Source organism: Argopecten irradians, chromosome 4 (assembly GCF_041381155.1).
Source record: "Argopecten irradians isolate NY chromosome 4, Ai_NY, whole genome shotgun sequence".
Taxonomy (NCBI): Eukaryota; Metazoa; Mollusca; class Bivalvia; order Pectinida; family Pectinidae; genus Argopecten; species Argopecten irradians.
In genome coordinates, this window is record NC_091137.1 from 4,757,176 (window position 1) to 5,043,664 (window position 286,489).

The 286,489-nt window shown below is 35.4% G+C and overlaps 9 protein-coding genes and 2 long non-coding RNA genes across 11 annotated transcripts; 10 read left to right on the plus strand and 1 right to left on the minus strand.

Moving 5' to 3' along the window:
- The first annotated feature begins 18,117 nt into the window (after positions 1–18,117).
- LOC138320416 (uncharacterized) lies at positions 18,118–23,074 on the plus strand. The gene is made up of 2 exons (XM_069263374.1): positions 18,118–18,378; positions 18,678–23,074. The coding sequence occupies exons 1-2, from the start codon at positions 18,262–18,264 to the stop codon at positions 22,263–22,265; spliced, it is 3,705 nt and encodes a 1,234-aa protein (XP_069119475.1). The 5' UTR covers positions 18,118–18,261; the 3' UTR covers positions 22,266–23,074.
- Positions 23,075–24,991: 1,917 nt separating this feature from the next.
- On the plus strand, positions 24,992–31,397 carry LOC138320417 (mitochondrial pyruvate carrier 2-like). Its single transcript, XM_069263375.1, has 5 exons — positions 24,992–25,210; positions 27,588–27,628; positions 29,279–29,360; positions 30,479–30,590; positions 31,087–31,397. The coding sequence occupies exons 1-5, from the start codon at positions 25,117–25,119 to the stop codon at positions 31,130–31,132; spliced, it is 375 nt and encodes a 124-aa protein (XP_069119476.1). The 5' UTR covers positions 24,992–25,116; the 3' UTR covers positions 31,133–31,397.
- Positions 31,398–58,659: 27,262 nt separating this feature from the next.
- LOC138322055 (mucin-2-like) lies at positions 58,660–109,722 on the plus strand. Its single transcript, XM_069266109.1, has 10 exons — positions 58,660–59,331; positions 87,406–87,599; positions 88,873–89,979; positions 100,745–101,020; positions 101,412–101,738; positions 104,028–104,037; positions 105,442–105,536; positions 106,302–106,864; positions 107,030–107,099; positions 109,079–109,722. The coding sequence occupies exons 1-10, from the start codon at positions 59,327–59,329 to the stop codon at positions 109,720–109,722; spliced, it is 3,291 nt and encodes a 1,096-aa protein (XP_069122210.1). The 5' UTR covers positions 58,660–59,326.
- LOC138322552 (mucin-2-like) lies at positions 91,484–99,177 on the plus strand. The gene is made up of 7 exons (XM_069266563.1): positions 91,484–91,679; positions 92,057–93,121; positions 93,301–93,903; positions 94,225–94,533; positions 96,428–97,356; positions 97,763–98,591; positions 99,146–99,177. The coding sequence occupies exons 1-7, from the start codon at positions 91,484–91,486 to the stop codon at positions 99,175–99,177; spliced, it is 3,963 nt and encodes a 1,320-aa protein (XP_069122664.1).
- Positions 109,723–110,223: 501 nt separating the features above from the next.
- On the plus strand, positions 110,224–184,575 carry LOC138322056 (mucin-4-like; the record flags this gene model as incomplete). The annotated part of the gene is made up of 57 exons (XM_069266111.1): positions 110,224–110,472; positions 111,944–113,090; positions 113,343–115,316; positions 115,554–116,126; positions 120,588–120,854; positions 121,221–122,063; positions 122,431–122,985; positions 123,353–124,558; positions 130,162–130,245; positions 130,754–131,014; positions 131,697–131,900; positions 132,036–132,145; positions 132,460–132,753; positions 132,854–133,058; positions 133,445–133,677; positions 138,823–139,036; positions 139,273–139,539; positions 139,754–139,894; positions 141,151–141,351; positions 141,813–142,067; positions 147,224–147,428; positions 150,134–150,303; positions 150,938–151,099; positions 151,316–151,438; positions 151,742–151,867; positions 157,502–157,624; positions 157,954–158,070; positions 159,894–160,148; positions 160,417–160,548; positions 160,903–161,028; positions 161,377–161,502; positions 161,732–161,863; positions 162,391–162,639; positions 163,116–163,238; positions 163,546–163,671; positions 164,513–164,629; positions 164,870–164,989; positions 165,183–165,449; positions 165,714–165,974; positions 166,346–166,468; positions 166,662–166,919; positions 167,177–167,440; positions 169,103–169,369; positions 170,120–170,389; positions 170,979–171,248; positions 171,873–172,130; positions 172,596–172,619; positions 173,201–173,322; positions 176,671–176,729; positions 177,062–177,231; positions 177,995–178,103; positions 178,545–178,561; positions 178,915–179,044; positions 179,186–179,370; positions 180,453–180,523; positions 180,763–180,813; positions 181,535–184,575. Coding segments are annotated over 57 exons (14,997 nt in total), but the record flags the coding sequence as incomplete, so codon positions are not given.
- A 14,365-nt stretch (positions 184,576–198,940) lies between these two features.
- Positions 198,941–200,578, minus strand: LOC138320418 (uncharacterized). Its single transcript, XR_011208182.1, has 2 exons — positions 200,136–200,578; positions 198,941–199,322 (listed from the first exon to the last, which is right to left on the minus strand). It is a non-coding gene; the product is annotated as an uncharacterized lncRNA (long non-coding RNA).
- Positions 200,579–220,053: 19,475 nt separating this feature from the next.
- LOC138322057 (uncharacterized) lies at positions 220,054–226,368 on the plus strand. The gene is made up of 6 exons (XM_069266112.1): positions 220,054–221,645; positions 222,295–222,352; positions 224,894–225,002; positions 225,359–225,426; positions 225,807–225,921; positions 226,287–226,368. The coding sequence occupies exons 2-6, from the start codon at positions 222,295–222,297 to the stop codon at positions 226,366–226,368; spliced, it is 432 nt and encodes a 143-aa protein (XP_069122213.1). The 5' UTR covers positions 220,054–221,645.
- Positions 226,369–226,397: 29 nt separating this feature from the next.
- On the plus strand, positions 226,398–230,421 carry LOC138322058 (uncharacterized). The gene is made up of 5 exons (XM_069266113.1): positions 226,398–226,604; positions 227,091–227,215; positions 228,187–228,322; positions 228,949–229,080; positions 229,634–230,421. The coding sequence occupies exons 1-5, from the start codon at positions 226,556–226,558 to the stop codon at positions 230,419–230,421; spliced, it is 1,230 nt and encodes a 409-aa protein (XP_069122214.1). The 5' UTR covers positions 226,398–226,555.
- Positions 230,422–232,435: 2,014 nt separating this feature from the next.
- On the plus strand, positions 232,436–235,746 carry LOC138320419 (uncharacterized). Its single transcript, XM_069263376.1, has 4 exons — positions 232,436–232,624; positions 233,147–233,233; positions 233,977–234,030; positions 234,221–235,746. Exons 1-4 carry the CDS (start codon positions 232,468–232,470, stop codon positions 234,385–234,387), a joined length of 465 nt encoding a protein of 154 aa, XP_069119477.1. The 5' UTR covers positions 232,436–232,467; the 3' UTR covers positions 234,388–235,746.
- A 17,766-nt stretch (positions 235,747–253,512) lies between these two features.
- On the plus strand, positions 253,513–256,017 carry LOC138322381 (breast cancer type 1 susceptibility protein homolog). The gene is made up of 5 exons (XM_069266421.1): positions 253,513–253,522; positions 253,878–253,945; positions 254,326–254,441; positions 255,039–255,126; positions 255,613–256,017. The coding sequence occupies exons 2-5, from the start codon at positions 253,930–253,932 to the stop codon at positions 255,669–255,671; spliced, it is 279 nt and encodes a 92-aa protein (XP_069122522.1). The 5' UTR covers positions 253,513–253,522; positions 253,878–253,929; the 3' UTR covers positions 255,672–256,017.
- A 5,693-nt stretch (positions 256,018–261,710) lies between these two features.
- On the plus strand, positions 261,711–264,268 carry LOC138320420 (uncharacterized). The gene is made up of 3 exons (XR_011208183.1): positions 261,711–261,750; positions 262,494–262,547; positions 262,738–264,268. It is a non-coding gene; the product is annotated as an uncharacterized lncRNA (long non-coding RNA).
- Positions 264,269–286,489: the final 22,221 nt, after the last annotated feature.

Here is a 286,489-nt window from a genome sequence, read left to right on the forward strand (position 1 = left end):
TGATTAAACCTAAATATATATTTCCAGTAAACCTACATAGGTACTGTTGATCTACTTGTGGTGACGTAGAATAAAGAATTTCCCAATTCCAGTTAGATATCGGACAAAGATTATTGGCCAATCATGTATTGACATTTAGTTTCTATTGTGGTAATTTTGATACCTCATTTGCTCAGTTGAAAAATGTCAATGTTTTTATTAACAATTTTTCGTTTTTAGTGAAATTCGAGATGGCGGCCATCTTGATGACGTTCATAACCAAAAGTTATGCAATGTAAAAACATTTGTGATCAGTGGGTCATTGTTAAGGGTTTTTTTTTGGGGGGGGGGGGGGGGGGGGTGCATGCATGTGGGACCCTCCTAGCCCATGGCCTATATTTATACTTAGTCGTACTACAATACTATATCGTAATTGTAGTACACTTTCGGCGTTCACAGATAGGGTTCAACGGCAGTAATACCTTTGGCCAAGTCTTACATTAAAAAAAAATATTAGCTTGCAGCATTTTTAAACTATTGTTTTTACTATTTTGGTTTATGTAGTTATGTCTAAGTAAGCCGACATTGGCTGAACATACTTTACATTTGATGATAATATCATTTTTGCTGTATGATGTTTGACACATTGTTTTTACCTTTCTAGCCTCCCGTAGACTTTTATAATCACCATCTTCCGACGCCTCCCGGACAGACGCCACTACTAGTGACCGTCGGCGGGGTCTATTGCGCATGCCCATGGGAATGTCGTCCATGTTGAGATTTCTGAAATTGTAATAGAGATATGGACGGTAATTCCTATTATGCATTATTTCAGTTTGTCTCTTATTTTTTTAATATGAATGAATGAATGAGTAGTGTGTAAAGAATTCAAATAGTTGATACTCTACAGAAACATAAGCGACAACAACTATATATACTTGTATGAAGTGATTGTTCTGTTACAGATATATAAATACATTGTACAATGTATATATGCCAATCTAATGTATCGTAATCACTTTCCTATGTCAATGGTAATCTGCTTTGTAAAGAGACCATGCATTAATAATTGTAAAAGGAATAAGATCATGTTTGTAATACCATAAATAAATAAAGACCGTCTAGCTATGGCCTTTCAAAAGTCTAGCACAGAAATGCTTCACATATATAAATATATGCTTTCCAGGCTATCAATGCAAAGCCGAAACCAAAAAGTTTCTGAACCCCTATATATACAATTATTGTGTTATTATAATCATTCAAACATAATGATTATAATTTGACGGTATATTATGGTGACTTTGGTACGCCAGTTAGCTTAGCACTGATAAATACTGGTGGTAATAACTACTGTAATCTCTGTATGTTTATACGGTGGATCTCAGTGGAGAGGAGCGTCTCCAGAGTTAAAAAGTATTCTCAGACTTGAGAAGAAGTTCAATATATGTTTTCAAGATGGCGGCTATGGCGGCCATCTTGGATTTCGGATCGACCCGAAAAATAACAACTCTTTGTCGGGACCCTGTCAGGATCATTTTAGGCAAGCTTCAGCCAAATCGCACTGGTAGAACTGGAGAAGTTCAAAATGTTAAACGTTTACACACGGCGGGCGGCGAACGAGGACAGAAGAAACATGATAAAAAAGGTCATCCTGACCCTTCGGGTCAGATTACCTAAAAATGTAAACCAAAAAAGACTTGGGAAAAATAAAATAACTGTAGTGATTTCATTTCCACCAGGTTCTCGAGTAATTAAAGAAATGTTTTATTAATTATAAATCATATGTCAAAGGAAGAAACATGATATAATGAATATAACACTTGTTCCCAACGAAGTCTCCACTGACATCGACTCGCTTTCGGCCTCGAGTTGAGTGGTTGTCCCGTGAGGAAGGTTTTGAAATCTGTGCCTGGTCGAGACACACCAGGGTCTTTGTAGTTTCTACATCTACTGAGCGATCAGCATAAAGGGAGTTGGATGACTGGTCTGTCCGTTATGACAGTATAATGTGGCCGAGTGGATGTGTTATTTAGTGCCCGATAGTACCACAGCCTCTCAAAGCATGCAAACATTCACACACGCAATACGTTGTATATACGAAAGGCCATCCTTAATGACTCTAGTTGTCAATACACGTTAAGCTATTAAACTAATCAATCAAATAAACACACCTCTTAAGCTCGAGGTCCATATAGAAAGTTCACTTTATTGAACTAGTTTCAATATTAAAGAATTGTGTTTAGTCATCTATCCTTTACAGTTTCGTTATGGTAGTTTTAGAAAATTTCTAGATATATTCCCTGGTAATGTAAGTGATCTTGTCAATACATTAGGACGTAGTATGTAGGCATGATGGGCCAAATGGTCCCTGTACTGTATAGGTTAATCTGAAGGTACCAATATCGTATGAGGGTTTTTATGAGCATTTAAAGGCGCCACAGAACGAAATCAGAAAAAAAATCTTTGAAAACACGTTTTGGGCATATGCAGTGCATGCAGCTAAAGCCTAGATGTAAGTAAATATAGCGTATCAGAGCATATTGGTCGGGTATTTTGGTGGTAGAAGTTTTAAAAAACGTATAGATGCATATATCGATTTCATGAAGAAACGATTACATTCCTTTTAGTCTTTTTATATGATAATATTCCAAAACTTGTCAATTCACATCGAGATAGGCGTCAACAGATCAGTCTTAGAAACCTTAACTTCGATGGTAGCTTTAGAAACATCCGACCTATGTAAATCTACTTGGCCCTCTATGTACACCACGTTGATGTAGAAAGCTACTGTAGAGTCAGTAAATACAAACCCATGCATTATTTAACCACACCTGAATGTTTTATAGTTTGTCGTTATTAAAACCTGTCTTATCATCTCAGAGGTTGTTCTGGGAAATTGTAAACTACCAGAGATGAAAACATGCATCGTCAGAAATTACCCAGTTTGATCGCCCACGCATCGTCAGAAATTACCCGGTTTGATCGCCCACGCATCGTCAGAAATTACCCAGTTTGATCGCCCACGCATCGTCAGAAATTACCAGGTTTGATCGCCCACGCATCGTCAGAAATTACCCAGTTTGATCGCCCACGCATCGTAAGAAATTACCCAGTTTGATCGCCCAACTGGAAACTGATATATAGTCCCACCTTTGTAAAAATGTAACATCCGATACATAATTTGTCGTTAGCGAACCAAATCAATGACCCATTCTAATAGTTCACATTCCATTACATCGATATCTAGTCGACTGTACACCTTATGCTGTGTAGACATGTTTGCGGACTACTTTAGAATCCCATTGTCATATGACAAGTGCCATTGATATCAAAGTAAACACACTTCTTATTGCCACTAGCTTACAGACAACAATACTCCACTAAAATCTATTACAGTCGGTATACGGATGGTGGCCAATGTTCTACAGGCAACAATACTCCACTAAAATCTATTACAGTCGGTATACGGATGGTGGCCAATGTTCTACAGGCAACAATACTCCACTAAAATCTATTACAGTCGGTATACGGATGGTGGCCAATGTTCTACAGGCAACAATACTCCACTAAAATCTATTACAGTCGGTATACGGATGGTGGCCAATGTTCTACAGGCAACAATACTCTACTAAACCCTATTACAGTCAGTATACGGATGGAGGCCAATGTTCTACAGGCAACAATACTCCACTAAACCCTATTACAGTCGGTATACGGATGGTGGCCAATGTTACAGGCAACTACTCCAGGCTATTACAGTCATACGATGGGGCCATGTTCTAAATACCCAACCTATTACAGTCAGTATACGGATGGTGGCCAATGTTCTACAGGCAACAATACTCCACTAAACCCTATTACAGTCAGTATACGGATGGTGGCCAATGTTCTACAGGCAACAATACTCCACTAAACCCTATTACAGTCGGTATATACGGATGGTGCCAATGTTCTACAGGCAACAATACTCCACTAAAACCTATTACAGTCAGTATACGGATGGTGGCCAATGTTCTACAGGCAAAATACTCCACTAAACCCTATTACAGTCGTATACGGATGGGGCCAATGTTCTACAGGCAACAATACTCCACTAAACCCTATTACAGTCAGTATACGGATGGTGGCCAATGTTCTACAGGCAACAATACTCCACTAAACCCTATTACAGTCAGTATACGGATGGAGGCCAATGTTCTACAGGCAACAATACTCCACTAACCCTATTACAGTCAGTATACGGATGGGGCCAATGTTCTACAGGCAACAATACTCCACTAAAAAATATTACAGTCAGTAACGGATGGTGGCCAATGTTCTACAGGCAACAATACTCCACTAAACCCTATTACAGTCAGTATACGGATGGTGGCCAATGTTCTACAGGCAACAATACTCCACTAAAACCTATTACAGTCGGTATACGGATGGTGGCCAATGTTCTACAGGCAACAATACTCCACTAAACCCTATTACAGTCAGTATACGGATGGTGGCCAATGTTCTACAGGCAACAATACTCCACTAAAACCTATTACAGTCGGTATACGGATGGTAGCCAATGTTCTACAGGCAACAATACTCCACTAAACCCTATTACAGTCAGTATACGGATGGTGGCCAATGTTCTACAGGCAACAATACTCCACTAAACCCTATTACAGTCAGTATACGGATGGTAGCCAATGTTCTACAGGCAACAATACTCCACTAAACCCTATTACAGTCGGTATACGGATGGTGGCCAATGTTCTACAGGCAACAATACTCCACTAAACCCTATTACAGTCAGTATACGGATGGTGGCCAATGTTCTACAGGCAACAATACTCCACTAAAACCTATTACAGTCAGTATACGGATGGTGGCCAATGTTCTACAGGCAACAATACTCCACTAAACCCTATTACAGTCAGTATACGGATGGTGGCCAATGTTCTACAGGCAACAATACTCCACTAAACCCTATTACAGTCAGTATACGGATGGTGGCCAATGTTCTACAGGCAACAATACTCCACTAAACCCTATTACAGTCAGTATACGGATGGTGGCCAATGTTCTACAGGCAACAATACTCCACTAAAATCTATTACAGTCGGTATACGGATGGTGGCCAATGTTCTACAGGCAACAATACTCCACTAAACCCTATTACAGTCAGTATACGGATGGTGGCCAATGTTCTACAGGCAACAATACTCCACTAAACCCTATTACAGTCAGTATACGGATGGTAGCCAATGTTCTACAGGCAACAATACTCCACTAAACCCTATTACAGTCAGTACACGGATGGTGGCCAATGTTCTACAGGCAACAATACTCCACTAAACCCTATTACAGTCGGTATACGGATGGTGGCCAATGTTCTACAGGCAACAATACTCCACTAAACCCTATTACAGTCAGTATACGGATGGTGGCCAATGTTCTACAGGCAACAATACTCCACTAAAACCTATTACAGTCAGTATACGGATGGTGGCCAATGTTCTACAGGCAACAATACTCCACTAAAACTATTACAGTCAGTATACGGATGGTGGCCAATGTTCTACAGGCAAAATACTCCACTAAACCCTATTACAGTCAGTTACGGATGGTGGCCAATGTTCTACAGGCAACAATACTCCACTAAAACCTATTACAGTCGGTATACGGATGGTGGCCAATGTTCTACAGGCAACAATACTCCCTAAACCCTATTACAGTCAGTATACGGATGGTGGCCAATGTTCTACAGGCAACAATACTCCACTAAAACCTATTACAGTCAGTATACGGATGGTAGCCAATGTTCTACAGGCAACAATACTCCACTAAAACCTATTACAGTCAGTATACGGATGGTGGCCAATGTTGTACAGGCAACAATACTCCACTAAAATCTATTACAGTCGGTATAAGGATGGAGGCCAATGTTCTACAGACAACAATGCTCCACTAAACCCTATTACAGTCGGTATACGGATGGTGGCCAATGTTCTACAGGCAACAATACTCCACTAACCCTATTACGTCAGTATAACGGATGGTGGCCAATGTTTTACAGGCAACAATACTCCACTAAAACCTATTACAGTCAGTATACGGATGGTGGTGGCCAATGTTCTACAGGCAACAATACTCCACTAAACCCTATTACAGTCGGTATACGGATGGTGGCCAATGTTCTACAGGCAACAATACTCCACTAAACCCTATTACAGTCAGTATAAGGATGGTGGCCAATGTTCTACAGGCAACAATACTCCACTAAAACCTATTACTGTCAGTATACGGATGGTGGCCAATGTTCTACAGGCAACAATACTCCACTTAACCCTATTACAGTCAGTATACGGATGGTGGCCAATGTTCTACAGGCAACAATACTCCACTTAAACCTATTACTGTCAGTATACGGATGGTGGCCAATGTTCTACAGGCAACAATACTCCACTAAAACCTATTACAGTCAGTATACGGATGGTGGCCAATGTTCTACAGGCAACAATACTCCACTAAACCCTATTACAGATCTTTAGAGATTCGCTCGGAGAACAAGGCGCATATCGATGTTATCGAGGAGAAGGAAACTATCTGATCTTTCTTCATTCAATACTAGTATTTACAATAGACTCCGTGCTTCTTAGAGTTGTCTACATACTTGCGTTTTCTGAAGCCCACTACTACTCTTAGCACTAGTTGTTTCACCTCCTTTGAAGTACGCCATCCGGAATATCCTGATACATTATTCAGTTGCTTGACTCTCTATGTAAGCTACTACCTTAGTATTGATCTGGATGTTACTCCTTAAAGGCATTCTACCTTTCCGAAACGGCTTTAAATGTTTAAAATGGGAATGTACAAAGAGATCGATCATTTCATCGAGTTGCAAGAGTTATTAACTTATCGTTAATACTACACGTATCATCACCTTGTGAACAATTTGATTTTAATAAATAAGATGCTAGTTTTCATAACGCGGGTCGTCTTATAATTCCCGCTGTCGTCCTAAACACCGCGCGGTAGTTGACTATCACTGCGCAAGACGACAAAACAGTGAAATGACTCTTCATTGTTATCATATATTACACAGAAAATCTTGCGTATGTTTGTGTTGTAACCTCATCTTAGGCCATGGGTATATATTTTTGACGTTATTTATGTTTTCAAGAAACTTTTATGTTTTACCTCCGGAAAGGTAGTGGGCCTTTAAGGCTGAGAAGACTTATACAAAACTCTATTCAATTAATCCCACCTTCTGTCGCATATAGGACGATGTGGCTTATATGATTTACTTGTCATTAAAAAAATTATCTTGTTTTATCCAATTTTTACTAAAAAAAACATCTCTTTTGTATTTTTAATTCGGGCTAGAGTTGATGTTTGAGAGACTGTAGATCTGAATCTAGGATGTCCTGTATACGGATCTGTGCTTCATGTACCAAAGACACCCAATTATGACATATAATCTAGCTGTCTCATTATGAAATACACGATACCTTAGGTTTGAAAATCTGATCATATCTCAATAGTATTATATTTCGTCCCCAATACAAGTTTTACTGTATCCGCAGCATTAACAAATCTACATATGAATGTTAAAGTACATTTATATAATAGCACCAAGGAACATTTAAATGATAACTTGATTAAACCTAAATATATATTTCCAGTAAACCTACATAGGTACTGTTGATCTACTTGTGGTGACGTAGAATAAAGAATTTCCCAATTCCAGTTAGATATCGGACACAAGATTACGGCCAATCATGTATTGACATTTAGTTTCGCTCACTTATTAACTTTGAGATAAGGTTATGTTTATAAAAACATGTACATGTAATTGGCGCATATACAGATGTATGGCGTTTTTATATGTATCATTCGCATCACACGTGTACATTTCTAACTAAAATACGTCACAAGATATAGTTTAAATTCACGATAAAAATTCATAAAACGAACTTACCTTGCTCAGTTATTCAGTATTTGGCTACCCTGTCTTGTCCGGATCATGTGTTGTACTCGCCATAAAGAGTATAAAAGGGTATAGACGCCATACTCGTTGTTTGAGCTTAAAATTTTCCGGTCAAAACAAGGTATTATAAACGTCATACCGGTCACTATAATCCAGGTATATGACGAGTTAGGTCAATACACATGGCCCATTTACATACCTACACCAATAAACATTTTAAGTGATCGGTGTACGTGTGTGTTGTGCCGCTGCCAGGTATATAGGTAAACGTGTTTACGTGTTGGTAACGGGTAACCAAACACCAGTCCTAACGTGTTCACGTTCCGATCCAGTGGATATACGTACCTTTTTACTTTATACTTACATTGTATAGGTATACACCTATAACTATATACTCACAGATAATTTCTACTTTCGGATTGTACTACATATATATTTATCGTTGATATTTAGATGCGAGATGGGCGTACGGTTTCTGTAGTTAAATTACACGAATGCTATGGAGTTGGAATCCATTTATTTTTCTTTCCACGTTACCACATACATGTTTAATTTTATAATTACATAAATACCGTTGATCTTCACCACTTATAAATGCCACACCCGTTTCATGTACAATGTATGTGGCAAATTCCTTTACATTATTTCTAAACAATGCAATAAATTGCAATAATTCGCTCAGTTGACATCATTGGTAAGCTAAGACTAGCTTGTGGAGATGTATTAATAATACGGGTAACTGAATTTTATTTTTTTTAAAACAGGACAATGTGTTTCAGGTTCTGATGAGGACAGTTGTCTTTAAAATACACTGTATACTGTATAACATAACTGGCCCGATCGGCTATGTCACATGGACATGTTATTAACATCGTTAGACACATGCTTGTGTAATAATACCTTTGGGATGTCACAGGTAGTTAGTCATGACCTCATAATCGCACAACTGTCTCAGTAGACGAAAATCTCACATCCAAACTTGATTTCAACTGATTTACAAATGCATATAAAAACAAAGTTTAAAGGTATGCTTAATAAATATTTACATTAATTACTCTGTAATTTGAAATTATGTTAATCGCATTAAGGCTCGCGGCATATCAACTTATAGAAGTTTAATTTCCATACCACATTCGTGTAGCCACTCATGTAAGATAATCCAATTTGATCATCACTTTGTACTAAAGAACTAATAGACATAATTAAATAGTAAGGCAAAAACAAATTCTGTTTAGGGTTACCCGACCGAACCTGATTTTTTACTCCCGACCCTATTTTTTCCCACTTTTCTACGAAAAAAAATTAAAGTCGCGATTTCGATCTCAGACTCCAGTTCCGGCTATTACTTTAGAGTGAAAGACACTAAAAAATCCTCCCGACCTACCGACCCTATTTTTTTGCTAATGTAACCCTAAGCAGACATTGTTTTGGCCTAATCTAAAATGGACAATGTTCGGTGTGTTTGAGGAGACTAACAAAGCTTTGCCAAGTTTATCTTGAGTTCTATATCGCATTAACTTATTCATAACTTCTCTGAGTAAATGTTTAGCTTATAAAGCAGTCAAAATCAATGGGAGTATGAATGCTCTCTATTGTAACTATGGTCGATATAAATGTATCACCTATACCCTGATACACTGGTACAGAGACAGCGTGTATACATGTAGGAGTACGGAAACCAGCAATCTTTATTCCATCGACATACAATGTAGGTCTACGGAGTGTATGTTGATTTAACGAGAAACTTAAGTCGATGAATCGGTAAACATTAATTTTGGAATTCTCAGCATCGCAAACCCAATCTGCAAATAAAATGACGTGTATGATCGAATTATGAATTGAGTAAGTATGGATGGCTTCATATTCAAAATTTTAAAATTATATCGCGTTCCAATCTGAATCGTGGTTTGTCCAATTGGCTCAATATTCAAAATATCAATGTTATAATGCTAAAAAACAGCAATATAGACTTCCTTCAGAGAAAATTTCATTCTGTTGAATTTTAACGTCTTTTAGTGTAAAATTTTCGCGTATGTGAGGCTCCAGTTTTGTATTCCTTAGAAAAAAATGTATTTCTTACATATTGTCGGATTACTTGTGAAAGTGGAGTTTTTGTTTGCAATAAATTCCGACAGTGTATGTAGGAGATTATGGTCACAAGTCTATAACACTAATGCATCAAACCTACATTGGCCATATTTACATTGTTCCTGACCTGTGACCCTTATTCTACTACAGCAAGTAAAATATAATGCTTCCGATAATTAAATCACAAAAGTGAATAAACTTTATGCAACTAAATAAAAACTGTGTAAACTGAGTTACGTTGTTGTATGTAAACTTGAATTACTGTGCAAGACAGCAATCGTTAAATGGCACTGATGTGGTCACACATTTCGTCTGTGTATTACATTATAAGCTATTCAATTTGCATAGAAATTAATCCTGTTATTCATGCCCAGTGGAAATAGCCATTATAGGTGTTAGGACACAGTACTAAAGGTTACCAGCACGTCAATAGACAGCCATGGATGGAACATAGACACAGCAGGTACGTCAAATCAGTCAGCACATATAACGCAGTGTAAAGAAATAAAGCACAATGTTTATCTAAAGTGAACATGTTTGATTAGATATGAAATGTTTGGTTAGATATAAAATGTTTGGTAAGATATGAAATGTTTGGTAAGATATGAAATGTTTGGTTAGATATAAAATGTTTGGTTAGGTATGAAATGTTTGGTTAGATATGAAATGTTTGGTTAGATATGAAATGTTTGGTAAGATATGAAATGTTTGGTTAGATATGAAATGTTTGATTAGATATGAAATGTTTGGTTAGATATGAAATATTTGATTAGATATGAAATGTTTGGTTAGATATGAAATGTTTGGTTTGATATGAAATGTTTGATTAGATATGAAATGTTTGGTTAGATATGAAATGTTTGGTAAGATATGAAATGTTTGGTAAGATATGAAATGTTTGGTAAGATATGAAATGTTTGATTAGATATGAAATGTTTGGTTAGATATGAAATGTTTGGTTTGATATGAAATGTTTGATTAGATATGAAATGTTTGGTAAGATATGAAATGAAATGTTTGGTTAGATATGAAATGTTTGGTAAGATATGAAATGTTAGGTTAGATATGAAATGTTTGATGAAATATGAAATGTTTAGTTAGATATGAAATGTTTGGTTAGATATGAAATGTTTAGTTAGATGTGAAATGTTTTAATATATATGAAATGTTTGGTTAGATTTGAAATGTTTAGTTAGATATGAAATATTTGATTTGATATGAAATGCTTGGTTAGATATGGAATGTTTGGTTAGTTATGTTTGATTAAATATGAAATGTTTGGTTAGATATGAAATGTTTGGTTAGATATGAAATATTTGATTTGATTTGAAATGTTTGGTTAGATATGAAATGTTTGGTTAGATATGAAACATGAAATGTTTGGTTAGATATGAAATGTTTGATTAGATATGAAATGTTTGATTAGATTTGAAATGTTTGGTTCGATATGAAATGTTTGATTAGATTTGAAATGTTTGGTTAGATATGAAATGTTTGGTTAGATATGAAATGTTTGATTTGATTTGAAATGTTTGGTTAGATATGAAATGTTTGGTTAGATATGAAATGTTTAGTTAGATAAGAAAGGTTTGGTTAGTTATTTTTGATTAAATATGAAATGGTTGGTTAGATATGAAATGTGGTTAGATATGAAATGTTTGGTTAGATATGAAATATTCGATTTGATATGAAATGTTTGGTTAGATATGAAATGTTTGGTTAGATATGAAATATTCGATTTGATATGAAATGTTTGGTTAGATATGAAATATCGATTTGATATGAAATGTTTGGTTAGTTATGAAATGTTTGGTTAGATATGAAATGTTTGGTTAGATATGAAATATTCGATTAGATTTGAAATGTTTGGTTCGATATGAAATGTTTGATTAGATTTGAAATGTTTGGTTAGATATGAAATGTTTGGTTAGATATGAAATGTTTAGTTAGATAAGAAAGGTTTGGTTAGTTATTTTTGATTAAATATGAAATGGTTGGTTAGATATGAAATGTGGTTAGATATGAAATGTTTGGTTAGATATGAAATATTCGATTTGATATGAAATGTTTGGTTAGATATGAAATGTTTGGTTAGATATGAAATATTCGATTTGATATGAAATGTTTGGTTAGATATGAAATATCGATTTGATATGAAATGTTTGGTTAGTTATGAAATGTTTGGTTAGATATGAAATGTTTGGTTAGATATGAAATATTCGATTTGATATGAAATGTTTGGTTAGATATGAAATGTTTGGTTAGATATGAAATATTCGATTTGATATGAAATGTTTGGTAAGATATGAAATGTTTAGTTAGATATGAAATGTTTGGTTAGATATGAAATGTTTGGTTAGATATAAAATGTTTGGTTAGATATAAAATGTTTGGTTGATCGTCCGGTGGTTCCATTGGTGATAAGCTTAATCACATGATTAGTAAAATTCCCATTTCTCACTAGCTGTAAGACCTATGGATATATATTCACTAAGATCAGATAGTGTGGAGGGAAATGAGTTCGTATGAATCTTATATAATTTTGTGAAGTTATTAGAAAAACCGATTTTATCTATATTATAACAAGGAAACTATTTATCATTAATCACAAATTATCCTTATCACCATGTGGACACAGCCGGTGTTTTAACAATCTACCTGTTTTACTCTGTGACCATAAACATCAGCCAACTCGAGTTAATCATGACTGTCATAGAAATACACAATCGATGTGATAGAAACCTATTGCGTTTAAGGTTTGGGTTCGGATAAATATAATATCATTGCTAAAGGGTTGAGCAGGTTGTCCGTTATTTAGGCCGACAAATTCGAGAGTTGAAAAATGAGTAGGATGAATGTTGGAAGCGTGGATATTCCTGTTGAGGAGGAAGGATGTTTTTTTTCACTAATTTACATTATTCATTATGATAAAAGCAACCCTTATTTATAATGTTTACATCATGTAAATTTATGATTATTACCGACTTTCAGTTATGATCGCCAACAACGTCTGTGTATAATGATAGGTCAAATTTATACTTTAACTCATTTCCGAATCTATAGTGCTACATGTACACCATATTATGTTCCGCTCCATGGGTGACATGGATAGACTTTTCAAATCATCTTATTCTACTTCACTGACTTACTCTGTATACAGATAAATATAAGTAAATATAATGTTCAGCATCCTGTTAACTCGATGATGCATGCATACGACACGGTTTATTAACATTCGTCACAGTTCCCAAAGAACGACACGGTTGATTAACATTTGTTGTACAGTTCCCAAAGCACGACACGGTTTATGAACATTCGTCACAGTTCCCAAACTCGGCACGGTTAATAAACATTCGTCACAGTTCCCAAACTCGGCACGGTTAATTAACATTCGTCACAGTTCCCAAACTCGGTACGGTTAATTAACATTCGTCACCGTTCCCAAACCACCTCATTGGGGTTGGTTGTATGTTTTTAACGCTTAGCTACATAAGATCAAAAGAAATATTTAGTAATCACAAACTTCAGATGTTTCAGTTCACTTATGGCGATAAATCGATGTATATACATTGTAACACACCCCATTCATATATTCCTATATGTATTGTCATCTCTAATGCTTTTCCTAAGGCTTTCATACAATCTGCCCTAGTCAATTGCTTTCCCAGCGAATATTTTTCTTTTTCATTATTGTTGTAAGTACTTTCACCCTGGATTAGTCTGTATATGTCTACGTAAACGGTCCGGTAATACCATTCTTTATAGGCCATGGGCTAGGAGGGTCCCACATGCACCCCCCCCCCCCAAACCTCCGAACCAATATTTTTCTGAACCCTTATGACCCACTGATCACAAATCCAAATGTTAACATTGCATAAGTTGGGATGAACTTCCGGTTATGACGTCATCAAGATGGCCGCCATCTCGAATTTCACTAAAAATTGAAAAATAGTCATAACATTAACATTTTTCAACCGAAGTAGACAAATGAGGTATCAAAATGACCACAATAGAACAACAAATACATATCAGGACCAAAAAATCCAATATATGTAGTGATTTCTACGCAGGAAATGAAAAAATCGGATTTAAAGCTCAAAAATGGTGATTTTTCAGCAAATTTTTCATATTTTGTTTGACGCAGCAAAAATGTTTCCCAACAACAATCTATTATTTCAAAAAAGTTTTTTGACCACTTATCAATCAGTTTAAACAACAACAACAACAAAAACCAATGTTAACATTGTATAGGTTCCGGTTATGACGTCATCAAGATGGCCACCATCTCGAATTTCACTTAAAATGAAGAATAGTCATAACACTGATATTTTTCAACTAAAGTAGACAAATGTGGTATCAAAATGACCACAATAGAACGACAAATACATATCAGGACCAAATAATCCAATATGTGTAGTGATTTGTACGGAAAAAATAAAAAAATAAGCTTTTAAGCTCAAAAATGGTGATTTTTCAGCAAATTTTTCATACTTGGCTTGACGCAGCAGAAATGTTTCCCAACAACAAATTATTACTCGTATTCAGTTATTTAAACTCCTATCAATCAGTAAAAACAAAAACAACAATATATAGAAATGCAAAAAAAGAATTATTGTTATACCCTCAATTTTGTAGATTAGCAGCGTCTCAAAAATAACACAACACCTACTGACAAATGTAACCTAAGCTAAGCCTGTGTTTCCGTTAATATCATTAACGGTTCCCAAAGCGTTTGTGTCTTCGAAAATGAGCACATTCAATGTTTATTTCCTATGCATAGCATAAGCAAAATGTCAGATGGTTACTACAATGTCACTAATATGTCTTTCACTGGTTCTCAATGATAACCATTATCATTGTGCGTGCTTTCTCGCCTCACTGACCTATCCATTGAAGAGACACGGCATATCTGGTAGCTGGTACATGCAGTCCGAATCAGAGTACTCGAGATATCAGTATCCAATTCGTCGAAAGCCAGATCGACGTCTTCGATGTCGATGAGCTCATGTGACACTGCATTACCAGTGTTTTTCTAGCCTTTTATGACCCATCCACGGCCAGAGTTCATATCAGGAACAACAGGTTCAGGGATGTGGGATCTCTTTCAGATTCTAACATATCGTACGTATATGCTGTTTCAGACTTCTCCGGCATAATGGAAATTACACCAAATGCACATTCTTCCAATGGTGGATTGGTTCTCCATAGCACATAACTCCATAATTCGTATGAAGAATCTTGTGGACCCTCGTGCAACCATAAATGACACAGGTGATATCATCGAGGTCATTAATGAGGGCATAAATGTTAAATGTTTTTCATTGGTCTGACTTCTCCCACTCCCTTGAAGGTGCTGGTTGTGTCACATCTGGTGTATACGCAAAGAGACCATTGAAGACTCTCCAGTAGAGAGTTCTCTAAAGTGCTTTCCAGACTTGGCAAAGAGTGAAACTTCACTGCAGACCTCATTTATGACCTCAAAGACTCCACCTGTGCCACTTATGGTCACTGAGGTTCACAAGAATGAGGAATTGTGCTTCATACGAATTAAGGAGAACCAACTCAACCCTCCGCAGAATGTTGATCTGGTGTCTTTTCCATCATGCCAGGGAAGTCTGGAACATCATATACGATATGTGAATCTAGGTGAAACTACGTTGGAAAAAGGAAGAGCTCCCACATCCCGAAGCCGATGTTTCTGATCTTAACTCTGACCATGGATAGTTGATAAGTTAGAACTACGATGGTAACCCGGTAATGTAATGTCACATCAGGTCACCGAGGTCGAAGACGACACTCTGGCGAGAAAGCACGCACAACGAAAATGATTACCATTAAGAAATATGTGACACTGCAGTGACCATCTTATATTTCCTTGCGTTATACACAGGAAATAAACAATGGATGTGCTCATTCTAAAAGACACAATATGTTTAGAAAAGTGTCATGGTATTTACGGAACTTTAATTTGATACCCTATAGCTATTAGTTAGCGTTTTGCTATAATAATTCAGTTTGAGAGGCTACTAGTCTACAAAATTTCGAATATGAAAATGGATTATTTTGAAGTCCCACTTAGATATTCAGCCAACTTTAAATTCAAATTTGTTAAGATATAAATCGTCAATAGCCAATGTTATATTCAGGAAATTCCAAGACACCAGGAAAATGTAGTGTTAGCGGTTTGGAAAAAATAATCATATGCCGCATCCGGTGATGTTTTCTAAACCAAATGATGGTATAAAAATTTTCTTTTGCATTTCTATATATTTTTGTTGTTGTTGTTTTAACCGATTGATAAGAGGTCAAATAACTGATTGTGAATAATAATTTGTTGTTGGGAAACAATTTTGCTGCGTCAAGCCAAATATGAAAAAATGCTGAAAATTACTATTTTTGAGCTGAAAATATTATTTTTTTCATTTCCTGCGTTCAAATCACTACATATATTGGATTATTTGGTCCTGATATGTATTTGTTGTTCTATTGTGGTCATTTTGATGCCTCATTTGTCTACTTCAGTTGAAAAATGTCAATGTTTTGACTATTGTTCATTTTTCAGTGAAATTCGAGATGGTGGCCATCTTGATGACGTCATAACCGGAACTTACACGATGTTAACATTGGTTTTGGTTGTTTTCGTTGCTTACACTGATTGATAAGTGGTCAAAAAACCTATTAGAAATAATAGATTGCTGTTGGGAAACATTTTTGCTGCGTCAAACAAAATATGAAAAATTTGCTGAAAAATCACCATTTTTGAGCTTTAAATCCGATTTTTTAATTTCCTGCGTAGAAATCACTACATATATTGGGTTTTTTTGGTCCTGATATGTATTTGTTGTTCTATTGTGGTCATTTTGATACCTCATTTGTCTACTTCGGTTGAAAAATGTTAATGTTATGACTATTTTTCAATTTTTAGTGAAATTCGAGATAGCGGCCATCTTGATGACGTCATAACCGGAAGTTCATCCCAACTTATGCAATGTTAACATTTTGATTTGTGATCAGTGGGTCATAAGGGTTCAGAAAAATATTGGTTCGGAGGTTTGGGGGGGGGGGGGGGGTGCATGTGGGACCCTCCTAGCCCATGGCCTATTAGTATTAGTCAGTTTACGTTGCAATCGTCCACTTGTCCGTTCATTGGCTGTTGACTATAAAACTAATCGCACGTTCCTTATAAAAATACCAGCTGTACTAGATTGATTCGGCACCGTCCAATGAATCATAAAGCTAGCTATGGTCTATCTTAATAACAAATACAGATATAATACAAAACCGTTTTAAAACGCACACGAAAACATAATAAATCAAATTCAACGAATATAAATCGTTATTAAAACTGGTATGCATCAAGAAACGAACCACTTGTCCCGGTTCGGTCCTGCTGGTATAGCGTGACCCATCACAGAATCAGCAGATCAGTACTTGTATAACTGGCCATAGTACGAACCTACTAAAGGAACACAATGATACTGTTACGAAACTTACAACAGTACACGTTGGTATGCAAGAACCGCTCAGTTGTCCGACACCCTTCAACCATTTGTTTAAAGAAAATTTGGTAATGTCATATGCTGCCATCTTATCGTTTTAGTGCCCGATTTTGGAAATGTATTGTATTCAGATTACTTTAATACCGGTAATATATCCTAGCTCTGAACGAAGAACCATCTAAAGAGAACAACAAACTAAATACGTTCTCATATAACAATAGATAAAAAAGAGGGGTGGTGGTTGGGGATCCTTCAGGTCAATAACTACCTATCAGAAAACATATTTACTTTTGAAATTCATAATCAACAAGTCAATTAGTGGCTTGGTCAAAATAATATCCTGGGCTTAATCTTCTATCCATAGGGGCCATTTCGAAGGTCATGTTTTCATTTAGTATATTGTTCCTTTAAACACTGTCCATTGAGAAGGCTACTCTCAATGACATACCTTACTATCTGATGTCTGGCTTTCAAAATCAACACAAAATATTATTGTAGTTTTATACGAGGTCCATTCGGATGGAACATATCGTAACAGATATATGCTTAATCATTGTATTCATTTCTGTATAGTTTCATTTTTTACGAGGCACGATTACATTTATTCTCTCGTAAACTGAGCTTGCAATCATTGTCCCAAATGTGAAATAAACTTACGAGTCATAGTATGCGACATGGCTATCTAACCGAGCATTATTTTTTTAGAATTATTTAATTTAGAACAATATGGATGACCTTCCGGAGTGCATGCGCAGACGGCCCAGGCGCCAGTCTCTATACCAGGGCGAGGCTAGAGAGGTGTCTGCTGATGGGGATTACGTCAGTCTCCGAGAATCTCGTTTGGTAATTACATTTAATGAATGATTGCAATCGGCTTTATATACCAGGTTTATCAATTACAGAGTGATTTAACATATTAAGATTATTCAATTTGCTAGTGCAAAAATAATTAGTTAAATAAAGGATAAATGATAAGTGTTCTTTGCAACGCAGGTGGTTAAATTATGTACGCTTGAACAATTTCTACATTGATATTAATGCGGGATTAACATTAAAATCTATATTTGTTCGCCGTGCTCATTGTACAGAAGTATGATGGCTATGATTCTTCCGCTTACAAATTCTCGTTTATTATCTTACAGAAGAGAGCAAAACAAAAACCAATCGACGATATCGATGAGGACGAGGATGACGAAGACCCAATTATAACTACATATGACGTCACTCAGTCATCTCCACAAGAAAACACTCGTGCTCTAGATATGTTTTTTAAAATTGAGAAAGGAAAGCTGTCGGATATTGAAGATTTAATTAAAAAGGTCGATCTCAGTCTGCTGCAATGCGTCACCTCCGTTGGGGAATTGAAGGACATGAACATTCTGCATTTTGCGCTACATCATAAGAGGTTCGATGTCGCCAAAGTACTTATCGAGAAAGCGGGTGCAGTTCTGGCAAGTCAAACATTTTCATTCCCAGGATCAACTTGCACGGCTCTGCATCAGATAACAGAATGCAACGCCATTGAGTTAGCGAAATTGATCCTGAAGAAAAAATCGAAAGCAGAACAACACCGAATGATAAAAGAGGAAATGGTAAAGGATATTCCAACTCAGAGGTCAAGGTCATTTTCCTGTTATCACCTAGCAGCATTTAATGGTTTTACAGAGTTGGTTCTGCTCTACCTTAGTACGGGGATAGATGTCAATCTCTTGAATAGTAAGAACGACTCGGCAGTTCTGTGGGCGGCGAGATGGGGACACGTCACCACTGTGTCTGTACTGTTGGACAACAACGCAGACGCCAACATCGAGAACGACAAGAAGTCAACAGCTCTCCATTGGGCTGTAAGATACGAACAATCCAATACAGTCAAAATATTACTGAAAAAGGGTAAGGTCAGCCCAAATCATATCCGCTCTATGGGGTTAGTGGCGCCACTGGTTCTTGCATCAGCCATAGGGAACAACAGAATAGTAAAACTACTACTGACTCATGGTGCTGATGTAAACATCGTGATACGTGGTGGGGAATGTGCTTTACACCATGCTGCCAAGGAGGGACACATCAAAGTAGTGAAGACACTTCTCAGATACGGAGCGGATATCAACAGGCAGGACGAGAAGGGCGACATGGCTATAAATCTAGCGTCTCTGAAAGGACACGCCGACATCGTTAACATCCTTCTCATGAAGGGGGGCGACATGTTTCACAACAACGATATCGGGGAGGACTGTTGGGACTGTGCGATACAGCAGGAAGCAAATGATGTTCTCTACGTCTTATCAAAACACTACGGCGCCGCTAAACAGAAGGCGGGATTCTCAGGCATTCCACCAATTAGCGTAGCTACACGCCTAGGCCGCGTCCAGAAAATCAAAACACTACTAAAGATGAAGTTTGACCCAGAAGAGGGTGATTATGATGAGAATACATGTCTCCACTATGCCGCCATGTACAACCGGGACGCGGTCATACGGGAGATCGGCAATAGGGTCAATATAAATAAGCAAAACAGTAAGAAGGAAACAGCTCTGCATATAGCCTGTATGAAGGGAAATGAAGAGGCGGTACTTGCTTTAATGGAAATGAATGCTAGGTCGAACATCAGAAATGCATTTGGAGAGACAGCGTTACACGTGGTTGGCTATTCAAGTAATTCTAATCCAAGCATCGCCCGAGCAGTTCTGTCACACACTATCAAAATTCACGACTGGGTAAGCGTTAACTGTACGGACGACGCTGGAAACAACGCGTTACACTTAGCAGGAAAATTTGCAAGTCCGGACGTCTTATGGGAATTTCGATTTGTACGATTTAAAGATACGGATGTTGACGGCAACACACCACTGCACGAAGCCGTGCGACCGGGATGTGAGGAGGCATTACACACTGCCCTGGATATATACGAGAGTATGCAGAGAGACGCAGACATCAACCATCCGAACAATAGAGGAGAAACTGTGCTACATCTTGCTGCATCTGCCGGATTTTCAGACTGTGTGACGCGATTAATCTTCTACGGAGCCGACCTTGCCCGTAAAGACCACCATGGCAATACTGTTCTTCACCGGTTAGTTACAGCTATTGTAGATGATGCCAACAATACATCACTTTACATGAATGTTGTCGATACCATTTTGCACGAATCAGTTCGATGGTGTTGCAATATGACTGACATAAGGTATCCTAGCGACAACAGACATCAGTTTCAGCAGGTTCAGCGTAAGGCAGTCTTGTCGCTGATCAACGACTTCAGAAACGATGGAATGCTGTCTGTTCTGGGGTATGCTTCCAGGAGAGGATGTGACGTATTCCTAAAACGCATACTGTCTATGCCTGAGATAACATATTTTGAGAGGAGCAACACTGTGTACTATGACATCACACACTTGACACCAATGACCAATGGGTCGAACAGAAGGTGCTGTGGTGAAACCCGAGTTCTGAATTCTGTTTCTCTCATCGAATTGCTAGTTACATGCGATTGTACAAAGCGTGCTTCAAAAGTACTGAACTTACCACCTTTTCGAAAAATCGAAATGATGTATACATCGACGATAGCTTGGGCTTATACTTTTCTGATGCTCCTCCACGTTGCGTACATGAGTGCTTTCACATTCCTCGGTCTTGAAATATCGGCAAAGTTTAGAGAACTCAGAAATGGTACAGACATCCAAAGCATGGATTCAATATTGATGGCTACATACATAATCGTACCGCTAGAGCCGGTCATATTTCTGCTGAACGGCATGGTTGTGCTCATGGTCATGGTCTGTAGAAGGAAGATTTCTTCGTCTGAATCTTTCTTCATACTGGCAGTAAACCTCACATTTTCAATATTGGCATTTGCATGGCTTAGTCTTGTTGCCAGTCGCAGACTTTACCACGATTATGTATTGTCTGTATGTCTCTGCATCGGCTGGCTGTATTCGATTTCGTTTACACGAGGGTTCAAACAGGTGCATTACTTCTGGAAGATGCTTCTGAGCATGTTGACAAGAGATGTGCTACGGTTTATGTTTGTTTTCCTGTTTGTGTTGCTAGCGTTTAGCTTTTCCTTCCATGCCCTGTTCCAAGTATCTGCAGACATCACTGATTTATACACCTACCCGTTTGATACCATGTTCGTGGTATTTAACACAATGGTCGGTATGGCAGATATCTTCACGGATCATTTAGATGAAGCTCTGCTCAACACAGGAAGAACATCAACATTCCTGAAAATCATGTACGTTGTTTACATCATATTTTCAACCATTGTTCTGCTGAATCTATTGATAGCCATGATGAACGATTCCTATTCAAATATTTTGAACAATCAGCAGGTTTTGTGGCGCGTTGATTCAATTAAGATAGGGATAAACGTGGAGAATCTGCTACAAAAGTTCCCAAAATACTTTGGAAAAGCGAATATTCGGTATTGCAAAATAGCGGACGATTATACTAATTCTATAGAGGAAAGATGGTACTTAATCATGACAAAGGAAGAAATAAAGCTTCTGTATGAAAGTGATTTTAAGTCACGTGACATCCACCCATTAGGTGCAGTTCTTGAAGAACAATATAAACGTTTAGAAAAACGAGTCGATAACATTGAAAAACTGATGACAGAACATTTTGCAAAAACAAGTTCATTATTGGATAAAAGATTTCCCAAAGAAAACCAAGAAACAGAGGGCGAGCCCCAGCATTCTCATAGATCAGCGGTGTTACCAAAGTCATCTCTATAACGATTACTTGTAATTTCTTCTATGTCATAGCATTTTACATAACAAGCAGTTATGTAGAATGTAGAATTATTTATTCTGATTTTGGAGCACATTTAAAAACCAGAGAGATGAAATTTTCAATGAAGCAAAGCAAATGCTAAAACTTAGAAATCTATTATTTGTTTTTGGGATTTATTCATTCGATGTTTATATACACAATATAAACATTTTTGATAAAGTTTATTTTTACAACATATACGAAAATATCTTAACGATTTAACCTAACTTTGGGTAGAAAGTTTAGTATATTGTCACTTGAAATGGCGGTTATATGAAACTGCACGGTCAAGCTTAATTTTGATATCTAAAATTTCTAATAATGATTCAAAATACAATGTATGGAATACCAGATAAAATATTTTAGGCCTCCTCAGTAACACACGACACAGTAGTTGGGGTACAATAATTGGTTATGAATAAACAAAGTAGACAGAAAGACAAATGCCATTTACTGTATGACTTCTTTTGTACAAGATATACATGATCATATACAGGTGCAAGGATATTTTCATTGCAACATGTAACTTTACCAAACACAGTTGGCTTTGTTTAATGCTTGAAATACCATCGGCTTTGATACGGGGATTTTTAGATCCCTTTGATACTCTAACTTAATTTAAGCTTCAAAACAATTATAGTGTGTTGTAAATAATTGAATAAGCTTTTGCGTATATATTTTATTTATAAATTGAACAATACTACAATTCAATATTTCGTAAAGATTTATACCACTGAAAACGTTACATATATTTGTTTACTTTAATCTATATAATAGCTCTAACATAACTAATTATATATATATCTTTTGAGTATTAATGTTTGGAAAAGATAAAGGATAATTAAATTCAATCAAATTAAAGTTGACTTAAATATTTATTAATTTAACAATCCAAATTTTACTACTAAACCACAGATTTTGCTGAGTAAAAATAGATAAAATGTTTAAATAAATACATAAGTATTTGTTGAAGTTGTTTCCCTTCACAATGTAATATGCACTATGTGATCTTTTTTATATTAAATGTCTTTTCTTAATAAAATGTTCTGAGGACAAAGCTGTTCAAATGGCAGTTCCGTGCGTGACGTGGTATGGTTGTTCATGTCAGGTACAAAATCACTTTTTATGTGATTATCAAATGTAAATAAAGCATTGAGCTGGACATTTAACCAATGATGATAAATGTCAAATGCCAATTTAATGAACGCTTGCCATACTGAATTTGCCAATGTCTAATTGATATTCACCCTTCCATAACTGACGATTGAAATCAGCTCAGTGCTACATTTATGTAAATACACGCGTATACTTGTACTTAAGCCAATGTCGATTCGAAAACGGCTCATACAGCGATATTATGTTACATAATAGCACGAGGGTGAACAAAGGAAGGTCCGTAATCTGGTGAGTGAGATAATGGGATGTATTTCGACCACACATAAAATAACGAAAATATTTCAATATCTTTTTTATACATAATGATATGTTTTTTGTATGTCAATTTTAAAACTGTGAGTTCAAAATGAACATATATTAGTAAATAGATAGCTATAGTATCTACACGTAAAAAGGACCCTATTATGCTATGTAAGCTTTTCAAATGAAGGGTAAATATATAGTCAATGGGAAGTAACTCGTACTTTTTATCTTCAGACCTTTCCCTGTGCCTTTCGGGGAATCTGTAAAACAAACTCAGAACACATCACTATAGTCTATACGAAAGATATCATTCATTCATCAAATTGTCTTTTTATCCTCAATCGATATAACATCAAAAATCTCACCGAAAGCAAATATTATGAGGTGACTGTTTTCGCAAGGTACTGCATTTCGAAATAATGAATAAATGTATTAATACCGATGGTTGTTCAAATACAGACTAAATATGGCTTATTTTCAATGTATCGTAATAATTTTAAACTACAACAGTGTTAAAGTTATGTTTATAGGATTTAATTCCATATGTTACACGCATTCCTATTGGTTAAATCTTTGAGGTTATTTTTCCATAGACCAAAATAACTAGTATTATGATACAGAACGTTTCTGTGGGGCAGAAACGGCACAGTCATTGGCCAAACTAAATTATTCGATAAGATATCAATTAGCCACAACTCAATTTGTTTTATTGTAAAAGTAAGTAAAATCACGGACATTAATCCCTATAAGTACCTGATTGAGTTATCTGAATGAAATTATAAGCACTGTTCTCAATATATTTTGTGGTTATGAAGTCATAGACAAAAACGGACGGACATTCTTTTTCATAGAAGCGTCTATGAAAAAGAATATCCGTCCGTTTTCTGTCGATGATATCATAATTCTTAAAGATAGTGAGAATAATGCAACAACATGTATTTATTTCCTTTATGTGAAAGTGGCATTTAAACAGAGCCTGATATGTATCATTATCCATAATCATACCAGTAAATGGCTGTCAGTCGCCAGAGTTCGTCTAGATATCATCATAGTGCAATAGAAATATCAAATTTGTCTCCTTATCCTTATTCTATGTTTTTGTATGCTTGCGTTACATGTTCGAGAATGCAAGGTCATTTTCACTGTGTATGATGAAAATGTAAGTAATAGAAATAACATAATTTTTGCAATATATGATTATTTATTTTAATGAATTGATATATTCTGTATATGTAAACATTTAAGAGAACGCGAATACGACAAATATTTGCAAAGCATTATGGGACGGAAGCTAGTACTGTGCATGAAGTACCAGCGAGGTATTATCTTAGACATCTACTAGTTAGTGACACAGGTAATGTAGTCCAAACTAAGGAACGCTAGTCTCACTGTCCAATGAGGGTTCTCTCCAGGATCTACCGGACAGTAGTCACTGTGGCGGATGGATACGTTCCGGAGCGTTATGCGACACAGTGGAACCACCCTGCAGGTAGTTAAAGGGAGGGATATATACTGCATTGCTGCTTATAAGACAAATATGCTGAATTCGATCGTCATGTCTTATCCACCTGTAAAACGATGACCCACTTTAATTCCCTTATCAGAGTCTAATGGTGCAGGACTTGTCAACTTCATATTCCACCAGCATAACCCTCATGTTATTATTTTCCATGACTATGACGTTTTTTTGTCATTAAATAATCAAAATCAGTAATTGTGAAAGAAGATATTTTATGGAAATCTAGGGTTGACACCTGTCGTGTTAGTAGGGCTAGCCCTGGTTTATGGGGTTGATGAGTCATTTTGCGTTTTGCTGTACTACATACATTTGTACGTGTGTTGTTGACGTAACAGTATTCACCCCGATATGAACCTAGAAATCCTTGTTTGTTATATCTGGTCCAACACCATGACTTTCAATTTGAAAAGGAAACCAGTAAAGCAGGTTTCTTAATTAAATGTCCATATGAATTTGACATCAGTAAATAAATCGTTTAACAATACAATATGATCTGATGACGTATACAAAACAAAGTCTATGGTGAATTACACTGATAAGTCTACATACAAAAATGTATTACATTTTTAGATTTAGATAAGGGAGATTGAAATGTCCTAGTGTTGGTTATACTATCAGCATTCAACAACAGTTTTGGTCTTATTTCTTACATAATTAAAATGTATTTGAATATTACATTATCAAGGAACATTTTGACTAAAAATAAAATGAAATACATACCAGTTTCTTGAAACATAAATTGAAATTTGGCGAAACAGACAAGAATGAAATTATTTGAGTGGCACGTTGAATTTCTATTCGATGGAAAAAGCTTTAAAACAATTAACAGGGTATATGTTTACTCTTGGTTTATTAAAAAAAAGATAAGGTAAATTAAAGCAAAATATGTGCATGAAACACATTTCAGTATGCCAAGTTCACCGCGTTCGGAACATATTTCTTCTGTCACCAAATAACGATGCCCTAGTTTTGAGAAAAGAAAGACGTTTTCAACCACAGTTTGTGGGGCAAATCATGCCGATTGGTACGCTCAGATGACAATATGACATTGAATATGTACATCGGTATCAATTGGAGCGCCATAGTTGCGTGTGATATGATTTATAACCACCATTTGCCTGACAATGCCAAAAAGAAATCGATGTGTGTATTTCTGTAAAGTCTAATCTTTGTACCGCCATTATATACTAGTGAATATCATGGCATGGTTATTTGGCGAAAAAAAACATGTTACGAATCTTGTGGACTTGTTTATATTAAAATGTACATTTTTCGCATATTTTGCCCAGATTTATAAGCTTCATATCAATAATAATGCCTAATGTTAGCCCCGTTACATACATACTTTTTATCAACTTACATTTTTGTGTTCAAGTAAATCTAAAATTTTATATCTAGGCACACAAAATATGTTTTCATTAATCATTTGTAGAGCTAGGTATATCTAGATTTATAGGTTTAACATGACTGTGCCTCCATACAAACAGTCACCATTCAGACAGGTAAAAGTGTGCACCCTGGTATTATATATATAATAAAAAATGAAGACAAATCCTTACGGACGAAATCTATAAGAAATAAAAACAATCAACGACTGACTTATAACGTGAATGGGGCGAAAGCGCTCACGTAATAAGTCAGTCGTAATTGTTTTATAGTAAACGTTTACTATCATCATCCCGTATTACTGTTCGTATCCTATTATATAATCGTGTTCGTTTTGTGTGTCTTGATAAAAGGGCAGATCGCCTCGAATTTGACATTTATTTTGTCCACACGGTTGGAATTACTTCTTGATCTCATATTTACCATTTGAAGTAATTCGTATCCTACAGACGTTTGATGGGATCCCGTTGTCATTTGGAAAAATCCTGTTGATATTTCTTCTTTGACCCATATATATCTATAAACAATTCACAGTAATGAACACCTCCTAGAGCTGTGTAACATGGAAAGAATCAGTGTATGGACATTGTGAGTAGGGAAAATTGGTATAAAAAATTACACATTTGGTGTTTGCTTAATTGTTGTAGGTGTGTTCTATACAACCGTACATTTACTATAATTGATCAGCTCTATTATTTTGATTTTATCCACAACAGAGTTAGTGTTGTAGATTACATGTAGCTTCCTTATGTAGCGTGCGTTATAACCATTTATCAAAGTGTCCGTAAGCATGTCTTTGGTTCTCTTAGTGAGCAAATTCAAGAATTCCAAGTACATCAAAATGACGTTATGGAAATTCTCTAGTAAATCATTTCGTATGTTTCTTAAAAGTATTTTATTCCTTTTGAAATGAATTGCTTGTTGAGATCTTTCTTTTTGTGTTGTTTCATATCTGTTGTAGGTCCAAAAACTATATTCTTTTGGGCGCCATGTTTTAAATGGGTAAGTATGAATATTAAGTCACTTACTTTAAATGTTATCTTTAAACCTTTTTAATTTCTTAATTATAGGGGAGTTATCTACCTTCCGACATTGACAACATAGCTAGATAGGTCATCTACGTATTGTCTGTGATCTTAGTAGGGCAATGTTTTGTGATCACGATGTTATTCCTCAAATACATATCATAAATTATGTACACACATACCCTATGTGTCTGTCTGAACAACGGTGACTGTTTAGATTATGCGCTATGCGTAAATAGTAGGTAAATACAAGGTACAGACATCATGAAGTGGTACCTAAGCATGTCGATACATACAAGTATGATCGAAAAAAATATATAGTTGTTTGAATAGATTTATCATAACACGAATTGCACGAAATCATTGTGCATTATTTTGCTAAAATACTTTAGGTATCCTCAGTGTTCAACTTGAAACTGTGTTCCTACAAACTGTACTAGGGTATAATAACATGCACAAGAAATATGTGTGTTGTTAATGGACATTAATGGTAAAGAAAAAAAGAAAATATCTTTTTATAATGATATTTGAAAATAACATCAATTGTCCTCGATGATTATGTTCATCTTGATGACAATAAAACAAAATATATTTTAAAGGTATCAAAAATAATGTTAAAGAACATTGTAACTAGTGAGTTGCCTCCTTTAGACTATTGGTGCACACGTACCTGGGTCCTTGGCCTAATTTCAATCAACAATAATAAATAGTCAGTCGTTATTGTATTTATTCATACATTTAATTTAAAATATGATAATCCATATATAGTTGCGCATAGAAAATATACTCGAAAACATCAATAAGAAAAAGAAAATTTACATAACCCATTTACAGAAACTGACGTCATCAAGTAAAATTAGTTTGATACCTTTTGATATGGACATTCCGATGGACCTAAATGCATTATGGCCATATTCAGATTTATCCCTCAAATATCTATGTTAATGGGCAATGTTGTCTGACGCATTTACTTACGGTCACAAAAAAAACATATCTGATGGTGATCAGTTTGTCACGATCGGAAAGATCTAGGTTGAATAGCGAATGGCTATATATACCAATTATGTCGTTCGTTGACCGTTCCTAGTGTATCTGAAACGAAATAGCTATCATACAAAATAAACACCTTCTTAAGACAGCAAGTATGTTTTAATGATAAATCACTTCAGGGTCCACACCCAACCAATTATAGCCTAGGCAAGTTTACTCATTTTAACCTATAAGTATAACTAAATGGTGAAATGTAAATAACTGAGTTTGGGATGTTTTGCCGTTTGGTATAAATCTAACTTGATTATAGTGAAATTGGGAATAAAGAACCATACGTAGTTTAATAAGATTTTTTCACACATTAACTTCCTATTAATGTTTAATGTGCTGTATCCGTCTCTTGAACGTTGCAAACATTACGATTTCTAAAGTCCCTAAACGGGAGTATCATTAATAATTAGTCGGGCAATATATACTTTTAAATTTTCAAGAAACAAAAATCCTCATTCAGCGGAAATAATATTGCAACTGAATATACATCCCAGTATCCCTATGATGTCAAATGATCACCATGTGAAATGTCGTTAACTAGTCAGCTTTATTCACTAATGTTATCCCACGTTTGGTAAATTTGTAGGTTCTCGTAATAGCTGGTCTGGGAGATGTGACTCGTCCGGCAGAAAAGCTGAGTATACTACAATCTACGGCATTGCTGAGTGGTAAGTAGGTATAAAATAATCAGTATACTACAGTCTACGGCATTACTGAGTGGTAAGTAGGTATAAAATAATCAGTATACTACAGTCTACAGCATTACTGAGTGGTAAGTAGGTATAAAATAATCAGTATACTGCAGTCTACGGCATTACTGAGAGGTAAGTCAGTATAAAATAATCAGTATACTATAGTCTACGGCATTACTGAGTGGTAAGTAGGTATAAAATAATCAGTATACTACATTTTACGGCATTACTGTGTGGTAAGTAGGTATAAAATAATCAGTATACTACAGTCTACGGCATTACTGAGTGGTAAGTAGGTATAAAATAATCAGTATACTATAGTCTACGGCATTACTGAGTGGTAAGTAGGTATAAAATAATCAGTATACTACAGTCTACGGCATTACTGAGTGGTAAGTAGGTATACAATAATCAGTATACTACAGTCTGTGGCATTGCTGAGTGGTAAGTAGGTATAAAATAATCAGTATACTACAGTCTACGGAATTACTGAGTGGTAAGTAGGTAAAAAATAATCAGTATACTACATTTTACGGCATTACTATGTGGTAAGTAGGTATAAAATAATCAGTATACTATAGTCTACGGCATTACTGAGTGGTAAATAGGTATAAAATAATCAGTATACTACAGTTTACGGCATAACTGTGTGGTAAGTAGGTATAAAATAATCATTATACTACAGTCTACGGTATTACTGAGTGGTAAGTAGGTATAAAATAATCAGTATACTACAGTCTACGGCATTACTGAGTGGTAAGTAGGTATAAAATAATCAGTATACTACAGTCTACGGCATTACTGAGTGGTATGTAGGTATAAAATAATCACAATAATGATATATTATCATGTTATCATTGCTGGTACATCAACATATAACCAATTGTTATATATCTACACGGAATACTTAATTGAACACAATATGTGATTATGAAATAACTAATACACCATTTCAAATCTTCTCTAATTGTACTCTACATTAATCTGAAATATATTTTATGTTAAGTCGAGACAAAAACTGATCACTTAATCTTCATGAAAACAACGCAAAAAATGGAAGTAGGAGGTTTTTTAAACAATGCTTTATTTTTCAGGTTTCATTTGGGCAAGATATTCTTTAATTATCGTACCTAGGAACATCAACCTGTGCTTAGTAAACTTGTTTGTGGGTGTAGTAGGCTCACTCCAGCTAAGCCGTATATATGCGTAAGTATCTAACGTCAATACATTCATAGTATTCGGATATTCATTTGCTGATTTAACTTAAGTAAGTGTATCAGGTTTTTAATGAATTTGTGAAAGTGCAGGTAATGTCAGTTTAGATGATGAAAGAAAGAAATGCATTATAAACAAATTTGAATATTTTCGTATTCATATGGCATTTTAAATTAGTACATGATGTAACTGTTATTCAATATTTTTATTGAATTTTAAATGTGTACATGCTTACAGTCATTTAAGATTAAGATGGTTTTCGAATTTCGTAATATTTTGAAATACATTCTGCTATTTGTTTTATATCCTTTTGAACTTGTTAACGTAGTAACTGAACGTTAACAGTTCATTAAAGTATTTGAATCTGTATCAATTGCACATTCACGATTTTTCAATTCTATTATCATTTTTGTTATTTTGACTAGACAAACAATATCATTTTGGACACTGCATTGTTGTACTTATGTCTCGACCCTTTGTTTTATAGGTACCACAATTCACTTACAACACCTGTAAAGGAAGAACAGAAATAATTGGTCACTGGATGTGTTTATTGTACGACTGTATATAATGACAATCCAGGAATGGTTAGGCAATATCTTTTTTTCGATTAGATATTGGTACGCTTCTACATAAACATAGATCAGTTCCTAAGAGATTACATGTTTTCACGTGTTCTCATTCAGTCAATGTTATTTAATTTAACTGTCATCCATTATACGAAAGACATCTCATCAAAGGATCTGACGTCATTGAAATAAATGCAAATATTTACGATGTATTGTGTTCGCCCTACAATTGAATTACAATTATTATTTCATCTTTCACTGTTATGAATATCATTTATCACTGGGAAATGAATTATGTATCGATATTTAGAAATATCCCAATCAACAAACGTCTTTCATTTATCATTTATCTATCGATTGTTACTATCTGCGAAAGGCTTGAACATGCGTGCTGGAATGGAGTTTTAAACAGACTTGTTTCGTCTTAAATGAATAATTATGTATATTGTACAAAATATGCATTATTTATTTATTTATTCATATGAGGTTTCTGTAAAATTTCTTACAAAAAAAAATAGATGCTTTATTTTGGAAGGTATTCAGACCTTGTGTTTGGAATGATCTAATATTATGATATAAATTTTGTGATGGTTTTAAAACCTAAAAGAATATTGGCGGAATGTGTTTTTATTATTGATATTTAGCTTACCTACAGTATATATACATTTATATAGGTTATTTATCTCTATGATTCCAACTTTTGTTCTGCCATTGTCTATTGTACAGAAAATATCTTTTAAATTGATGATATAAAATCTAATTAATTGATAACAAAAAAATTGATGACTTGATAATATATACTCGTAGTGTATAATTGATAATGGTATGGTGCCCTCATTGATTTCAGATCTTCGTTAACTAATTGTGATTCAATAAAGACAATATATCACGGTTCTTATCAAATTAAGGATTAACTTGAATAGATTTTTTATGTTATGGAGATATAACACAAAAATCTGAGTGTACTCTAAATAAACCGCGAAGCGGTTTATGATGAGAGTACACTCAGATTTTTGTGTTATATCTCCATAACATAAAAAATCTATTAAAATTAATCCTTATAATTCAATTTACTAAAGATAATCTCTTCAACATTTAAAATTTATTTTGGGACTCTTTTGTCTATGAAATTATTACGCCGTCATCTCAGCCAATCAGAAGCGACGTTACAAACGGCGACGCCATTTTTTCCTTTATGGGCTGATAAAGTAAATTTTTAAGCCAATGAAAATGCTCGTAACAAGTAAAATTGAATTATTGCATAATAACTATTGGTATTATTAAATTACATGCATTAATTCATTAATTGTCAATATTGTGGTGCTGTATATTTTTATTTAACCACTACACAAATCAATCACCCTACATATGATTATCATCTTCATAGCAATTTTAAATAAAATTATTTAAATTTATTGAAAAACAACAACATAGAAATAGTTTATCAAACTGATCAGGTGATGATTTCCAAACTTTAATCAGACGTCCCAGTATGAGCACGTTAGTGAAAGCCTGGCACAGTAAAACATTGATATGTACATTGTAAACACCAAGAGAAAGCCTGGCACAGTAAAACATTGATATGTACATTGTACACACCAAGAGAAAGCCTGGCACAGTAAAACATTGATATGTACATTGTAAACAACAAGTGAGAGCCTGGCACAGTAAAACATTGATATGTACATTGTAAACACCAAGAGAAAGCCTGGCACAGTAAAACATTGATATGTACATTGTAAACACCAAGTGAGAGCCTGGCACAGTAAAACATTGATATGTACATTGTAAACACCAAGTGAGAGCCTGGCACAGTAAAACATTGATATGTACATTGTAAACACCAAGAGAAAGCCCGGCACAGTAAAACATTGATATGTACATTGTAAACACCAAGTGAGAGCCTGGCACATTTAAACATTGATATGTACATTGTAAACACCAAGTGAGAGCCTGGCACAGTAAAACATGGATGTGTACATTGTAAACACCAAGTGAGAGCCTGGCACAGTAAAACATTGATATGTACATTGTAAACACCAAGTGAGAGCCTGGCACAGTAAAACATTGATATGTTACATTGTAAACACCAAGTGAAAGCCTGGCACAGTAAAACATTGATATGTACATTGTAAACACCAAGTGAGAGCCTGGCACAGTAAAACATTGATATGTACATTGTAAACACCAAGAGAAAGCCTGGCACAGTAAAACATTGATATGTACATTGTAAACACCAAGTGAGAGCCTGGCACAGTAAAACATTGATATGTACATTGTAAACACCAAGTAAGAGCCTGGCACAGTAAAAACATTGATATGTACATTGTAAACACCAAGTGAGAGCCTGGCACAGTAAAACATTGATATGTACATTGTAAACACCAAGTGAAAGCCTGGCACAGTAAAACATTGATATGTACATTGTAAACACCAAGTGAAAGCCTGGCACAGTAAAACATTGATATGTACATTGTAAACACCAAGTGAAAGCCTGGCACAGTAAAACATTGATATGTACATTGTAAACACCAAGTGAGAGCCTGGCACAGTAAAACATTGATATGTACATTGTAAACACCAAGTGAAAGCCTGGCACAGTAAAACATTGATATGTACATTGTTAACACCAAGTGAAAGCCTGGCACAGTAAAACATTGATATGTACATTGTAAACACCAAGAGAAAGCCCGGCACAGTAAAACATTGATATGTACATTGTAAACAACAAGTGAGAGCCTGGCACAGTAAAACATTGATATGTACATTGTAAACACCAAGTGAGAGCCTGGCACAGTAAAACATTGATATGTACATTGTAAACACCAAGTGAGAGCCTGGCACAGTAAAACATTGATATGTACATTGTAAACACCAAGTGAGAGCCTGGCACAGTAAAACATTGATATGTACATTGTAAACACCAAGTGAGAGCCTGGCACAGTAAAACATTGATATGTACATTGTAAACACCAAGTGAGAGCCTGGCACAGTAAAACATTGATATGTACATTGTAAACACCAAGTGAAAGCCTGGCACAGTAAAACATTGATATGTACATTGTAAACACCAAGTGAAAGCCTGGCACAGTAAAACATTGATATGTACATTGTAAACACCAAGTGAGAGCCTGGCACAGTAAAACATTGATATGTACATTGTAAACACCAAGTGAGAGCCTGGCACAGTAAAACATTAATATGTACATTGTAAACAACAAGTGAAAGCCTGGCACAGTAAAACATTGATATGTACATTGTAAACACCAAGTGAAAGCCTGGCACAGTAAAACATTGATATGTACATTGTAAACACCAAGAGAAAGCCCGGCACAGTAAAACATTGGTATGTACATTGTAAACAACAAGTGAAAGCCCGGCACAGTAAAACATTGATATGTACATTGTAAACACCAAGTGAGAGCCTGGCACAGTAAAACATTGATATGTACATTGTAAACACCAAGTGAGAGCCTGGCACAGTAAAACATTGATATGTACATTGTAAACACCAAGTGAGAGCCTGGCACAGTAAAACATTGATATGTACATTGTAAACACCAAGTGAGAGCCTGGCACAGTAAAACATTGATATGTACATTGTAAACACCAAGTGAGAGCCTGGCACAGTAAAACATTGATATGTACATTGTAAACACCAAGTGAGAGCCTGGCACAGTAAAACATTGATATGTACATTGTAAACACCAAGTGAGAGCCTGGCACAGTAAAACATTGATATGTACATTGTAAACACCAAGTGAGAGCCTGGCACAGTAAAACATTGATATGTACATTGTAAACACCAAGTGAGAGCCTGGCACAGTAAAACATTGATATGTACATTGTAAACACCAAGTGAGAGCCTGGCACAGTAAAACATTGATATGTACATTGTAAACACCAAGTGAAAGCCTGGCACAGTAAAACATTGATATGTACATTGTAAACACCAAGTGAAAGCCTGGCACAGTAAAACATTGATATGTACATTGTAAACACCAAGTGAGAGCCTGGCACAGTAAAACATTGATATGTACATTGTAAACACCAAGTGAGAGCCTGGCACAGTAAAACATTGATATGTACATTGTAAACACCAAGTGAGAGCCTGGCACAGTAAAACATTGATATGTACATTGTAAACACCAAGTGAGAGCCTGGCACAGTAAAACATTGATATGTACATTGTAAACACCAAGTGAGAGCCTGGCACAGTAAAACATTGATATGTACATTGTAAACACCAAGTGAGAGCCTGGCACAGTAAAACATTGATATGTACATTGTAAACACCAAGTGAAAGCCTGGCACAGTAAAACATTGATATGTACATTGTAAACACCAAGTGAGAGCCTGGCAAACACCAAGTGAAAGCCTGGCACAGTAAAACATTGATATTTACATTGTAAACACCAAGTAAACACCAACATCAAATATATTTTTCTGAGACAGTAAAAGAAACAGTTACATGAAAACCTTTATTCGATTTTGTTAAATACTAAACTTAACATAAAACCATTGTCATCGTTCATCTTTAAGTAAGTGGCTCAAACGTTGTGCAAATTTTCCGGAACAGAATATCAATGACTCATACTAGATGTATTGCTATAAATGTAGTATTTTAGCAATATTGTATAATAGAGATTAACGCTTCAGAAACCAAGAATATTTTATCATAGGTTACCGTCACAAGTCATGACGAGTAATTTTAACGTGCGAATCTCAAAGGTACGCCCTTTTTAATGTGCGGAAAATGTACCTGTACGTGAATTGAGATGAATGTCATAGTTGTTGGCGTTTGACTTTTATTTGACGCTATACGTACAGTTCGAACATATCGGAAACTGGTTAAATAATATATCAGCCGATCCTTTATTTCGCAGGAACTTTGTTAATTTCCGGAGCACAATGACCAAAATGTGACGCCATTTTCATCAAGTGTCCATGATATATTTCAAACTTTCACTTGTTCAATTTTATATTGATTAGATATTCTCGCAAGCTTGTTTATAGAATTGTTTGTAAAATGTAGAATTAGGACATAAAATGTGTGTATTTGTTGAGTCAGTGACCCGATCATATCAATGTATCGTGTCAGGTTAACGTTAATATAAAAATGAACGTCTAACATTACATCAAGAATGTAATAAATATTAATATTTACATATATCGACTACACTTGCATAATCGCAGAAGTTGTGGAAGAATACACACACCGGAACACTGTTTTCCACAAGTAGTGTGGATGCACATCTGATTAGGCCTATTTAGACCATCTTAATTGACAAATCCTCAATGTAATGAAATATGTTAGAAATATTGATTAGATTGAATGAAAACATTTTTTTATTGTAGAACTATATTTTGTTTACACTCTGATCTCGACACATTTCCCGTCAAATCGAAGCCAACTGTTCCGGTTATCATTCAATTAACCAGCTGTTACACAAATAGTAAAACGTTGAAAAAAACAAAGATTTATCTCATCGGAATACTAAATTTAAACGAAATGGTCGGTAGAAATGTAATTATAAGGAATGTTTTTTTTTTAGTTACTATTGATTGTTGTTAACTCGTGTGTAAACTGCAGATAGATAGTTTAAATAATGCGCGTCGTAATGACCTACAAAATGTACATACTGCCCTCTGTTTTCAGTGATACCTAAAATTTAAACGTCCACGAGACCAGGAAGTAAAGATACGACTCCACTGGCGTTAAACCTACTGACATTTAAACAATAAGTGATAACACCGATTTGACACCACAGAACATACCTAATAAACGGCATGTAAAGTGTCACCGCCTTGAAGCATGGCAGTTAATTCTATACCGAGATATAAATACCGTAATGGGCTTTAAATCATGGCTTTTATTGTGCTATGTTCTAAGCCTATGTATATAGCATTGGGTATAATTTAAAAAAAAACCCAAACATTTTGGAGTTACTTTGATCATTTTTATTGGCGGATACGTCTTACGTCAAATGATAATGTTGATATTTGTAGATAAGTAGAAAATCGTGATCAAGTACACTTTGTGTCTATGTTACCTCAATACAATTAGCTTCAGTTGGAGAAAAATTTATTACGTAATTTCTTTGATATTTTGCGGGTATTCGGGGTAAAACGAAGAAGCCTATAGACTATATAACAACACACAATAAACTTCCACTCGCGTTTGTTTCTTATTTCAAATACCTTAACATATTCCAAACAAAATTACTTTAACAAAACTAAAAAAAAGAACGAAAAGACAACATAATATAAAAACAATGATATGACGGGAACTCGTTAATTAGTTTATATTATTATCTTAGTAGAGCCTGTATATACTGCCTCAAAGGTTACTTAACTATTATACTGTTATACCATTTCTACCCTCATACTATGTATTATACTGCCATGTCGTCCGCTCTCAGGTGAGAGAAGGACAGTGACCGGTATTCTGGGTGTATCTGGGTATCTGTTACTATAGGAGCAATGTTTAAGGCCAAACTAAGAAGCCGAGGTGTATACGAAATAAAGAAGTAATACTAATAAAAGTTTGTCAATCGCTCAACTTTTGTTTATTCCTTAAAATTGATTATTTCGTGATATTATAGCGATATGACGGGGCAGACATCGCTTTTGTTGGTTGGACAATAGAGGGTGTAGCCGGTATTGAGTTACAAAACAGATATATATAGTAACAGATGTTGTTATACCTAACTTAAATCGTTAGCAATACAACCTCACCGTACACAGTCGTGAGTGAGTGATTTATATATACAAATGTAAACAGTAAGTTATCAACACACCCAAATATACAACTTTAGATGTAAAATCATAGTTCATAGTTCATTTGAGACACTTTAGATGTAAAATCATAGTTCATAGTTCATTTGAGACACTCTGTTAAATTCATTAAATTCAAACCTGAAACCACTATGCATATATTTGCGAGCTAACAGATGATATAACCCTACCTAATGACAGTATTTTAGGGAAGTCTTTTTTCTATTTCACCTAGTAGTTTGGATATTGCAGATTGCGAAACGATCTATATATGTAGTACTCCAACTATAGGCCTTATCCATTAAATCTTCTTGTAATCACGATGTTTGATTAAAATAATGGCCGTTCTGCAAATGCCTTATTCCATACAAATTATTTTTATTCCATTTTAAGGCTTATTTCACGCATACATGGAAATAGAAGACTACTTCGCCACACCTCTTTTCAGTTTTGATACCGAATTCATATAAACGAATTTGGATGCATAAATATTGTTTTTCTGATGTGGTTTACTAGTTTGTACTTAATTTACATTAAAACATTATTTTCAATTCGAAATGTAGACACTGCGTAATTACTGAATTTTGAAAGACATGTTTAGTTTGAGAAAAAAATGATAAAACCTCTAAATAACAATAAGCTGACACATATAATTTTTAATTATCTGATAGACGTTAAACTTGTTCTAGGAAACGAAGCATATTGGTTTATATATATTAATTGTCAACACCGAAGATGCCACTCACGTATAAATGTTTCCTGGAAGGCAAATCTGCCTTTTTATGAAGTAGACAGATAATACTTGAATAACTCCCTTCTATTGAAATGATAACTATTTTCCCATGAAGACAATTTCTACAAATTATTATATCGAATGCTTTTAACAAATTTTGATGTCGATGACAATACTATTTCCACAATAACAGTATTTCTTTATTGATTCTATTGTCTCAAAGTTAGCATTGATATGTCACTATGTTTTAATTTCATAGGAGTATGATTCTCACAAAATTTATCTCATAACCAGATGATAATTAAAAAAAAAAAAAACCCAGTTACATCAATGATTATAATTTATTTTCCAGACTACGTAATGAAATAAGATATGTCTACACACATACGATTCCATTGATGTTCCAGTGGATTATCTTTCCAAATCACTACGCAACGTCAATGTTTCTATTGTGACGTCACGATAACTTCGGGTTGGAAAAACAAAATTACATAATATATTATATTGAACAACCTGTTAACTATAAAATTTTAGAATTATGGTATTTAATTGTTATGTTTATCGGCCGTAAAAGAGATTGTGATTCTCACATCTTAACGTCGGCAGACAAAACAACTTAAATGTGTTTTACTATCCAAAAGTACTTTGAAAATAAATGTTGTCTCCGGTGGCCACCAAGGCTGAGACAGATATACATCAGACGATATGTGGACACGCCCTGCTCCAAATAGTAAGTGAAACGTTCTTATATTTGGTTTTAAATAGATAAACAAGTGCCTAGCGTACTCATGTAATTGTTGCAATTGATATTATTGACTGTGGTATATATAAAAGACTACAAAAATCCTTGTGAAAGGGAATGTGATAAAACGCCAGATACGCTTTACACATTATGTGTACCAAGGACAGAAATCACACTTTTAAGTTTTGCGTCAGACTACTGAAAGTCAATGTATTGATCCTTTGCCAGTAGGATATAGATTTGGGTGGTCTATGTGATTGGTCAATGAGAAGGTACCGTATAGCAAAGAGGTTTTCGCGGGACGATAATTTTGCGATTAGATCACATTGATGTGAACGGGAGAATCTGAACTGCGAAATAAGTAATACATGTGTTATATATATACTCTTATAATTTTATAGCGAAATAATGCGCTAAAACCTAGTTATAACATTTTGAGTTAAGATCGCGAAACCCACATAAAAGATCGGTTATAGGGACAAAGAGACGTCAGTTTGTGATGGTGGTGTGGGTGTTTTTGGTATAGTCCTCAACATTTCTAAGGGACAACTTATTCTAGGAGTGCACTAAATATGCATTAATATACATGTAGGTAATAAATCGGTTGTAATGAACGTTGAAGTAGTAAGTATCATTTTGAACTGCCCGTAAATGGCTGTTATTGTCGGTGTGTGTAATGCGAAGAATAATGGTAGCTACCGGTTTGTTGGTCGACCCTGAACTCGTACAGGCTTGGGTATGGGATATCGTACACGTTTCAAACGATATTAATTCAAATCGTTCACAATACTATGAAATGTGTCAATTTTTCTATTTTATTTTCATAAAGGATGCATAACAATGGATGTGATTATTAGACAGAATGAACTCCACTGACTCGTCACATGATCATATTAATGAAGTCACTTAAAATGTGTGTCATCTTTAATACCACATTATAAAATATATGCCAGCACAAATCAGGGTTTTCGAATAGAAAGATATACCGGCGAAAACCTTTATAAATAGGACTTTCAAACTAATCCTTATCTCTCATATGTAAAAAATATATGTAGCATTTGGAATGTGTACCGACATAACTACAGCTGTAGGTGTTTTAGCCACTACAAAAGGAAACTGTTAAAGAATATCTATCTATTGAAATATCCATTGCAATAATTCAATAGAAATTTTAATACTGACAATTGAGATACACATGAACACCTGTAATTATTATTTACATACCATTAGATTATGTAATTTTGTTTCACGAAGATGAACATTTGTTTGACTTAAAAACTTTATTTCCACGAATTCGTACTCAGGTAAGCTACATAATACGACAAGGACACACATTCCATGTTAGATCTGAAAGAAATATTGTTTGGCGTTTTATATATATGTAATTCAGACAGTTATCTCCCATTTAAATTGGTCCACCAGAAAACAATGAAGTGCTTTATACGCCAACCTCTCAAGGAACCTCTCCCAGTGAACACCGTCAACTTACCTGAAGTATTATCTGCTGGCAGTATTGGCCTTCTCTCAATGTATTCAATTTATTGATTTTATCGAATTTCCAGGTTGCTTGGTCAACAGATATTTGACGGTAATTTACGGTAAGAAACAACTTACAGTTCTTGTTTAATCCACTACAATGTATATACAGATATATATACCTTTCTTGACCAATGCTTCACTAATATTTATAAGTTATATAAAACTAAAAGTGGGATACCTTGTTGAACGATATTTAAGTACTGTTAGTATTTCTGTTAATTGGTGTTTTTGTACACAAATATGCTAAATCAAACTGAATTTTGAAAGTAAATAAATAAAACATATATTAAAATCCATCGTGTTCAATAAAATCCTGAACGGATGCCGGAATGATGTTTCATTTTATAGCAATAAGAAAGATTTCGCAATATTTTCTAGTTGAATATTTCTTTCATATCTTTATATTACTTTTTTCTCATTTGTGATTGATACACAAATGTACTTGCATAATACATGACACACAGAGGATTGATATATTTTCTTAGAATGATTACTTACCTCTATAGACATTAGGGCATAGGTAACAACATACAACATCATGGGTCAAAGGTCATAAAGTGAAAACGTCTTCTACACCCTACGTGAATCTAACTTTTAATTATCAGTTTATAAATAACTTTATTAAGTAATTGGTTTAGATGTTCGAGATATAGATAATATACCATTTTGTTTAACATGTTCTAGATAACAATGATATATCATTTTTAGCATGTCCTAGAAAACCGTGATATACCTTTTTTTAGCATGTCCTAGATAACCGTGATATACTTTTTTTAGCATGTCCTAGAAAACCATGATATACCTTTTTTTAGCATGTCCTAGAAAACCATGATATACCTTTTTTTAGCATGTCCTAGATAAACATAATACACTATTTTGTTGAAAATGTCCTAGATAAACATGATATACCATTTTGTTGAAAATGTCCTAGTTAAACATAATATATCATTTGTTTATCATGTCCTAGATAAACATGATATACCATTTTGTTGAAAATGTCCTAGATAAACATGATATACCATTTTGTTGAAAATGTCCTAGATAGACATGATATACCGTTTTGTTGAAAATGTCCTAGATAAACATGATATACCATTTTGTTGAAAATGTCCTAGTTAAACATAATAAATCATTTGTTTATCATGTCCTAGTTAAACATAATATATCATTTGTTTATCATGTCCTAGTTAAACATAATATATCATTTGTTTAGCATATCCTAGATAAACATAATATCCCATTTTGTTTAGCATGTACTAAATAAACATAATATACCATTTTGTTTAGAATGTCCTAGATAAATATCATTTCAATTTCTTAAGATGAAAGTATAATCGTCATATTAGTTATTCTTCCATATCTAATTATTTAAGGGTATATCTAAATCACACTTTGCACATCTTCCGATCGTACAAATGACGGAATTACCTATCTCTCATATATATTTTTGATACAACTCACAATCTGTCTGATATTCAATTATTTTGCCCATATAATATTTCACATATGTCACTATAACCTGTAGCGATATGTCGCTGTAGGTTTATGATATGAATATAATTTTATATGAGGTTTTAGGAAACTCACAGCGCTAAGGTTTACAAAAATATATGAGACTCGTGTCATAAAATTCATAAGAAATGGACACTCATTGAATATCTTATATTTGCCAAGGACAGTCACAATATACCCCATCAAAGTAGGCGGTATACAACATGTTCCAAAGACTTTCTTTACTTTATTTTTACTGCGTATTTCATTAGGATATTTGGTTACCACATACAAATATATCTCTTTTCATTTGAGCATGAAGCAACTCAGATAAGAGTTAGCGACTTTGACAATTGTAAAGGTACTCGACTCTATATATATCTATGAAGCTAGTCTATCATATACTCAATTAGGTCATAACTGATCACAAAGTTATAAAATGAACGACTGTTTTTTTAACAATATATGCTTTCTTAATATGTTTTGATTACAATTTTGTAAGTATTTTTAAGTAATTTTAAGTGTAGTATTTACTTCCCGCAAGATAGGTCTATTGAGTGTTTTTTTGTTTTATTAGTTTAACATGTTATTAATGGCCAGGGTCAGAAAAGCCAGAGTTCCAGAAGAAAAATCACCTACCAGTGGTAAGTACTTGGAAACTGTCCCACATGGGATTCAAACACACAACCAAGAGGTGGAGGGCTTCGTGACTGGACCGGCCAGTTATGTGTCTATTGAGTGTACAAATGTTTGTACAAATAACATATTTCCTTGTACGTTAAATAAATCTTAGTATAATTTTTTACATTAATATCTGGTTTGTTGAGCTTTCCCTCATGAACGAGAATTATGTTGAGATTTAGCGATCATGGAATGAACTGATGATAATTTTATAAGATAGTGTATCTGTATTAAAATATTATCTTAAGATGTTAATATTTACAGCTGAAGATGATTTATCATTTGGTTTTATTTTCTTATGAAATCTAATCAGCGATAGGCATTTCCTGAGGGTAAAGTTCCGATTTGCCTCACGGAAATTCACTTTTAGAATATCTTAAAGTACGTTGATTCATTTTTCAGACTAATACATCAATTGTGATATTGCCATGTCGTATGTAACAAACATTTTTGGTTGACTAATACAAAGTCATGTACGGAAATAGTAGAAAATTTAACTCTTTCAAGCATGAACATTTGGTGGGAATGTGCAAGGTAGATCTTAAAGGTAGGTTTCGCCCAATGAAATATAAAGGTTACGAAATTTATCCTGTTCATAGATATAATCTTCAGATCATTTTCGATGCATACAGCGAACAATATGGGTGGTTAGTTTTCTAGCTTGACCAGGAAAATACTCCTCAAAAAATAGAGCGAAGTCAAGCTTTACATAGAACATGACGTATGTTTTTACCAAAACGAGGCCGCACCAACAAACGGAAGCGTGCAACAAAATGTCAGATAGAAGTGACAGTCTTGCCACGGCATGTTTAGTTAAAATACAACAACAACAAATCGAAGTACGATGGATTGTTTATACCCTACATGTCATATAATCTATAACACTTCAAGTTACTGACATATGCTCTCTAGCTTAGTACACCAAACATATATGAAGTTAGTCTGTCGTTGTATAGGCGCTGGCATATGTGTTGAAATTTAACTCACTACGTGCAACACGACCCAACAGAATCCGGGCGAGTTTCGCTTGAGATGTGGCTTCTGTTTCTTCTATTGCTACATTCCATCTCTGAGTTTCATTCCCTAGAGATATTCTAGGATGCTACCGATTCCATTCTAATTTCCTACTCTTTGATTCTGATACATGGTTTTTTTTTCTCACACGCTTTCGTTCAGCCATTTTGTTTACTTTTAGTGCGTAACAATGCGCATGCGCGAAACTTCGACTGCATACAATCCTGTCATCCTGACGATCGTAATAAACCAAGGATTTCCTTCATTTTTGTATCCAAGACACATTTGTTCAATCTCATACGCATTAAGAAATTAAATTGAGGTATTTCTAATATGTTTTTTTCACCTTTTCTTCCGTTTATCAGATTTTACAAAATAAAAATGTATTTGGTTGAGCGAAACCTACATGTACCTTTAAATGTACATATATAAACGGTGAGATTATTTTAGTAAAACAGGAATACTATGTTTTAATATATTGTTTACATACTGTAAATCACGCATTTGGCCTTAATTTGATATGTAACAGAAAGCTTATTCATTTACCAATATCTATTCTTAGAATATATTAATTCATATTATTAACTAGTCTTATTATATTCGCAAATTTACTATATTAATGTATTGATAGAATGTAAATGTATAAATCAATCCGGGGAAAAAGTCACTGTATATTTCTTATATTTAATTGACACATTTAACAAACTATTCTCTCGATTTTGCATCAAAAATATAAGTTATATGATATGTATGTAGATATTTAAGTATCCGTTCCTGGGAAAAGTTTGTCGTAAACATATAATTATTTTAGAGTTCCTAGCTAACACCGAGCGTGGAAAATAAGTAACATTGGGTAATGCAAACAAGTTTGATAGATGTATTGTTCTATAAAGAAAAGAACTGGGTGTTCCCCATATAGTGACAATACTGAGGGCGGGGAAGAAGCCGAAAAGTCTGAAACATTTAAACCTAATAATCAGTGAGGCGTGACTTATGGGTGTATTTTCATAGATAGGGTTCTTTCAGAAAGTGTATATTTCGTCATGGGATGATGGTAGTCCAGCATTGTCAAAATATACAGTCAAATAACAACCTATTATGTGTAATGGGTCTATACGTTTTATCTGGTTGTGAAATGGTACCGTGACTAAAGCGGAATATATACAGATATGTATATAAAATGATTTACTCTGGTCTGTCTTTAAAAGTGCACATATGTAATTACAATTTTAACTTCATTTTAAGTTTATTGGACTATTTCGATTCAGTCAGTGTAGAATATCCCACTGAAATGTACAGGCTTGTTTAACCTAATAGATTGTCATTTCACTGTAAATTGTTCATGTTCATCTACCACACCCAAACCCATTTCAGAAATATATATATATATATACATTCCCTATTAAATGGAGCAAAAACGACTTTTCACACAGGTACTACGGCTGTACAGTTTAGCAATGCTTACTTACTTTGACACTGGGGTACCTATATATCTGTTCGTCTGTAGCTTCTTTAAGCAATATTACTTACGTACTGCACATAGTTTCCTAATAATGATGATTTTCAATCAATAATTTCGTTGGAATCGTTGCTTTTGTAATTTTGCATTACTATCGCAGTATAGAAATAAAAATGTTGTACTCTTGGCTTACTATCAATACTACACTTATCATATATATATATAGGTAATAAATGTATAAAAGTTTATAACGTCTTGATGTAATCAGCATTAAACGTTTAATATTTGTCTTTGATATAAATCAGTTGACCTCATAGTCATACAATTCTAAATACGATAATACAATAACAGTAAATATCATTTGGTTTTCTCCTCTCTGCTTTCACTCGCCTTAACAATTCAGGTGAAACACGGGTGAGGTGATCAACATCATTGAAGACTTGTTTTTCCTTTTCATTTTTATATCTCAATTTTCAATTTTAACATATTTTATTGACATATGTTATATACAGTCAAGGCTTACCTAAGACCTCTCCTCAAAGCGACAACAAGTGGCAAGAAATACAGACAAACACATTAGTATAAATATACAAGTACGCATTAATACAAACATTAAAACAAGCAAAAAAGGGGAAGTAACTCCTTAATGTCACAATTTAATTAATTTAATTAATTTTATTTTTTCATATTTTAACCCATTACAGGTATTTTATGTGGGTTATTATATAAAAAATAATACTAAAATAATTTCTTGCTTCATACCAATGTAAGTAAAATATTTATCTTAAACATTTGTTGACATTGGATTATATACCCCAAAAGAAAGGCCAAGCAGTCCATATGCATAGGCCTAACATACAGGCCACACTAATGGGTAAATCAAAAGCCAATGTCAGGATAAAGATATGTACCATTAGAGAGAATTGTTGTACTAAAATCCATTTTAATTCCAAAATAAAACCATCTTTTTTATCCTTTCCAAATCCCAATAAAGAAAAAAATGATATGTTGAATAAAACTTTTTCAAACTTTGTGTGGCAATCGCAATTCTATTGATAGAATAAAACGTGATACACTTGTTAAAAAACTATGAAGAAGTGGGCATAAAAATGACTGAGCTAAGAAAATTTATAACAAGTCTTAAATTCACTTAAATAAAGATTTATAGCACTACCAACCCCACGATATAAAGAAAATCAATAGCATATATTATAGAGTTTTATGGAGTTGAAAAACTGATAAAAATAAACGTGACATCATTGTTAAATCGTACATAGAGGGTGTTTTGAATATGATTAATTTAAAATTTTTATAACATAAAGCAACATGGATAAGATAAAAATGTAAAGAAGATGTTAGTTGAATGTGTATTGTAGACAAATATATATATAAGTATTCACTAGTTAATTGAGGAACATATCAATTTAACAAGAGGCCCATGGGCCTTAACGGTCACCTGAAAATTTAAGCCATTTGGACCCCACTGGACTCCACCCCTCAGCCTTTGTGATGAGACATGGTCAAGATGACATAATAGCAAAATGTCCTCTTGTGGTTATAATGTGAATCAAAAGTTTGAACAATTTCCAGTAGAAAATAAACAAAAAAAACCCAAGAAGTATTCAATATAAACTATAGCAAACTTAGCCTCCTCCCCAGGGGCAAACAAAGAGGCCAAGGGTTATAAAATTAATTCTGATAAAGTACCACAATATCTTTAGAACACAAGGTCCAATAATAGCATTATTACAAAGGACATGAACTCTATAATATAATTACCGTCGAAAAATTCCCTTTTTCAAACTCATCCTAGATCTTGTTGATATAAGGCTACATCAGTGTTTCATCAAAATCAGATCACATTTACCAAAGTTATCTTGTTCACAAGCATAATGATAAAATTAGAACAAAGGACAATAACTTGTACGTTACTGTCGAATAATTCCCATTTTTGAACTCGTACGAAATCTTGTTGATATAAGGCTACATACAAAGTTTCATCAATCTCGATTAACATTTACTCACGTCATCATGTTCACAAAGTAAAGTTAACGCACGATAGACAATAGGCTATTGCAGTAGGTCACTATGACGTATGGTCAGGTGACCTAAAGATAGTAACAGTGACCTTGACCTTGACCTTGACCAGGCAATCCTGAAACTGTATCTTGTCGAAAATATTATGGTCCTTTAAATTTGTGTGAAGTTTGATCAAAATCACTCAAGGAACGAAACCGCTAGAGAACTGAAAAGGATTTTCTAAAAATAGTAACGGTGACCTTGACCTTGACCCTGCAACCTTGAAACTCAAACTTTTTCAGTCCTTTGCATTTGTGTGCAGTTTAATCAAAATCACTCAAGGAATGAAGCCGCTAGAGTGCTGACAAAGAAATTATCTAAAAATAGTAACAGTGACCTTGACCTTAGTCTGGCAATCTTCACACTCAAACTTGTCCGAGATTTTGATCCTTTGTCTATGTGTGAAGTCTGATCAAAATCACTCAAGGAATGAAGCCGCTAGAGTGCTGATAGGGATTTTCTAAAAAAAAAGTAGCAGTGACCTTGAACTTGACCCAGCAACCCTGAAACTCGAACTCGTCCGAGATCTTGTTAATATTAAGCTACATACAAAGTTTCATCAATCTCGCTTCACATTTACTCAAGTTATCGTGTTCACAACAAAAAGTTAACGCACGACGGACCACGCACGACGCACGACGAACGACGCACGACGCACGACGACGGACAAAAGGCTATCGCAATAGGTCACCGTGACCTATGTTCAGATGTTCAGGTGACCCAAAGATGGCATAATAAACATAATAGCAAACCTGTCTGTTGTAGTGAGTGGTATAAAAAGTGTGTATTTTTCGTATATGATCTTATCAAAGAAGATGGTTCATTTTATGATTTTGTGGAATTTCAAGATAAATATGGTATTAGATCCAATTTTTTGGCATATCATAGTACAATTAGAGCAGTAAAACAATATGTAGTGGAGCAGATAAGAGCAGAAATATGGCCAAATTGTGCACATTAGGATAAAAGCATGAAACTTGGCACAAATGAAATTTAGGCGAAAAGAAAACTTTTTGGCCTCTGGGCCATCGTGAATAAACCTTATGACGTGACTGCCGGCCATGTTCCAAGATGGCCTCCATTTTTTAAAATCCTCATTACAGATCAATGGTAAGCAACTTTTCTGATATTTTCATTTTATTAATTCCAATTTCATGTATGAATGATAAATAAACATTTGCGAAATTATTATTTTTTAATTAATATAATTTAAAGAAATTTTGGCATCCTTTTCTAAGATGCCAACCATTTTTTTCCAAAACTTCATTAAAGCTCAGTGGTAAGCAATGTTTTTATATTTATTTTTTACTTTATTCATTCCTCAGAGATGTTCGAATGAAAAATAAAATATTTGCGATACTAATTTTCAAAAACTTAACAGAATTTAAAGAAATTCTATAGACATTTGTCATCTTTGGGCGTCATTTTCCAAGATGGACGCTGACAAAATTTACTGAAAACCTCAATTAGATTGTATTCGGCCTTTAGCTAATGTTTCTTTCAATTTTACTTTTCTCAATTGATGTTTGCAATATCAGCACATGTACTAGGGAATGCTATATGACGTCATTCCTAAGATGGCTGCCCAAACTACTGACCGTTTTCCTTTTTTCTTTGAAGTCAATCGAACTTGTTTCTTCCTTAAATGATATTTGAACATTAAACAAGTAATTGAATACATTTCAAATAATTACTTTGACAAACGTGCTTCAGGGAAATTTAATATGAAGGTATCGATTTCTATTTTACATGATGCCGCTAAATCGCCATTTCAATTATTGATTAATCCAGCATTTACAATTTAAACCATTTGTCGCATTAAAGGGCAAATTGGCCATATATTTTCAAATCAGTTGTATGTCATGTATGCCAATAGGAATAAGTCAAAATAGCAAAGTTCTCTCCCTCTCCACATCAACATATATAATGTAGAAGGCAAAGTGTCGTCTAGGCAATAAAATAGAAGTCATGTGACATTAATCACTTAAAAGGGTTGGGAAATACTTAACTCCTGAACAACTGGCCAATACATTGCTGCTGCCAGAACCTTGGCTGGAGACGAAACGATTGAAAAACCTGTCAGAATTATTTTCTCGTATGTACAAGTAGTCATCTTGCCCAAAGAGCTCAACAAAGCTAACTGTGCATTGTATGTAGAATGGGCCGTTTACAATTACAGGAATACATTTGATTTGAAGTACAGGTGGTATAAGGTCATTTGAACATGACCCCCTAATAGGATGTTGTCAACGGATTTGTTAGAAGGATCTGTATTTTAATCAGATTGTATACTAATGGAATGCAAACGCAAATTTTACTGTTACCTTAATCAAATTGTAAAACACGTTGACCTCACGTATAATCATTTTCATTGATATTTCCTTCAAATAGAGAGCAGTGACTATATACTTTGAATGTTTGTTTTTTAATCCTTTTTTTATTATTTGATATTAGACCTAGGAATACAAGCCAATGGAAGCATATGATCTGCTTAAAGGCACATTATGTGTCTGGTACACTATTAGGCTGACAGTTTAAAGATAAGAACATACATTATTTTCAAAATAATCATAACCATCTATTTTATATCATGCTAAGCTTATTACTCTTGCTATAAAAGTTGGCTGATACAATGACATTAAAATGTAGTACATAGTTATCTACGTAGAAATCCAAACAATTTGGCATAAAATTAAAAGAATAAAAGAGTTCTGAATATATATTTCAGTAGTTTTTCCTAAGTATAACTCTCATAATATTTAAACTCTTTATTTCCACATTACGTCTGAAAGTAAAAACTGACAAATAGGTCAAGGTCATCCAGAATCCTGGTAGCCCATTATATCAGTATGTTACAGGCCCAATAACATTTCTCTAGGCCTTCCAGAACCTGACAGGAAGTGGGTTAAAGATTTAAGGTTATGCCACGGCATATGTGACCTTAAACAAAGGTCAAGGTCACTCATATTAACATATCAACTTGTGGTAGCCCTTAATTTATTTCAGCATGCTGGGCCTAGTGACCTTGAATGAAGGTAGTCCTTTATCTCAGCGCTCAACATGCAATAACAGGTATCTTGGCGTTCCAGAAGTTGGCAAGAAGATTTTTAATTACTTTTTTCAAGGAATTCCACTTTTGAACTTTGACAATTATTTCCAACCGGAAGTTGTCCTTTTAAAGAAAATTATTACATTAGTTGTTGGTTGGTTAAAAACAGGAAGTGAGTTCAGAGCCATATTGGATTTTTGACCAAGATAAAATCGCTGCTATCACACCTTCAACTCATGCCATACACAATGGTGACGCGTTCATTGTAACGTGGGATGAGCGAGGACAGTCTTGGAATAGGAAAAAGAAAACACAATATCGTGTAAAGAAACAAAATCGAGATTGTATATACACCAAATACACAGAAGAAGATATTGACAAGTTTTACAGAAATTATTTGATAACTACAACCTATTCACACCACATTCCCAATACTTTCACACAATGAACAATGTCTCTGTACACGTCCCTCCGGTGACTCCACAAACAAAACGTAGGCTAAAATGCTGTACATAGACGCAGACTCTGTAGTAATAATCTGTCTGAATGGCTGATTTGCGAAAGCAACCTATGACACACGCAGTGTCCACAATAACCACAGGCCCTTAATACTCAGTAGCCTGTCTGCCCAGCCGTGTGGTGGCTGAAGGTTACATAGGTGACGTTATGAGTTAAGTTGATGTCTCTGAGACAATGATATGGCGGCCCTTTCAATGGCTTCGCTGCCGTATAACAGGTGGCCACATACTGTAGCTCCTGTTCAGCATCAAGTTGATTAGCGTTCAAGTTTTATAAAGTTACACCGACGTACATAAAACCTAAATACCTTCCAAATACCTAATATAAATGTTTGTATATGGAAGTACGATTACATACATAAATGGGTATAAACGCTTATAAAATAGTTATGCACGTTTGGACCGCACAATAGAATAATGCATGGACAACATTCCAAGGTTAATAACACTATTTGAGCCAAAATATCCAAATATTAACATTATAAATACTGTCAAATAGAGATTAAATGTAATACTTGCTATAGACTGTATGGTTCTATGCCCGTATTAGCTGTCAATCGCTCAAATGTGTTTCTCTATCGAGTGACATAGACAAAGCGTCCAGCCCGTGCGCGCTCGCTTACCTGAGTCATCATATTGAGGCTCTGTCGCGCCGTACAAGGTAACAGACAAGGTAACAACGACACGACAGTAAACACATCAATAACAACAAATACGACAGGAATATAAACGCGATTTGACAGGCATATCGTTTACCATTTCGGAGATCGCTTAATTATATACAACTTAAGATGAAGAAGAATAAAAAAGAAAAACAATAGGTCTTTCACTCTAACACTTGCCCTAACAATTGTTTTTGTACGGACAATTTGCAAAACGTGGTTCGAAAAGGAATAAAGTTTTAAAAATTGAGAAAAACTGTTTATTGACCTCAAATTAATGTATTTAAATTACATTAATATTGAAAAATATATATCTAAAATAATCTATTGTCAACATTTTAAAATCAGCAAATCCTCTAAAATGAATCCAGGGGTTAAAATCAATGTTAGCGACCATCTTGGAAAATGACAGCCATTGACTACATCAGAAATTGTCGCTAAATACTACCTTCTAATTTAAAATAATAAAGTCAATAATTAATTTGATCATTTAAACATTGTTTGAAAAGGATAAAGGGTGAAAAAAATCAGAATAAAGACTTACATTTACATTATGAATTGGGCTACATTGTATTAAAGTGTTTTTAGCGGCCAATTTGGAGAATGGCCGCCAGTGACGGCATATTCATGACTGTAAATTTCAACGAAAATATTGATTGAAAATCATCATTATAATGAAACTATGTGCTGTAAGTAAGTACTATTGCTTATAGAAGCTACAGACGAACAGATATATAGGTACCCCGGTGTCAAAGTAAGTAAGCATAGAAAGTTCTTAAAGCCATAAATATTGAAACTGATTGGGTAAAACATTTAGCTTTAGCGATGCTGACTTAATCCTAGATAATCTTATTTTATTTATTATTAAACAATACACAATCACATAAGATTTTAATAAAAAAAAACCATCAAAAATGTATAGTAATAACATTGATTTGAAAAATAAATTATAAAATGGCTTCAAAACCTATGTTACATTGTATTTATGGCATATAATGTGTAAATTACCAATCCTTGTTGATAGAAATAACAAATAGTAACTATTATAATAGTTATTTAGGAATTCGATATTGTTTCCTTAGTAAACAAACATATGGTCAGTATGTATGTACACGAACACGTTGTGTTAGTGTTATTTTGGACTGAAGAAGGCCCTATAGTGGCTGAATATATATTCCATAGAAATGATTTTGATTTTACATTGAATTTATTTTGGCCTTTTATTTCGGTTTATAATATAATAGCTTTATACCATTTTTACCTCATTATGGTATGTATATATGTATATGTGTTTGTATGTCTGTATGTTTGTATGTAGCTATTTCATAATGTTAATGGATAGATTGAATGAAAGTTACAATTCAATGTTGTGTGCTCTTGTGTTATTTAATATCACGAAAATCGAATAAAAAATAAAACAAGATTGATATTGGCAGAGGAAAAGGGGAAAAAAGAAAGAATCAGCATATTTGAAACAGATCATTTCAAACGGATATGAATTTGAACTTAATTACAACATATGAAAAATATTGAAATCTTCCAACCCAACTCTAAAAACAGGCCATGTATCCTTCTTCCAGTAAGAATGCTATCACAAGGGTTTGAAATATGTATCTGACCTTTTAGATTCAGATCATTTTTTTTTAATTTTCAACTTTTAAGCAAAAAATTAATATGCAATCTTCATATTTTTTGTTCTATATAGTGATATGTGAATCAATTAAAAATGAATTAAGATTAAATAAAATAGAAAAAAAAATAAAGTTGCTTTATCAATAGACCTTTTATTCCACACCATATACATGTTCTTATATAAAAAAAACCAAGAAGGGATGTAAGGATATATATAGTCATCTGATAAAATCAACATAAAATATCAATACTCCAGAATTGAAATAACTTTTAAATCCTCACATCAAATAGAAGAATGGAAACAAATATACGCAAACATATCTTAAAACTAACACAAGACACTACAAAACGATGGGTCCAATACAGGCTGCAGCATAGAATTCTTCTTCTAAAGATGTTCATAAAAACCGAGTAAGGAATTACAACAAATAAAACTACATGTAGATCTAATGTCAGTACTATTTGGGAAAAAACAATAATTATTTATTTTACATTGTGTCATTTAGATATAAATACGTAACTTCATGTCACGTTATACTTTCTTTAAGTAGTTAATTGTATATTTTATATCGACATCCGAACAGTTAGTGATACTGGAGGTAAAACTGATATATATATATGTGAAGTAAATTCATAACATCAATTGCAATTTTATCGGGAATGATCAAAGAAACTTCTTCAAAATATAAATTCTGTTTATGAAATAACCCTATTTAGTATAAAAGCGTGTTTAAAACATTCTTCCTGGTTTAATTGTGATTTTTAATTTAAGTTTGTCGTCATAGTGACAGTGTTACACTATATCTAAAAAATTAAGCATGTGAACAAATAAAATTATAATGTTCTATACAATGAATCTGGCTGGCATAAATCTAGATCAGAAGACAGAAACCGGTTACACATAAAATAAAATCACCTTTGAAGTAAGGTGAAGTCTTATCTGAGATTCTGTGTGACGCTTGCCTGCTCGCATTGTTGTTTTCCAGTGTATAGTGTATATCTTGTATCTATTAATACGTCAAGTACACGGAATCAGTAACCGGGTGACTTAAACGCTTAGTAACATATACAGAGTGCCTTAATTAGTCATGGTCGCACTGATTTATAGTTGTAGTTTTTAGCCATCATATTCTGTTCTACCTACTCTATCACATTGTAATGTAGGCATGATGGCTGTTCCCCATTACATATATCATCATTATAGAATTCACGTAAAGTAATCCCAAAGATAGCTGTACTAGTATGCCATATATTATGTTACATATCCTAGTATCTATGTACTAATCTATGAAGTTAAATAATCTTTTCGTAAACGTTAAGCGAAATTCAACACAGGAGATTTAAGCATGATAAAGTTCGTTTCCAGTACTGCTATCCATGTGAGACGTGCAGCATTTTTCTAGCTGTTCCAATGTTCATTTGGGGTTACGTCCCTTTAGCTTTTTCATAAAAACCTCATTTATTGTTGCCTATATGACTTTGTTATACAATGTCACTTTACCCATATAAACATCATCGTGGTGATTCGTATGAAATGTGTTACTTGTGGTTACGATAACTGCTGACATAACCACCAAAGTCAGAATTAACGATAAAGTAATAGGTCATATCATCATCATAACCACCAAAGTCAGAATTAACGATAAAGTAATAGGTCATATCATCATCATAACCACCAAAGTCAGAATTAACGATAAAGTAATAGGTCATATCATCATCATAACCACCAAAGTCAGAATTAACGATAAAGTAATAGGTCATATCATCATCATAACCACCAAAGTCATTAACGATAAAGTAATAGGTCATATCAGAATTAACGATAAAGTAATAGGTCATATCATCATCATAACCACCAAAGTCAGAATTAACGATAAAGTAATAGGTCATATCATCATCATAACCACCAAAGTCAGAATTAACGATAAAGTAATAGGTCATATCATCATCATAACCACCAAAGTCAGAATTAACGATAAAGTAATAGGTCATATCATCATCATAACCACCAAAGTCAGAATTAACGATAAAGTAATAGGTCATATCATCATCATAACCACCATAGTAACCACCAAAGTCAGAATTAACGATAAAGTAATAGTCATATCATCATCATAACCACAAAGTCAGAATTAACGATAAAGTAATAGGTCATATATCATCATAACCACAAAGTCAGAATTAACGATAAAGTAATAGGTCATATCATCATCATAACCACCAAAGTCAGAATTAACGATAAAGTAATAGGTCATATATCATCATCATAACCACCAAAGTCAGAATTAACGAAAGTAATAGGTCATATCATCATCATAACCACCAAAGTCAGAATTAACGATAAAGTAATAGGTCATATATCATAACCACCAAAGTCAGAATTAACATAAAGTAATAGGTCATATCATCATCATAACCACCAAAGTCAGAATTAACGATAAAGTAATAGGTCACTATCATCATCATAACCACCAAAGTCAGAATTAACATAAAGTAATAGGTCATATCATCATCATAACCACCAAAGTCAGAATTAACATAAAGTAATAGGTCATATCATCATCATAACCACCAAAGTCAGAATTAACGATAAAGTAATAGTCATATCATCATCATAACCACCAAAGTCAGAATTAACGATAAAGTAATAGGTCATATCATCATCATAACCACCAAAGTCAGAATTAACGATAAAGTAATAGGTCATATCATCATCATAAACCAAGTCCAAATAATCATATATCATCATCACACCAAAGTCGAATTAACGATAAAGTAATAGGTCATATCATCATCATAACCACCAAAGTCAGAATTAACGATAAAGTAATAGGTCATATCATCATCATAACCACCAAAGTCAGAATTAACGATAAAGTAATAGGTCATATCATCATCATAACCACCAAAGTCAGAATTAACGATAAAGTAATAGGTCATATCATCATCATAACCACCAAAGTCAGAATTAACGATAAAGTAATAGGTCATATCATCATCATAACCACCAAAGTCAGAATTAACGATAAAGTAATAGGTCATATCATCATCATATCATCATAACCACCAAAGTCAGAATTAACGATAAAGTAATAGGTCATATCATCATCATAACCACCAAAGTCAGAATTAACGATAAAGTAATAGGTCATATCATCATCATAACCACCAAAGTCAGAATTAACGATAAAGTAATAGGTCATATCATCATCATAACGTTTCCAATATCTTATTCGATTGATCATACTGTTAGTAATTATCATCGCGATTTCGTGGCACATCGTTTTGGTCGCGAAAAAATGTATTATCTACGGAATTGATAATAGTAAGTAAACCGCATGTCGTCTTTTATCAAGACTACGAACACTGGCCTCCTTTAACATTCCATTCTCTAGCTGAAGGACATTACCGGCTTTACACAGTTTACAGAGTATTATATTACATATCAATGTAAATGAATTCTATAAGATTTTTTCCAGACCTCGCTTACAGTAATATTATGTAAAAGAATTTTTTGCCTGTGTATTTTCCTCACTCTGTACACACCTCCATTTTCTCCTTACTGGTATTTATTGTAATGTTACCCAATATTAGTCGTCTAAGTGAGGCCTTAAGCATGCCTTACGATTATTTCTAAAGAAACAATGGAATTAGGGAAACAAACACGCGCCTACTTTATAACACCACATAGGAAATCGAACAAGGAAAAACATATTGGAACATTTATTTCTTTTATGTTCAATGTTTTTTATGTTAAACAAATATAATGTTAGCATACTTTTGTGTGTAATTTATTTCCTAACAAACAGACCATAGGGAAATGTCTAAAGTAAAAGTACATGAGATATCAGTAGAAATCATCAAGTCATACTATCGAGATAGAAACATTTGAATACTTGAGTTTTGTCAGGGTGATGATACCTGCAAAGATAAAAACAGGTCGTGGTTACTCTACATTTAATACGGATTTATTTTATCACTCTCATTTATTTCATATAGTTTGGAAATATTTCCTGTTGCCAGGATGGCCCCGTCCGGGGTGTCCGACTACAAATCATTAAGCACTTATGCTGTTGTTGAAATTATTCGTTATTGTTATATCAAATCCATGTTGAATTGTTGAATGTCTCTAAAATAGTAATAGCCTGTAATAAAGCCATTGACAAGTTTCATTTAGTTGGGTAGGTCTTTAAAATGATTAAATTCTGTCATAAACAGTATCTCCTCACTTACCACATGTTTTTCATTCCACCAATAAGTGTTGTTTTAGTAGATATATGGTGCATTAACTGCGTTCATTATCCTTTCGTTATTGTTAGGTGTGCACTTCATGATTCTGGCTGACGCAGTGATAGTTGATGTATATACATGTAGGCTACCGTAAAATAACCCACACAAAACAAACAAAAAATAACAACGTCTAAGTTAAATGGAGTTTCATATTCAACTGATCCTAGTTCATTGCAACATATGACTCCATAATGAAATATTTATTTTATTGCAACGTATAGATTAGACCAATGTTCAGTTATACAAATAAAAAATTATAAAAAATAATTATTAAAATATGTTTCTAACGATTGACTTTAGTAATGAATTTTATGGAAATATTTCCCCTATAACGGTGTTTTATCTCGTAGACAACATCACCTCTCCTATCTAGGAGCTTCAGAGGTGTCGATGTAACCCCCCCCCCCCCCCCCTCAAAGGTCAAATATCTAGTGCCAAGAGTGGTCCAAGTCTTATCTTTGTCCATCAATGTGTGATCCTAAGCGCTCAGATATACATATTCGGAGTTGTTAATTCCCATATAAGGATAGTCTAAAATCAAATGTTGTTTTTCAATGGCGAAATGGTCCGCGGTAAAAATTGTCCTTAACCTTATAGGGATGGTCAAAAGCAAAGTTGTGCATTACCCATATAGAGAAACTGCCTTTCGAATGCTTTGATTTCTCATATAAGGAACACCATTCTTGTTATCGTTTTTACAAAAACTGGCATTGCCCATATATCTTGGAATGTTCCATGTCATTTCTAGTCATTTTCTAACTAATCAAGATTTCAGTACCAATATCCTGTTTGCTGAGGGGGGATGGAAAACACATAGGGAAATACATTTCTAAATCGTATTAGGATATTCAGACGCGGACAACCATGGTTCACACGAGGAACTGTTTCTCATTGAAACACAAAATATGCTTTATGATCCCTGATTTCCTGTCTCTATACTAGAACAAAATTGTACGTGTAAAATAAGTAATTGGATGCAACACGATAGAGCACGGTGCCGGCGTGTGTGTAGGGCTTTACCTGTACACCAGTGGGGTGCATCGGTATGCAACACAGAAGTGAACTCTGCCATCATTAATCTCGTGTAAAGTTAGGTGCAGAAAGAGTTAAAATCCTTTGAATTAAGTCGAGGGATTCAAAAACAAGGAAAATAATATAAGACTCTAACCAGTTACGCCCTAATTTAAATATCACTTTTGTACGTTTCTAGATGGTGTCAATGAGAAATCGTGATAATTGTATGCTCGGTGACCCGTTTCAGATGACCGCGTCTCGATTCTGGGTATGAGTTCAATGAATTGTGTGCTGTAGTGAACATTCATGTAGTCGTCACTGCACGCGTGCTTCGTGTTTCGTTAATTTCGATGACTTGTGGGACTTTAAACGATACATTGGAACTTTAAAGTGATCTTTTCCCACATAAAGTTGATTTTGGATTATATTTCATCGACCAAAATTACACATCTGGATTTTTACAATTAAAAGACCGACAATGAGGTAAGTAGAAATTAACATAACTGTTTTTACTCAGACAAGCCTAACTATAGTATTAATATAGTTTAATATAGCTACCATTGACTGAAGTTATGAAGAGTCTATCGATTTTCAATACTTACCCTATTACGGGTGGATGCCGTGCTCCAAGTAAATTTATATGGAGATTTCATATAATTAACTACGGTATTGATAGCCAGATTTCATTATTATTTAATGGTCATCATTCAGGATAATAGTATACAAACACTGATTTTCCACTGAAATTGAAACTGATTCATGTTGTTCATTAGAAGAGGGGAATACCATATCAGTGCATCAGAAAAGTTTAGATTCACTAGGATGTTGGGTCATTGACAAACTCTTTTGAACACTTAACAGTACGGAATTCTTTAAAAAAAATCAAACCATTTTAATGTAGTGTTAAAGCTCAAAACAAGAACCGATATTTGTAAATGAATCAGGACCATATGAGGAATATTTTTCTGTTTTAACTATTCCGGTTACGCTAGAAAACCGGTCCTGGTGGCGTGACCCCATTCCGTCTGGGCGTGGTACGAAACATGTCTCTACAACCCCTATACACCTACAGTAGCTGGCACTCTTAGATAGGGCATCGATTCCATTGACCAAAGAACAGTCAACATTGATATTCTTTCCTAACCAAACATCACACAGTCTGTGGACTACGTGCCTGGTGTTTGCAAAGGAGATCATAGGAGGTGAACGTAATGTCGAGGGAAATTGTAAAGTTATATACAAACTAGGTGTGGACTGAGTCTCGGTTCGAAGGGATGGTCATACTAACAGACATGGTGTTGTCCTGGTATTTAAAGGATAATTAAAGTGTTTTAAATGCATGTACATATTAATGTCACATACCTTTTCAAGATTCTATCAAAATTATTTGTAGTGAATTAAAAAATTGTTATTAGGATTCTTGGCTTTTAAACGTAATGTTTGGTGTAATTATTAGAATACATTGCTACAAATGGGGCACGGCGACGGTAAATACGATTTGATATAGGTTGATATTTTGAAGATCCAAGCACAGTAATTAAATTTTTGCTATAACATAATGATATCTATATTTACATGGAAGACACTTTTTTCGAACCACAAAACAACATTTTAATTATCAACAAGTCATTTACAGCAGTGTATTGTAGGAAGCTTTCGCAAACATCATGTGTTGTGTTAGATGTCCATTTATATATATATGTTCTAATAAACTCGAAAAATATATTTCATAATATTCAATTCAAATTCAAAAATCTAAAATGTGACGGTCGGTGTTGTGTGATATTGTACAGGAAGAACAATGTCATGTGGCGTTGGGATGTCGAACAACACATGCACTATTTTGATATCTGTATCATGTATAACATCAAAAGGAATGACTACGGTATAATCAGGTGCACGCGTTTGAAATAATACTGTTAATGGTTAGATACAACGCGTAGATAAAATGTGCATCTTTGTGCAGTCATTGCATTAATGCACACACCGGAGTATAATGTCTTTTTACAAGGTTTCATATCTGAACAACAACTAGAAAAATCATTTTTCTGTCACATATGGTATGATGACACGGTATCCGTCCAACAACAATGCCTGTATAGTAATATTATCGGGCGGGACCTAAACGGCTTCCTTCTGTATTTCGACCTGCCTTACTAGTAGGGTGTTCGTCGCACTTATCGACTGATGGTCTATATTTTACCTATTGTTTCGCCTTGTAGCTCACGTATTATCTATTCACAATTTAAAGGGATAGGCAGACGGAATTATGTACTACTATGCATAATGTATAGTAGTTTTGTAATCTCGAACTAGCTGAAACAGATTAGAATGGGCCTCAAATCGAAAGTATGGTGATCTGAGTTTTGCGGAGATTTCTAGGAAAAGAACATTCCCTACTTTTATTCTCTTTATTTAATGCAGACGCATATCACTATGCAATAAACTCACATCATTCATACAAGGTGCTGTTACAAATCCGCTCAACGTCTCTTCATGTAAGTACAGGTATATTATATTTAATAATACTTAGAAATAATTCAGGTTCAATAAGGGCTCACGTTTTTTGGCGATACCCATTCTGAATGTTTTTGTCCATACCATAACTTTATTACATACATGTATGCCCAACAACCGTTTTAAAATCCACGTTTATTCTAGTAAATTATATACTACTATCACATGTATTCTATTATAAATATTAAATTCTACCATCAGAGGTATTCTATTATAAATATTCTATGTAACCATCATATATATTCTATCATAAATATTCTATGCTACTATCACATGTATTCTATTATAAATATTCTATGCTACTAGTTTATGTATTCTATTATAAATAGTATATACTACCGTCACAGGCATTCTATTATATATATTATATACTACCATTACAGATATTATGATATAAAAAGTCTCTGCTACCATCACATGTATTCTATTACAAATATTATATACTACCATTACAGGCATTATATTATAAATAGTATATACTACAACCACAGTTATTCTATTACAAATATTATTTGCTACCATCACAGGTATTCTATCATAAATATTCTATGCTTCTATCACACGTATTCTATTATAGATATTAAATTCTACCATCAGAGGTATTCTATTAGAAATATTCTATGTTACCATCATATATATTCTATCATAAATATTCTATGCTACTATCACAGGTATTCTATCATAAATATTATATACTACCATCACAGATATTCTTTTATAAATAGTCTCTGCTACCATCACATGTATTTTATTATAAATAGTATATACTACCATTACAGGTATTCTATTATAAATAGTATATAATACAATCACAGATATTCTGTTATAAATAGTCTATGCTACCATTGCAGATATTCTATTATAAAACGTATATACTATTATCACAGGTATTCTATCATAAATAATAAATAATGCAATCACAGATATTTTATTATAAATATTCAATGCTACCATCACAGGTATTGTATTCTATATATTATATACTACCATTACATGTATTATATTGCATGTCTATGTACAACCCGTCACATATCAACATATTACATTTGTCCATGTACAGTCAATCACATATTAACACATCAAATTTGCCTATGTACAGTCAGTCACATAACAACACATTAAATATGTCTATGTACAGTCAGTCGCATAACAACACATTAAATATGTCTATGTACAGTCAGTCGCATATCAACACATTAAATTTGTTTATGTACAGTCAGTCACATATCAACAAATTAAATTTGTCTATGTACAGTCAATCACATATAAATACATTAAATATGTCTATGTACAGTCAGTCACACATCAACACATTATATTTGTCTATGTACAGTCTGTGACATATCAACACATTAAATATGTCTATGTACAGTAAATCATATATCAACACACTAAATTTGTCTATGTACAGTCAGTCACATATCAATATATATGATACATGTTTCTCCAATACTTGCTCTACGTTTTAATGTTTACTTTGACTGCAATGCTGTTGGCCTGTCTGATGTATAAAAGTGTCGGATTACAGCTATCACACGCTTTATGTTACGGACGTGTTGTTTGCAGCATTAAAGTATTTAATGACATTCAAAGTCCGTACATCGATACCCGTGGTAACCATAAGTTGTGTATTATGGCAAAGAATCCTCTTCGTTCTGCTGTATATAATGTTATTAGTAATGATCTTTGAGTACAAATGGTTGGCCAGGAATTATACCTGCACTAGATGAGAAACAGTGTGTCACTGCTGACATTACAACAACGTCACCAATAGTTAAGAAATAAAGCAGTATCGGCCAACAAAATCACAAAACTTAAAAATCAATTGGTTTATAAAGACAAAACTATCCATAAAGACCACCCCAAGGACAAGGGGAAATATGACTTTATAGTCAATAGGCCAGAGGGGATCGTTTTGACAGCGTTGTATAAATATCTATGATATTATTAGGGAATTCCAATTAAACACTTAGGGGTGTTATTAGCATTAATTCAGTAAAGTAATGTTATCAGAGCATCTATAATCACCATGACTAAAGTAATTAGGTTGTAGTCCTATTCTGTTTGGAAAACAAGATAAAAACAGGCTGTTTAATTTGAGTGAGCTCTATGCAACTATTTTCATGTTACTCCATTGTGTTTGTTGTAGGGAATACATGATTATGTAATCTCAACATCGTTTAGACTGACGCATGTCGATACCATTAATTAGGGTTATTGCTATTGTGTGGTGAAGAATGAGAACGCCACTGGAATGCCTTTTAGAACGGTAACCGGGAAGTCATTGTCAATCCAAAGTTTATCAAATAATACACAAATTGTGTAAAGTCAAAATACCTGATCATTGGACTGAATTTAAATCAAAGAAAAAATGCTTTGAAAATGTAAGATAAAACACAGATTTGACTAGCATGGTAAATATAACTCTACCCATAGGACTACTAAAGCAGTTAGAATATTGGAATAAAAGAATTAATATGTAATAAAAATATATTAATTTTTTACAGTTCAAAGTTGTACATTGAAAAATAAGTGAAGCTTCATTTATGGTACAATGTATACTGTGAATATTGTTTATATGTAAATGGGCAGAAAAAATGATCATTTTTATACGCGTAATACATGGATTGAGCTGGTAAACGGTGAGAAATAATACACACTCCCAAAAAGAAGGTTGTGACCTTTAAATCTGTAATTTATGTAACAGGAATGTTATGAAACACATTTAAATCCCCAACAATGATAAAAGTAATGATTTAGGAAAACCAGGTGTGTGTATGAATACCGGGTAAAGCCTAGTTACTCGAGAGAGTCGGAAAGTATTCAACGGGATGTTTGAAGAATCACGATTTCGTAGTACATAGGGTATATGTCATAAGTATCATCATGATACTAGCTATGTATTGTGTGTCCTTGAAGGTTGAGCATTGGGAAAATTTCAGCTATTAATGAGCAGGTTATATTGCTAACACCCTTTCGTAGTCCCTTATCACTCCCTGAATAAATGTGTTCAAGCATGAAACCGAAACCATGCTGGAATATTTGTTCATGGAAAATTGATTTACAATTCGAGAACAGTTTCACTATTAATTTGATTATCAATTTGGCCTTTTTACTGCTTCCTTATGGAGATAGTTATTCCATTTTTATACATGAGATCGTGGTAGTAACCTTCTTCTCTTACTTATTTCCAAATATTTGTTCAAAAGTTCACGACAATTAAACATTTGATTGAAAAAACTACGTTTAAATTAGGAAATCGCTATTATATCGATTAATTGTACAATTTCTAAACAATATCTTTCGTTTTCAAGAAAACAATGTCTACCATTGGTAGATACTGTCCGCATCCATGCCAATTGTTGGATAGTATATAATGTATTTTTAATATTTAGATACGATGTACATTGACAAACTAGTGATGGTACCTTTGAGGTTCTTTAAGATTCAAGAACCCACGCAATACGTTGACACAATGAGTACACTAAAATGGTTATATCTCGGTTACTGCCCATCCCAGTCGGGCCCCATATAACCCCATCCCTATATCTCGGTTACTGCCCATCCCAGTCGGGCCCCATATAACCTCATCCCTATACCTCGGTTACTGTCTATCCAAGTCGGGCCCTACATAACCCCATCCCTATATCTCGGTTACTGTCTATCCCAGTCGGGCCCCACATAACCTCATCCCTATACCTCGGTTACTGTCTATCCAAGTCGGGCCCTACATAACCCCATCCCTACATCTCGGTTACTGTCTATCCCAGTCGGGCCCCACATAACCCCATCCCTTTACCTCGGTTACTGCCCATCCCAGTTGGGCCCCACATAACCCTATCCCTTTACCTCGGTTATTGTCCATCCCAGTCGGGTCCCACATAACCCCATTCCTATACCTCGGTTACTGCCCATCCCAGTCGGGCCCCACATAACCCCATCCCTATACTTCGGTTACTGACCATCCCAGTCGGGCCCCACATAACCCCATCCCTATACCTCGGTTACTGTCTATCCCAGTGGGGCCCTACATAACCCCATCCCTATACCTCGGTTACTGCCCATCCCAGTGGGGCCCCACATAACTCAATTCCTATACCTCGGTTACTTCCCATCCCAGTCGGGCCCAAAATAACCCCATCCCTATACCTCGGTTACTACCCATCCCAGTCGGGCCCCATATAACCTCATCCCTATACCTCGGTTATTGCCCATCCCAGTCGGGCCCTACAAAAGGCTTCCTTTACCCGCCTTAGATACCTGGGGTAGGCCACAGACTGGTAACAGGTCTTAAGCTAGGACAAATGAGGTGTTGTATTGTTAGCTTTGTGTTACACTATAAAATATTTAATTTATCCTTGTGGTATAACGTATCGTTAGCTTAGATTTGAAAGTAAGTCATGTATTAGAGCCATACAAAGAATAGTTAGGATGACTTAAACTTAATTTGCATTATCATTGATACAATATAATGACTTTGAAAGATAACAAAGCAATCTACATACAATACTCATTGTGCTGCAATCTAATATAATATACTCCTATACTCCTATACATCTCCTAGCATCTTCTTCAGGCTTGCTTTGTTAAAAAATCCTATTGTTAATTCTATTTTAGACAACTTCGGCCAAAAAATATGTCTGTTTATGGTTACCCTACCGATCCAAGAAAAAAAAAATAAAAGTCGGGATTTCGATCTCAGACTCCGGTTCCAGTCATTGCTTTAGAATAAAAGACACTAAAAGAAAAAAAACTTTTTTTTTGCCTTCTTAACCCTAAATAGACTTGGTTTTTTTGGTCTTATACAAAGTTCTTCATGTCGGGGATGATTCATATTCCGATAAATTTTCAAGTTTCACTTTGTTATTAAAGAATTTAGAATTTATTTCCATAAAATATTGACCATTCTACCCTACGTACTCGTTTTTAGTTTTTGATTTCACATAGCATCTGGTACAAATCTTTCTTATAGATCGGTAAATTAGCACCTATCCCAAAACGAGTGAGGTGAGCCTTATGAATAGAAAATGAATAATTATTAACCGCCCAGCGAAGCCAGTTGAATAGATAAAAAGAACTGTTTGTATATTACACCACTATGAAGCGTTTCACTATCAATTCAAAGTAAGTCTTCAGATAGATGCCTTTGTTTAGGAGGACAAACCTTTCGTACACTTGGCGTACGGAGAACAATATCCAAGAAGTAGTACATGTTCACTGTTGTCTACCCTACCCTGAGAACAACGATGAATGAGAGTGGAAAGTATGTGAGTGCTGAATTAAAACATTCCTTCATCTTTACAATTTCACAGTGGGCCGGTTGATTGAGTTACATTCTTTACTAAATATAACGTGGGTTCATCGTAAAAACGCGGCCTGACCTGAACGCAGCAGTTGACCTAGTCAGGCCGGGTACGATCTAAACTGTTCAGATCATATGCTTGGCGGGAGTTTATTTTATAAATTACATGCGCGGTGATGTTTAGTTTACGTATTTCTTGCACAGATAAGCTTTTTGTAAGGTATACATACATATAATGGTGCTAATATGCACCTGTTTAACATATAAGTTGGTGACGGCTTATTCCCTGTCAACACAGGGACACTGTTTTTTCTGCTCAATGTGTAAAACGAAACTATATCGAATTTCTTTTTTGAAAGTTCGGATAATCTGTAAAGTATCAAGTTAGTGTCGCATTCGTATACTTATAAACAGGATGTGGAATTTAAATTTTAAAGTTATTTAGTTTGTGTATAGCTACAGATATAGCTGATGGTATCAGATATTTAGATATATGTATGATGATAGACTGCAAACCACGGTTTGTCAATCGATCATATAATGGAGGATCTTGGGTGATGGACAATTGTAATGTGACAAGAAAACTGTTGACCTTTTTCATATACATGTATTCACATGAAATACTTCTCTTGGAAATAAATATCTTAATATATCAAAATCACATAAATTTTAATATTATTTATGACACTTGAAACACTGCTCATATAAAATTTGCGAATCGTTCAGATCTTACACGTTCGACACGACGTAAATGTAATGATGTGTAACTAGTTCACTACGGCACGACCCGCTCCGCGATTTTTATATACACTATAGACTGAAACAAATCAAATGTATTTGTGTTGCCATATGATACGACGTCGGGGTAGTAAAATGAATTTAAACTCGTCCTATTTGATAGATCGGCTACAAAAAAGTCACATTTGAGTTAGTGTAGCTACAATTATCTACCTGTTCCGTGTTGTGCACATCATTACCTATAGCCGAATCTCTACACACTAGTTGAGCCTAATTTGCTGACACACTAAAAATCCATCTGTGTTCACGAAGCGTTACGGTACCTATTGTGTGAACTGGGTGGAGTACGTTTTGGGCAGTCGGGTGTATCGTGATATTGCTCTAGTCCACGCAATAATAGCTAACAAAATGTATTTGAGAAACATTGCTGTTTTATAGAAATATATCTAAAACCTGTAGTTTATCTGTACCCGTTCCGAAATGTCTCCACAATGGTTTCATAAACACAAAACTGCACCATACATATTATCACAAGGACCTTTGATATGAGTACGGTGAAGTCAGGTTGAGGTTAATTAAAGATGGAAGATCTTGCTCAAAGTTATGACTCAGATAAGTTAGCAACGCGCGACATATTTCGAATTCCTTTTTCCAAAAGAAGAAGAAAAACGTGAAATTATCGATAATGAGCTATTAACATATCCCCATCAAATTCTACTAATGAATTTTGGCTCACTTACCGTTCTAAACCTTTATCATTAAAACCAGCTGCTCGAATATGCCTAGTTCTTCAATATTCACATTTTGAGAATACTATCGTAAAGTATTTTCAACAAACCAGAAAAGTATACACGGTTAAAACATTAAATATCTAACGGTTTTATGTTGTTGTTTTTTTTCCATGAATATCATTAGTAAACCATGTGAATCCAACTGAAGTATGACTGTACAAAAGTGTGTCAAAATTTACAACCAAATATATATTCGATTTTACATAGTTCTTACGTATCGCATTACCGAATCAATGTTTGATTGCCGTCCAATATCACATTACGTTGTCTTCCATATTTGTTATAGTTATAGAATGGAGCGGAATACTGGTAAAAATGTAACTTTTAAAGTATAATGTTAAATGTTTGTAGATTTAGATGACAGTTCTGATTGATTGATTCGCTCCTGGTATTACCTCCCACCGGAGTATTTGGGGAGATATGTTACATTCCTTACACTAACCACGTACGTTTTATCGGAGGGGTATTTAAATAACCACATGTGTTATAGACAAATGAAGCGTTCGCAGCAGGGGATTTAGGGAAACGGGATAGTTGTGAAATTCTTGTAGTACCAGTTTGTACACAATGACCAATCGTAAAATAGAGATTTAGTTCTGAACGGTATTGTTATTATTTAGTAGTACGATTGGTACAAGCTCTACCCCTGTAGTGTGGTTTGACCCACAGACAGGCCCAATACGATTATACACTAATACACTGATATCATAAAGCGTTTGATTGCTGATCCCTTCCTAAGTATTATCCTAAGGCGAATGTGTATTGTCCAGCTTGTTTTCAGTCCCATAGGTCCACTTTGGAATAAAGGACTAAGGTCTTAGGCTTATGGGCGTTTCCTTTCTATTCAAAGTATTAGTATTCTTAGACTTATGGAATTTTAAGTGACCAACACTTTGTCAACTTCTGTTGTTGTGTTTTGAGTTTTCCAATAGAAAAAATGGTGTATTTTACGATGTGACTACAAACTTGTTGATTGTCAGACTTCCTAATAACATATTCTCTATAGATTCATTATATTAATTTTTAATATCAACTTCATTTCACTTAAGTTATGATTCACGAGACCGTTTGCACTATAAATGTACTCGGTCACATCATGCGTTTACACCTGTTTCGATCTGGTATTAACCGGCTATGTCAGGATTTAAACAATAGGTTAATGGAAAACTAACTTCCACACTCATTGGGTCGCGATGGTCGATTGGGTTAAGGAATTTAGACATGTTACCACTAGCTCCTCACATCTAGGTTACGATTTCGTTTAGTAAAATCCAGGTAATGACTGTCGGTTGATTATTGTTTATTTCAATTTGAAGCAATCCTCAGACAGCTTAGGAAAATATGGTTTATATCGTTTTTTAAACTATTGCAGTAACGACAACAACCTGATCTTGACAGAATTAAAAATAAAAGTGTATTGAAAAGGTTCACGAAAACCCAATAGTATCATCGTTAATGCTACGATTACATGATAGGAAACAGTACATTATGGAATTAATGTGATAACAGGAAGACTATAACCTAATTTGGACAACCGGTACTAACACCCGAAAGAAGCTGAAATGAAAAGAAAGACCCAATTGGTAGTTTCATCGTTTAATGACACCCAATTTATGGATATTTGTTGGAGCGTAGCGCGATGGAATTATGATGCCTTTTTTTATGAAATTAGACTTTGACAATAATAGACGTTGGGCGTTGTCATTTATTTACACTTGGCTACAAGCCACAGTCTGTAAACATTTCTTATATACACACAAAACGCAGTAAGAAGGTGGAGAAAAAGGATGCCACAGTCTGTAAACATTTCTTATATACACACAAAACGCAGTAAGAAGGTGGAGAAAAAGGATGGGAGAACTAGCAGTCATTGAGTTTTCTTAAGGGGATACTGCACGGCGATCTGAGGTAATTCTGTCAATCCTCTCTGTAGTGGCGCATTTACATTTTTATATTTTAATTTGAATAACTATTTAACATTTTAGACGTTGATAATGAACCCCCAAGGCACATTTAAATGTACCTAGAAGTGCTATGTCAGATCAGTCAAAAGCATTATTGAACACTCGATATGTAACGGGATACGCCTTCTATTGTATCCAGTAAAATCGATTCCCAGAACTGGTCTACATTTTCGGCTCACACTAACATAGTTGTTTGTGCATATTTCAGACGGAATTCAGTTCCTGTCAATTCCTCATAGTAGATCGATTAGATATCTGTATAAATTACTTTAAAGATACTTTTTGTTTCTTTTTCATAATTTATATTGAAAACAATATTGCTTGGGATTTTATAACCATGCGGCGTTCTTCATTGTGTTGTCAAAAAAGCCGCCGGTGTAAATCCATACGGCCACCTTCCGTCTAGATATTGTTGTTTACAGTACTGTAGATCCGGCCTTCGACTGCCACTGCCGAAGGGTAAATTGCGCTCCATTGTGCTGTATAGTTTAATATTTGTCTACTTAGTCCCGCATTACTGTTCGTGTCCTATTATGTAATCGTGTTCGTTTTGTTCGTCTTGATAAAGGTGCAGATCGCCTCGAAAATTGGACAATTTTGTTTTGTCCACACGGTTGGAATTACTTCCTTGTCCCATACTTACCATTTGAAGTAATTCGTATATAACAGACTTACGTTTGATTGGATCCCGTGTCATCTGGAAAATCCTGTTGATATTTCTTCTTTGACCCTTATTGTAAAAGGTACAAACAGTAATGTTGATGTCAAAAACAACTCTTTTCTTGGTTTATGAGTAATATTTAGGTACATTTATCTGCCCAAAATTCACCTCTGATTCATTCCCATCGTAAAAATGATTATTTTTACCGCAATAATGTAAAATGTGTTATCGGATGTACCTTGATAAAAACCAGTATATCATTGTTTTAAGTGATGTTATAAATAAAGTCATAATGTTTTATTATCAAATCCTGGATGTAAATGATTGTATTCCAGCAAATGCTTGTATCATTTGCGTTTCATAATATCTTAATTCGTGAAATTATGATTTTTTATGAAGAAGTTATGATGGTTTAAAGTCGGGATATGTTTTCTGAAACACCCTTCTTCTTCTATTTCTTCTTCTTTGACCTTATTCCTCAATAAATGAAGAGTTTATACAAAGCTTTAATACAAAGAATTACAAAAAAAAATATATATGGAAGCGATTACATAAATAACACATATTTGACGTCCTAAATCATGACATTATTATAAGAAAATTGAAAATTGTATAATCTATATACCATATAAGAAAACACAGTATGGTTTCCTGTCACGTACGTTGGTGAATTTAGTCTTTCTGATTTGTACTTTTTGCAGCGGAATTAGAAACCACGCTGTCACAACAGTAACTATTACGCTTCTCAAAATATGGATTTGTAAAATATGTTTTAGACTAAATTATATCATTTAAATCATTTGTTATACCGTCTCTTTGCTTCTAATATGGAGCTTCATATTTCATTTGATATAGCAGGAAATAACTTTATTACAATTACTCGCATCTGAAACTTGGAGAAGTATTCCGTTTATTTAGATGTCAAAACTCTGAAAGTTTTAGGATTGGGAAAACATATCCAGATTTTATGAAAACCAAGAATACAATTATTAAATGTGGAGTATATCCTAATTCGATATTTACCACAGATTTACCGTGGTTAATTAAAACAATAAGGTAATAAATTCGCGCTAAAACCAATACGATAATATGTACATTAGCCAATACGACAATGTAAGAACACTCCAGATGACAACAGTCGACACCGGATAGGTAACGTTCGAGATCCTAACACTGAAGAACTCAACTGTCTGTCAATGCAGGTCAACATTGTACAACGGAATGTCTGCATATGTTAGCAATACGATTTATAAAAAAAATCATATATGGAAAACATCGCCTTTTTATTTGTATACGTCATTACATCTACCGGCTACTGTTAACCATTGACACTACACATTCGCGTACAACAGTACAATTTTCTATCAGTTTTACTGCGGTTAGATAGAGATTCATAATAAATACCACTCGGGTTGTAGACATTTGACATGGGTTTATTTCACAGTTATATTCACAAAGCAGCAGTATTTATGCTTTCTATATTTGTAGTCTCATTGAAGCCGATGCTAGACGAATCTTAAGCATAGCCAATTATCACATATACTTATAAAGGAAAAGGGCGTCGACCAAAAGAGCGATGACTCAACGATAATCTGAGAAACTTGATGCTATCAATTGTCATACGTCTGAGAAACTTGATGCTATCAATTGTCATACGTCATAAAATATTCACAGCATTATTGTACATTTGATAGGCCAAACAGGGAAAATGATGTCGCTCTAGTGCGTTCATTTCTTCGGAGGCGTCCACCATTACTATATGTACAACAAAGATATACCAACAGCATACATTTAGATATAGTATTATTTTATAAAGGGATATCAACGATATTTGTCTTTTGTTTTTGCAAATGATATTACGTTTTTTTTTTATTTCTTATACGAAACAGGATCCTGATGTTTAGATGGGATTTCAGCGGGGTATTAACACATACATATGCAAACCACCAGATAGCAGGCCACAAAGCTGATAAATCCCGGGCCATGTAAATTACACCGTCGACTATATAAAACACCTTAATACAGAAATTCATCTTGAACCGGGTTGGTATTCATCACCGTTCATTTGGATATCCATACTTCAGTTTATCCATAACTGTTCCAGCTCACTATGTTAGTACCTACTAGTGTGTGCATTATCTACACATCTCTGTGGACTCAAGCTCACTATGTTAGTACCTACTAGTGTGTACATTATCTACACACCTCTGTGGGCTCCAGCTCACTATGTTAGTACCTAATAGTGTGTACATTATCTACACACCTCTGTGGGCTCCAGCTTACTATGTTAGTACCTACTAGTGTGTACATTATCTACACACCTCTGTGGGCTCCAGCTCACTATGTTAGTACCTACAAGTGTGTACATTATCTACACACCTCTGTGGGCTCCAGCTCACTATGTTAGTACCTACTAGTGTGTACATTATCTACACATCTCTGTGGGCTCCAGCTCACTATGTTAGTACCTACTAGTGTGTACATTATCTACACACCTCTGTGGGCTCCAGCTCACTATGTTAGTACCTACTAGTGTGTACATTATCTACACATCTCTGTGGGCTCCAGCTCACTATGTTAGTACCTACTAGTGGATACATTATCTACACACCTCTGTGGGCTCCAGCTCACTATGTTAGTACCTACTAGTGGATACATTATCTACACACCTCTGTGGGCTCCAGCTCACTATATTAGTACCCAATAGTGTGAACATTATCTACACACCTCTGTGGGCTCCAGCTTACTATGTTAGTACCTACTAGTGTGTACATTATCTACACATCTCTGTGGGCTCCAGCTCACTATGTTAGTACCTACTAGTGTGTACATTATCTACACACCTCTGTGGGCTCCAGCTCACTATGTTAGTACCTACTAGTGTGTACATTATCTACACACCTCTGTGGGCTCCAGCTCACTATGTTAGTACCTACTAGTGTGTACATTATCTACACACCTCTGTGGGCTCCAGCTCACTATGTTAGTACCTACAAGTGTGTACATTATCTACACACCTCTGTGGGCTCCAGCTCACTATGTTAGTACCTACTTGTGTGTACATTATCTACACACCTCTGTGGGCTCCAGCTCACTATGTTAGTACCTACTAGTGTGTACATTATCTACACACCTCTGTGGGCTCCAGCTCACTATGTTAGTACCTTCTAGTAGTTACATTATCTACACAGATCTTTGGGCTCCAGCTCACTATGTTAGTACCTACTAGTGTGTACATTATCTACACATCTCTGTGGGCTCAGCTCACTAGCTCACTATGTTAGTACCTACTAGTGTGTACGTTATCTACACACCTCTGTGGGCTCCAGCTCACTATGTTAGTACCTAATAGTGTGTACATTATCTACACACCTCTGTGGGCTCCAGCTCACTATGTTAGTACCTACTAGTGTGTACATTATCTACACACCTCTGTGGGCTCCAGCTCACTATGTTAGTACCTACTAGTGTGTACATTATCTACACACCTCTGTGGGCTCCAGCTCACTATGTTAGGTACCTACTAGTGTGTACATTATCTACACACCTCTGTGGGCTCCAGCTCACTATGTTAGTACCTACTAGTGTGTACATTATCTACACACCTCTGTGGGCTCCAGCTCACTATGTTAGTACCTACTAGTGTGTACATTATCTACACACCTCTGTGGGCTCCAGCTCACTATGTTAGTACCTACTAGTGTGTACATTATCTACACACCTCTGTGGGCTCCAGCTCACTATGTTAGTACCTACTTGTGTGTACATTATCTACACACCTCTGTGGGCTCCAGCTCACTATGTTAGTACCTACTAGTGTGTACATTATCTACACACCTCTGTGGGCTCCAGCTCACTATGTTAGTACCTACTAGTGTGTACATTATCTACACACCTCTGTGGGCTCCAGCTCACTATGTTAGTACCTACTACTGTGTACATTATCTACACACCTCTGTGGGCTCCAGCTCACTATGTTAGTACCTACTAGTGTGTACATTATCTACACACCTCTGTGGGCTCCAGCTCACTATGTTAGTACCTACTAGTGTGTACATTATCTACACACCTCTGTGGGCTCCAGCTCACTATGTTAGTACCTACTAGTGTGTACATTATCTACACACCTCTGTGGGCTCCAGCTCACTATGTTAGTACCTACTAGTGTGTACATTATCTACACACCTCTGTGGGCTCCAGCTCACTATGTTAGTACCTACTAGTGTGTACATTATCTACACACCTCTGTGGGCTCCAGCTCACTATGTTAGTACCTAATAGTGTGTACATTATCTACACACCTCTGTGGGCTCCAGCTCACTATGTTAGTACCTACTAGTGTGTACATTATCTACACACCTCTGTGGGCTCCAGCTCACTATGTTAGTACCTACTAGTGTGTACATTATCTACACACCTCTGTGGGCTCCAGCTCACTATGTTAGTACCTACTAGTGTGTACATTATCTACACACCTCTGTGGGCTCCAGCTCACTATGTTAGTACCTACTAGTGTGTACATTATCTACACACCTCTGTGGGCTCCAGCTCACTATGTTAGTACCTACTAGTAGTTACATTATCTACACACCTCTGTGGGCTCCAGCTCACTATGTTAGTACCTAATAGTGTGTACATTATCTACACACCTCTGTGGGCTCCAGCTCACTATGTTAGTACCTACTAGTGTGTACATTATCTACACACCTCTGTGGGCTCCAGCTCACTATGTTAGTACCTACTAGTAGTTACATTATCTACACACCTCTGTGGGCTCCAGCTCACTATGTTAGTACCTACTAGTGTGTACATTATCTACACACCTCTGTGGGCTCCAGCTCACTATGTTAGTACCTAATAGTGTGTACATTATCTACACACCTCTGTGGGCTCCAGCTCACTATGTTAGTACCTACTTGTGTGTACATTATCTACACACCTCTGTGGGCTCCAGCTCACTATGTTAGTACCTAATAGTGTGTACATTATCTACACACCTCTGTGGGCTCCAGCTCACTATGTTAGTACCTACTAGTGTGTACATTATCTACACACCTCTGTGGGCTCCAGCTCACTATGTTAGTACCTTCTAGTAGTTACATTATCTACACACCTCTTTGGGCTCCAGCTCACTATGTTAGTACCTACTAGTAGTTACATTATCTACACACCTCTGTGGGCTCCAGCTCACTATGTTAGTACCTACTTGTGTGTACATTATCTACACACCTCTGTGGGCTCCAGCTCACTATGTTAGTACCTACTAGTGTGTACATTATCTACACACCTCTGTGGGCTCCAGCTCACTATGTTAGTACCTACTTGTGTGTACATTATCTACACACCTCTGTGGGCTCCAGCTCACTATGTTAGTACCTACTTGTGTGTACATTATCTACACACCTCTGTGGGCTCCAGCTCACTATGTTAGTACCTAATAGTGTGTACATTATCTACACACCTCTGTGGGCTCCAGCTCACTATGTTAGTATCTACACACCTCTGTGGGCTCCAGCTCACTATGTTAGTACCTAATAGTGTGTACATTATCTACACACCTCTGTGGGCTCCAGCTCACTATGTTAGTACCTACTAGTGTGTACATTATCTACACACCTCTGTGGGCTCCAGCTCACTATGTTAGTACCTACTAGTGGATACATTATCTACACACCTCTGTGGGCTCCAGCTCACTATGTTAGTACCTACTAGTGTGTACATTATCTACACACCTCTGTGGGCTCCAGCTCACTATGTTAGTTTCTAATAGTGTGTACATTATCTACACACCTCTATGGGCTCCAGCTCACTATGTTAGTACCTACTAGTAGTTACATTATCTACACACCTCTGTGGGCTCCAGCTCACTATGTTAGTACCTACTTGTGTGTACATTATCTACACACCTCTGTGGGCTCCAGCTTACTATGTTAGTACCTACTAGTGGATACGTTATCTACACACCTCTGTGGGCTCCAGTTCACTATGTTAGTACCTACAAGTGTGTACATTATCTACACACCTCTGTAGGCTCCAGCTCACTATGTTAGTACCTACTTGTGTGTACATTATCTACACACCTCTGTGGGCTCCAGCTTACTATGTTAGTACCTAATAGTGTGTACATTATCTACACACCTCTGTGGGCTCCAGCTCACTATGTTAGTACCTACTAGTGGTGTACATTATCTACACACCTCTGTGGGCTCCAGCTCACTATGTTAGTACCTACTTGTGTGTACATTATCTACACACCTCTGTGGGCTCCAGCTTACTATGTTAGTACCTACTAGTGGATACATTATCTACACACCTCTGTGGGCTCCAGCTCACTATGTTAGTACCTACTTGTGTGTACATTATCTACACACCTCTGTGGGCTCCAGCTCACTATGTTAGTACCTACTAGTGTGTACATTATCTACACACCTCTGTGGGCTCCAGCTCACTATGTTAGTACCTACTTGTGTGTACATTATCTACACACCTCTGTGGGCTCCAGCTCACTATGTTAGTACCTACTTGTGTGTACATTATCTACACACCTCTGTGGGCTCCAGCTCACTATGTTAGTACCTAATAGTGTGTACATTATCTACACACCTCTGTGGGCTCCAGCTCACTATGTTAGTACCTACTAGTGTGTACATTATCTACACACCTCTGTGGGCTCCAGCTCACTATGTTAGTTTCTAATAGTGTGTACATTATCTACACATCTCTGTGGACTCCAGCTTACTATGTTAGTACCTACTAGTGGATACATTATCTACACACCTCTGTGGGCTCCAGCTCACTATGTTAGTTTCTAATAGTGTGTACATTATCTACACATCTCTGTGGACTCCAGCCCACTATTGAAAAATGTAAGATAATTTTATTGTAATAATGAGGTAATAAGCAATTTGAGTAGAGAGTTGTACATATGTACTTGTGCCGGGTTTATGTTTCTCTGATCCCGAAGGGTGACTCAAAAGCTCTCGAATTACTGAGCTTTACAAATTGTTTAGCGTGAATGATACATATGTTCGAAAAGTATGGTAAAATCCTCAGAATTCAAAATATGACTGTACATAATATACTTTACCTTAGTTGCCGAAGTAATCGATCATTATTTTAAGTTTTTCAATGCAAAATAAGCGAAATATTCCACCCTGACATTGGAATTTACCATCGTTTGCATGTATTGTATACCTCTAGTTTTTCTAGTAATGCTATTAAAACGCTCACGTCTATTGGAAGGAATGAAAACAGTTTTTATCCGTAATGTATTTCTGTACTATATTTAATTTATATTCGTGAGAATCCAAATATGCGTGAATTGAGAATAGCACTTACTACTGGTCATGGTAACTATTGGGTGAGATGTTAATTAGGAAACATCAAAATCACCAATTCAAACTATATGATTGGGTAACTGTGAATTAAATCTCCTATATCAGACGTCACATGGAAATAAGGACTGTATAGGGAAACACTTGTCCGTTTACTGCACCATTGTGAATTGGACCTCAAAAAGCCTTCGTGAAGAGTTTATACATTAAGTAAATTAGTTTTAACAGAATTTAATTGAATACACACACGCTGAACACAAGAGCAGTCTGTGAACCTAAGTTATGCTACCAAAGTCATTACAAGCAAACCAAAATATCAATGGCAAAACTCCATCGATTAAGAAAATCCATTCAAGGCCTCCGAGTGCAATAATATTTGCTGTTTGCTATGGTGGCTGATTACGGCCATCTCGTGTTGTTGTGTTGTCGCCTTGTCGTGTTGTCGCCTTGTCGAGTTGTCGCGGTATCAAACTGCGACAACCCGAGATTTAACAGTTAAAATGTCGACTTGTCGCGTTTCCGAACCGCAACAAGTCGACAACACGACAAGACGACAACTCGACAACACGACAAGTCGACAACACGACAAGGCGACAACACGACAAGTCGACAACTCGACAACACGACAAGTCGACATTTTACCGCGACAACACGAGATTCTGTACGCGCTAATTAGCGTGTTTGAAATGTCGACTTGTCGTGTTGTCGACTTGTCGTCTTGTCGTGTTGTCGACTTGTCGCGGTTCGGAAACGCGACAAGTCGACATTTTAACTGTTAAATCTCGGGTTGTCGCAGTTTGAGACCGCGACAACTCGACAAGGCGACAACATGACAAGGCGACAACACAACAACACGAGATGGCCGTAATCAGCCACCATAGTTTGCATTCACGAAGTTTCAAGTCTGACCTTTAAGCTAGAGAAGGTCCTAAGCTATGTCAATAAATATGGTTGGACTTTTTGAACACTATAGTTTGTATTCGGTGTAGACAAACAACGCCTGGTGATCTGTCTGTTATATTTAAATGTCCGCTTAGATATAACCTTGAAATTACTTTAAATTTCTGAAATAGTGAGAGTATAACCGTTGCAGAACTGATTCACCTTTAGACACTTTAAGATAAGTTTTACAAGTTCCAACTACATTAGAAGCCATAACACAGCTAAATCCCGACAACTGAGTACACTCGGTAGTGTTCATGGTATCTAAGATAAAAACCTAAAACAAATAAAACCCCGCTTTTCTAATGTTTCAATTGCATTTGACGGCGAGTAAACTGAAGGTAACTATTTTGTACATCAAATCCATGAGCAAGTAATAAGTTTACCGTGTTTTCCTTTTTGGTCCAAGTTTACGAGATTCAACTATTTATTGATGTTTATGGACATCGTTTTACTCTCAAGTTTGACATCATGTTACCCTTTGCTCAATGTATCAATGTTTTAAAAGTACTGTGATCTAATCTTTGCAGGCAAAATTCAATGAGTTTAATGTTCCATTATTCTTGATTGTAAATATGATATTTATATGTTGTTTTTTGTTAATTATTATATTACTGATTAGTGTTCGCTTTTTTATATCATACTCTATAAATGTTTAATTGGTATGGTTCAATCCATTGGTATTGGTATGTCCAAAATGTAAAAATAGTGTTTATACATATAATGCAATTAAAAACCGCCCTTGTTTAGATCCTACCAGTTCCAATAGTGTTACGCTTGACCACACTACCACAATCTAATGTAGTGTAAAACGATATCTTCAACCTATGTCCTAAATTTGAACTGCGACTAACTTTGGAATATGTCATTATCAACGAAGGCTCTATCTAGCTTTCGAATCAGCTCGTCTTATGTAAGATGGACCTTTTTAACTTTCCTCCTCTCCTTTCTTATTCTTTCATTTTTGAATTTCATAAATAAATAATGAAATTAGTGTTGTATTTACAAGTACATTCATTATTCGTTGTTTAAATTTCTGGGTTTTTTTTATCTTTCATTATAAAAAACGATCAAGCAAATAAACCCATACCGAATACCGATTGGATTCTTTACAAATCTGTATTTCTCGATTTATAAACGTTTATTACGAAGACGTTTTCTCGATGTTTTTAATATTTTATTAGACTATCTAAATAAAGTATCTACAATTATCATGCATTTAAAGTATAACGAAAAGTTCTTAAGTAATATTCGTGTAAAATAACTTTACTAACTTTAAGTAACTTGAAAGATGTTAACAATACACTTACTTTGCCTTCAGGTTTAAACAAGTTTAACGTATCTAAATGTAGACGACTTAAAAATAGGTTTCAAAACTTATGTAATGGAATGGTACAACATTGATAGAGCGTTCAAAGCATTTGTTTTTCAATTTTCAAAGTACCTGTGAGTAAATTGACCTACACTAGATAAAAAGCTTTACACCAATGTGTTATTGAGAGGGATAGCACCCGAACTGTGAGTACCTTGACCTACACTAGATAAAAAGCTTTACACCAGTGGTAATATAGGATCTTTAAAGAACAAGATACCCATTAGGTGAACACTAATAACTACCGGGAAGATATGTTTATCGGGTGGGGAGCGGTAGGGACGGACAATACTGGGTGTGGTCGTAATTATACTGGCCACTTTTCTAAGATTTCTATGATATAAATAAGGCATCACGACAAACTGGTGATTTATAGAAGGTAGGAATGCGTGAGATATCAGATCGCGAAGCCATTCAAACTTCTCACAGACTAAGTTAGCCGTCCCGAAACGTAGATATAGCGTAATATTGAGGAATTCTTGTTTTGTTTGATTGGAAATGGGGTAGATATTCTTCCCTGTTTTTCGTTTAAATCTGATATTTTCGTGCTTGGGGATATATAAACATTAAATTCTATAATACCATGTTAGGCTATTTTCAGGGATGACAATACTCTGTACATTTAGCCGTAGTAATGTCAAGTAAAAACGTTTTATATACAGATTCTTGCACAATCAACTGATGTTTACATTACAAATGAAAAGGGCCGCTTGTGTATAGTATATTATGGGTATTTGTCGGAATTTCAGATGTCAGCCATCAATTTCGACATAACCATATTAGCATCATTAATCCCGTCCACCATCTCGATTCAGTTCTTGCACAATAAGGCATTTCCAAAGAGCATCTATGAATAGTCGCTAACACGCTATAATTTCTATTCGATGTTTTTGACATCCATGTGATTTGTAATGGCATTTCGTGTAATAGCCTATGATAATTCAATAATTTCTATCCGTCTTGAGGCATACATTGTTAATCTACTGCCATAACTGATGCACCACGTACCTTATAATCAATTTATACATGCAGTATTTTATACAACTATCAAACGGATCAGTTCTACTTAAAAACTCTAAATTAGTTTAATCATGTAATTTTACAGTGCAAATGATTTCTAACAGTACGCCTGTAAAAGACAGAAATCAGGTTCAATGGTTTGTTCAACAAATTAATGTCAACAAATCAATTTCATAACGTTTGGTGTGATGGTTCATGGTAGTCTATTGGTATGTCAAATAATTTCACCTTGATTGCAAACAAGGCATAAATACGTCATATTTGGCTATATTTGTTTCCATCTCAAATATACCGAATTATTTCAGAACTAAACATGAATAAACTTTGCTGGTTTGTTTTACAATTTTAAAAGCATAAGAATCTTAAATGATTTTAGGGAAACAGATTTTAATATTAGCAAAATCTTGTAATAGGTTTAGAATCTAAAATGTGATTTTATAAATATATATAATAATTTTGAAGTAAAAATTCTTACGGACGAAATATAAAAGCTATAAAAACAATATCAACTGACTAGTTACGTTTGAAGAAAAATCCTTTCGGACGTAACTAGTCTGCCGTTATTATTTTTATTTCTGTAAATAGTGTTTATTTGAACAAAAGCAATAAACAACCAAACGGCGCACATCTTAAAACATCGTCAACAGTATGTGTATATTATTATTGTTATGTGGTTTTTGTTTGAAAAAATTGTGAGATTTAACCATGCGATTACATAACACGGTGTGTACCTATTTCACAATACATAGTATCTTAGAATGTACTGTATATATTGTTAAAAAGATTACTTATATTGTTAAGATTACTTATATTGTTCAGATTACTTATATTGTTATATTGTTCGGATTACTTATATTGTTTAAATTACTTAAATTGTTATATTGTTTGCATTATTTATATTGTTCAGATTACTTGTATTGTTAAGATTACTTATATTGTTATATTGTTTACGTTACTTATATTGTTAAGATTACTTATATTGTTCAGATTACTTGTATTGTTAAGATTACTTATATTGTTCATATTACTTATATTGTTAAATTGTTCGGATTACTTATATTGTTAAGATTACTTATAAACATATGATTGAGTCAAATGTCTTCACTCAGTCCAGTGACTTGATCATTTAAATAGCTCACCAAGTGATTTTAACCAATACTTAGATACTCATTTACCCTGAGAAAAATGATGATCACACTGCCCCCATCATTTACGAGGTCGTCGACTCATTGGTCAATATTTTGTGTTAGACTTGACAGCGATTTAAGTTAAAATTCAGTCACAAATGATTGCAATCTAGCTTTACACACTCTAGACTGTCGTATCAAGTACTGTTACATACACTGTATCATGTGTCCCAGCAGTGTCCGTAGCAGTCCACATCTGCTTTAATTATCTACCCAGATTTATATCGTCTCAATAAATAGCGAAAACCGAAATGCAACTACCAAATAGTGATAACATAAAAACAACAAATTTACTTCAAAAACGATTACATGCTTGAATGCTTTGGTATAATTTACGCAGATGATTTTGTGTTCTTGTTTACGGGTCGGTGAACAAAGTTACGCCCTGAATTCAATGACAAGGCAAGCTGATGATCTAGCCTACACCTTACTACTGCCACCAAGGAGGAATATAAGCAATCCAGTGGTTTGTAATAGGCGCAAAACATAAGAAATTGTATTAAAAGTTATATATATAATACATTCTTTAAATGTAAGAACACAATAAAGCCATAGGTTAGATTTTTTGTTGCCTTAAGTCTGAAAGCATATCATCAATGCTATTGGATTATTTTTTTTGTCAGGAAATACCGATATAACTACAATATTGCATAATTATGCTGTAAATAGAACTGATTTGAATTTATATCAGCCTTAAAATCAACAATTTTGTGTTTCGTGTGCCAATGCATAAGGCATGTTATTTATACTGATATGGGTGTTAAATATCGATTCCTACTATGTAGCAACAAAGAAATTACGATGTTGGATGCATATTAATGAATCCACCGTGAATGTAATTATTATTAATTGGTATTATTGTCTAGCATTCCTGCTCTTTATCCCATCAATTATACTTACAAAAAACATAAATTATGTAATCTGTTGTCGTTTACTGAAAAACAATACCAGTAGATATTTCCGTTCCTCCTTTACCAAAGAATATACCATAAACTACAGACGTAACACGAAACATAACATATTATGCCGAGTTCTCGTATTACATATTGTGGTCATACACAGAACAGTAATTACATGTAACAAATGGTCTATTTTCCATTGAGTTTATTGTATAAGTGTATCCAATATGATTCATTATCTTCCACTATCACACTTGTACATCGCGGTCAGAAACTCGACGAAGTCTTCGTGGAATGATTTACACACTGCAATGCGTTTGTCGTTTGTAGTTGAATGGTATTTTAATTACAAAAATAAACTAACATTCCAGACGTAAAATAAGTAATTGTTCCACCTATAAACATTATTATCTGTGGTTTTCATACAGTGTATAAATGTTGGTATTGTAAGACTTGACCAAATAAACACGACAATGACCATGATCGCGCACAGCCAATTCAACCGCCATGTTTATTTATGTATCCGGTGGGGCTCGATAATGTATCTATTCAGTACCATGTTATTGTTCCGACGCTTTGCGCGAATTTAAATATCTCCTTTACAAAAGGACACAATCATGTGTCCTTCTCAGATGTGTCGGCAGCTGGGCGTGTCCACATCAGACACAATCACACTTCCAACCAATACTACTGTCGTATTGTCATAAAATTATGTACATTGTATTTGATGGAATTATGACCAGGAAAAAACAATTGATGGATCCTGTATATTTTAACAATGATATCCTCAAGAGAAAATATTTGATACACTATACTCATAAGAAAAAACAACTAACCATTTCTACCATATTTTTTCACGAAGCAGTTTTATTGAGTGCTAATGGAGATATCGCTATACCTTATAGATGAAGTATTTGGTTACTATACAATTGCTCCAGATCATTTTTCCTGATATCTCCAATATAGTCTATGATCAATACTTCTACTCCCTCATTTATATTGGTGCCGAACACTATAAAATGTAGTATGTACAAAGTGTCCATACCCTGACTTTTGTAACTGTTCACAGGCTTTTTATATCGTGTTATTTCGCACTTTTATGGGTCGCCAGTACATTGGTAGACTCAAAAGAAATAGTTCGGGAACCTCGAAATAATTGTGGAATCAAAATCGTAGTCATGTTGATACTTCGAACACATTATGATTCGATTTAAATGAAGAATGTCTGCCAAAGCGCAGTTTATTTTAAACTTATAAAACAACACCTATTGTTTACGGTATCTGGTATAAAATGCCACACCTATTGTTTACAGTATCTGGTATAAAATGCCACACCTATTGTTTCGGTATCTGTTTTACAAATTGAGAATTGTCAATAAGCTTTTGTTATTATAAATTTGGCGTTTTAAAGTCGATTTTAATCTTTTAATCAATCAGATAAAAACCAAGTGTTGACGGGTAATAGCCACCATTTGTATGCATTTAAAGTACGTTCGGTCGGGTAACAGATTGTAATCAGGGTTATATTGGATTTATGTAGGCTAAGAGGTCCATAAAGTAAACTGCCTATCACCTGATTTTCGTGGTGAATTAAATTCGCGTCTTATATATGACTTTTTTCGTATTTATAATGATTCACTCGGAAATACATAATTTTGCAGAATGCTACCGTTTCTGTTCAATTCAGTACTATACAGTTGCCTCAGTTATGTTTTTCACGACAATTTTCTTGCCAATTATTTTTGCGGGTAGAACTGTTAGCGCACTAAAGGTAATAAACCATACACGATATCTCTTTAGTCATAGCACTATATATATATATATATATATATATATATATATATATATAAGCCTGCGTTCTAAGGGGCCGCCACCCGTTGAGGGGATTAAGTGCTTCCAGACCAGACGCTGGGTGTTAATTAGGGCTGACAGAGGTGTGTATAACCCGTGGACAATAGACCCTAAGTCTCAGATCAGGATCATTTCACCTCTGTACTACTTGTTAAACTTAAAAGTAGTATTTCCTGTAGGATGCCCTACCCATAACACTAATTGTAAAAACTACCCACCAGGAGCACATTGTCTGGTTTACACTCAAGCACATACCGATGTCATTGTAAGGAGTTTGCTACAAACGTTTAAGTAAGTTAGGATATTCTGTGGTTTATTGTGGTGTTCAAACAACTACAATGATATAAGCAAGCTGTGGTGCGGTCCTTACGGTTAATCTGTTTCAGTATTGTTGTAGATCCTCATTGTTATTTTAAGGGCACTGATACCATAGACTGTGTGTTTACAATGACACTCATTATTTCGTTTTATAATCCATGTGGTGGATAATTAATAATGCAGTTACATTTCACCCTTTTTGGATGGCCATTTCACTTTCATTTAGTAGTTTGTTGTTCTTGATATATTTATGCACTTATCATATGGCCAATGTTTGGCCTGGTTTAGGCGGAATCTGTAGTGACAGTTAAATCGTGGTATAGTATTACTGGAGAGTATTGAAGTTTTAGATTTGTACTACTGGACATATTCAAGAGGACTTAAACATATCACGAACACCTTCTAGCCAGTGATGTGGAAGCATTGGAGGCCAGTTAAGGTATTTTTATTCCTGTTGTGGAAAGTTTGGAAATCTAACCAATGTCAATCCAAGTCAGTGAAAGGATTAAGCAGAAGAAGTACAAATATTGACTTAGCGCTCTACAAGATGGACAAATATTTATAGTAAAATGATCAAGTGTTAACTCGGAATATATGTCAAAGGCTTTAGCACATCAAATTGAAATCTGCTATATGTACATCGCCATGATAAACATCGTTATTTTAAAACAACCAAATCGCAACAAAAACGCAAAGCAAAGGAAAATTCATATTCAAAATTAAAAACTAAAGTATTACTAGGTAATGATAGAAATGTTGTTTTTTGTCCAATCAAGAACGCTTGCCGATGGGTCAAGCCCTTGATTAAGTTATAGTAAATTAGGGGAATGCGGTGTAGCATACCAGCACGTATCACACAATTTGATTTTAAATTGCTCCAAATCATAACCACGCTTGGTCAATATAACCCTATGTTTACCGTCATAATTAATATGTAAATATTAACGAATGGGGGAGAATAAAAAGAGCGAATTTTGTCAATTTTCGCGTAAGAACCTCGTCTGTATTTAGTCTTTTGTAACTTATAACAAAAACAAAATGAACAAATTATCAGATGTAATGGTAATAGACTGCTTTAGCAAGTGAGATCGATTACATTATGTTTATATTAAGGATTTAGGAATATTGAAATGGTACAATATAAACACGATTCCCCTTTATCACCTAATCCAGAACGTAACATCGCGAGTTATTGGGTCATCTCAATGTTTCCGGAAACTGTCAGAACAAGACAGATGATACCTATTGACCACAGTGGCTACTAACATACTCATTTGTATACACACATTTCATATACAATATAATTGATTTCTGATTGTTTATATATATATATATTATATTGTTATTCATTTCAAAAATATATATGAATATAGTGATTTGCGATACTGTAATTTCTTTCCCTACAGACAGGATAAATATCACCTGACGTCATTATATTTGTCAACATTATACGGCATTGATGTTATCTTTCCGTGCAGTACTCCAAGAGTCTAACCTAAGAAAGTCTTATCATGTTTTCATGAGTTATCTTTATTGCTTCCATATTAGAATATTTATAGCAAAGTAGAGATTTGATCCTAACTACTACATAATACATAATAAATACCGAGACAGAAATAAATACAGCATTTTCATTACAATCTAGTTTCTTTCTTTTAAAGGGTCTGCGCCATGGCGCTTAGACGTCCGCTTTTGGTACCTATTGCTCTACTAATATTGGTTTTCTCAACTGTTGAGAGTTTTTCTTCCACCACGATGCCTACATCAACAAGTGAGATGACGACCACTAGCACTGACGCTACAACAACCACTGACGCTATGACAACAACAACTGTATCTACAACCACGGAAGCAGGTAAACTGTCACTATATATATGTGTATTTTGTAATACATGGTGGATGTGGTTACTGTGCAGTTTATGATAGTTTCAGAAGGTAAGCTGAAATTCCATTTATCAAACAGAAAATAAACATAACTTTTAATTAATTTTGACATTTTGAATGACAGAAGTTGGCCAAGGCTTCAACAGGAAAGTTCAAAAGAGTAAACATTAAAATGGAAACTGGGAACAAGAAATTCCACAAAATAAGAATTAAGATTACAAATTCTATACCAAAATTTTCTGTTGCTCCAAGTGAAACACCATCAAAGGACAACATTAAATGCTGTTACCACCAACAGAAGTGTTTTGAATTCAGACCAATTCCAGTTAACATGCACAAATTCCATCAAAATAAATCGTACTGTCAAAGTCCTGTCCAAAATGGGTTTTAACTAGTAAACACACATTCACCATGCCATTCACATGAGATGTTGTCAACGCCAACAGCCAGGACAATTTCAATTGAAATGCCAATTTTCACAATGAATTTCACTGGCAAATTACGACCATGTACAAAATGGCAAAACTATCTGAAGTCTTCTGACATTTTGAAATAAAACATTTTTTTTCGAGAAATCGGGGCCAAATGTCATAGAGAGACGATTGGTCGCTGGAAGCGTGACCAAATTAATGTCCACACATAAAGGTACCTAGTATTAATTAGTACTTAATAGATTTTAACAATTTCAGTTACATATCAAATTATTTTATAAGTTAATTTGAAATTATTGTATAAAAAGATACATTGTAAACAATCAACAAAGTATGTTGTGAAGGTAAAAGTGTCATTTTTTATTTCTTTTTGTTAATGGTAAGTAGCTGTGTGACTTTGTGTCACGATGAATTTATTTTGGATTTTAATTCAAATTTATTCTTTGATAGTTATTGTAATCGAAACCAAGATTGTTTTTAGTTTTCCTGTATAGAAACACAATGTATGTTTTTTTAACAATTGAAGTCTTTATTACTGATACAATTCTGAATACACAGAATTTCTTCGGCTGGTATATAGTTTAAGTTTTCTTTGGAAATTATTGTACGTGCTTAATGTATGTAGCGTTTGACATACCTCCATAGCCACATTTAGAAGTAAATGCGATGTACATTTTTCTTTTATAGACGCAATGTCAATGATTAGATGCAAACAAACACTATTTTGCTAGACAGTTTGTACATATTAAGTAAAATGTATTGCTTTTATAAGTTTCATGATAATGCTGGTCTTTAAAACAAATCATCTTGCAGTCACAAATACCACAGATGCTGTAAATACAAGTACTGAATCAGCAACAACCGCTTCTACTGAAGTAGCAACAACCACTTCAGACGCTGCAACCACTACTACTGAAGCAGCAACAACCACCACGAACGCTGCAACCACTACTACTGAAGCAACAACCACTGCAGACGCTGCAACCACTACTACTGAAGCAGCAACAACCACCACGAACGCTGCAACCACTACTACTGAAGCAACAACCACTGCAGACGCTTCAACCACTACTAGTGAAGCAACAACAACCACAGACGCTGCAACCACTACTACTGAAGCAGCAACAACCACAGACGCTGCAACCACTACTACTGAAGCAGCAACAACCACTGCAGACGCTGCAACCACTACTACTGAAGCAGCAACAACCACAGACGCTGCAACCACTACTACTGAAGCAACAACAACCACTACAGACGCTGCAACCACTACTACTGAAGCAGCAACATCCACTACAGACGTAGCAACCACTACTAGCGAAGCAACAACCACTGCAGACGCTGCAACCACTACTACTGAAGCACCAACAACCACTACAGACGCTGCAACCACTACTACTGAAGCAGCAACAACCACTGCATACGCTTCAACCACTACTACTGATACACCAACAACCACTACAGACGCTGCAATCACTACTACTGAAGCAGCAACATCCACTACAGAGGCAGCAACCACTACTACTGAAGCAGCAACAACCACAACAGACGCTGCAACCACTACTAGCGAAGCAACAACCACTTCAGACGCTGCAACTACTACTACTGAAGCAACAACCACAACAGACGCTGCCACTACTACTACTGAAGCAGCAACAACCACCACGAACGCTGCAACCACTACTACTGAAGCAGCAACAACCACCACGAACGCTGCAACCACTACTACTGAAGCAGCAACAACCACCACGAACGCTGCAACCACTACTACTGAAGCAGCAACAACCACAACAGACGCTGCAACCACTACTACTGAAGCAGCAACAACCACCACGAACGCTGCAACCACTACTACTGAAGCAGCAACAACCACCACGAACGCTGCAACCACTATTAGTGAAGCAACAACAACTAAAGAAGGTAAGATTTATATATAATTTATTTCTTTCATGTCCCTTTTCCCGACTTTATGCTCACTCATGCATGACACGTTCTTTTTTAATTATCATCATTTAATCACTAAATTACCACACAATCAGCTAAATGTCGTTAATGTCGATGAATATTTAAAGATGCTCCATCGCCGACAAATGGTATTTTTTCATTATCAAAAATAGGCGAAGACGATTTACTATTTTTCTTCAGTTACAAAAGTTCCTTACTTTACACCATTACCAACATTGAAAACTATGAGCTTCTAATTTTACTTCAAGTTAAAAATATGAAAAGTAATTAAATGCATCCCGAAAAAATTCCGTGGCACTATATCCTATATGGAATGAAGTACTGATTGTGCATGCACCAAAGGCAAACTAAATTATTTTATATTACTTTTTGTGTTAATTAGACATATATATATACGATAATACACCAATTATTCTTCAAATAATGAATATCATTTATGCTATGTCGGCGGTGGAGCATCTTTAAGAAATGATAGATTAAAATATTGAAAGAAAAAAAACTGTACAAATTTTTCAAAACATTCCCTTAAAATAAATATAAAATCCCGTGTTCATTAACCATACATGTATCAAACGTAATACGCAACCGCCATGAGTAGCATCCTTTCAACGGTGCAAATTACAAAAAAAAATTGAACCAACAACATCAACATACAATATGAAGCATCAACTACTACAGGTGCAGTAACCAGAAGTACTGAAGCATCAATAACTACCACAAATAATTTAACTACAAGTACTGAAGCATAAATGACTACTACAAATGCAGTAACTACAAGTACTGAAGCATCAATAACTACCACAGATAATTTAACTACAAGTACTGAAGCATAAATGACTACTACAGATGCTGTAACTACAAGTACTGAAGCATAAATGACTACTACAAATGCAGTAACTACAAGTACTGAAGCATAAATGACTACTACAGATGCTGTAACTACAAGTACTGAAGCATAAATGACTACTACAGGTGCTGTAACTACAAGTACTGAAGCATAAATGACTACTACAGATGCTGTAACTACAAGTACTGAAGCATAAATGACTACTACAGATGCAGTAACTACAAGTACTGAAGCATAAATGACTACTACAGATGATGAACTACAAGTACTGAAGCATAAATGACTACCACAAATGCAGGAACTACAAGTACTGAAGCATAATACTACCACAGATAATTTAACTACAAGTACTGAAGCATAAATGACTACTACAGGTGCTGTAACTACAAGTACTGAAGCATAAATGACTACTAAAGATGCTGTAACTACAAGTACTGAAGCATAAATGACTACAACAACTGCAGTAACTACAAGTACTGAAGCATAAATGACTACTACAGTGCTGTAACTACAAGTACTGAAGCATAAATGACTACTACAGATGCTGTAACTACAAGTACTGAAGCATAAATGACTACTAAAGATGCTGTAAATACAAGTACTGAAGCATAAATGACTACTACAACTGCAGTAACTACAAGTACTGAAGCATCAATAACTACCACAGATGATGTACCTACAAGTACTGAAGCATCAATAACTACCACAGATGATGTACCTACAAGTACTGAAGCATCAATAACTACCACAGATGCTGTACCTACAAGTACTGAAGCATACATTACTACCACAGATGATGTACCTACAAGTACTGAAGTATCAATAACTACCACAGATAATTTAACTACAAGTACTGAAGCATAACTGACTACTACAAATGCAGTAACTGTAAGACTGTACCCATAAGTACAGTAGAAGCAATAACTACCACAGTATGATGTACCTACAAGTACTGAAGCATAATTACACCACAGATGATGTACCTACAAGTACTGAAGCATCAATAACTACCACAGATGATGTACCTACAAGTACTGAAGCATCAATAACTACCACAGATGATGTACCTACAAGTACTGAAGCATCAATAACTACCACAGATGATGTACCTACAAGTACTGAAGCATCAATAACTACCACAGATGATGTACCTACAAGTACTGAAGCATACAATAACTACCACAGATGCAGTACCTACAAGTACTGAAGCATCAATAACTACCACAGATGATGTACCTACAAGTACTGAAGCATCAATAACTACCACAGATGATGTACCTACAAGTACTGAAGCATCAATAACTACCACAGATGATGTACCTACAAGTACTGAAGCATCAATAACTACCACAGATGATGTACCTACAAGTACTGAAGCATCAATAACTACCACAGATGATGTACCTACAAGTACTGAAGCATCAATAACTACCACAGATGATGTACCTACAAGTACTGAAGCATCAATAACTACCACAGATGATGTACCTACAAGTACTGAAGCATCAATAACTACCACAGATGATGTACCTACAAGTACTGAAGCATCAATAACTACCACAGATGATGTACCTACAAGTACTGAAGCATACATTACTACCACAGATGATGTACCTACAAGTACTGAAGCATCAATAACTACCACAGATGATGTACCTACAAGTACTGAAGCATCAATAACTACCACAGATGATGTACCTACAAGTACTGAAGCATCAATAACTACCACAGTTGATGTACCTACAAGTACTGAAGCATCAATAACTACCACAGATAATGTACCTACAAGTACTGAAGCATCAATAACTACCACAGATGATGTACCTACAAGTACTGAAGCATCAATAACTACCACAGTTGATGTACCTACAAGTACTGAAGCATCAATAACTACCACAGATAATGTACCTACAAGTACTGAAGCATCAATAACTACCACAGATGATGTACCTACAAGTACTGAAGCATCAATAACTACCACAGATGATGTACCTACAAGTACTGAAGCATCAATAACTACCACAGATGATGTACCTACAAGTACTGAAGCATCAATAACTACCACAGATGATGTACCTACAAGTACTGAAGCATCAATAACTACCACAGATGATGTACCTACAAGTACTGAAGCATCAATAACTACCACAGATGATGTACCTACAAGTACTGAAGCATCAATAACTACCACAGATGATGTACCTACAAGTACTGAAGCATCAATAACTACCACAGATGATGTACCTACAAGTACTGAAGCATCAATAACTACAATATGTACTACAAGTAGAAGCATATCTACCACATGATGTACCTACAAGTACTGAAGCATCAATAACTACCACAGATGATGTACCTACAAGTACTGAAGCATCAATAACTACCACAGATATGTACCTACAAGTACTGAAGCATAATAACTACCACAGATGATGTACCTACAAGTACTGAAGCATCAATAACTACCACAGATGATGTACCTACAAGTACTGAAGCATCAATAACTACCACAGATGATGTACCTACAAGTACTGAAGCATCAATAACTACCACAGATGATGTACCTACAAGTACTGAAGCATCAATAACTACCACAGATGATGTACCTACAAGTACTGAAGCATCAATAACTACCACAGATGATGTACCTACAAGTACTGAAGCATCAATAACTACCACAGTTGATGTACCTACAAGTACTGAAGCATCAATAACTACCACAGATGATGTACCTACAAGTACTGAAGCATCAATAACTACCACAGATGATGTACCTACAAGTACTGAAGCATCAATAACTACCACAGATGATGTACCTACAAGTACTGAAGCATACATTACTACCACAGATAATGTACCTACAAGTACTGAAGCATCAATAACTACCACAGATGATGTACCTACAAGTACTGAAGCATCAATAACTACCACAGATGCTGTACCTACAAGTACTGAAGCATCAATAACTACCACAGATGATGTACCTACAAGTACTGAAGCATCAATAACTACCACAGTTGATGTACCTACAAGTACGAAGCATCAATAACTACCACAGATGATGTACCTACAAGTACTGAAGCATCAATAACTACCACAGTTGATGTACCTACAAGTACTGAAGCATCAATAACTACCACAGATAATGTACCTACAAGTACTGAAGCAGCAATAACTACCACAGATAATGTACCTACAAGTACTGAAGCATACAATAACTACCACAGATGATGTACCTACAAGTACTGAAGCATCAATAACTACCACAGATGATGTACCTACAAGTACTGAAGCATCAATAACTACCACAGATGATGTACCTACAAGTACTGAAGCATAAATAACTACCACAGATGATGTACCTACAAGTACTGAAGCATCAATAACTACCACAGATGATGTACCTACAAGTACTGAAGCATCAATAACTACCACAGATGATGTACCTACAAGTACTGAAGCATCAATAACTACCACAGTTGATGTACCTACAAGTACTGAAGCATCAATAACTACCACAGATGATGTACCTACAAGTACTGAAGCAGCAATAACTACCACAGATGATGTACCTACAAGTACTGAAGCAGCAATAACTACCACAGATGATGTACCTACAAGTACTGAAGCATCAATAACTACCACAGATGATGTACCTACAAGTACGAAGCATACATTACTACCACAGATGATGTACCTACAAGTACTGAAGCATAAATAAATACTACAGATGTTGTAACTACAAGTACTGAAACATGAATAACTACTACAGATGCTTACACTATAAGTACTGAAGCATAAATAAATACTTCAGATGCTGTAACTACGAGTACTGAAGCATAAATAACTACTACAGATGCTGTAACTACAAGTACTGAAGCATAAATAACTACCACAGATGCAGTAACTACAAGTACTGAAGCATAAATAACTACTACAGAAGCTGTCAGTACAAATTCTACAGATGCGTCAACAACAATTATTGAAAATTTACTTCTTAAACTAAATTTTATAAATTACACTTTTTTAACCGAAAAGGTAGTTAGGCTTTTAAACAGTATCCAACAGACTCTTCGTGATGATACTTCAAGGCTGTAGATAAAGGGCTTGTAAACGTGCATTTCATTTATGAGTGGTCAGATGGTGTTTTGCTGAAGCCTCGTTCACTGTTTTAGACTTCAACAAACCTTTACCAGAGGTAGCAACAGCAGCTATTACTTTGTTTGAAAATCAGAAAGATGTTGAATTTCCAAACGGTCAATAAATCAGATCGCAATAATAATACTTGTGACAAAATATGTCATTAGTAGACATTTTACTGAATGGTAACATAGATCTATATATTGATGTCAGTTATCATTGTTTTGGCGATGAAAATTTATAATGCATGTCCCTTTTTATAGAATTTCTGTTACTCTGAATGTAAGTGTTAAAAGACAGTCTTTTCCACTTGTCAATTTACATAAAAAATCAGTTCGGTACTATAATAAATCAAATTTATTTTTAATTATTTTTTATATTATCAGAAAGGAAAGTGCTACCTAAACCATTCAATCATACCCACATTCTGCTGCAGGTAAAATCCATACAAAGTTTTCTGTTTTTATTGTAGCATACCAGTCATTGTTAATCAGTGACGATATGACTATATAAATTCATTAGATAATACGGAGGTGTATACCGCGGAGCATTTTTTAAAAAAATAATATACGTAAATATATTCATATCAACAGTCACAATATCCTCAGATCAAACAACTACAGTTGGTCAGTCAGCAACACAACCAACCACAACTACTGAGGCAAACCACTACTACTGATCCAACCACAACTACTGAACCAACCACTACCACTGAACCAACCACTACTACTGAACCAACCACTACTACTGAACCAACCACTACTACTGAACCAACCACTACCACTGAACCAACCACTACTACTGAACCAACCACTACTACTGAACCAACCACTACACGAACCAACCACTACTACTGAACCAACCACTACTACTGAACCAACCACTACTACTGAACCAACCACTACTACTGAACCAACCACTACCACTGAACCAACCACTACTACTGAACCAACCACTACCACTGAACCAACCACTACACTGAACCAACCACTACTACTGAACCAACCACTACACTGAACCAACCACTACTACTGAACCAACCACTACTACTGAACCAACCACTACCACTGAACCAACCACTACCACTGAACCAACCACTACACTGAACCAACCACTACCACTGAACCAACCACTACTACTGAACCAACCACTACCACTGAACCAACCACTACTACTGAACCAACCACTACCACTGAACCAACCACTACTACTGAACCAACCCTACTACTGAACCAACCACTACTACTGAACCAACCACTACCACTGAACCAACCACTACTACTGAACCAACCACTACTACTGAACCAACCACTCACTGAACCAACCACTACTACTGAACCAACCACTACTACTGAACCAACCACTACTACTGAACCAACCACTACTACTGAACCAACCACTACCACTGAAACCACACTACCACTGAACCAACCACTACTACTGAACCAACCACTACTACTGAACCAACCACTACCACTGAACCAACCACTACTACTGAACCAACCACTACTACTGAACCAACCACTACTACTGAACCAACCACTACTACTGAACCAACCACTACCACTGAACCAACCACTACTACTGAACCAACCACTACTACTGAACCAACCACTACTACTGAACCAACCACTACTACTGAACCAACCACTACTACTGAACCAACCACTACTACTGAACCAACCACTACTACTGAACCAACCACTACTACTGAACCAACCACTACTACTGAACCAACCACTACTACTGAACCAACCACTACTACTGAACCAACCACTACTACTGAACCAACCACTACTACTGAACCAACCACTACTACTGAACCAACCACTACTACTGAACCAACCACTACTACTGAACCAACCACTACTACTGAACCAACCACTACTACTGAACCAACCACTACTACTGAACCAACCACTACTACTGAACCAACCACTACTACTGAACCAACCACTACTACTGAACCAACCACTACTACTGAACCAACCACTACTACTGAACCAACCACTACTACTGAACCAACCACTACTACTGAACCAACCACTACTACTGAACCAACCACTACTACTGAACCAACCACTACTACTGAACCAACCACTACTACTGAACCAACCACTACTACTGAACCAACCACTACTACTGAACCAACCACTACTACTGAACCAACCACTACTACTGAACCAACCACTACTACTGAACCAACCACTACTACTGAACCAACCACTACTACTGAACCAACCACTACCACTGAACCAACCACTACTACTGAACCAACCACTACTACTGAACCAACCACTACTACTGAACAAACACTACTGCTGAAGCAACCACGATCACTGAAATAACAACTTCTACTGAAGCAACCACTACTACTGAAGCAACCACTACTATTGAACAAACCACTACTTCTGAACCAACCACTACCGCTGAGCCTAACCACTACCACTGAACCAACCAACCACTACTACTGAACCAACCACTACTACTGAACCAACCACTACCACTGAACCAACCACTACTACTGAACCAACCACTACCACTGAACCAACCACTACTACTGAACCAACCACTACTACTGAACCAACCACTTCCACTGAACCAACCACTACTACTGAACCAACCACTACCACTGAACCCACCACTACTACTGAACCAACCACTACTACTGAACCAACCACTACTACTGAACCAACCACTATTATTGAACCAACCGCTACTACTGAACCAACCGCTGCTACTGAACCAAAGACTTCCACTGAACCAACCACTACTACTGAACCAACCACTACAACTGAACCAACCACTACTACTGAACTAACCACTACTACTGAACCAACCACAACTACTGAACCAACCACTACTACTGAACCAACCACAACTACTGAGGCAACCACTACTACTGAACCAACCACTACCACTGAACCAACCACTACTACTGAACCAACCACTACTACTGAACCAACCACAACTACTGAGGCAACCACTACTACTGATCCAACCACTACTACTGAACCAACCACTACCACTGAACCAACCACTTCTACTGAACCAACCACTACTACTGAGGCAACCACTACTTCTGAACCAACCACTACTACTGAACCAACCACTACTACTGAACCAACCACTACTACTGAAACAACCACTTCTACTGAAGCAACTACTACTACTGAACCAACCACTACTACTGAACCAACAACTACTACTGAACCAACCACTACTACTGACCTAACCACTACCCTTGAACCAACCACTACTACTGAACCAACCACTGCTACTGAAACAAACACTACTGCTGAAGCAACCACGATCACTGAAATAACAACTTCTACTGAAGCAACCACTACTACTGAAGCAACCACTACTATTGAACAAACCACTACTGCTGAACCAACCACTACTACTGAGGCAACCAGTACTACTGAACCAACCACTACTACTGAAAAAACCACTACTACTGAGGCAACCACTACCACTGACTCTACCACTACTACTGAGACAACCACTACTTCTAAACCAACTATCACTACGTTGCTAAGCACTACAATTGAACAAATTTCGACTATTTCACAACTAGGTAACAGTAGTCGACATAGTAAATTTTCTGTCATTTTTCTGCATAAGATTAACATTCGCAATGTCATTTGCTTCAGATCTTTAGTATGACGTTACCTTCTAAAACACATGACGTCACATTCATTTCCTACCAACAGGGACAGATAATTATCCATATGCATATAGGCATTGTTGGGATAAATATATTGGTATTCCACAGTGAAATATGAACTGCCGGACCTTTAATTGGTTCAGATTTTAAATTTTGACCCATAAATTGGTTATGTGAAGGCATAGGAATACATACTTTCTTACTCGTAGCTAAAAAAGTGACTCCATATTGATCAATGTAGTTGATCAGCGTTATATTCTAGTCGTTAGGACAACATTTCTGTAATTTTGGTAGGGTTAACGCACGTGTGGTTGGCTTGGATTTGGTCAAAATGGTTCGGTTATCATTTGGCGCTAAATAGATATATCACTTTGCCGTAAACATTCCCCCATGTACATAGATGATGACAAAAATTAGTCTTGGAATACATAATATATTCATAATTTATATGATTAATTTTTAAGGATCCGCTCTGTTGAGGTTTCAGTCTCGTTGAAGACTCGTTTCAACATTTATCAAAGATTGTTTGCGGTTTTCAAAACAATATGTATTATTTTCTTATTTGAAGCCATTTGCCATAGAAAAAATATGTAAAAAATTAGATTTTCGTTGGAAGTAGAATTTTTTATTCACCAATTTCTTGATGTTACCAACTTGGGGACCATTTTGAAGATGTGCGGTTTTTACACTGACTCTTTTCATTTTTTTACTACAACATTTTCACTTACAAATACTAAACATTAGGAATTAATCTATAATTGAATGGATTTTATAATATGTATTTTAGTGTAGTTAAAGTAATCTTATTTTTTGTTAACAAAATACTAAAGAATAACAGATTTTGTAAGAGATCAAACGACCTAGCACTCTAGCCCCCTATTTTTATGATGGTTTTAGTATCAGCAACTTTTTTTCAATTTTTAACTGCAAACTTTTAGCAAAAATTCCAAAACATATCTTTTTAATTGTTAAAACTGTCAGAACCTGTGAAAAAGAAGTGTTTTCATCTTCAAAATTTAGGGGGTAGGGTTAACTTATACTGCTATTGTGAACAAAAAAAATATGTTGACTGTGTGATATTATTATTTTCTTAAAATAAAACATTGGTTTTATCAATTATGCAAATATTCATATTTGTCAGACAACTAGCTACTTTTAATTTACAGAAGGTTAAAATCGAGTACACTACGTTAAATATTGGTTTCCATTTTTTCAACTTTGGTATGTACTCCTTCAAAATTCAAAAACAAAAATATATTATATCTTAGAAAAAGTTTAGTGATCAGAAAAAAATATTTTTCACCATAGCAAATCCCGAAAACTTTTTAGTATCCAATTAGGATTTTGTAATATTAATGAGTGCTTATTGCTTATTTGCTTGTAAAGATATCACTACACCTTATTTGTATATGTCGGCAAATAACGTAATCTTATCCTGGGCTTCTTGTTGAAGGTTTAATTGTGGTAGAAACAGGTCACAAAACTTGGGATTATTGAATATGGAGTTTATTTCACACTTGTTAGTTATATCTTAAAAGATACAAAAGAAACTCTCTTAAGATCTTGGTATTTATAAATTTAAAAAAAAAACTCACTTGTGTGAAATAAATTCCACATTCAACAACTACTTGTTGTATAACCTCTATATATATGATACCCTGTTGCATGGGCCACAAACTAAGCTATACAAAGTGATTATTCTTCTAAATGTTAAATGTGTATGATTGACGTGCCGGAGTTGATCATATAGTAATAATCACGTGATCTGGATGTCCATATGTACACCATTCCATCCAGATGGACTCGTGTTTGTAAGGGGACTGTAACATCAAATGTCATAGTGTAATGTTTAAACTTGGTTTTACCTCTTTTATTTTCAGGATTAATTTTTTTTCCAGAAGATAAAAAGCGAAATACATGTAATTGACACGAATGAAAACATAGGTTCAGTCTATTACCTTTAATACATATATATTGCATCAAGTAAATGATGGTTATTATTTTCCTTGTGAATAATGAATGTTTAAACAATGTTATTTACATTTGGTATTTATCTTCATTAGCCACCACTTCTACTGAGACAACAACTTCATCTGAGGCAACCACTACTACTGAATCATCCACTACTACTGAACCAACCACTACTTCTGCGGCAACCACTACTACAGAACCAACCACTACTACTGAACCAACCACTACCACTGAACCAACCACTACTACTGAACCAACCACTACTACAGAACCAACCACTACTACTGCGGCAACCACTACTACTGACGCAATTACTACAACTGAGACTGCTACTTCTACAACAGAGGCAACCACTTCTACCGAAACAGGTAACAATTGTTAAACTTTATTTATCTTTTGTTGTTTCTTCTACCGCTTTTTTAAGTAGGCATGCTGCATTGTTTCAAATCACATCAAACAAGTAGTTTTTAATTGGATTTGAATTTACACTGATTTTATTAACATTTCTCCGGGACATAAAAGCGCAACCAAAACCAATATCTTTATTAAAATCTTAACACAAAGTAACCTGTTGGTATAACACTTGTAAAAATATAGTTTCCAATTTTCGAAAAATATTTTTTGGTTACTTTCCAGTACAGATATCACTTAGGTCCAAAGCCATTATATATTCATCATCGGTCTTGTCCTTATCAACATTTAAATGATTCAGTTGTTAATTTGTGCTAATATTTTTATTGAATGTCTATATGTAATCAGTGACCACTACTACTGAACCAACCACTACTACTGAACCAACCACTACCACTGAGCCAACCACTACAACTGAACCAACCACTACTACTGAGGCAACCACTACTACTGACGCAACCACTACTACTGACGCAATCACAACTACTGACGTAACCACTACCACTGAGCCAACCACTACCACTGACTCTACCACTACTACTGAACCAACCACTACTACAGCGGCAACCACTACTACTGACGCAATCACTTCTACTGAGTCAACCACTACAACTGAACCAACTACTACTACCGACTCAACCACTACTACTGCGGAAACCACTTCTACCGAAGCAGGTAACTATTGTAAAACTTAAGTTTTCTTTTGTGTTTCTTCAATCGTTTTCAATTTGACTTCGCAATATATATAAGAAGGAACACTCTCTATATATAAAAAAGTATAATCAATTCCTTGTGTTTTTATCACTTGGATCGGAGTCAGTTTGCTAACCCTTACCCTAGGTGTCCGTCAGTCGTGTAATCGCTACTAAACATAAATCTCTGTGGATGTTCACCAAATTTTAGTCGAATGCATACCTTAGCGGACGAAAATCAAATTCGTTTCAATAGTTAATTTTTCGTGTTTGGTTTGCATGAAAGTTGAATGACTTAGGGCTGTATTTATATCGTAAAACAAAGAATTTTGTTGTTATAATACTTGTAAAGGAAGTAGTTTCCAATTTTCGACAACGTTTGTTTAGGGACTCGACTGTGTGGGAAGTCCTATTATGTCTGTTTGTTTAGGGACTCGACTGTGTAGGAAGTCCTATTATGTCTGTTTGTTTAGGGACTCGACTGTGTAGGAAGTCCTATTATGTCTGTTTGTTTAGGGACTCGACTGTGTAGGAAGTTCCTATTATGTCTGTTTGTTTAGGGACTCGACTGTGTAGGAAGTCCTATTATGTCTGTTTGTTTAGGGACTCGACTGTGTAGGAAGTCCTATTATGTCTGTTTGTTTAGGGACTCGACTGTGTAGGAAGTCCTATTATGTCTGTTTGTTTAGGGACTCGACTGTGTAGGAAGTCCTATTATGTCTGTTTGTTTAGGGACTCGACTGTGTAGGAAGTCCTATTATGTCTGTTTGTTTAGGGACTCGACTGTGTAGGAAGTCCTATTATGTCTGTTTGTTTAGGGACTCGACTGTGTATGAAGTCCTATTATGTCTGTTTGTTTAGGGACTCGACTGTGTAGGAAGTCCTATTATGTCTGTTTGTTTAGGGACTCGACTGTGTAGGAAGTCCTATTATGTCTGTTTGTTTAGGGACTCGACTGTGTAGGAAGTCCTATTATGTCTGTTTGTTTAGGGACTCGACTGTGTAGGAAGTCCTATTATGTCTGTTTGTTTAGGGACTCGACTTTGTAGGAAGTCCTATTATGTCTGTTTGTTTAGGGACTCGACTGTGTAGGAAGTCCTATTATGTCTGTTTGTTTAGGGACTCGACTGTGTAGGAAGTCCTATTATGTCTGTTTGTTTAGGGACTCGACTGTGTAGGAAGTCCTATTATGTCTGTTTGTTTAGGGACTCGACTGTGTAGGAAGTCCTATTATGTCTGTTTGTTTAGGGACTCGACTTTGTAGGAAGTCCTATTATGTCTGTTTGTTTAGGGACTCGACTGTGTAGGAAGTCCTATTATGTCTGTTTGTTTAGGGACTCGACTGTGTAGGAAGTCCTATTATGTCTGTTTGTTTAGGGACTCGACTGTGTAGGAAGTCCTATTATGTCTGTTTGTTTAGGGACTCGACTGTGTAGGAAGTCCTATTATGTCTGTTTGTTTAGGGACTCGACTGTGTAGGAAGTCCTATTATGTCTGTTTGTTTAGGGACTCGACTGTGTAGGAAGTCCTATTATGTCTGTTTGTTTAGGGAAAGCTCGACTGTGTAGGAAGTCCTATTATGTCTGTTTGTTTAGGGTCGACTATGTAGGAAGTCCTATTATGTCTGTTTGTTTAGGGACTCGACTGTGTAGGAAGTCCTATTATGTCTGTTTGTTTAGGGACTCGACTGTGTAGGAAGTCCTATTATGTCTGTTTGTTTAGGGACTCGACTGTGTAGGAAGTCCTATTATGTCTGTTTGTTTAGGGACTCGACTGTGTAGGAAGTCCTATTATGTCTGTTTGTTTAGGGACTCGACTGTGTAGGAAGTCCTATTATGTCTGTTTGTTATGTAACTACTGACCCCACTACACTGACACAACATTTACACTGAACCAACCACTACTACTGAACCACTACTACTGAACTTTGGCCACTTTGTGTCCATCACATTACTATTGACAGTTTCTACTGAATCAACCACTACTGTCAAAATTGAAACCACTAATTTGTATACTAACTAACTCTAATAACTTCATTCAATTGTGAAGTACCACAAATGCAATCGGCCCAACTATTTATTTGACTGAAGTCCACTGTTTGTTATGATGATTTTAGGAAACCATACCACTTGTAATCAAAAATAGCATTTTCGGGCATGGTAAATACAGTAAAACAACCACATAACGAACTGGGGACCAACGAAATCACTTTGCTAAAAACCACTAGTGTCTTTAATACACTACTATGCAACAACTACTTTGTTGGTTTTAGGGACTCGACTGTAAAAACCACACGGGGATTGAACGGAACTAATAACTACCTTGTTACAACACTTACTGTTATAAAACATGGTTCGTTATAAACATGTTCGTTATAAAACATGTTTACTGACATAACTGTGTATGAAAATCCTATGTCGTTTTAAACATGGACTTACTGAAAATGTCCTATTTTGTTGTTTTTTATAAACGCGACTATTTACGTCACTATTAAAACCGTTTTACTGACTTAACAAACCTACAATTTTGTTAAAACTACTGTGAACCTATAGAACAAAACTCTTTGTTAGGCAATGTTTGAAGGGACTCGACTGAGTAGGAAGTCCTTTTGTCTACCATAGGACTCGACTGAACACAGGAACGTCCTAAATCCATTGTAAAACCACTTTGTAAAACAAGTCCTAAAAGTTTGGGACTTTGCCAAACCTATTAACAACTTTAGTGACCCACTGTGTAGTGAAGTCCTATTTACTGTTTGTTTAGGGGACTCACACGAAGTGTTTACACTGGAAGTCCTAAACAAGTTTTGTTTTTTTACCTTTACTTTTTATTGCAATTTAACTACTATTATTTTCCAGTAATATGGAACATTTTATGAAACAAATTGGAGATAGAAAAAAATTGTCGGCGACTGCAACTCAATTATTTGTTTGTTTAAACACTGTGTAAATTCCTATTATGAACCACGTGATATTTCCTAACACCATGTCTGTTTGAAGGGACCGACTTGTACTGAATCCACTTTTAAAGTTTATGGGACTCTACTTTCTGAAGGAAACCTAATTATGTCTAATTTGTTTAGGGACTCGACTTTGTAAAAAGTCCTATTTGTCTGTGACGTTATGACTCGACTGAGGAAACTACTATTATTCTGTTTGTTTAAACTCGACTGTGTACAACCACCTATTAGACATTTGTTTGTATTGGGACACGACTATTGTACAAAAGTCCATTATATTTAACTTACACACGAAACAGAGAAAAATATTATAACTAATTGTTTAGGAACACCAACCATAATGGAAAAATGGATTCAGTGTGACTCACTGTCCAACTATGTCTGTTTTTTACAACATACTACTGTGGAACACTATCCACTATTACTGTAACTGAACTATTTATGTTTGTTTAGTACTTAAACACACTCACTAAGGAAGTAATATGTCTGTTTGTTTAGGAATCGACTACCAGGAAGTACATACCGGACTTACTTTTGTTTAGAACTCTAAAAGTCCTATAAAATGTCTTATATAAATCAGACCACTACCACTGAAAAATACTACTACTGTCTACTGAACCAACCACCTACTACTGAACCAACTACTACTGAACCAACTACTTCTACTGAACCGACCACTACTACTGAACCAACAACCACTACTACTGAACCAACCACTACTACTGAGGCAACCACTACCACCACTGAACCGACGACTACTACTGAACCTAACCACTACTACTGAACCAACCACTACCACTGAGCCTACCACTACTACTGAACCAACCACTACTACTGAACCAACCACTACTACTGAACCAACCACCATTACTACTGAGGCAAACCACTACTACTGAACCAACCACTACTACTGAACCAACCACTACTACTGATGCAACCACTACTACTGAGCCAACCACTACTACTGAACCAACCACTACTACATGAACCAACCACTACTACTGAGGCAAACCACTACCACTGAACCAACCACTACTACTGAACCAACCACTACTACTGAACCAACCACTACCACTGAACCAACCACTACTACTGAGCCAACCACTACTACTGAGGCAACCACTACTACTGAACCAACCACTACTACTGAAACAACCACTACCTACTGAACCAACCACTACTACTGAACCAACCACTACGCTGAGCCTGAACACATACTTCTGACCAACCACTACTACTGAACCAACCACTACTACTGAACCAACCACTACTACTGAACCAACCACTACTACTGAACCAACCACTACTACTGAACCAACCACTACAACTGAACCAACCACTACTACTGAACCAACCACTACTACTGAACCAACCACTACTACTGAACCAACCACTACTACTGAACCAACCACTACTACACTGAACCAACCACTACAACTGAACCAACCACTACCACTGAACCAACCACTACTACTGAGCCAACCACTACCACTGAACCAACCACTACTACTGAGCCAACCACTACCACTGAACAACCACTTCTACTAACCAACCACTACTACTGAACCAACCACTACACTGAACCAACCACCACTACTACTGAACCAACCACTACTACTGAACCAACCACTACTACTGAACCAACCACTACTACTGAACCAACCACTACTACTGAACCAACCACTACTACTGAACCAACCACTACTACTGAACCAACCACTACAACTGAACCAACCACTACTACTGAACCAACCACTACAACTGAACCAACCACTACTACTGAACCAACCACTACTACTGAACCAACCACTACTACTGAACCAACCACTACAACTGAACCAACCACTACTACTGAACCAACCACTACAACTGAACCAACCACTACTACTGAACCAACCACTACTACTGAACCAACCACTACTACTGAACCAACCACTACTACTGAACCAACCACTACTACTGAACCAACCACTACTACTGAACCAACCACTACTACTGAACCAACCACTACTACTGAACCAACCACTACCACTGAACCTACCACTACTACTGAACCAACCACTACAACTGAACCAACCACTACAACTGATCCAACCACTACCACTGAACCAACCACTACTACTGAACCAACCACTACTACTGAACCAACCACTACTACTGAACCAACCACTACAACTGAACCAACCACTACTACTGAACCAACCACTACTACTGAACCAACCACTACTACTGAACCAACCACTACTACTGAACCAACCACTACTACTGAACCAACCACTACTACTGAACCAACCACTACTACTGAACCAACCACTACTACTACTGAACCAACCACTACAACTGAACCAACCACTACTACTGAGGCAACCACTTCTACCGAAGCAGGTAACAATCGTATTTCGCTTTAGTTGTTTTCTCTATCATTTTGGTGAAGTAAACATGATTGATTGTTTACAATCAATATTTACCTTTAATTTTTTGAGATTGTATAATTGTGTTTGATCACCTTGACCTAATTCTCGGAATCTGCCGTTATCAGGTGTCCGTGATTCCTCGTCTATTTAATGAGTCGTGTACAATTTGACTTTGCGATATGTAATAGTCTATCCTATATTCCTATATTCCTCCTTTCTCTCGTCAAATCCTCTTTCCTCTGTTATACCATACCTCTCCTTACCTCCTACCTGCCCATATCCTTCCCATTTCTATCCTCCACTGTCCTCTCTCTCGTCCAATCCTCTTTCCTCTGTTATCCCATACCTCTCCTTACCTCCTACCTGCCCGGATCCTTCCCATTTCTATCCTCCACTGCCCTCTCTCTCGTCCAATCCTCTTTCCTCTGTTATCCCATACCTCTCCTTACCTCCTACCTGCCCGGATCCTTCCCATTTCTATCCTCCACTGTCCCTCTCTCTCGTCCAATCCTCTTTCCTCTGTTATCCCATACCTCTCCTTACCTCCTACCTGCCCGGATCCTTCCCATTTCTATCCTCCACTGTCCCTCTCTCTCGTCCAATCCTCTTTCCTCTGTTATCCCATACCTCTCCTTACCTCCTACCTGCCCGGATCCTTCCCATTTCTATCCTCCACTGTCCTCTCTCTCGTCCAATCCTCTTTCCTCTGTTATCCCATACCTCTCCTTACCTCCTACCTGCCCGGATCCTTCCCATTTCTATCCTCCACTGTCCTCTCTCTCGTCCAATCCTCTTTCCTCTGTTATCCCATACCTCTCCTTACCTCCTTCCTGCCCGGATCCTTCCCATTTCTATCCTCCACTGTCCTCTCTCTCGTCCAATCCTCTTTCCTCTGTTATCCCATACCTCTCCTTACCTCCTACCTGCCCATATCCTTCCCATTTCTATCCTCCACTGTCCTCTCTCTCGTCCAATCCTCTTTCCTCTGTTATCCCATACCTCTCCTTACCTCCTACCTGCCCGGATCCTTCCCATTTCTATCCTCCACTGTCCTCTCTCTCGTCCAATCCTCTTTCCTCTGTTATCCCATACCTCTCCTTACCTCCTACCTGCCCGGATCCTTCCCATTTCTATCCTCCACTGTCCTCTCTCTCGTCCAATCCTCTTTCCTCTGTTATCCCATACCTCTCCTTACCTCCTACCTGCCCGGATCCTTCCCATTTCTATCCTCCACTGTCCTCTCTCTCGTCCAATCCTCTTTCCTCTGTTATCCCATACCTCTCCTTACCTCCTACCTGCCCGGATCCTTCCCATTTCTATCCTCCACTGTCCTCTCTCTCGTCCAATCCTCTTTCCTCTGTTATCCCATACCTCTCCTTACCTCCTACCTGCCCGGATCCTTCCCATTTCTATCCTACTCCGTCCTCTCTCTCGTCCAATCGCTTTTTGATACTATCCCGCTTCCCGCCTCTCACTTTCACCCTTCTGTCTCATACCGTCCCTCTACTTCCGTCCCCTCTTTCGTTTCATTCTCGTTTTGTGCTCACTCCAATCACTTTCCATCTTTCATCCCATCCATTTCCTCACCATTCTAACTCCTCGTCTTTTTCCTTATCTTCCTAATTTTGAGCGGCGTGCCGACTCATTTGAATTGCAAAATCAGATATTGGAACTATTTTCTGTCCTTGTAGTGTATAAATTGTGTCTTTAAATTTGCCATGCATTATGTTTCTCATAAACTGTGATTTTTGGATGTTATATATAACAGGGCATTTCCTTTTATAATACGATTGTGGTAAATTGTGTAATCACGCTTTTAATGTTTGTAGCAGAATATTGTAAAATATTTCAGAAGGGTATTTCACTTTATGTTCGAATTTGAGATGCGTAAGTTAATAATTGATATGCATCTATTTACCATTTACAACCTTAATCGAATGTTTTAATCAGCAACAACGACTACTGAACCAATCACTACTACTGAACCAACTACTTCTACTGAACCGACCAGTACTACTGAACCAACTACTAGTACTGAACCAACCACTACTACTGAGGCAACCACTACCACTGAACCGACGACTACTACTGAACCAACCACTACTACTGAACCAACCACTACCACTGAGCCTACCACTACTACTGAACCAACCACTACTACTGAACCAACCACTACTACTGAACCAACCACTACTACTGAGGCAACCACTACTACTGAACCAACCACTACTACTGAACCAACCACTACTACTGAACCAACCACTACTACTGAACCAACCACTACTACTGAACCAACCACTACTACTGAACCAACCACTACTACTGAGGCAACCACTACTACTGAACCAACCACTACTACTGAACCAACCACTACTACTGAACCAACCACTACTACTGAACCAACCACTACTACTGAACCAACCACTACTACTGAACCAACCACTACTACTGAACCAACCACTACTACTGAGCCAACCACTACTACTGAACCAACCACTACTACTGAACCAACCACTACTACTGAACCAACCACTACTACTGAGCCTACCACTACTACTGAACCAACCACTACTACTGAACCAACCACTACCTAACCTGAACCTACACTACCAACCACTACTACTGAACCAACCACTACTACTGAACCAACCACTACTACTGAACCAACCACTACTACTGACAACACAACCACTACCACTGACACGAACCAACCACTACTGCCACCACTACTACTGAACCAACCACTACTACTGAACCAACCACTACTACTGAACCAACCACTACTACTGAACCAACCACTACACTGAACCAACCACTACTACTGAACACCATACTACTACTGAACCAACCACTACTACTGAACCAACCACTACTACTGACCAACCACTACTACTGAACCAACCACTACTACTGAACCAACCACTACTACTGAACCAACCACTACTACTACTGAACCAACCACTACTACTGAACCAACCACTACTACTGAACCAACCACTACTACTGAACCAACCACTACTACTGAACCAACCTACTACTGAACCAACCACTACTACTGAACCAAACAACAACACTACTGAACCAACCAAACACTACTACTACTGAACCAACCACTACTACTGAACCAACCACTACTACTGAACCAACCACTACTACTGAACCAACCACTACTACTGAACCAACCACTACTACTGAACCAACCACTACTACTGAACCAACCACTACTACTGAACCAACCACTACTACTGAACCAACCACTACTACTGAACCAACCACTACTACTGAACCAACCACTACTACTAAACCAACCACTACTACTGAACCAACCACTTCCACTGTGCCAGGTACTGATATTTTTTGCATATCATATCATTTTCAGTTTTTCATCCCTGATATATTTTGTCTTTATGATCACTAGATTTGAACTGATACATTAAGGTTTGTTACCAATTGAAGTTAGTAAAAATTGAAACAATAAGTAGACATCATCTTTTCATGCGAATTACATTAAGTTGTAAACTTGAATGTTGATGATACAATGTGTTGTTTGTACATTTCCCTCATTGAAGGGTATTCAATTGTTTCTTGAACAAATGACATATTCATTGGTTTAGTCCATCAAATGAAATGCCAGTAGCTGATGTTGTGACTTTGTCTCCCTCTATCTAACTACACTAACTACTCATAAATCATTCCGCACAAACTACAGTATGTAGTGGATATTGCATTTTTTGGGGTTAGATTAGTGAAAAGTATGGTCATGTTTGCACCATATAATGCTTTAGCCTCCAAATGGCAATACAATGAAAGCAAATTGACCCCATTGCTTAACCGAAACGGTTGGTTACTTGAATGGTATAGAAAAATCTCTGACTAAGAGGTTTTAATTCTAAATGTATTTTGGATCTTGAACATAGTAGATTTGATTGTGGGTCATATGAGAGGAAATGGGTTTGATCTTGAAACACATTTGGTTCTTAAATATCTAATCTGTTCATCTGATACTGATGTGGATACTGCCTCTGGAACTAATATTTCAATAACAGTCTGAACTCCTACCACAACCGTTTATGCATTAAATGCCAGAGACATATTTACATTCCTTTTTTGTCTTTGCTGACGGCACAGAGGCCTATGGTCTATAGGTATTGACCTAATACTCTTAATTATATCAGATTAAACAAATTCTATTTACATAAATATAAAGTATATACATCATAATATGGCTTGATAGTAACACCTAGTCCTATTAAGATGCTTAAGAGTACTTTTGTAAGCACAATAAGAAGCAAATATTACATTTTTTTTCGAAAATCCTACTTTCAAAACTGGGCGTTTATTTCTTTTAATAATATATGAATCAAATCAGTATTTTTTTTCAAAAGTTGTGACTAAATCAGCTGAATATTCCTGCGCCTTTATTACATATGAAACTGAGCCTCCTATATCCATCAATTCCCTTGGAGTAGAAAGAAAAAAACCTGGGCACCTACAGTGGTACATCTACGATTGTACAAATGGCGGAGCTAGCAATCTCTCTAATATATTTCTCACAGATACATATTTGGTCATCTATTTTCTTAATAATACAAAAAATAACATGATTCCTACAAAGAAATTATATTTCATATATTCTACCACTGAATGATATTCTCATGAATTCACAATGAAATAAATGTGAATCGTAACTTGTCGCGACTGACCGTGACTAAGACGATAATGTATAATGTATCAATAACATATTTAAGTTACTGTTTTCGTTCATGCTGGATACGTATCTATGTAACTTAAACCTTAATAACTGATTAAAATCAGCAACAACAACAAAGTCCACCACTGAACCAACTATTACTACTGAAACAACCACTACTACAGAACAAACAACTACTTCTGAACCAAACACTACTACTGAGCCAACCACTACTACTGAGCCAACCACTACCACTGAACCAACCACTACTACTGAGCCAACCACTACCACTGAACCAACCACTACCACTGAACCAACCACTACTACTGAGCCAACCACTACCACTGGTTCAACAACTACCACTGAACCAACCACTACTACTGAGCCAACCACTACTACTGAACCAACCACTACTACTGAACCAACCACTACTACTGAACCAACCAACCACTACAACTGAACCAACCACTACTACAGAACCAACCACTACTACTGAACCAACCTCTACTACTGAGCCAACCACTACTACTGAGCCAACCACTACCACTGAATCAACCACTACCACTGAACCAACTACTACTACTCAGCAAACTACTACTACAGAACAAACCACTACTACTCAACCTACTACTACAGAACAAACCACTACAACAGAACCAACCACAACTACTCAACCAGCCACTACCACTGAGCCAACCACTACAACGGAAACAACCACTACTACAGAACAAACCACTACTACTAAGCCAACCACAACCAGTGATCCAACCACTACTACTGAACCAACCACTACTACTGAACCAACCACTACCACTGAACCAACCACTACTACTGAACCAACCACTACTACTGAACCAAATACTACTACTGAACCAACCACTTCTACTGAACCAACCACTACTACTGAACCAACCACTACCACTGAACCAACCACTACTACTGAACCAACCACTACTACTGAACCAACCACTACCACTGAACCAACCACTACCACTGAACCAACCACTACCACTGAACCAACCACTACCACTGAACCAACCACTACTACTGAACCAACCACTACCACTGAACCAACCACTACTACTGAACCAACCACTACAACTGAACCAACCACTACTACTGAGCCAACAACCACTACTGAACCAACCACTACCACTGAAACAACTACCATTACTGAACCAATCACTATAACTGAACCAAACACCAGTACTGAACCAACCATTTCCACGGAGCAAACAACTACTACTGAACAAACCACTTCTACTAAACCAGGTAAAAAACAATAACATTCTCTTCGGAAATTAAAAATGATATACATATGTCAAATTGTAGTTTATTTCTTTATATCATTAGTTCAATATTTTGCAATTATTTTCTAAGCCTAAGACCATAACAACAACCTGTATAAAAATGTATCGTTACAATGAGGTAGACAGATACGTAACAGTTATTCTTACCACAAGGTGATAAGGTAATGTTAGATACGTATCTATGTAAACCACCTTATTAAATGATTAAAATCAGCAACAACAACTAAGTCAACCACTGAGCCAACCGCTACTATAGTACCAACCACTACTACTGAACCAACCACTACTACTGAACCAACCACTACTACTGAACCAACCACTTCTATCGAGCCAACCGCTTCTACTGAGCCAACCGCTACTATAGTACCAACCACTACTACTGAACCAACCACTACTACTGAACCAACCACTACTACTGAACCAACCACTACTACTGAACCAACCACTACTACTGAACCAACCACTACTACTGAACCAACCACTACTACTGAACCAACCACTACTACTGAACCAACCACTACTATAGTACCAACCACTACTACTGAACCAACCACTACTACTGAACCAACCACTTCTACTGAACCAAACACTACTACAAAACCAACTACTACTACAGAACCAACCACTACCACTGAACCAACCACTTCTACTGTGCCAACCACTACTACTGAACCAAACACTACTACAAAACCAACTACTACCACTGAACCGACCACTACCACTGAACCAACCACTACTACTGAACCAACCACTACCATTGAGCAAACCTCATCCACTGAACCAATCACTACCACTGAGCCAACCACTACCACTGAGCCAACCACTACTACTGAACCGACCACTACCACTGAACCAACCACTACTACTGAACCAACCACTACTACTGAAGCAACCACTTCAACTGAACCACTAACTACTACTGAGCACACCATTTCAACTGAGCCAACCACTACCACTGAACCAAACACTACTACTGAGCCAACCACTACCACTGAGCCTACCACTACTATTGAACCAACTACTACAACTAAGCAAACCACTTCCACCGAGCCAACCACTACTACTGAACCAACCACTACTACTGAACCAACCACTACTACTGAACCAACCACTACTACTGAACCAACCACTACCACTGAACCAACCACTACCGCTGAATCAACCACTACCGCTGAATCAACCACTTCAACTGAACCAACCACTACTACTGAAACAACCACTGCTAATGCGCCAACCACTACTACTGAACTTACCATTACTACTGAACCAACCACTTCCACTGAAACAACCACTTCTACTGCGCCAACCACTACTACTGAACTAACTAATACTGGTGAACCAACCATTACAACTAAGCAAACCACTTCCACTGAGCCATTCACTACCACTGAGCCAACCAGTACCGCTAAACCAACCAATACCATTGAGCTAACTACTTCTTCTGAACAAACCACGTCTACTGAACCAACCATTAATACTGAGTCAACCACTACCAATGAGTCAACCACTATCACTGAACCCACAACTACTACTAAGCCAACCAGTACCACTGAACCAACCACAGCTACAGAACCAACCATTGCTGCTGAAACAACCACTACTACTGAGCCATCAACTACCACTGAACCAACCACTACTAATGAGCGATCAACTACCAGTGAACCAGCCACTACCACTGAACCAACCACTACCACTGAGGCAGCCACTACTACTGAGCCAACCACTACTACTGAACCAACCACTACTACTGAACCAACCACTACCACTGAACCAACCACTACCACTGAGCCAGTCACTACCACTGAACCAACCACTACTACTGAGCCAACCACTGCTACTGAGCAAACCACTACTACTGAACCACCTACTACTACTGAACCAATCACTACCACTGAACCAATCACTACCACTGAACCAACCACTACTACTGAACCAATCACTACCACTGAACTAGCAACTACTACTGGGCCAACTGCTACCACTCAACCAACCACTACTACTGGGCCAACTGATACCACTGAACTAGCAACTATAACTAAGTCAACCGCTAGTATTGAGCCATCTTCTACTACTGAGCCAACTACTATGTCTGAACCAACCACTTTTACTGAACCAACCACTACTGTTTCAACCACTACTTCTGGTTCAAGTACCACCGAACAAATTATTTCTACTATTTCATCATCAGGTATTGCACTACTATGTCTCGATCAATAACTATGTTTTTATATGCATTCCTGTATGTATGTATGTATGCATATAACTAAAAATAGCAAATACATTCTTTAATTCTATCAGAACTATTTTATCTTTTAAATATGACTTTCTAAGATTCAGTTTTAATTTGAAATTATTTTTGTTTTACTTTTTCGCTTGAAAAAGCCAAATAAAAGAGAAATCAATTCCTTAGTTTTTATATCTTTAGTGACAACATTCGTTGAAACCACAACATCAGGTGCACCGACAACAACCGTTGAATCCACAACATCAGGTGCACCGACAACAACCGTTGAAACCACAACATCAGGTGCGCCTACAACATCCGTTGAAACCACAACATCAGGTGCGCCTACAACATCCGTTGAAACCACAACATCAGGTGCGCCTACAACATCCATTGAAACCACAACATCAGATGCGCCGACAACATCCGTTGAAACCACAACATCAAATGTGCCTACAACATCCGTTGAAACTACAACATTAGATGCGCCTACAACATCCGTTGAAATCACAACAGAAGAAGCGCCTACAACATCTGTTGAAACCGCAACAGTAGATGCGCCTACAACATCCGTTGAAACCACAACATCAGGTGCACCTACAACATCCGTTGAAACCACAACATTAGATGCGCCTACAACATCCGTTGAAACCGCAACATCAGATGCGCCTACAACATCCGTTGAAATCACAACAGAAGAAGCGCCTACAACATCTGTTGAAACCACAACAGTAGAAGCGCCTACATTACCCGTTGACTTTACGACGAAAACAGGTTAGATATGCAATGTACATGGATGAACAAATGCAAGGTACAATGGAAGTTCTGATAACTTTATACAAAAACAGTTTATCCTACATTTCTAATAAAGCAAATGTATTGTGATATTTGATGTAACGTAAACCTCAAAATGTACTACAATATGTATCTAAACCTCCAGATGTGCCACGATAATGGACGCAGGCAAAACATATGCCTCTATATCCATATCTGAAATTGCTATGAAACTGACTAAAAGTTTTGAAATATGACAATTAACTTTACACACTATAGTTATGTTTCCTTACTGCATTTCAAGAGACGAGCAACTTTCCTGTTCCATGCTGGTCCACGAAGACGATAAACAAAGTGTCCGATTTCCGTTTCGTTTTTCATCTTATGTCAGCATCTTTTCCCGTTCTCTTTCGGCGCTCTTTAGGCCATTCCTGATCTGACCAGTAGAAAATTGAGGATGTTCTTTAAGTTTTCGGATTTCGGATCGATTTCTTCGTTTATAGAGCTCCGAGTGCAATAATAATACGTCTTTCTTTCCCGTGTGATCCTATTTTCTCTGGTCTTTTTCCAATTAGCCTCACTTTTTTTCGATGCTACATCTGTAATTGATGCACCACATATATTCATCAACTTCGTAACAACTTAAGCATCGGAATCTTTACGTTTATATCCATCTCTTCGGGTTGTTCAGGAATACCGAACACCAACAAATTGTTTTTCCTTTGTTTCCGATCTTCTAGTTCGGTTATGATATCCTCTGTCTTGGTTGGTGGTGCTTATCTCGTTGTCGATAAATTTTCAACTTCCTTTTTGACAATACTCCGTACGTGCGAGATTTCACATTCTATTTTGATTTGGCTCTTAAGGTCCGTCCGCCATTCGCGATTCAAAAGATTCCATAAGTTCCTTGCATCGCTCTTCAATTTTTCCATCGGTTAGGATGCTATTTTCCACGACAACTCGGCAAGGACCACAGAATCACATAATGTCCGATTTCGTTAGGATGTTATAATCGCGGTCTTGAAATTCAAGGCATTGAATGCAAAAATGATCGTGGCAGCGATTACGTACCAGCATCTTTGTAACCTTTTCCTGATGTTTCTTGGAAAAAAAGTTTACATTATTCTGTTCCTCTGTTCCCACCTTTGACTAGGACTGTGAAGCTGACTTCGCCCTAGTCACCGTGTCGCTCGCTCGGACTACTTTCGGTTTGTTTTTCTTCATTATTGTATCGTTGTTGTGTAGGTTCCATGATGTTGTTATATCAGTTTCTTAAAATCAAAACAATGAACATCATAAATAGACTTACACCAAGCTTTATTCATTATTGGTATCATACAACTACGAACTAGTGCCTGCAAAACATACCTTCTCCCATGGAAAGCCACAATTCAATTTAAGGTACATCTAATCTTCCCCTTACCATATTTGCACATATATTGGCCATAGCAATGTCAGGAAGGATCCTAAGAGCACGGAACTGACCGCCTGTGTATAACATACACATAATGGCACATCAGCACCCCACAGGTAAAACACGGGTTGGTCTCATATCTCCCCAAAGTAATTTTGAGTTAGAACAATCGTACGACAATCCAGTAAATCGTTTGCGGTCCCCTGGGTAAATCATATAACATATGATTTTTCCATGGTGAACAAGAACTCCCCAGTGGTAATTAACACCAGTGAAGTTACTAGGTCGTCCCACCTGGTGCCTCAGGAGTGAACTACTTTAGTTTTAAACTAAAATTCTTGTCTCCCCATGGTAAACATGGACGAGACCTAACAGAGCCTACCATGTCCCAGGCGGTTTTTCTCGGGAGTGGACTAAAATTCCTGCCCCCCCCCTCCCCCTTTGGTAATCATGGATGAGACCTAACCTAGAACTAGATTGAGGTCAGATTTGATTGCATGCGAGTCCGAATCCCTGGGATCCTAGGATCCTGCCACAAGAGGCGGTCTATACTGTCCCCATGCAATCAAGGCCTCCTATTTCACGGACCCCCTCCTTTTTTCTAGGAATCCCAACTTACTATGTTAGCCTCACCCCAACCCCCAAACCTTTTAGTTTGTATTGTCTGAAGTTATTATCTCAGCACGTCTGTTATTCTGAAAGCATTTTTTATTGGGCAGTGATTTCTTAAAAAATTCAGGGGCCTGTGTCACATGCTAAGGGCAAAACCAGTCAGTACTTAATATTGTTAGTGATGCGCGCTAGTTATTAGTACCAATGTGATAGGTACACATATATGTATGTCATCTAAACTCTTGTATCCAAATGTTAAAGCCAGCGATTACGTACCAGCATCTTTGTAACCTATTCCTGATGTTTCTTGGGAAAAAGTTTACATTTACTCGGTTCCTCTGTTCCCACCTTTGACTAGGACTGTGAAGCTGACTTCGCCCTAGTTACCGTGTCGCTCGCTCGTTCTACTTTCGGTTTGTTTTTCTTCATTATCGTATCGTTGTTGTGTAGGTTCCATGAGGTTGTAATATCGGTTTCATATTACGTAAAGGTGATATGTATCGCATAAAACGATAACTATTGTCCAAAAATTCTCTGGTCGCTATGGAGCTCTCCCACGTACGTCTCCATAGCGTAACCTGGTGTAACGTAAACCCAAAAATGTACCACGATATGTATGCAAACCCCAAATGTACCACGATATGTATGCAAACCCCAAATGTACCACGATATGCATGCAAATCCCAAATGTACCACGATATGCATGCAAACCCCAAATGTACCACGATATTATACAAACCCCCAAATGTTTCACGATATGTATGCGAACCCCCAATGTAAATGTACCACGCTATGTATGCAAACCCCCAATGTAACACGATATGTATGCAAACTCCAAATGTCCACACGATAAATCCCAAAACTCACCACGATATATTGTGTAGTGTAAACTCCAAAAATGTACCACGATGGTGTAACGTAAACCCCAAAATGTACCCATAAAATTATATCTGGTTTAACAAATGTTGTGCAGTTAGCGCTGATGAAGTTACAAAATTCATGAAAACTCGTTATATTTCATTTGCCTACACAGATAACACGACACGTAGCCAACACTCCTCAATTTCATATATTTACACTTGCTAGGCTTGATCACTATACTTAAGTACTAGCCGATTTTGTTTACCATAACTGCATGGTAACATTGAACTTTGAACTTGCGTATGAAAATGTTCTATGCAACGAGGGCTACTTTTTTGTTTACATTTTGACGCAACATTACGCAACACGTGTAAACTGTTGTTTTTCATAGAATTTTGGAAAAATGTAAACAATATATATATGTTTTATATTTATATATGATACAAACATATTTAAAATTAACAATTGTATAAAGAAACGGGAAATAATATCCCGACCGGGGCGACGTGCAGTGCTTTCATTTTTGTTAAAAATGATGGATGTCAAATGTAAACATTACCTCTGTGTCTGTGTCCTACGATCGAGTCTTTGGTGTTGACGGGCGTGAGACCCTCTGACAGAGCTAGGTCAGTTATAAACATATTCTCTTGTCTTTGTTCTTTGAGAATTTAACCATGTGTATTATAAAACATGCACCGCTAGTAACCACGTGTTGACAGTTACGCGTCACCACAAATACATTGTATCCATCGAACACAAGTGAAGATGTTCCATCTATAGATGGCGATGGATCTAAATATAGATTATATAATCACATGGCTCCGAAGGATGTAATATCGTCAAGTCAGACGACAATCTCAAACAAATTTAGCTACTTGAACACTGGTGTTTTGACAACTTCGGAAAACTCCAGTGTGTAAGCGTGAGTCAGCCTCGCTTCGCTGCACAATAACGGTCACCGAGTTCACACATGTGGCCGAGTACGAATACTTTATGTTATTACGCTATATATGAACTTTTAGCAAAATTGAATACCTATTTAAAGTTCTGATCTGATTAAATAAAATATCTCTGAAATTTACTTTGTTTGTCATGTTTATTTTACACTAAAATATTGAACTTTTTTGTCGTCGCGGATGAATAATTCTACCTTACATGAAGCGTCATCATTCGCTGTTCAATTAAGTAAGCTCCTCCCACTTTTCACCGACTTTTATTGAATAATTACGTCACTTTCAAATGACGATTTTATTGCATAAAATATAAATAATTGTCGTGTGAGTGTAAATATAGAGATTGGATTTCGTTTTTATGTTAACCATGCTTGTATGGAGCAATTCCTCTAAGAATATATTCAATATGGGGCGCGTTAATATATTCTTAGAGGAATTGCTCCATACAAGCATGGTTAACATAAAAACGAAATCCAATCCCTATATGTGGCTTAGTTAACATAAACCTACACGGTGAAAATAAACTCAACTCTGGTATTGCTAAAAATAGCTAAAAATGATATAAAAGATAAAACATACATTGATTGATTCATTAATATATGCATTTTGTTAATATTTCAGAAACAACAACCGCTGCAGATACTACGACAATAGATGCCACAACAACTTCTCCGGGTACAACAGTTACTACAGAAACAACAACCGCTGCAGATACCACGACAACAGATGCCACAACAACTTCTCCGGGTACAACAGTTACTACAGAAACAACAACCGCTGCAGATACCACGACAACAGATGCCACAACAACTTCTCCGGGTACAACAGTTACTACAGAAACAACAACCGTTTCGGATACTACTACAGCTGATGTTTCAAGTACCACAGGTAAAACAGTTACTGATAAAAAAAGCAACAGATGGCTACTTTTGGTTGTGGCTGTAGGTGGGGTTTGGATAGAAGGGTTTTCGTTTCCACTCGCAATAATACTGTTCATGAATTGATGAAATATTTTCTCTTTAATACCACAAATAAAACAACACTATCTTTATTTCTTCTTAAGTGTAAGTTCCTATATATATAAGTAAACATAGATGACATGTCCCATTCATGTCATGCAAAGAAAATTGTTTCAATAGGTCACTATTGCATATACACCTGCATATTAAAGAAAATACTACATCAATCTCTAAATAATGATAAAAATGAACATTTACTATCTCATTTATACAGGTATGCTTTGTACTATTTCAGAAACAACAACCGCTGCAGATACCACCACAACAGATGCCACAACAACGTCTACGGGTACAACAGTTACTACAGAAACAACAACCGCTGCAGATACCACGACAACTGATGCCACAACAACTTCTCCAGGTACAACAGTTACTACAGAAACAACAACCGCTGCAGATACCACGACAACTGATGCCACAACAACTTCTCCGGGTACAACAGTTACTACAGAAACAACAACCGCTGCAGATACCACGACAACTGATGCCACAACAACTTCTCCGGGTACAACAGTTACTACAGAAACAACAACCGCTGCAGATACCACGACAACTGATGCCACAACAACTTCTCCGGGTACAACAGTTACTACAGAAACAACAACCGCTGCAGATACCACGACAACAGATGCCACAACAACTTCTCCGGGTACAACAGTTACTACAGAAACAACAACCGCTGCAGATACCACGACAACTGATGCCACAACAACTTCTCCGGGTACAACAGTTACTACAGAAACAACAACCGCTGCAGATACCACGACAACTGATGCCACAACAACTTCTCCGGGTACAATAGTTACTACAGAAACAACAACCGCTGCAGATACCACGACAACTGATGCCACAACAACTTCTCCGGGTACAACAGTTACTACAGAAACAACAACCGCTGCAGATACCACGACAACAGATGCCACAACAACTTCTCCGGGTACAACAGTTACTACAGAAACAACAACCGCTGCAGATACCACGACAACAGATGCCACAACAACTTCTCCGGGTACAACAGTTACTACAGAAACAACAACCGTTGCAGATACTACTACAGCTGATGTTTCAAGTACCACAGGTAAAACAGTTACTGATAAAAAAAAGCAACAGATGGCTACTTTTGGTTGTGGCTGTAGGTGGGGTTTGGATAGAAGGGTTTTCGTTTCCACTCGCAATAATACTGTTCATGAATTGATGAAATATTTTCTCTTTAATACCACAAATAAAACAACACTATCTTTATTTCTTCTTAAGTGTAAGTTCCTATATATATAAGTAAACATAGATGACATGTCCCATTCATGTCATGCAAAGAAAATTGTTTCAATAGGTCACTATTGCATATACACCTGCATATTAAAGAAAATACTACATCAATCTCTAAATAATGATAAAAATGAACATTTACTATCTCATTTATACAGGTATGCTTTGTACTATTTCAGAAACAACAACCGCTGCAGATACCACCACAACAGATGCCACAACAACGTCTCCGGGTACAACAGTTACTACAGAAACAACAACCGCTGCAGATACCACGACAACAGATGCCACAACAACTTCTCCGGGTACAACAGTTACTACAGAAACAACAACCGCTGCAGATACCACGACAACAGATGCCACAACAACTTCTCCGGGTACAACAGTTACTACAGAAACAACAACCGCTGCAGATACCACGACAACTGATGCCACAACAACTTCTCAAGGCACAACAGTTACTACAGAAACAACACCCGCTGCAGATACCACCACAACAGAAGCCACAACAACTTCTCCGGGTACAACAGTTACTACAGAAACAACAACCGCTGCAGATACCACGACAACAGATGCCACAACAACTTCTCCGGGTACAACAGTTACTACAGAAACAACAACCGCTGCAGATACCACGACAACAGATGCCACAACAACTTCTCCGGGTACAACAGTTACTACAGAAACAACAACCGTTTCGGATACTACTACAGCTGATGTTTCAAGTACCACAGGTAAAACAGTTACTGATAAAAAAAAGCAACAGATGGCTACTTTTGGTTGTGGCTGTAGGTGGGGTTTGGATAGAAGGGTTTTCGTTTCCACTCGCAATAATACTGTTCATGAATTGATGAAATATTTTCTCTTTAATACCACAAATAAAACAACACTATCTTTATTTCTTCTTAAGTGTAAGTTCCTATATATATAAGTAAACATAGATGACATGTCCCATTCATGTCATGCAAAGAAAATTGTTTCAATAGGTCACTATTGCATATACACCTGCATATTAAAGAAAATACTACATCAATCTCTAAATAATGATAAAAATGAACATTTACTATCTCATTTATACAGGTATGCTTTATACTATTTCAGAAATAACAACCGCTGCAGATACCACCACAACAGATGCCACAACAACGTCTCCGGGTACAACAGTTACTACAGAAACAACAACCGCTGCAGATACCACGACAACAGATGCCACAACAACTTCTCCGGGTACAACAGTTACTACAGAAACAACAACCGCTGCAGATACCACGACAACAGATGCCACAACAACTTCTCCGGGTACAACAGTTACTACAGAAACAACAACCGCTGCAGATACCACGACAACTGATGCCACAACAACTTCTCAAGGCACAACAGTTACTACAGAAACAACACCCGCTGCAGATACCACCACAACAGAAGCCACAACAACTTCTCCGGGTACAACAGTTACTACAGAAACAACAACCGCTGCAGATACCACGACAACAGATGCCACAACAACTTCTCCGGGTACAACAGTTACTACAGAAACAACAACCGCTGCAGATACCACGACAACAGATGCCACAACAACTTCTCCGGGTACAACAGTTACTACAGAAACAACAACCGCTGCAGATACCACGACAACTGATGCCACAACAACTTCTCAAGGCACAACAGTTACTACAGAAACAACACCCGCTGCAGATACCACCACAACAGAAGCCACAACAACTTCTCCGGGTACAACAGTTACTACAGAAACAACAACCGCTGCAGATACCACGACAAAAGATGCCACAACAACTTCTCCGGTTACAACAACTTCTACAGAAACAACAACCGCTGCAGATACCACGACAACTGATGCCACAACAATTTCTCAAGGCACACCAGTTACTACAGAAACAACACCCGCTGCAGATACCACCACAACAGATGCCACAACAACTTCTCAAGGTACAACAGTTACTACAGAAACAACAACCTCTGCAGATACCACGACAACAGATGTCACAACAACTTCTCCGGGTATAACAGTTACTACAGAAACAACAACCGCTGCAGATACCACGACAACAGATGCCACAACAACTTCTCAAGGTACAACAGTTACTACAGAAACAACAACCGCTGCAGATACCACGACAACAGATGCCACAACAACTTCTCCAGGTACAACAGTTTCTACAGAAACAACAACCGCTGCAGATACCACGACAACAGATGCCACAACAACTTCTCTCGGTACAACAGTTACTACAGAAACAACAACCGCTGCCGTTACCACGACAACTGATGCCACAACAACTTCACCAGGTAAGAAAACAATTATTTTATAGTAAGTATACTTTACTATACTTAAATTACATTAAAATGAAAGTAGTGAGTAGCTTGGAATATCATAATTCATTTTTAATCATAATTTGTTTTGTTTAGTAATTGTTTTATTCTATTTATTCTATTTATTTATTTATTTATTTATTTATTTATGCATTCATTTCTGTAATTTGTTTATATATATGATTTAGATAATCTACCAAATTAACAATTAATATTGATTTCTCTAGTTAGAAATAAATCGCCACTGATGTACATGAGTAACTAACTGCTCAAATAAGGATAGGGAATATTGTAACTAATTCGATGTTGTGCTTCAGTGGCATCAGCCCAGAGTTTGTATTGTAAAAAGTAGAGAGGCCGTAAGTGTATGCCATACCAGGAGACTTAAAAACATAACATTCTGTCGCCTATATAGTCTCGGGAGACTTAAAAACATAACAGTCTGTCGCCTACATAGACTCAGGAGACTTAAAAACATAACAGTCTGTCGCCTATATAGACTCATGAGACTTAAAAACATAACAGTCTGTCGCCTATATAGACTCAGGAGACTTAAAAACATAACAGTCTGTCGCCTATATAGTCTCAGGAGACTTAAAAACATAACAGTCTGTCGCCTATATAGTCTCAGGAGACTTAAAAACATAACAGTCTGTCGCCTATATAGTCTCAGGAGACTTAAAAACATAACAGTCTGTCGCCTATATAGTCTCAGGAGACTTAAAAACATAACAGTCTGTCGCCTATATAGACTCAGGAGACTTAAAAACATAACAGTCTGTCGCCTATGTAGTCTCAGGAGACTTAAAAACATAACAGCCTGTCGCCTATATAGTCTCAGAAGACTTAAAAACAGAACAGTCTGTCGCCTATATAGTCTCAGGAGACTTAAAAACAACAGTCTGTCGCCTATATAGTCTCAGGAGACTTAAAAACATAACAGTCTGTCGCCTATATAGACTCAGGAGACTTAAAAACATAACAGTCTGTCGCCTATATAGACTCAGGAGACTTAAAAACATAACAGTATGTCGCCTATATAGACTCAGGAGACTTAAAAACATAACAGTCTGTCGCCTATATAGTCTCAAGAGACTTAAAAACATAACAGTCTGTCGCCTATATAGTCTCAGGAGACTTAAAAACAACAGTCTGTCGCCTATATAGTCTCAGGAGACTTAAAAACAACAGTCTGTCGCCTATATAGACCCAGGAGACTTAAAAAAACAACAGTCTGTCGCCTATATAGACTCAGGAGACTTAAAAACATAACAGTCTGTCGCCTATATAGACTCAGGAGACTTAAAAACATAACAGTCTGTCGCCTATATAGTCTCAGGAGACTTAAAAACACAACAGTCTGTCGCCTATATTGTCTCAGAAGACTTAAAAACATAACAGTCTGTCGCCTATATAGACTCAGGAGACTTAAAAACATAACAGTCTGTCGCCTATATAGTCTCAGAAGACTTAAAAACAACAGTCTGTCGCCTATATAGTCTCAGAAGACTTAAAAACATAACAGTCTGTCGCCTATATAGACTCATGAGACTTAAAAACATAACAGTCTGTCGCCTATATAGACTCATGAGACTTAAAAACATAACAATCTGTCGCCTATATAGACTCATGAGACTTAAAAACATAACAGTCTGTCGCCTATATAGTCTCAGGAGACTTAAAAACAACAGTCTGTCGCCTATATAGACTCAGGAGACTTAAAAACATAACAGTCTGTCGCCTATATAGACTCAGGAGACTTAAAAACAACAGTCTGTCGCCTATATAGACTCAGGAGACTTAAAAACATAACAGTCTGTCGCCTATATAGACTCAGGAGACTTAAAAACATAACAGTCTGTCGCCTATATAGACTCATGAGACTTAAAAACATAACAGTCTGTCGCCTATATAGACTCATGAGACTTAAAAACATAACAGTCTGTCGCCTATATAGACTCATGAGACTTAAAAACATAACAGTCTGTCGCCTATATAGACTCAGGAGACTTAAAAACATAACAGTCTGTCGCCTAAATAGTCTCAGGAGACTTAAAACATAACAGTCTGTCGCCTATATAGACTCAGGAGACTTAAAAACATAACAGTCTGTCGCCTATATAGTCTCAGAAGACTTAAAAACAACAGTCTGTCGCCTATATAGTCTCAGGAGACTTAAAAACATAACAGTCTGTCGCCTATATAGACTCATGAGACTTAAAAACATAACAGTCTGTCGCCTATATAGACTCAGGAGACTTAAAAACAACAGTCTGTCGCCTATATAGACTCAGGAGACTTAAAAACATAACAGTCTGTCGCCTATATAGTCTCAGGAGACTTAAAAACATAACAGTCTGTCGCCTATATAGACTCATGAGACTTAAAAACATAACAGTCTGTCGCCTATATAGTCTCAGGAGACTTAAAAACATAACAATCTGTCGCCTATATAGACTCAGGAGACTTAAAAACATAACAGTCTGTCGCCTATATAGTCTCAGGAGACTTAAAAACATAACAGTCTGTCGCCTATATAGACTCAGGAGACTTAAAAACATAACAGTCTGTCGCCTATATAGTCTCAGAAGACTTAAAAACAACAGTCTGTCGCCTATATAGTCTCAGGAGACTTAAAAACATAACAGTCTGTCGCCTATATAGTCTCAGGAGACTTAAAAACATAACAGTCTGTCGCCTATATAGACTCAGGAGACTTAAAAACATAACAGTCTGTCGCCTATATAGTCTCAGGAGACTTAAAAACAACAGTCTGTCGCCTATATAGACTCAGGAGACTTAAAAACATAACAGTCTGTCGCCTATATAGTCTCAGGAGACTTAAAAACATAACAGTCTGTTGCCTATATAGACTCAGGAGACTTAAAAACATAACAGTCTGTCGCCTATATAGTCTCAGAAGACTTAAAAACAACAGTCTGTCGCCTATATAGACTCAGGAGACTTAAAAACAACAGTCTGTCGCCTATATAGTCTCAGGAGACTTAAAAACATAACAGTCTGTCGCCTATATAGTCTCAGGAGACTTAAAAACATAACAGTCTGTCGCATATATAGACTCAGGAGACTTAAAAACATAACAGTCTGTCGCCTATATAGACTCGGGAGACTTAAAAACAACAGTCTGTCGCCTATATAGTCTCAGGAGACTTAAAAACATAACAGTCTGTCGCCTATATAGACTCAGGAGACTTAAAAACATAACAGTCTGTCGCCTATATAGTCTCAGGAGACTTAAAAACATAACAGTCTGTCGCCTATATAGTCTCAGGAGACTTAAAAACATAACAGTCTGTCGCCTATATAGACTCAGGAGACTTAAAAACATAACAGTCTGTCGCCTATATAGACTCGGGAGACTTAAAAACAACAGTCTGTCGCCTATATAGTCTCAGAAGACTTAAAAACATAACAGTCTGTCGCCTATATAGTCTCAGGAGACTTAAAAACATAACAGTCTGTCGCCTATATAGTCTCAGGAGACTTTAAAACATAACAGTCTGTCGCCTATATAGTCTCAGAAGACTTAAAAACATAACAGTCTGTCGCCTATATAGTCTCAGAAGACTTAAAAACATAACAGTCTGTCGCCTATATAGTCTCAGGAGACTTAAAAACATAACAGTCTGTCGCCTATATAGTCTCAGAAGACTTAAAAACATAACAGTCTGTCGCCTATATAGTCTCAGAAGACTTAAAAACATAGCTGCAATATTGTAGCTCAAAAGACTTTTAGACAGAAAATGGTGTCGTTTTTAGAGCTACAATTGGTGCCTATTACTGCTAATGGAGCAAAATTATGATTATGCAAACCATTATAAAACGTTTCTTTGCATTTTATCGTACTTGTTTGATATCGCTTACCTACTAGGGAATATAACTGAACTACATAAAATATCAAATTCTCATCGAGGCATTATTTTTTTTTTCACATAATACATATGAAGGTCTTTCTGAAGGGAATTTATACCGCAAGTCCACAAATTGTGAATTTGACATCTTGTGAGCGGTACGGTAGATATTAAGAATGGTAGTTATGTTTGTTTTGGACAAAAATAATATGTAAATTCATGTATACGCATAAAATAATTGGAAACCTACAAAAACGTATAGAAAACTGTGCCCGAGTGATTTTCGGAGGCAGTGCTCCACTACGACACATAGGGACCAATTCGTACCCGGCCGAAAGGTATAGTAGGCCGGGTACGTATATTCGTTCTATTAAAAACATAACAGTCTGTCGCCTATAAAGTCTCAGGAGACTTTAAAACATAACAGCCTGTCGCCTATATAGTCTCAGGAGACTTAAAAACAACAGTCTGTCGCCTATATAGTCTCAGAAGACTTTAAAACATAACAGTCTGTCGCCTATATAGTCTCAACAATATAAGAAGCATAGTGAAAATGATACTCTGTTGCTTACTGATTCAATGGATTCGTCGAAGAAGCCTGTCATTCACATACATGTACTAGTGCTTGTAGTTGGATTGGAGTTAACGATCCAGTAGGAATAAACAACATGATTATAAAATATTGCTAATAGACGTGAAAGAATGAAAACGTCAAGACATCAAAATCAGGAAACTTTTCAAATATAGAGTCAATATTTTGCAAAGTTTCATGTATAACTGTATAACTATTATTACTGCAAAATGATAAAACTGTTGAAACAATAAGTAATTTTACACAACTAATGTTGTTTGAAATATCTATGCGTTTGTGTTAGATATATCATTAATAAACTGGTACACATATGAACAGTCGGTATTTGGTATATCATTAATAAACTGGTTCACATATGAGCGGCCGGTATTTGGTATATCATTAATAAAATGGTACACATATGAGAAGTCGGTATTTGGTATATCATTTTAAACTGGTTCACATTTGAGAAGTCGGTATTTGGTATATCATTAATAAACTGGTTAACATTTGAGAAGTCGGTATTTGGTATATCATTAATAAACTGGTTAACATATGAGAAGTCGGTATTTGGTATATCATTAATAAACTGGTACACATATGAGAAGTCGGTATTTGGTATATCATTAATAAACTGGAACACATATGAGAAGTCGGTATTTGGTATATCATTAATAAACTGGAACACATATGAGAAGTCGGTATTTGGTATATCATTAATAAACTGGTTCACATATGAGCAGTCGGTATTTCGTATATCATTTTTAAACTGGTTCACATATGAGAAGTCGGTATTTCGTATATCATTTTTAAACTGGTTCACATATGAGAAGTCGCTATTTGGTATATCATTAATAAACTGGTACACATATGAACAGTCGGTATTTGGTATATCATTTTTAAACTTGTTCACATATGAGCAGTCGCTATTTGGTATATCATTAATAAACTGGTACATATATAAGCAGCGGTATTAGCAAATATCAGTCGACATTTTGTAAAATTATGTAGCTTGAGCATTTTAATATATGCCGTTTGTAGAATGTCCATACCTTTTCTGGAATAGTTGTGCTGATATGTTTTATTTTATAAGATATGAAAAACCAAGAAGGTACATTTTCTAATAATTGTTACAGAAACAACGACATCTGCTGCAGAAACCACAACGGTTAATTTTGATAATGTAACTATTGTTACCAATACCACGTCAACCGCCGCAGGTAACCATTTACAGTATATATATTGCAGTTTAATGCTATTTATAAGTTGCTTGAATAGATCAGTGATTATTTTATATGTATCATTTAGGTTGTTTTTTAAATTCTGTCTTAAGGGTATAAACAAAACAATCAGAGTGTACACTAAATATTCCACGAAGCGGTTAATGATAAAGTACACTTGTTGTTTATTTGTTTGATTAATTAACGTCCTAGTAACATCCGGTGTCATGTAAGGACGGCATCCCTTGAATACAATGTGTAGCGTGTGTGAAGTGCGAGGTGCGTGTTTTTCAGAGACAGCGGTATGTTTGTGTTGTGTCTTAGTACACTCAGATTTTTGTTTTATATCGCCTTAACATAAAAAAATCTATTAAAATGTATCCCATAATTAATTTACTAAAGATAATTTCTTCAAAAACGCTTTTTTTTCTATATGGGATGAAGTATGAAGTACATTTTTAAGCAAATGAAAATATTTCCTAATAAAGCAAAATCGAATTATTTTCAGATACCACAATAACTGTCGCACCGACTTCTACCACATCAGATACCACACCTGTTGTAGCTACCACTACAACATCAGATACCACACCTGTTGTAGCTACCACTACAACATCAGATACCACTACCACATCAGATACCACACCTGTTGTAGCTACCACTACCACATCAGATACCACACCTGTTGTAGCTACCACTACCACATCAATTACCACTACAACATCAGATACCACAACAACTGTCGAAGCTACCACAACTAGCACTGCACGTAAGTATTTTTTACGATTCTTTTATAATTGATAGATTTAGCCGTCCGTAGATATTATCCTTCCGACTCATAGAATAGTATAGATTACACGACTCTTTCATATGTGGATATGAAGGATAGGGATATTCTACCCGAGGGTCACAAAATGTAGTAAAACCCGAGGCTTGCCGAGGGTTTTGCAACATTTTGTGATCCCGAGGGTAGAATATCCCTATCCTTCATATCCACTTATGAAAGAGTATTTTTCTTTCATACCACGACGTTTTACTGCAATTTTACAACCATAATATCCCGCCATTTTGAAATAAATTCGAAGAAATCCACGACTGGAAGTCAATTTCCATACATGAAAAATTACGTGATATTTTCAACACAAATTCCGTTGCTTGCATCTTTTATAGTAAAACCAGTCAATTTTGTGGAAAAAAAATGTTAAAATTTTACCGAGGAAATAGAGATTTTATTGACGCCGTGACGTCATGAGGCTTTATTGCATGGGTAGCCATGCAATACAGCCTCAGGCGACATGAGTGTATTGCCCTAGACCAGCCAGTATTACTTCCGACTCATAGAATAGTATAGATTACACGAGTTATCATTAACAATACATGCCGTGCATGCGAATACCGTCAATCTATAAATATTGTTATGGTAATCTGAATTTGAATAATTTTCTTTTCAGCAACAACCACTACGACACCAACTACAACCACCACGACACCAACTACAACCACCACGACACCAACTACAACCACCACGACACCAACTACAACCACCACGACACCAACTACAACCACCACGACACCAACTACAACCACCACGACACCAACTACAACCACCACGACACCAACTACAACCACAACGGTTGCTCCTGCTCTGAGGCTTAGTAAGTACAGTTATTCTGTCTCTCAAAATAATGAAATCAAATATGAAATTATATGTTATATAAAATCACGAAATACATTTGCGTTGACGTCGGTGTTTTGGCCATTATTTTATGTCTATCCGTATCTGCTTTAAGGTCTTATTGATTCCACAAATGCTCAAACGATGTCTGCCAGTGGCTCGTCGTCGATGGTATACAGTACTTTTCCTATTCCGATCTCGAATTACTATCATCGTTTCATATTTGTAAGTACACCAAAGATTAACGGATCTTAATTATATACAACACAGCATTTTCATCAACATTCTAGGAATGAGTATTCTTTTGAAACAATTGTTGAAGAGCGGTTAAATGAAAATTGTAAAATGTTCGAAAACGCTTTAGTAAGACATAAATACAGCTTATGAATCATGGTTTAAATAGAATATATTGAAGCATGGTTAGCAAATTCATATAAAAAGAATAAGTGTACAAATTGTTTTTCTCCTACGTACATATCTCTGTCGATCATCTCGATGCATATATGCTTTGCTAAGGAATTGTGTTGATCTCATTTTAGGTAAACAAAAACGGCTTCTTGTCCTTGGGCCAAAGACTGAATCTGTACAGCACAACACTTCCGAGCATCTTTGATATACCTTTCGTTGATTTTGTGTGTAGTCTGGGACTGGAATTTGACCCCGACTCTGTTAGATACAACGTGTACGACATCCTCACCCCAGGAACCCAGAGTATATTGAATACAATAGAATCCATGTTTAGCGCATCGGGTCCTCAGGCGTCTGGATTCTCACCTTATTGGGCTCTTGTTATCACGTGGAATAATTCAGCCTTAACAGGGTTTCCAGATTCAGTAAGTCATTGTATATTCAAGGTATTTTATTTCCTACCAATGGCTTGTACATACTGTAAAGCTTAAATCTTATCACTAATTATTTTGGGTTTTTTTTCAGAGAGCAACTTTTCAAACGACTCTTGCAACCGATGGCATTTCGGCCTACACAATGACTAACTATTTTGACATGAACATTGAACAAAATATATTCACATCGACCATACCAGTTGGATTTAAACTAGATGGCATTCCTTTTGAGCTGTTTGCTTCAAGAAAACCTCAAGCTCTCTCATTGAATAACCGATATCAATACATAAACTCAGGTGAGGAAACTTTGAAATACTTTAGTTAATCAGCAGCTCACGATAGTACACATATCCATGTATTATTGTCGTATGAAAGGAAATTATTACCAATATATACATTAAATTTATTTTTTCTTTATTTGTTTTTCACATCATAGATTGTGATTATTGATATCAAATAGTAAATCATGCATTCCGATCAAGTGTGATGCAGTTTAATCAGTCCTTATGGATGGATATCTAAGTTGACGTCATTAGTTTCTGAGCAAAAATACGTTTCTGTGTAAGAGACGCTACGCAAATTTACATGTTATGTAACGCATATGATTTACCCCTTAGGGCAGACACTTACTTCATTGTATATCATAAGAATACATTGACCGATAATTGTTATTTTGTTGCAGTTTATGTTGGAGTATTTGTTGAAAGAATTGGTTATAGTTCTTCATTTTATGTTCCACTGGAAACGCAATGCGCGTATTATGTATCCCAGCAGCCACAGATCTCAGTCCCTATCAGCTCACAGATATGTCCGTGCAGACGTAGGGTTGCATGGTTATTATCAAGATATTTTTATCGACCCTCTTTCTCGTCAATATGCTACGTATTGCCGGTGTTTGGGACAGCTGATGGGATGGTATGTACACTTAATACACAGCAATAGCAACTCTATTATTTATTGTAGATGAATTTGTGTAGTTAAATATTACTTCTCCAATAAACTATAATTGAAATGTCATAATTTCAATATGTGACTTTAAAGGGACAATTCAGTCTAAGAGAACATTAAAATTTGTACATATATCGGAAAAAACCCCAGTTCTTATGGAAATTAGATCAGTCGGTTTTACTGTGATATTCCTGAAAAGCCCATGGTTGTGACATGTGTGTAGATGTTCAAACTCGCTCGCTGACCGCCATTACACATTGTGGTCAAACTTCTTGTATGCCGAACCCTGTCCCTTGCTCGTAGAGTAATGCAACTTTGTCTAGAACTGCTCAAATCGTTATGACAGTAGTTTGTTTACCTTATTAGATGAATTATCTTGCCTAAAAATCATTTATCACCTTGTCAGTGGTTATGTAGTTTATTTGTTTAACGTGCGTGACTTTGGCTCGGGTATGGGTACAGCGTCTGTATTGTACCTGCTTAATCGTATTGATCAACGATTTGATATTTCAACGATATTAATTAAAATACTTAACAATGTCATGGAATTTGTCAATGTTTTATGTTATATGTTTCATAAGAAATGTAGAACAATACAATAATGCTATATTTTGCTTCTTGGTTATATAAAGGAATTAGCCTGAGTGAATTGTCCCTTTAAACATATCAAAAAATACCTTAGATCAAATAAAGATGGGATTCCAAAATCCGCCAACGTTTCGATTTTTTTCATATTTTGTAGTATTAAAGTATTAGGTACATACTTACTTTATATGTGCGTTTTATCTATTTTGCAATTTGTAAAAAGGCAAAAACAGCCAAAAATGATGTTATCTAAAGATACTAGATATGTGGCAACGGGGCCACTTATGTCCATCTTTTGAACATATTATTTGTGCTCGAAATATTTAATATGTTAGCGATTTTGTCCACACTTTTAAACCACTTTAAAAAGCATGCAATATGCATTATCTAAATAATAATCAACCATGTGTGTGGTGTTACACTAAACACATAACTACCATGTGTGTGGTGTTACACTAAACACATCACTACCATGTGTATGGTGTTACACTAAACACATTACTACAATGTGTGTGGTGTTACAATAAACACATCACTACCATGTGTGTGGTGTTACACTAAACACATAACTACCAGTTGTGTGTTGTTACACTAAACACATCACTACAATGTGTGTGGAGTTACACTAAACACATCACTACCATGCGTGTGGTATTAAACTAAACACATCACTACCATGTGTGTGGTGTTACACTAAACACATCACTTCCGTGTGTGTGGAGTTACACTAAACACATCACTACCATTTGTGTGGGTTTACACTAAACACATAACTTCCATGTGTGTGGTGTTACACTAAACACATCACTGCAATGTGTGTGGAGTTACACTTAACACATCACTTCCATGTGTGTGGTGTTACAATAAACACATCACTGCAATGTGTGTGGAGTTACACTAAACACATCACTACCATGTGTGTGGTGTAACATTAAACACATAACTACGATGTGTGTGGTGTTACACTAAACACATCTCTACCATGTGTGTAGTGTTACACTAAACACATCACTACCATGTTTGTGGTGTTACACTAAACACATCACTACCATGTGTGTGGAATGACACCAAACACATCACTACCATGTTGGGAGTGTTACACTTAACACATCACTACCATGTATGTAATTTTACACTAAACACATCACTACCATGTGTAGGGTGTTACACTTAACACATTACTACCATGTGTGTGGTGTTACACTAAACACATAATTACCAGGTGTGTGGTGTTATACTAAACACATAACTACCATATATGATCTTACATTAAACACATCACTGCCATGTTTGGTGTTACATTAAACATATCACTACCATGTGTGTGGTGTTACACTAAACACATCACTACCATGTGTGTGGTGTTACACTAAACACATTACTACCATGTTGTGGTGTTACACTAAACACATCACTACCATGTGTGTGGTGTTACACTAAACACATCACTACCCTTTGTGTGGTGTTACACTAAACACATAACTTCCATGTGTGTGGTGTTACACTAAACACATCACTACCATGTGTGTGGTGTTACACTAAACACATCACTACCATGTGTGTGGTGTTACACTAAACACATCACTACCATGTGTGTGGTGTTACACTAAACACATCACTACCATGTGTGTGGTGTTACACTAAACACATCACTACCATGTGTGTGGTGTTACACTAAACACATCACTACCATATGTGTGTGGTGTTACACTAAACACATCACTACCATGTGTGTGGTGTTACACTAAACACATCACTACCATGTGTGTGGTGTTACACTAAACACATCACTACCATGTGTATGGTATACACTAACACATCACTACCATGTCTGTGGTGTTACACTAAACACATCACTACCATGTGTGTGGTGTTACACTAAACACATCACTACCATGTGTGTGGTGTTACACTAAACACATCACTACCATGTGTGTGGTGTTACACTAAACACATCACTACCATGTGTGTGGTGTTACACTAAACACATCACTACCATGTGTGTGGTGTTACACTAAACACATCACTACCATGTGTGTGGTGTTACACTAAACACATCACTACCATGTGTGTGGTGTTACACTAAACACATCACTACCATGTGTGTGTGGTGTTACACTAAACACATCACTACCATGTGTGTGGTGTTACACTAAACACATCACTACCATGTGTGTGGTGTTACACTAAACACATCACTACCATGTGTGTGGTGTTACACTAAACACATCACTACCATGTGTGTGGTGTTACACTAAACACATCACTACCATGTGTGTGGTGTTACACTAAACACATCACTACCATGTGTGTGGTGTTACACTAAACACATCACTACCATGTGTGTGGTGTTACACTAAACACATCACTACCATGTGTGTGGTGTTACACTAAACACATCACTACCATGTGTGTGGTGTTACACTAAACACATCACTACCATGTGTGTGTGGTGTTACACTAAACACATCACTACCATGTGTGTGTGGTGTTACACTAAACACATCACTACCATGTGTGTGGTGTTACACTAAACACAAATCACTACCATGTGTGTGGTGTTACACTAAACACATCACTACCATGTTGTGGTGTTACACTAAACACATCACTACATGTGTGTGTGTTACACTAAACACATCACTACCATGTGTGTGGTGTTACACTAAACACATCACTACCATGTGTGTGTGGTGTTACACTAAACACATCACTACATGTTGTGTGTTACACTAAACACATCACTACCATGTGTGTGGTGTTACACTAAACACATCACTACCATGTGTGTGGTGTTACACTAAACACATCACTACCATGTGTGTGGTGTTACACTAAACACATCACTACCATGTGTGTTGTGTTACACTAAACACATCACTACCATGTGTGTGGTGTTACACTAAACACACCACTACCATGTTTGTGGTGTTACATTAAACACATCACTACAATATGTGTAGTGTTACACTAAACACATCACTACCATGTGTGTGGTGTTACACTAAACACATCACTACCATGTGTGTGGTGTTACACTAAACACATCACTACCATGTGTGTTGTGTTACACTAAACACATCACTACCATGTGTGTGGTGTTACACTAAAACACACCACTACCATGTTTGTGGTGTTTAAACACATCACTACAATATGTGTAGTGTTACACTAAACACATCACTACCATGTTGTGGTGTTACACTAAACACATCACTACCATGTGTGTGGTGTTACACTAAACACATCACTACCATGTGTGTGGTGTTACACTAAACACATCACTACCATGTGTGTGGTGTTACACTAAACACATCACTACCATGTTGTGGTGTTACACTAAACACATCACTACCATGTTGTGGTGTTACACTAAACACATCACTACCATGTGTGTGGTGTTACACTAAACACATCACTACCATGTGTGTGATGTTACACTAAACACATCACTACCATGTGTGGGGTGTTACACTAAACATATCACTACCATGTGTGTGGTGTTACACTAAACACATCACTACCATGTGTGGGGTGTTACACTAAACACATAACTACCATGTGTGTGGTGTTACACTAAACACATCACTACCATGTGTGTGGTGTTACACTAAACACATCACTACCATGTTTGTGGTGTTACACTAAACACATCACTACCATGTGTGTGGTGTTACACTAAACACATCACTACAATGTTGTGGTGTTACACTAAACACATCACTACCATGTGTGTTGTGTTACACTAATTACATCACTACCATGTGTGTTGTGTTAAACTAAACACACCACTACCATGTTTGTGGTGTTACATTAAACACATCACTACAATATGTGTAGTGTTACACTAAACACATCACTACCATGTGTGTGGTGTTACACTAAACACATCACTACCATGTGTGTGGTGTTACACTAAACACATCACTACCATGTGTGTTGTGTTACACTAAACACATCACTACCATGTGTGTGGTGTTACACTAAACACACCACTACCATGTTTGTGGTGTTACATTAAACACATCACTACCATGTGTGTGGTGTTACACTAAACACATCACTACCATGTGTGTGGTGTTACACTAAACACATCACTACCATGTGTGTGGTGTTACACTAAACACATCACTACCATGTGTGTTGTGTTACACTAAACACATCACTAACATGTGTGTGGTGTTACACTAAATACATAACTACCATGTGGGATGTTACACTAAACACATTACTACCATGTGTGTGGTATTATACTGGTATTATACTTAACACATAACTGCCATGTGTGATGTTACAGTAAACATATCAGTAACAGGTGTTGTGTTACATTTAACACATCATGTGACGTAGTGGAAATTGTCTGTTAACGCATTATATTTCGTTTTGAATAGTTAATGTCTTTGACTCTATTCTTTTCCTTTACAAAGCATTAGTCATAGAGGATGTATGTAAGGAAGTTTTCAGAAAGATAATACGTGTGTAACAATATTTGAATATTTTGTATTAACTTTATTTATCCTAATAAAGGGCTGCTGTTACTCACGGTTTGGAGGATTTGAAGGCTACGGAGCTCAAGCTGGGATATACTTCCCTAATCTTTTTACATTTAATGGAGTTCGTCTCGCTAATGAGGCTCTCTACTATCAACGAAGATGCTGTGCAGTTGGATATCAGTTCTGCAATTATTTTCATACAGTTCGGCCCGAAAGCTACTTTTGTATACTGTATAACATATTCATTGGTACGTATTTGATAGATAATGTTTAACACTATTCTTGGTTTTTACAATCAACATTGCAAAATATAAAAACTGTTTAAAATAAATTACAGAACTCGATCTATTGTTCTTAATTTCGTCAGGCAAAATTGTCAATTAAAATTCATTTCTTTGTACACCGTGTTTCGTTTTTCATGTATCATTTTTATCTATGCAAATTGAAATAGATTTAGAATTTACTAAAGGTGAGATTGTTTCAGCTTGGAATAATGGTGACCCTCACTTCACCACACTGGATGGTAAAGGCTACGCTTTTAACGGTCGTGGTGAATACTGGATAACGAGACTGAAGAACAACAACCCTAATCCACAGCTGAATGACTCGCTCGACCTCCAGGCTAGAACAGGACTGGCTTTGGATAAAGAAAACAAAACCATCAATGCAACTGTATTTACTTCGGTTGCTGGAAAAGATTCTCAAGGCAACTCCATGCAAGTGGATATCAACGTACTTGGCTCAAACGATAGTATGCATGATATTTCTATCCCTTCTGTGTTCTCTAGTTAACACTACAGTCATTTTCTACAGTAAGACCTTATATACCAAGATTTTATTCCTTGAGATGTAAAAAGCTATATACACCACTTAGTCATTGCAAAAAATGTAATAAAGCAAAGAATTAATGTTGTAATATATCAATAGCACACCTCTTAATAAAGCAGTATTATTCTATCCTACAGGAATGCTTATTTACAAGAACGGCATGGAAATAACCGAACAATTTGAAGCTGACGCAGAATATAATTCACAAGATACTGATCTCAACTGCTCTCTAATTTTTACTCGCGAAAACAACACGCTTCATGTAAAGACGAGATCAGGTAAGCATTATCGGAACCACATATATTTTGCTGTCATCAACACTAACAAAAATGTACTTTAATTAGCCGGTTAACACATCAGTGTTGTTTTATATATCAACTTATTTCCAACACTTATGCGTCTTTGGATATTTGTAAATGAATATTGGGAGATAAAAGATGTACAAAAGGCACCAGATGTACAATTGGCACCAGATGTACAATTGACACCAGATGTACATTAGTCACCAGATGTACAATTGGCACCAGATGTACATTAGGCACCAGATGTACAATTGGCACCAGATGTACAATTGACCACAGATTTGCATTAGGCACAAGATGTACAATTGGCATCAGATATACTATTGGCACTAATTGAACAAGTGGTATTAGGTGTACAATATTCACCAAGTGTACAAATATCACCAGATGTACATTTGGCATCAGTTTTACAATTGGCATCATATATACATGTGACACAAGGTGCACAATTGGCACCAGATGTACCATTGGCACCAGATGTGCAATTGGCACCAGATGTACAATTGGCACCAAATGTACAATTGGCACCAGATGTGCAATTGTCCCCAGACTACATTAGGCACCTGATGTACATTAGGCACTAGATGTACAATTGGCATCAGATATACTATTGGCACCAGATGTACAATTGTCACCAGATGTGCAATTGGCATCATATATACATGTGATACCAGGTGTGCAATAGGCACAAGATGTGCAATTGGCACCAATTGAACAAGTGGTATTAGGTGTACAATTTTTACCAGGTGTACAAATATCACCAGATGTACAATTGGCACCAGATGTACAATTGGCACCAGATGTACAATTGGCACCAGATGTACAATTAGCACCAGATGTGCAATTGGCACCAATTGAACAAGTGGTATTAGGTGTACAATTTTTACCAGGTGTACAAATATCACCAGATGTACAATGGCACCAGATGTACAATTGGTACCAGATGTGCAATTGGCACCAGATGTACAATTGGCACCAGATGTGCAATTGGCACCAATTGAACAAGTGGTATTAGGTGTACAATTTTTACTAGGTGTACAAATATCACCAGATGTACATTTGGGATCAGATGTACAATTGGCATCATATATACATGTGATACCAGGTGTGCAATAGGCACAAGATGTACAATTGGTAACAGATTTACAAGTGGTTTCGGGCGTTCCATTATTACTAATCATTACCAGTGGTGTATTTTCTGTATAGATTAAAAGCTTATTATTTCTTTTCAGGTATTCAAGTTTCAATTTCACCTGGTAAAGGATCTTTGGATTTATCATACAGTGTACCGGAAGAATTTAAGAACCAAGGTGCAATTGGTCTTCTTGGAAATTTTGATGGAGATCCGAATAACGACTTTGCGGCACCCGACGGTACCGTTATCGCAGCAAACTCGACAGAGGAGGAAATATTTTATAAATTTGGAAAACATTGTAAGGACTTTCGTTATTTATCAAGTTCAAGTAATTGCTTAGATTTTCAGAGATTGGGGTAATTATAATTTGTATTTGCTTAGATTTTCAGAGATTGGGGTAATTATAATTTGTATTGTAATTAATTGCATAAACCCCGTCTTCGTTTACAGACATCAAGTATTGAAGTCACAATGAATTTCCTGAAAATGGAAAACTTTGCAGGTTTAATTACACTAGTGACAGTAATATGACACAGGTGTACTTCCCTGGATACCGGGCGGATTATATGAGGACTAAAATCGTCTAAACACAAGGAATCATACGATTTACCTTCAAACTATTGATCTGATAGTATACATAATTCTTCACTGACTATTGTATTCGGTTTTTTTTTAAATATTTCATTATTTGATACTTTTATTTTGTTGGTTTAAATCTTTCTTTCACACCGATGTAATATGTTACTTATCTGTTTGCAGGGCAGATAAATGCAACAGACTCACTTTTCACTTACTTTGGTGGAAAAAATGCATCGGATTACAGGGACGACGATTTTGTTCCTGTCTTTTTGGATAGTTTCAACGAGACAATGATCAATGAAGCTAAACAGACATGTGGCGGAGATAATGCCCCTCTGTCGTGTGTTTACGACTTCCTTCTGACACGCGATGAGGAATTTGCCAGTAATACTGCTGCCACAGAACAACAAAACAGCGATGACAGACAGGATGCTGGTATATTTCAAATTCATAACAAATGTTTTATCATAGTAATTTCAAACACTTTTTAATACCATCCATTGTTGCAATAAAATCACGTACCAGAATATCGTACATATAGACAAGAACTATCTACAGTAAATTAAAGGATATTTCAAATGCATTTTCAATACAGTTAGTGAGCATAGAAATTATGATTTAATGTTGTAAGTTTAAAGTTACGTTATTTATAGATTTGATATTAACATTATGTAGCAGAGAAGAAGTATTTCATGATACTGTATTTATATTTTCATTTCTGAATGTGTTCCTTGTATCATGGAAACATTTCCATTGGTTAAGTGATCTAACCATTACGATTTCCATTGGTTAAGCGATCTCACATTACGATTTCCATTGGTTTAGTGATCTCACATTACGATTTCCACTGGTTAAGCGATCTCACATTACGATTTCCATTGGTTTAGTGATCTCACATTACGATTTCCATTGGTTAAGCGATCTCACATTACGATTTCCATTGGTTAAGTGATCTCACATTACGATTTCCATTGGTTAAGTGATCTCACCATTACGATTTCCATTGGTTAAGTGATCTTACCATTACGATTTCCATTGGTTAAGTGATCTCACCATTGTGATTTCCATTGGTTAAGTGATCTTACCATTACGATTTCCATTGGTTAAGTGATCTCACCATTGTGATTTCCATTGGTTAAGTGATCTCATCATTACGATTTCCATTGGTTAAGCGATCTCACATTACGATTTCCATTGGTTAAGTGATCTCATCATTACGATTTCCATTGGTTAAGCGATCTCACATTACGATTTCCATTGGTTAAGTGATCTCATCATTACGATTTCCATTGGTTAAGCGATCTCACATTACGATTTCCATTGGTTAAGTGATCTCACATTACGATTTCCATTGGTTAAGTGATCTCACATTACGATTTCCATTGGTTAAGTGATCTAACCATTACGATTTCCATTGGTTAAGTGATCTCACCATTACGATTTCCATTGGTGAAGTGATCTCACCATTACGAATCCCATTGGTTAAGTGATCTCACCATTACGATTCCCATTGGTTAAGTGATCTCACATTACGATTTCCATTAGTTAAGTGATCTCACCATTACGAATCCCATTGGTTATGTGATCTTACCATTACGATTTCCATTGGTTAAGTGATCTCACCATTACGATTTCCATTGGTTAAGTGATCTCATCATTACGATTTCCATTGGTTAAGTAATCTCATAATTACGATTTCCATTGGTTAAGTGATCTCACCATTGTTATTTCCATTGGTTAAGTGATCTCATCATTACGATTTCCATTGGTTAAGCGATCTCACATTACGATTTCCATTGGTTAAGTGATCTCACATTACGATTTCCATTGGTTAAGTGATCTCATCATTATGATTTCCATTGGTTAAGTGATCTCATCATTATGATTTCCATTGGTTAAGTGATCTCATCATTATGATTTCCATTGGTTAAGTGATCTCATCATTACGATTTCCATTGGTTAAGTGGTCTCACCATTACGATTCCCATTGGTTAAGTGATCTCATCATTATGATTTCCATTGGTTAAGTGATCTCATCATTACGATTTCCATTGGTTAAGTGATCTCATCATTACGATTTCCATTGGTTAAGTGGTCTCACCATTACGATTCCCATTGGTTAAGTGATCTCATCATTATGATTTCTATTGGTTAAGTGATCTCATCATTACGATTTCCATTGGTTAAGTAATCTCATCATTACGATTTCCATTGGTTAAGTGATCTCACCATTACGATTTCCATTGGTTAAGTGATCTCACATTACGATTCCCATTGGTTAAGTGATATCACCATTACGATTTCCATTGGTTAAGTGATTTCACCATTACGATTCCCATTGGTTAAGTGATCTCACATTACGATTCCCATTGGTTAAGTGATCTCATCATTATGATTTCCATTGGTTAAGTGATCTCATCATTATGATTTCCATTGGTTAAGTGATCTCATCATTACGATTTCCATTGGTTAAGTGGTCTCACTATTACGATTTCCATTGGTTAAGTGATTTCACCATTACGATTCCCATTGGTTAAGTGATCTCATCATTATGATTTCCATTGGTTAAGTGATCTCACATTACGATTCCCATTGGTTAAGTGATCTCATCATTACGATTTCCATTGGTTAAGTGATCTCATCATTACGATTTCCATTGGTTAAGTGATCTCACCATTGTTATTTCCATTGGTTAAGTGATATCATCATTACGATTTCCATTGGTTAAGTGATCTCACCATTGTTATTTCCATTGGTTAAGTGATCTCATCATTACGATTTCCATTGGTTAAGTGATCTCATCATTACGATTTCCATTGGTTAAGTGATCTCATCATTACGATTTCCATTGGTTAAGTGATCTCACATTACGATTCCCATTGGTTAAGTGATCTCATCATTACGATTTCCATTGGTTAAGTGATCTCACATTAGTATTTCCATTGGTTAAGTGATCTCATCATTACGATTTCCATTGGTTAAGTGATCTCATCATTGTTATTCCATTGGTTAAGTGATCTCATCATTACGATTTCCATTGGTTAAGTGATCTCACCATTACGATTTCCATTGGTTAAGTGATCTCATCATTACGATTTCCATTGGTTAAGTGATCTCACATTACGATTTCCATTGGTTAAGTGATCTCATCATTACGATTTCCATTGGTTAAGTGATCTCATCATTACGATTTCCATTGGTTAAGTGATCTCATCATTACGATTTCCATTGGTTAAGTGATCTCATCATTACGATTTCCATTGGTTAAGTGATCTCATCATTACGATTTCCATTGGTTAAGTGATCTCATCATTACGATTTCCATTGGTTAAGTGATCTCATCATTACGATTTCCATTGGTTAAGTGATCTCATCATTACGATTCCCATTGGTTAAGTGATCTCATCATTACGATTTCCATTGGTTAAGTGATCTCATCATTACGATTTCCATTGGTTAAGTGATCTCATCATTATGATTTCCATTGGTTAAGTGATCTCATCATTATGATTTCCATTTGTTAAGTGATCTCATCATTACGATTCCCATTGGTTAAGTGATCTCATCATTACGATTTCCATTGGTTAAGTGATCTCATCATTACGATTTCCATTGGTTAAGTGATCTCATCATTACGATTTCCATTGGTTAAGTGATCTCATCATTACGATTTCCATTGGTTAAGTGATCTCATCATTACGATTTCCATTGGTTAAGTGATCTCATCATTACGATTTCCATTGGTTAAGTGATCTCATCATTACGATTTCCATTGGTTAAGTGATCTCATCATTACGATTTCCATTGGTTAAGTGATCTCATCATTACGATTTCCATTGGTTAAGTGATCTCATCATTACGATTTCCATTGGTTAAGTGATCTCATCATTACGATTTCCATTGGGTTAAGTGATCTCATCATTACGATTTCCATTGGTTAAGTGATCTCATCATTACGATTTCCATTGGTTAAGTGATCTCATCATTACGATTTCCATTGGTTAAGTGATCTCATCATTACGATTTCCATTGGTTAAGTGATCTCATCATTACGATTTCCATTGGTTAAGTGATCTCATCATTACGATTTCCATTGGTTAAGTGATCTCATCATTATGATTTCCATTGGTTAAGTGATCTCATCATTATGATTTCCATTTGTTAAGTGATCTCACATTACGATTCCCATTGGTTAAGTGATCTCATCATTACGATTTCCATTGGTTAAGTGATCTCATCATTACGATTTCCATTGGTTAAGTGATCTCATCATTACGATTTCCATTGGTTAAGTGATCTCATCATTACGATTCCCATTGGTTAAGTGATCTCATCATTACGATTTCCATTGGTTAAGTGATCTCATCATTACGATTTCCATTGGTTAAGTGATCTCATCATTACGATTTCCATTGGTTAAGTGATCTCATCATTATGATTTCCATTGGTTAAGTGATCTCATCATTACGATTTCCATTGGTTAAGTGATCTCATCATTACGATTTCCATTGGTTAAGTGATCTCATCATTACGATTTCCATTGGTTAAGGATCTCATCATTATGATTTCCATTGGTTAAGTGATCTCATCATTATGATTTCCATTGGTTAAGTGATCTCATCATTATGATTTCCATTGGTTAAGTGATCTCATCATTACGATTTCCATTGGTTAAGTGGTCTCACCATTACGATTCCCATTGGTTATGGTAGTGATCTCATCATTATGATTTCCATTGGTTAAGTGATCTCATCATTACGATTTCCATTGGTTAAGTGGTCTCACCATTACGATTCCCATTGGTTAAGTGATCTCATCATTATGATTTCTATTGGTTAAGAGTGATCTCATCATTACGATTTCCATTGGTTTAAGTAATCTCATCATTACGATTTTCATTGGTTAAGTGATCTCATCATTACGATTTCCATTGGTTAAGTGGTCTCACCATTACGATTCCCATTGGTTAAGTGATCTCATCATTATGATTTCTATTGGTTAAGTGATCTCATCATTATGATTTCCATTGGTTAAGTGATCTCATCATTACGATTTCCATTGGTTAAGTGATCTCATCATTACGATTTCCATTGGTTAAGTGATCTCATCATTACGATTTCCATTGGTTAAGTGATCTCATCATTACGATTCCCATTGGTTAAGTGATCTCACCATTACGATTTCCATTGGTTAAGTGATCTCATCATTATGATTTCCATTGGTTAAGTGATCTCATCATTACGATTTCCATTGGTTAAGTGATCTCACATTACGATTTCCATTGGTTAAGTGATCTCATCATTATGATTTCCATTGGTTAAGTGATCTCATCATTACGATTTCTATTGGTTAAGTGATCTCACCATTACGATTTCCATTGGTTAAGTAATCTCATCATTACGATTTCTATTGGTTAAGTGATCTAACTATGTCTTTGATAGTGTATGTCTGAATAGTTTCGAAACGTGTAAGATTATATCATTTTTACAAATTGCACTTTTTGGCGGAGTGATCGACATTATGAGGTCTAATAAATCGGCCATGTTTTATGATGTTTTGATTGTTATATGTTATTTGTATTCTTTTTGTAGAAAACACGCCCCCTACCCTCACTGGAACTTTCCCCGTGAAGTTCACTGTTGGTCAGCAGTCCGTGCTAACGTTTACAGCTAACGACACAGGAAACGTAACTATAAATGCAGCGATATCCCCGGCTAAAGGATTCAATGTTACAACTGATGGCAACACGTTAGTCGCTCAATGGACGCCACAAGACAACAGTATTCAGAATATAAGGTTTGGGATCGTAATACAATTTATAGAATAAGTTTATGTTGCCTTACAATGGTGTATGCAGATTTCTGAAATATTTACCTAAATAGGAATTTGGAGTTAACCCTTTGATAATTTAGTTTTAAAGCTATATTTGTGTGATATAATTAATTGACGCCTTTTACATTTCAAGATGAAACAATAATAAACGTTTATGTTTTTATTCATAGAAAAACAAATGTTGGAGTAGCTGATTTAGATAAACATCATAAAATTGTCATTTGGCGTGATATGTGTAATGCACTCGACGTATGTATTCAATCCTTGAGTTTTAGAGTTTCAGTGATTTTGTACTGCAGAATTTCACATAATTAAAAACATAATACATATTGAAGACATTCTACACTAACAGTCGATTATCACGAATTTATTTAAAACAAGTTTGCACGGAAAAACTAGATTAGAATCCTCGACTGCAGTACCACGATACTATGGCCGTATGTATAACGGGTTTGATATGACGAATTTTTGTTCCTGATAAACTTGTTTTGGGGCCTGGTAACTTCACTTTTTAAAGAAATTAAACACTTATTGAGCAAATTGCAAATGAATGATGAACTTTTTTTCTGAACGATGAACTTATCTTTTGTTTTCAACAATAAAAGACTTTATTGTCTTTTGGAAGAAAAAAAAAACAAAAAAAACACTGCTTTCTGGTGAACACAGTAGTATCTGAGAATAAAATGTATCAAGTTGAAACTTTCTGTATTTCTACCGAAGTCATTTTTGAGAAAAAGATATATATAAACATTTTTATTTAACGAACTACTTGTATAAGAAATTGCAGTGCCGGGGTCCCTTGTGATTCGTTATAAACAAGTCGTCCTATGTATATCTATCACTGTAATGTAGTCTTTTTCCCAAAAAATATTATTCAAAAGACATGTGAATAATAATAATATCTTCCTTTCAAAGAAGGCCTCACAAAGCAATTTCCTTTTTAAAATAGATTATTCTAAATCTTGCACTCAAACTTTCACCTTTTCACATTAGTTACATATTCATCATTTACTCATTATTCCCTCTCAATCATCCATATTCATTCACGATTAATTGATACATATAATTACAAATAATTAATTTACATTGTGTATACAAGTTAGTTGATTATCCATCAAATATGTCAGGGGAGACAACTCTTACATAGAAAAAATAGGTAAAAAGGGATACTACTCCATTTCTTATACAAAAGGCTATCTCTCTTTTGATGATTTCAGTGATACTATATAAAATTACTTTTTCATTTGAAATGACTTTATTAAAAATTTAACTTTTAAACAACCAATAAGACTTATTTTTAAAGATTCAGTTGGCGAGTATCCAATATGAAAAGCTCAATAGTATTAAAACTGATATCAACAGCAATACATAATAGTACTTGATTAAAAGTCCTTGTCTTCCATATAACCCACTTAGCTGTAATTATGAATGTGTTGGAGATTGCATTTTTCCATAAATCATCAGTGCACTCTCCGTGCATCATTTTCTCTTCATCAATATTCCATTTTATATTTACGGTGTCAACATTTTTGATTATATTTAAAGGCCCAATACCTTTCTGAAACGGCTTTTAATTTTTTAAATTTTAAAATACTGTTAATAATACACTTATCATCATCTTCAGAACAATTTGATAAAATAAAGAAAATGTTTATTTTCATAACGCGGGTCGTATTATGTCGTCCTAAATACCACTCGGTATTTGACTATCACTGCGCCAGACGGCAAAACAGCGAAATGAATCCCACAGGTATCATATATTACGCAGGAAATCTTGCATATATTTGGTGTTGTAACCTGATATTTGGCCATCGATATGTATTTTCTTATGTTATTTATGTTTTAAGAAAACTTTTTATTTTGCTCCGGAAAGGTAGTGTGCCTTGAACAATTGTGTTGCGAGGCTAATTCAACATGAAGCGCTAACGCACTTCATGGAATTGGCCTCTGTCCAGTTTGCATTTATATTGGCTATGAATACCAACTGAAAGACGTTCAATGCTTAAAATGACGTCATACTTAGCGCTTGAAGTTAATAGGCTATATAATTTCAAACTGCGCATGGTAAGGTTACAAAGTGGGACTGAGGTAAAAATGTAAATATTGCTCTTTTACCGTATCATCTTACCCACATGTACAAGTGCTTTCTCTGTATCTCTTTCTGTAGAGTTGAAGCGACAAACGATCTCGGGTCATGCTTTCTCTGTATCTCTTTCTGTAGAGTTGAAGCGACAAACGATCTCGGGTCATCCCTGTAGTCTTAATATATTTCTGTAGGGTTGAAGCGACAAACGATCTCTATTCATACATGAACTCTTAATTTCTTCATGTAGGGTTGAAGCGACAACCGATCTCGGTTCATTCCTGTAGTCTTAATATATTTCTGTAGGGTTGAAGCGACAAACGATCTCTATTCATACATGAACTCTTAATTTCTTCATGTAGGGTTGAAGCGACAAACGATCTCGGGTCATCCCTGTAGTCTTAATATATTTCTGTAGGGTTGAAGCGACAAACGATCTCTATTCATACATGAACTCTTAATTTCTTCATGTAGGGTTGAAGCGACAGGCGATCTCGGTTCATTCCTGTATTCTTGATGTGTTTCTGTAGGGTTGAAGCGACAGGCGATCTCGGTTCATTCCTGTATTCTTGATGTGTTTCTGTAGGGTTGAAGCGACAGATGATCTCGGTTCAAACGCCCCACCCATAGACGTGTCCATTTTGCTCTGTACGTTATGTTCGGGAAATGGAAATTGTACAGATAATGTTCGTCCAGGCCAGAACGATACCACTAATTTTCAACTTCTCGAATGCGAATGCTTTACTGGATATTCAGGTAGTATTCGATATATACATTTGATATAAATAAGATAGGAGAAAGATATACGAAACATCATAGACATGATATCGATTGATATACATTAATTGTTGTACTGCCTTAATACGACAATATTTTGACGTTTGTTTGTGAGGTACGTCATACAGTCATTGAAATTTTGACAAAAGTGTATTGTCACCATGCTAAAAAGTTCTCCTGAACATATCGTATTGACAACAATTTACATTTTATTTCCATGTTAACTGTACTATTAAAACTTGTGAAACCTTGTTTCATGATGAATAACAGCTATATTTCATCACAGTTGCCACCCCACGGGATGAAATATAACCGTTAAACCGGAAACAAGGGAATAGTCTATTTATTATATTTCAATGTCGCTATATTAGACGCCAACTGATGCCAGTGAAAAATAACATATCATGCAACAATTGAAAATGTAAAATTTAAAAGAAGATGTACGTAATACTAATTGTAAATGCTCTGTTCTGATTGGTCAATATTGAGTGAACGTTTCAAAAGATATTGTTTTACTCTGGTGAAATAATCCCACATCTATTTTCGCCATAAAACTTTATGTTTCACTCTGAAAATAGTAATAAAATATGTTTATCAACGTGCTTATGTTAAGGCGATGAGTGCGAAACTGACACTGATGCCTGCTTAGAGTCACCATGCGCTAGAGACCAGAATTGTACGGATTTAACCCCAGCAGAACAAGTGGCATTGAATAGGGGATACAATTGTTCTGAATGCCCTTTAGGATACAACGAAGTCAATGCTCAGTGTACAGGTGAGTGAAGTTCATTTTCATAACGAAATTTCGAGGGCAAAATTGCAGATATGGTAGAGATATTCTAATGATAATGGCTATAATATATCCATTATCCAACGTTTGTAAAACTTGATTGATGTAACACTTGTGGTTTGATAAATTATGTTTTCTGAATTGTTTTTCTAAAATGTAGTTGGTTGTAGTGTGTAATTTGAAGGTATGTTTATAATCCAGACAAAGATGAATGTGCCTTGGATACTGATAACTCCTGTAATCAAAACTGCACGAATACGGTTGGAAGTTACGAATGTTTCTGTCAGAATGGCTTCCGGCTCAAAGATGCCTTCAACTGTATAGGTAGGTATCAAGTCTGTCCCGCCGATTGATGTTGTTTTAACTTACAACAAAACAATATGTTGGTACACTGGAATTTTATTAGCAAGACTGACGTCGTATTTGACGTAGAATATCAAAGTGAATATAATTATATAATGTGCTGTCATCAGACAAACTAAGCTGATGGAATACAGTATATATGTTCACACATGGATGAGCATTTGTATGAGTGCTGCATTTATTTATAAGTGTGCCATTTTAAATATAGTGCTGTATTGTTATTATCACCATGACAACAAGCTAATTTCCCATTTTCCCATCCAGATATCAATGAGTGTGTTGAGGAGACTGATGGCTGCGAGCAGAACTGTAACAACTTTGATGGCGGCTTCTCATGTTCCTGCGTATATGGCTATGATTTAAAGAATGACACCAAGACATGTGAACAAGGTATGTATATTGAATATTTGAAAAAGTACGTAACATGTCAGCTATAATTATCATGATAATTAGATTATGACTGGATATAACTACTCGCTATTTGTGCTTTAATTCAGATAACCTTATCACTATCATAAAATACAAATATTCTTGGGTTTTTTTAACTTTGACAAGAACATAATGCACTAACTGTCTGACATACAATAGGTGATTTAGGTAAATCTGGGTGGTTTTCTTCTCCTTGCACTAACTGTCTGACATTCAATAGGTGATTTAGGTAAATCTGGGTGGTTTTCTTCTCCTTGCACTAACTGTCTGACATTCAATAGGTGATTTAGGTAAATCTGGGTGGTTTTCTTCTCCTTGCACTAACTGTCTGACATTCAATAGGTGATTTAGGTAAATCTGGGTGGTTTTCTTCTCCTTGCACTAACTGTCTGACATTCAATAGGTGATTTAGGTAAATCTGGGTGGTTTTCTTCTCCTTGCACTAACTGTCTGACATTCAATAGGTGATTTAGGTAAATCTGGGTGGTTTTCTTCTCCTTGCACTAACTGTCTGACATTCAATAGGTGATTTAGGTAAATCTGGGTGGTTTTCTTCTCCTTGCACTAACTGTCTGACATTCAATAGGTGATTTAGGTAAATCTGGGTGGTTTTCTTCTCCTTGCACTAACTGTCTGACATTCAATAGGTGATTTAGGTAAATCTGGGTGGTTTTCTTCTCCTTGCACTAACTGTCTGACATTCAATAGGTGATTTAGGTAAATCTGGGTGGTTTTCTTCTCCTTGCACTAACTGTCTGACATTCAATAGGTGATTTAGGTAAATCTGGGTGGTTTTCTTCTCCTTGCACTAACTGTCTGACATTCAATAGGTGATTTAGGTAAATCTGGGTGGTTTTCTTCTCCTTGCACTAACTGTCTGACATTCAATAGGTGATTTAGGTAAATCTGGGTGGTTTTCTTCTCCTTGCACTAACTGTCTGACATTCAATAGGTGATTTAGGTAAATCTGGGTGGTTTTCTTCTCCTTGCACTAACTGTCTGACATTCAATAGGTGATTTAGGTAAATCTGGGTGGTTTTCTTCTCCTTGCACTAACTGTCTGACATTCAATAGGTGATTTAGGTAAATCTGGGTGGTTTTCTTCTCCTTGCACTAACTGTCTGACATTCAATAGGTGATTTAGGTAAATCTGGGTGGTTTTCTTCTCCTTGCACTAACAATCTGACATTCAATAGGTGATTTAGGTAAATCTGGGTGGTTTTCTTCTCCTTGCACTAACTGTCTGACATTCAATAGGTGATTTAGGTAAATCTGGGTGGTTTTCTTCTCCTTGCACTAACTGTCTGACATTCAATAGGTGATTTAGGTAAATCTGGGTGGTTTTCTTCTCCTTGCACTAACTGTCTGACATTCAATAGGTGATTTAGGTAAATCTGGGTGGTTTTCTTCTCCTTGCACTAACAATCTGACATTCAATAGGTGATTTAGGTAAATCTGGGTGGTTTTCTTCTCCTTGCACTAACAATCTGACATTCAATAGGTGATTTAGGTAAATCTGGGTGGTTTTCTTCTCCTTGCACTAACAATCTGACATTCAATAGGTGATTTAGGTAAATCTGGGTGGTTTTCTTCTCCTTGCACTAACAATCTGACATTCAATAGGTGATTTAGGTAAATCTGGGTGGTTTTCTTCTCCTTGCACTAACAATCTGACATTCAATAGGTGATTTAGGTAAATCTGGGTGGTTTTCTTCTCCTTGCACTAACAATCTGACATTCAATAGGTGATTTAGGTAAATCTGGGTGGTTTTCTTCTCCTTGCACTAACAATCTGACATTCAATAGGTGATTTAGGTAAATCTGGGTGGTTTTCTTCTCCTTGCACTAACTGTCTGACATTCAATAGGTGATTTAGGTAAATCTGGGTGGTTTTCTTCTCCTTGCACTATCTGACATTCAATAGGTGATTTAGGTGGGTGGTTTTCTTCTCCTTGCACTAACCTCTGCATTCAATAGGTGATTTAGGTAAATCTGGGTGGTTTTCTTCTCCTTGCACTAACTGTCTGACATTCAATAGGTGATTTAGGTAAATCTGGGTGGTTTTCTTCTCCTTGCACTAACTGTCTGACATTCAATAGGTGATTTAGGTAAATCTGGGTGGTTTTCTTCTCCTTGCACTAACTCTGACATTCAATAGGTGATTTAGGTAAATCTGGGTGGTTTTCTTCTCCTTGCACTAACTGTCTGACATTCAATAGGTGATTTAGGTAAATCTGGGTGGTTTTCTTCTCCTTGCACTAACTGTCTGACATTCAATAGGTGATTTAGGTAAATCTGGGTGGTTTTCTTCTCCTTGCACTAACAATCTGACATTCAATAGGTGATTTAGGTAAATCTGGGTGGTTTTCTTCTCCTTGCACTAACTGTCTGACATTCAATAGGTGATTTAGGTAAATCTGGGTGGTTTTCTTCTCCTTGCACTAACTGTCTGACATTCAATAGGTGATTTAGGTAAATCTGGGTGGTTTTCTTCTCCTTGCACTAACTGTCTGACATTCAATAGGTGATTTAGGTAAATCTGGGTGGTTTTCTTCTCCTTGCACTAACTGTCTGTCAACGCCTATTTCTGAAGAATTTTTAAAACAAAAGTCAAATTGGCAGTTTTTAGAATAACGTGAAAACTATACAAGAATTTTAATCAACTGAAGATTATGATGTCGTTATTCTAATTTGATTCTCATACTGGGTTTTTTTTTAAACTTTATTCATACAATATCCCCTATAGTACTATGATAATTCCCTAATATTCTAATCCTACAATATCCCCTATTGTATTATGATAATTCCCTAACATTCCAATCCTACAATATCCCCTACAGTATTATGATAATTCCTTAACATTCAATCCTCCAATATCTCTCCTAGTATTATGATAAATCCCTAATATTTTAATCCTACAATATCCCCTATAATATTATGATAATCCCCTAACATTCTAATTCTACCATATCCCCAATAATGTCATGATAATTTCCTAACAACCCAATCCTACAATATCCCTATAGTATTATGATTATTCCCTAACAGTCCAATCCTACAAAATACCCTATAGTATTATGATAATTCCCTAACATTCCAATCCCACAATATCCCTATAGTATTATGATAATTTCCTAACATTCTTATCCTACAATATCCCCCATGGTATTATGGTAATTCGCTAACATTCTTATCCTACAATATCTCCTATAGTATTATGATAATTTCCAAGCATTCCAATCCTGCAATATCTTCTTTCGTATTATGATAATTCTCTAACATTCTTATCCTACAATATCCCCCATGGTATTATGGTAATTCGCTAACATTCTTATCCTACAATATCCCCCATGGTATTATGATAATTCCCTAACATTCTTATCCTACAATATCCCCCATGGTATTATGGTAATTCGCTAACATTCTTATCCTACAATATCTCCTATAGTATTATGATAATTCCCTAACATTCCAATCCTACAATATCCCTATAGTATTATGATAATTCCCTAACATTCTTATCCTACAATATCCCCCATGGTATTATGATAATTCCCTAACATTCTTATCCTACAATATCCCCCATGGTATTATGATAATTCCCTAACATTCTTATCCTACAATATCCCCCATGGTATTATGATAATTCCCTAACATTCTTATCCTACAATATCCCCATGCTCATCCTCAATATCCCATGTATATGTAATTCCTAACATTCTTATCCTACAATATCCCCCATGGTATTATGATAATTCCCTAACATTCTTATCTACAATATCCCCATGGTATTAATAATTCTAACCCTTATCCTACAATATACTCCCCATGGTATTATGGTAATTCCCTAACATTCTTATCCTACAATATCCCCATGGTATTATAATTCCCTAACATTCTTATCCTACAATATCCCTATAGTATTATGTAATTCCCTAACATTCTTATCCTACAATATCCCCATGGTATTATGTAATTCGCTAACATTCTTATCCTACAATATCCCTATGGTATTATGGTAATTCCCTAACATTCTTATCCTACAATATCCCCCATGGTATTATATGGTAATTGCTAACATTCTATCCTACAATATCCCTAAACATGGAGTAATTCCTAACATCATCCAAATATAGTATTATGTAATTCCCTAACATTCTATCCTACAATATCCCCATGGTATTATGTAATTCCTAACATTCTTATCCTACATTCCTATAATCCTACATTCTATCCTACAATATCCCCATGGTATTATGATAATTCCCTAACATTCTTATCCTACAATATCCCTATGTATTATGTAATTCCCTAACATTCTTATCCTACAATATCCCCCATGGTATTATGTAATTCCCTAACATTCATCCTACAATATCCCTATAGTATTATGATAATTCCCTAACATTCCAATCCTACAATATCCCCTATAGTATTATGATAATTCCCTAACATTCCAATCCTACAATATCCCCTATGGTATTATGGTAATTCCCTAACATTCTTATCCTACAATATCCCCTATAGTATTATGATAATTCCCTAACATTCCAATCCTACAATATCCCCCATGTATTATTATACACAAATAATTCCCTAACATTCTATCCTACAATATCCCCAATCTATCTACAATATCCCCCATTATTATGGTATTATGATAAATTCATCCTACAAAACTATTAGTATTATTGTAATTCCCTAACATTCTTATCCTACAATATCCCCATGGTATTATGTAATTCCTAACATTCATCCACAATATTCCTATAGTATTATGTAATTCCCTAACATTCATCCTACAATATCCCCTACAGTATTATGATAATTCCCTAACATTCCAATCCTACAATATCCCCTACAGTATTATGATAATTCCCTAACATTCCAATCCTACAATATCCCCTACAGTATTATGATAATTCCCTAACATTCCAATCCTACAATATCCCCTACAGTATTATGATAATTCCCTAACATTCCAATCCTACAATATCCCCTACAGTATTATGATAATTCCCTAACATTCTTATCCACAATATCTCCTATAGTATTATGGTAATTCCCTAACATTCCAATCCTACAATATCCCCTACAGTATTATGATAATTCCCTAACATTCTAATCGTACAATATCCCCTATAGTATTATGATAATTCCCTAACATTCTAATCCTACAATATCCCCTACAGTATTATGATAATTCCCTAACATTCTAATCGTACAATATCCCCTATAGTATTATGATAATTCCCTAACATTCCAATCCTACAATATCCCCTACAGTATTATGATAATTCCCTAACATTCTAATCCTACAATATCCCCTACAGTATTATGATAATTCCCTAACATTCTAATCGTACAAAATCCCCTATAGTATTATGATTCCCAATAGTATTATGATATTTCGCTAACATTAATACTGCAATATCTCTATAGTATTATGATAAATTCCATGTAATTTGGTGTCATGCTACCCCCAAGTCGTTTTACATGTGACAATTAATTAAAATTCACATCGATATACGTTCCAGATCGTCTGATATGTTATGATTGCGTCTTACTGTTCTTTGCTCCTTTTTGTCCATTTAGTTCTCGACTTATGTGCACAAGAAAACAAGACATGTGAGTACGCATGCTCGAACAGTTCGGGATCGGTTGAGTGCATCTGTCCAGGTGGATTCGAATTACACGCAAATCAACAAAATTGTTCAGGTAAATGCATTAAATATTTCACCTAATTTTCTAATATTTGGCATAAATATAACGTATCCAGTTAAAATTGATATGTATTTTCATGTAATCATATATACAATTTGATCTAACAATACTGCTCTAATAGGCTTACTAGTGTCTAAACCATTTATCTTACATCGTGACGCACATTTCAGAGAGTTTTGTACACGTAGCATGTCACTGTGAAATACTGAGACGTTGTCACCTGTATGAGTTCTATCACTGTGTCATACACAGTTCTTTATTTGTTTAATATAAAAGTTTTCATTATGTTTATCTTACACATATGTTTGCATTGCGTGTTTTAGACATCGACGAATGCCAAAGGAATATTTGTGGACAAAAATGCACAAACTCTGTTGGAAGCTACGATTGTTCTTGCTTTGATGGGTATTTACTCGCAGCCGACGAGGTCAGCTGTAATGGTGAGTTTTTTTATATGACATAACATACTATGCCATTCTGTTGTGTACAGCATTTGTATGAGCTTGACGAGAATATAGTATGCACGTCATAGAAGTCACTCATCTGATTTATGGAAACATGGACGGGGTGGGCAAACATGTCTTTTTTTGCCCACCCCCCCCCCCCCCCCCCCCCCCCCATTTGAATGAAAAAAAGGGGTCCTCCTGTTCATTTTTGTACTTCATTTTAGAAAATTTTCCGCTGCGAGGCGCGTTTCCTTTAACGTTCAAGCAAGTAATATTCAAATCGTTGATAATGAAAATTCAATACACACGAACTATACTAAAAATGTCCATCAAGGGATTATACTATTTCAAAAAATGCTTCTTAAAAGATTAATTTGTTTATATGTCTTAGCAAGACAATCAATTCATTGTTATTTTGAGTTACACAACAATTTGCCGATTTTGTGAATCCGGTATGTTCCGTTGCATAATGGTATGACGACACTCACAATTATCATTTCTAAATGCAGGTAACTTTAAATCGAAATTTTATCGTGTTAAGAACGCTTTAAAATCATTTAAAAAATATCAAACTAATCTCAGCCATTCAAAATCGTAATATTTTTCTCGGGGGAGATCCACGGACCACCAAACAACAAAAAATTGCGCCTTCAGCGCTCGCAAATTCATCAAAATACATCGTAAAACTCATCTCAGCCATTCTAAATTGTAATTTTGTTCCGGGGGAGACCCCCGGACCCACCAAACACCAAAATCACGTGCCTGCGGCACTCGCAAATTCAACAAAATGCATTGTAAAATTCATCTCTCCCATTAATAATCGTACATTTTTTTCCGAGGGTAGACCCCCCCACCCCCCGAACACCAAAATTTCGCGCCTTCGGCGCTCGCTAAATCATAAATTCTAAATCATAATACTTTTTTTCCGGGGGATACCACGGACCCCCCAAATTCCCACGCTAATTTTCATATTCATTAATTTCCTGTTAGCGACGCCACTTTTTATATAGAACTTGTACAAGGATTATATGTAATGATATATGAAAAAATCAAGTATCTCCTGTGGCGCACGAGGGGGGGGGGGTTGTTACGAAAAATTGAGGACCTTTGACACCCCCCCGACACCCCCCATTACGTTTCATATTCCTACGCCACTGATATATTAAGGATTAACAGCGAGTTTGATGCTATAGATAGTAAGTAAAGAATCAAATCATGGCAACAATTTTGACTATAAACAATGTTTTTAAACTGATTAGTTTAAGGAAACATATACTTATCCTGACAATTAAAGTCTGGTCTGTCGTTCGGTCTCTAGTAAACGTTACACATTTTTGAAGTGTTACAGACAGAGATAATAAGTTCAGTTTAAAATATTATCACTCAATAAATACCACACACTGCTTTATGAATACATAGAATATGAAAAGAAAACTTAAGTTTGTCTCATTGCATTGCGAATATAACAGTCACTTGATGATTAAAACTAATTAATGCAGGTATATATAGATTGCGATGTTATCATCTTTTGAATGAAAATTCGTTTTCATTACCAACATGCAAGGGGAGACTTCTCTGCAAATATTTGTAATACTTCTACTTATTAGGTAATTTATTGCAACACGTAACAGTTACAAATTGATTTTGTTTCAAAGCGCGTTAGATTTTAAAACGTGCGACCAATTAATAGTTTATTGGTGATAGCATCAGCAGTAAGTATCAATTTGGACACTTATATGATTTTTTTTAAGTACTTGAAAGCGGTTATATTTATTGATATTTAGTCAGGTAATAAGTGATTTTGTTTCGTTTTCAAGTATGCCCAGATGACAAATGGGGCCCTGACTGTGTCAACGAATGTACCTGTGATGAAAGCGGGGCGGTGGCTTGTGACCCAGCCTCAGGTTGTCAATGTCGAGCTGGTTATGAAGGTCCGACCTGTGGTACTGACATTGATGAATGTGTAGTGACACCAGATATCTGCGGTGTAGATAAGTTATGTAGGAATATTCCGGGATCTTTTGAATGTTACTGTCCAAGTGGATTCCAGCTAGTCGACAACGCATGTGTTGGTATGTATATAGTTCAATATCAAATTATAAAGATAGACAAATGCAATCAGTTATAGTATTTCAAAGTTATATTTAGTGGTTCAGCCAGAACCAACATGTTAACAGACTCATTTTAATCTAATGAAACTAATCGCAATATTTGTTTCCTATCGTTTCTTTTTACCAAAGCTAAAATGAATGTTAGTTGGAAACATTGCTTCGCTTAAACTAGCAGGTCGTATGTGACGGAAGTTGTTGTTGATATGTACAATATATCATTTTCTTTTAGATATTTTGGAGTGTGCTTCAGAGGTAACAAACAACTGTTCCGCCGTTCGCTCGACTTGTCAAGAAACATTAGGAGGATATACATGTGCATGTAAAACTGGGTACAAACAAGATACACCGTTCACATGCATAGGTATAGAACTATTAAAATATCTCATTGATGAATTGGAATCTAAAGCATGCTAATAAATCAAATCTAAATATCATACAAATCAGATAAATTGAGATTGAACTACATCGGGGTATGTTATACAGGTTCTGCTTCAGTTTTGCATTATATTCCCAATATAATTGGTTGACATACCATTAAAGATTCTAACTTATAATATAGAGTTAAGGACATAACATTAATAAAAACTGGTAAAATGATGTACATCATATCAAAAGCAAATTAGCAACTATGTAAAGGAAGTCATTTTAAGGCAGTCCTTTTTTCATTTATAACTTAGAGATGGTAGGTATCATTCATGGCCATTGTTTTATTCAGATATCAATGAGTGTCTAGCCGATGGTGATACTTGTGCTCACGAATGTGTTAACCTCGAAGGCAGTTACAATTGCATTTGTAAACCAGGGTATTTATTGGAAGATGACAGAAGATCATGTATAGAACGTAAGAACCATTTGCTATAAATAATGGATTTAAAATGTTACATATTGTCGATTATGCAAAATGATCACTACATTGTATGTCACAATGATTAATTAAGGCCAAGAAAATTTCACCGAACTGCGTGTGAAAGGTATAATAACGGTATAACGTTAAATATAAACAAATGTACGAATATACAAACCCTAACTTCCCATTAAATTGCACGTCTGAAGTTGAGAATCAGAATTAATGCATCGCATTATCGAAAAAACAGCGTTTTAGTCTTTATAAGATTGCCTCTATTAACGACATTTTTCTTAAATCAACGGCTTGTTTAATTTTTATACTTTTTCTTGTTTTATGTATAAGAAATCAACCCATGTCTAGCCTTCACTGATAAAAATTGTTCCTACGGGTGTGAGGTGATCAATGATCAAGCAGTGTGTTTTTGTCAACGTGGGTCTGATCTGGCACTGGACGGGAAATCCTGCAACGGTAAATATACAAGAGATTAATGTAATTGTCAGAATTGGTCATCCAAATAACAAGAGGATCTTACTATCATACTATCTTAAACATATAAGATGCCTGACATTTCTTGTTCCAAAGGTCTTATATTTAGAATGTTGTTTTAACTGAAAAAAATTTATTATTCAAATATCTTAATGAATTTTTCATACCAGAGAAAATATAAAATTATGTTTGCTAACAATTTGACTTTCAGACATTGATGAATGTAGCAATAGCACCCTAAATTTGTGTTCTACGCCGGAAAGGTGTGTCAACACCGCACCAGGATTTAGTTGTGGCTGTAATGATGGTTTCGAGCTACTGAACGACGGCCGAACATGCAGAGGTAAAACAGATGAATATAATCTGATAAAAGTGTGGTAGTTTATATTCCGAAAATCCCTTCCATGAATTCGGTGACCGCGTATTCGTTATAACGCGTTTTACTTAACGTCATGTTTCTAACTGTGTATGTGATTAGTTGAAATAAATCACTTGACAGGAAATAAAACTATTTCCATCTTTCAATCTTGGGGGCAGGGGAGTTGGATACAATAAATCTTCTTATCACTCTGCCACTGGGGCTATAAATGCATTCAAAAATTTGTTTACATTTATCACGAAGATCAGACATTGCAACTTGACAACAATACACAAAAAAATCGTAAATGATGTAGTGACTCGTCATCGCTACACATTAAATATAGGCTATTGTGTTCATTCTTTTTTATGTTTCAAAATTAATTTGCTTTAAACATAATATGGGTATCAACTTAAAGATATCAAAAAGAGATTAAATCGGCCCAAGTTCAAATCATGTATTTTCATTACCAAATAAACTTATTGGTAACCAATGAATGTCTATCATGCCAGAGTGCGATGAGTTCCATTGGGGACCGGGTTGTCTTAACAACTGTAGCTGTGGTATAGGATCCGAAACCTGTGACAAGTTGTCGGGATGTGTATGCAAACCAGGTTGGGTCGGAGACAAATGTGATGGTGATATCAATGAGTGCACACAAGAGCCGTGTGCCGGCGCCAACGAGGAATGTATTAACTCCCCCGGTTCATACCGCTGTCAATGCAAAAGTGGATATGACAACAGCACCGGCACATGTCAAGGTAAAGAAGACGCTTCGTTTATATACGTTAACTGTTGAAAAAAATGGTTTACCTTTTAACCGTCGTATAGATGATTTATTTCTAAGATATTCGTAAAGATGTATGGTATATAGTGTGGTATAAGATAATATATACAATGAATGAGACCTTTTTGGTAAACAATTGTACACCTGTGATTAGTGTATATATGTGGTCATTGTATGCCAAAATAAAATGTCTTTTTGTATCCATGAAACTGGTTACAGATAAGTATTTTCATGTCTAAGACCGGTGCAATATGAAACCGAATGAGATCGAACTCAGATATTATTCCATTAAATGTGTTGTTGAGGAATATGTCAAATTTAACAGACCTTGATAAACATTTTTCAAAGGAATAATATTCACAATGACAAAATGCGAATATTTTACTTGAAATGTTTTTAACTATGAATTGTTTAGCATTATCCATAAACGATATCATTATTTATTTTTAGATATCAATGAGTGTAGCGTCGGTAGCTCCAGTTGTAGCATGTTATGCGACAATACTCCAGGAAGCTACGTCTGTAGTTGTAACCCCGGGTTCATACTACAGGCCAATGGAAAGTCTTGTGAAGGTATTCAAACGTTTTCTGTAAATTTCTCTCCATTTATCTTTAGAGTAGTATTACAAATAGAATTAGCCATTTAAATTTAAATTAATTATTAAACAAGTAATAAGTAAAACGTCTTGTAATGCGCGGACTTAGGTCATTTTGAAATAATAGGCACACTTATTATTTACAAATGAATGTGGATTTATAGAAAGCAAAGAAAACATCCTGTTCGACATGAACTTGGCTTGTCTGCATTACATAATGATACTATTACAATAAGTCGCAGTAGAACTATTGAGAACCATATTTCACACTAAAATCTTTTTAGACATCAATGAATGTACGACAGAACAGAACAACTGCGATCAAACATGCCTAAATACTATCGGAAGTTATATCTGTAGTTGTGAGGACGGTTTCATAATTGATATGGAGGATCGACAAAGTTGTCTTCGTAAGTATAATCAATCTTAAAGTCTAACTAATTACATGCCAATTATATGGTATTAAATGCTTTATTTGAAATATTGCCTAATGATAGTAATCCACATTCAGTTGCTAGGATACTACGGTACCATCATAAATTCAATCCTAACTACCAATAAGAAATTGTCGTTTCTGATTAGATGATAGAGCGGTGTCATGACTCCATATAAACATGATCCCCTTAATGCATTTCGATTTTTAGAAACCTATAGTAGATTGAATTATACGATTTAAAGTGAATATGTTTTATGTTATACATAGAGGATCTTACATGAGTGGCTATGTAATATAAAATTTATCAAACGAGCTCAATAATTTGATATGTCACAAAACTTTAGGCGAGTGACATATCAAATTATTTTACGAGTTTGATAAATTTCATATTACATACTGTAGTCACGAGTGATTTTATTTATCTCATAGTTTTTATTAACAAAATTACAAGTGAAACTTTATATTACGTCGCTATATAAAGCAGAAGAAGTCCAGCTCGGATGTGGCGTTTCCGTCTACGGAGACAATCATACGACGTCATATATAGATAATGACGTCAAATATAAATATGACGTCATAATAGTGTTATTACACATGTGTTTTACTATATTTATAACATGGCCGTATGACACGGCTAGACGGGCAGCTATGTGATAAAGATAATTTGAATATGCTTATGTGATAAAGATAAATACAGATATTTGCGTCTTCGCGTATAATCAGAGCTTTATGTCCATAACATTTACTCAGATTATGTATCTTCCGTTTTTTCCGCCGTTATTACGCAATAATTTGTTGCTTGATTTAATTCACAGCCAGAGAAAATTGTACTGCAAATGCAACATGCACTCAGATTTGTGCTGTGGTTAATCTTACTGATACTTGTTCCTGCGAAAGTGGATACGACCTACAAGATGGATTTAACTGCACAAGTAAGTCTAGCTCTTCATACAGGTTTTTATTTAGTAAGTTAAACCCACTACTGTTTAAATCAAACCAATGGGTCCGTATGTTCGTTACCGCCACTGATTTTTCTTCTATGTATCACTATGAACTAATTTTCAAATGATTTCTTTGTAATGTTGCATATATACAGGTCATGAACATTAATATAGCAATACTAATAATAATTAGGTGAATGTTCGAAATATAGATATTGCTATTGTTTTCAGATATAAACGAATGCGAAACTCTTAAGCCTTGTGAACAGATATGTACTGACGAAACACCCGGTTACAACTGCTCCTGCAATATTGGATTCAAACTTGACGTCGACATGGTATCTTGTACAGGTAAATTTCAATTTAGATGTTTTGAATGTTCTTACCGCTTCTTATAGTACGTTTTGTCTTTTTTCGACTAAGAGTAAAGAACAGTAATAGTATAACAGTAACAACAGAATGAAGCAACAACCTTTTCCCATTCTTAAAATAGCTAAATTAAAGAAACGCATATATTTTAAAAGTAATTTTGGTATTTTTTCAGAATGTATCGAGGGCAAATATGGTTTCAACTGTGAACAGCCATGTTCCTGCATAACAGACAATGACAATACCATGAGTTGCAATAAGGTGAATGGTTCGTGTATGTGTAACAGTGGCTGGGAAGGAGGTGACTGTGGCACAAACATTAACGAATGTGCCAACTCTTCAATCTGTCCTGTGTTCTCACAATGTCAAGACACAAATGGAAGTTATGTGTGCAATTGCAAGGTTGGATATGTAATGGACTCAACAACAATGACTTGTAATGGTAAGTAAATACATCACTACTGTATAGGTTGCGTAATCTGTTGTAAATGAAGGTTGTCTTGATAAAAATATTAACATAAGGATGAATTTTTAAAAGACGGACTACTATCTCAAACTCACAAGCAGCTTTTAATCAACTTGTGCATATGAAATAAGGACTATATTAGTTTTGTAGGTCTAACAATAGGTAGATGAGCGCGTTTATAATAAAAATGTTGTTTATTTTAGTGTATTTTTATACATAAGTATTGACTTTATCTTACAGTGTGTCCTGCGCGCAAATTTGGATTAAACTGTCAGCAGGATTGTCCTTGTGAGTGGTCCAACGCCCCGTCCTGCAACCACGTGAATGGCACATGTATGTGTGATCCAGGTTGGAATGGGAATGACTGCGGAACAGATGTCAATGAATGTCAGGTGGACCCAACAGTTTGTGGCCCCAATTCAAACTGCACTAACACTCCGGGATCATATGCTTGTGTCTGCAAAAGTGGATACTATAAAGATTCTAACGGCACATGTATAGGTAAATCTGAAGTGAGGACAGCATAACCTAGTGGTGCTACAGCAACAACTGTCTATGCTATTTCATTAATCTTGGTTCCATTGGAAATTATGCAAAAACGAATTGTTTTTTTCGATTGCATAATGAAAATAGATTTAAGATAAATAAATTGCTTGTGAAATCCCCCAGTAAGAAACTTCTTTAAAACAATCCTGTAATATCTGTGTTTAAGTGAAAAGCCTTTCTTTATCCTTTTATTCCCTTTAAAACACACATCGATCTTTCTGCCCAGAGTAAATTAATGATAATGCTTACGATGATGAAAGATGTCGGATATAGTGTAAGTTGAAGAATTTGTAGAAAATCATTATTTTGATAATTTGATATTTTAGATAAACATGAATGTGAACGTGGAGAGGACAACTGTATAGCTACTGCAGACTGTGTCAACACGATTGGCAGTTTCGATTGTGTATGTCAGATAGGCTACTCTGGCGATGGACAAACTTGTACAGGTGAGACCCATCCCATTGTTCCATGAAAATGTTGAAAAGTTTCTTTTTCAATATTGTTATCAAAAAACGTCGTTTGCGTTGTTATTGTTTCTATTAATTTTGATTTTTCATGTTGAAAGTCTTGAATGGTGACTTGCTACGAAATACATTTCAGCAATCAAAGTGCCTAATTACATGCCGTTATACTTTGTAGCATGTGGTCCATTCCTGTTCGGTATCGGCTGTGCAAGTAACTGTAGCTGTAATCAAACGAATTCAGTAGACTGTGATGCTGTAAATGGTGAATGTAACTGCCAGACTGGCTGGAACGGCACTGACTGTAACACTGATATTAACGAGTGTTATAACGATACCTATCCCTGTATAGCCGAGGCGGACTGCCTAAACACTGATGGCAACTATACATGTTCTTGTAAAACTGGTTATTACGGTGATGGATTGACATGTACAGGTATGATGTCATTGAATACTCCATAACAATTATTGTAAGCTATTTAGGTACATTTTACAAAAATCGCTCTTTGCTTACCCAGATATAAACCCACATTACGTAAGCACACAAAAGGACTAAGGAGCCAATCGATTTTAACTTTGCCATTAAATACAAAGCTATAAACAATTGCAAAATGAACAATTCACAATAATTACTTACTGACGATTTGATTCTTTTGGATTCTTATTGCACATGTCTCGTCTCATTTTGTATAGCTTGTACTGGTTTTAACTATGGCGACCAGTGTTCTGAGGTCTGCTCCTGTAACCAAACTAACTCGTATGACTGTGACGGGATGACTGGAGTATGTAACTGTACCACCGGCTGGAATGGAACGGACTGTACAGTCGATGTAAACGAGTGTATAAGTACTACCACTCCTCATAACTGTGCAGCACAAGCAGACTGTATCAACACTGACGGGTTGTTCACATGCGAGTGCAAAGCCGGATACTTTGGGGATGGCATTACATGTACAGGTAGGAATAGTGTTTGTGTCCAACAGATCGAGGTTTATATAGAGGTAGCTTAGTCTAAAATTCTATTTGCTTTACCACCATCTTATATCTATTTGTTATTTGCGTGCAAAAATAATGCTTGCTGAATATTACCTGCTTGTGGGTTTTCTTTTTTGCCTTAAACTAATTCCATGAAGCATAATCTAAACCAGCTTTCTCTTGTGACTACTGAAGCGTGATTGCCGAAACAAGTTCGCGGAAATGAGTTACCTTTCCATGTTACTTTAGGAATGACCTACAAATGTTTACAGAATTACCTTTCCATGTAACTTTAGGAATGACCTACAAATGTTTACAGAATTACCTTTCCATGTTACTTTAGGAATGACCTACAAATGTTTACAGAATTACCTTTCCATGTTACTTTAGGAATGACCTATACATGTTTACAGAATTACCTTTCAATGTTACTTTAGGAATGACCTACAAATGTTTACAGAATTACCTTTCCATGTTACTTTAGGAATGACCTACAAATGTTTACAGAATTACCTTTCAATGTTACTTTAGGAATGACCTACAAATGTTTACAGAGTTACCTTTCCATGTTACTTTAGGAATGACCTATACATGTTTACAGAATTACCTTTCCATGTTACTTTAGGAATGACCTATAAATGTTTACAGAATTACCTTTCCATGTTACTTTAGGAATGACCTACAAATGTTTACAGAATTACCTTTCCATGTTACTTTAGGAATGACCTATACATGTTTACAGAATTACCTTTCAATGTTACTTTAGGAATGACCTACAAATGTTTACAGAATTACCTTTCAATGTTACTTTAGGAATGACCTACAAATGTTTACAGAATTACCTTTCCATGTTACTTTAGGAATGACCTATACATGTTTACAGAATTACCTTTCAATGTTACTTTAGGAATGACCTACAAATGTCTACAGAATTACCTTTCCATGTAACGTTAGGAATGACCTATAAATGTTTACAGAATTACCTTTCCATGTAACTTTAGGAATGACCTATAAATGTCTACAGAATTACCTTTCCATGTAACTTTATGAATGACCTACAAATGTCTACAGAATTACCTTTCCATGTAACTTTAGGAATGACCTACAAATGTCTACAGAATTACCTTTCCATGTAACTTTAGGAATGACCTACAAATGTTTACAGAATTGCTTTATGAATGACCTGGAAATGTCTACAGAATTACCTTTCCATGTTACTTTAGGAATGGCCTATACATTTTTACAGAATAACCTTTACATCTAACTTTAGGAATTACCTATATTTTTAACAGAATTACCAAACTTTGATAGTGAAATTCGTCAAGTAAATCGCATATGAACAAGAGTTAGTTTATTTATAAATTTCTGCTATCCTAAACATAACATTTTTTGACATGTCTCAGATTCTTTACTGATTGAAATTTATATATTTTTTAATCATTTTGTTTCTTACTTCATTTTTGTTTCCATTTTATGACTTGTCACTTTGTTTCAAATGCATCACAAACAATTCCTCATTATTTTACATGCCAATTTAATGTTCATTGCTTTATCACTATTAAAGTGCTTCTTATTCGCTTATAATTCTACATTTATCTCATTATCGCTTTTATATTAACTATTGCTTATGCTTTCTAAATATAGCATGCCCTGCTTTCACATACGGCACGAACTGTTCCAACTGTGCATGTGACCAGGCCAACACGGTGTCATGTGACAGCGTGACGGGTTCATGCACGTGTACCACTGGATGGACAGGCGTGACGTGTGCCACTGATGTAAATGAGTGTACAAGTACACCAGTACAACACAATTGTTCTTCAAGCACGTCCACCTGTCAAAATACTGACGGCTCTTTCATCTGTGCCTGTAACGCGGGGTACTATACAACTGACAATTATAACTGTCAAGGTAAACCTATTCATTTCAATAGCTCTCCTTCTTTTTCGATAGAATACAATAAACGTCATAATATGTTAGATTTTTAGCGTTTGCATCATTACTTCTTTTCAGCTCAGTATTAAAGGCCCAATACCTTTCTGAAATGGCTTTTAATTTTTAAAATGTGAATGTAAAACGAGATCGATAATTTTGTTGAATCGCTAAATTTATTAACTTACCGTTAATACTACAATTATCATCATCTTCTGAACAATTGAATTAAAACAAATAAAACGTTAATTTTCATAACGCGGGTCGTATTATGTTTCCCGCCGTCGTCCTAAATACCACTCGGTAGGTGACTATTACTGCGCCAGACGGCAAAACAGCGAAGTGACTCTCCACAGTTATCATATATTACGCAGGAAATCTTGCATATCTTTGGTGTTGTAACCTGATATTTGGCCATCGATATGTATTTTCTTATGTTATTTATGTTTTTAAGAAAACTTTATGCTCCGGAAAGGTAGTGGGCCTTTAAATTCTTCGCATAATTATTTTTCTCTTTCTAAAACATAATAAGTACCTGTTTGTTTTCTCACCTGACTAACATTTTTATTAACTATCGAATATTTTTCTAAGTATACCATTTACATTAATTTGCTTGCAAATTTAATTTCCATTGCTTTTCATTAGTGTTGCTTATTCGCTTTTAATTCCGCGTTAATCTCACTACCGCTTATACATCCAGTATTGTCTATTTTTTTTTTCTATATGTAGCATGCTCTGCTTTCACATACGGCACGAACTGCTCCTCAAGCTGTGCATGTGACCAGGCCAACACGGTGTCATGTGACAGCGTGACGGGTTCATGCACGTGTACCACTGGATGGACAGGCGTGACGTGTGCCACTGATGTAAATGAGTGTACAAGTACCCCAGTACAACACAATTGTTCTTCAAGCACGTCCACCTGTCAAAATACTGACGGCTCTTTCGTCTGTGCCTGTAACGCGGGGTACTATACAACTGACAATTATAACTGTCAAGGTAGATATCAGTATTATCCCTGGTGATGAGTTCGGAAATGTGCCGCAGTTTGTCTTTTGTAAATCTTGCAATTTCAACCTGCTATTTTCACTAATCTAAGGTAGTTTACACTCGTCCTAAAAACATGAATAGAAGACTACTTTTAGTATAGCCGAAAGTGCCCTAATAGTATAGTGTATTCCTTTGTATATCTGGTTACGACGCAGGTTTTATATTATATTGTAGATGATAATAGCCATTGTATGTGTGGACAATTGCTACAGTAATTGACAAGGATTTCAGCTTTGTTTTAAGCAACTAAAATTGTACGTCATAAACATTTATCATTGTCCGTTAACGTTAGCTACGATTCAACCTCATTCGTATGATATTGTACAGAACGATCTACTCTTAAAGTTTAACGAAATTTCTTTCGTTATCAATTGGCGTTGGGTAGTTTTTCGCGAGATTTTCTTAATTGGTACAATTAATAACGGCTTCAATTGCTGTTTGCAAGAATGTATAATGCTTTGGAAAGTTTGTAATATGCTTGCATGTTTTGGCTTTTACTTAACTATATCAAATGGCTTGTTTTATTCCATATTTATAGCATGCCCTGCTTTCACATACGGCACGAACTGCTCCTCAAGCTGTGCATGTGACCAGGCCAACACGGTGTCATGTGACAGCGTGACGGGTTCATGCACGTGTACCACTGGATGGACAGGCGTGACGTGTGCCACTGATGTAAATGAGTGTACAAGTACCCCGGTACAACACAATTGTTCTTCAAGCACGTCCACCTGTCAAAATACTGACGGCTCTTTCGTCTGTGCCTGTAACGCTGGGTACTATACAACAGACAATTATAACTGTCAAGGTAAAGAATATCTACCAAAATCTTTTATGAAAGTTGAGATATCACAGTTCACTTGACCAATTTTTTTTTTCTACCATATTGCAAAGAAAACAATAGACAAGAATAATGATGTCCTAAACAGTAGTCTCCGCGTGTAAATGTCAGCTGTCTTTTACCTTCCCCGATAAAAGACTAATAGAATTGTTCACCCTCTTCGGGTGAGACAGGGATATCTCAACCAGAGGCTTTGCCGAGTGATTGCCAGCTGTCATGTCTGATATGCATATCAAACGTCAAAGTCACTTTCTGATATGCAGCGTCTGTCATGTTTGATATGCATACCAAACGTCAAAGTCACTTTCTGATATGCAGCGTCTGTCATGTCTGACATGCATACCAAACGTCAAAGTCACTTTCTGATTTGCAGCGTCTGTCATGTCTGACATGCATACCAAACGCCAAAGTCACATTCTGATATGCAGCGTCTGTCATGTCTGACATGCATATCAAACGTCAAAGTCACTTTCTGATGCAGCGTCTATGATTTTGGATAGTCACATACTGCTTAAAGTGTGTCAGTTTTGTGTTAGTACAAACTCAACTATAACATAGAATAACATGTGATACATCTTATGTTATCCACAGAATGTCCCGCGTTTGAATACGGATCCAACTGCTCCTCCAACTGTGACTGTGTTGTTAACAACACCGATAGTTGTGACAGGGTTACAGGTGTTTGTTCGTGTAAAACTGGATGGAACGATACCATATGTGATAACAATATCAATGAGTGTTTGGAGGCTTCACTGAACAATTGTACAGGACTACAACGATGTGTGGACACGGATGGCTCCTACAGATGTGATTGTCTGTATGGCGAACTGTCCTCGGGAACATGTCTAGGTAGGTACAGTAATATAAAGTAAAACAGGTGTATATCTATTACGCTTACAGTGAAATCATGATTATAAAATTCAAGGTTCTTATAAGATGTCCGCAATATGTGTAGAATAAACTATCACTATGTGTTTTGTTTGGTTCCCAGAAGTCAATTATCCCCATGTTCTATATGATATTTTGTTCATAAACTTTAGTCATTGTGTACAGCAATATTGTTTGTGTGTTATCATCTTTAAGTAGCATAACGGTTCAATATTGGGAATTAAATATCGCTCAGATACATGTAGCTATATCAGTGGAACGTCCCGCTACGGGCTTCGACTCGCCTTATTGTAGTTGATCATATACTTGGATAATATTTAATATAAAGTGGCTTTTAAAAGTTTGTTGTGATCAGTTGTCTCTTGCATTAATAACATCTACAAATGCATATGTAATTATTAACAATACAATTATTTGTTATTTCAGAACCAACGACTACCCCTGCACCATGTAAGTGATACCTGAAATGACTGTTATAGCGACATATATATGTATATATCTGTCACACTTACCTGTTGACCGGATAATTACCACAATAAATCATAGTAAATGATACAGTATTACTTATCTAAGTCAACACATGGTAGTAAATAGCTGGTTTTCAATTTGTTTTTTACCTTAGCAACATAACTAACATGTCCAGTCAACAAAGTAACACTGTAGATAAGAATATACCACATTACTTATGGTTCGGTAATGTCGGATACTGTACGATGATTGAGTGTCAGTGAGTAATAGTGCATTGTTTTGGGTTTTCGTAAAAATCGCTGTAGGTGTTCTCCTTAAAATTAATTCGCAATGTATGCTACTTGAATGTATTGAACATTAATCGTAATGTTGTTGTCACTCATCATCGATGAGTTGTGGGATAATATTGATGGTAAATAATACGGTTTCCGTAATAGTTGTCGTTCAATTGTAACCGTATTCGGTTTGAACATTGTTGTTTGGTTTCTGTGAAGGGATGTCAATTACAAAACACACAGACGTGCTAGTTTTTTTTTTACATACATTTATTGTTATTGTTTCAGCTGCGAATGTAACCGCTATTTTTGTGGTTTTTGTACTGGATTACAACGTATCTGATACAATTGACCTTTCGAACCCAGGGCAGCAGGGGTATATCGATCTGATGGTCAATGTGACAGCATCTGTGAGTATATCTTCGTTCACAATCAAAAATGGAAATCAAACTCCATATGACTTTTGGATTTTGTTTCGATGACGCCAGTGTATCATCTGACTGTTTTGTGTGGTCCACCTTTCTGACTGTTTTGTGTGGTCCACCTTTCTGACTGTTTTGTGTTGTCCACCTTAAGGATGTATTCTTCTGAGGTTTCAGTCCCGTTGAAGTCTCGTTTCAACATAGATCAAAGAAGTTATGATATTTTCAAATATAATTTATCAGTATCTGTAGCAAGTTGCCAGTTGCAAGTTTTGTCAAAAAAATACATTTTTATTTTTAGTAGATTTTCTTATACGGGGATTTTAAGAAATGGCCCATTTTGCGGCCATTTTGAAATTGCGTCTTTTTTCGCTTCAGGTAGAGCCACAGTTTTACCATTTTTGGCTGAAATTGTTTTTACTTAAATCATCACTGCGCAAGCAGTTTCAGCTGTATTGAGCCAATTTTTGCTGCAAATCGTTACTAAGTTCGTTGTAATTAAAATATTGAGCATTAGTATATGAAATGATACTGTTTTGTGACTTTAGTTTTACATTTAATGGTGATTTTGGAACTTTTATTTTTTACTTTAATATACTGAAAAATAACAAAAATTCAAATGGGGCAAAAAAGTAAGCACACGGACCCCTTATTTTTCTTCCTGATATAGAAAGAACAACCCTTTCCCTATTCATATACAAAATATTAACAAAAGTTTAATACTGGAACTTTTTCTATAAGGGGTTAAATTTGGCAAAAATGGCTGGAAATGGTGCATTTTGTAGCTCAAAATTAAGGGGTAGGGGTAGAATATGTCGTATTCTGAGAAAAACTATTTGCCTTATTAACCAAAACTGGTATATTTTAAAAGAAGACTACTAGAAAATGAATTCTACAAACATCCATACATATCAAACACCTCATTAGGAAATTATGACTTTAATCTCTATCTTATACGGTCAAAACGGCAAAATTCCCATAAAATCCAATATTTTGGCAACTAGGTATCTTTGAGTGGCAATAGCTCAAAAACGAGCACACGGACATATGTTTTTTATTCCATTTTCTTTTATCGTATGAACTCCTTTTTCCAAAAATCAATATGAGAAAAAAAGTTTAATACAAGAAAATTTTGACTTCTCAGAGGACTACATCCTTAATGCCCACTGATGTTGTTAAACTTATGTTGTAATCAGAGAACACGGGGATTGACTCAACTCTCGGGATTTACGACAATACTCAGTTTAACTGTCATTAAATAAATATATTTACATTTGCCACTGCGACTCCCATTACTCTAATGATAATCGTGATCTGCATTATGAGCCAATAAATGCAGCCTAGACTTGGTGTAGTAATATCTACATAAATGAATGTGAGTCTTGTTTACTGACACCATGTTAGTCCGCGGGGAAAATTAACATCATAATTGAATGAACCATTTTGGTAATGAAACTTATGAAAAAATATTTTCAAAAAAAAATCTGGATAATTGAAAGTAAACTTAAAAGCCATTAAAAAACATTGGATTTTGTTATCTTTTCAATTTTTATAGGGACTATTTTTTTATCACATTGAACTTGGCTGTTGAGGTTAAATGGCTGAAGCGGGAAATTCAAATGTTCAATCGCATCTAAATTATGTTTTACTTTGAACTAGAAAGTAAAATGTAAATATAACAATTAAAGGATTGTTAGATTACATTTATTGGAGATATAAACGCAATCTGTGTGGCAGATAAATATTCATAGGGCCCTAACGGGCGCTATTCTATTTATCTGCCACCTAGATTGCATTTATATCTCCAATAAATGCAATCTAACAATCCTTTAATTGTTAATTAATTACTACCGACGTCACAACTATAAAAGGAGAAAGTGAGAAAATATCTGCATTTGAATTAATTAAAGTTGTGAATTTGAAAAAAAAAAATATTTCTATAAAATTAGAATTTGTGTTTTACATTTTTCGAAAAAAAATCAATAAAATGATTTTATCTGTTGTTATGCTAGGTTTACACTATGTTCCCGGCGACCACGTTAGTCCCGTTTGCCCGAAACGTGGTGCGCCGTGGAATTTTGGCTATTTTTGTCTCTGTATTCAAGTTGAGTTAGGTCTTGTGAAGTTTTGCCACGGTGTTTTACGAATTACGTGGTGTACCGTGGATATAGGGGAAAGTGCTGTTCCCGGAGGTTAAAGGTACACTACGACTTTAGCACGGTCTATCAAGGAAACCACTACGTTCTCTCTCGGCCTGTTACGATCTGATGAGGTCTGCTACGTTTTACACGTTTTGATCAAGCTCCGATGGTCCGACACGGCTTACTAGGGATGAAAGTCTGATGCCGGGCTTTTTTGGAGCAAATGAAACAATAATTATTGCCCAAAATGTCATTTCAAACAGGTTTTAATTACAAAATATGTTAAGAGAAAAGAAAGTCTTAACTATATTGGTATAAATATATAATTATTATAGCCAAGTGTTTCTACGCAAATATTTTTTTTCTGTTATGGTTCTCACTTAATCTGCCTTTTCCAATAATAGCTTTGGTATGATTTGATGGTTTAAATGTGTTTGATAACGGTTATTTCTATTTATTAATACAAATAATTCCAAGAAGTATCAAATATGTACCAGGCTAGACAATGATACCCCATCACGTATTGCTTACAACGTAAGGCCGTAATATGACGTAACACGCCGTATCACGTCGGGCTTTCAACCGCTACAAGCCGTGATGTGCCTTGACAGAACGCATCGAAACGGCTATCATCCACCTTGGCTTGCCGTCAAAACCTTGAAAAACCTGAACAAACCGGCACAAAACGTGCAGCCAATCTGCATCAACCGTGATAAAACGTACCGTGATAAAACGTGGAAAAAAATGCAACAGAACGTCACAAAACTTGAAATCACCGTGAGATTCCGTGGAACGTGCTTGCTGCCCGGTGGCACGGACCGTCTGAAAGTGTTGTTACGGCCTCGAACGCACTGTTACGTTTTGTTAAGTCAATCCCGTTTTATTACGTCCTGTGGCGTTCACCATCTGTACCGTGACTGCCGTGGCAAATTTTTTGACAGTTTAAAAATCTGGCACGGTATCCACGGTAATCACGACCGCTCACGTTTGTCTATCACGTCCTTCTGCGTTGTCTCACGTTGTCCCGCGGTCACCACGTTTTGTCCACGGTGGCCTGAAACGGGGCTGCCGTGGCCGCCGGGAACATAGTGTAAACCTAGCATAATCCTATCATTCTTAAGATAAGTCTGATATGCCCATAAGTGGTTCATAAAATACTGAATATGAGAATATGAGGTATTATCTGAATTTTCAGCTCCAGAGCATATATGGTGGAATCCCTGGCTTCATATCCGTTGTAGTTGCTTCTATTCGGTAGGTATACCGTTTGATGAACTTTGCGTTAACGATATCAGATTATTATACCTACATGTACATAACATTATATGTGCTATATTCTTGTAATCTATTTAATTTTGTGTACCTGGCTGTACTTTGTGTATCAGAGTATGTTCCAGTTCATCCGTGTAATTTATGCATGTATGCATTTATTTACTTATAGTTTTTTATACTGTGATAAATATCAAGTATACGTATATAAATATTACGGATATTTGAAAACCTGGTCATGTCTCCACCTCTTTCCGTTTTGAACTGTTATATATAATAGTGTGTATGTTGTTTGATTCCCATGTCGTTGAATTCAGCCGAGGTAGTACTATCGTCAATCACGTGGTTAGAACGGACAACACCGGGGCAGCCGTCGCTGGGGTGACCAATGCTGCAGCAGATGTTGCAGATGGAAACACTCTCGTACAGATGCCGGGTGCAGCTGTCCCTGCAACTCGTGCAAATATTTCACGAGACGGGGGACCAAGTAAGTACTTCAATAATCTTTTTGTTGTCTGTTCGTGTAGGTATTTTTTTTCAAACTGTGACGTCATGGCATGCTGTTAGAGTAGTGTCAGACATCGATTAGATGTTCGCATTCGGACAGACATAGCAATCAACAATTGATTTCAAGGACCGATCACTTTGTCTTCTGCAAAGACGAGATAGAAAAAAATTAGAAATGATAAACAGGGAAACGTAAATAGGAATCTGTTACAAGTATAGTTGTATAGAGCATCTATTCCATATTAAGATTGCATCTGATAACAATTTGTTTAATTAATATTAATTATAAGCATGAACAAATAGATCTTTATGAAAGTGTTCTTAGCTACAAAACTATACTATGTACAAGAACGACTGCCTTCCGTTAACTCTCTTAATTACCTTGTTTTGTTTTAAATATTTTATTTGTCTTCTTCCCGCTCTCTCGCTATTAGTCCGTCCTGATATTAGCAGTTATTGTTTTACACATTATGGTGGTTTCCCATTGGGTTATGTCTCCACCGAGTAAACCTGGCTGGTCTTTTCTAAACATAACTGTTCATTGGACGTGAAAACCAAACAAACAAATAAATCATACCAAAGCTAATTTTGAAATCTTCCTTAAAACACTTGTGCCTGTGAAATCTGTCTATTATTACTTTTATTTTCATTTCTGGATTTTAACGTAGTTGGTATACTTTCAGCTGTCTATTATTACTTTTATTTTTCATTTTTGGATTTTAACGTAGTTGGTATACTTTCAGCAACCATTCTCACTCCCACTACTGACAGATGTGTTATTGTGAGGAACATTGGAGATTGTCCAGAAAGTCTGTACGAATGTCTCATTATAGACGGCAATGCTCAGTGTGTGTAAGTATAATGTATGAAAATATCACCTTGAAACCAGTTTTTATGATTTGAGCTTGATTAAAACTGCATTTCCACATATCACGTTAAGGATAAGACAATATTACACGTAACGTAACTACACTGATATTTAGCAGTTCGAGTTTGCGTAAACAGAATATGTAATGTAATTCTTGTGCTAAGGACGAGTGACCGGTATTACATATATTAGACATACAAATATTAATGTCGAATTTGGTAGACACATCTCTCAGGAGACGGCCAAAATAAAGTTCACGAAAGCTCTGTCATCATCAGGGTATTCCATCCAAAGATGTAGCACACCTAGCAGAATAACTACTAATTTCCTTGGAAACGGCGTAAACAGGATGTGGCTCTAATGTATGTAGTTTCATCCACATATTAAATTTCTTATAATGTATTGTTTTTCTTCTTTTTCTCCAGGCCAACTGAAAATGCAGGTAAGCATATTTGTTATATGTATTAAGGTTTTATTTGTCTTACCATTTAATTGATTTGAAATCTCCAGTGTAAAGTATTTTCGTAACCAAGACACGATATCTGCCTAGGTGTAGTTCATGCATTTGTATATACGGTTTTCTAACAGCATCGTCAACATGTTCGTTCAAGCCTAACAAGTATGTTTAATAAAAATGTAAAGGTTATTCACACTGAACAAGTAATGCAGTTAAGGCTCTTGTAGTTATATGATGTATTTATGCTCGTTCATTATTGTAATGAAACCGTAATAAACTGTTGAAGGCACAGATGTTAGAAATGTTACAATGAATGTGTTACCTTTTTTGGTTTACAGTAGGCTTTAATCTAATTGTGGGTCTTGGAGTTGGAATTCCCTTGCTATTCCTCGCTATTGTGGTGACCGTGATTATGTGTATCTACTGTAGGAAATACAGGGGCCAGAAACAGGCGTTAGAACTCGACAGGTAACACAATAAATCATTAATCACTGTTACGTCAGAATATGATAATATCCTTATTGGTTTCTGAAGCAAACATTTTCAGATTTTTTTTTTTCATTTCATTCTTAGACCTTTTAGTAACTTTATTTGTGATACTTATAATAGGACACGAGAGGAAGCCGGTTTCATGGGCAGTGGTGTGATTCCTAAGTTCGGTAGCTGGGGACGTCCGGCATACTACTCGCCAGCCGGCTGGGGCGATGGAGAATCTGTCGACTCGTCAAGCACAGACGACAGTCGAAGGAGACGTCGACGTGGCGAGTTTGATACTAATGGCAAAGATTACTACAGTAAGTTGAGCCGCTTTATGATCAAGTTAACCATAAGCTTTGTTGTATAACAGATCGTTAACGGCATCAATTTCACGTGGGGTCGACGGATCATTGATAATATTACACTGAATATGCTTCTTATGAGACTAGTATATCGTCCATGTCTTTGCATGTGACAGACAAATAACCATTCCTTAGTATATCTGGTTGTTTTGGGAACGAAATCTAAATCCTTGGGGAAATCTATATGTTACCATTTATGAATTCCTCCCTGGGTTGTAAATACTCTGGCAAACATCCAAGGCTTGGAAAATTTTAATTGTAAACAGATTTTATCGTAACAAAGCATTAAACACAAATGATCAAAGTAATATGAACCCCTGTAACACAAAGTACACATATGCATAATTCAATTTTTCTTGTAATGTGCATTTTCATTGTACCGAAATATTTACGTTATCAGCCAAAAAGGCAATTCTGACATCACCATTTGTAACATTGCTTCGAATGGCACATATAACGGCGTACTTTCAAAAAGTATCAACATAAAATTGAAATTTTGTTAAGATTATCTATAGTAGATTGAATTGTAAGGATAATAACAATTTCAATCTCCAAAACTTAAACAATATATGTCAATTATATCATTAAATGTAGGCATGTATACAATATGAGCTCAACTTTTATTTCCGCAGACTTAGTTCATTTTAAGTAATCATCTTGGTTTATATTACTTATTAATTTTGCGTTTATATGCTTAAGTAACTTTGGTATATTTTTTCTATTATTTTTCTAGTTTTCAATAAGGTTTGAAGGTCGAGAACGAGGCATATCTTTTAATAACTTACGTTCGTGTTCATAAACATGGAATTAGAGTAAAATTCAAACTTTATACTTTCCTGGGAAAATACAACAGTATTAAGATCAAACCTTATACAACCCAAGGAAAATACGTAAGTCATATAGGTTTTTGGAAAATGGATATTGATCCGTGCTCCACGGTACGGTAAAACAGCCTAAAAGAGTGGATGATCATTAGCATTGTGTAATGGCAACATATACACATTATTGTTTATAAATGATACGTTTGATCCTTTCAGTGTATGATAACGGTGCCATGTCAAACTTCTCCTGGGACTTCATGTACAATTACGTCGATCCAAAAGAACAGGTAACCCACAAATCATAACAATTCATATCAGATGATAACCAACACAGTACGGATAACACACGTATACACAGAGTAGTTTATCTATGTATTGAAAACAAAAACATTTTACTCCTTTGTAGTATCCGAAAGGAACATGTGAAAAGCGTTAGAAATTGAATCAATGTATGTTTTGATTTTCACTGGATGCATAATGATAAGGAATCAAATATTTAAAAGTTTGTTTCTTTCCACATTTTCAGTACAAGATTAAAAGGCCAACAACAACACCAAGGGCAAATCCCGTTTTCGATGTAAGTTTGTTTGGAAATAGCAAACCTCTAACACAAATAATACATTGATAAATTGTATATGTAAATGGGTTGGGCGACGATGCTGATAATAGTTCCATAGTTAATCATATACCAGATATAGTTGTCATGATGATAAAAATAATGCCATAGTACACAATATTGATGTTGGTAAATATCATGGCATCGTTAAATGGTTAGGGATATGAGAGATATAAAATACATATAGTTATATAAGATATAAGTAACGCGTGTAATTGCATGGATAATGCACGTGTAATTGTAGTTGTTAGGAATGACTCGATCTGTTACATTCATTTTAATTTTTTACAGTTATTGAGACATTCAGATTGAATATTTATCTCAATATTTTGGGTCCATGGAGTCGAAAGGCAACTCGGACATTTTTAAGCATCTTTGAAGAATGTCCTTCCATTTTTTTGTCAATTACTTCATTATGATCCTTAAATATACTGTATCATTGTTATGGTTAATTGTTGTGGTATTATAAACCAAAAGTGTATTACATGCACAATAGAAAAAACTATTTTTTATTTAAACTATATGGGTACAATGTATTTTAAAAAGTGACAAAAAATAAAAACAAAATCTCTCTAATTTCCATAATTTGGAATTTTTTATTTAATATTTCATCTTTGCATCTTCCAAATATATATCACGAAGTTTCTAAATGTATATAAGATTATAATGTATTTTGTTTCAGAAATAATGTGAAGGAAGGACATTCTATTTTATTTACCTGTACTGGCCATTGGAAATGACTTTTGGAATATAATTGGCATCACGAAGATTATTACATCGTCTTTCCGCTTTACAAATATCAAAATGGAGAAAATCGCACCAACAGATACAAAAGATGTGTATCTTTTGACTTCACAAGATGACATTATCGTGACAGGAGAGAAGTACCTTATAGACTTTCGAGTGGAGCAAGATGCAATATACCTTCATAATAATGAAAATATGGCATCAGGAACCTTTGATAAGAATAGAAATATATCACGAACAACATTATAAAGTAGTTTTAAAATTCACAATGTGCACAAGTTCATTGCCATAAGGTTTATTATTGCTAAAATGTGATAAGATTTGAAGATTTATCACGGTCAAAGCATAATTCCCTCTTTCGGTATGTGCCAATATGAATTGTGCAATATTTCTAGTGTGAGCGTAGAGGAAACCATGCAATTTATCAAACAAACTCTAAAATCAACAAACCAAAATCAAAATAATCCGTTAATCAAATGGGTGTGATATGTAATCTATCATTCCTATCTTTATGGACAATCAGCACATAATCCCAAACCGATATCCATACCGACACACGAAATACCTCCATACCTAGCTTCTCATACTAGGTAAGAAGGGAAAAGGATATTTGAGAGTAAAAACTTATTTATTTTTTATATTATTTGATGTTTTATCAGTAGCTCCTAGTAAACAGATCTCGGTAGTTTAGATACAGAATAGTGCTAAATTTACTCCAACTACACCTTAGAAAATACTACAATTTTATTCCGAGTATAACCACGGAAATATTGGATGAAAGGATGATCTTTGGTCATGCGATTTACATATTAGAATGATATATTCATAAATTATATACGCATACGCAACTCTTTGTTTTCTTTCCGTGATCTTGTTATCATAGAGCGAATAACACAACCAAATAGATGACATAAGGATTGTACAAAGTTTGTTACTTATCAAGTGTAAAATGACGTTTTAATTAAGGGATAAATTTATTTATATATATCTAATGATGGTTTGAGGATAGTGTTGATTGGAACACTTGAAGAGGTGACTGGCAATGAATGATGAATGTGTGTGGCATCTGTTCATTACATAAAGATATATATATATATATGTGTGTGTGTGTGTGTAAATAGTTATTGAATAACATGACTCTTTATGGAAACATCGCCCCATATGGTGCTTATATCCCAAAGCCGGTCTATACAATTGTCATGTTAAGAAAGGAAACATTTTCTGCCTTATTACGGTGCCGGTCATACAGAGGCGGGACATGGCTAGGAAATTTCCGGTAGTTCGATGTAGAACATGTTCTCAGTTATGTTTATATTTCAATCAAATTTTAAATGTGAAAATGAAAGTTTATTTTTTATCACTTCAATATCTTGTAATTACGTTGTGTTTCCTTATGCCCATAGAATCCATATACCTTGGTGATGGAACTAATATGTTTTCCTATTTAAAATTGTGTACACATTTTATACAATTCATGCCAACAGTTGATTGTGTTGATACTGGTTTCGTGTAAACACTTTATGTTTTATAATCACAAACAAACGTCTACTATTTACCTAAACATTAGTTTGGATCAATGCCAGTGAAATTTTATATGTCTTCCAAAATTCTAAGCGGGATCCATCCATCTTTGTTCACAGTGCAGTGACTGCTAGATCAAAAATAGAGGAGAATATCCTCCTAGGTCATCCGTTTAAAGTTAATGTTGAAAACAAAAACCGTGTTGTATTCATTTGTGATATATTCATCTTTACACACTCCAGCGTACTCGCCTGGATGTTTCGAAAATAAATGTGTGTATATATAATTATCTAATATGTATAGGTGGAAAACGTGTATCTACCAATGTGTAACGTGATAATGATGTAAATATGTATAGTGTTAACTTGTATAATGTTCTGGACACTTACTTCTTCGATAATTTGCAATATCATAGTGTTTATTTAAAGCTAATTTTTTAATGTATTTTTAAAGTGAATAGTCGGGCAAAGAAAACCAGTCTAAATGCGTTCATTAGCCTTCCAAAAGTTCTCGCATATTAATACGACGGCCAAGTTCTGCTTAGTTTCCCAGTTCTGACCATTAAAGTAAAGAAAAGTTGAAAGAATTGAAAGCGAGGCTGCGGGGAAATGTAACCACGGACATAGTGAGCCGGGAGGACGTTTTAGAATTTCCATACTTTAAATTAATTTCTTCGTACGCAGACAGATTTTGACGAGAGATTTTATTTTTCCATTTCATAAGAAATTATACTGGATACATTCACACCATTTTTACCGACTTTAGCCATCCTTGCCCGACTGTTCACTTTAAAATAATGATATTACTTGACTATTTTTGATAAAGATTGGTGTTCATTTCTTTTTTTTAAATTGTGACGTTTTATGCCCGAGATGTTTGGTAAATTGATTTAATTTCAAAGAAATTGTATTGTTTCGAGCAAAATCAAAATTTTGAAAGCTAAGATCAAATTTCTTTAATATGTAAAAGATGTCCTTGTATTGTGCGAAAGGCAAAACCTTACACACACAGCTAATGTCTTGTGTAGAGAATGAAGACTTGCTTCGGATACATTTTGACGGAGCTTTTGACGTTCCTCATGCTTGGAAAGAGATTGTCTGTTGTTGACATGAAAAGTGCCTTCATTGGCTTCACTTAATCAAAGTGCATATATAAAGATTATATTTATCAATGTTATATATTTCTAAAACCCTGGACTCAGGTGATGTAAGCGGGATGAATCCCGGCTGATGCTTTGGCACTCTGTTCGTCTTTTATTGAACAAAGCTTCAGGTGGAAGTTTTCCTCTATAGGAAAGAGATACCATGTCCGTCTCCGATAAGACTGAATACACAGTAAAGCCATGTGAGCGAAGACGGACCGTTGGTTGTATCTGAAAAACAGTGTTATTATTATTGTCATACAAGAATAATATATATAATATGCAAACAATAATAAATTGTTTATATTTTTAAACCTGGTTTATTTTATCTTTTCGCCAACAACATTAGTCCAGCTGAAGAATTTAGTTAAAAGAATATTCTATAAATTTCCGAGACCACTCGAAAGGTGGTGTTCAAACTAATGTTAACACTCCTTTGCAAACTGCCCAATTTTCTTAAAAATGTCCATATCGAAATAACTACTAATTGTCCTTTTATAATGACACTACTTTTCGCTTTTGTGATTAATAAAAGGCCCAGAGGGCCTGAATTGTTAGCATTCATTTTTATTATAACTACCTGCACAAACATGCCAAAATAGGTCACCCTTTGTTAAAGATGCTCCACCGCTGGTATTTTTTCACTATCAAAAACAGGAGCAGACGATTTCGTATTTTTTTCTGTTACAAAAGCTACTTACTTTTCACCATTACCACCATTGAAAAGTTAGAGCTTCTAATTTTACTTCAAATTAAAAATATATATTTAAAAAAAAAACAATTTATTGCATTTCAAAAAAAAATCATGGCACTATATCCTATGTTTAATGAAGTTCTGATTGCGCATGCATCAAAAGCAAGAGTTTGTACTGATATTATGTTTTGTGTTAATTAGACATATATATAAACAGTTAAACACCAATTACTGTTCAAATGGTGAGTATCGTTTATGCTGTCGGCGGTGGAGCATCTTTAAATATAATATATTTTTTTATTCATTTTTCAATTGAGTAGATCGTATACTGTATACCTGAGTCAATTCTTTTAGATTTTTAATGGAGAATTTTGTTTGAAATGATGATTTTTACGAAGAATGACCAGTTTTTAGAAAATATGAAACATTGCTCGTAGTCATTTCATTTCACTCTGGGGTGTGTCCACAATTTGTACCCTGAATTAACAAAATACCCTCAAGACAATTTCTGTCTATGTGTAAAGTAGTAACGAATATAGTCAAGGTGCCTATCAAAACAAGAGGCCCAGAGGGCCTGTATCGCTCACCTGGTTTGTAATGCCAAATAATTTTCTGAATACAGGTTCATTGTTTCTTTTCTGAAGGAATTTTAATATTAACCTCTAAATCCCCTATTGGGCCCCACCCCTCCTGCCCCCTGGGGGTCAGAGCCAAAATTTATACAAGTTCTGTTCCCCTTCCACAAAGGATGTTTCTGGCCAAATTTGGTTACAATCCATGCAGAACTCTATGAGAAGTAGCGATTGATAGAATTTACCTCTATTTCCCCTATTGGGCCCCGCCCCTCCTGCCCCCTGAGGGTCAGAGCCAAAATTTATACAAGTTCTGTTCTCCTACCCTGAAGGATGTTTGTGGCCAAATTTAGTTACAATCCATACAAAACTCTAGGACAATTAAGTAGCAATTTATAGAATTTACCTATAATTCCCCTATTGGGCCCCGCCCCTCCTGCCCCGGGGACCAGAGCCAAAATATTTATACAAACTCAGTTCTTATTCTCCCAAGGATATTTCTGGCCAAATTTGGTTACATTCCATGCAGAACTCTATGACTAGTAGCGAATTAAAGGATTTACCTCTATTTCCCCTATTGGGCCCCGCCCCTCCTGCCCCCGGGGGGCCAGAGCCAAAATTTATACAAGTTCTGTTCCCCTTCCCTCAAGGATGTTTGTGGCCAAATTTGGTTACAATCCATGTAGAACTCTATGACAAGTAGCGATTTAAAGGATTTACCTCTATTTCCCCTCTTGGGCCCCGCCCCTCCTGCCCCCGGGGGGTCAGAGCCAAAATTTATACAAGTTCTGTTCCCCTTCCCCCAAGGATGTTTGTGGCAAAATTTAGTAACAATCCCTGTAGAACTCTATGACTAGTAGCGATTTAAAGGATTTACCTCTATTTCCCCTATTGGGCCCCGCCCCTCCTACCCCCGGGGGGTCAGAGCCAAAATTTATACAAGTTCTGTTCCCCTTCCCCCAAGGATGTTTGTGGCCAAATTTTGTTACATTCCATTCAGAACTCTATGACAAGTAGCGATTTAAAGGATTTACCTTTATTTCCCCTATTGGGCCCCGCCCCTCCTGCCCCCGGGGTGTCAGAGCCAAAATTTATACAAGTTCTGTTCCCCTTCCCCCAAGGATGTTTGTGGCAAAATTTGGTTACAATCCATGCAGAACTCTATGACTAGTAGCGATTTAAAGGAAATGTTGACGGACAGACGGACGGACGGACGGACGACGGACGGACGGACGACGGACGACGGACGACGGACGCCGCGCCATGACATAAGCTCACCGGCCCTTCGGGCCAGGTGAGCTAAAAATCAAAAAATACAGTTCGTACAACATTTAAGATGTGCTTAATCTAAGTCTTAATGATGCCATCTCGGCAATAAATGAGTTAATCTGTAACTTAATTGCGAAAAAACAAGTTCTTTCTTTATTTTGAATGATGGATACTTATTCTTTGATAGAAAATAAAAAAACGATAAAAACTATCTTTTAGAATCATTTATTTTACGTCATTATTGTGTGGATTAATATAATATTACATGAGTCTGTCAAGTGGACAGGGATATCTCATCCCGAGTGAAAGATTACATGGGTCTGTCAAGTGGACAGGGATATTTCATCCCGAGTGAAAGATTACATGGGTCTGTCAAGTGGACAGGGATATCTCATCCCGAGTGAAAGATTACATGGGTCTGTCAAGTGGACAGGGATATCTCATCCCGAGTGAAAGATTACATGGGTCTGTCAAGTGGACAGGGATATCTCATCCCGAGTGAAAGATTACATGAGTCTGTCAAGTGGACAGGGATATCTCATCCCGAGTGAAAGATTACATGGGTCTGTCAAGTGGACAGGGATATCTCATCCCGAGTGAAAGATTACATGGGTCTGTCAAGTGGACAGGGATATCTCATCCCGAGTGAAAGATTACATGAGTCTGTCAAGTGGACAGGGATATCTCATCCCGAGTGAAAGATTACATGAGTCTGTCAAGTGGACAGGGATATCTCATCCCGAGTGAAAGATTACATGGGTCTGTCAAGTGGACAGGGATATTTCATCCCGAGTGAAAGATTACATGGGTCTGTCAAGTGTACAGGGATATCTCATCCCGAGTGAAAGATTACATGGGTCTGTCAAGTGGACAGGGATATCTCATCCCGAGTGAAAGATTACATGGGTCTGTCAAGTGGACAGGGATATCTCATCCCGAGTGAAAGATTACATGGGTCTGTCAAGTGGACAGGGATATCTCATCCCGAGTGAAAGATTACATGGGTTTGTCAAGTGGACAGGGATATTTCATCCCGAGTGAAAGATTACACCCCCCTGTGTAAGATAGAGTTTTCTCTTACCCCAGACAGGATATCGACAGTTTTACCGGTGAAAGATTTTTCTATCACACTCTAGGGTAAAGACAATCTACACGAGATCTTTGCACATGCTCAACAATTGTATGACGTCATGAAAACGGTATTTTTACGTCCCAGTAATAGCATTATAACTTCACGACATTATTGTCGCTACTTAACTGATGAGAAAAATTAATATCCTAAATTTAGTCGCATTTAAAGATATCATACAGTAGATATTTAATTAAGTAAATTTGATTAATTTAAGAAATGATTTAATTGAATACAATTCTAACGCCTTACCTACAGGGCCAAAAAAATCAAAGGAATGTTGACGGGGATTTACAACAACAACAAAAACGATAAAACAATGGTTAACATGTAGAAAACATCGCTTCAATGTACTTTGCTCTGTAGAATCACTATAGGGTATTATGTTCTGAAATAAATATAGCTATTTATTACTTCTGTCTCAGACAGATTAATATATGAAGACACGGGTTAATATAAATATCAATGCTAAAAGGAATAAATGTATTGGAATATGACACCCGTTTATGTTTATGTAATATACTCCGCTTTCAGACCATGGTATTGAGTAATCTTGTTTTCTTATTTACAAACTGTCAAGTGATTTCGGCTTGTTACAATACGATTCCAATGCCAAAAGAATACAGACGTTGATGAAGCATTTATGAATTTACTATATTTTCAAAAAAAGTAGATTTTATATAATCATTTTAAAGACATTTTATGGAATCAAACCCCTTGTTTTACATCACATGTTTATACAATTGTGGTGGTACAAAAAGAATTAACAAACTCGAATAACAGAAATAAATACAACTATCTTGTCTGATAACACATTCCTATACAACCGTGCATGGTTTTTCACTTAGACAGTTATGTAGATTTATGGTTTTTTTTGTAATTCTTTTATTTTCCAAAGTGTCATTTCATCATCTCATCAATAAAGTAAATATATATATAATAATTACACGCATTTATACATACTTCCTCCCCAACATTTTCAATTCTGTGATCACTACTAATTCAACTAACTCACTGTGACTTTCTCTCTCTCAATCATACTGGGTTTAATATAAAAAACAAAAAGAGAAAAAAAAGACCATAGAAGATATGTATATATAATAGTTTAAAAAATATTTGGAAAAAAAATGGAAAGAAAAAATATACCGACACATAAATACACTCACACAAACTTTCATCATCACAAACATCAAACAAACATAAACACAGAGAAGAAGCAGAAGAGGGAAAGGAAGAGGAAAAGAAGAAGAGAGAGATGGAAATATTAAATACAAGTATAGGATTATTTCCTTAAGCTAAAACTAATTCAAAAAATTGTGTAATTATTGAGAAAATGGATGGTAGATAAAGTAAAAATATGTTTATTATAAAACCATATATAACTGTATTATAGAAGCAAATATTATTACTTCTATTAATAATTAAACTATTTACTATATATATTATACCTCAAGTGAGAATCCTGCATTCTGATTGGTCGAGAGATATTTGGTATTTTACACTATCACACGGCAGGTAGCATTAGAACAATAGGAAACAATAGACACGTTCGCAGCAACCCCCTAGCAACGGGTGATAGTGTATTTTTGACAGTGCAAAATATTAACCGCCCTAAAAAGATGTGCACTCGTTTCTTTTTTCGACGCCATCTTTGTTTTTTAAAGCGACGCTCCAAAATTTATCTGGAACTATTTTGTAATAGTTTTGCCAAGTTAGTCTGTTTATCAATAAAAAAAATCATATTAAGGATGGAGCTTTCCGTTCACGTCTTTTCGCTTACCGTCAAGGCGCTATATGTTGGTTTTTATGAACCCGTCGGTGATTAGGTGAACGGAAGACATGCGATTTCAAGCGTCTTCGTGACGTTGCTAATGTTGTAAACAGACGACGGGACGAAATAAAAATTCATTGAAATTTACAAAAACGTTAAGATTTAGACAAACGCAGGAGACAAGACAACAATAATTTTCACTAAATGTTTATTGTGAGTATTCTTTTTTATAATGCAATGATAGTTAGCGCTACTGAGTAGAAGCTGATAAACTAATCTACTGCCGACGGTGACTGTTCGACTTTTGCTAAAATCAGTTAAAATGTTTCAATAGATTACAAATACTTGAAAACTAGTTTGGTTTCTAGACTTTTGGTATAATAAAATAAATACTACCTGCATTAGAGGGTGACAGTGCCTAGTGTCACCCCTCGGAATATCACTGTCACCCTCGGCTTCGCCTCGGGTAACAGTGACATCCTCGGGGTGACACTAGGCACTGTCACATTCTAATGCAGGTAGTATTTATATAATGTTGCCAATTCAGAAACTGGGATTTACACAAGAATTTAATTTTGATTTCATGAAAAAAAATTGCATGCATTAGATTAATTTTGATTAATAGTAAATTGATATCTACATCCATTTATATAGGATATATATCACCCCGTCACATTATACTTATAACGGACAAACCAGCCGTCCCAATCCCTTAAAGGGACAATTCAGTGAGGCAAATTCATAGAGGCATAAATGTATTGCTCTGTATTCCTTATGAAACATATAACAAGAAATATGGACAAATTCCGACACAGCGTTAAGTATTTTGACTGATACCGATGAAATTCCAAATCGTTGATCAATACGATTAAGCAGGTACATATATTATCTGTACCCATACCCGAGCCAAAGCCACGCACGTTAAACAAATGACAATAAATTTCAAAAGGTGCAAGATGATATTCGTTGGAAATACGTGCATATACAGCGCATGTCTGCAACATTTTGATACATGTTTACTCTTCAATGACGTTGTCAATAGAATGGGATTCAATTTTCATTAACAAGGTCTGGAAAGCTTCCTGTGAAAACAATTCATAATTCTGATTCCTGGTTTCCTCACACAGCCTTTGTAAACGTTGAACATCCTGAGATCCAGCCCTCGTCAGAGGTGTCAACCCCATGACACAATCTTTCTCCGTTTACCAAGGTGCCTGGATGGATTTTGCTTTTTTAACCATTCAAGTTCTGATTGTACAGTATATCTGCGTACATTAAACTATTTACTGGTGTCGGTAGTTACCCACCAACACTTGTTTATCATTGCAGTCCGGTAGGTTTCTATTGTGTGTATACTTGTCATGGTCTTAAAGAAATCCCAGTTGTTGTATCTATGTTCACATGAGCCTAAGGTCATTTTAGTGATTGAAATCACCATGCATTAAGTAACTGACACACGAAAAGAAACAATTCCCATCATCTGGTACATCAACTACGTGATGAGATGGTTGACATAGTCTGTGATTCGTTAGATTAACATCACCTTCTTTGGAATAGAAATTATCAGCTACGCGATGAGTTGGTTACCAAGCTTTGTGATTTGTCAGATTAACATCACCTTTTTTGGAATAAACATTATCAACTACGCGATGAAGTGGTTGACATGGTTTGTGATTTGTCAGATAAACATCACCTTCTTTGGAATAAACATATCACGATTGACGTTCATTTCTTCTGCATGGATGGATAAATCTGATTTGTTTATATTCAGCAGAATTTCCGACGTTTCGACACAAAATTGCCCGTTGAGTCGATATGTCCCAGACGTTTCGCACCATAGGTAATTCATAGTCTATATCAAAATTAAGTTTGGTTCGAGTTTTATTAATTGATTCATTTTGTTATTTAAATAATACAAAAGTATTCATTGAAATAAACACACTGTATTTTATTTTTGAACAATTTTGATGTAAGTCCGAAATGTCGATGTTTTTACTGTTTTCGACTTTCAATTTGCCCCAGACGAACCGCCTCATGCTTTTTGAACATCTAAACGTTCAACGTTTCGTTCGATTCAAATTTTATTAAATCATTTATTTTATTATTTTAAAATTACAAATATATTCATTAAAGTTAACATACTGTAGTTTACTATTCACAGTTGTGGTATTAGGTCGAAACGTCAAATTTATTTTTATGTTGGGGACTAATTAATTGTCGTTAGTGAGGCGAAAGTCTGTGTTTCTTCCAAATGACTTGAACGCTTGCAAATAAAGAGCAATAATACTCAGCTTCTGTCGGATGAAGATTACATTCGTTGGATTATAATAGCGTTTGAACCGCTTGATTGTATAATGAGCTGACTTCAAAGCATCGCAATCACGCTGATGGGATTTTTTACAGTGGGTAAATAATGGCGGCCGCAAAATGAAGCTGTCAGTGTGTATGATTAAATTTGGAAGATTGTGGGTTTTTTTTCTTATATTTTCATGTATGTGTTACCTTAGAAAAGCTTCGCACTTCATGCCATTCATGACTATCAACATTAGAGATAATATTTCTTGCAATGATATGCTCCAGGAACATGTGTTAGTGAGATAGCATTTTAAATAAGGGCAATATGATTCCACTATTTCAAAGAAATAGAACACAAGTATACTGCAATCTCCCGTAACATACAGACATTTACAAACGCAACACACCACATAGACACAGTTGGACTGACTTATCAACCAACCAACCAACAGATTTAACATAAAATAATAGACTGGGATACATTTATTGGCCATTCAAATAACGTTAATGATATAAATGAAAATATTCTACAAATTCTAAATGATGTTGTTGACAAATATATTCCTTGCAAAACAGTTACAATATGCCTATCTGATAAACCACGGATAACTAATTATAATGAAATTAGGCTATGTCTTAGGAAAAAAAACAGAATTCACAGAAAAGCATGTAGCGAGTTCAGGACTGGGAAGCATTTAGGGAAATTCGGAATAAATCTATCAATCTTATAAGAAAAGCTAAAACTAATTTTATTTCTAAACTGCAAACTGATAAATCCATCCCTCCAGGTAAGTGGTGGAGAATAACCAAATCAATTTTTTCACTAAATAATAAAGTTAAAAAGTCACCACCTTTCAAAGTAAATAATAAAATTCCAATCCATCCATTAGAGAAAGCTGATGTCTTTAAAGGGACAATTCAATCTAAGACAACATTAAAATTTGTACATATATCGGGGAAAAACCGGTTCTAATGGAAATTAGATCAGTCGGTTTTACCGTGATATGCTCGAAAAGCCCATGGTGGTGAAATGTGTGTGAAACTTTCAAACTCGCTCGCTGTCCGCCATTACACATTGTGGTCGAATATCTTGTATGCCGAACCCTATGGCAAGCCAAGTTTCTTTTTTATTCCAATTTCCGATATCGGGAATTCTAATTTCCGATATCAGAAATTCAATTTCCGATATCAGAAATTCTAATTTCCGATATCGGGAATTCAATTTCCGATATAGGGAATTCAATTTCCGATATCGAGAAATCAATTTCCGATATCGGGAATTCATATTAATTTTTGATATCGGAAATTCTAATTTCGATATTGGAAATTCTAATTCCCATATCGGAAATAAGAAAACAAATTCTGATATGGGTAATTCTATTTCCGATATCGGTATTTCAATTTCCGATATCGAGAATTCAATTTCCGATATCGGAAATGAAGTATAATCTGCAATGCAAATAATGAGTAGAGAGAATTTCCGATATCGGGAATTGAATTTCCGATATCGGAAATTGAATTTCCGATATCGGAAATTGAATTTCCCATATCAGAAATTGTTTTCTAATTCCCGATATCGGAATTAGAATTTTCGATATCGGAATTAGAATTTCCGATATCGGAATTAGAATTTCTGATATCAAGAATTTTTGTTCTAATTCCGATATCAGAATTAGAATTTCCGATATCGAGAATTCTAATTCCGATATCATCGGAAATTCAATTCCGATATCGGAATAAAAGAATAAAAAGTAACTTGGCTTGCCATAGAACCCTGTCCCTTGCTCGTAGAGTAATGCAACTTTTGTCTAGAACTGCTCAAATCGCTCTGACAGTAGTGGTTTACCTTATTAGATGAATTGTCTTGCCTAAGAATCATTTTATTACCTCCTCAGTGGTTATGTAGTTCATATGTTTATAATTAACGTGCGTGACTTTGGCTCGGGAATGGGTACAGAGTACATACTGTACCTGCTTAATCGTATTGATCAACGATTTGTAGTTACAACGGTATCAATTAAAATACTTAAAAATAACGTGGAATTTGTCAATATATTGAGTTAAATGTTTCATAAGAAATATAGAACAATACATTTATGCCATATTTTGCCTCTTGGTTATGTAAAAGAATTAGCCTGAGTGAATTGTCCCTTTAATATTTTTTTTCACTTCAATATCTAACTATATAGACGATACAAATGTACTCATCAACAGGATTTACCTCCCCTTAGTCATGTAATACTGTCTGATATTACAATTACTAACACTGATATTATAGACCAGATTCAAATCATTAATAAAAATAAACCAGCTGGTCCAGATAGAATAGCCCCTTAATTTATAAAATATATATATCCTTCTATAATTAGACCCTTAAATATTCTTTTTAATAAAACTATTACTACTGGTAGCATTCCTATTACTTGGAAAAGATCAAATGTTACAACTATTTATAAAGGTAAAGGTGATGTATCCAATACAACTAATTACAGGCGATTAATTCGATAACCTCAGTATTCTCCAAGATTATAGAAAAAAAAATATTTTTAGATATGTCTTTAATTTCATCACTACACATCAGGTCATAAGTTAACACCAATCAGGGTTTCAGCGAGGCGACTCGACAGTCAATCAACTTTTATCCATAAATTTACGATACAAGGACCAAAAACCTTGATAATGGTAAAGATATTAGACTTGTGTTTTAGATATTAGTCAAGCCTTTGACACCGTTTGGCATAAAGGCTTACTATATAAACTAAGAAAATACGAAAAATCTGATAAATTCTGTAAATGGTTCGAAAGTTATCTAACTGATAGATACCAAAGAATAGTGTTAGAAGGTTATAGTTCTTCTTTCAAACATATATGGTATACCCCAAGGCTCAGTCTTTGGGCTATTCCCAACAATCAAATAAAGAGAGTTTTTGGCAATTTTTGACGAGCTGTTGAAGTCAGAACACCTAATAGGATAATACAAGGTAAATGGTGTATATAGATGTGCCTGAACAAGGCTTGCCTATATATATACGGTAGAGTTGAGATCGGAGATTGACGTGCCTGAATGAACTGGCTAACATTTTTGTACAGTCAGAAAAAAAAAATATTTGTATGAAGTATAATACATGTGATGTGACCGACTATATGCCTAACATAATTTTATGCATATTGACAATTTCGGATATGTATTAGAATAGTCTATATATTTCCGGTTACCAAGTTGTTAAATGTGGTTATGTTTGAATCATGTCGAAGATAATATAAGACTTCACCAAAATACCTCAAGCAAATGTGGATTTTGAATCGGCAAACACTTACGATTACCAAGATAAACAACGTCGCATGAAAAGTTAGAAATATTAAAAATACAAATAAATATGTTAAAATGATAGAAAAATATCTAAAATAGCACTTATAACATGTTTTTGGTCTTAGTAAAGAAAAAAGTAAATTTCTCAATTTTGGTTCACTTCCCGACCCGTTAAAACGCGTGTTTATCCAGGATTTCCGGTGTATTACTCACGAAATAGTTTACTTTGTTTTTTTGTCGAATATGAACAGGTTGTGGATATAGACAATATTTTTGTTGTTGTTTTTTTAGAAAGAGACATCTAAATAGACCAGAATAGGTAGAAAATTTGTCATATATACAATGTTTAATTTTTTATTAAGGTGTCAGAGGACTGGTACCTTCTTACGCAATTTCCACCATTTTGACAGTGATCTTTGACTCGCTGGCGTACAGTGTAAAAAACCAACACGTGAACTTAATTTTAATTTCGGTGAAATGTTTGCCATAAGTTTGTCTTAGTTGAAATAAAACAAAATTTAACCATTGCATACCATTTTAAAGTTGTATTTCTGGTAATTTTCACTGTAACGATATGTCGTTTTAACATTTGATATTTGAACATGGACATGTAACTTGATGATTTAGCTCCCAAAAACCATATGTCAGTCTATAAGAGAGCCGAAATCTAGGGATCGTATATTCCTGGTTTTGAATAAAACGCCTTCAATCTCCGCCATATACAGCACCTTCGTGTTTTGTCGGAATTCCGAATCGTATCACGTGACTGACGTCCACATGTCCTGCACGTGGAGATCCAGGTAACAAGCGTAAGCGCACATGTGTTTGTTTACGTTTTCCTTCTGGCTAATATGAACAAATCGTGCTGGTTTATGTCCACAGAGCGATTTTTGAAACATCTCATTCACACATTGCCGTAATTCAATATTGTGTGTATCAAAAATTGTAATGTTTTAGCATTAGTTTCTTTGTAGATCCAGTCTGCTGAGGTCGATCACGTGTTTTGTTTACGAAAAAATTTTGACATTTCTCTTGGTTTACAACTCTCGTGTTACTTCGAGATTTTCGCGACGATGTTCGGAAGAGTTCGGAATGATTCGACATCTTTCGAGCCTATTTTTCACGTGTACACGTTAAAAAGATTTTTGTTATTTTATAATTAAAACACTTCCAGTGCCGCAACTTTATAAAATGTGGTAAAATTAGAAAGTTTAAACCTCGAGCAGACGGAGAAAAATGTGTATATCACCTATACAGTTTTTACTATGACAAAAAGAGCGAAAGTGATAGACCATACAACTTTAATTTTTACAGCTAAAATCCGTGTTATTTGTTCGAGCACTGGTCAGTTGAAGTTAGGTATAATACGGTTATATGTACATGTATATAAAATCACCACTGTTCTAATTTTGTGAAATAATTTCCCGTCAGTTTCTAGGGAGCGAAACCAACCCCCTACCACCACAACCATACCCCTACTGTGGCACAGGGACCTGACACGAAAATTTTTAACCAACAGTATACCTATATATATTATAGTATCAAGGGTATGAACTCCGGAAAAACGGACCCTTTTTTTAAACCGTGATTGTTTTAATAAATGGGCTCTATACACCATTGACGCATATCTCAAGAAATTCCATGTAACATCGTGTAGCTCACTTACTTTAAAGCCGCATAATCCGTATCTTTCAGTGTCCGTAAATCAACAAAAGAAAATAAGGGTACATATCTTATAAAAAGTTATCAACTTTCCCCTAATTACACACCCAAAAAGTCCCGAGTTCAAAAGAAATTAATGATTAAAAGTTCGATATCCAGAGTGTTTGAATATTCATTTTCAATCGTACACGATCACGTGACTTTCCAGACCAAACGAAATGGCTTGCCCAGTCAAAAGTGTGTCGCTCATGTTAGCAGGAACTTCTACGGAAGAACTTGTTACTTATCATGAACAAGTGAATGTTTTGTTATGTGATGAAGTTAAAGAGTCCCCCAGAACAATATATATATATTATCGTCGTGTAAACAATACTTCCATTCGGTCATTTTGAGTGTTTACAATACGGCGATCGGTTGACTATGCTTTGCCTAATTTCCGGGGGCCACCGGAGGGATTTTTGTGGGAATGGTATTTAAACTTCGTATAAAATACGTGTTGCGATACCATACATCGTACTAGACAAGATAATAAATTGTACAAAAATGTACCAGATATATAAATAATGGTATTGATAAATAATGAAATAGACAAGACACATCGTACTAGATAGAGACAAAAATGGTTATCTACATGGAAATCTCTGGTGATATTTTTTAAAATAAATATCTCAGACGATATTTGACTTGCCTTGGATAACCATATAACTTGTTTTATAAAGGTCCAAATGAAATATAATAATAAATCAAGTAAAATAAGCACGGAGAGCAAACTTGACATAATATGCATTTTTGTTCAATATCATATGTGTATACATGTATACATATCTATTAGTTAAAAAATCACCATGTACCGCCATAAACGAGTATAAAACTTAATACATGTTATTGTATGTATATTTCTGATATTTATGTTGGAAAAGCTCCATGTTCGTTAAAAACATGATGATAAATTTCTGGTGAAACTATAAACATTTGGTTATATGATTTCAAGGATTACAGAAATTTAAAAAAAAAATAAAAGAAAGAATGGGGTTGAGGTTGCAATAAGGCGGTTTAATGTGTGTTAAAAGTTCTGAATGTCTAACATGCAATTATGTATATATTTTCTGTGTAGATAATGAAGACAGCTCCCTTAGTTAAATTTGTGATGTACATGTACATTGTACATGTACATGATAGCTTGTTAATGAACCATATAATATGATGTCCAGCCGTGAATTTGCCTCTGAATCAAATGAATCAGAAACATGTATAATGAAAGACCTAGGTGTTTCTTATACAATCATATTCATGCACAAATAGCACATTCATATACATTGTATAGTGTACATGTACACATATTGTACATTGATTGAATTTGAAGTCAATAAAAAATGACTGGAGTTCAAAATAGCATCCAGTAGTAAATAAGCTGACCATAGCATGTGATTCTCATGTCATCAGAGTAATTGCAGTAAAATTCATTTTTTAGTATGTATATAGTCTAACCTAGTGGAAAATCTAACTTTATTAGTTGTATTTTGTTAGTTTATTGTTTTATATTCAAGCAATCCTAATTCCTTTAGTGTGCTATTGCTCCAAACACTAAGTGGAGTTGCTAAGAGCTTTTACCTGTAGACCTTGATTGACCTGGACTAATTAGAAGTTATTGTCAGTCTATTCCTTTCTAATTCAATCAAAACTTTGCAACTTAAAATAGTCAATAATGAATAATGCAATTTAACAACATGCATCACAGGCTATTGTCTCTACAGATATATGGATATCCTTATATATATGTGCAATCTGTGTATTACACAACAAGATTTTTTTTATTACACATAGGGATATATGTATATCTATAGAGCCAAAATCTTGAGATTTGACACTGACTTTTGACCCAAATAACCTTTGATCTAGCTCCAGTCTTGTTTGCTATTTATTTTCTGTATTTGAACATTTCTAAAATGAACACAACATAATTAAACAACTCAGATAAATGACATATATTATTTTAATTGGTTTAATTTTTCATAAATTGGAATTACATCCTTGTTCCATATAAATTATTCAAAAGCTATACATACTAGGTATGTAAACATGCAATAATCATTATTATTCCTTTTTTCATTTGTGTGAAGAAATAAATAATTTGAAAATATCCTGGTGATAATAGTAAAGAATTATGCTAGGTTTGTTCTGTCCTTCCTTCTTGACAATAATTTCTTTCTGGTTCATAATGGGTACATTACAAACAGGCTTTATTTTTTACTGTCAGTTTTGATCTCAGAGAAACATGTAGTTGTTTTTCCCTTTTATTTTTGGGCGAGCTGCCATCACATCTTGCACTTCTGTCATCTGGTTGAAGGTCCCATACATTCTATAAAGAAAATATGGAGTAAATGTCAGTTATGTACATAGATAAATAATGTATACATGCATGTACATTATCTTTCAGTGTAAGCCTACATGTAAAACAAACTAGTTCCAATTGCTTTCTGTCAAACACAAATTTATAACAATTACACATTTTTTGAACACGTTTATCAAAATCAAACCTCACTAGATACTAGGTTAGTCATTTCTTGAATTACAGGGGTCTAGGCATTTTCATGTGAAGAATAATGTTACTAATTACTGCCAGAATTTATGTAGCCTAAATGTATTGGACATAATATATAATACATATTTTAAAAAAGTCAATTACTATTCTTTACTTAACCCACTTATGATGTATTGGTGTGAATTTTATATAATTAAGACCAGCAGAAAGGATAACGAGTACGTGACTAAGTGACTGTAAGTCTAAAAAAATACTATTTTACACACACGAGCACTAATGAAGTAAGTTTGAAAGTGGCTTCTTTAATAAAGTAATATCCATAGCATACAGTAAAAGGATATATATCACTGATATACATAAATACACAAATAGATATCGGAAAAGATATCACACTCCTGGCGCTGTAAGCCTGTAACAGTAGCTACATGTATGCGATCATCTTTTAAGGAAACGCGTATAATACGACTCTATTAATGCTTCTGTTGTAATCCAAGATTAAATCTGTTATATGTTTCCCAATTTATCAACACTTTTTCTGATTTCTAATCTCTATTTTACTACGGTACCAATTCCAAAAAGCGACCAAACACTTATAGAATATAACTGTTACCCCTTTGGGGCCCCACTCACCTTATAGAGACGAAGAGAAGTCAGTTTATGTGGTTTTGGTAGATCATTCACAAATCATAGTTGTTGTCATAGCTCGAATTCGTTTCCATATAATATTCTCAGCAATTCACAACATTTCTTAGTTTAAATAACTTCCTTATTCACTTCGAATCAAAAGTTGATGCTAAGCCAGCGAGCTTTCACTGCAAAGCTCGCTCCATTGCGGTAAACAACTTTTATTTCCGGACATGCGCAAAGTAGCATTTCTAAGCTTTGGAGGCGTTAACTTTTGACTTTCTGTCGGACCGCGCATAAGTCTAAAATGAAATTTTGTATATTTATATCTTTGGACCTCTTAACTTTCTAGACTTGTAATTTTGGGAAAGTTCATAACTTTTTAGGGCTATTATACCATATCTTGTCATTGTTTGTTTTACGGACCCTGAAAGATACGGATCATGCGGCTTTAACCATCACCGCCATGTTAATTTGTTATTCGGAACGCTTCTCGATTTTACCGGTAAGCACAACACTACATAATTTGCATAATGCAGTCACGATATATAAAATCGAGAAGAATTCCGATAGAAAAATGAACATGGCGGTGGTGGTTAGTGAGCTACACGATGTTTAAATGGAATTTCAACATAATACGGGTCATGACACCTCCAAAGGAGATTGTGGATGAACACAGTTATGGGTACTGTTTACCACCACAAGCGTAGATTTTGTGTTTTTGTCTTGGTTTTTGAGGTTCCCATTGGAGGCGAGACGACATTTTGACCGGACAGGGAAATGTCTACCTAGCATATATTTTGTAAATTTCCCGATTCATCAAGCCTTAACTTCGTCAATACTTGGCCAGTTTTGTTCATCGAGCGCTAATTGGAAAGATAAATTATTTCCCTTTAAGGTAAGATATGCGTCAATGGTGTGTTTTTGTTTTTTTTTTTTTTAAATAGGTCCGTTTTTCTCGACCGCCGAGTTCATTCCCTTAATACTATAATATATATGTATACTGTTGGTTAAAAATTTTCGTGCCAGGTCCCTGTGCACTGGGGCTTCCCCCTGGACTCTGCACAGAGGTATATCGCCCCCTGCACCCCCAAGCATGCAGGTCTTTCCAAACCTAGCTACGCCGCTGATAACGCTTTCCTCAATACAACAACTTAGAACAAAAGTATGGTGGCCCCACATGGACAAAAATGTTGAGAAATATGTTAAATCATGTCATTGGTGTCAAATCGTAGAGGGTTCGACACATCCAGAAGAATGTGTAGTATAGCAAAGGATGAACGTACGTAAAACAAGATATTTAGATAATAAACTATATAGATTTCTGGTAAAACCTATAATCTAGCAAATGGTTTATTTTATTTATTCGTATACAATCAAATTTTAAAACTGCAATATTGGCCAAGTTACCGGTAGAAAAAAAACTGAAAATATTTATTAAATACGTAGTAAATCAACATTGTAAATACCTAATTAGCCGGTACATTTGTCTGTGTAGCAGCCCTCAAGTAAGTAAATCGACAAGTAAAAAAAAATGAAAATACATATTTATTATACGGTGGCTGGGAGCGGACATGAAATAAATAAAATTATTGCGTTCGAACGAAATATTATTGCGTGGGAACGAAATACTATTGCGTGCGAACGAAATATTATTGCGTCGGAACGAAATATTATTGCGTGGGAACGAAATACTATTGCGTGGGAACGATATATTATTGCGGTCGAACGAAATATTATTGCGTTCGAACGAAATAATTATTGCGTGCGAACGAAATAATTATTGCGTGCGAACGAAATAATTATTGCGTTCAAACGAAATAATTATGAACGCATTATCATACATGGATGATATGACAGTAATCCTGCCACCGTAGTAATATGATTAAGATATGGCCTACAACTTATGAAACGGCACCTTATCTAAAAAAGATGTTTTCCTTATTATTAACGATTTAAAGTTTTGTTTATTGTTACACGTACCTATGATGGCGTACAGGGGACACTATACATGTCTATAATTGTATCTATCTTGTACGTACAGCATAGTATCTTGTACATATGAACAACTTAGTATATACATGTAAACTTGTACGTACAAGATACTACGTTGTGCGTGCAAATGTACAATATTATAATTTGTATATACAAGATACTGTAATAATTTGTAAGATATGAAGTTGTACGTACAAGATAATAATTTGTAGGTACATGATACTAGGTTGTACGTACATGATACAACGATGTACGTACAGACGTACAAGATAAGTGTTTGTGCATACTTACGTACAAATCTACACGATACTGTAACAATAGATACTAAAAAGATACTAAGTTAAACGTACAAGATAATAATTTGTATGGACATGATAAATAAAACTATATATTGGTCCTAACACGCTGCCGTAAATAAAAGCATTATATGTGCTTTTATATTACTGTGTATATGACTTTAATACATTATGCTTCAATATTTCCATTTGAATGTGTGCAATTGTGTTACAACGAAAGTTGTTTTGTATCAATACTTAGTCAACTATTTTAAAAAGTAAAACAATGAATTTACATGACTTTCTCTACAATTTTAATGCAAATCATTGAAGGCAAATACTGAAATAGAATACAAATCCAAATAATACATGCAATAAACTTTAAATTAATGGTTTCGAAGCAAAATATACTATATAAAATATACGTTATTAAGAAGGTTTACACAAAACCACTTTAAATGACCAATTACAAAGAATATTGATATGAAATTGCAGACTGCCACATTTGAAATAGCCAAAGGTAAACCGTTGATATTTCGTTCCCACGCAATAATTATTTCGTTCCCACGAAATAATTATTCCGTTCGAACGCAATAATATTTCGTTCGAACGCAAAAATATTTCGTTCGAACATATTAATTATTTCGTTCGAACGCAATAGTATTTCGTTCCCACGCAATAATATTTCGTTCGAACGCAATAATATTTCGTTACCACGCAATAATATTTCGTTCCCACGCAATAATATTTCGTTCCCACGCAATAATTTTATTTATTTCATGTCCGCTCCCAGCCACCGTATTATTATTTAATGGATACCCTTTATATATCACATTTAGATTTACCGTGTCTTCAATACAGTAGCATTATTTAAAACCCCACCATCGTTTTCGCATGTTTACTCAATCAAATTGAATTCCTAAATTTATATCAACCACGATAACTATCGCCCAGACACCGTTCCTACAGCCCGGATCGCACATCGTGCGCACAACGCCCAGACCGCACATCGGGCATAAAACGTGCGCACATCGTGTAACGTTGTGCGGTCACACAACTGTATCTTAAAAAAGAGGGAGATGTAGTGTAGTGATACCTATATGCTTGCCGTAAGTCAATAAGGGTTATCGCCTATGTATTAGCTGTTTGTGGAACATTCGCACGCGAGCGTTCAGTATTGAGTTGAAAAAACAACACAACACCCCCATTTTCGCAGAGTGAAATTTTCTAAAAATGCACATTTGAAAGAAAAAATGGTCCTCATGCACATTTTTGTACTTCATTTTAGAAAATTTTCCGCTGCGCGGCGCATTTCCTAAAACGTTCAAGCACGTAATGTTCAAACCTTTAACAATGAAAATTCAATACACACTCAAGGGATTATACTATTTTAAAAAATACTTCTTAAAAGATTGATTTGTTTATATGTCTTCAATTCATTATTACTTTGAGTTACACAACAATGTGCCGTTTGTGTGAATCCGGTATGTTCAGATCGAGCAGGGTTGCATAACGATATGACGAACTCACAATTATCATTTCTAAATACAGGTAACTTTAAATCGAAAAATTACCGTGTTAAGAACGCTTTAAAATCAGCAAAATACATTGTAAAACTCATCTCAGCCATTCTAAATCTAATTTTTTTTCCTCGGCGGAGACCCCCGGACCCCCCCGAACACCAAAATCCCGCGCCTTTGGGCGCTCGCAAATTCATCAAAATGCATCGTAAAACTCATCTAAGCCATTCTAAATCGTAATTTTTTCCCGGCGGAGACCCTCCGAACCCCCCAAATACCAAAATCGCGCGCCTTCGGCGCTCGCGAAATCCTCAAATTCCATCGTAAAACTCATCTCAGTCGTTCTTTATCATAATATTTCACAGGGGATACCCTTTATTTGCGTATTCATTAATTTCTTGTTAGCGACACCACTGTTTATAGAAATGTACAAGGGTTATATGTAATGATATATGAAAAAAGTATATCATCTTCCTTTCCCACGCCACTGATAATATTAAATTTATAAACAGTATATGTAACTTCCGGTATACAATGGATAATACTTTTAGGGAAGTCTGTAGATCTTACTTTAAAGACTAGAGGTAGTGTAATGTGGAAGCAAACCTTAAATAAAATCATTGATTAACCATAAAAAATACTATAACACGAAGCAAAAAATTTTCCGGTGCGTCATTTCACATATAAAAGGCGTAAAAGTAATCTCCGTTCAAAAACATACCTTTAGAATTTTCAACTTTAGGGAATTCCCCTTTTTACCGGAAGTGACGTATTGTGAGCAACAGATTACGTCTGTGTTGTGACAACACGATGGCTTCGTGCTCGATGCGTATCAATTTGAAAACATTGCATTATAACTCATCGCCTCTTTATATTTGAATTTATCTTTTTACGTACGTATACAGTTTTTTGTATTCCTAAGCTGAAGTTTTTTTCCTGTAAATGTGATAAAAATGGCAAGTTTTCGGCACAAAGGATGACGGTGCATTGTTGCAGCAGGCTGCAGCGGTATCAGGACATCTCGCACTTGGAGACCTCGGTACTTGGGTTTTTTTCACCTCGACATTTTCCCGATATCTCGGCACTTGTCGGTATCTTTGTCGGTATAATGATATAAAGATAACACTTGTTTATACATGTACAAGAATAGTTCTCTTTTCTTTTAAAACTCTAACCAACGACGAAGATCTAAATCTTATGTCATAAACACACGTGTTCCATGGTACAATAATAATGTACATTGTAGTTCAGACTTCCGAATGTGTCAATTTACGATATATTTATACATATAAATATTCATTAACAACCTTAATGCATGTTATCATTTTTCTTTCAAGTCGGTTAATTATAAGCTCTGCAGTTATCTTTCATATCATACAATAATTAGTTTACGGCAAATTAAATCCTTAAAAGTATCTTGATTTAAACATATTTTATTGTGTAATTTTTATATACAATGGGATTGGGCACAAGTTTTCCAACTTATACGAAGCCCTCTCCCTACAGAATTATAATCAATTTTATAACAAAGAATACAAAAATGGCAAAATATACATATTTACATATTTACAAGATTTTAGAGAGAGAGAGAGAGAGAGAGAGAGAGAGAGAGAGAGAGAGAGAGAGAGAGAGAGAGAGAGAGAGAGAGAGAGAGAGAGAGGAAGAGAGAGTTTATTTAAATAAATGTATATAATTACTTAATTTATTGAAGTGTATGTATTTGTGATCACTCCCGATGCTGACGACTGAAGTTGTACTGATCGCTGTTCTTGTCTCGCTGCTTTAATAAAGTTCATCACATCCCGTGCCTTGGTATCTTTCTCCTGTCAATCTGTTGCTTTCTTAATTACGTTTCTCTTCGATCGCCAGCATCGGAAGGATATTAAGAAACATTTTTTTATTACATGTAGTTCATATTATAAATAGGAAACGTAAAGGAGGAGGGAGGGGGGTTAAAACCTATTACATTCAGTTATATACTCTTGAGTGCTCTGACATATTGTAATGTTATCTTCAATAGTTAAATCTGGACTTCCATGTAGTAGTAGCTGCAGATCTAAAGGAATGAAGTTGTTTAATGTTCGAAATAATTGAATTCTCTGGTCAGCGTAATTATTACATGTAAAGAAGAAGTGATGGGCATCCTCAATGGGATGCCCACATTGGCATTGCTGGTAATCTATTAAATTAGAGCGGAATAAATCATTGTTAAGGGTACTACATCTATTTCTTAATCTGGCATGCAATATATTTGCTTTTCTATTTCCAATAGAATAATAAATAGGTACTTTTGTAAGATTATTCAGAGACTTTTTAAAAATGTTATATGAAACACTATTTCTAATATTTATATCTAGCTGGTTCCAAAGTCGAATAGTGGAAGGAAAATACGATGCATTTGAGAGCTGGAGACGGAAATTAGGTAAAGTAAAGTTGTTAGCATTTCGAAGATTATAGGAAGAATGTTCTGAGACTAGTGGGGGTAATAATGAATAGAGGTAGTTGGGTGTAATTTTGTTATTTATTTTGTAAAATAGTTGTAGTTTTCTACGGGAACGACGGGAAGTAAGTGGTTCTAGACCGCTTTCCAAATACAGTGAATTTCTGCTAGCGTAAGACGGTAGTCCAGTAATTATTCTAGCAGATTCAAGCTGAAGTTTTTCTAATTTTTCTGCGTCACTAAGAGAGCACCCATCCCAAACCTCACAACAGTATTCAAACAGTGGCCGAATGTATGACTTGTAATTTTTTATTAAAGTTTGTTTATTAAGAGTATATTTAAGTTTTCGAAGAACACTTACCTGTTTTGATACCTGTTTACATATATTATCAATGTGGATATTCCATTTACAATTAGCTTCCAAAGTTACTCCTAAGTGCTTATGATTATCTACAAAATCTACACTTACATTATTGAATTTGATATCGATTATGTGATTATGTTCCGTATTAGAAATAAGTAAAGCTTCCGTCTTTTGGGGGTTAAAAGTTACTAACCATTTATTTGCCCAATTTTGAATTTTACTAAGGTCTTCGTTAATTTTAGTTTCTATTTCTAAAATTGATGGCCCAGAGCATAGCAAAGAAGTATCATCAGCAAATAATTTAGAAAGACTTTCGAGGTTGTCTGAAATATCATTAATATACAATATAAAAAGGAACGGACCTAATACTGAGCCTTGGGGGACACCAGAATTTGTAGATTTGACGGAAGATTTACTATTTCCTACAAAAACTTGCTGTTTCCGATTACTGATGTAATTTTTTAACCAATTTAGCAATTTTCCGCCTATACCATAATTTGCTAGTTTAACATTAAGTCCCTTGTGCCACACACGATCGAATGCTTTCGAAATATCACAGAAAACTAAACATGTTGAGTGCATTTTTTCAATATTTTCACATAGGGAATGGTAGATTTCAATAAGTTGGTGAGATGAAGAATGTCCAGGTTGAAAACCTGACTGATATTTATATATGAGGGAATTATCAAGTAAGTAATCGTTTAGATATTTGACTACCAATCTTTCAAAAACTTTTCCTATTGTACTTAAGAGAGATATAGGTCTATAGTTAGTAGAATTATGCTTATCTCCCTTTTTAAAGAATGGCGTGACTAGAGCTAATTTCCACTGTTTTGGGAAGATACCAGTATCCAAGGAAGATCTGAATATTAGAAATAAGGGTAATGCAATAGAAGATGCTGTGTGTTTTAGCACAGGGACCTGGCACGAAAAATGTTAACCAACAGTATACATATATATATGTTATAGTATCAAGGGTACGAACTCGGCGGTCGAGAAAAACGGACCTATTTTTTTAAAACCGTGATTATTTTAATAAATGGGTTCTATACAACATTGACGGATATCTTACCTTAAAGAGAAATAATTTATCTTTCCATGGAGTGCTTGATGAACAAAATTGGCCAAATATTGACGAAGTTATGGCTTGATGAATCGGGAAATTTACGAAAATTATGCTAGGTAGACATTTCCCTGTCCGGTCGAAATATCGTCTCGGCTCTAATGGGCACCTCAAAAACCAAGCCATAATCACAAAATCTACGCTTGTGGTGGTAAACAGTACCCATAACTGTGTTCATCCAAAATCTCCTTTGGAGGTGTCATGACCCGTACTTTGTAGAAACTCCATTAAAACATCGTGTAGCTCACTTACTTTAACCGTCACCGCCATGTTCATTTGTTCTTCGGAACGCTTCTCGACTTTACATATCGTGACTACATTATGCAAATTATGTTATGTTGTGCTTGTAGGTTTCGCGGAAAATTTGAATATTAAAACGTATCGGAATACCTCTGACTAAACCCATTGAATTACACTGCAGGGGAAGTCACTCTAATCGCTCTTCACTAGGACGTTGCTTTCGATGTCACAAGTCAGAAAGCGCCGGTAATTTTGGATTAAAATATTGCGTTTGACTATATAGACATCGTTTATATGCTTTTGCATGGTTTGTGTGTGATTATGGATTATCGGAGGACTGATGCGTGATTATGACTCTAGGAAAAAAGGTATACTATTGTGAAAAAATTAACTTTAATCGAGGTGGGGGTAAAAAATCCAATATGGCGACTGTCGTCCCTTTCTCTGTTTTATAGTAAATATCCCGATTTTTTAATAATTTTTCAAATCTCGTATTTTTCGAAAAAAAATCATATGACTGTCATATATACTCATCAGTCCATCCTCCAAATACAAAAAAAATGTATGACAACATCCATTTTCATTGAGTTGGCCCCCTGTGGAATAAATTGGTTGTAATTTATTTTTCTGATATTCACAACTGGAATATTTGCAATATATTGATCATCGTATCGCTATAAGTCTATAACAACCTGTCATTTGACACGAACACATGCATTTTTATGTAATAAATCTTGTACCGAAGTACATGTATATGTTGGTTTTTTTTTTTTTTTTTTTTTTTTTTTTGCGGGAGGTCGCCGTAGATCTAGAGGCCCCGCCCCCGCCATAGCATTGGCTACAAGCCTCGATGTTCACGTGTCAGTCAATTATAATTACCAACTGATTGACGAGGTGTGTTCCATTGGTTACTGAATCATTTATTTCTGCAACCAAACCGAAGCATATGATATGAAATGTGTCGCTATACAGAAATCTTCAAGTATATGTTGCAAAAAACTTTAATTTACGTTCCGGGACTTGTATTTTGCATAACCAGAATAAAATACCTATCACTGTAAAATCTACTAAATTTGATGTATACGCCGTAAACTCCCTATGAACGGAGTAAATAGTGAACAGCTAACTTTAATTTGATTGCTGTAAAATCTTGCGATATTGGAAATTAAAGCTCAGATATGTCAATGTCTGAGGCACGTTCATGTCTTCTCAGTAACAACTTACAAATGTACCTAGCTTCAGTTAACATTTTATGCAGAGAGAACGTGGTAAACTTTCCTGTACATATATGTTTGTGGTTAAAAAAACTGAAAAGTTACGTGTATTTGGCCGATGACATTGTCGAAATCAATTTTTTACGTTTGCAAATTGCAATTAATTGTAAAAATCAGATTTCCTGGTATTGTATAATTTTTTTAATATATTTCATGCCTTTTGACATATTTTTAGTTGATTGTCACAGTTTCGTTATTTAACAAAATTTAATTAAATTCCGTATGATCGTAGATAAAAATTTGCAGATTCCATAATAATGGTATGATTTTCCGTGGTCTATTTAATTTATATTTTAATGTTACATGCATTTTTATCGCCAGCGGAACATGATATTGACGTCAATTTTTTTGTTAAGCACTAACACAGAATTTATGGAAAATTCGTTGAAAAACGAATGTGAAATTCGACTGAAAATTAGTCAAAATGCATTAAATATCATATATAAGAAAAGATTCAATAATATACTAAAACGAACATTCTTAAAAGTGTGCAATATAGCGATTCCCCCTAATAAAAAGCTATTCCTTCGTTCGCGGTACCGCCAGGTGGTCGCTCTCACTGCCTTGAATGTTGCTCATATGACGTCACAATGCTTCGAAGCCAAACCGGAAGTTGCGTTGATTGTTTTTCAAACAGGTGCAAATGGGCAAATTTCGATCTTAATTAAATATCTCGAAGATTTCTGGATCGATTTTCATAATTATTTTTTTGTTTTTGTTGGATTAAAATTTTCTTTCTGAATAAAGGAAGGAACATTTCCATTACACTACCTCTTTAACGTAGACCGTCCCTTCTGTGACGTCATACGATTGTAACGTCGCTATATCCGGATCTCGGCAAACGTATTTTATTTCTCCGTACCCATCTATTACAACTCGCTTCTGAAATTGGCATTCGAGCAAGATTTCGTCTAGAACCTTTAAGAGTGTTTACTTGGAAGTGTATCATTCTAAAGGTGTGACAAACGAAAAATATAGTATAATTTTGAAGATTCATGCATGAAGTCAAATCCAAGAGTCATAATAGTCGCTAAACGATCAGATGGAATACACATGGATTTACGGGGACGCAAAATGAAAAACTTCACGCCAGTAGTAGCAAGTGAATGACCGTTATAGTTAATGAAGGTATGAACATGTTACGGCAGGGGCGTTACCGTAGGAAGCGGGGGGCAGGGGGGGAGGGGGCAACTGCCCCCCCCCCTCGTTCCCCAGGACGGGGGGGGGGCAAACATGTCTTTTTGCCTCCCCATTTTCGCCGACTGAAATTTTCTAAAAATGCTTCTTTGAAAGAAAAAAGGGTCCTCCGGCACATTTTTCGTACTTCATTCTAGAAAATTTTCCGCTGCGCGGCGCATTTCCTAAAACGTTCAAGCACAAAATGTCAAACCTTAAATAGTAAAAATTCAATACACACAAACTAGACTAAAAATGTCCATCAAGGAATTCTATGTACTATTTTAAAAAATGTCTCTTAAAAGATCAATTTCTTTATATGTCTTAGCGAGACAATGAATTCATTTTTTTATGTTACACAACAATGTGCCGATGGTGTGAAGCCGGTATATTCAGATCGAGTAGGGTTGCATAATGTTATTACGACAAAATTATCATTTCTAAGTGCAGGTAGCTTTAAATCGAAAAATTACCATGTTAAGAACGCTTTATAATCATTAAACTTTATCGTAAAACTCATCTCAGCCATTCTAAATCGTAATTTTTTTTCCCGGGGGAAACCCCCGGACCCCCTAACACCAAATTCTCGCGCTTTTGGGCGCTCGCAAATTCATCAAAATGCATCGTAAAACTCATCTAAGCCATTCTAAATCGTAATTTTTTCCCGGGGGAGACCCCCGGACACCCCAAACACCAAAATCTCGCGCTTTCGGGCGATCGCAAAATCATCAAAATACATAAAACTCATCCCGGGGGTCACCCTCAGACCCCTAATAAAACATAAAAATCTCGCGCCTTCGACGCTCACACGCTAATTTGGCCAATTTGCGTATTCGTTAATTTCCTTTTAGCGACCCCACTGTCTATAAATGTGTACAAGGATTAAATTTAGTGATATATGAAAAATGTACAAAAAGCATATATTATATGGTTGGGAGTTGAATTAATCTCCTCAGGACTGTAGGTGTGGCGGGGGGGGGGGGGGTTACAAAATATTGAGGACCTTTGCCCCCCATGACGTTTCATCTTCCTACGCCACTGTACGGGCATATTATTTATATGTTAAGGGGTGTTACAGGGAGGAAATATTTTTTTATATAAAAATCCTTTAAATCCGGAATATTAAGTCATTAGTACATATCTTTAAGCAACCCTGGAGGTAAAATTAAACCGGTGACATGATTTTTATGCGGTTTTTCTGATCAGGATATACATGTATCTAAAATCAAAATATCAAAAAATGAACGAAATCCTTGTAGAAACCAGAAGGTACGGTCTACCTTATTAATTTTTTTGAATATTGGAGGTAATTATATAAACAAGTATCAACAAAATTATTAGAAATAACTTTTGGAAAGTGACAGTTCAGATATTATGAAGGTGTTGGAAGGGAGGTCACTCTTGCTTACACCAGTGGACAGTATTTTATTCTTAATGGTATGGAAAAGCTACTGTCACTTTCCACTCTTTTAATGAGTTTATTCAAAAATATATCATAAACACGGACTTTCTCAAATATGATGGAATCCTTACTACTGTAAGGAAATTATAACAAACTTTTAATACCAAAGAATATAATGTAACCTTATCCGACCAATTTTACCAAATAACATAGCGATATTGTCTAATAATACCATAGGATCAAAGCCTTTTTAGGATTTGGTAGATACAAGAATAAACGTCACTTCGAAAGGTAAAGAAAAGTGAACTGTTTTATTTTCATTAGATGAGAATGATTGGTTTAACATTAATTCCAAGACTACAGTGATATCGCAACATACCTTAACTACTAGCTCACTTCTGTTCAAAGATAAATTGTTCAGCAATCCTTTTGTAACCTGTGTAAGTCAGAGAATCCATTATACATTTGTTTTGAGAATGTGACCAAGTTCATTATCGGATGCATCATTTATTCCATTAAGACTAATTAAAAATATGGGATTTTTTTGGAAATCTTAATGATTTTGATAGCCCAGCCTTTAAAATTGATAAGCAAACTATTTTGCTTATAAAAATATATCTACAAATGTAGTTGTCCACACAAATAATCAAACATTAATTCTCTATTGTATTGCAGTTATGATCATTATGAAGTTTTAAAAATTATTATCAATAACAATGGGGAGAAAGAAAACAAATAAATTCCTATCTAAATGGAAAAAAATGGGATAAATTAATACAGATTCTTGAGTAACTTTTATATATATATGTAGTGTTATCTACCATCAATTTGTTTATTATATAATATTTTTGGATTTTTTGAGCTTCATACACTATATTTACACTATATCTACAGAGTAGGTATTATGAAGACTAAGTCAGACTTTCTTTGAATTTTCATACCTTTCGTCTTCTTTTTCTTCTTTTCTTCTTCCTTTCATTCTCGTCTTCCCTTTTCTTCCTGTCTGTGTTGTTTATATGTGAGTGTGTGATTGGTGTGTGAGAGTGTGTATATATGTGTCCTGGAATGATTTTTTTTTTATATTAATCCTTGTCTCCTGAAATACATCTCCCATATCAATGTATAAATATAGTTCTTATATAATTTTTGTTCTCTGTCTCTTTTTTTTTTTTTTTTTTTTTTTGGGGGGGGGGTGTTTTGTTTTATCTTAAATCCAGTATGAATTAATGAGAGAATGTCACAGTGAGTAAATAAGAATGAAATAAATTACAAAAATATAATTAGATTACAGAATTTAAATGTTGGTGTGAAAGTATATGTATCAATGCATGTAATATTTATATATATTTATATAATATATATTTATTTACCGTATTGATGAAATCATATTTTGGAAAAGAAAAACAATTACAAAAAGAACTTCCGATATACAGTAATTTTAAGGTCTGATGCTTGCTTTTTGATTATGTAAAAGTTCTTGATTACGCCAATGCTTGTCTAGTTCATTTTAAAACTGAATACTGTTTGGTGCTGATACAACATATTCCGGCAAGTTGTTCCATATAGAAACACATCTTCTGTACATGTTTGTAACTGATTTCTATTGAGATCGTAACGATACGACAATTCATTCTCACGTGCTTGCACTTTTCCGGATGTATTTTCAATTACCAAGTGTTGCTCCAATCTCACATGGTATCAAGGTCTTTCTGTAGTTCAATATTATCACGAAGCGTCTATGAAAAAGAATGTCCGTCCGTTTTTTGTCTATGACTTTATAACCCCGAAAGATATTGAGAATAATGCTTATAATTTAATTTAGATACCTCAACCAGGTACTAAGTAGGCACAAATTTCCGTAATTTTGCTTACTTTTACAATAAAACAAATGGAGTTGTGGCGCAATGATATCTTAATTAAGGAATAATTCAGCTTGGCTAATGACTGTGACGCTTTTAAAATTCCCCGCTTTGATGAAATGGATAGGACTAGGTATACGTACCTTCCGACGACACCATAACTATATCTGTCTATATTTCTGGGAAGCCGATTTTGATTTAACGAAAATTTAAAAAAACAACGATGTACTTCGCATGTTAACTTGTTTTGTTATATTTAAATTATCTCCCTTTGTACACAAAACTGTTCAAGTAATGTACGAATTATGATTGTGGCCCACAATAAAGCTAACCTTCTAAAGGGATCAATAAATCTAATCAAAACCCGACGTTAATAGATTATACTGGAATAAAGTCCTTAATCAACGTTGTATATTGTCCTTTTAAAACAATAAATGCCATTGAAAGCCTTTATAAAAAATGCCCCAAATATCAGAATCAGTAGGCCTACTAGATTATACATGATAAATCAGTACATGATTGGTGCCAGATTAGATTTGAAAAATATCTGCGTTTATTCGCAATACATTCTTTTTTTTTAATTTTTCATGTATAATTTGGCACCAATGGGATTCCGTGTGTTCCAAAAATAAACACTTATTTTGGGTTCATGTCCCGTTAAAATGATCGAAACGACGGCATTTTGCTTACTGTTTTTCTAGAAATTTATGCTAAAATAAACAACATAAAAATGTTGAGCATTTATCGACATTATCACAGTATATTACATCCAAAGGAAAACTTTCACAAAAATCACAAATATCTACATAATACACCAAGAGTCAACAAAGTTCAGATCAAAGCGTAGTTTGAAAAAGTCAAACTTCAAATAAAATTTTCCGTTAAAATCATCGCTTTTCTCTGATGCAAGTCCAGGGACGCGCATGGTATTCGTAGTGGGCAGTTTCATTCGCTCTCTGTAATTAAGCTCTTTTCTTTGGTAATTTTCTATGAGATTTCACGGTTTTGAAATTCTTTTCTGCAAACCCAGACGCAGATTTCACTAAACAGAATATCACAGCACATATTCTCAGTAGGCCAAAAAAGAAGAACCATCTCTGATGCTCTTTTGTGTCAGCCTTCACATCCGCTTCGAAGACCGCTCTCTTGGAATAGCTGTAGAGTCCAAAGAAAAGCATATCACCGGAGAATAAAATTAGCACTACCAAGGCTATATCCCATAGCAGTTGTATTGTTAGTCTTTTGTATAGCAACGGTAGTAATATCACAGCCCAGATGAAGTAGACAGAATAGGCTGTAAACGTGTCCATGAAGTTGTAATCGACGACATGGCTTTGAGTGTAAAAAGGACTTACTAAAGCAATTGTAAATCCCGTAAATATGGCGAATCCGATTCTTTCGATGACAGGAGCTTTCAGTATTCCTTTCATAAAATCTGACATCATTGCAAAAACCATATTTGTCGGGGTTTGATGGCTTCAGCTCTTCATCCGTTTTGTGTAATTAACTATGACGTCATACTTTGACGACGTCATCGTTTATGTGGCGCGAAAATATATAATTTGTTTTGACGGAATTTCCTGCCGTCAATGAGTTAGACTGGATTGCCTGCCGTAGGTTTTCTTCTCTCCGCTAGGTTTCGCTCCGAAAATACAACTGTATTTACCTGCCTTAGTACCAATTCTCTCCGCTAGCTGGCTGCGTTCATAATTTTTTTTTTTTTTTTTTTTTTTTTTAAGTTAAAGTCAACGACAATTTGTTTAAAATACAGATCAGTATTATACACTACGTTATCTCTATAACATTGTGTATTTTAAGCAGATTGTTTAAGAAAGTTTAACAAAACATTTGTTGACTGAATTTGAGGTCAACATGTGTTAGATGGAACCGTTGCCTTCGACATCTAGCCTCTTACGTTGGTCCAGTTCAACATAAATGTTGACCTCAAACTCAGTCAACAAATGTATATTAATTTTGCGTTCTACAAAATAAGTTTACATTCTCGTTCAGTGAAACGATTTATCGCCAAGTGGTCTTGATGAATTAGATTATGTTAATTTAGAAATTAGGGACATTAGGTCTACTGAGCAAGTGGTCTTAATACAGAGTGTCATTAATTCTTTCTGTTTTTTTTTAAAATGAAATCGACGTATTTTTTTGAAAGTATAGTTACAGTAGCAATGCACATTAACTTTGCTTAGTACAAAAATGCAATACAATGGCATGTATCTGTGTTGCTCTAAATATTTTCAAATGGTTATTTCCTCCAAGGGCCACACACGCCGATAATTTAATCGAATCTGTCGAGCTATTGAAAAGTACGTTATATATCGCCATGTAATTCTGGTGAAAGACATGTAATAAACTCTCAAACTGTTCCCAGTTCATATGTTCAGCGTTTTAGCGAATATCCCGAGGGTGACTGATATATATGAGGTGAAATGAAGGACAGCTATCGCGATTTCCAAAAAACGGCATTCGTTGGTTTTTAATGGGTCTAATGTATACCACACAATATACGAACCTCGTACATCTATATACCTCACAGCAGTGACATACTAGACACACGGGGGTATAGGATTCACGAGTTCATCGTTGTCTTTTTGAGGATATATGGTTTGTAAAGCTCCTCGTTATCATTTTCGTGCGCAAATAAGCGAATTTTAGATATGAAACTAAAACAAAAATGCTATTTGTAGTACAAATACCCTTCGCATCAAAGATTTCACAAGGTCCAAAGGGCATGCATTTTAGCAAAAATAAAGTTTCTAATTAACGGTCTTTGACAGGGTTAAAAAAACAATAATGTTGTATGATGTATATAGTAAAATAATCATGTTTAAAGAATATGAGTAAGCCTAAAGCAAAATCGCGTTTCTGTTAATAAACGGGCTCTATATATCAGTGATGCATATCTTACCTGAAAGAGAAATACTTATATTTTCATTGAGTGCTTGATGAACAAAATTCGCTAAGTATTGACAAAGTTATGGCCTGATGAACCGGGAAATATACGAAAAATATGCTAGGTAGACATTTCCCTGTCCGGTCGGATGTCGTCTTGCCTCTAATGGGTACTTAAATCACAGGGAATTGTAACGTAGGTTGTGAGAAAGTCTGTTGTGTATACATGTGTACTATATACTATATAAAAGGACAAGGGAACCAACGACTCGCTTGGAAGAGGTACACCTGCCTCTACAAAAGTCGCCCGTATTCCGTCAAACATGGATAAATATGTACATATATAATACCAATACATTCTTAAATAAATTTTCGACATGGAAAACACAACTTCAATCACGATATAATATATTAACATACCTTTATTTCACTATGAACGTGGAAAATGCAGTCAGATTTCCTCGCTGTCGTTTTGCTTGTCCACTGAAATCTAGGTTAAACACGTTTGAGTGGATATTGTGTACCCCATACCCGGACCCGAACTGGAAACCCCATATACACAGTGCCTGTACACTAAAAGCTACACTATTAATGTGGTAACGGTAAAGTAAAGATTAGAGTCTCGACTTAAGTTAGATTCTTCAATTAATGATACGTATATTTCAAATAAAGGTACTTCTAAGAACCTTAACCATGAAACTTAATTTATACAGAGTCTGGGTACAGAATTTCAGTGCAGTAGCGGGTAAGGGCGAGTACACTAAAATGGTACCCATCATCAATTACAATATGGCGGATTATACGAACAAGAGTCGAGTGCTGGATAAAAAAATTGTGATTCCTCGCTTAGTTGTTGGATTGGATTAATGAAAGCGTTATCGGAGATAGCCTATTTGTATTTGCAATGGGAAATTATCACCAGAAAGTGAAATGAATGCATACAAAATTTGTTACAAGGGAATATGAGTGCACTTGACCTAGATTTCACTGGACAGGCATAACGACAGTGAGGATATCTGACTGCATTTTCCACGTTCATGATGAAATAAAGGTATGTTAATATATTATTTCGTGTCTGAAGTTGTGTTTTCCGTATCGAAAATTTATTTAAGAATATATTAGTATTAAATATATACATATTTATCCATGTTTGACGGAATACCGGCGACTTTTGTAGAGGCAGGTGTACCTCTTCCAAGCGAGCCGTTGGTTCCCTTGTCCTTTTATATAGTATATAGGCCTAGTACACATGTATACACAACAGACTTTCTCACAACCTACGTTACAAGTCCCTGTGACTTAAATGACCAAGTCAAAATCACAAAATCTACGGTTGTGGTGGTAAACAGTTTTTCCTGTACTTTGTAGAAACTCCATTTAAAGTGAATAGTCGGGCAAAGGAAACCAGTCTAAATGCATTCTTTGGCCTTCCAAAAGTCATTGCATACCATAATGATGAACAAGTTCTGCTTACGATGTCCAGTTTTGACCTTTGAAATTTTGGGGAAGCCCCGTGTAAATTTAGCACAGTTCTAAATATAAATTCGCCAAAACTCTTTGAAAACGAGGCTGCGTGGAAATGTCAACACGGACATGTGTTTCTCAGTCGTGTCAGTTTCGTTTCGTGTGATAAACCACTAATGCGGTTTGTAAATTGTTTTTTGAGATGATGCATTTGATGCAAATAAGTATTCTTACATTAACAACAATGCTTTGTAATCATTTTTCGATAAAAGCATCTTTAGACATGGAAATCGACACAAATATTCGCCCGATGCAGAGATGGGGCCCGGCAAGGGGCAATTATTGCCGCATCGCAATCGTCGTATTTCACATCAACCGAATCATGAAGGTTAATAAATAATCGTAACATTATTTCCCATTTAAAACCACACGGAAACGTTCAATACAACGTCCATGCATGTAGCTGTCAAAGATGTGAAAATAAATTAACTCATACATAGACATTATACATGGCATATTACATGCACAATATGTACGTTATATATTCCATTCACATGCGTTCAATCATTCTGTAGTTTTTTGCAGAGATTTAATTCAATTATCTATGTCTCTGTTTTTTGTAAACAATTTTTGACTTCTGTAGAGAGATGGCAGGAATGTCTTGCCGGAAGGAAAGAAACTTTTATAATGTATGTGTATTGTACAATGTACATGTAAACCTTTAGCTGCTGCAGAATTACAACTAGGAAATTCACTCAAACATTGATAATATTTAATTCTTCACATTCATGTAGGCCTATGCTATGAGAATTAACACCATATACACATCATGTATATTTCCAGAAAACATATAGGCCTACATATATGTATATAACTTTCCTTTCTTTTCTGTTGTTTCTTGTTCTTTTTTGTGCTCTGGAGAAAAAGATGAGTTGGAAGGAAAGTAATTAATTAAGAGAAATGTGTACTACATTACTTTGTCTGTAACGGAGGGGTTCTATACTGTTTTAATAGTCCAATATCATATAAGTAATAATTAAACTGAAAATTTCAAAATTAAGATGAAATAGTAAATTCCATTTTTGAATGAAGCAGTTCCCCTCCTTTGGGAGTACACAGTGTGTATACCCTTTTTATTTTTTAGGAATAATACCCAAATAGGAACCTGAAATAACATGTGACAATCAATCAGGTATGTGTGTGTGTGTGTGTGTGTTGGTTTACAATACAAAATGAGGTACTGACCCTGACTACACAACCACGAAGTGAGGTAACAAAAAAAAGCGAGGTACTTTTTCCCGTTACCTCACTTTGGCCACCTCGGTATATGCTTACAAACTTTATAATGAGTGTGCAGTCAAAATTTCAGGGTATACCTCACTCCACCACTCGTAAGTCATCACACAGTGTGTCGCCATACACGAGGTGTATCGATGCAACAGCTGCATATGACACACACACTCGGTAATTCCCGCCAAAACAACTTTCGGAAGCCATCGTGATTTTCATCATCCTCGCGCCTTTTCCTATGAACGCTTCAGCCTCGCCATCGCGGCGACAGAAGACAGAAGACGTAGGTGAGTGCTAGGCCATTCAGATTATTTACTTATCTCATGAGGTATTGTAATTCACAATTTCTGAAACAAACATGGCAGAAAGAGCATTATCTACGAAACGTGCCACTGGATATGTCATCTTTTACCAACTTAAGGACTTTATAGCAAGTCTTAATTACTGTGTTTTCAAAGGACTGGATTACTCCGAAGATTACGAAAGATACAGCGTCTATTTCTTTAACTTCCAATCAATGCTTAAGTTCGCTCATTATTGTCACAACATTGGCTTGAAATACAGATGTGTAAATATATATTCCGGTATGACACACACACTCGGTAATTCCCGCCAAAACAACTTTCGGAAGCCATCGTGATTTTCATCATCCTCGCGCCTTTTCCTATGAACGCTTCAGCCTCGCCATCGCGGCGACAGAAGACAGAAGACGAAGGTGAGTGCTAGGCCATTCAGATTATTTACTTATCTCATGAGGTATTGTAATTCACAATTTCTGAAACAAACATGGCAGAAAGAGCATTATCTACGAAACGTGCCACTGGATATGTCATCTTTTACCAACTTAAGGACTTTATAGCAAGTCTTAATTACTGTGTTTTCAAAGGACTGGATTACTCCGAAGATTACGAAAGATACAGCGTCTATTTCTTTAACTTCCAATCAATGCTTAAGTTCGCTCATTATTGTCACAACATTGGCTTGAAATACAGATGTGTAAATATATATTCCGGTAAGGCGCGGAATATGCTGCTGTCTGATCTTTACGAGGATTAAGCTGTTTGGTGTTGGTGTTGGGGGGTGCTTATTTTATTATTATAGTGTACTAGGCCCAGTACTACAGTATGGAAAAAATACATTGTATTGCTTTTAAGTTCTTTAACTAAAACATTTAAAACATTTAGTCGTTATTATCACTTGCCACTTTCTGAGAACCTATACGCTTAATTTAAACATTTTTTTTAAATCTCAGTCCTCTGGAAGTAAAAACATAGTTTCACTTTAAAAACATGAGTCTGGCTTGGTTTTAAAATTATGTCTCATGCACACATATTCTTTTATTTATTTACCGAATTGTAGGCTTACACTAACCGAAATTCTGTGAAATGGCAGCCAGTATTTTGAGTATTAAACTCGGAGTGGCCAATATTTAACAAGCTAGCTTATATATAGCATATTAATCTTGGATACCCCACCATAATGAATAAAAATACAATACCAATATGGATATTCCGAGTTAACATTACCATAATTTCCTGCATGATGCGCGTAGGACATACCCCATGGGAAGCAAAATCAGACATTTTCTATGATTTTGTAAGACAAATTCTGTATCCGCACTGGCGGGTTATACATCTATATTGGTACATATATAAGGATGCAATGTATTTCAGTTGAGAAAGAAGAGGATAGAGACATATTCAACAACATGTAAAATTTATGATTATATTTTAGGCTTCAAATGCATATGTATAATAAGCTCATTTAAAAGTGTTTTAGCAGGGGAAGAGAGTACTTCAGCTTTTAACATGCTGTTTTCTGAATAGCTTACAATATGTAGCCTGCATACAAATAATGTATTTGTCAACACTTGGCGGTTTTCACAGATAGCCAGCATTAGGCATCTTCTGATGTAAAATAAAAAAACTTTAACTATACTTTCACGATATTGGTAACAATATATATGAGAAACTGTTCCATCAATATAGTATTGTAACAAAACTGGGCCAATACGAGATAAACTGGGCCAATATTGAAAGCGTGCCAATCGAATGCACACCACAGCATTCGGCACATTTCTAGACTCATCATGGTGACCACGTTATAATACGACATGTTCTGATTAACAATTAAAAAAAAGTGTGAAGTGTCCCACTAACAACGCACGGACAGACATGGGGACATGTCACGGTAGGATGTTTCATGTTATATAGGTTATTAATCGGCTAATTCCATATTGGCCCTGTAATTTAGGCCAATTTTGTAAGGTCTGTTGTATTGGCCCGATGTCAGGCTGTAGGCTGAAGGCCAATGTAATAGACCGAGACAACAGGGCCAATATGGAAACTTGATTATTGATTAATAATATTCTAGATAATTAGTAAATATGACCGCTTTGAGTAAAACCTATCGATAAACACCAGTTAAGTTATAAAGGGAACAATGCTTGGTCTCACTCTGAGTTCATTTCCTGTCAACAAAATGACGAGAGCAAGTTGTGAATTTTGTACCATTGGGCAAAAAAATTTTCATCAAGGTCTACTTCCTAAGGTCTATAAATTCAACTTTTTCCTGTTTGGCAGTGAAAACAATTTTACTTCTTTCATTCATGGGTGTTTAACGAATTCAGTAGTTAATACAATAAGATTACTTGTGTTGGCACTCAAATGTAATATGCAAGTCATAACCTGTAAATTCCGCATTGTCTATCTACAAGTTGCTTTCCAAATATTTATTTATTTATCTTGATTATTTTTTTTTATTTATTTATTTCGGATACAAATGTATAATATACATGTACATTTTTTAATTCCAAATATAATTTTTTGGCATTTTTTAGATGATGAGGAGAAAAAAGACAACTGAAAAGGGACAAGATCTGAATCAGTATAAAATTGGTACGTATCAAAGTTCTGGTATCAATAAGTTTAACCATAGATTTATAAGTCCTTGGTTCAACAAAGTTAAACTAAGTTAATAAATGTTTGGCCTTGATGCAATATGATGATATAATATGATATCACATTTTTTTTTTATCTTTTAAATCTAATTATAAGCAACCAAATTGGTTGCTAAATTGCCAATAATACATTTGTAGAACACTTTTATAGCTACAGTAATCAAAACCTGGTGTAACTAATATACAGTATATGTATATTTTAATAATATGTTTCGTCACTCACATGTGTTGCTTGGTGTCTTCGGCGGCATGTTTCAGTGATATAGCACTATAAAAAGGGCAACAGTTCCACTATACAAGAAGACACAACATGAATATACCGCAGTCTCCCAAAACATGCACCCAGCACAACATACACGCAACACACCGCATACATGGGAGGCCGTACTTACATGACCATAGCTGTTAATAGGACGTTAATTAATCAAACAAACAAACAAAAATATACAGATCTAGAGGTGTAAAAATTTACTTGCCATGGGCAAGGACGTATATGAGAAGGATAAGTCACACTGGGTTTTGGGCAAGTGCGGCGCAGGAGCTTTTGTGTTTGTGCACTGAGCGACGACTGATTTTCCTTTGATATCCGCCAGCGCAGCCTTTGATGTAGCTAGCGGGTGCCAGGCTTCCCGTCTTACTTTCCGAAGCGGGCCTTCATTTCATGAGCTGTTGTATTTTTTTAACGAAAATTTAAGACATTTCTTCTAAATCTTTCGTCCTAAAAGCAAGTACTAAACGTTGTGAAATTTGATTATCCCCCGCCCAACGAAGAATGGGTTCCGTCCGTCCGTCCGTCCGTACGAATGGTTTCCGGAGCATAACTCTAAAACCAGTAGAGATATTTCCACGAAACTTCATACACACATTGGTCTTATGGTCTAGTAGTGCCTTTTGCTATTTTTAGGTTTTCATTTTTTGCATTTTTTCCGTAACCATGGAAACATTGCTGAAAATATCATATTTTTGTGTAAGAATCGTTTCCGGAGCACAACTCTAAAACCAGCAGAGATATTTCCATGAAACTTCATAGACACATTGTTCTTATGGTCTAGTAGTGCCTTTCGCTATTTTTAGGTTTTCACTGTTTGTGCTTTTTTCTTTAACCATAGAAACATTGCTGAAAATATCATATTTTTGTAGCAGGTTCATTTCCAGAGCATAACTCTAAAACCAGCAGAGATATTTCCACAAAACTTTATAGACACATTCTTTTTATGGTCTAGTAGTACCTTAATTTTGCTATTTTTAGGTTTTCATTTTTTGCACTTTTTCCGTTACCATGGAAACATTGCTGAAAATATCATGGTAAATGGTAAATGTTACTTTGCAAAACTCCACCCTAATATAAATGTCAAGGCTGTATACCTGATTCAACAATTACAGCCCCGCTCTACTTGTATTATACTCCATCTTTCTTTAGCTCAACTTCCTTTTTTTCTGGGTTTTTTTCATACACATAAGTCTCCACAATCAAACTTACTTCAGCTTTGATATCTCCATTGGCGGGGGATCTGAATGACTATGTCCTTGTTAACTTTACATTGGTGTTTCATTTGACTTGATATGACAAATATTTGTTGAGAAAAAACGGTTTTTATTCCGGATTCATAGGCATCTCGCATGGTGTTTAGTAGTGTAATAGGAGACAGTGACGAATCCTTCTCACTTATAAATCCTTGCCCAGGGCAAGGGACAGCTGAGTGAATTTCTGGACATAATTTTTCTGTTGCACCAAGTTTCATGCTATATCATACTCTTAACTAAATACATGTGTAAACATATCTGCTTAAGATATTAATTACTAAAAACAAATAATTTGGGATTAGAAACAATTTTTATTTCACAAAATGAAAAAAAAATTGAAATGGGTATAACTAGGTCGCTAGGGGCATCTTCAGTTCAGAGACGTTTTTCAGACATTCAAGCTGATAAAAACAATAATTAATCGATTTAAGTTACATAGAAATGCTTTTTAGAGTTAACTTACATTAGAAGTTGTCTAACCATTATTTTTAGACGTAAGCAAGCAGTTTTTCTCTGTAAAAACTATCTCGGTTCAAGGTAGGAAGTAACATTTGGTAACTAATAATGGAGCCTGAATCCAGTTTCCGGAATTCGGGAATTTAGAAAAAAAAAATAATAGAGAAACAAAAAAGAAAGTTAAAAAATGCAAATAATGCTGCAAATTAATTGTTTTATTTTTCTTATAATAATATGTTGTGAAATAGAATTAGAAATATTTATGAGATAATTCTAAAGATTTGATTTGTTATTTTCTAGTTATTACAGTACTGCGATAAAAAATAATTTTTTTTTGGGAAGGGGGGATTAGAATTTAATGTGGGGCAAGTGAATGATTGGGCGCTACTTGCCCGGGGCTAGTGACTTTAAAAAAAAAATTACACCCCTGATACATCTCTACTACTACATGTACTACATTTGCATTTTGGTATAAATTAATGTACTCATGGTATTTCAGGTGATGTGGTTTGTGCAAATATCAAAGGTTACCCAGATGGTTGGCCAGGTGTTGTCCGAAGGGTTTCTACTGACAATATTATTGTCTATTTTAAAAGTGACGACGATGAGTATGTATACACAAATAACATATAGTTTCAGTTAACTTGTAGTAAACATCTATATGATCTAGCTTATATTAATAATTATTTACATGTACATGTACCTTAACTTAATTAATAAACGCTTTAAACAAAACTGAAAGTATCACATGACCCTTATTAATTATACATTGTACCACTACCTTTTGTCAGTTACTGTAAAGCAAGTAAGAATTAACACATCATTTATGTACCATACTTGATAATATTGCCAAATATTTAGTCAATTATCAAAAAAAGATATTCTCTATACCGGTATATATAGTTTTATTGGTTTAAAAAACATAAACATCTACTATGTACTACAATGACATTTTACATTGCAGATTTACATTTAATAGGAAGAAAGTAAAACCATTTCATCTGAATGAAACTAAGATGAATGAGACGGCAAGTATGTAAAGAAAATTAATTAATTATAATTAAAGCCTAGAAATCATGAGGTCACAGTGGCCAAGTGGTTAAGATATGTCCAAACAAATTATCACAAGTCCTTTACATCTAGCTGGGCTGCAAGTTTGAATCCCATTTTAGGCATTTGCCAGTTACTGACACTGGTCGATGTTTTTTCTCCGGGGACTTTCCTCCACCAACAAACCTAGCACATTCTCAACTGACCATTGCTGTTAAAAGGACGTTAAACTAACACAACTATAAACCAAAAAAAAAATCATGTCAACTTATCTGTAGCTTAGTAGCTAGAATTCATGTCAAAGTATAAATTATCAGTATTGCAAAAAGATGCAAAAAATACACAGGAATTTTTTTTTTCAGGAAAAATAAAGGATTCACAGATGCGTGATATGTTTATTCAAGATTGTGAGTGGGCTAGACGGAAGATGAGACCTAGCATTGTAATTTGTCCAAGTGGATTAATAATGACAAAAAGGTATGAAATCGCATCATATCAAATGGTATTGACTTGTTTTTTCCGTATAATTACATTACCAGGCTGCAAAAATGAAGACCAAATCTAACCAAGTGTGTTGTTGCTTTGTTCAGAGATTCTTTCATTTAGGTTCTGTTTGGTATAATAAATTTTCTTGCTAAACAAAATACATTCGTAGAATTTCAGCACATCCGAATGGCCGAAGAGCTCATGTCATGGCCTGGCGTTTGTCGTCTGTCTGTCGTCACTGATATTTCATTTAAATCGCTGCTAGTAATAAAGTAACGAATGTATGAATTAATTAACCACTACTCATAAAGTGTTTGATAAATTTATATAAAATTTGATCAATTAAATTATCATAGGAATGAAGAAGACAAAGGCCGGCCGGTATCTCAAAATTGGGTCTCAAATTATTTTGCCTTCAATAACTTGACAGAGTTTTAAGAGAAATGATTAATAAAAGTTAATACTTTGCAAGTCTTTTTCATCGTAGAAATGTAATAATTAATTTGCCTTAATCATTGTAATAGCCAGTTGATTGATACACTAGTCCTCTTTGTTTTAATCTACTATTTCTTTTTGTTATTTTCAGAAAAATATACTCGAGCTTTGCTGTAATAACAGTTCAAAAATGAGCGAAGTGTTCACAGAAGATGTAACACATGTTGTAATAAAGACTGGTAGGTTATATTGTACATGGGTAGACATCATCACAATTGTGAAAATATTTTTAAGCAGTTTTTCAATTGAATAACCTTCACCTTTTTTTTAAGGTAACATAATTCAGATATTTTATAATCTTTCAATAATCAAGAGACAGAGGATGTCATTTTACCAGTAACATGTTTGGAAGTCTTATAGATGACTATGATAATGATACCCTGGTTGAGAAAACATCTCTCCCTACTGGTATATCAGTATAGTGCAATGCACCATAAAAATTTGCACTGTATGTTATGGAGTGTAGCTGAACTGTTAATTTTAGGTCTCTTGAGACCAATAATAGTGCAGATTTTCATTAGCAAATTTGTAAATTAGGAAAATGAAAATGTCAGACAGATTGCTAATTAGAAATTTGATTGATACATGTAGTTTGGTATTGTTGTTTCTAAAGAATTTAATCTGATATTCATTTTGTCAATTATTCATTTTTCCCATGTTTGTAGATCCAGAGGGAAGTCGCATTTGTGACCGAACATTGAAGTTTTTCAAAAGTATTGCTAAGAAGTGCTGGCTCCTCGACTACCAGTGGATAGTTGACAGTGTGTCTGCTGGTCATCTTTTACCTGAGGTTAGAAGTATTGCAATGTTATTTATCTCATAACTATGCATGTTTCACAATCAAAATCCCATGTGATAAATTCCATAGCAGTTGGTTATCGTTTATGTTTACACACTCCAGTGTGTAAACACCTACGGACCCTCTGATTGGTCAACTCCAAGATCTCTTGATTGCGATTGGCTCTCAACTTCGGGCTACTTTGTACAGCGTAAGTTTCGCTGAATGAAGACGAGAAAATGGTCATCACGGTATAAATATGGAGTAAAAGTTATGGGATAAATAAGTTCCCCAACGCGTGACTGTTGTTTATCATGTTTATCTAAACTCTCGTTAGTTAATTTTCAAATTTTAAAAAGACACTCGCTAAAGCTCGTGTCTTTTCAAAATTTCAAAATTAACTAACTCAAGTTTGATAAACATGATAAACAATGGCAGTCACTTGTTGAGGAACCTCTATGTAATACACCTGGTCCATTAATCATACAGGTGCCCTTTTTAGTAATCATTTTATTTGTCCATCTGTCAGTCCATCATCTATAAATATTGGCTCTGGCTAATAATACCAATATCCATTAACGCGTTATGTTGAAAGTTTGTTAATTATGTTCACATTATGAATTTTATATGTGAGGTCAAAGGTCGAAATCTTGTGGTTCAAGGTCAAGGTCAAATTTAACATCTTTTCATTGATAAAATGTTATAACATTGTGATACAAAATTGGTAAGAATTACAAGATGAGTCAACTGATGACAGTTACTGGCTAAAGATGAAGGTCATTTTATTTCTATATTATATAGAGGCCCTTGCTGACTTGTCAGGAGTACTGTCCTATATGCTCACCATAGAATACACACATGGTGGATCATAATGTTGTAATTATTTTGGTGTTATAAGGTTGAAGTTGTCACCAAAATATGCTATTTATTTTCCTGAAAATGTTCTCGTGATGTGTTGCATAAAATGTCTTACTATTTTAAAGGAGGACTTTGAAGTGATTGGAGATACTGTCACAGAAAAAAAGCACTATGGGCCAAAGATTTCACGACTGGCAGAGTCACCACTTCTCAAAGACTATCAAATTTATTTTTACGGAAGAACATGTGACATATCAAAAGGTAAACTGCATGATGAAAGGTCATATTAACCACTAACCAGATACTATATATATTTTGTATTACAAGTTCTATATCATTTTTAACATAAATCAAAAGTGAAAATTAACAACTCAATAACACTTTACAGACAGACCAGTAATACTGACAAATATAGCTAACTAGGAATGACTAATAATAAGATAGAGACTGCTTACTTCTGCTACCTTTAATTATTTATGCACTACAGGGCATACATATGTCAAAATTATTTCTATAAACATGACATGGCACCTTTAGTAAACATACAATCATTATAAAATATACCAATTGTAGTGTGTATTTAAAAACCCATAATTTATAATACTTTATGTGTAGTGAATACAAAAATATTGGCATCTTGATACAATACTGCAGTATGTAATTTTTTACATTTGTTCACTTCTAAACCAGTAACATCGCCTTTGGAGAGTAAATGCACCAGACATTTCAAATTTTGTTGGTTAAATGGATATTTTTACATTGTAATTGAAGGAAGTCAAGATTATGTGAAATATTTGGATACCTATCTTTCATAACATATAAAGAGGCAATGCCCATCATGACAGTGTTAATTGATTATTTGATGTTCCAAATAAAATGTCTTTCAGATGATCTTGAAGATCTAGCAACTTCTTGTGGTGGTTCTTTGCTAGATTCTGCAAAACGGTTGACCCCTGAAAGTCGACAACTCGCCGTGGCATGTGTTGATGAGTTTACATCTGACTATGACAAGAAGCAAGGTAAGCAAAAGGTCACCAAATTCAAAGATTGACATAACCTTTAAATTACATTTGCTAGACAAAAGGCATTTGTCTATTTCTGCTTGTAAACTTTAATTCATGTTTGATAATTGTGTAAAGAGAGCACTCCAAAATTTTTGGATTACCATCTTCAGTTACTTGGTTGAAGTTTTCGTTTTCAGTTCAACTTTGGTAGATTATCTTCCAAATGTCTTAATTAATCACTGCTCCAAAATCATACAGGTGTTAGCGGTGGTAAGCTTTTTTCCAGATTCTCTACCATCCATCAAATATTAAAATACTGATTGTGAATACTACTAAAATGGGGGTTTAACCTTACAATCCTTTAGGGTTTAATACAAATGCATTCCATCTCTCCCACAGACAATGTTGGACTAGCCCTTATATACATTACATATTTATTTGATGATACATGTACATGTACAATAGGGGTATTGGGATAAGGTAATTGAAAACACTATATTTTCATGTACTCTGATATTCAAAATATGTACTTTAATATCTTGAATAAACAAACATATTATTGTTTCAGTGACAACTATGACAATGGGATTACAAACAGTGTCTCATGATTGGTTATTGGACTCCATCACAGTCTTCCAAGTGCAGGATTTAACTGAATATCTCATCACTGATAAGGAGCATCAGACTGGTGACAATGAAATGAATGAAACTGAGGAAAAGCAGAATAGAGATAATGCGGAAGTCACTTTAAAGAAAGAAGCACTGTCCATGAGTGGAATTAAAACTAAAGGCAAGGAAAGTATTGACATTGGTAACAACAACGCTGATTTTGGAGGCCAAGATGGTCATATCGATGAGAAAAATGATCCTGATTTTCTGCCTGATCCAAATGATAAGACGCTGGATACTGATCATGATGAAGTCAATTTAAAGAAAGAAGCACTCTCCATGAGTGGAATGAAAACTAAAGGCAAGGAGAGTATTGGCATTTGTAACAACAACACTGATTTTGTAAGCCAAGATGGTCATACAGATGAGAAAAATGATCCTGATTTTCTGCCTGATCCAAATGATAAGACGCTGGATACTGATCATGATGAAGTCAATTTAAAGAAAGAAGCACTCTCCATGAGTGGAATGAAAACTAAAGGCAAGGAGAGTATTGACATTTGTAACAACAACACTGATTTTGTAAGCCAAGATGGTCATACAGATGAGAAAAATGATCCTGATTTTCTGCCTGATTCAGATGATGAGATGCTGGATACTGATCATGATGAAGTCAATATAAAGAGAGAAGCACTGTCCATGAGTGGAATGAAAGATAAAGGCAAGGATAGTATTGACATGTTGTAGCAACAACTACGGTGATTTTGGAGGCCAAGATGGTCATACAGATGAGAAAAATGATCCTGATTTTCTGCCTGATTCAGATGATGAGATGCTGGATACTGATCATGATGAAGTCAATATAAAGAGAGAAGCACTGTCCATGAGTGGAATGAAAGATAAAGGCAAGGATAGTATTGGATGTTGTAGCAGTGACGGTGATTTTGGAGGCCAAGATGATGACACATATGAGATAAATGATCCTGATTTTCTGCCTGATTCAGATGATGAGATGCTGGATACTGATCATGATGAAGTCAATATAAAGAGAGAAGCACTATCCATCAGTAAATCAAAAACGAAAGACAACAAAAGGAAAAGAACAGATGATTGTAACAGTGATGGGAAGAGCAAGGTTATGGTTTCAGATAGTGATTCCAATCCTGAATCAGAAGTGTTTCCTATGCTTAATAGCAAACAAGGGAAAAAGAAGCAAAACTCTGGTGTAAAGGTGCAAATGGCTCATAATGGAAATAAAAGGAAGTGGGACAAAAAACACTACTGTATGTATTTGTGGTAAAAGCAGTACAAATATCAGAAAGCATTATTTCTCAAAACAACATCGATCTGAAAGCAAGGTACAGCGGATCTTAAGCTTCCCGTTACACTCCAAAGACAGAAACTTGGCATTAGAGGAGCTTAGAAATGCTGGAGATTATAAACATAATTATGAAGTGATAAAATCTGGAGAAGGAACACTTGTACCTTGGAGAAATGTGACTGAGGAAACAGAAGCATCACAAATGTTACCTTGTGAGTATTGTTTAGCTTTCTTTATGAAGACAGAGCTCTGGAGACATCATACTGTATGCAAGTTCAGGAAGGACTCGGATCAAAAGAAGTATAGAAAGGTATTTAGTAAAGCAGCTGATCTGCTACCATGTGAAACAAAGGTATCGGAAGGCTTCAAGACAAACATTCTGCAAAGAATGTCTGGAGATCAGATATCATTGGTAGCCAGAAATGATACAATCATAACCAAACTTGGAGAAAAGTTATATAAAAAAACATGGACATCTGGAACACATGTACAATTACATTGGACAAAAAATGAGAGAGATGGCTCGCCTACTTATTACTATCAGAGAAGAATCTGAAATTACAACCATGGAAGATCTGATTGAGCCAAGTCATTTTCCTGTTGCACTCAAATGTACACAAAGATTATGTGGATATGAAGAGGATACCAACACTTACCGAAATCCGTCATTGGCTCTCAAGTTAGGGTATTCCCTTAAGAAATGTGCATTGATTCAAAAGGCAAATGCCTTGATTGAAGAAGATGACGACAAGCGAAAGAAGGCAGAGAATTTCATTTCTGTCCATGAATTAATGTGGCCTAATGACATTTCCAGTGCTGCACTGACAACCCTAAAAGCAGGAAAATGGAACAAGCCATCCCCTCTCCCTCTAACAGAGGATGTGTCCAAACTTCAAACACTAGTGAAGGAAAAACTGAAGACACTTTCAGCTTCTCTGAGCACTGGAATAGAAAACTCAAAGCCTGAGAAGAATGTGTATGCTCAACTGTCAGAAGTTGCACTGGTAAAGCTTGTAATGTTTAATAGAAGAAGAGGTGGTGAAGCAGAGAGACTAACTATTGAGTCATATCAGCAAAAAAGTGGAAATAATGCCCCTATCAAGGAAATTGAAGATTCCCTATCACCAATGGAAAAGAAAATGTGCTCTCTGTTTCAAAGGGTGGAAATTCGTGAAAGAAGGGCCGTAGGGTCCCAGTGCTGCTTACAAAAGACTTGATAGAAGCAATTGATTTGCTACTAAAAGCTAGGGAGAGTGTTGGAGTTAGCAATGACAACCCTTATGTATTTGCAAGGATGAACTACGGCTCAAATAAAGCAATCAGGGCATCGGATGCACTACGAAAATATGCTAGATTGTGTGGGGTTAAACAAGTTGAAAATGTTACTTCGACAAAGTTAAGAAAGCACATCGCAACAGTCAGCCAGATTATGAAATTTTGGCAGAAATGATTTGGAACAATTGGCAAAATTCATGGGCCATGACATTGATGTCCATAGATCATTCTATCGACTTCCAGAGTCTACTATCCAAGTGGCCAAACTTGGGAAATTCCTTCTTGCTTTGGATTCCGGAGAAGTTAGTAAATACAGTTCTTGCACACTCGATGATGTCACTCTTGAAGATGATGGTAAGCTATGCAAGTATAGATAGAAAATTAATAGTCATTTATGCTGAACTTAAATTTAAGTTTTATCTGGCTCCCTAACAGGCCTTAGTGTTCACAGTAACTCTTAATACATCGATTATATGTTAATATTTGTAAAAGTGAAACTTTTACTAATATATAATATAATATGATACTGATACTACAGGACCCAGTTGGTGTATGCTACACATACACTGTGTCTGTAAAGTCGGATTGTGTCGGTAATGCCAGTGATCATGGCACCATTTGGTTAATATGCTCCTATGTTGTATATATAATATCTAATTTTTTGATACAATGAAGAAAGTTGACCAAAGTCTGGTATTTACTTCCAAGCTCATTTTCTTGAAAATCTACTGAGGTGACACTAAGCTAGGTTTAATATTTGAAATATCTAGGTTAGTGTATTTTACACAAGTGTTTTATCTTCATTCTCATGTTCTTTGGTATAGATTTTGCATGTTTATAAATGATTTTAAACAACTTTTATATGATGTACTTCAGATGTTGTCATAGAAGATGACCAGGAGGGGGAGGATATAGAGAGAGACGACACAGATTCGGATGATAATGAACTACAACTTGAGCAAGGTATGGTGTGATCCATAAAATGAAATTGTGCTACCCCTGTAGAACCTATGTAATTTACCAATATATTTTTTTCTCTATACTGTATTCAACGTTATTAGAGCCCTGGGAGCTTACAAAATTGTAACAAAGGGGGCGCTTGTAAGTGAACCAAAATGTAAGTTGTGAACGAAAAAAGTCAGACATATTTTTAAAACTCTTTCTGTATTTGTGACACATTTATCTGTTACAGTATATAGTACATACATATGCCTTTTAACCTTAGAGACGCATTATTATGTGATTCACATATAAAAGACCAACAAGTTCATGTAATGTGGGATACAATGCTGATGTTAGAGTCAGCGCATATTGTAAAACATTGTTCAACTTCAACTTCTTCTCCAGAAAAAAGTGAGGGTGCTTATAGGGGGAGGGGAGCTAAATATCGGCTAATTACAGTATGTGTAAATTGTCCCCTTACAACATTTGCTTGAACAGTGTATCTAGTGTAATATGACATGGAGAGATTTTCAACTTTCTCAAAGTTTTGATTTTTGCTCAGCTTAAAATAAAAACTTCTTAAGACTTGTTTCATAAAATCTCATATATGAAATAAAAACTAAGATTCTGTAAATATTGCACTAAGTAAGTGGTCATTAATGCTTCCTGCAATAATTTACACACATGCATGTACTTGTTGTACATAAACATATTGTTAAATAAAAGTCAGTTTGAATGCAATATATTTTTATTTTCCATTTCAGTAACCCCTCAATCCAGTCCAACGGCTCATTCGAAACCCTGTCATACTAAAAGAGGTATATATAATATCTTTAGCGTTACCATTATAATTTTCATTATAATTTTTGCTTCGTTTTCTTAAATAATAAGACATACAAAGTCTCCATTGGCTTCCAACTTTTCATATAAAAGTTGGATCACAAGTGAAGTAAGCTGCTGATAATGGTACCTTACATGTTCTAACTACAAGCTTGTCTTTACTTTCAGGCCAAGTCATCTTAAACACTAAACAACAGACCTGTCTCAAGCAAATGTTTAAAGAAAACATATTGATGCGCAAAGAGTTGAAAATGAGAGACTGTATCAATGCCATTGCTGCCAATGAATGTCTGAAAGGTTTAGGATGGAAAAAGATAAAAAAATACGATACATAATTGGATTATGAATGAGAAAAGGAAAACAAAAAAATTGCAAATGCAGTGATCAAGTTGCTCTATTGAGCATGGACTTTATAGATGCAATATCGCAAATAAACAACTTGATTTAGCTTTTATTAGGTTACCAGTATGTATCATTTGTTAACATTGAATTTGTTCATCAAATAGATGATATTATGTGAAACTTATTAGTTAACATTTTGGGAATGTAAATACCAGGTATTAATCAATTGCCAGTGGGTGACAATTTGTAATATGTGGTCATGTGATTCTAGTTTATTTGGAATCATATAAGGTTCAGATTCTGTTTAAACATGCAAGGACTAGTAAGATGTTTTCAATGGTGTCCAAAATATTTAATGAAGTTACAAACATTTTTCATGCTTCAAATAAGGATATTTAAAAGCTGGTTATCTGTATCATGAAGTAGTAAGAGAGATCTTACAAAAATGTCTGAAACATTATGGTGGAATATATTAGGAATGCATGAGCATTTTTGCAAAGAAAAACAATTTTATCAACTTTAAAGTACTTATATATGCCATTTGATGTTTGTTTTACTCAGTAGATCTTATCTGCTAATCTCATCATACCAATTTTAATCAGTCTCTTTAATGTGCATATTACATAATATCCATACAATGAAGTTGTGTTTCCCTCAATAGGATTTACCATTGCAAAGTCACTGCCTTTTTTTTTTTTTTGCATAAAGTACTTCAGATTTTTAGGTCATCTGACCCAAAGGGTCATCTGTTGTCGTCCGCTGTCTGTCGTTCATAATGAATTTCTACTCTAGTTCCACAAGTACGATTTACCTGCAACTTGCCCAAAATGGTCCTGGGATGTTCCTGACCAAAGTCTTTTTCAAACAATCTGAAATTTACCTTGAAATTTTATTTTGAACATATTTAAGAGCACTTCAGCTGAAACTTAACTGAAATGTTCAAGTGTTCTTACTTTTTTTGATGATACAAAGTTGGACATGGCAACCTGTACAGCTGATATTTTGTTATATACATATGTAGTATAATTATTAGCTCACCTGACCCGTATGGCCGGTCCTTTATAACATTCTTTTATAAACTTTCAGATATAATTATACACTTTCTAAGTTGGAAAAGTATATATATGGAGCAGCATTGCTAAATACGTAAAGAACACCCATTTGTGAAATTGTTCACAACAGATTTCTAGTACTGTTGAATTGATTGTCATGTAATCGTTAATTGGGCCTTTTGTTTTGGCTTAATCCTGAGTGGGCAATATAAATTAGGGACATTGTTTTGCTTCAGAAGTTAGCGTTACATGTAAGTCAACGCTAAGAGGGAAAAATAAAAGTTGAGTAATTCAAATTCATATATTGACTTGTAATATTTTTATATGGGAAAGCTCAAATTACCCATATTGTGTGTAAACAATATACCGTTGAATTGAGGTAACTTTATTTACCTCGTTAGGCTGAGATAGTTTTACCATACCGTGTGTAAACAATATACCGTATAAATGAGGTAACTTTATATACCTCGCTAAGCTGAGACAGTTTTACCACACTGTGTGTAAACAATATACCGTTTAAATGAGGTAACTTTATTTACCTCGCTAGGCTGAGACAGTTTTACCACACTGTGTGTAAACAAGATACCGTTTAAGTGAGGTAACTTTATTTACCTCGCTAGGCTGAGACAGTTTAACCACACTGTGTGTAAACAATATACCGTTTAAATGAGGTAACTTAATGTAAATCGCTAGGTTGAGACAGTTTAACCACACTGTGTGTAAACAATATACCGTTTAAATGAGGTAAGTTTATATACCTCGCTAGGCCGAGACAGTTTTTCCACACTGTGTGTATACAATATACCGTTTAAGTGAGGTAACTTTATTTACCTCGCTAGGCTGAGACAGTTTTACCATACTGTGTGTAAACAATATACCGTTTAAGTGAGGTAACTTTATTTACCTCGCTAGGCTGAAACAGTTTTACCACACTGTGTGTAAACAATATACCGTTTAAGTGAGGTAACTTTATATACCTCGCTAGGTTGAGACAGTTTTACCACACTGTGTGTAAACAATATACCGTTGAAGTGAGGTAACTTTATTTACCTCGCTAGGCTGAAACAGTTTTACCACACTGTGTGTAAACAATATACCGTTTAAGTGAGGTAACTTTATTTACCTCGCTAGGCTGAAACAGTTTTACCACACTGTGTGTAAACAATATACTGTTTAAATGAGGTAACTTTATATACCTCGCTAGACTGAGACAGTTTTACCACACTGTGTGTAAACAATATACCGTTGAAGTGAGGTAACTTTATTTACCTCAGACGGCTGAGACAGTTTTTCCACACTGTGTGTAAACAATATACCGTATAAATGAGGTAACTTTATATACCTCGCTAGGCTGAGACAGTTTTACCACACTGTGTGTAAACAAATATACCGTTGAAGTGAGGTAACTTTATTTACCTCGCTAGGCTGAGACAGTTTTACCACTCTGTGTGTAAACAATATACCGTTGAAGTAGATAACTTTATTTACCTCGCTAGGTTGAGACAGTTTTACCACACTGTGTGTAAACAATATACCGTTGAAGTGTGGTAACTTTATTTACCTCACAAGGCTGAGACAGTTTTTCCACACTGTGTGTAAACAATATACCGTTTAAATGAGGTAACTTCATTTACCTCGCTAGGATACAGTTTTACCACTCACCCTCAATACCCCAGGGGTTACTATCACTGACGTTATATCCAGCTAATTACATTCAGTGACATGTAAAGGAATATATATTTTATGTCGTAAGTTTTTTTTGTTTATACTTTCAATATGTAAAAAATTCAAGTGATGATTACCATTTCTGGTATATAATAAGTCAGCATTTTTTTAAAGTGTGACATGTATACATACCGAGGTATATGATCACATATGTACATGTATTTACCTCTCTATGTATGTAAAATATTCACTTCTTAAAATTTAAATATCGATGTATCTGCAGTGATATAAATACTAAATATTGTATTTTACATCGAAATTCCAAAACCATATTTCGATATCTCTATCATAACTTGGAGTCCTCGCTTACTTACTTAGAAATCAGTTAAGAAACTGGACCTCTCTTTGCTTGGTAAACGGGTATGTGTGTGTGTGTGTGATGTGTGTGTGTGTGTGTGTGTGTGTGTGTGTGTGTGTGTGTGTGTGTGTGTGTGTGTGTGTGTGTGTGTGTGTGTGTGTGTGTGAGTGTGTGTGTGTGTGAAAAACTGATTGTTGCACTGTTTGAAATATGTATCCATCTCATACAAATATCCTTCTTGCGGTGAAAAAACTTACATTATCAAAGTGCTATACAATTAAGACTTATCGGGTGTGACTAGTACAGGTGCAAGTTCTTGCCTGCCTTAATTATTTGATCCATGTCGAGAAAGTTGTGTGTGATTTTTTTTTTTTATATTGCGTGTGTGTGCTTACATTTGCACAGCATTAAAACTCGAGTTGCGCCCTTTCCATGGAAATATAAACATTCAATGTTTGATTATCCTCAAAACAAGTTATATGTATGTTCCGATATCTGCAATAATACTTTGAGGTAATAACAGTTTGACTAGTATGTGGGTAAATAATAGGCTTCTTTATTATCAAAAAAAGAAGATTTGCCAAGTAAATGTGCATACAAATACATACAGTTTTAAAAAGCATTACACAGAAAAACATGTTACAGTAAGTGTAGGGTGTGTGCAATTTAAGGAAATAACAATAACTGAAAAAACAAATTAATTCATAATGGTACATTAACATTAAATCTCTGATTGTGTTAATCCTCGAGGACTAACCAGAACAACGCATTACCGGATGCCAAGAAAAATTTATAGATACTTGCTTTTCCATAAATTTTTAAATGATTTCGTGAGATAATGCCGGAACTAATCTGCTGTAGGGGAGAGTGTCTTTGTGCAAATATTTTCTAATTAAAACACATACAAATGTGAATTCTTTTTCTCATAAGTACCCTTCATGAAGAATTTTCTACTAAAATACATATTTAATGCTCTCGAGTCGTGTTTATGCTAGAGGAATTCTAAGTTACATTTATATGTATCTCCAGTAATGATGTTTACTATCATCAGGCTGTTCCCAGCAGCTGGAATTCTGTGAGCTATACTATTTAGCTGAAATGAATCGACACAGAAATAATACTCACGGGACTACTGTTAACACAGCCACTTTATCTGATAAATTAAAAATCCGTCAATCGTATGTAAACAGGAAGTGTGGTTTTCAGCCCAAATCTTTAGAAAGTGCTGGGCACAAAAGAAGGTGGAAATATGACATTGATCCGTCTATTTATCCCTAAATACATACTATAGTCAATTTAACAGCATAAAGTTTAAGATCAAGTATACTAACATAAAACACAATAATAGATAACAACTGAAAACATGTATAATAGTACAGCGGTATTTTTACGCTTGAACCTTGTGCCAAACACAAGGCTATAAAGCAGTCATATGAGACTGAAGTAAAATTCGGTCAAAACTTTTAGCAACTAATCATGCTAGGCAATTAACACACACCCATGATCATAGGCCTTTTTACATTTGATGTTTTGATGTTGATGAAATCGATGATGTTATCATCAAGTATGGTGTCGCCTACTCGACCTTCAAAAAATCAATAATAAGGAGCTTTATTAATCACTCATAGTAAGTAGCCAACATTTTATTAAAGCTTTATGAACACCACTGTACAGGTGAATCGTACTTATGATAAATTTGATATCTGGATATAGTGGCGTGATATCACGTGCTACACCACCCAATCTGCTGAAACGAAAATTAGCTGGTAATAACCACTCCCTGAATGGGGTGTTAAAGATAGCTTCTATTGTAGAAACATAAACCTAAATACGTGAAACATGATTAAGATTATATTTATATAATCGCTAATTAAGTGCAGCTCAATTTGATTTCGTATCGAACAAACTTCTAAGAGTACTATCAGCAGAGTGCTACTGCATAGCGAGTTCTAGAGTATTTGTGCCTAAACAATCACTCTACATTAATGGAATCATTTGCAGTATCATAAGACATATTTTAGCAATTTGGTATTGAACATACAGTCATATATAAGAAAATGCCAACACAAAATGTTATCTGAGGTTACAATACGAAACAGTTATATTTCCAGGGTGGATATGAATTTAATACTTTGGAAGTGAACCTAGTCTTGAGAAACGTGAAACATATTCGTCGTTCCGATATCTCTTTACACAGAATTGTTGTGTCCAGTGTTTTGTTGATTCTCTCTATTCCTAGGCAACGAATCCAAAGTCCATATTCGAGGCCTAGCTATTAAACTATATCCAATCAGAAACAATATCCTGCAATCTAATTAAAATTGAGACTTTTAATTCCGTTCCACTACGATGCTCTTACGTTTACGCCCCAATTGTATAGCGTACACGTAGAGCATCGTAGTGGAGCGTAATTTACAAAGTCGAAATTATAATTAGATTTGCAGGCTGTTGATTTATGATTTGAAACGTATAGGAAATTATGATTATCTAGGGCAAACATGGAGTAGAATTTTATTATCCATGTAAAATTTTTACACGTCCCGTTATAGGATGTAATTGTTGATTATCATTATCAAATTTAATTTTTAATTGTAAATAGGAAATGGATTGCGCATGACAATACAAAAAAGCAATTAGCGTGAGATTGATAGTTTGGTTCTGCTCTATGAAGATCATCAACACGAGTTGTGTAAGCTAAACATATCACATTTATACAATGCTCAAATAAATAAGAACAAAAGGTAATCATCAAAATATAGTACAATTTATCTGCGAATGAAAGTATCATTAGAGTATCTGACCCCCTTTCCTTTGCTATAAACAGTGAATCACACCAAATTAGTGATGGTAGTAATAAATCCCATTTATTTCATATAACGTACAAGTGAAGGTGTCACAATAAACTTTGATCCCATAGGATGTATGGAGAAATAAATCCATATACCCATCAGCTTCTATTTTGGTAGATGAATGTTGGGTTCTCTGTTCCTGACTAAGATTTTCCATTATTCATATTAGCTGTTTTTTAATTTCTCATGTTTTGAAGCTCTTGGCCCAAGTTCTGCCATTCTTTTTAGTAGGTTAATCAAAGCTATTCCAGTATATAGTTTAAAATACACACATTTAAGGCTAAGTATTCAAATGTAGGTTTTTGTTTATTGATTTGAATATTGATTGAATATTTTCAATTAAAATTTAGTCGTGGTAAATATCAATTTTTGTGTTTGTCTTCTATTTGATAAAGATCAGGGTCAAGTTTTTATTATTTATTTGGTGGAATTTCGTACATTCATCATCTGATTTTCAAAGTAATTCATGGTTATTACAATAAAGTAGTATTTATGTATTTTGATTTATGATTTCCCTAATTATCTAGACAATTGTTGACTTTTCCTGTTTTACTATAGCTAGTGTTTGCAATCTGGCGTTACATGTTTGGATTTAGTCCATCTCCATCACGGCGGTACATTACATTCCACACCACCAAAACTTGTTAGATGTGCTAAGGTATCAGAAAATAACATTTAAATCCTTCAATTACAGAAGAGATTATTATCTTATATTTCTCCAAAGAGCCAACAAATTCGATTTATCTCGTGATAAACTAAATCCAACGGAGATAAATCAAATACATAATAGATGAAAGTGATTAAATTGTGATCACAGCACTATGGACAATCAGAAAAGCCGCTACAACCATAAAGTTGTCCGTTAGTGGGAATCCCGAGGAGATCGTAGTCGGAAAGTGATGGAGAAAAAAGTTTATGAAGGACATGAAATATGTCCCTCTGATGAGACCCTGTTATCAGTACCGTTACCCTGCTCTAGTACAAAGGTTAGTCTATCGACAGACGAAAGCGTAAATTGGCTGGTAAATTGATGGGATACTGAAGTAGTGGCCACACAGGAAGACAAGTGGCGCCACCTACCAAACCCCATCCAGGTCTGGTTAATGGATTGATAAACAAATCGCGTTATATCTCAATCTTACAAATATTTAAGCGTAAAAGTACCTTTTTTTAATTTTTGCATTACGCATCTTCAAAAACCAATCCGTGAATTAACAGAAAAGTCGATTTTGTGTCAGTCTTTCTGAAACCAGGATGCTATGGCGGTGAAGGTGTATATATTTTATATTTATCAATTCTTTGTGCAGACCTACGAGAATATATGATGCACATGTACGTGAATCCCGAAATATGGTGTTACGTTATTTTAAATACAGAAGAAGAAACACCTCAATTGTGTATCCGTGTTTCTAAATGAAATGCATGTATTGATGGCTAAATGGCTATAAATCGTTTGTTCAGTCAATGTTTGTTTGTTTGTTTGTTTGTTTGATTTATTAACGTCCTATTAACAGCTATGGTCATGTAAGGACGGCCTCCCATGTAAGCGATGTGTTTGCGTGTATGTTGTGGAGGTGCGTGTTTTGGGAGACTGCGGTATATTTATATTTGTGTCCCCTTGTATAGTGGAACTATTGCCCTTTTTATAGTGCTATAACACTGAAGCATGCCGCCGAAGACACCAAGCAACACACCCCACCCGGTCACATTATACTGACAACGGGCGAACCAGTCGTCCCACTCCCTGTATGCTGAGCGCCAAACAGGAGCAGAAACTACCACTTTTATAGACTTTGGTGTGTCTCGGCCAGGGGACAGAACCCAGAGCCTACCTCACAGGGGCGAACGCTCAACTCAAGGCCAAAAGTGAGGCGGTGCCAAGGGAGGCATTAGGAAAGATAAAGTCATTTAGGAAGACGAGAAAAGATAAGATCCTAAATTTTAGTCGCCTTTTACGATCATGCAATAGGGGCAGCAGGTACAATTCTAACGTTCAGTCAATGAAATGAATCGTTTGAGATGTCACAAATGGTGATTTTGAAATCATATCAAAGATGCATCAGTGTTATTTTTTCCAGATTTCGCCTATTTCCGTTAGATTTCATGACGAAAACCAGCAACATTGCTTGATAATGGAAGCAATATTTCAATCGTTATTATTAGTAAAGTACCCATGGTGGATTTTATCCTCCACATACATTTTGTACGTTACAATGTTTATGGTAAATAAGGATTTTTTATTTGCCTTCATTATACTGAGTGTTTTTATTTTAATCTGGTGTTGGTTTGGTTCATTATATTAACATCCTAGTAACAGCCAAGGTCATGTAAGGACGGCTTCCCATGCATGCCGTGTGTAACGTCTGGTGAAGTGCGTGGTGCGTGTTTTGGGAGACTGTGGCATATTGGTTCATATTATGTCTTCTTGTATAACGGAACCTGTGCTCTTTTTTAGTTATCTATCTCCGAATTATGCTACCGAAGACACCAAGCAACACACCCCAACCGGTCATAATTTACTGACAACAGGCGAACTAGTCGACCCACTATCTTAATGATGAGCGCTAAGCTGGAGCAGAAGCTACAACTTTTTTAGAATTTGGTGTGTCTCGGCCAGGGGACAGAGCCTACCTCACAGGACAAGCGCTCAACAGAATGCTAAAGGTGTGGCTTTGTCAAGTGAAATATTAGTAAGAAGAAAATTTAGTTACATGTAGGAAGAAGAGAAAAAGAGAAGACCATAAATTTAGTCGCCTTTTACGATATCATGCAATAGGGGGCAGTAGGAACAACGCCCTACCTGCAGAGCATATGTAATGTCGATATTAGAGTACCGGATGTTACAATATAATATACCTGTATACTTTAATTGATCTGAGGACTGCAATACATAATAGATATATATATATTTCTCAACAAGCAAAAGACAATGATATAACATTGTCAGTTAATTTTAAATATTTAAAGTTCGTTCAGGTTCAATATTATTAATAGTTTGTGTGTTTTTTGTATATCCACTATCTTTATAAGTTAACATTGTTAATATTGGATGACGCTATATTTTTGGAAGCATCAGATTATAGTAAAATATGTGAGTCAATTTGGTTTAGTCGTCGTGGTATATGGACAAGTATTGATGTCAATTTCTCTAATTGTTTTGACTAACAGCTATCGAATAAATGAACTGAAGTGGATTGAACGTATTATCCCTACATGCACTTCCCGAACGATAATCACCAGTACAACATGTAAGGGGCCCCCATTGATTTTGAAGACCAAACTTCCCTGTTTTTCTCTAACCATAAAGAACGAAAATGTGCCAACTTCATTTGTTTTATAACTCCCGGAAGAATTTTCATTTTTGACGGATGATGCATTTCAGAGTGAATATCGATCTCGTTCTGAAATGTAAAGTTTGACTTACAGCGAGGTTATCGTGTTGCTGTGTATTTTAGGCGCATTCTAATACATAGAGTTCGTCACACTTGAAATACCATTACTCCCGCCTACGTCATTTATTCTAACCCTAAGGCACCTATTCGAGAATTATGTGGACATAAACTATTTGTAAAAGAGAAATCGGGAATCAGCATAAACACCTATTAGCGATTCTTATGGCTTTTCAGTGTATTTTGTTTTATATCGTTTTAACTCATTGTGACTATTTAAGGACGTGTCAAGACTACGAGGAAGTGAATCCGGGGTTCTAGGAGGAACAGTTTTTTCTAATTAATGTCCTATTCAGGTTTCTTCTTTTCCTGACTGACATATTACATTCCTAAAAATCGCCCTTTTTTAACCGATTGGGTGATCAACAATTATCAGGGACGGACTGGTTTGCCTGTATTCTGTACAATGTAACCGGATGAGATGTTTTGTTTGGTGTCCTTGGTAGCATACTTCCGTGAAAAGAAAACAACTACGATCAAGAAGATACAAAAAAAAAAAAAACGAAAATATACCAGAGTAGTCAAAACAGACGACTTTTGCACAACAAAAGCATTTGCATACAGGGATGAAGACTGGCGAACCAATCTCTAGAATATCGAAAGAAATCTGACAGGTAGAGTTTGGCTTAACGAAAACCCGTAACACCCTTTAATTGGGGGACCCCAAGCTGTTAATAGGACATGATATAAAAACAAACATGGGGTCGTGTGTATAATGACAATACTCTAGTGATCGATTGGATCTTACATAGTATGTTTACCGAGTTGATTAGCGCTACATTAATAATCCTAACAATATAAAAACCTAGTAGGATTTTGTTTGATTTATTAGGTTTAATATCAACAGCCAGGCCAGTTGAGGACAGACTGCCATGAAATGAAATGTCTGAGCCGTAATTCGTTGTTTCGTGTCTTCTTGTAATACAGTAATGCCTTTTAGTAGTGTTATCTTACTAAATCCGGCCGTCGAAGACACCGAACAAACACATACTGTCCCGGTCATGTCATAGTTGTCAGTCGCAAACCAAGTCGTCGCACTCTCATTATATTGAGAACTAAGCAGGCATAGAAACGAGCCCATTAGATTATGGTGTATCGCGGTCAGGGGTCAGATCCCAAAACCTTCCTAACAGGGCGGACGCTTCAACTGAAAGGCCCATGTCTACAAGCAACATCAACAACACTATATCTAGTGACCGACCAAAAACGCGAACCTATGTAAAATAAAATATTAAAATTTAACACATATCATAAATGTTTGTATGAATGAAAATAATAAAACTTTCCATTAAATACTATAAATAATTAACTTTCTATTTCTCATAACACTATAATAAATGAACATTTGTTGGTGTCAATATTTGCTATATTTTTGTCCATTTTAGTAAAAATTAATTTTTCTTTTGTTTTCATACCAAATCTCTGGCTTTCTGATTGGCCAATATTTTTTGCATACCACAATGAAAAGAAAATCCGAGAATGGCGCGAAACCCCGACGTTATCGTGACGTCACAATAGAGACATTGACGTTGCGTATTGATTCGGAAAAAAAGAATCCCTTGAAAAACCACTATAATGTTTACCTTTAAACATACTTCATTTTATCAAATATATTATAAAATCACTTATAAGTATTGAGGTCACTATTTTATAATTTTATCGGGTTATGAGTCCACTATTTTATAATTTTATCGGTTATGAAAAAAAAATTGTTTGCCAAACTTTTGTGAGAATCGCTACGCTACGCGGATTGAAACAGTTTTGCAAACAAGTTTTTTTCATAACCCGATAAAATTATAAAATAGTGACATCAATGCTTAAAAGGATTTAAAGTATTACTACGACCCTGTTTTTATTATTAAACTATAGTATGAAACATATAAAAAAATACCAATAACGATTTCATGAAGTGGTAACCGCAGAAGCCAATTATAGCTTTAATGATACTCTATTAGTATCAGCCTGCTCATAACACCACAATTTCATTTTAATTGGTAACTGCCTGGCTTGAAATTGAATACCTTTGGGAGGTTGAGGAACGGGCAATACTGCTACAGGAAAATCAATCTTTTAAAATATTTGAAAGGACTGGTACTATTTTATTTCCCCTTGTCACGTTTTTAATATTCAAAGCATGTTAATGGAGCCTTAATTCAGCTCCGAATTTCTTCATCGATTATTTACGGTCTACATGTAACAAGTTATATTTTAAATTGCAACAAAAGGAACTTAGGAGAAATAACCCTGACCTTTCTGTTTTACGACAAGCTGTATATCAATTGAGTTGAAGTTATCTTATGTATGTTTTAATGATACATATAGACTGTATAATCATAAAGCCATTTCGTATCCACATTGTGGTGTATCTATCTCTTGTGTTTTACTCCCCTCCTCACCTTTTGTAGTCTATTGTTTGGGCCATGTTGCTCTACAGTGGTATACTGAAGCTCTACCACTAACTGCATATGCAGAAAACTGTGTGGTTTAGAGCCAAAACATTTATTATGGTCTCAGTTTGGATATACACCCCTAAATGTCACAACTGAAAATGAACAGACTTAGCTCTTCTCCAGAAAACTAATGACGTCACGATGATTTTCCATATCTCCATACACAATGGAAACTGAGTCAAACAAAGCCGGATTTATTGCATAATTATACTGGTTTGTTCTAGGAGAATATGGCAACGGAGTCCCCCGTCGCCGGGGGGTAACCACAAGACGGACGATGAACACCCTTCATTAAGATCATAAAACGAAGGATAATCAATTTGCGCTTGCGGCCCTATGACAGGTTTATGGTATATCGACAGTGTTGAAGTCTCCGGTGTTGGTCCCAGGAGTCGTTAGTTACCGAATCCCAGGCCCTCCCGCCGTAACGCGCTAGACCTAGACTGCTGGGTTTCTGCAATAACCGTCGATTTATTCATTCTTGATCATGAAAAATTTGTCCAATGAATATCGGAATAATCACAGCAAAAATGCTCAATGTCCATAACCCAAACTGATTAATATGGACAACCAGGATTGGTATTAGACGGCATGATTTGCTTCAATAACTGTGATGAGAATATGATTCTGCAATTTAAATACAGTGTATCAATACAGGTTAAAGGTCGACTAACAATGTAGATCCAATCAAGCAACGCTTGACCGAAACGGTTTATTCCGTACACTAGCGATAATTGTGTTAATAAATTTTATCTGTATACCTTAAGTTTAATTAGCATGTGAACTGTGGTCAACCGATATGACCTTAATATTAAAGTCGTGAAACTAGATCCTCACTTCGGTATCGACGATTATTTCTGTATTGGAATTGGAAGATAAATTATCGCGAAACAGTTTATATTTCAATTTTACGTGTGACGAGCATTTTGTTTGGGTTTAAAATTTTACTTAATCAGGTCAATTAAGGAACGAAATGACGTTGCTATTTGTAATGTCGCTATTCTGATTGGCTTGATGGCGTAATTTATTTTATTGACAAAACATTCCAACATAAATTTGGTAATTTTGCAGAGATTATCACATGATTTTGGATTGAATTATTAGAAATATTTTGTTTTATTTTATATTTGGGAAATATGAACAACAAAAATTTTGAGTATACTCATAATCGAGATGAAATAAACAAAAATTTGGGTCAAAATCAATGTTGGTTGCGATCCTCAGAATTACGGCTGATTCCAGCGATTTAGTACACCTTTCTTTGTTAGTAAAATATAAGATCCTACGGAGAAAATATAGTTGATATTTGTAGTACAATACCTTATTTTTCGTGATGGAACACAGATGTCTTTCAATCTTGTAGATGTGGGAAAGTCAGATATTTTCGCGAGTTGCGAAGAAAGAGGTGAACAATATCAAAACGATTATATTCCAACAACTCGCATCAAAAAGTTTTCACGTGCACCCAAATCAAGACCATTCATACACGCTAGGAGCAAAACCAATCAAAAGGGGTGATGTGAAAGTTGTATGAGAATTTAGACAATTTATTATTCATTTACTTATATACAATAAAAACTAGTAACACATTTTTGATTCCAAGTAAAATAAGTTTTTAGGAGAAACATCCTAGGACTGTTTTTTCCAGAGCCCCTGTCGCTTTTAATGTGATGAACATTCTGAATCAAAACATTCAATCCTCTTCGCTAACATTTATAACGTAATAATAATCGGATACTATAAAGCAATGAAGAGACCGAAGAATGTCTATAACAGTCGTGTGACACATTATGAATTATGTCTCCCTTTTTGTTTTAAAAAACTACAATACAGGTATGATGGAGTCCGTTAACCTGGTGTCGGTATACACCGAGTCTTTCAGTATGCGGCGAAGAGTAAATTCTACATATTAAAATACTTCCTTTCGATATTCAGAAGTATAGACTGAGATTATTATCACGGGTTCATCCTCTGTATACACAAATAACCACGACACAAGCCCTTGCTACATGATATATATAATCATTTTGGGGAACATGGCCTAAGCAAATGTCCCATCCCTGGTAAATTCATAAATATCTCCTATAACTTGGTAACCCGACTACCACACACGTTCATATCGCGACCATGCTCGGCTTTATTCTGGGGATCGTCCTTTCCCATCCTTCCATATCAACTAAATTGCCATCAGAAGCAAATGGAAGTCAATGTAAGAAACAAACTGTATGATCAATCTATAATATACAGACACAGATGGCATAAGTGTGTTCACGTACCGAGTGTCAAATAATTTGGACAAGAATTATCAAGTAAATAGGTACCTAGAGAATAGATGGTTTAACCCGGATCACATAAACTGCTAATTCGAACGATCAAATTTCTGCAGAATGATATCATGTATCAATAGGATAGTTTGTTAAAAAGCCCGATAAACAAGGGGATTTATTGGGTAAAAGAAACGCCCATCACATTGTAAATAAGAACCCCGAGGACGAGACAGCGAAAATAACCGATCCGAGTGTACATAGCCCTACCTACAATCATGGCCCAATTGTTTCATACAATTAGTCTGTATACCTATCGATTGTTTACGGTTTCTTTGAAAACAAACATGGCAGAAAGAGCTCTACGACAAACGTGCAACTGGATATGTCATCTCTTTACCAACTTTAGGACTTTATAGCAAAGTCTTAATTACTGTGTTTTCAAAAGGACTGGAATTACTCCGAAGATTACGAAAGATACAGCGTGTCTATTTCTTTAACTTCCAATCAATGCTTAAGTTCGCTCATTATTGTCACAACATTGGCTTGAAATACAGATGTTGTAAATATATATTCCGGTAAGGCGCGGAATATGCTGCTGTCTGATCTCTTTACGAGGTTTAAGCTGTTTGGTGTTGGTGTTGTGGGGGGTGCTTATTTTATTATTGATCTATAGTGTACTAGGCCCAGTACTACAGTATGGAAAAATACATTGTATTGCTTTTAAGTTCTTTAACTAAAACATTTAAAACATTTAGTCGTTATTATCACTTTGCCACTTTCTGAGAACCTATACGCTTACTTTTTAAACATTTTTTTTAAATCTCAGTCACCTCTGGATTAGTAAAACATAGTTTCACTTTAAAAACATGAGTCTGGCTTGGTTGGTTAATAAAATTATGTCTCATTGCACACATATTCTTTTATTTATTTTACCGAATTGTAGGCTGATACACTAACCGAAATTCTGTGAAATGGCAGCCAGTATTTTGAGTATTAAACTCGGAGTGGCCAATATTTCAACAAGCTAGCTTATATAATAGCATATTAATCTTGGATACCCCACCATAATGAATAAAAATACAATACCAATATGGATATTCCGAGGTTAACATTACCATAATTTCCTGCATGATGCGCGTAGGACATACCCCATGGGAAGCAAAATCAGACATTTTCTATGATTTTGTAAGACAAATTCTGTATCCGCACTGGCGGTTATATACATCTATATTGGTACATATATAAGGATGCAATGTATTTCAGTTGAGAAAGAAGAGGATAGAGACATATTCAACAACATGTAAAATTTATGATTATATTTTAGGCTTCAAATGCATATGTATAATAAGCTCATTTAAAAGTGTTTTAGCAGGGGAAGAGAGTACTTCAGCTTTTAACATGCTGTTTTCTGAATAGCTTACAATATGTAGCCTGCATACAAATAATGTATTTGTCAACACTTTGGCGGTTTTTCACAGATAGCCAGCATTAGGCATCTTCTGATGTAAAATAAAAAAACTTTAACTATAACTTTTCACGATATTGGTAACAATATATATGAGAAACTGTTCCATCAATATAGTATTGTAACAAAACTGGGCCAATACGAGATAAACTGGGCCAATATTGAAAGCGTGCCAATCGAATGCACACCACAGCATTCGGCACATTTCTAGACTCATCATGGTGACCACGTCTATTATAATACGACATGTTATGATTAACAATTAAAAAAGTGTGAAGTGTCCCACTAACAACGCACGGACAGACATGGGGACATGTCACGGTTAGGATGTTTCATGTCTATATAGGTTTATTAACTTCGGCCTCTAACCTCCATATTGGCCCTGTAATTTAGGCCCAATTTTGTCAAGGTCTGTTGTCATTTGGGCCCGATGTCAGGGCTTGTAGGCTGAAGGCCAATGTAATAGAACGAGACAACTAGGGCCAATTTGGAAACTTGATTATTGATTGAAATAAATATTCTAGATAATTAGTAAATATGACCCGCTTTGAGTAAAACCTATCGATAAAACTCACAGTGTAAGTTATATAAATGGGAACAATGCTTGGTCTCACTCTGAGTTCCTTTTCCTGTTCAACAAAATGACGAGAGCAAGTTGTGAATTTTGTTCACTTTGGGCAAAAAAATTTCATAAAGGTCATATACTTTCATAAGGTCTATAAATTCATACTTTTTTCCTGATTGGCAGTGAAAAACAAATTTTTACTTCTTTCATTCATGGGTGTTTAATCGAATTCAGTAGTTAAAACAATAAAGATTACTTGTGTTGGCACTCAAATGTAATATGCAAGTCATAATCTGTAAATTCCGCATTTGTCTATCTAACAAGTTGCTTTTCCAAAGTTATTTATTTTATCTTATCTTGATTATTTTTTTTATTTATTTATTTCGGATTACACAATGTAATAAATATTACATGTTAACTATTTTTTCAATTCCAAATATAATTTTTCTGGCATTTTTTAGAATGCAGAGCGACGAAAAAAATGTACAACTAGAACTAAGGACAGAAGATCTTGTCGATCAAGTAATAAAATTGGTATCGTATCAAAGTGTCGGGATATTATCAAGTAGCGTTTACGAGCGCAATAGTATTTAATAAGTCCACTTGGTTCATCACACAGTTAAACACATAAGGTAATAAATGTTTGGCCTTGATGCAATATGATGATAATAATTATGATATGCACATTATCTTTTCTTTTATCATTTTAAATCTAATATATAAGCAACCAAATGTGGTTGCTAATATTGCCAATAACTACATTTGTGAGAAACACTTTTATAGCTACAGTAATCAATACCCTGGTATGTACAACTAATAATACGAGTAATATGTATATTTTTAATAATATGTTTCGTCGTCAATCTCATGTGTTGCTTGGTGTCTTCGGGCGGCTTCATGTTTCATGTGATATAGCACTATAGAAAAAGGGCAACAGTTCCAACTATATGCAAGAGCGACACAACCTGATTATATACCGCAGTCTCCCAAAACAGGGCACCCAGCACAACATACACGCAACACAGACCGCTTTACATGGGAGGCACGTAACTTTACAGGACCATAAGCTGTTAATAGCCACGTTAATTAATCTAACAAACAAACAAAAATAACAGATCTAGATGGGTGTTAACAAAGATTTACTTGACATCGGGCCAAGGACCGTATATGGAGAAGACTAAGTCACACTGCGGGTTTTTATAGGGCAAGTTGCGGCGCAGGAGCTTTTGTGTTTTGTGCACTGAGCGACCGCCCTGATTTTCCTTTGATATCCGCCAGCGCATGCCCTTTGATGTAGCCTAGCAGCGGGTAGCAGGCTTTCCCAGTCTTAACTTTCCGAAGCGGGCCTTCATTTCATGAGCTGTTGTAATTTTTTTTAACGAACGAAATGTTAAGACATTTCTTCTAAATCTTTCGTCCTAAAAGCAAGTACTAAACGTTGTGAAATTTTTTCGAAGAATGGGTTCCGTACCGTCCCGTCCGTACCATAGAAACATTGCTGAAAATATCATATTTTTGTATGTTTCCGGAGCACAACTAGCAGGTTCATTTCCAGAGCATAACTCTAAAACCAGCAGAGATATTTCCACAAAACTTGCCACAAAACTTTATTAGACACATTCTTTTTATGGTCTAGTAGTACCTTAATTTTGCTATTTTTAGGTTTTCATTTTTTGCACTTTTTCCGTTACCATGGAAACATTGCTGAAAATATCATGGTAAATGGTAAATGTTACTTTGCAAAACTCCACCCTAATATAAATGTCAAGGCTGTATACCTGATTCAACAATTACAGCCCCGCTCTACTTGTATTATACTCCATCTTTCTTTTAGCTCAACTTCCTTTTTTTCTGGGTTTTTTTCATACACATAAGTCTCCACAATCAAACTTACTTCAGCTTTGATATCTCCATTGGCGGGGGATCTGAATGACTATGTCCTTGTTAACTTTACATTGGTGTTTCATTTGACTTGATATGACAAATATTTGTTGAGAAAAAAACGGTTTTTATTCCGGATTCATAGGCATCTCGCATGGTGTTTAGTAGTGTAATAGGAGACTGTGACGAATCCTTCTCACTTATAAATCCTTGCCCAGGGCAAGGGACAGCTGAGTGAATTTCTGGACATAATTTTTCTGTTGCACCAAGTTTCATGCTATATCATACTCTTAACTAAATACATGTGTAAACATATCTGCTTAAGATATTAATTACTAAAAACAAATAATTTGGGATTAGAAACAATTTTAATTTCACAAAATGAAAAAAAAAAATGAAATGGGTATAACTAGGTCGCTAGGGGCATCTTCAGTTCAGAGACGTTTTTCAGACATTCAAGCTGATAAAAACAATAATTAATCGATTTAAGTTACATAGAAATGCTTTTTAGAGTTAACTTACATTAGAAGTTGTCTAACCATTATTTTTAGACGTAAGCAAGCAGTTTTTCTCTGTAAAAACTATCTCGGTTCAAGGTAGGAAGTAACATTTGGTAACTAATAATGGAGCCTGAATCCAGTTTCCGGAATTCGGGAATTTAGAAAAAAAAAAAATAATAGAGAAACAAAAAAGAAAGTTAAAAAATGCAAATAATGCTGCAAATTAATTGTTTTATTTTTCTTATAATAATATGTTGTGAAATAGAATTAGAAATATTTATGAGATAATTCTAAAGATTTGATTTGTTATTTTCTAGTTATTACAGTACTGCGATAAAAAATAATTTTTTTTTTGGGAAGGGGGGATTAGAATTTAATGTGGGGCAAGTGAATGATTGGGCGCTACTTGCCCGGGGCTAGTGACTTTAAAAAAAAAATTACACCCCTGATACATCTCTACTACTACATGTACTACATTTGCATTTTGGTATAAATTAATGTACTCATGGTATTTCAGGTGATGTGGTTTGTGCAAATATCAAAGGTTACCCAGATGGTTGGCCAGGTGTTGTCCGAAGGGTTTCTACTGACAATATTATTGTCTATTTTAAAAAGTGACGACGATGAGTATGTATACACAAATAACATATAGTTTCAGTTAACTTGTAGTAAACATCTATATGATCTAGCTTATATTAATAATTATTTACATGTACATGTACCTTAACTTAATTAATAAACGCTTTAAACAAAACTGAAAGTATCACATGACCCTTATTAATTATACATTGTACCACTACCTTTTGTCAGTTACTGTAAAGCAAGTAAGAATTAACACATCATTTATGTACCATACTTGATAATATTGCCAATATTTAGTCAATTATCAAAAAAAGATATTCTCTATACCGGTATATATAGTTTTATTGGTTTAAAAAACATAAACATCTACTATGTACTACAATGACATTTTACATTGCAGATTTACATTTAATAGGAAGAAAGTAAAACCATTTCATCTGAATGAAACTAAGATGAATGAGACGGCAAGTATGTAAAGAAAATTAATTAATTATAATTAAAGCCTAGAAATCATGAGGTCACAGTGGCCAAGTGGTTAAGATATGTCCAAACAAATTATCACAAGTCCTTTACATCTAGCTGGGCTGCAAGTTTGAATCCCATTTTAGGCATTTGCCAGTTACTGACACTGGTCGATGTTTTTTCTCCGGGGACTTTCCTCCACCAACAAACCTAGCACATTCTCAACTGACCATTGCTGTTAAAAGGACGTTAAACTAACACAACTATAAACCAAAAAAAAAATCATGTCAACTTATCTGTAGCTTAGTAGCTAGAATTCATGTCAAAGTATAAATTATCAGTATTGCAAAAAGATGCAAAAAATACACAGGAATTTTTTTTTTCAGGAAAAATAAAGGATTCACAGATGCGTGATATGTTTATTCAAGATTGTGAGTGGGCTAGACGGAAGATGAGACCTAGCATTGTAATTTGTCCAAGTGGATTAACTAATGACAAAAAGGTATGAAATCGCATCATATCAAATGGTATTGACTTGTTTTTTCCGTATAATTACATTACCAGGCTGCAAAAATGAAGACCAAATCTAACCAAGTGTGTTGTTGCTTTGTTCAGAGATTCTTTCATTTAGGTTCTGTTTGGTATAATAAATTTTCTTGCTAAACAAAAATACATTCGTAGAATTTCAGCACATCCGAATGGCCGAAGAGCTCATGTCATGGCCTGGCGTTTGTCGTCTGTCTGTCGTCACTGATATTTCATTTAAATCGCTGCTAGTAATAAAGTAACGAATGTATGAATTAATTAACCACTACTCATAAAGTGTTTGATAAATTTATATAAAATTTGATCAATTTAAATTATCATAGGAATGAAGAAGACAAAGGCTGGCCGGTATCTCAAAATTGGGTCTCAAATTATTTTGCCTTCAATAACTTGACAGAGTTTTAAGAGAAATGATTAATAAAAGTTAATACTTTGCAAGTCTTTTTCATCGTAGAAATGTAATAATTAATTTGCCTTAATCATTGTAATAGCCAGTTGATTGATACACTAGTCCTCTTTGTTTTAATCTACTATTTCTTTTTGTTATTTTCAGAAAAATATACTCGAGCTTTGCTGTAATAACAGTTCAAAAATGAGCGAAGTGTTCACAGAAGATGTAACACATGTTGTAATAAAGACTGGTAGGTTATATTGTACATGGGTAGACATCATCACAATTGTGAAAATATTTTTAAGCAGTTTTTCAATTGAATAACCTTCACCTTTTTTTTAAGGTAACATAATTCAGATATTTTATAATCTTTCAATAATCAAGAGACAGAGGATGTCATTTTACCAGTAACATGTTTGGAAGTCTTATAGATGACTATGATAATGATACCCTGGTTGAGAAAACATCTCTCCCTACTGGTATATCAGTATAGTGCAATGCACCATAAAAATTTGCACTGTATGTTATGGAGTGTAGCTGAACTGTTAATTTTAGGTCTCTTGAGACCAATAATAGTGCAGATTTTCATTAGCAAATTTGTAAATTAGGAAAATGAAAATGTCAGACAGATTGCTAATTAGAAATTTGATTGATACATGTAGTTTGGTATTGTTGTTTCTAAAGAATTTAATCTGATATTCATTTTGCCAATTATTCATTTTTCCCATGTTTGTAGATCCAGAGGGAAGTCGCATTTGTGACCGAACATTGAAGTTTTTTCAAAAGTATTGCTAAGAAGTGCTGGCTCCTCGACTACCAGTGGATAGTTGACAGTGTGTCTGCTGGTCATCTTTTACCTGAGGTTAGAAGTATTGCAATGTTATTTATCTCATAACTATGCATGTTTCACAATCAAAATCCCATGTGATAAATTCCATAGCAGTTGGTTATCGTTTATGTTTACACACTCCAGTGTGTAAACACCTACGGACCCTCTGATTGGTCAACTCCAAGATCTCTTGATTGCGATTGGCTCTCAACTTCGGGCTACTTTGTACAGCGTAAGTTTCGCTGAATGAAGACGAGAAAATGGTCATCACGGTATAAATATGGAGTAAAAGTTATGGGATAAATAAGTTCCCCAACGCGTGACTGTTGTTTATCATGTTTATCTAAACTCTCGTTAGTTAATTTTCAAATTTTAAAAAGACACTCGCTAAAGCTCGTGTCTTTTCAAAATTTCAAAATTAACTAACTCAAGTTTGATAAACATGATAAACAATGGCAGTCACTTGTTGAGGAACCTCTATGTAATACACCTGGTCCATTAATCATACAGGTGCCCTTTTTAGTAATCATTTTATTTGTCCATCTGTCAGTCCATCATCTATAAATATTGGCTCTGGCTAATAATACCAATATCCATTAACGCGTTATGTTGAAAGTTTGTTAATTATGTTCACATTATGAATTTTATATGTGAGGTCAAAGGTCGAAATCTTGTGGTTCAAGGTCAAGGTCAAATTTAACATCTTTTCATTGATAAAATGTTATAACATTGTGATACAAAATTGGTAAGAATTACAAGATGAGTCAACTGATGACAGTTACTGGCTAAAGATGAAGGTCATTTTATTTCTATATTATATAGAGGCCCTTGCTGACTTGTCAGGAGTACTGTCCTATATGCTCACCATAGAATACACACATGGTGGATCATAATGTTGTAATTATTTTGGTGTTATAAGGTTGAAGTTGTCACCAAAATATGCTATTTATTTTCCTGAAAATGTTCTCGTGATGTGTTGCATAAAATGTCTTACTATTTTAAAGGAGGACTTTGAAGTGATCGGAGATACTGTCACAGAAAAAAAGCACTATGGGCCAAAGATTTCACGACTGGCAGAGTCACCACTTCTCAAAGACTATCAAATTTATTTTTACGGAAGAACATGTGACATATCAAAAGGTAAACTGCATGATGAAAGGTCATATTAACCACTAACCAGATACTATATATATTTTGTATTACAAGTTCTATATCATTTTTAACATAAATCAAAAGTGAAAAATTAACAACTCAATAACACTTTACAGACAGACCAGTAATACTGACAAATATAGCTAACTAGGAATGACTAATAATAAGATAGAGACTGCTTACTTCTGCTACCTTTAATTATTTATGCACTACAGGGCATACATATGTCAAAATTATTTCTATAAACATGACATGGCACCTTTAGTAAACATACAATCATTATAAAATATACCAATTGTAGTGTGTATTTAAAAACCCATAATTTATAATACTTTATGTGTAGTGAATACAAAAATATTGGCATCTTGATACAATACTGCAGTATGTAATTTTTTACATTTGTTCACTTCTAAACCAGTAACATCGCCTTTGGAGAGTAAATGCACCAGACATTTCAAATTTTGTTGGTTAAATGGATATTTTTACATTGTAATTGAAGGAAGTCAAGATTATGTGAAATATTTGGATACCTATCTTTCATAACATATAAAGAGGCAATGCCCATCATGACAGTGTTAATTGATTATTTGATGTTCCAAATAAAATGTCTTTCAGATGATCTTGAAGAGATCTAGCAACTTCTTGTGGTGGTTCTTTGCTAGATTCTGCAAAACGGTTGACCCCTGAAAGTCGACAACTCGCCGTGGCATGTGTTGATGAGTTTACATCTGACTATGACAAGAAGCAAGGTAAGCAAAAGGTCACCAAATTCAAAGATTGACATAACCTTTAAATTACATTTGCTAGACAAAAGGCATTTGTCTATTTCTGCTTGTAAACTTTAATTCATGTTTGATAATTGTGTAAAGAGAGCACTCCAAAATTTTTGGATTACCATCTTCAGTTACTTGGTTGAAGTTTTCGTTTTCAGTTCAACTTTGGTAGATTATCTTCCAAATGTCTTAATTAATCACTGCTCCAAAATCATACAGGTGTTAGCGGTGGTAAGCTTTTTTCCAGATTCTCTACCATCCATCAAATATTAAAATACTGATTGTGAATACTACTAAAATGGGGGTTTAACCTTACAATCCTTTAGGGTTTAATACAAATGCATTCCATCTCTCCCACAGACAATGTTGGACTAGCCCTTATATACATTACATATTTATTTGATGATACATGTACATGTACAATAGGGGTATTGGGATAAGGTAATTGAAAACACTATATTTTCATGTACTCTGATATTCAAAATATGTACTTTAATATCTTGAATAAACAAACATATTATTGTTTCAGTGACAACTATGACAATGGGATTACAAACAGTGTCTCATGATTGGTTATTGGACTCCATCACAGTCTTCCAAGTGCAGGATTTAACTGAATATCTCATCACTGATAAGGAGCATCAGACTGGTGACAATGAAATGAATGAAACTGAGGAAAAGCAGAATAGAGATAATGCGGAAGTCACTTTAAAGAAAGAAGCACTGTCCATGAGTGGAATTAAAACTAAAGGCAAGGAAAGTATTGACATTTGTAACAACAACGCTGATTTTGGAGGCCAAGATGGTCATATCGATGAGAAAAATGATCCTGATTTTCTGCCTGATCCAAATGATAAGACGCTGGATACTGATCATGATGAAGTCAATTTAAAGAAAGAAGCACTCTCCATGAGTGGAATGAAAACTAAAGGCAAGGAGAGTATTGGCATTTGTAACAACAACACTGATTTTGTAAGCCAAGATGGTCATACAGATGAGAAAAATGATCCTGATTTTCTGCCTGATCCAAATGATAAGACGCTGGATACTGATCATGATGAAGTCAATTTAAAGAAAGAAGCACTCTCCATGAGTGGAATGAAAACTAAAGGCAAGGAGAGTATTGACATTTGTAACAACAACACTGATTTTGTAAGCCAAGATGGTCATACAGATGAGAAAAATGATCCTGATTTTCTGCCTGATTCAGATGATGAGATGCTGGATACTGGTCATGATGAAGTCAATATAAAGAGAGAAGCACTGTCCATGAGTGGAATGAAAGATAAAGGCAAGGATAGTATTGGATGTTGTAGCAGTGACGGTGATTTTGGAGGCCAAGATGCTGACACATATGAGATAAATGATCCTGATTTTCTGCCTGATTCAGATGATGAGATGCTGGATACTGGTCATGATGAAGTCAATATAAAGAGAGAAGCACTGTCCATGAGTGGAATGAAAGATAAAGGCAAGGATAGTATTGGATGTTGTAGCAGTGACGGTGATTTTGGAGGCCGAGATGCTGACACATATGAGATAAATGATCCTGATTTTCTGCCTGATTCAGATGATGAGATGCTGGATACTGATCATGATGAAGTCAATATAAAGAGAGAAGCACTATCCATCAGTAAATCAAAAACGAAAGACAACAAAAGGAAAAGAACAGATGATTGTAACAGTGATGGGAAGAGCAAGGTTATGGTTTCAGATAGTGATTCCAATCCTGAATCAGAAGTGTTTCCTATGCTTAATAGCAAACAAGGGAAAAAGAAGCAAAACTCTGGTGTAAAGGTGCAAATGGCTCATAATGGAAATAAAAGGAAGTGGGACAAAAAACACTACTGTATGTATTGTGGTAAAAGCAGTACAAATATCAGAAAGCATTATTTCTCAAAACAACATCGATCTGAAAGCAAGGTACAGCGGATCTTAAGCTTCCCGTTACACTCCAAAGACAGAAACTTGGCATTAGAGGAGCTTAGAAATGCTGGAGATTATAAACATAATTATGAAGTGATAAAATCTGGAGAAGGAACACTTGTACCTTGGAGAAATGTGACTGAGGAAACAGAAGCATCACAAATGTTACCTTGTGAGTATTGTTTAGCTTTCTTTATGAAGACAGAGCTCTGGAGACATCATACTGTATGCAAGTTCAGGAAGGACTCGGATCAAAAGAAGTATAGAAAGGTATTTAGTAAAGCAGCTGATCTGCTACCATGTGAAACAAAGGTATCGGAAGGCTTCAAGACAAACATTCTGCAAAGAATGTCTGGAGATCAGATATCATTGGTAGCCAGAAATGATACAATCATAACCAAACTTGGAGAAAAGTTATATAAAAAACATGGACATCTGGAACACATGTACAATTACATTGGACAAAAAATGAGAGAGATGGCTCGCCTACTTATTACTATCAGAGAAGAATCTGAAATTACAACCATGGAAGATCTGATTGAGCCAAGTCATTTTCCTGTTGCACTCAAATGTACACAAAGATTATGTGGATATGAAGAGGATACCAACACTTACCGAAATCCGTCATTGGCTCTCAAGTTAGGGTATTCCCTTAAGAAATGTGCATTGATTCAAAAGGCAAATGCCTTGATTGAAGAAGATGACGACAAGCGAAAGAAGGCAGAGAATTTCATTTCTGTCCATGAATTAATGTGGCCTAATGACATTTCCAGTGCTGCACTGACAACCCTAAAAGCAGGAAAATGGAACAAGCCATCCCCTCTCCCTCTAACAGAGGATGTGTCCAAACTTCAAACACTAGTGAAGGAAAAACTGAAGACACTTTCAGCTTCTCTGAGCACTGGAATAGAAAACTCAAAGCCTGAGAAGAATGTGTATGCTCAACTGTCAGAAGTTGCACTGGTAAAGCTTGTAATGTTTAATAGAAGAAGAGGTGGTGAAGCAGAGAGACTAACTATTGAGTCATATCAGCAAAAAAGTGGAAATAATGCCCCTATCAAGGAAATTGAAGATTCCCTATCACCAATGGAAAAGAAAATGTGCTCTCTGTTCCAAAGGGTGGAAATTCGTGGAAAGAAGGGCCGTAGGGTCCCAGTGCTGCTTACAAAAGACTTGATAGAAGCAATTGATTTGCTACTAAAAGCTAGGGAGAGTGTTGGAGTTAGCAATGACAACCCTTATGTATTTGCAAGGATGAACTACGGCTCAAATAAAGCAATCAGGGCATCGGATGCACTACGAAAATATGCTAGATTGTGTGGGGTTAAACAAGTTGAAAATGTTACTTCGACAAAGTTAAGAAAGCACATCGCAACAGTCAGCCAGATTATGAATTTTGGCAGAAATGATTTGGAACAATTGGCAAAATTCATGGGCCATGACATTGATGTCCATAGATCATTCTATCGACTTCCAGAGTCTACTATCCAAGTGGCCAAACTTGGGAAATTCCTTCTTGCTTTGGATTCCGGAGAAGTTAGTAAATACAGTTCTTGCACACTCGATGATGTCACTCTTGAAGATGATGGTAAGCTATGCAAGTATAGATAGAAAATTAATAGTCATTTATGCTGAACTTAAATTTAAGTTTTATCTGGCTCCCTAACAGGCCTTAGTGTTCACAGTAACTCTTAATACATCGATTATATGTTAATATTTGTAAAAGTGAAACTTTTACTAATATATAATATAATATGATACTGATACTACAGGACCCAGTTGGTGTATGCTACACATACACTGTGTCTGTAAAGTCGGATTGTGTCGGTAATGCCAGTGATCATGGCACCATTTGGTTAATATGCTCCTATGTTGTATATATAATATCTAATTTTTTGATACAATGAAGAAAGTTGACCAAAGTCTGGTATTTACTTCCAAGCTCATTTTCTTGAAAATCTACTGAGGTGACACTAAGCTAGGTTTAATATTTGAAATATCTAGGTTAGTGTATTTTACACAAGTGTTTTATCTTCATTCTCATGTTCTTTGGTATAGATTTTGCATGTTTATAAATGATTTTAAACAACTTTTATATGATGTACTTCAGATGTTGTCATAGAAGATGACCAGGAGGGGGAGGATATAGAGAGAGACTCAGATTCGGATGAAAATGAACTACAACTTGAGCAAGGTATGGTGTGATCCATAAAATGAAATTGTGCTACCCCTGTAGAACCTATGTAATTTACCAATATATTTTTTTCTCTATACTGTATTCAACGTTATTAGAGCCCTGGGAGCTTACAAAATTGTAACAAAGGGGGCGCTTGTAAGTGAACCAAAATGTAAGTTGTGAACGAAAAAAGTCAGACATATTTTTAAAACTCTTTCTGTATTTGTGACACATTTATCTGTTACAGTATATAGTACATACATATGCCTTTTAACCTTAGAGACGCATTATTATGTGATTCACATATAAAAGACCAACAAGTTCATGTAATGTGGGATACAATGCTGATGTTAGAGTCAGCGCATATTGTAAAACATTGTTCAACTTCAACTTCTTCTCCAGAAAAAAGTGAGGGTGCTTATAGGGGGAGGGGAGCTAAATATCGGCTAATTACAGTATGTGTAAATTGTCCCCTTACAACATTTGCTTGAACAGTGTATCTAGTGTAATATGACATGGAGAGATTTTCAACTTTCTCAAAGTTTTGATTTTTGCTCAGCTTAAAATAAAAACTTCTTAAGACTTGTTTCATAAAATCTCATATATGAAATAAAAACTAAGATTCTGTAAATATTGCACTAAGTAAGTGGTCATTAATGCTTCCTGCAATAATTTACACACATGCATGTACTTGTTGTACATAAACATATTGTTAAATAAAAGTCAGTTTGAATGCAATATATTTTTATTTTCCATTTCAGTAACCCCTCAATCCAGTCCAACGGCTCATTCGAAACCCTGTCATACTAAAAGAGGTATATATAATATCTTTAGCGTTACCATTATAATTTTCATTATAATTTTTGCTTCGTTTTCTTAAATAATAAGACATACAAAGTCTCCATTGGCTTCCAACTTTTCATATAAAAGTTGGATCACAAGTGAAGTAAGCTGCTGATAATGGTACCTTACATGTTCTAACTACAAGCTTGTCTTTACTTTCAGGCCAAGTCATCTTAAACACTAAACAACAGACCTGTCTCAAGCAAATGTTTAAAGAAAACATATTGATGCGCAAAGAGTTGAAAATGAGAGACTGTATCAATGCCATTGCTGCCAATGAATGTCTGAAAGGTTTAGGATGGAAAAAGATAAAAAATACGATACATAATTGGATTATGAATGAGAAAAGGAAAACAAAAAAATTGCAAATGCAGTGATCAAGTTGCTCTGAGCATGGACTTTATAGATGCAATATCGCAAATAAACAACTTGATTTAGCTTTTATTAGGTTACCAGTATGTATCATTTGTTAACATTGAATTTGTTCATCAAATAGATGATATTATGTGAAACTTATTAGTTAACATTTTGGGAATGTAAATACCAGGTATTAATCAATTGCCAGTGGGTGACAATTTGTAATATGTGGTCATGTGATTCTAGTTTATTTGGAATCATATAAGGTTCAGATTCTGTTTAAACATGCAAGGACTAGTAAGATGTTTTCAATGGTGTCCAAAATATTTAATGAAGTTACAAACATTTTTCATGCTTCAAATAAGGATATTTAAAAGCTGGTTATCTGTATCATGAAGTAGTAAGAGAGATCTTACAAAAATGTCTGAAACATTATGGTGGAATATATTAGGAATGCATGAGCATTTTTGCAAAGAAAAAACAATTTTATCAACTTTAAAGTACTTATATATGCCATTTGATGTTTGTTTTACTCAGTAGATCTTATCTGCTAATCTCATCATACCAATTTTAATCAGTCTCTTTAATGTGCATATTACATAATATCCATACAATGAAGTTGTGTTTCCCTCAATAGGATTTATCATTGCAAAGTCACTGCCTTTTTTTTTTTTTTTTTTTTGCATAAAGTTCTTCAGATTTTTAGGTCATCTGACCCAAAGGGTCATCTGTTGTCGTCCGCTGTCTGTCGTTCATAATGAATTTCTACTCTAGTTCCACAAGTACGATTTACCTGCAACTTGCCCAAAATGGTCCTGGGATGTTCCTGACCAAAGTCTTTTTCAAACAATCTGAAATTTACCTTGAAATTTTATTTTGAACATATTTAAGAGCACTTCAGCTGAAACTTAACTGAAATGTTCAAGTGTGTTCTTACTTTTTTTGATGATACAAAGTTGGACATGGCAACCTGTACAGCTGATATTTTGTTATATACATATGTAGTATAATTATTAGCTCACCTGACCCGTATGGCCGGTCCTTTATAACATTCTTTTATAAACTTTCAGATATAATTATACACTTTCTAAGTTGGAAAAGTATATATATGGAGCAGCATTGCTAAATACGTAAAGAACACCCATTTGTGAAATTGTTCACAACAGATTTCTAGTACTGTTGAATTGATTGTCATGTAATCGTTAATTGGGCCTTTTGTTTTGGCTTAATCCTGAGTGGGCAATATAAATTAGGGACATTGTTTTGCTTCAGAAGTTAGCGTTACATGTAAGTCAACGCTAAGAGGGAAAAATAAAAGTTGAGTAATTCAAATTCATATATTGACTTGTAATATTTTTATATGGGAAAGCTCAAATTACCCATATTGTGTGTAAACAATATACCGTTGAATTGAGGTAACTTTATTTACCTCGTTAGGCTGAGATAGTTTTACCATACCGTGTGTAAACAATATACCGTATAAATGAGGTAACTTTATATACCTCGCTAAGCTGAGACAGTTTTACCACACTGTGTGTAAACAATATACCGTTTAAATGAGGTAACTTTATTTACCTCGCTAGGCTGAGACAGTTTTACCACACTGTGTGTAAACAAGATACCGTTTAAGTGAGGTAACTTTATTTACCTCGCTAGGCTGAGACAGTTTAACCACACTGTGTGTAAACAATATACCGTTTAAATGAGGTAACTTAATGTAAATCGCTAGGTTGAGACAGTTTAACCACACTGTGTGTAAACAATATACCGTTTAAATGAGGTAAGTTTATATACCTCGCTAGGCCGAGACAGTTTTTCCACACTGTGTGTATACAATATACCGTTTAAGTGAGGTAACTTTATTTACCTCGCTAGGCTGAGACAGTTTTACCATACTGTGTGTAAACAATATACCGTTTAAGTGAGGTAACTTTATTTACCTCGCTAGGCTGAAACAGTTTTACCACACTGTGTGTAAACAATATACCGTTTAAGTGAGGTAACTTTATATACCTCGCTAGGTTGAGACAGTTTTACCACACTGTGTGTAAACAATATACCGTTGAAGTGAGGTAACTTTATTTACCTCGCTAGGCTGAAACAGTTTTACCACACTGTGTGTAAACAATATACCGTTTAAGTGAGGTAACTTCATTTACCTCGCTAGACTGAGACAGTTTTACCACACTGTGTGTAAACAATATACCGTTGAAGTGAGGTAACTTTATTTACCTCAGACGGCTGAGACAGTTTTTCCACACTGTGTGTAAACAATATACCGTATAAATGAGGTAACTTTATATACCTCGCTAGGCTGAGATAGTTTTACCACACTGTGTGTAAACAATATACCGTTGAAGTGAGGTAACTTTATTTACCTCGCTAGGCTGAGACAGTTTTACCACTCTGTGTGTAAACAATATACCGTTGAAGTGAGGTAACTTTATTTACCTCGCTAGGTTGAGACAGTTTTACCACACTGTGTGTAAACAATATACCGTTGAAGTGTGGTAACTTTATTTACCTCACAAGGCTGAGACAGTTTTTCCACACTGTGTGTAAACAATATACCGTTTAAATGAGGTAACTTCATTTACCTCGCTAGGATACAGTTTTACCACTCACCCTCAATACCCCAGGGGTTACTATCACTGACGTTATATCCAGCTAATTACATTCAGTGACATGTAAAGGAATATATATTTTATGTCGTAAGTTTTTTTTTTGTTTATACTTTCAATATGTAAAAAATTCAAGTGATGATTACCATTTCTGGTATATAATAAGTCAGCATTTTTTTAAAGTGTGACATGTATACATACCGAGGTATATGATCACATATGTACATGTATTTACCTCTCTATGTATGTAAAATATTCACTTCTTAAAATTTAAATATCGATGTATCTGCAGTGATATAAATACTAAATATTGTATTTTACATCGAAATTCCAAAACCATATTTCGATATCTCTATCATAACTTGGAGTCCTCGCTTACTTACTTAGAAATCAGTTAAGAAACTGGACCTCTCTTTGCTTGGTAAACGGGTATTCGTGTGTGTGTGTGTGTGTGTGTTGTGGGGGGGGGGGGGGGGGGGGCTGAAAGTGAAAGACAGAAGAATCATGAATCATGTTGATCTGGTCATTGCATATTTTTTTTTGGGGGGGGGGGCTGAAAGACAGAAGAATCATGTTGATCTGGTCATTTCATATTTGGGGTTTACATGGCTTTTTTTTTGGATATTTAGTCTGGATGATTTGGAGCAACTTTGAATTCAGATATGGGTAATTACATCAAAGCACACTTGCAATTGTGATAGGGTTGAAATCATATGTTGCTGTATATCTTTCTTTCTTCCATGTACAATATGTACCATTGGTTTCTTTATAACTCAAATCAAAACAGATGTATATAGTACTACATACTACATCTTAGTGTATGTGTTTGTAGTCACTGTTAGTATTAATACATGTATGTTCTATGTACAAGTTACACATAGACAATAAATGTGAAATTTGGTTCAGACACTGAAATTTGTAACATTTCAGATAACTTGCTAGTTTTATGGTTTTATTTATATGCTGAGTCTACTCTCTGGTAAAGTAGAATTTAGAAATCCTAAGACTAGGGTATCTATGTTGCTATATGTAAAAAGAATTCCTTATATTTAAGAGTAATTGAAAAGCTATTTCACAAGCCCTGACAAAGAAATGGGCAGACATGCAGACATGTGGATGCAAGAATTATAATCACTGGATCTAGAGGACTAATTTAAACAAATATTTATACAAAGTTAAACAATGAAAAAGTTTTGCATCATGGTTTTATTTAATAATTACAGTTGAAAGGAACATTTGATAAATTAATACTTTTTAAATGTTCTGTTCATGATCTTCTAGGTCCATAATGGTAAAGTTTACTTTCAAGAACACTCAACTCAACATTCTTCAGTCTTCATGATGCTAATTATATGTATATGTATACATACACTTGTATACAGGTCCAAGGGATGAACCTTCTGTATTCATGTCACTATGCATTCTGGTGCCTGAAAAAAAGAACCAACAATTTTTTATATCTGTTGAATATAACAAAAATTGAAATGATCAATTTCAAATAGATATAAATGAATAAGAAATGTAGGTTCATTCTACAGTGAACTGCGTTCAAGCGTCCGGATTAGACTCCTCCCTCAAATGCTGTAACATTCTGTTACGACAGCCAATGAAAACTCTCGGAAGTTGCCTCGATTGGTTAGACTCAATCAATGTGGTGTAGCGCAAACAATGTTGACTTCAAAGGGATCTACTGATTTGACTTGGTCACACCTTTGTACCAAAGATTTGTTAGCATACACTTGGCGATAAAAAGGTTTCAAACATGTTTTTGAAATAAATCGTACCTTATAACCATCGAAAGACAATACCACCATATCTTGATTGATTCGTAAAACGTTCCCTGTAACATACACGGTTGTAGCTGTATATATAAGGCCAAAAATATGTATGTTTAGATATATGGCTACTATTTATCAAGAAAATGATTAAATATTAGTGTCTTCCACTCTTGGCTCTTTATTTAACAATGAATAATTGGAGATTTGACGAAGAAAGAAGATATAAACAGCTCAGATTGGCCTAGAGTAAAGCTATTAATAGGAGTATCCTTTTAGGTACAGAAAAAAATAGGATCGGGGCTAAAAATTAGGGTCGGTCGGGTAACCCTAACCAGACATATTTTTTGGCTTAATTTAGATGTTACATCCGGAAGCAGAATATACATCCACCTCTGATTGTTAGTTGTATGAATTGTAATAGTAATTTTTAAAAGTATGCTTGTAAATATGTAAATTTCTATTCAAACCTATTATAAGTTGTGCTAAAAAAACACTCTATTTTAGTTCAAGAAAGCATAATTTGACGTTTGGAATCACAGGGACCTGGCACGAATTTTTTTTAACCGACAGTATACATATATATATATAGACTATAATAAATAAAAAAGAACAATGTCCATGTGATGGTTTCCATATACATAAAAAAAACACAACTATAAAACAGTTTTTTCTCCCTAGCTCTTTCTCGGCTCATGCCGGTCTTCAGGGGTTTGAATTCTTTTATTTGTAAAACATGACGTCATAGTACAATGACGTCATAGTAAGATTACGTCATGACATGGTACATAAAGATATTGTGAATGGTTCTGGAAGAAAATAACAAAAACATGAGGACGAAATAAAAACTAATATGAAGTTCCTTTGTCCCGTTCTGAATTTAGCACAGGTTTCATAAGTTGAATGAAATACATTTCTTTATTTTCTCTTTTTAAAATATAAAATATATTAGACTATAATATATATATATATATACTGTTGGTTAAAATTTTTCGTGCCAGGTCCCTGTGTTTGGAATACACATGTACATGTATAAAGTAACGACTCTCTAGCTCATGTGATTTCAAATAAAATAGTATTGTAAAGTTGAGATATCAAATTCCAAATTTCCACTCATTTTAACCTGTGACTATCGCTATGTACATGTAGGTCATGACTATATACATGCATGTAATGCTGTTTTTATTTTACGATTTTGAATGCCAAATTGTTGCGGTATTAATGATTAAAATTGTGTACGTTTTTGAATGTGTAACAAGCTATAACAGGTAAACTCCGCCCTCAGTTACAGTAGATTATCGCTGTTACTAAACTCCGCCCACGGTTTGACTGACGACTTCCCGAGCCGATAAACGCGCATACGACTGGTTGAAACTATTCACGTGATTTGTGGTTTGAACGATCCGAAAGTCAATTCCGGACGCTTGAACGCATTTCACTGTACAGGTTTTTTTATTTTAGAGAAAACATTTTATAAGTTGTGAATGTGTCACTGATGCATTTAATAAAATCAAATATTGTTTAAAAAAGATACAAAATTAATTATTTAGTTCCAACAAAAATAAATGATACATGGCTGCAGTACATTTCAACTATGTAAAGTTTGTCATATACACATGAACTAGGTACAGTTGTAGTAGATATACAAACACTATTTATTAATTATGACAAGAAATAAAACTGTATCAATGGGGACAACCTACGTCACCGGAAGTGATATCGGACACACAAAAACAATGAAAAAAACGCCCGCTTCAAGATGAAAATCGGCTGAAATTATGACATAAAAGCAATGCATCTTCTTAACCTATCGTGCGTCAAAGACAGTGTATTGTTAGAGACTCTGTGAAATTATTAGATGTCGTCAAACTAGCTCAGATTATGCAAACACCTCGACACAATATTTTTTGACAGCAGGGATATCGGTCACATTATATTCACTAAAACGTAATAAATTGCAAACAAATAAATTTTGCTGCCACAAAACTGTCCCGTTTACTAATATGTAATATATGGCTGTTGGAAGAAAATATTTCATTCATATTATCTGCTAGTGGAGAATCATATACAGTGCTTAATTAGAAGTTATGAAAGTGATATCGGTCACACTTAGAACTTTAGGGATGACGGTCACATCCAAAGTTACGAAAACTGTGGATAAGACGCCAAAATACTTTTATTGAATTTATCTGATCTTGAAAGACGACTTTTGAACCCCATATCAGCAAATGGTTAACGAGCTATTGAAATCGCTTTTCGTCTATTGCTCATCATCCGTGTCTTTTTTTTCACAGCGTGGCTATTGGTCACATTTTATTCACCGAAAATATGTCAAGTGTAATTTTTTTTTAACTTTACTGTTATTTATTGATATAAAATACCTTATTTTTTCAAATAGTAGCTATAGCTCATTTTATCCGCTACAAAAGTGACAATACATGTATAACCTAACAAATTATGAAAGCAAATCAGTTGATAACGAGAGGGCCAAGAGATATCGTGACGTTTACCATTGGATTTACAAATCGGTCAATTTAACATGTTGGTCCAATATCTTTAGCGCTTCATCTTCAATTAAGAGATGTCCAGTTGGCATTCATACTCCCCTAATTGTCAACTGAATGCAATTTAATGAATATATTTTCATTTGATAACACTTGTATGATAACATCCCAAGATATTTGTATCTATAATGAAAAAAATCAATATCGTCAAGGACGAAACAGCCATTTTCGATGGCACAAAAATTATGACATCACATAAAAATAAGCTAATAGCAGATCATGCACCCCTGAATGTCAAATGCGCCTGGTAGGTGTACATATTAGCTAGGGTTGCAGTGAAAAAGTAAATATATGTATATGAATGCTATAAAGCACCGTGGTAGTCAAATAATTTCAAGATAGCCAAATATTCATTATTTTGTAATCTTATCTGTCTCAAAAATGAGCATTAATAAATACAATCCTATGTTAAAAATGATTATCAAAATATCTATATCGAACAAAATATTTGATAATTGTATGTCTACATGGTAACGAACTTCAAGTTGTCGATTACCGCGTTTTCCCTTTGGTGCATTATGCACAACAAGAGTAAAGAGAGAGATACATGTAGTACTTATAAAATTCCAGAAAGGTTCATTAAGTATTAAGCTCACATGTTGAATTTGAACCATAGCAACAAGTCCATCCAGTAGAATCAAGAAAGATGACTTTCTAAACATGAAATTAAAAAAAAGATCCTGAATACTCTCTGGTAAATACATGTAGCGGTATCGAAATAAATCGATTTCAGTACTTTCAGAGAAATAACAGAAATTAAAGACGGACGGATGACGAGCAATGGGGGAAGGCTATTTTCATAGCTCGCCAACCATTTGCTGATGGTGGGTGGTTAAAAAGATCAATTCAATAAAAGTATTTTGACGGGGTATCCACTGGAGTTGCATGAATGCGTAAATAACGACTACATGTACAATGCTGTAATATTCAGTTTTCGTAACTTTGGATGTGACCGTTACCCCTATAGTTCTAAGTGTGACCGATATCACTTTCATAATTTCTGATTAAGCACCGTCTATGTTTCTCCACTAGCAGATATGATGAAGGAAATATTTTCTTTCGACAGTCATATATTACATATTAGTAAACGGGACGGTTTTGTGACAGCAACATTTATTTATTTACAACTTTTAACAGTTTATTGAATAAAATGTGACCGATATCCCTGCTGTCGAAAAATATTGTGTCGAGGTGTTTGCATTATCTGAGCTAGTTTGACGATATTTAATAGCTTCATAGAATCTCTAACAATACACTGTTTTTGACGCGCGATAGTTTTAGAAGATGCATTGCTGTTATGTCATAATTTCAGCCGATTTTCATCTTGAAGCGGGCGTTTTTTCATTGTTTTTGTGTGTCCGATATCACTTCCGATGACGTAGGTTGTCCCCATTGTGTATGTGCCCTCCAAAATATATCTAAAGAACAAGCTAAAACCTACATACATGTATGTGTATACCAGAACATATACAATATCATTTTACCAGTTAACCTAAATCCTACATACACATACATTGTACATTGTACAGTGTATGTGTATACCAGAACATATACAGAACAATAATTATACAAATTAAGAATCTATAAACATACACATCAGAACTGTATTAATTGACCGGTAGCCTAATATTATTATTATTATATTTATTAACAAGCTAACCGATATTTACATAATATATAATTCATTTTTCGCAATTTTAAGTCATGTGGACATGACGTACATAGCAATTATTTTACATGATGAATAATTTGCGTGCCCCTGTGCTTGGGCTGAGGTGACCAATATTACATTTCACGGTCCCAGAATAGCAGTTCAGATGGGTTGTTTTTATCTTGTATACGCTTTCCTTCCACATATTCATAATTCTAAATATAATTGTCGAAGACAGATATATCTGGATAAAATTATCGATGAAAAGTTACATAATACATTTGTATAAGACAACTATCGAGTGCATTGTGGGTAGCGCTAGCCTAGGACGTCTCCTTGCAGGCGTTATATGAAATTTTCAAATTAGTATTTGCCTAGATGTAATAAATGATTTGTTTTAATGTCCAGGAGACAGGAGTTATCTCGTCTTTCCGTGTCAACACCAAAATAAAACTAACAGACCAAGGATTTATAAGTGACAGACCTATTCAAGGATACGTCCTGGCCTATTGTAAGATTCTGACGGTGTATCCGATGGAAATCCTCAGATATATAATTATTTATTTTTGTAGTAATAGCTACATGTACATGTAGCCCTCACCAGATTTTGTGAATAGTTTGAATAGGCATGTTTGCATGATATATTACAAAAAAAAAAAAAAAAAAAAAAAAAATTAAAAAAAAAATGCCACCGGTGGTGAGAATCGAAAGATAAGAAGATCTGCACGGTAACACTAAGCCAGATTTCTGCTTTTTTATATACAGTGATTTTTTTTTATAAGAAGCAGATAACATTGTTATTTTTTTGATGATGTATGATTTAGTATTTCCTAATAGGAAATATAAAAATTTGTAAATGTAATGTGCATGTAGCTGTTGTTTCAGCATGAAGAAAAGTGAAAAAATGATAATAACACATTGATCACAAATCACAAAGTTTTTTGTTGTTCTTTAATACACCTGGTATACAATAATCTTTGTTTGTTATTTTATTGATTTTTTTTCTGAAATGCTCGAACGTCGGTGAAGACATGTACACCCCCTGAGAGGAATGAATTAAATTTCGCCGAGACGAAGCACAGGCTCGTGTTACGTTGATACGGAGAAAACGACAGTTTATATTTTATACCGTGGAATATCAAAGTTATATGCAATGGGGAATTGTACAATGCAATTTTTTTAGATTATATCTTTCTACTGCGTATGCATCGTAAAATTCTACTAAGTTGCATGAAAATACAATGCACAGTCGATGTCAGGAACAGATCCGATTTGATGCATTCAACTCAAATATAAAAAGTGAATTTATGCTATTGCCGAATTTGTTTGGAATAAAGATAGTCTTAAGTCTTCAAATATCGCTTCTTTTTTAATGAATAAGAAAAAAAACACGAAAAAAATCACGATAGTTGCTCGCAACCCAGTGGTACCGCGGTTTCATCGGTTTTCGACGGCGAAAGACCAAAAGAGATTTTTTACACACAATGTCAAACATATTCGATGCGAATCATTAATTATATGTTTCAGTAGCATGTTAATGATGTTTTTGTGCAATATTTCATGAATTTCATCTACTAAACGAAGCACTGTATCCACAAACGCTGTTAGATTGAAATTGTAGCCTACGTAGGCCTACTGTTTCTTTTTCATTTTGTCAAAGTGACGTTTAAATGATGAAATGTTTCACGATAAAGTAACACTATTATTTTAAACTATGTTAAGCTGTATATGAGTGCAAATTGCCACCATAATACCACAAATAAATGCTTATTCAATCCTTCAAAACGTCAGCTTGCAAGGTCGAATCACCCGGGCTTCATAGAGGACAAAAAAGTTACGTCATTGGAATGTTCGGGATCAAATCGTCAAATTTAGAAATGGTAATCAGAATAAAGAAATTAATCATTTATTTACTCATATCGCAATATTTTCATATCGCAACTGTTACAGGAAAATCTTGTTACCTGGTATCGAGTTCTATGCCTGGTTAATCTCGATATTAGTGCTGAAAATATCTGGTTTATTGATATTGTTCCGCTACTTTTGTTGAGTTTGAATTCGCAAATTCGAAGGGCGTCAGAACGCTTGTTTTCAACCGGAATCAACACCGTAGGGATAAAGACCTTCCAAGGGAATTTTTGCATCGGGGGAACAGGTACATAAAAAGTTGATTTTCTCAAAAAGTAAGAAAAATAAAATACATTAATTTTGCTGGAACACTAAAAAAATAATTCTGAATTCGGAACAGTTGGAATTATGAAGATACCTCTAACAGTATTTTTATTATTATTAGTATATATTATGTAAGTAATTATGACAAGAAATAATACTGTATGTGCCCTCCAAAATATATCTAAAGAACAAGCTAAAACCTACATACATGTATGTGTATACCAGAACATATACAATATCATTTTACCAGTTAACCTAAATCCTACATACACATACATTGTACATTGTACAGTGTATGTGTATACCAGAACATATACAGAACAATAATTATACAAATTAAGAATCTATAAACATACACATCAGAACTGTATTAATTGACCGGTAGCCTAATATTATAGATTAATTGAAACGAATCTTAGCTTGATAATGCACTAACTAACGGTTACATTCTAACTGTACATGCATTACAACGGTACATTTTTTAATATACAGGGCATTACCCCTAAAGAGGCCCCACGAAAGAACCGCTATTTACCCCAGGGTTACGTTTTACGCGATTGGGGAACAGGTATGAAACATGTGACCATATGTGACCACTCATTCATGAAAAAATAATGCTAGGGACTAAATACATAATGATCAAAATACGAAGACTCACTCACTATCAGCTGAGCAGGGAGTACCGGGTAGTAGGCCTAGGTAGCGGTCCAGAGCTGCGTGCTCGTTTGAACTGTTCTCTTCACTATAAAAAGTTGTATTAACACTCTCCATGCGTCGTAATGTTTACCGAGTCATATGTTGGGATTGTCGCTGCTCCATTGCCTTTCCTTTCGCATTTTAGGGGAGTCAGTTGGTTGTTTTGGCGGAAACCTTTTGGTTCAAAACTACGGTAGCCGTGTTTTGTTTACTACGGAGAGCTGGTGGATGTTGCGCATGCGTTAAGATTGAACTTCACATATAGCCGGTCGGGAGGACACATTAGGATTCCTATAATATATATTAATTTCTTCGCATACAGAGCGATTTTGTTGGGAGATTATATTTTTCTATTTCATAAGAAATTATACTGGATATATTTACACCATTTTTACCGATTTTAGCCTTTGTTTGTCCGACTTAAAAATAAACATCGTGTATCGCTGAATCGCTGAAATGACATCTTTGGGAAGCTTCTGGGCTTGTTTGATGTATGTTTATACATGCGCGGGCTATTTAGCTCACTTACTTTAACCACCAATGCCGTGTTTGCTACCATCCCAGGATGGTAGTTTGCTACCATCCCAGCTTTTATAATCGGTCGCTTTGCCTGCCATGTTGTTGGGATTTCACATGGTTATAAATAGTCTATTCACTTTGATTGGCTGGCCAAAACGATTTACGTGTGTTGATTGGTTGTTGAAGATTTCATATGTGTAAGGGGTACCAGTGGGGAAATTATTGCAAACAAATTATCATTTGATAAACCCAGAGAAGTCCGAATGTTTTTTCTGGTTGTCGGGCATTATTCTCAGAAATCACACAAGGCGGCGCTACACGTACTGAATAGAATATAAGTTCTCAATCGGATCCCATTGGAGAAATTGACGGAAATAGTTCGGTGATTTGCCGAGTTTTGATTACATTATCGGGAGCGCGTGGCAGCCTAACTACAGTAGTACTGTTGGCTAGATGATCATGACCTACTTGTAAAAACTGTCCATGCTGAAACAAAATTAGGCTTTACTTAGGGGATATTTCAATTTGTGCAACTGTATGCGCTTAACTTATTTGGTGTTTTAACCACATCTTTGGACATATTATGTTTAATTGTTTTAAAGAAACTTTTATTTTTTGTTTGTTTCGGAAAGGTAGCCTAGTGGCCCTTTATTGAATATCATGAAGTTGATTATTTTTTACATTGAATGCGAAAGCATTTAAATTATCATTCTTCAAAAATGAATTGTCATTTAAGCATTGATGTCACTATTTTTTAATTTTAGCGGGATATGTAAAAAAAATTGTTTGCAAACTGTGTGAATCCGCATAGCGGATTTTCACAAAAGTTTGCAAACAATTTTTTTTCATACCCCGATAAAATTAAAAAATAGTGACATCAATACTTATAATTAATTTTATACTCTATTTGATAAAATGAAGTATGTTTAAATGTAACATTATAGTGGTTTTTCAAGGGATTCTTTTTTTCCGAATCAATACGCAACGTCAGTGTCTCTATTGTGACGTCAAGACAACGTCGGGTTTTTTTTTGCAAAAAATTGTTTGCAAACTGTGTGAATCCGCGTAGCGGTTTCGCGCCATTCTCGGATTATTTTTTCATAGTGGTATGCAAAAAAATATTGACCAATCAGAAAGCCGGATTTGGTATGAAAACAAAGAAAAATTAATTACAGTGGTATGCAAAAAAAATATTGGCCAATCAGAAAGCCAGATTTGGTATGAAAACAAAGAAAAATTGATTATAAGAACTATGGCAGCTACATTGTGACTGTGAACAGAACAATGCGTCAAGCTTTCCTATAATTACTTCCTAATAAATAATGCTATATGGTAGCCTCCATACTTTTTTGGAAAGCTAATACTTGTTATTTAATCATTTTTAGCGGAACCCTTCTCGATGTTTCTGACCAACGCATCACTACATAATTTGCATAATGCATTCACGATATTTAAAATCAAGAAGCGTTCCGAAGAAAAAATAAACATGGCTGTTCCGTTTAAAGTAAATTAACACCGTGATGTTTAAAATAGTATGTCAAAAATTTCGCTCGGACGGCACATATGACTTTAATAGAAATTGAGAATGAGAGATTAAAAGCTAGGTATGGATAGGCCTGCATGCCTGGGGGTGCAGGAGGCGACAGCCCCCTGCGCTCAGGGTCCAGGGGCGAAGCCCCGGTAGGGGGTATGGGGGGCGAAGCCCCCCAGAAGCTGACGGGACATTGTTACAATGTAGTAACCATTTTACTCCTATGGTAACTTTTAACGTATATACCAATGGTTAAATGGAGGTCACGATATTTAGTTGATAACCATGCAAAACTATACACAAAATTAGAACAGTGGTGTTTTTTTATATACATATAATCGCACTATACTAGACTCCCCTGACAAGTGCTCGAACAAAAATTAAAATAGTAAGCAATGGGAGAATTTTGTGTAATTTCAACTGATGAAAAACTTATGGCGAATATTTTTAAACAAAATTGAAATTAAGTTTACCGTGTTGGTTTGTTTATGACAGCCAGTAAAAGACCACTGTCAAAATGGCGTAAATTGCGTAAGAAGGGAACAGTCCTCGACCACCTCAATAAAAAAATTAAACATAGTATTTAAGACCTATTTTTCTACATATTCTGTTCTATTTCTAACAATTACAACAACAAAAAAATATTGTCTAAATCAACAATCTGTTCATATTCTATAAAAATAAAAGTCAACTATTTCGTGAGTAGTAGATGTGGCTTCTGTTTCTTCTATTGCTACATGCCATCTCTGAATTTAAATCCCTATAGATCTATCCTAGGGTGCTACCGAATCCATTATAATTTCCTCCACTTTGTTGCCGATTCAGATATTTTTTTTTTCATCTCACACACTTTTGTTCAGCCATTTTGTTTACTTTTAGTGCGTGACAATGCGCATGCGCCAAACTTCGACAACGCAATTCATCGCAGCTTCATTTGCATATTATTTTGTCTGACGGACACCGTAATATTCCGAAGGATTTCCTTCAATTTTGTATTCAAGACACATTTGTTCAATCTCAAACACATAAAGAAATTAAATTGAGATATTTTTAATATGTTTTTTCATCTTTTCTTCCGCTTATCGCATTTCACAAAAAAAAATATTTATTTGGTTGGGCGAAACCTACCTTTTAACGTATATACCAATGGTTTAAATGGAGGTCACGATATTTAGTTGATAACCATGCAAAACTATACACAAAATTAGAACAGTGGTGTTTTTTTATATACATATAATCGCACTATACTAGACTCCCCTGACAAGTGCTCGAACAAAAATTAAAATAGTAAGCAATGGGAGAATTTTGTGTAATTTCAACTGATGAAAAACTTATGGCGAATATTTTTAAACAAAATTGAAATTAAGTTTACGTGTTGGTTTGTTTATGACAGCCAGTAAAAGACCACTGTCAAAATGGCGTAAATTGCGTAAGAAGGGAACAGTCCTCGACCACCTCAATAAAAAAATTAAACATAGTATTTAAGACCTATTTTTCTACATATTCTGTTCTATTTCTAACAATTACAACAACAAAAAAATATTGTCTAAATCAACAATCTGTTCATATTCTATAAAAATAAAAGTCAACTATTTCGTGAGTAGACACCGAAAATCATTGATAAACACGCGTTTTAACGGGCCGGATGTGAACTAAAATTGAAAAATTCACTTTGGCCAAGAACATGTTGCAATTGCTATTTCAGTTGATTTGCTATCATTTTAATATAGTTATATGTTTTTAGAATATTTCTAACTTTTCATGCGATGTTGTTTATTTTGGTATTCGTAAGTGTTTCCCGATTCAAAATCCACATTTGCTTGAGGGAATTTGGTGAAGAAGTCTGATATTGTCTTCGACAAGATTCAAACACTCAAATTTAACAACTAAATGCACGTGGTAACCGGAAATATATAGACTATTCTAATAAATTTCCAGAATGGCCAATCTTCAAGTCTGTCAAATGTGCACAAAGTTTTGTTAGGCATATAGTTGGACATATCATACGTAATTATACGTAATTTATATTCAGCAGCGTAACGTGTATTCAAATGTTGTGTAGTCAGATTAGTTTTTGCATGCTTGAGCATGCAAGCATGCACGGGCGCTACGCCACTGCCGTATACCGTAGTGGATATCAATTTCGCCAGGTGGGGTACATTACACTCCTATACTACAGAAAGTTACCGGTCAACTTCCGTTCTATATACGTTTACACGATTACCAGACTCCATGCTGTACGCCTAGAAGCCACAAACGCGCTTAGAATTAGCGAATTTTTATTGGCCACGGACAAAACGAACGATCGGACTGGTATGAGCCATTATAAGAGGAAACACGCCATATGATACGGCTTCATACCAATCGACGCGAAAGGATTATTCAATCGCACCAAGGAAATCAGTTTTTGATTATTTGATCCGGTCATTTCGTAATCGAATTGAGGAAAAACCTGCTTAATGCACGGTCGTTATGACTGCCTTCCAACTCACTGGTCTCGTCTCGAGAGGCTATTCATATCATCTTGTCCAATTTTATAACTACCCTGGACACGTACACTGTAAATCTATAACTCCAGGTTCCGTAATCGTAAAAAAAACATACATTGACACTTCTTAAAAATGTGACTGAAAGCAAGGCCTTAAAGAGCGCAGCCAGATGTTTCAGTAACTTTTAATTATGCAATGTTAAAAAGTTCAATTTATAGAAATGCAGCCCAAGTGCACTAGCTCGGAGCCGAATTTTCTGTTTATTTTTTATTCATATATATTCACATTCTAAACTTGTCTCGAAACCCCTATTTGGGAAGGAAATCCACATAAAAGGAGGACCTTTTTATTTCCGTAACAGATATTCCGTTTTTGGTCAGTTTTTAAGCTTTACGCGTAAACGTACCATATAGTAAATATACGAGACATGTGATACCTGACGATATACATATATATATATATAAATAAGATAATTTTGATTTACTGGCCTGTATGATTGCCTCGTCATGCTGCCTGTAACCAGCAAATATTCAATAAGGTCTTATAATTTATTTTTCTTTGTTTTCATACCAAATCTGGCTTTTTGATTGGCCAATATGTTTTTGCATTTAAGCATTGGTGTCACTATTTTTTAATTTTATCGGGGTATGAAAAAAAAATTGTTTGCAAACTGTGTGAATCTGCGTAGCGGATTCTCACAAAAGTTTGCAAACAATTTTTTTTTCATAACCCGATAAAATTAAAAAATAGTGACATCGATATTTATAATTAATTTTCTATTTGATAAAATGAAGTATGTTTTAATGTAACATTATAGTGGTTTTTCAAGGGATTCTTTTTTCCGAATCAATACGCAACGTCAATGTCTCTATTGTGACGTCACGTTAACGTCGAGGTTTCGCGCCATTCTCGGATTTTTTTTTTTCATAGTGGTATGCAAAAAAAATATTGGCCAATCAGAAAGCCAGATTTGGTATGAAAACAAAGAAAAATTAATTATATCACTATATGAAAAAAAAATCCGAGAATGGCGCGAATCCCCGACGTTATCGTGACGTCACAATAGAAACATTTGCGTTGCGTATTGATTCGGGAAAAAGAATCCCTTGAAAAACCACTATAATATTACATTTAACATACTTCATTTTATCAAATAGAGTATAAAATTAATTATAAGTATTGATGTCACTATTTTCAAATTTTATCGGGGTATGAAAAAAAATGTTTGCAAACTTTTGTGAGAATCCGCTACGCGGATTCACACAGATTACAAACAAATTTTTTGTCATACCCCGATAAAATCTAAAAATAGTGACATCAATGCTTAATTGATGTTGACCTCTTACACCTATTTATGCTATGTACATGTGGTGTATTTTGGGAGACTACGGTATGTTGAATGTGCTATCTGACGTAAACTATCACATAAACATACTACTAAAGACACGGATCAGCAAACCTTCAAGTTACAATCTCACAGGAGCAGTCGTCTACACACTTATTACATATATGTAGTTATTTAATTATAAAATGACCAAAACAAGCCAGCGTGAAGGAGTCGTAGTTTAAAGTTGATCGTCAGACCTCGAATGGAGGCCTGAATTAGCTGTAACAATATTGGCCTGAATTACTTTGTAGCTGTAACAGCGATGGCCCGAATTAGCTGTAACAATATTGGCCTGAATTAGCTGTAACAGCGCTGGCCCGAATTAGCTGTAACAATATTGGCCTGAATTAGCTGTAACAATATTCGCATGAATTACATGTAACAATGATGGCCCGAATTAGCAGTAACAATAATGGCCTGAATTAGCTGTAACAATATTGGCCTGAATTAGCTGTAACAGCGATGGCCCGAATTAGCTGTAACAATATTGGCCTGAATTACCTGTAACAATGATGGCCTGAATTACCTGTAACAATATTGGCCTGAATTACCTGTAACAGCGATGGCCTGAAGTCCTGTAACAGCGATGGTCTGAATTACCTGTAACAAAATTGGCCTGAATTACCTGTAACAGCGTTGGCCTGAATTACCTGTAACAGCGATGACCTGACTTACCTGTAAAAGCGATGGCCTGAATTACCTGTAACAATGATGGCCTGAATTACCTGTAACAATGATGGTCTGAATTACCTGTAACAATATTGGCCTGAATTACCTGTAACAATGATGGCCTGAATTACCTGTAACAATGATGGCCCGAATTACCTGTAACAATATTTGCCCGAATTACCTGTAACAGCGATGGCCCGAATTACCTGTAACAATATTGGCCAGAATTACCTGAAACAGAGATGGCTTGAATTAGCTGTAACAACGATGGCCTGAATTAGCTGTAACAGAGATGGCTTGAATTAGCTGTAACAACGATGATCTGCATTAGCTGTAACAGCGATGGCCTGAATTAGCTGTAAAAATCATGGCCTGTTGACCGGAATTAGCTGTAACAATGATGACCTGAATTAGCTGTAGAAATCATGGCCTGAATTTGCTGTAACAGCGATAACCTGAACCATGTGTAACAATTATGGCCTGAATTAGCTGTAACATACCGGCTAGCCTTGAATGTTTCTGACAACTAGAATGTTTCAAGCCATACGTGTATTGATACTGTATTGATTGGCAGCTCTATGTAAGATTCTGGGTTTCCCTTTTCACACAGCTAAATATGTGACGCCATACAGACTCACTAAAATATGATGTCACATTCCCCAAAGGACTTATTTTACTGTAACTACATTATATATGCGTCGAAACTATTGTATTGTATAATTTCAATGATTCGTCAACTGTTCGGTTTCTATTTTGAAAACCAATATAGGTAGATTTCGAGTTAGACGATAAATGCACCTTATAAAGTCTAACATCTATCATCGTTCAGCTCATAGTTATCCTGGTGATTCACAGGGACCTGGCACAATTTTTTTTAACTAACAGTATACATTTATAATATTAACTTTAATGTATGTGTGTGGTAAATATGTGTGTGTGTGTGTGTGTAAACTGTTGGTTAAAATTTGTTGTGCCAGGTCCCTGTGTGGTAATTGTAAGTGTCTGATATAGTAATTGTTATCTTGGCATGATGTACGAAGGAGATGAAAACAGTCAAACACTCACCTAAATGGGACTAAACACATACATAATGTACGATGCACAAGTATGTGTGTACAGAAACCATGTTAATCAATCAATCTTTATTTTTTCAAAAGCCCTTTGGCCTAAATACATGTTACGCATCTGGATTAAAGTGCTTAATACTTGTAATATTCTCATTCTGGTAGTGTCAAAGTTTAGTACAAATTCCATTTGAAAACGTTGACACATTGACTAGCCAGTACCCAACACTATTTTGTCATAATGTAAATACTGATAACATTATCAGCACAATAGATTTAAGAATATTTCATCGATTGTTTTGTGCTAAAATCAAATATAGACTAAAATTTAAACCAAAATGTGCATATCTTTTGTAAGATTATCAAAATCAGCCTTTATTTTCTATCGCTGCCTTTTAAAAGCTAGATATAAATATTTCCCTTGTTTGGGATAGTTCTCTGACATTATCAACACTAGGTAATTGCACTAATTTAAACATTGAAGGTTTTCTATGGTAATATTGTTTTATCAATCTTAGGTCACTATAAAACTGACAAATTAAAAATAAAATGAAATCTGTCCTCTATACACTGTATCTCTATGGTTATCATTGGTACATTATCTATTTCTTCGTACAATATTTGATGCCTTCCCGTTTCGATGCAGATAATCTATATATCACAGTAGGCGAACTCCACTGTATGAATACCGGACGTTGCGACCGCCGAAGCGAGAGATTAAAAAACAGATTAGCGGGTACTGATATTCAATGTGTGTTTTAATCATTCAGCAATTACTTATTTAACTTTTGCAATCGGTATAATTATATATATATTGATAACCACTTCATTATCGTTCATAATCACCCATGATTCAACAACACCAGCATTCGAACCTGCCTAATTACTGCAATTCTAATAACAAATTGGACGAATTATTGAATGATTCATAATATACGATGAGCAAATTATGCAAAGAGAGACAACCTAACAATGTATGTGAAAAAACATTATTTAGAATGTCCACAATCATGTCTTTTATTCGGGGGCTACTGTATGGCTTGTTGCTGGTCATGACGGAATTGATTGTATAGTTCGTAGTGATTCTACTGTCGATTGCTAGCGATTTGCTGTATGTGTCTCTTCAGACTTTTCATCGTATTAGATACATATACCAGTGTTGTGTATATTATATTAAGACACATTTAATTAATGACACTATGCAATTTAAATTCATCTTCATTTTAAATCTTAATCACACGTATAAAGAATACAAAATAACAACAAACGTATACTCGGGAACATATCTAGAGTCTTTACGACGTTATTGATAATTAATGATGTCAGATATGTCTACTCTCAATGTACTACATAATGTGTATTAACCATGTTTTCATAATTTCAATTCTAGTTTGTATGTAATTCGAAGTACATGTTAATAGCTTAGAACTGTGGATGACTTGCAATGCCGGGGTGGTGGGTATAGTAAGTAAGATATATTTAATTATAATGTCACACATTTAAAACAAATTTATACATTACATCACATTTGTACATATAAGATAAATTAAAATTCCCAGCCTAAAAAGACTTACAAAGATACTAATTTTAAAAAAAGTACATTAAATAAGACAATATTCTACAAGCCATGCAGTACCGTGTCCAAGGGTGCTGTTTATAATCGATGTTTAATTTGTTTTTAAAATTCGAATGCTTTCTATGAGAAGTACTTTGAATTAAAGCATAATCATATGGAGGAAAAATTCGTAAACAGTAAGAGAAAGTTGATCTACGAGTTAATTATTCAAACAATTTGCTATCGGCCACAGAGAGTACTACTGACAATGATTCGATCTATTTTCAGGTAATTATATGTGTCATTTTCGAAGAAGTACAAATTAGTATCAAAGGATAATGAAATAATGTATATATCTTATATATTTTCGACGACAACCTTCTAATCGTGCGAAAGTATCGAAAACTTGACATTGATCATGTGTTTTCGAAACAAATCTCTCGCTTCGGCGGTCGCAACATCCGGTATTTTATACAGTGGAGTTCGCCCACTGTGTATATGTACATTTGTATTTATTTAAATTGATTTACGAAAATAAAATTGAATACAAAGACCATCTAACAAATGCTGATACAAAAACCCTTATTGAGAACAACTTATTTTTTAAACATGTTTTTCTTTGAGATATCTTTAAGTCTCTGTTCTATTATTTTATAAGAAACATGTAACGGTAGTGGGCAATCAATCATGTAATTACAGCCTGTAAGTCGTAATAGTGTTATCTAACCCTTTGTACGTCCTACCCATATATCATTTTCACTCACACATTCGTCATGACAAGTTTTAAAAATCTAAGTATCTGTCTATTTTAGCTTCAACCAGTATCTAAAGACTCTTAATTTTCTATTTACAAATAATGGCATCTCTCAAGCTCACAATACATCAAACCAAGTTGTTTTTCTTACATCTAAAATTTTCTTACAAAAGTTTAAATGGACACGTTCTACATCCAGGGCTTTATGAAACCCCCATATTTCAGAGGCATAGCAAAGTATACTATATACATGTGAATCAAAAATAGAAGATGTTTCAATATTTAACAAGGATTTCGTGGAGATAAAAATAATGCAAACAAAGCTTTAAGTTGACTCTGTCTGTAACGTGTTTCTGTGTTTTAGAAAACTTCGCATTATAATTAAATAGCATCCGTAGATATTTAAAAGTTTGCACAATTCCAACAGAAGTGTTACATGTATAATAAGTCCAAGAGTCATATTAGGCTAAATAAATATTGGAGCAATGTGTAATCATGTTGAAACGATCGGTTGAAATTACATGTACGTTATAGCAATAATGTGTCGGTGCATATATAAAGCCATGTATTATTCTTATGCTATAGTCCTGTACCATCGATATAAATGTGCTCTTTTCATTCAATATTTGGTTTCTTCTTTAATGGACCATCGTTCACCAAAAATGAGCATATTTGACAAGATTGAAAAAGACTGAAGCATTGATTTATGAAAATTATATTGTTTCCCCATTCTACGTTTAAGAAGTATTTTGAGACAGTTGTAATCTTTTTTCCCTGAATCCAAAAACAGAGATACCTGTATGATAACGCTTACTTTATATCGTGTCATCTTCAAGTTGCAGTGATATTTCCGGTGTGGCTTTTTAAATCCGTTTATTTCTATCAACTTCCATTGTACAATGTAGACTGGTCATCCATGTCAGGATAAGTCTACTTCAAACAAAAATAGGCTTCTGAAAAAATATTCCAAATTTAATTGTCTGAAAAATGTCCTGTTCAGGAAACAGTTTTGCTTTCCTCTATCAGTAAACTCAAATGAAGTAGACGTGGTTGTTTTTGATAAGACGTTTCGCAGGCATTTTCCTGAGTGTAACTTTGATAAAATGTGCATTCGGAAGCGATCAGTTGTAGAAAGCAGAAAAAGTTTAAATTCACATTTATATACAAGCGCAGTTTTACTCTGTAGAATAGTAGATACAGTTTATAACAGTTGCCATACCTTTACTTGGTATTCCCTATACTATTCTATAGTAAAATGAGTCCCTCTAGTTCAACATAAAACATGTTGACCTCAGACTCAGTCATCAAGTGTATATAGTATTTCCTCTAATTATACCAAATTGTGTACGGAATGCTATACATTATCCCTTTAGACATCAGACACGCGACGATTACCTCCAAATTCTATAAACAAGTGTCCAAATATGTGTGTACGTAACGTATCCATGGGTCCCTAAGGTAAATGTATGTGTGGGGACAAAGAATTATATATGGTTTGATTCCATTTATTAAACAACATGGCCGTTCGTCTTCGTCTAAAGACTTCTGTTTCCCTGTGTTGGAAGTACATATTGTTTCCTTAGAGGTTTGTGGTCAGTCCGGACACAACCTACCAATGCACGACCCTTTAATTAGAACGTTTTGTACAAGACGCCTAACGTCTGATGCTACAAATCTCGCGGGAATTCATTTTGCCATTTCCTTTCCAATATTACTTGGTGTCGATTCTCCGAGAAAACCGCTCGGCCGAATGATAAGTAATGACACTTTGGAGAGCCACTGACTCAGCCAAGCGAATAAATGACCATTTGACCGCGGCAACAAACATGCAAAATATTTCTGTTATTGGCCAGCAATGGTCAGTCAGGACCGTGCTGGATCTTATCACCTCTTTCTTTTATTGTTATTAGAAAATTAATAAGGCGAGTGACCAGTCTGACTATTCGGCGAAAGAGATTATTCCACAGCCATCCAATTATTCTGTTGTAATCTCTCAGCTCAGATAATACCCACTAAATACCATCACATGTCCAATGAAATGAAAGATTTTTCTAGATGACCATTAAAGAACCATGCCTAATGGCCGCTCCGTGCTGAATGAGCAGACGGA

Excerpts from the sequence above, each read along its gene's own strand:
- LOC138320416 (XM_069263374.1), top strand. The coding sequence starts at position 18,262 with ATGGATGACCTTCCGGAGTGCATGCGCAGACGGCCCAGGCGCCAGTCT. Across the intron at positions 18,379-18,677 it reads GTCTCCGAGAATCTCGTTTG|AAGAGAGCAAAACAAAAACC; the intron begins GTAATTACATTT and ends ATTATCTTACAG.
- LOC138320417 (XM_069263375.1), top strand. The coding sequence starts at position 25,117 with ATGAGGGTTCTCTCCAGGATCTACCGGACAGTAGTCACTGTGGCGGAT. Across the intron at positions 27,629-29,278 it reads GGGCGCCATGTTTTAAATGG|GTTCTCGTAATAGCTGGTCT; the intron begins GTAAGTATGAAT and ends GTAAATTTGTAG. Across the intron at positions 30,591-31,086 it reads CAGCTAAGCCGTATATATGC|GTACCACAATTCACTTACAA; the intron begins GTAAGTATCTAA and ends TTTGTTTTATAG.
- LOC138322055 (XM_069266109.1), top strand. Across the intron at positions 106,865-107,029 it reads CCACTACTACTGAACCAACC|ACTACTACTGAACCAACCAC; the intron begins ACTACTACTGAA and ends GAACCAACCACT. Across the intron at positions 107,100-109,078 it reads AACCACTTCTACCGAAGCAG|CAACAACGACTACTGAACCA; the intron begins GTAACAATCGTA and ends TGTTTTAATCAG.
- LOC138322552 (XM_069266563.1), top strand. The coding sequence starts at position 91,484 with ATGACTACTACAACTGCAGTAACTACAAGTACTGAAGCATCAATAACT. Across the intron at positions 93,904-94,224 it reads CACAGTTGATGTACCTACAA|ATGATGTACCTACAAGTACT; the intron begins GTACGAAGCATC and ends TAACTACCACAG. Across the intron at positions 98,592-99,145 it reads TTCGACTATTTCACAACTAG|GATCCGCTCTGTTGAGGTTT; the intron begins GTAACAGTAGTC and ends TTAATTTTTAAG.
- LOC138322057 (XM_069266112.1), top strand. The coding sequence starts at position 222,295 with ATGATGAGGAGAAAAAAGACAACTGAAAAGGGACAAGATCTGAATCAG. Across the intron at positions 225,427-225,806 it reads TAAGATGAATGAGACGGCAA|GAAAAATAAAGGATTCACAG; the intron begins GTATGTAAAGAA and ends TTTTTTTTTCAG. Across the intron at positions 225,922-226,286 it reads GGATTAATAATGACAAAAAG|GAATGAAGAAGACAAAGGCC; the intron begins GTATGAAATCGC and ends AAATTATCATAG.
- LOC138322058 (XM_069266113.1), top strand. The coding sequence starts at position 226,556 with ATGAGCGAAGTGTTCACAGAAGATGTAACACATGTTGTAATAAAGACT. Across the intron at positions 226,605-227,090 it reads ACATGTTGTAATAAAGACTG|ATCCAGAGGGAAGTCGCATT; the intron begins GTAGGTTATATT and ends CCATGTTTGTAG. Across the intron at positions 228,323-228,948 it reads AACATGTGACATATCAAAAG|ATGATCTTGAAGATCTAGCA; the intron begins GTAAACTGCATG and ends AATGTCTTTCAG.
- LOC138320419 (XM_069263376.1), top strand. The coding sequence starts at position 232,468 with ATGGGCCATGACATTGATGTCCATAGATCATTCTATCGACTTCCAGAG. Across the intron at positions 233,234-233,976 it reads TGAACTACAACTTGAGCAAG|TAACCCCTCAATCCAGTCCA; the intron begins GTATGGTGTGAT and ends TTTCCATTTCAG. Across the intron at positions 234,031-234,220 it reads ACCCTGTCATACTAAAAGAG|GCCAAGTCATCTTAAACACT; the intron begins GTATATATAATA and ends CTTTACTTTCAG.
- LOC138322381 (XM_069266421.1), top strand. Across the intron at positions 254,442-255,038 it reads GATTAACTAATGACAAAAAG|AAAAATATACTCGAGCTTTG; the intron begins GTATGAAATCGC and ends TGTTATTTTCAG. Across the intron at positions 255,127-255,612 it reads ACATGTTGTAATAAAGACTG|ATCCAGAGGGAAGTCGCATT; the intron begins GTAGGTTATATT and ends CCATGTTTGTAG.